This window comes from Bicyclus anynana, chromosome 7 (assembly GCF_947172395.1).
Source record: "Bicyclus anynana chromosome 7, ilBicAnyn1.1, whole genome shotgun sequence".
Taxonomy (NCBI): Eukaryota; Metazoa; Arthropoda; class Insecta; order Lepidoptera; family Nymphalidae; genus Bicyclus; species Bicyclus anynana.
In genome coordinates, this window is record NC_069089.1 from 716557 (window position 1) to 1004914 (window position 288358).

General features: G+C 36.2%; 4 protein-coding genes across 5 annotated transcripts in view; 3 read left to right on the top strand and 1 right to left on the bottom strand.

Moving 5' to 3' along the window:
* Nucleotides 1-41388: 41388 nt before the first annotated feature.
* LOC112045070 (putative uncharacterized protein DDB_G0286901) lies at nt 41389-218734 on the top strand. Its single transcript, XM_052882735.1, has 8 exons — nt 41389-41562; nt 102827-103022; nt 168199-168296; nt 176711-176871; nt 182932-183122; nt 212304-212531; nt 213084-213238; nt 213525-218734. Exons 1-8 carry the CDS (start codon nt 41431-41433, stop codon nt 215382-215384), a joined length of 3021 nt encoding a protein of 1006 aa, XP_052738695.1. The 5' UTR covers nt 41389-41430; the 3' UTR covers nt 215385-218734.
* Nucleotides 218720-219738, bottom strand: LOC112045071 (uncharacterized). The gene is made up of 2 exons (XM_024081136.2): nt 219611-219738; nt 218720-219533 (listed from the first exon to the last, which is right to left on the bottom strand). Exons 1-2 carry the CDS (start codon nt 219650-219652, stop codon nt 218862-218864), a joined length of 714 nt encoding a protein of 237 aa, XP_023936904.2. The 5' UTR covers nt 219653-219738; the 3' UTR covers nt 218720-218861.
* A 1934-nt stretch (nt 219739-221672) lies between these two features.
* Nucleotides 221673-241042, top strand: LOC112045090 (phosphatidate cytidylyltransferase, photoreceptor-specific). Its single transcript, XM_024081156.2, has 10 exons — nt 221673-221873; nt 221955-222079; nt 222590-222686; nt 223770-223946; nt 227639-227831; nt 235583-235749; nt 236305-236457; nt 237296-237424; nt 238973-239107; nt 239880-241042. Exons 1-10 carry the CDS (start codon nt 221799-221801, stop codon nt 239970-239972), a joined length of 1344 nt encoding a protein of 447 aa, XP_023936924.2. The 5' UTR covers nt 221673-221798; the 3' UTR covers nt 239973-241042.
* A 20221-nt stretch (nt 241043-261263) lies between these two features.
* LOC112045091 (protein spaetzle 5) overlaps nt 261264-288358 on the top strand; it is a 38985-nt gene continuing 11890 nt past the window's right edge. For both annotated transcript variants that reach the window (XM_024081157.2, XM_024081158.2), the window contains exons 1-2: nt 261264-261519; nt 265259-265330. In XM_024081157.2, coding sequence (XP_023936925.2) covers nt 265280-265330 — 51 coding nt within the window. In that variant the 5' untranslated portion in view covers nt 261264-261519; nt 265259-265279. The remainder of the gene's footprint in view (nt 261520-265258; nt 265331-288358) is intronic.

A 288358-nucleotide genomic window follows, 5' to 3' on the forward strand; every position in this document is an offset into this window, starting at 1 on the left:
AATAATAATTAACAGTATTGAATGTGTAACTAGGAACTGTATACGTAGGCTCAGTGGCTTGCCTGTGTTACACAAAGATTTTGTACAGTTAGATATGTCATCAGTGCGTCGAAACTGAGGCAAACACAAGTGGCCAAATTGTCTTAATTTCAATTAGCCTCATAGTAAACAACGAAAGTTATTTATACAAATAAAACCTACATATTGTCTACAATGTCGAGTTGTGTGTTCAGGAAGTGTAAAAACTATATAATGTAAGTAAACACAAAATTGTCTATGTGTACACTCAGTGGCGTAGCTATAGTCCGCAACTTTAGGCTTTTTACACAACAATATCACTACTCAAAAAGGTTCTTTTAGGCGACACTTTTCGTTTCGATTCACATACATTTTATTTTTAATAATAAGCTTTACGGCTCTGGGTTCTAGCCCTTTTGAGCCCGGATTCACATACAATTAATTAATTATCTTGGACTAATTATAGAAGGACCTGCCTCGCAAGACGTTACCTCTCTGTCAATCAATCAACGATCTAACGCGTGTATACTTATATCGTATCGATGTTTCATTGTTGTAATCGTTTTCGTCGACTGAAAAAACTCCCTAATCATTCCGGTTTGTGTAGTAAGTAGTTCAATGGCATGAAAAATGGTCAACAACTTCTAATTCACTAAAAGATGAAGTGACGTTCGATTTCAGTTTCACCTGATGGTAAGCGATGATGCAATCTAAGATTTTTTTTTTTATTGTTTACAAGTTTCCCTTGACTACAATCTCACCTGATGGTAAGTGATGATGTAGTCTTAGATGGAAGCGGGCTAACTTGTAAGGAGGAGGATGAAAATCCACACCCCTTTCGGTTACGGCATCGTACCGGAACGCTAAATCGCTCGGCGGTACGTCTTTGCCGGTAGGGTGGTAACTAGCCACGGCCGAAGCCTTCCACCAGCCAGACCTGGTCCAATTAAGAAAACCTCAATCAGCCCAGTCGGGAATCCAACCCAGGACCTCCTTCTTGTAAATCCACCGCGCATACCACTGCGCCACGGAGGTCATCAAAAACATAATTATAATAAATAATAAATTTGTAATAAAAACAATATCTAAAAGAAAAATAGATACTATTCTTCTAACGAACGAACAAACAGCAAAACATCGATCCATTAATTTAATATTCTGTGTACAGATTATATTATTCTTATTAAATATTTTATTATTTATTTTTGTTAAATATTATCGATGACTGAGTTTACCTCGTACCCTTCAAAAAACGACAGACAATTTTGTTGCTGCATTTGGGTGCGATCCATTTCCATTTCTAATTCCTCTATGTTAAATATATAGAGTTTGCACAAAAACAATACAAACGACATAAAAAGAACCCAAGCAGACATGAGTCACAAACCATTATGAAAAATAAAGATATTGAGTTTTATGGGTATTAAATGTGCATTTATAAAATTAAATTATAACTTTAATTATTTTATAAATGTCGTATTTTCATATCAAAAGAAGAAAGAAGTTGTAATTAAAACGATGATTTCTTTTATTTTAATGTGAATTTAACCTTTCATTTATTGCAGAATTACCATATACTATGATATTTTTTTTGATTTTGTATTAATAAGTGAAAGAAGATTGACATTTGACAGTTCACACTTCACAGCACAGAACACTACTTTATTTGCTGTCTATGACTAATACTCCTACTTATATATCAGTATTCGTTAATGATTCGTTAACTAAATCCAGTCTGTCGTGCGTATTTTCTTCCCTTGTAATTTTTGTTATTTCGTTTTGTTCTCGTTTGGTTGTTATTGTTAATTATGGTTTATTTGTTGTTTGTTTACTGTTTTTACCCGACTGCAAGAAGGGTTATGTTTTTCGCGCGTATCTTGTATGTATGTATGTAATATTCTTTATTACCTCATATCTTCCAAACCGTTGAACGGATTTACGTAATTCAGATAACGTTACATTTGTTTTAATAACCCAAGTGTTCTTAGATAGGTGAAATTAGAAAAAAAAAACCAACAAGACGACTGTGAGACGCTATAGAATCGGGGTGAAGTTTTTTTTTTTGTGAATATTGCAACATGCGAATCAAATTCAAGGGATTTTTGTGAGAATTTCAAAATAGTATATCATGGCCATGTTAAAAAAACTACAATTAGGAAAACGTTATTTATTAATTCTAATATTAATTAAGTCTATACATAATACGCGAGGCGGACGACTATAAGGTGCGAGGTTTATGAAGTGTAGTCATAAAACACCTAAAATAGACTAAAAGAAATATATTGATTATAAAAATCGGACAAGTGCGAGTCGGATTCGGCCACCGAGGGTTGCGTAGATTTTTTGAATATTTACTTAATTTCAGTTGGACTTAGGTATACATTATCGTACTTTGTAACAAACGTAACCAATAAATCCGAAATTCACCATCTATCGTAACTAAAAAGTGTGAAATAAATTAATTAATTAAACAAATATAAAAACCCGGCATAAATGATATAAAAATTGATCAAACTAAAGTCGGGACCTAATAAAAAATGTAGACGAAAATCATTCTATTCAATATAATAGGTCCCGACTGTTTTCTAATTGTTTTCTACACTTCTGGACTGAGCTTTTTTTTCTTTTCAGTTTTTTTATCATTTATGCAGTCGGGTTTTTTATCAGTTTAATTAATTAATTTTATTTAGTTTAGTACGAAAATTAGTGAACCGGAGCCTGGAACTAGCCGGAGCAGTTATTCCGCGTTGCTATTGTTTCCGTCACCAAAAAAGAAACGTACGAATCAATCACCCTTATCGTCCTCCGAGAAAACCGTTTTGATTAATGTGTTTAAATATGTCGAGGAAACCTTATGCTTGCTTCTACATAATAAAGAAACAAAACTATAAGAGTTCTTTATTGCCTACGGAACCCTTAATATAAGTGAAGCATTATCTGTTTGATAAATAACAGGATATATTATATAGGAATATAAAATTAAAAAAATATTTGTTTACCACAGGAAGTTTTATTTCATGATAATATTCGTAAATAATGATAAAATGTTGAGCAAACCTGAGTCAGCTGTTTTTGTTTGTTTACATAGTTTAAAATACCTACTCAATCCGACTATAAATTCGAATCACTTTATTTGGTGATTTTGTAGGCACGTAAGATTCCTAGAACTCATACAAAGCGTTACGTCTTCATTTCTTTTAAGCATGGCTCAAATGTGGAGTTCCCGAATCCTGATTCTGATTTGAGAGATCTGTTTTTTGAATTAGAAGAATAGGCAACTTCTAACCAAGGTTAATAGTTTATGTAGCAAGCAAACAAACATCAAAATCATCTTAACTGTTTCATTTTTTCATCTTATTACTATACACTAAGTAAATCCATAAGGAATATCCTGCAACAATATTCCACAAATTACATAACGTCCCTTAAACGATGTTTACAACGATGGTTAAAATTTAAATACAAAACTTGTGTGTTAACAATCGGTCTCATATTTCATAACCGGGCTCTACCCGCGGGCTCTAAGCCTTAATAAAGCGCTGTCCAAACTGTCAACTGTCAACTGTAAAAACGAAATGCACCGCAGCTAGCAGCTAGCGTGCACAGCTAACGAGAAGGCCTTCGCGACTTTCTGCGATATGCAAAGTATAAGGGAAACGCTAATCTGGCGAGTGCCTTAACTTACAAGCGATGTGCGGCGAAGTCAGCAACCGATATGCTTTAGTCTCAGATGAATTGTACTTATAGGGAGTTGCTTCGCTAGGAGTTACCGTATCAAAGTCAGATCAACGCTGAGTTGCGATGATCTCCGTAAGGAAGAGTGGGAAACAGTGGACCGCGGGTTACAGTGGATTATTGACTATTGTTATACTTGCGATTAATCCCGATTACATCTTAGATTGCATCATCACTTACTATGAGATTGTAGACAAGGGTTAACTTGTAATGAATAAAAAAAAGATGCTTAAGCAAGTTATTCACTCGTGGTTTCAATTGAATAGGTTTATAAATTTGACGAACTAACTATTGTTTAGTAATAATCTCAGTAACATCAGTAATGAATTAAACATCAATTACGGTGTTCCCCAGGGAAGTGTTCTTGGTCCTACTCTATTCTTGGTGTACATTAACCAACTTTGCAATCTTAAGATAAGAAATAGATATATTTTTTCGTACGCAGATGATACTGCAGTTATATTTACTGGTAACTCTTGGGAAGATGTCCGTTACCACGCTGAGAAAGGGCTCAAAAATATTGCTAAGTGTCTTAGTTCAAACCTCCTGACGCTTAATACTGGTAAAACAAACTATATGTGTTTTTCTATTTGTAAACGTTTCTAACCAGCTCCAAAATATGAAATAAAAATACATACATGTATAGGAGATAATGCAAGTTGTCATTGCGCGACTTTAAAAAAGATGTCCTTTAAGGATCTTTAAGTACCTTGGTGTAATACTAGATAACCGTATGTCTTTGATTCGGAAACTTGGGTGGATATTCAAAAACTTAAGGCACATTGCGTCTAAAAAAATAATAATTGCCGTTTATTTAGCATTAGCTCAATCAGTTATGTCCTATTGCATTACCGCCTGGGGTGGCACATCTAAAACAAATTTCTGGAGCAAAAGGAGCCCAGCGTTCTCTTCTAAAAATCATGCTCTTCAAACCATATATGTTCCCTACTACACAATTGTACTCTATTGCTGGATTACTCTCGTTCAGGACAAGGGAAAGAGATTAAATAAATTTAAACCATTTTATATTATCCGGCCGCAATTTAACTAGGCAACCTATGTGCAATGTGTCAATGTGAATATTTTTTTATAATTTATTTCTTATCCCAAATAAATAACAGATGAGGGTACATATTTCTTATACCGGATCTCGTACTATTAGTACGGTAAAATAAAAAAAAATCGAGATGATGTTTTGTTTCTTGTACCACAGCCTAGCTACACTATGCTCTAGGCTTTGTTGATGTACTGTCCTCTTACTTTCACCGCCGTATCACTCAAATCTCCCATCTCATTAGAATACGGCTCCCGGCTACAACGGCTGCAGTCTCTGTCTAAACCTATATGTTCTACGCGAAGTTACTAGGATGAGTTGGACTATTCATTGATAACATTACTTTTTTGTTCTGTGGTAAGTCATGTGTCGTCCAGCCCCAGAAGGGGGAGAGTGAGTATCAAGGGACAAGGAGTGAAAAGAGAAAATAACTTGTAGGGAGTCAAGAAGGCGTCCCGGGAACACGCAAAGAGCAAGTACCGGATTCGCCCTCCCTTGATTCGGCCCAAATTACCGAGAGGTTGAAAGGGCCATGGGAGGTGGTGGGTTGTTCTGTGGTAAGTGAAGGTTTTATTATAGGCAAGTAAGTATACTCCGTACTCGTAAGGAGGAATGGAGCTAATTGAAAGTATTACTTACTAGCGGACGCCCGCGATATAGTAAAGAAATGCGACTTGGTCCGCGTGGAATTGAGTTCTTCACAAATCCCGCGGGAACCGTGGATTTTTCCGAGCTGAAAAGTAGCCTATGTGTTAATCGAAAGTAAAATCTATTTTCATTCCAATTAACAGCCAAACTGCTTCTGTAGCCGTAGCGTAAAGGAGGAATAAACATACTTACACATTTCACACTTACACACAAACTATCGTCCTTTATCTGGCTCTGTCGCACAATCCGTTAGTAGCAGACGTCTACTATCAATCTACCTCCCTGCCAAATTTCCAGTCCAGTTTTCTGTCAAGTGCAAGTGGTAAACGTGCGAACGTCAGCTGTAACGCGTAACGTTACCTGTTTACTCTCCAATAAGAAGTTATTCACTTCAATAAATAAACCAATGGGTTCAAAGGGTTTGTCGTGAAGGAGTAACAAACATACACACTTTGTTTAAATTGATAAAAGTTATCATGACCGCCGATAGATGGCGTTAGTAGTCGTCTACCTCACGCTATCATTGTTCCGTTTCGATATCATATAAGTTGAACGAATAAGCCCACTGAAGTGAGTAAATAAAAGTTATTTCAAGAGAGTGATGTGTTTTATTAATTATTAGTAATTAGTAATAAAGTGATCACACTTACAATACAGTCTTACACACAAAATTTCGCCTTTTCTACTTCAATAGCTTATTGTCTCGATATCATTATTTACACACAAAAACGCAATTTTCTAAATCATTGCGTAATACAAACATTGAATTATCCAAGATGGGTACCACGTATACGATGGGTTTTAAAGATTAGCTTCGGTCACTATTTTGGCATTAAAGTCATTAAGCACATGTCTTGTTTTGGCATCTTCGATAGATGTACCATTAATATCCCATTGTCGTAGTTCACGAGCCCACGTCATTGTTTATTGCAGCAATCATCAATTTTTCCTGGAATCTTTTAATAAGAGATTTGTTATTAATTATATTTAATGATATTTTCTATTAAATTATAAATTGAACTTTATTATGGACTTTTTTCAAGTTTTTCATGAACTTTTTAGTGAAACCTGCTGTCCATCCCATTCTCATCGCATCATTATTTGTATTTTGTTCGCCCGCGTTAATTTAATATACTCGTATTCAATGTACCTATATGAATATTATTAATATTATAAAGAGGATGTTTTTGTTTTTGTATGTAACAAATAAATTGAACAACTACTGGACAGCTTCGAAAAAATATTTCACGCAGTAGCTGCGCGCCGCGCCGCCACTTCACAGTTTTGATCGTGCTGCATTGCAAGATCCTGCTCATGACTAAGGACCCCGTCTAGGTTCGAAACTAGTCGGGCATACTCCGACCTTATATTGCGTGAGTTTTAGCCGTTTCATAAACAGTCACGATAGTTTAAATTCTAAAAAAGAAAGAAAATATCTTTATTGCAACAATAAAGCTACCTATATTAGCAGGAAAACTATATTTTATTCCGTATTCCCACGGGATTGGAACGGGATAATTACGTGGGTGAAACCGCGGGGTTCTGCTAGTATATTGTAATTATTTAATGTACAGAGTTTCTATTATAATACTAAATATAAAAAGTTGGCTCTTAGACTACAAATGCGTCAAACGTTCTTGAGAAAACTATTAATCGCCAAAACTGGTCACGAGGGTCACCGGCGCGATTATACCATATTTGGAAGAGATCCTGCCGCGATGCTCGTAGAATAACATCATTCGTAATGGCTCCTTTACACAATCGGCCACGATGCATGACCACAAAATGGATGACCATAATGATCATATGGAATATTGACTATTATTGCCACCACAATTGCTTAGTGGGACGAACACTATCGATTCCGAGCGTATAAAGAGCATAATTGATTATAATTTATCGCTTATGAAAGAAATTACACTATGACGGACGACCACAAAATGCGGCAAGGTTACCATCACTATATAGTTAAGCTGTCCACATATTCGTGCATCCTACATACTCAATAGTTGTATCCACATTTTGCACGTGTCGTTTTTGTAAGAAAAACCGCAAAACCATCATCACCGATAATGGACAATATACTATTCTGTCTTCTTTGCTCAGGATTGGTATCAGTCCATCAATGAATAAGAATTATAGATCATTAAACAAAATTTATAGGACACAATTATTAATAAATTAAAAGGAAATAATTGGGTTCTTTTGTTATTGTGTTTCTTTTTTGTGCAATAAAGTTATTATAAAATAGTAAAATAAAACAATAAATATGTAAGATGAAACATTGAGTGGAAAACTCAGCAATGGCGGTGGTAACCATAGCCCGTTTTGTAGTCGTCCATCATGACCGATGGTGTAAAGGAGCCATTAAGCAAAAAATTTACGCTTGACTTAGCTACTTTACCTTGAGAATTTGTTATGAAAATATCCACTTTTAATTCTATTTTTTCTACTTAACATTTCATTAAGATGGCTTATGACTAATATTGTCATTTCCTCTGTCAAAAGCTTAGATCTTTTAATTTCGGAATACAATTATATAGTCTGGCAAGTTTGTTGTTGACACTTCCATGATATGCGGGCGACGTGGGGTAAGACTGCGCGGGTGATAAATCGTGCGTGCGGGGAAGTGAGATACATCAGCGTGGGGTTTTCATTAATCGCTACACGCCCCCTTCCCCGCGCGGGAGTGTTACGAACGAAGTTGCCAAGGTCATAACGCTCTCTATAAGGAGAAGGAAGGTATTTGTAGTGTAATGGGGCGTTAAAATATACTGAAAATGATGATAATTGATCCTTTGACACCTTTAACGTTACAAGACACGCACGATTGCTAATTTTATTTTTTTGTTATTCTTATTTCATTCGGCAAGGTTAACTAAACCGTGTTATGTCACCAGTCAAATAAGACATGACAATAACTTCGTTGTAACCTCGACTGTATTAGTAATACAGCATTTAACATTTGCTTTATTTATTAAAGAGGTTTACTTAACGCGTTTAAGTTTATTTGTAAGACGTGTATTTAGCTTATAATTGTTAAATATTGATAGTTAACTTCCTTGTCCGTTCAATGGTTAGTTTTGCTTGGATTCGTATCAAAAGGTCCTGGGTTCGAATGTTACGCCAAGAAGCTTTTCTTTCTGCCAAGTTCTACACCCCCGTGTCTCGGAGATCAATCGTCGAGACAACAATCTCAGTCATAATCGTTAAGATTTTATATTTTTTATTAAATATATTGGTGAATTAAAATGAATTATAGATTCTAATTAAAAAAAAAAATTGACGTAGACTTTTGTCTTTGATCGTGACAGAGTCAAAAGTCACCTTATGCCCGGCGTTAGAGGGTGGTAGGTCTATACCTACTGCACATTATATCTCCTATAAGGAGGGAGACCTGTAGTAACATGTTAACACGTTAAAAGCCCTGATAGTTATGGTGTTGATGAGTTATTTATTTGTATTATTACATGTTAGACAGTTAATTTAGCATCTACATCACAATATCAGCCGATGGACGTCCACTGTACTGTACATCACGATACTGAGCCGCCTGCATCCAGCGAATCCCTGCGACTCGCTTGATGTCGTCAGTCTACCTGGTGGGCGGTCGACCAACACTGCGCTTTCAAGTGCGGGGTCTTAACTTAGTTTAAACTCTAAGTAACTCTTACTTAACTCATAACTTGTAAATAAAGTCGTCAACGGTAAATGTCCACTTTTTCTCGTCTATTTTACGTTCATTCATAACAATATGACAATGACCATTTTGGAATAACGGCCTTAGCACGAGATCACTTTACAAACTTATTCAGTTTACTACGATACGACTACTTACATACAACCGAGCATAGGACTTCGACTATAATATTATTATTCAATGGTGTAATATGCCAGTCTGTTGTGCTAGACTACTATACAGATAAACTTATAGTTGAGGTATATGACCAGGTCGAGTGACGACATCAAGCGAGTCGCAGGGATCCGCTGGATGCAGACGGCTTGGGATCGTGATGTCCCTGCAAAAGAACTGTGTCCTGCAGTGGTCGTCCATCGGATGATATGATGATGGTGATGAACGCATTCTATTGTAATTTGTTAGCAATCCAAATAAAAATAATAGTTAATTATACAATAAATAATTATATTAGTAGTTAACTTTTTATAAAATATTAGTAGTTAACTTTAAAAACTAGACGAGAGGTAAAGCGTGTAACAATTTGGGTCAAACATCGTAAAAATCGTATTTTAATTTTGCGTTTTGCATTTTAATATCGTTTTCGTCAGGAAATAAACGATAAAACAGCAACGTATACCAACTTCTAATTTGAAAGTTTATGAGGTTACATTTTCTTTCTATAAATGCAAAAACTTCAACTACATAAAACGTCAAAGTCATTATGAAAACGATGGTATTTTCGAAAAATAATATACAATAGTAAACTTTAACACTTTGTCACTCTACTCGTACTAGGGGTCTTTTCATGTCATTATAATGCACAATTTAATAGATAACGGATACACAAAAAACTACGAGTTTATTTTCCATTTTAACCGGTAAGAAACATTTGAAAGTTATTTCAATTTTATATAATTTTACCTACACAGTATCTTTATTTAAATATCTGCTCATACCGTCGTATAATAGGCATTTGTCTTCAGAAATATACGAGTACCAACCTTCTTTTGTATGAGGTGTGCCAAAAAAAAATCCCGCACCTTTATCCTTTATTTTTACTCCTTTACCCCTACGTAATTAAGTACTTATATTTACATTAAAAGACATCGGATAGATTTCATCCCCATGTCAATGTCATTCAGTAGAACTCGTACTAAACATTCTACATTTTTGATTTCTTACACGCATGGCTAGGTTGTTGGAACTCTCACCCGACGACTGTCAAAACTGAACTGAAACTTATAACCTGGACATTTTTAAGATGCGAATGAATAGGCATCTTCAAGGCAAGCGCGTCACCTCTTGGGGCATACACTAACTAACACAAGAAATTGTAGTCAAGCGCGAGAGCGATTATTAGTATTTCATATAAAAAAATATAGGTATATGATAAAAAAATATGTAAATGAAACTTCTTACTCTTTTATTATACCCATGCAGTTTGTAACAAATTTGAATAATCAGCACGTAAATTACGAGTATTTATTGCGAGTCAGTACTTACTGACACGACAGCAACAGAACTGCAGAAGTTAGGCTTCCGCGGGTAAGCCAACAACCAATAAATTAACTTTCAACAAAGCAAAAGCTTACGTATTTATTCAAAACACCTTGTTAGAGCTCGCTAACTGCTGGCTATTACTACTACTGTTGCCTTAGTAATGACTACACCAAGAGCAGGTGAATCATTTTTATAATATCTTTATAACAGTCATGGAAAATACCGCATAAACCATGTCATATACTAAAGTTTCTCTTTTTATTAGATTTTGTTATTATTCACGCGTATGAGTTGGACGTTAGAGATACTATTTGCCAAGGCCTGGACTATAGAAATAAATAGAATCTATAAATGAATATTAAAAAAAGCTCATTTTCTTTTTATAAAAGTTTACAGTAAAAATATCAAAACATAATTATTTATTTGTCAAACAGGTGATACATATAACTCCAAAAATAAAGTAGGTAATTAAGTTTTCATTGTTTTGTGTGTTGCTGAAATGAGATTTAAAGTCATTTATTTTGTTTTAAGTTTAATTGACTAATATCAGCTCTAACACTTCAATAGATTGATCCCTATAAAAGTCTACGCATTAATATCTTTATCACAGAACATAAAGCATTTCAGTTGCTTCTTAAATCCGTGATCTTAATTAACATCGTCACTCACTCTTGAACGAATTAGTAGGCTAACTTGACGATTTCAATTAATAGCACTAGCTCCGTAAGATCAGTAACCAGCTCTTGGTCTACATCAGAAATAGTGCTTCTCATTGCATCGAACAATAGGCGTAATTGGCGTATTCACATCTATCGTAACCCGCAAACGGCACCGTATTTGGAAAAGTCAAACGTGTTCTATTTGACCCCAAGCCCGGTGCACCTCGGACCTTCTTTACGCCCTGTTAGGGTTGACTTCACGGACTCATATTTAGCTAGATGCCGCCACGTTTACTCAGCAAGCCGCAATAGTTTAGTACAGTAACATTGCCTGATAAATGTTACCCTCTATTCTTATCTGTGACAACAAGTAGGCACAATGTCATTAAATCTGGCTCAATAGTAATTATCAGTACAACTACAGTATTTTATTAGCTCAATAAAAGGCTATTCCATCTTAGATTACATCATCACTTACCAAGTGAGAGTGTATTCAGGAGCTAACTTGTAAAGAATAAAAAAAATCTATAAAATAAGTATGGATAATTAATCTTTATATATTCGTTTTCTGCATGACATTCCTACTAATCCTAATAAAATTCATTTTCATTTGTTTTCTGCATGACAATCCTACTCAGCTATTCATTTGTGAAGTCGGTACAAATCGCTATAGACCGGAGAAACAAAACCCTCTATCTGTTTGCTGGAGAATACAAACAAATAGATTTAGCGTCGGTGCGTATTCCAATAAAGCTATAAAAGGGGTACGAAGGGGTGCGGAGGGAGAGGGGTGAGCCGACCTTGACAGCAATCGGCCATTTCTCATTTAAACCGCACTCCCCCGAGCGCGCGGCGGATTATGTGAACGGGCCTTTATCATCCACCGGTAGAGATGCGACACGATCGTAAAATCTAAACTGCCTTCAAACTTACTTACTGTCTGATGTAATATTTTAAATAAATATGCTATATTAAATTATTTAAATAAATATGCTATAATTTGATTAAGTTAATATGAATAAAATTAATTGATTGTAAATACAATATTTTTCTTATATTAATTCTCGTTTCCGGGAGAATTTGGGAATAAAACTTAGCCTATGAAAATCTCAAATAGCTCAAATGGCTTTTTAGTGGATACTAAATTTTCATAGTAGTAGTAGTAGAAAGAAACCCCAGGAATTACTCCCAACAATACCAGTAACTTTATCTCTTTATAATATTAGTATAGGTAGATAAAACATTGATAAAGTAAATATTATTCTTTGGGTCATGTTTCTAAAAATATGATTTTAAAATTTGATTTTTTTTGGATAAAAGTTAAACAACAAAACTACAGTTCCAAAATAAAATTCACATAAAAATAGAAAAATGTTAATTGAAATGTGTTTAAATAATAGTTTTGCAGTTATAATAAAAAACAAATATATGTGTTTCCCCAGTAAAAAAGGATGAACAAAAAAACATGTTGATAATTAGGATCCAGATAAAGGAAACAATAGGGCTCCAATGTCAATGTCGTATGCATAAAGGTAATTTGCATTGTATTTTGTTCATCAATTTGTATAAGATATCACAATCAGTTGCGCAATCCGTCATGATACTGACTTGTTATGAATTATTCACGGCTACCTAAATTGTACGTCAATAAATATTTATATCATTTTGAATATTCATTACTTTAACGCTACGTTCAAACGAGTTAGATTAAGTAATTAAAAAACTACCAACAAACCCGAATTAGTACGTGAAGCTATGACCTAGGTCAAGATTTTAAGTTTAACAACAGTTTAAGCTCTTATTGGTTAGCTTTAAAGTATGCAATAGAATTAGGCGTGACTTTGCAGAAGTGCTTAATCAATTTTCCAAAAACCGAGGAATACAAGCGACAACGTCACCTACGATGTCGCCATATCCTACAGAAAACCTTCTACTTCACCCCGAAATTATGAAAAGATGTGCGATTCCAAGATGAATTGAATGTTGTAGAGTCAACTCTCTGATGAACTGGTGTTGAAAATTATCCAAAATCAAAATTAATTACGATTTCATCCAAATATATTCGTAAGTAGTAGGTACCTACGCTTACTAAAATCGCGACAAAGTTTTTAATCTTTTTCTTTCAGGTGATACTTATATTTAGTAGTATATTTACACTATGGTAAAAAACACTGAATCAGTAATTTTTAGTTTCAGTAAGCATGACCTAGGAAGTAAATAGACATGCCTATAAATTTATTTACGTAATATTTTTTTGCACAGGAGGTCGAGCGTTATTGCAGCTATTATAAAATGTTTAAGACAGATTGTTCTTAATAAAGATATACCTTAAAAGGCTGACAATGTCATGTTACAAAGGAAATAATTCGTTAAAGTGTTGCCATATACGTAAATGTAGCATTTTAGGTTCATATGAGTCAGATCAATTATACATGAGTCGGCTAAGCATGAGCATTAAGAGTTTTTCATTTTATTTTTTGATTTACGATATAACCGAGTGTCATTTTACGTAACGTTTTCAATGACAAATTCTGCTCCTCAATACAATTTAATTATGTTAAGTCTGCTAAAAATAATAAACTTATAAGGCATTTGCTGATGTACGACATGGTGTTTTTTTTAACGATTAAACTTAAAAACTACTCGGTCGGTTTTAATAATACAGTAGAACCCGCTTAAGACGATCACGCTTAAAACCCTACAACTTGAGACAACATGTTTTCATACATTTCCTAACGCTTATTACGATTCGTCATCCCGTTTAATATGCTTACATGTCACACGCGTGTAATTTCAAATGCGATAAATAAATTACAACATATAGATCAGGACATCATAGAGTTCCATAAACAAGATTGCAGGACAACACTAATACATGATTTCTTAAAGAACTAAAAGACCCTGAGAGCAAACGACCCTTAACATGATGCGGTTCTAAACTGAAATTTTTTAAGACGCACTGCAAAATAAAATTTAATAGAAAATTTTAACAGACACCGCGGTATGTCTGTTATTATAAAATTAAAAGATTTACTTTTCGCAGTTATAATTGAGACAGACACGTTAAACTAACCGACAAAGAAAACAATCTGCGACATTTCATGATCTTAAACATCTTATAAAAATAATTTTAACTAAATTAAAATTTCCACTTGGTTGGCAGTGCTCTCCCAGGAATAAACTTTATGGAGGTCGTATAAACCTTGAATTTAGGTGTCTGGACTTCTAAAATATAATGCAGACTTGGGTAAAGCCAGTCGGGTGTCTTGGAGAACGACTTGCCGCACCAATTTAGACTCAGTCTGTTGGTGTGAAGATGCCTTTTTGCTTAGGGATGTGGCAATACTTTGTAAGTTGAATTTTATACTACCCGCATCAACTATCATACTCAGATATTGTATAAAATTTTGTTATAAAAGTAAGAATTTTTATAGGTTTGTAAATTAAAGAAATAACTAATTTTAGCACTAATTCTGAACTTAATTAATTAATCAAAAAAATAAGCTCAATACCCGTAATATATGAGCCTAGAAGGTATAGATTCAAGTATAGAGCCTAGAAGGGATATCTGTACTTGATATAAAATTTTGTACGTGTCTTAAGTTTAATATTATTACCTGACTTTTCGAAAGATCTTGTAAACTAAACCTATTTGAAATAAATGAATTTTTACTTTTGACTTTTTACGAAGTATATTAATTAATTCACGTCTTGTGGAATAACATTTTTACTGAATATTTATAAGTAAGTAAGATTTAATGTTTTGATTCAACAAGAATTTATTTAAACATCCTAAAATGATTATTAAATTTTTATAATATTTCATAATATAAAACCTAAAGTTTTTATCCATATTCTTACTTGATCAAGTAGCTGTTTAAAAGCAATTGTTAAATAAATTAAAGATACTTGAGAATTTTATTAAACGACTAGGTATTGCAAGGTGTTTAAATTATTAATTAAAATTCTATACAGTCAGCGGAAAAAGAATGTCTAGACAAGAGACACCACATAGGCGCTATATATTTAAGCTTCCGAATTTGCCGTCGTCGCTTCGTTTAAAATTCAACGCAGATAACTTTGGATTAAAGAGAAACGGATTTCTCTGTGATATTTTGAACCGATTTCAAAATAGCGAAATTATCAATTTATCGCATACACATTATTTGTGTTTAATAATTCAAGAGGCAATTCTCGGTCATTCGTCAGTAAAAATAGCAAACTACTTTCATCTACTAAAATTGTTTATAAAAAACAGGAAAGCATTAAATAATAATCCTCTTGTTTTCACTCATATTTAAATATTACTTAAAATATAAAATAACTTTCACAGAATCTTCTCAGACGTTCCCAGATGGAATTAGCTATAAACGCAATATTTAGGTGTCTGAACATTTATTATTCAATACAGATACCGGTAGTTCACAGAGCAGCCGGCACCTTAATGCTCGGTTTTACCGCCAATACCAGCCGTGCGGTGTAAAGACGCCATTACAGTTAGGGTTGTGCCTTAAAGAATTTGAATTAAAGATGATTCAAAGTGATAAAGACAATCGACTTAATACATAAATGCTTACGTTTTTCGTGAATGAAATTTTCCTAATTGGTATCTCTAAATTTTATGAAAAATTAAACAGGTACATTTATTAAATAATAATTAAATTATTTATCGTCTGCGATCTTGAAGTCACTGATAGATGTCGCCAAATAATGCAAAATGTAAAAACGTCTTTCCAAAATACAAATATTGAATGCAGGCAGTAAATGTAAATAAGTGGTTTTTTAGTTTATTTTGATTATATTATTATATCTAATACTTATCTTTATTTTTAACAAAATGCTCAAGTAACACATTGTGTGGAATTTATATCTATACAGAGTCAAATGACATTACTCTATCCAAATAGTAGCATAATCAAAGTCCCGCCTGTTCTAAATCTAATAACGCGATTTTAGAATTCCGCTCGTGGCAGCCCTACGGGGGTGGTGTGTGCGTTGCAGACGGGTGCGATCGATACCGCTGTCTGCACGCGCCTGCACTGCGGCCCGACCTTGTGCTAGTGTACACACCGCTTATGTGTGCGCTGGACCGTTCGATTTTTAAATGTTATTCTTTTTAATTAAGCTCAGTGTTAAACTCGTAATTATTAAAGATCGCTTATTCGTGTGATACTGTTCCATTTTTGAATCTCATTATTTTTAATATCAGTCCTTTTTAATGACTTCCAAGGATATTTGGAACTTAGGCCCACAATGCTGCTATAAAGCAGGCTAGAGCTAGCTAGCAATATAACGCTATCCTAATGATGTTAATGATAGTTATTCGACGTATATATTATTATACGTATATTATATATAGATGACCGCGCACGGTTTCACCCGCGTGGTTCTCGTTCCCTTAGAAATGCGGGGATAAAATATAGCCTATAGCCTTCCTCGATAAATGGGCTATCTCACAGTGAAAGAATTTTTCAAATCGGACCAGTAGTTCCTGAGATTAGCGTGTTCAATCAAACAAACAAACAAACTCTTCAGCTTTATAATATTAATATAGATTTGGTTAATGTCCTTAAAATTATAAGAGTCGAAACGGTCAGTAACTTGAATACTACAAATTATTTGAAGGACTTTTAAAATTATTTTAATTAATCCATTTAGTCAGTGTGCAGTAACTTTAAGTTGTTGTTTTAAGGAGAAACGTTGCAATCTAGCGAAGTATGCACCGACCCTAATTTTTACATTTAACGATGTAATAAATTCTGTATTTTATATAAAAACGTTTATAATACAAAACCGCAGGTTATATTATAAATTATAATTAAGTGCAGGTAATGCGGCGTTTTCGCGGCCGATGCCGAAATGTAGTGATATAATACAATTATGAGAGCAAGTGGAACGCGAAGTGATCTAGATTAACTGGTTACTTTTTATTTCAGTTAAACTCGGGCGTGGAAATTTTGGTGATCGCTTGAACTTGATAGTACTTATCTGTTACTGACTCTTTGCTCTTGGTGTAAACGCCTGCAGTGGTTAGACCGTCGTCATCAACGGTTCACGGTTACAACCGCGTAGTTCCCGTTACCGTAAGAATACGGGGATAAATAAATAAAATAAAAAAGCCTTTTATTTCTTCTTATTAACAGTTTACAATTAATTAGGTGGTTCTTAATTGTTTAATTTAAGTAAATTATAATATTAAAAGTTATTTTTTTTCCTTTTATTTAAAAGAAGAACCCTTTACGGTGAAGGCCTCCTCCAGGTGTTGCCATTTTGATCGGTCTTTTGCCTTCTGTAGCCAGTTTTTGCCGGTGAAATTCATTATATCATCGACCCACCGATAGCGTAGTCTGTTTCTGACCCTCTGTTTCGTGATCCTTTAGGTCCCGGCCATTTCGTTATTCTGACAGTCCAGTGGTCATCTGTGAGTCGAGCGACATGTCCGGCCCATTTCCATTTGGCTTTAAGTGCAAAGGTTAGGGCATCTATTATTTTTGTTTTCTGTCTGATGATGGAGTGACGGATTTTGTGATTTTTTTTATATTAGTTATGCTTCGTCCTATAGCTCTTTGGCAAGTTCTAATCATTGTTTTTGCCTTTTTTGTAAATTTCCAAGTCTGGCAGCCATAAGTTAAATATAGAATACGGGGATAAAATAGAATAAACAATAACCTATGACACTCACAAATAACGTGGCTTTGTAGTAATAAAAGAGTTTTCAAAATCGTTTCAGTAGATCATCTATACTAATATTATAAAGCTGAAGAGTTTGTTTGTTTGATTGAATGCGCTAATCTCAGGAACTACTGGTCCGATTTAAGAAATTCTTTCAGTGTTAGATAGCCCATTTATTGAGGAAGGTTATAGGCTATATTATCAGTTATTATACCATTATTCATACAGGAACCACGCGTGTGAACCCGCGCGGCATCAGCTAGTATGTTTGTAACATGTAGGTTTCAAGGGGATTTTGTAGAAAACTTACATGATATGTGTATGTGAAAGATGATAATTAAATTAAATCCATATCAAATATTAACCAAAATATTAATAAATTGATTACAAACTTTAAATACTTAATGATTAGTACTTCGACTTTTGACCACAAATAAGTTTATGTTTATCAATCTTACACTTTTTTATAATGATTTAATGAAATAAAATCAAATGAATGATTGAATTATAATTAGCTGTAATAGCCTAGTAGATATTACCTCTGCCTTCGATCTAGTCCGGGGTATGCATCTCCAACTTTTCAGTTGTGTGCATTTTAAAAAATTAATATCACTCGTTTCAAACGGTGAAGAAAAAACATCATGAGGAAAAAAAACCTGAGAATTTTCTTAATTTTCTACATGTGTGAATTCTCCGCATTGGGCCAGTGTGGTAGACTTAGCCTATTCCCTCCCATTTTGAGAGGCAACTCGTGCTCAACAGTGAGCCGATATGAGGTGATGATGAAGACAATTTTTAACCGACTTCAAAAAGGAGGAGGTTCTCAATTCGGTCGGTTTTTTTTTTTTTTTTTTTTTTTTTTTTTTTTTTATGTATGTACACCGATTACTCAAAGACGCCTGGACCGATTTCAAAAATTCTTTTTTTGTTTGAAACGGTATAGTCCCCATTTGGTCCCATTGCCATCATGTCAAGATCTGATGATGGAATCCTGGAGAAATTGAGGGGAACTTTCGAAAATTATATGGGTGTCTAGTGTGTTCGTATACTTTTCCATTTAGTACTTTTAAGCACTACAATTTCATGAAGGTTTAAAATCGATCTGATGATGGAGCCATAAAACAGACGAGGGAACTGATCGGCGATTTACAGCAGTTACCTTGTGTTTGGGCTTGATTAATTTGTATTAATGAGGACTTTCCACATAGATAGGTTGTGACTGTCATTTAGGGGTTTGGTGATGAAGACCAAGGACAATTAAGGGAACTCCTTAACAGTTAACAGTAACTACCTTGTGTTTGGCCTTGATTAATTCGTATTGCTGAGAACTTTCTACCTAGATGAGTTGTGTTTGTTATTAAGGGTCTGATGATGAAGACCAAGGTCAATTAAGGGAACTCCTTAACGGTTTACGGTAGCTACCTTGTGCTTGGGCTTGATTAATTTGTATTGCTGAGAATTTTGTACCAAGATGGGTTGTGACTGTCATTAGGGGTCTGATGTATTTGTTTGAGATAAAATTTTACACTAAAAATGGAAAAATAATAAAAATTTTAATAAAAAAAATACAACCGACTTCAAAACCTAAAAACGTACCCACTAAACTAAAAAGTGAAAAATAACATCATAATATGTTCTACCTGCTGATCAGTATGAAGGCGGTGCTTAGCCAGTGTTATCTTAATTTAAGCCATTTCTGACAGGACCACATGAAACAACACTGTCTGCAAAATCTAAATCTATAAGGTATTCTCACATGGCTTGAATTAATACATCACCGGCTTAGCACCGCCTTCATACTGATCAGCAGGTAGAACATATTATGATGTTATTTTTCACTTTTTAGTTTAGTGGGTACGTTTTTAGGTTTTGAAGTCGGTTGTATTTTTTTTATTAAAATTTTTATTATTATTGTAGAATGTTAATTTGTTCTTGTTCATAATTTAATTTATATAAGAACATATATCTGACAAGGGAATATAAAATCTTTTATGACATGTGTTTACGTATATGATTTACTTTACTTTCCGTAAACATTGAAACAACAAGAATGATAATCTTGGCGATAATCATTTTTGTATTTTTAACTGTGCCTTCTGTAAATGGTCAGTAGATTCATTTCCTTACGCCATGTTTGTTGTAAATGTGGTATTTTTTAATTTTAAGGCATTTACACATTTGTAGCTTTGTAGCTCACTGATCTCTGGTTAAGTGTTAAATTTCTATTAATTATTAAGTAGGATATAGGTTCGATTATCGATGTGGCGTGTAAATATAGCAAGTACATCAACATCTTATGGTCAAGGGACCGGACGCACATCTGAGAGTTCCAGGGTTCGGTGCCTGCTCGTTGGACTGCTGTCTTACCTCCTCTTAGGAAACAGGATATATTATGAACTATTATGTCAAAAACATGATATGATGAACATGGCGCAGTGGTATGCGCGGTGGACCTACAAGACGGAGGTCCTAGGTTCGATCCCCGGCTGCACCGATTAAGGGTCCACACAGTCTGGCTGGTGAGAGGCTTCGGCTGTGGCTAGTTATCACCCTACTGGCAAAGACGTACCAGCAAGCGATTTAGTGTTCCGGTACGATGTCGTGGGGTGTGGAACCGAAGGGGTGTGGATTTTCATCCTCCTCCTAACAAGTAAGCCCGCTTGCATCTTCGATTACATCATCACTTACCATCAGGTGAGATTGTAGCTGACTTGTAAAGAATAAAAAACACAAGTTATTTTGGTGTTATTCTCGTAGTTACATTGGATATACAATTTAAGACTTATTTTTCTAATTTTTACCTAAAAGCAATTTTTGGTTAAAATACCACTAAAAAGTTTGACTTTAAATTTATATTGTCTAGGCGATTTCGCAGTTGCATATCTGAGAATTTTCTTAATCCTATAAGTGTGTAAAGTCTGCCAATCCGTATTAGGTTAGCGTGGTGGACTATTAGCCTAATCCCCCTCATTCTAAGAGGAGACTCGTGCTCAACAGTGAGCCGAATATTCGTTGTTGATGATAAAGTCGCAGTCAGGTAATTGTCATAAAAACCTTCCATCTCTAAAATGGTCAGTGGGTTTGCTTCCTCGAGCCATATAGGCCAAGAGCCGCATACCGAGTTATGCAGAATAGACGTTGTAGACTAGTTCTCATATGGAGGTCACGTACAGGAAGCTAGGTATGTGCTGATAAACACCATATAGATGGATGTGATTTGCAGTTATAGGTCTTATTGTAAAGGCAGTAAGATTAACATTATAGGTAATTTGAATGAGCCACAGATTAAGGTATTAGAAGAGAAATGGAACTTATACCCATTGTGCTGTTCCAATGTGAGTTGGCGGCACGGGTTAACTTTTTTTCTTTACAAGTTAGCCCTTGACTACAATCTCACCTGATGGTAAGTGATGATGCAGTCTAAGATGGAAGCGGGCTAACTTGTTAGGAGGAGGATGAAATCCACACCCCTTTCGATTTCTACACGACATCGTACCGTAACGCTAAATCGCTTGGCGGTACGTCTTTGCCGGTAGGGTGGTAACTAACCACGGCTGAAGCATTTCACCAACCAGACCTGCACCAATTAAGAAAACCTCAATCTGCTCAGCCGGGGATCGATCGCTCTTCTCGGACCAAGGCGCATTTGGAACCCTCGTAACTTTAATTTTAAGTTTTCGACTATTATTACCACCATTAGATTAAATTAAATTATGACATAATTCTGAAATTTCAAAAGTGCTTGTAAGTAAACTAAGTCTATTTGAAATAAATGATTTTTTTTTTGAACCCAGGACCTTCGTCTTATAAATCCACCGCGCATACCACAGTGTCTCGAAGGCCGTCAAATACTTGAGGTGATAATGCTCTCCGAACTCCCCCCCCCCTTATTTCGTTATCTTCTAAATTAATAAAGTTATCTTCTAAATATAAGAAATCTGATGAACATTGTTTTTTTTTGTCCATCTTTATAGTTGAGTTTCAGTTTGGACCAGCTCATGACTAAGGGCCCCGTATGGGTTCGAAACTAGTCGGGCATAATCTGACCTAATATCACGTGGGTTTTAGCCGTGTTTCATAATCAATTAATATGAATAACACTCACGATAGTTTAATTTTTTTTCTAATAAGAACGACGTTTCTAATAAGAACAGCAAAGATGTGGAAATGCCCTTCCAGCTTTTGTGTTTCCTAACACTTATATTTGTGCACCTTCAAGGCAAGAGTAGGCCTTGAAGGTGCACAAATCCGACGGCCTCCGTGGCGCAGTGGTATGCGCGGTGGATTTACAAAACGGAGGTCCTGGGTTCGATCCCCGGCTGGGCAGATTGAGATTTTCTGAATTGGTCCAGGTCTGGCTGGTGGGAGGCTTCGGTCGTGGCTAGTTACCACCCTACCGGCAAAGACGTACCGCAAAGCGATTTAGCGTTCCGGTACGATGCCGTGTAGAAACCGAAAGGGGTGTGGATTTTCATCCTCCTCCTTACAAGTTAGCCCGCTTCCATCTAAGACTACATCATCACTTACCATAAGGTGAGATTGTCAAGGGCTAACTTGTAATTAATAAAAAAAAAAGGCCTGTTCTAGACCTCATCATTGCTTTCCACCAGGCATGATTGTAGTCAAGCCCAAGTCTATTATGAATAAAAAAAAATTGAATATCTATGTTTTACACCTGTACAAAGTGCGACGCATAATGAGATGTCACATCAGTCACGCGAGCCGCTAGTCGCGACGGAAGCGACCTCGAAGGTCGCCCGGCGAAGCGCGACCGCCCCATTGTTTCACACAAACACCTTGTCATTGCCGACGTTTTTATATATACGTCTATTTAAGGGTGCTGTAATAGAGTTGTAATAGCCTACTTACGTGTGTCATCCTAAGGCAGCGTCCACATGGTTTGTGAAATTAATAGTACCTCAGAAGGTCATAAGAAATACCAAATATCAACTTATTAAGTATGGCTTATATTATTGGATATGGATAAGATTAAAAATAGGAAAGAAATTCATGTATAAAATAATATATAGGTGAGTAGATTATTATTAGTGTTCTTCGTAAAAAAAATCCAAGCACATAACCACTGTAGCGCTATTCTGTAACTTTGGTTTTATAACTCGCAAGTGCGAGTTACGAATTCACCTCGTTCTCTTACTGTCTAACACTATACACTAGACTGAGAAAGATAGAGGTGATTATAAAACATAATTACAGAAATGTCGAGGGAACACTCGTAGGTTTAAAAAAGATTTAGTAGAATGTAGCATTGAATTCAAAATTTTATACCATAAACGGAAGGTGTACCTACGATTTTTTATTTTTATTATTTTTGTAATCTTTGTGTAAGAAAAGTAATAGTGAAGCCCATTATTACTTCTCTTACACAAAGAAAACTTACCTAAAAATATCTTCGATTCATAAAAAAATGAAACTTCATTCTGCAAATTAGCTTTAATAAATTACTACAGATCAATATTTATTATCGATAAAAGTAATAATTTAATTGCCCCTTAACATCGTCGCCTTTCCGCTCTGTATTTTATGTAATTTTTTTTTATATAATACGTGATTTTTCACAATCAAATCCGTGAATTTATATGCAATTCTGTTTTGTAAGATTTTTTCCCACGGCACGCGTACCGTTCACTTTGAAGCGGCAGTTCACACTTACCAAGTGTTCTGCTAAAAGTCTTGGTGGTCCAGTGGGTAGACTGTGCGGCTACAGATACTTGGTTTGATTCCTGGGTTGACGTTTTATATAATTACTAACGGACGTTCGCGACTTCGTCTGCGTGGAATTCAGTTTTTATAAATCCTGCGGTAACCACGGATTTTTCCAAGATAAAAATTAGCCTATGTGTTAATCGAAAGTAAAATCCATTTCCATTCCAAATTTCAGCCAAATCGCTTTAGTAGCCGCAGTAACCTGAGGAGTTGAGTATCGTGGTATATGTTAGCAAAGAGGCTTCCTATGAGCTCTGTTACAAAAAGCTATAAATACAGGGTAAATAATACAGTAGCACACTGAAATACAGGAATTTTTTTTTATTTCCAAGTAATTCTCAGTTTCAGTCTTGAGTTGGTAAGTCTGGTCTGAAACTAACGTGCCTCAAAGAGCACATTGATGTATCGGTCCCGGTCATCACATTAACATTTGAAAGTGATCCTTAAGTCGACTCAAACATCACCCACCAATCCAACTTTATTGGGTCAGCGTGGTAGTAAACATACAGTGAAGGACTCATTAAACTCGCTCAATGTAAACAAGGTTTAAATTTTGGCGAGTAAAGGCAGTAATCGAAAAGTAAGAAAAGTAACGGTTCCTTGGTACATCGTATTTTCGGTAAATAACTTTTTATCTTTACACACTTTGTACCGTTATCCAGAGATTTTTTTGGTAATTTTAAGGCGTCGATTTGAAAATTGCGATTTTATCTTTACAAGTTTGAAAAATTTCATTTGTAGAAATAAACTTTTTATATTCTTATTCACGACATCGTACCGGAACGCTAAATCGCATTGCGGACGTCATTGCCGGTTGGGAGGTAACTAGCCACGGCTTAAGCCTCCCACCAGCAAGACCTAGATCAATTAAGAAAACCTCAGTTGGCCCAGTCGGGGATCGAACCCAGGACCTTCGACTAGTAAATACACCGCGCATACCACTGTGATACGAAATAATGGAGGGATTATAAAACAACGAAATTATGGCAGGCCCTGCTTCATTACCATTATTATATCTTCATTTAACAATTGTGCCTACTCAAGAGTACAATTTGCCAACATATTTGCCACACGCATAAAATTATTCAAATTTGAGTAACCGTGAAACTGTACAGTGAAGTAAGTGCCCTATTCTTAACCTCTATAAAAAACTAAATTGAACTTTACTGCTTTGTCTTAGAGTATAATATGCTTTGGAAACTAATTACATTTAGTTGGCAAGCGTAAGCTACTTGCTCGTATGTGAACGGGCACAATATACGAAACGACCAAAAGTTCAGCTCTACAATAGTTTTCTTGCTTTATTGTGCTTTTTATGACGCAGTTGAAACATTTTTATGGATTTATTTAAATATTAAATTGAGGGATTTTCAAGGAAAATAATTATGAATTGTAGACTTTGAAAATTAAAGTTAGAGCTATACTGACACTTAATAATTGACAATGAAAGGAGATCATTCATTTTGGGCCCTTTTTAAAAGCGCCGGCCAACGAAAAAAAATGACACGAATCGTTAGAACTAGCCATTTTGAATAATAGTATGGCATGAAAGTTGTAGGAGGCCTCTGATTCAAGTTATACAGGTTCGACGATTCGTTATTTCTATACATTTTGACGATTTTCAAAAGTGCCAGTAATCCGTGAGACGGCGCATATTGTAAGGAGATTCCATTGTTGGCGTGACCACTATCCAGTGACCAGTGGCCAGTGACTGGTGACCAGTGACCACCGGTTGCTTATGACCACAAGCTGTACAACGAGTACACTGGATTATTTATAACCGAGTTAAAATAGAAGAGATTTTCAATTAATTTTTTTTAGATTTGTTCGAGTTACTTGATGTTTACTTACTTACAGTTTGTAAGCCTGAAAAACAATCTATTGTTAAATATACTGTACCAACTTGTTTACATTATAAGACTTATAAATCTAAATCAAAATATGTTTAATAAAGTAAAATACACTTTCGAAATTTCGATTTATAACTTTTTAACAGAAAAATAACGATCAATTACGACAATGCCGTAGTTAAAGTTATTTATGTAGGAAATTGCTTTGATTTAATTTAAATATTTATTTGGCTAAAGTAGTGCAGTTTTGTGAAATAAAACTGGTAACGGGTACCAGGTAGCAAGATCAGGTATTAGAGATAAACCGATTGCTTTAAATCGCGCCCACACACTGCACTGGAATTCATTAGGTATTTTAATCTTTGACTAGGTACTTACTATAATTTAATACTAGCGTATGCCTGCCAGAAGGCTCCGAGTCACACAGCGGGCGATGGAACGAGCTATGCTAGGAGTATCTCTGCGTGATCGAATCAGAAATGAGGAGTTCCGCAGATAACCAAAGTCACCGACATAGCTCAACGAGTTGCGAAGCTGAAGTGGCAATGGGCGGGGCACATCGTTCGAAGAGAGATGGACGTTGAGGCCCCAAAGTGCTGGAATATAGTGCTGGAAAATACCCATGGAACCCCGCACTAGAAAGCGCAGTGACGGTCGACACCCCACCAGATGGACTGACGACATCAAGCGAGTCGCAGGGATTCGCTGAATGCAGGCGGCACAGTATCGTAATGTTTGTCCTTACAAAGTCCCAAGTCTCTACAAAAGGCCTATGTCCTAAAGGTGGACGTCCATCGGCTGATATAATGATGATGATGAAGCATGCTCATACGTTCGCGTGAAATTAATTCAGTTTTCTACAAAACCCGCGGGGAGAGTTTCAGAGATTAGCCCAGACAAACATACAGACAAAAATTCTAAAATGATTTGTTTTGTATAATAAGAGTTGTGTAAACAACTATAAGGACATGAGAAAACAGTTATTTTAAAACCACAGACTCTTGAATTTCATCTATAATTATGTATTGAGTCCATAAAAAAGGTCTATGTCCAGCTGTGGACGTCCATCGGCTGATATGATGATGATCGATGAATTGAATTTGAAGTCTAACAACCCGTATTGGAACAACATGGCGGGTCTAAACTCAAAATCCTCTCTTCTATGAAATAGACACATTTAAGAGTCATCACCTGCCGGTTTCCATAATTTGTTTTTATTAGTCAATATTTTCACTACCTACTTTGTATTGTTGAATACTAAGTCCAGAGAAATGTAAGTTTTTTGTTTAGAACATCGTACTAATGCATGCACATTTGTACGTGTGAATGTGTGTCAACCTTAGAGCTTTCTTGAGGAAAGGAAGCTGCACTGATGTGGGCCACGAAGTTTCTCTATAGATGAATACTGGGGTAACTTTGAGCTAGAATATCTAGCTTTTGACTATAATGTCTAATAGGGTATTCACATGACCAATAAATAATGTATAAATGTAGTTACTATGAAGATAGTGAAAAAGTTAATTTTCATTTAAATAGATAACTAATTCTAGTTAGACAATGACAATTAAAATAACTGATATACAGGGTGCTCGGGAGTACTTTCCATAACTCTGGGTTCTATTCTTAAGCAAAAATTAATCAAATATGTCCAAGGAACATTCGTGTTCTAAAATTAATATTTTCGTGGTAGGTAAATAGTATTTTTTTTGTAAATAGATCTTGAAATGTGTGCCCAAAACGCATCCGTATAGTTACGTGCAAGGATAGATAAAGGCGTTTGTTACATGAATAGTCGGAATTATTTGAATTACTTTGTATGAAAACAAGAAAAGCTTTTATACAAAGTAATTCAAATAATTTCGACTATTCATGTAACAAACGCCTTTATCGGTTATGCAGTTCGGCACCTATAAGTGGACTCGTCAACACCTTGAAATTATGGAAAATACTCCCCAGCATCCTGTATAAAATTACAAATTATAATACGTCTATCTGTAAAGATTGTCAAGTAGGTAACTTCATCGTCATTTACCATCTGGTGAAACAGCAGTCGAACAGAATTTCAGTTATTTATTCATGTCATTCGACGTTGATTAAAAATTGCTATTTCAAATACTCCAGCTTCGAAGAAAAGCATGGCCTATTCCCGTGCGGCTGTAACAAAGGGAGCAATTTCAGCACATGAGTATTGAGACAGTATTCATGGCAAAGGCTTTTTTCTATTTTCAGAATACCTCAAGACTTACTACGCTAATGTGGACTATTTACTCCTGTATCTACTAATTAATTATGACATAACTTGGCCGTTTTAAAGTTTGGCTACGTCATAAGGACACATTTTAGATTCAAAAGAAATATTATTTACTCCGAAAATATTAATTTTAGAACATATGTTCTTTGAAAATTTTTAATTAATTTTCGGTTCAGCCAACCTCAAAGTTATGGGAAATACTCCCCAGCACCCTGTATAGGTAGGTACCGCTTTTTTTCATTTAGAGGCACGGAACCCTAAAACCCTAAAAATTAAAGCTGTTCTTTCTGCTTTCAATAACTGCGATTTCAAAACTATTAAGGCTGCACCGCCTATAACATTATAATAATACGTTGAATAAACATCAATATCATAATTTCACACTCAGCATTCGACGTTGCATTGTGTTCGCTATCGTAGTGTACGCCAGGGGTCGCAAACTTATGGCTTGCACCAAAATGAAAATTCGTTTACTGTTATAATATTACGGGACTTTAATACTCGTATTATTTTTAACTCTATTATTAATATTTTGTTGTATATTTTTAACATATTTTATAAAACCATCGATTTAATTAAATAAAATAAAAATAACTTGCATAGATTGTCTTCTAAATGTTATACTTTACTTACCATGTTATCATAGTAGACAATGTAGTCCTATAACTACGATAATAGAATGAAATAACAATTTATGTAGATAATGTAATATAGGTATGTATGTGTGTAATATGGATACTAATAAAATGTATAGTAATTTTTTCGCGAAGTTTATGACGTCTACTTTTCGTCGACATCATTAAGTAAATTTGTCAACTAAATCGTACTAAACCAAGTAATTGGTTAGTAGACTAATAGTAGTAAAGTAGGTTGCCGTTTAAAATGATTTCTGTGAATATTCTGTTCAATAATATCAAATTTAATTATATTATTTAGTAAATATATTTGAAATATTGTAATTAGCATTAATTAAGATTTTTAATAAATGTTATGGTGTTTGTGAAGGTTGCGCAGCCCTGCCATGCTTTGTGCAGTGTATAGCAGTTAATCCCTTGAGCCGGGCATAACTGGCGCAACTTCCGGCTAAATGTCAAGTTCAAAAGATTTACGAACCTTTGTGAAGCTTTGTTTTAGCGTTGTGATTGAATTGATTTTAATATGTTTTGTTCGTTTTAATATTAAAATAATACGTTTGCCATTGTTTGCGAGGTAAACTACAATATAACGTCTGATATTATATAGAAAAATTCACATATCAGCGGAATTCAGCGATCATATTATAGGTAAATAAATTTTGAGGTTATTTACACCGTACTGTATTTTATAACGTTTTTATCAATTTTAACAAAAAAATATTTAAATCGTATCAAAAATAAAATTTATGCTTTATGTTTACGACATCTGGTTAATTTTACAAAGGCAATAAGGCAGTAGTACACGTAAGTCCAGCCCAACTTCCGTTTGAATGTCAAGTACGAAATGATTTACGGATGCCCCGGGAGGTAATCCATTGCTTAGTTTCAGTTTAGTTACGATCCAGCCTAATTTATGATGAGCTTACGTTGATAGTGTTTCGCACTAAATTGTTGATTTTTGATGGAATTATTTATTCTAGTAAATAATTAAGTAATTGATGAAACTTTGAAAGAGTGGTCACGTGAACAGAAGATTTCTAACTTATTCCGATAATCTCTGGATTTACTAAACCGATTTTGAAAAATCTTCAACTAATAGAAAGCCACGTTATTTGTGAGTATCATAAGCTATATTTTAATCCTTTACTCCAAAAAGAATGGGAACTACGCGGGTGAAACCACGGGGCGTCGGCTAGTATAATAAATAACCTAATATAATAATTAACGATGACGTCGTTTAACGATTAACGTTAATAATTAACGGTTAAGACGAGCTATGCTAATAAACACCCCTACTACTAAAATCTGGCTCACACATTGTAATGTAGATGATTGTAACATAATCGTAATGAAAGCAAATTCATCGCTGATTTAACGTTGAGAGCGAGCCTCCTAACAAAATAGTCTCCTGTCTCAGTGACAGCGAATGTTTCTAAGAATGTTTGTGAGGCTGTCATGCCCGATCTCAGAAAGTTATCGCGAGTCTCCCGACACTATCAGAGAGTTTACAACAAGACACCTACTGAACGAAGTGGAATATGCCACTTGCAAATGGAGTTAAGAGCTTCCTGATGCCGACGTAACTTGAAATTTTGTAACTTTGATTATTCATAAAGTGCCCCATTTAGGTGTTTGTATGACAGACTATTTGATACATTTGAAATTGACCTGCATTTATTTATTTTAAGATATTAAGGTAGAGATCCGATAAACACTGGCATTGATATTTAGTCTGGCGGTAGGCATCGGTCGTGAATCGTGGCTAGTTTTTTTTCAGGTTTAGCGTTTCGGTACGGTGCCTCGTAGAAATCGTCAATGTGTAAGAACCCTAGTCCTTACTGTAATAGAAGTAAATCACTAGCTCACCACTACGACCAGCAACGCACGTCCCCCCCACTTCAAGTATATATCGTCGTCATCAACCCATATTCGGCTCACTGCTGAGCTCGAGTCTCCTCTCAGAATGAGAGGGGTTAGGCCAATAGTCCACCACGCTGGCCCAATGCGGATTGGCAGACTTCACACACGCAGAGAATTAAGATAATTCTCTGGTATGCAGGTTTCCTCACGATGTTTTCCCTCACCGATTGAGACACGTGATATTTAATTTCTTAAAATGCACACAACTGAAAAGTTGGAGGTGCATGCCCCGGACCGGATTCGAACTCACACCCTCCGGAATCGGAGGCAGAGGTCATATCCACTGGGCTATCACGGCTCTCAAGTATATATGAGACAGTCAATATAGGTAATATATTTAGTAGACACAAACACTACAGTATGGATAGACTAAACACAAACACTACAGTTTGGATGACTATGGATGGAGACTAGCCTTGCGTCTTTGTATTTAAAAGACTTAGGTATCGCTTAAGCCACATTCGTCGCTCACTAGAAATTAAGATAAAATATCTCAAACTCTATTGGTACAGTCGGTAGATTCGTTGGAAATTAACTGTGACAGAGGGATCTTATTAGGATTCCGTTTTATATTCAGAAACCTAAAAATAATTCATACCAATATTGGCAATTTCTTCAAAGTATAAACAAGTAACTACACTTCATTTTTCATTTGTCCTAAACTGGGTTACAACAACCTTACGTCGATCCACATGTCCCATGTTGTGACAGTTGGAACATTTCAAACAAATCATAAATCTTCCGAAGCTTTTATCATCAGTAATCAGCCTAGAAAGGCCAGATTACTTTCTCTGAACATCTGTATGGTATGGCGGAGACAAAAAGTGAGGAAAGTTCCGCGCCGGGTAGAAACTAGGCAACGTCTAGCGGGATCAACGCTATATTGTGTATTTGTAATGTAGAAACGAAAATAAACGAGTCTCGAGTTGACTAGTGAGCTTTTTTTCAACCTTTTAAAGAGCCTAACCACAAGTTACAATCGTCAGAAGTATGAGTAGAAACATAGAACATAGAAAAAGCCTTATTTATTTATTAATTAATTGATATACCAACAATGACAACAAGAAACATTAATAATAATCTATACATAGGTAAACTTAAAAAGTTCTAGTGCTAAAGGTATATACGGCATTGTTGTTTGTTGTCCGGTTAAACTTACAAATTAAAATTTTACTTAGAAAAGTAACTTTAGCTAAGTAGATTAATCACAGTAGTATGTGTATGTTTGTTCTTCCTTTGCGCTGCAGCTACTAAAGCGATTTGGCTGTAATTTGGAATGGAAATAGATTTTACTCTCCATTAACGCACAGGTTACTTTTCATACCGTAAAAATCAATGGTATCGCGGAATTTCTGAAAAACTTGACTCTACGCAGACGAAGTCGCGGGCGCCGCTAGTCTTGTATATGTTGTACCTCTTCCATCTTAGACTGCATCATTTAGCATCTGGTGAGATCGCAGTCAAGGGCTAACTTTCTTCTTAATCTTTGAACAAAAATAAATCGTAGGGTTATTACACAGGACAATTAATTTTATTTATCAGGCTCGGTTAGGTTTATCATCAAAATGCACCGACTTAGCGAATAACCCAGCAGACTACAGCTGTTTTTTCGTCAAATAAAAACTAATTTGTAATATTTAAATATCCCCTGACACTGCATTTACTACGCTATTGCTACAAGAAAATATAGTCGACGTTATAGTAAAAAGGCGATATATTCGGTTTTTATCGTATATAACTAGGAACCATTTCGATTTTGTCACTTGTCAAACAAAGAGAAACGCATCATAATTTGTCTATTCACACACACCTCAGATACATCAATTTAGAGCCTCAATAGCTCAACGGCAAGAGCGGTCGAACTCATCACCGAGGGATGGTGGTTAGATCCCCGCCCCGTCGGTCTATTGTCGTACCCACTCCTAATACAGTCTTTCCCGACTAGTTGGGGGGGAATGGGAACATTGATCATGTTAAAAAAACATGTCAAATAATCTTTTTTATAAAAAAGAAAAAAAATAACACTCCTCTTTTACAAATATTTCAAAAATATTTCCTTTTTAAAAATATTTCAATGAATCTAAATTCAAATCAGCTATTTCACAGCGTTTAATAATACAAAAACCCGTAATGTAAGTATCTATTAACGGTCCAATAAAGTACTGCCTACATCCACGGCTAACTTCCTGAAGGTCTACAATTCTCGGCCGACCAATAAGCTTTGTTTCCTGAACGAGACGATACGATCGGTGATGTAAACACACAACACCCGCAACGGGTTACACAACACTAGAATGGCAGTGATGCCGTTATAATAGCACCCTCCAGTGTGGCACGACCTTAATTCTCAATGGAGTACGGCAATTTGCTAGACGGCACGCGATGCCGAAAATGCTTCTAATTTACATGCTGTGATAACGGTCTATCGCATAATATTTAATGTGTCTGTACATTGTAGCTGACACATTATTATTGATGTGTTTGTGACGTCATTTGCGGGCACTATGTGACGTCACAAATTTAATTTCACATTTTGTAGACACCAAAGTGTGAGATATTATAGGTTTTTTTTAATCTCGTTCTAATGACTGATGGAATAAGCAGATGGCTTACCTGATGGTAAATAAAATACCGCCTGTTTCCTTCAGTAATGTGATAATCACAGAAAAACGGTTGTCTGTAAAGTCGGTTTACTGACGATAGTGAACGAATGGAATGGTTGCATTTTTCAAAAGAAAATGTTCGTTTTTCTAAAATGTTTAAATTAATAATAAATAAATTAAATATAAATAATAAACTGTTTAATAATCTTCATAGACCAGAATATACTTTATTTCTTGTAAAAAAAGTTGGCAACCTTGGAGCGAGGGAACGACACATGACGTCGTCTTTTTTTGAGTGTGCAGCCGACTCCATTGAATTATAAGACGTTGTCACGTCAGTACACGATTTTACAAGAGACTATTTTATCTTTCAAAAATGTTTTGTGTAAAATCTCATCTTCTTTTTTTAAAGTAATTCTTAATTTACTTGAATAACTCATTAGTTTAGACAAAAATAAAAACAAAGTCTTCTAAAAAATTGTGTTTTTCGAGTTATTACGCTATCGAAGCAAAGAAGCGATACACCTTAACGTAAATAAATCTTATTATTGCTTATCCATCCATCCAGTCCATCAGGGCATGATTGTAGTCAAGCGCAAGCCATAAAAAATACTATCTTAGACTTCATTGTAATTCAACAGGTGAGCTCGCAATGGAAAAATAATAATAAAAAAACATTTAATGATGGAATTATATTTATATAATGGATTTAAAGATTAAAACAGGTCCCTTATAGCACGCCATGTTATATTAATGGGAATGCTTGACATGACACGAATCATTTCAAGGCTCCGATTCTTGTATACGGAATAGAATTCAGTCCAATTACCAGTTAAAGATAAGTGTACACAGACGTAAATGCTGTTGCGGTCTTAGTTAAACCTTAGAAGACTATCTTTATCCGACTTCCAAAATAGTGCTATGATTTTCGAGTGTCTGTATGTACGAGTATATTGTATATATCGAGGAAAGTAAATAATTTCATACATATTATACTATAGTATGCAATATGTTTAGCACGTTTTGCAACCTGGACAAACAGATTTTAATAAATAATTTATTATCAGTATAAGTAATTAATAAACAAAATGCCGACTGTGTCACTAGTATAATAAATATAAATTGAACTAGAAACAATGTATAATATAGTAAAAACATTAGAAGGCATAATATTACAGTTAAATTAAGCGACATGTCAAGCATATTACGTTATCTTGGCCTCTTTCTTTGCCCTTCTATTATAGGAATAGACAAGGCACTAATCCAGCAGGCGATAATCTTTTATGTCTCAAATTTAAGAATTATCCTTGCGTGATGGAATTGAATCCGAACGTCTTGCCGTATTGTAATTAAAAGTCCTTTGAGAGTTAACATACAGTTTAAGCGACCAAGTTTGTGACTCAAAATCACCAGGCCAAATGAAACGCAGTGCATTTATTCGTTCGTGTGTTCTCACTTTAAGTAAGTGGTTATAAAACAAACAATCATAGAATGTATTGATTTTAAACTTGTCCCTATACAATGGAATGTTGAATTCGACTTAAAAGGTCTTACTACTGCTTCCCGATTAACATTATTACAATTACGACAATTATTATATAAATGGTAAATACAGTGACATTGTGCGTAGAAAGTATTTTTATAGCTAAAATCCGCCCGCTGACAAAAAGTCTTTTGTAAATTTAAAAAATACATGTACTTTTTATATTTAATAACAAATTAATTAAATAATAATTTTGTTCAACGTGAAAACTACACAAAAACAATATTTATCATCATCAATAAAATACATAAAATTACTTCCCGGTACCTTATAATCCATGGACAAAACAGGCAACCATTGGACCGACAAAGGCAGTGTACTGGATCAATTAATAAATCAATTTATAAACCCCGAAAGCCGAACTTTTAATTACGTTTTTACGCACCACCACTCAAGCGTTTTAGTGCCTCACTAACCCAGATTAAAACGTGTTTTATTTTTAGCCAACTTCCAAAAAAGGTGACGATTTTTAGTTAGACGTGTATCTTCTTTTTAATTTTGCTTTTGACCGGAATTGATATAGTTGTTGTGGTCACTATCATCATTAAGCGATGGATATCCTCTGCTCGACTAAAGCCTTATGTAGGGTCTTCGCCGCCTAACCGTCCATTATCTGCGATGCGTTTAAACGTATGAATTTCCACCAACACTTTAAATTCTGGTGCAGTGTCACCTTTTCAACCATATTACCAGAATTTCAACGTACATCCATTCTGCCAAATATGTTAATTCACTCTTCTAAATACTCGTAGTTCTATGTTAATCTGATTCTTCTGTAGTTATCCTCATATTGTATTCTAAAAAAAACTTCACGATAAACACACTCTCCCTCCTTTGCAAGCAGCAACTTAAAAGCTAACGAAGCCCCTAAGTCATGGCTCCAAAAGTGATTTTGTGAAAGTCAAGTGGCTTCAGATCAAATGGTCCTGGATTAGAGAGCTTCTTTCTTCCAAGAAAATTTCAGTAAAATACTTACTGGTGTTGGCAACTTGACCATTAAGAGTAAAACATTATCCGTCAACCCGCAATGGAGTAGCGGCGTATGTATAAGCTACAAATCCTATCCGTGTAGTGGGTAATTAAAATAGGCTGATAATGATGAACAAATGAGTTTTATGATGTCCATCTAGTAATATCTATAACTCAATATGTCGATAAATATAAAAAATTTCTAGCAATTACTTAGTCAACATTTCAACAACATGTCAAGACGCTTGGCAAAGTATCGCGCATTTCTGTTCCAAGTAAAACTTCTTCCCTGCGAAGTAAATCAACGAAAGTTATGTAACACAATTCAGAAACTATTGTACCGTGCCATACTGAAGTCTTGAACATGCGCGTTTACCTTTTAACTTGTATTCAACTGTAGGGCGTTATAAACCTTAATGTTGTATTCGTATGGTACATTTTCCATTTTTGAGAAGTCTCAAAGGGATGCAAGTTGAACCAAAGTATCCGATTATGGAAATGTGTTAGCGGTTATTTGAGACGCTGAAATTATGTCGCTTTATATAATTATTCGCCTTCCGCTATAATGTTGGATATTCAATTTGAATACTGTATGGCTCTATTTGGTTTAGATTAATGTTCGTTCAATGATTTCCTACATTGTTTGACAATTAATAAGTTGTTTTGTGTTCAATGCATCTCCTTTTTCTTACATGTCGCTTTAGCTTTAATATCTTGGTAACCCAGTTTGATTCAGTGTTTATTTTTGTGAAACTTTATGACTCTTGAGTGATAACACCTAATAGAAATGAAATTAAATGTAAAACTTTAAATATTTAGGAGTTGCCTGGTGTGGTGTCACTTAAGGCGTCTGTCTCTCTGTCTCTTCATATCTGGCGTGACAAAGCGTAGTATCTTCGTAGACCCAAGGGTGACAAGTGACAAATCCCTACCGGGCAATGTTGGCAAGGCCTTTAAAACGTAAAGGGAATAAGTGCCTCTCTGGCATGTTGTCTCTTAAGGCCAACGTATATTTGGCGTGACACAGAGTAATGCGTTTGTTACAATCGACTTATATGTGGGCCCTTCGGAGAATTCGTTACCCAATGATGACTAGTGACAAATCCCTAACGAGCCATGTTGACAAGGCTTTTAAAACGTAAGACGCCGTAGAAGGAAATTATTAAACCAATTATCTTGTATTACTTAACTTTGATATAAAGTCGCGCAGGTAATTAATATTAAGCGTTTAGTGCGTGCACTATGGCTTTGATGTAATCGTTATTTTATGCAAACAAATGAGCGAATGGCTGTGCTATGAAGTATATTAGAATGTAAAGGTATCCGCTCACTTATACCAACAACCAGTTGGTGAGCTTTTTTGCCAGGTTTGATAGTGTCCCCACCACCCAAATAGTATAATCACCATTCGGGTGGTGGAGACACTACAAAAGAGAAATATATATACACTTGACTTTTTTAAAGTGCATAGGCAGGTAGGTATACAAAAATAATGTAGAAAAAATACTTTTAAACACATCGAGGAAGTAATTTTAATTAATTTTGAAACAAAATTAGAACCTTTGAAAGAAAGAAAGAAAGAAAAGTATAAAGGTAAAATCTCTTTTAAAGCTTAAAAAGATACGATGGCGAAAGTTTATTATTATGGTAGGTACTTATTAACAATGATATTTATTATTACCTATATATTTATAAAATTTAAGCAAACTGAATAAAATACAGGGGTGGGATTCGATGACGACGTAATATTCGCTTGTAACATATTTTATTATAGCTTGGCAACTTCGTTCGTAACACTGCCGATAATCCGTGCGGGGCGGGGGGCGTGTAGCGATGAATGAAAAACCACGACTGATGCACGTCACCTCCCCGTACGCACGATTTCACATCCGCGCAGTCTTTCTCCCGGTCGCCCGCATATCATGGGAGTGTTATCAAAGAACTTGCCAGACTAAAGCATTTGAACTTTATTTGTATACCAAAAATAAAATGTCCCTAACAACGAAGTTGCCATGGGAATGTGCGATGTCACATCGTTGTAACTTTACAGAATGCCGGGTCTGGTGCTATCTCTCGCTACAATTTAACTAAACGCGTTACGGTCAAATAGCCGTGATTTTGCCGACAGTTTGTAAGACCACACAACCGGCGTGGAGCCTATAAATAGAATTCTTTGGCAATACGTAGATAAGTTTCTTAGCAACATTGTTGTTTGTGTTACATAGTACCTATGGTAATAGCCAAATGGACAAACTAAACACATAAGAATTTGTCAAAATATTATGTCCCATTAGTTCGAACTTTATCCATGTGAAATTTAATTTTTTACTAATTCCACGGGAACTAGGGGTTTTACAGGATAAAAATTAGCCCATATTATGTCGCTCCATAATCCCCTCTATCTTCTAATGAAAGTCTCATTAAGATCTGTTTTAAATATTAGCCCGGACAAAACACAGAGACAGACAGACAGACAAAAATTATTAAAAAGCTTGTTTTTGTTTTGGTATCGTTTAAATAACTGTAAGCACTTAAGAAACACAGTTATATTGAAATCGCATAAAGACGCTTCTATTTTATTTATATGTAGTTATTGATGTACCTACACATAAATATTTAAGTTAAGTTGCAAGAACCAGCTCATGACTAAGGGCCCCGTAATGGTTTGAAACTAGTCGGGCATACTCCGACGTTGTACCTATCACGTGAGTTGAAACGCGGCTAAGTGTTTTAAAATAAATTTAATACATATAAATATGCTCCGCAAAGTAACGGTCTTTTTAATTAAAATCGCAAAAAGCTATTTAATCTTTAAAAATAATATTATTAAGAAAGTGTTCAATAGGTGACAGATAGATCGATTAATTATTATAATTGTAAGCAACCGTAAATGGTACAAGGGTAGCCTATTGTTTAGGTAATTGACCGATGCAGTGGTCGTCAACCTTAATGTTCCATTATGCTGGAACTGTCATGTCAAGGGCTGCCGGCAATCACTTTGTCTGTGTGTAAAAGATTTCACGGCTTTCAAATATATACTATAATAAAACTGAAGGACTTTACAAAAACAGAAGGTAACACTTGTATTGCCGTTAGCTCGTTAAAAATCGTTGTTTGTTTATTTTGTGATTTAATCATTAACGTTGAGCTTGGCAACTTCGTTCGATATTTCGGTATATATAATTTTACAAACACATAATGTGTAAGATATCCTAAGTACTACAGTTCACGAGTTGCCTGCTTCCAGTAGCACTCCGTTAACCCGCTTGATATCATATTCTGTCCACCTTGGACAAACAAACATACATCAATTCAAAATTTTGTTTATAATATTAGTAGGATATTGAGCTTAGACCTATCGCGTTACTCCAATGAGAGTTGGTCGGATTACCAACCTAGACCTCATCACTTTTTTCCACCAAACATGATTGTAGTCAAGCGTAAGTCTATTGTGAATAAAAAAATCAACTAGAAGAAAAAAAATTACATTAAGATTTGCATGACCATGACCATGACTCCGGATTTGAACCCTTAATCAAGACCTCGTGATGCGAAACCTCACAGTCTAACCACTGGACCTACAAGGCAGAATACATGAACGAGTAAACAAGCAAATTGTAATTCTTTAAGTTAAATAACTTAAAATGGCTGAGTAGAAACAAACACTACAAATAAACGCAATAAAGTTAGAAGACAACGCGCCATATCAAACGCAATGCGTTACATAATTTGCCGTGATAGCAAATAAATTATTGCAGTGCAGTTTATTGATTCAGGTGTCCCCGGTAATACTGACAAATGGAATAATAACTTTTCAACATCACCGTCCAAAGTCCAACACCCACCATTCACCGAATCCAACGATTAGCATTCAATGACCTACGTCCAGCGTCCTTTATGCAACGAACGCGGACGCTATACGTCCATCGTGTTAAGCACTATGAGAATAAATAGCGTAAATTAGTATGCAATTTGGCAATAAATCTGGCTTTTCTCTGCAGTAAATAAGCTGGTCTTTCTGTATTTCACAGGATACTTACATACCGAAGAGTGTGCGCAGGAACTATTATTTTAAATTCTTAATCTCTTTCACTATATTTTAATTGCAATGCAAGACACTGGTTACTGGATTCCTTGATAATGATATCTATAGGATCTATAGGATGTAGGATGCGTAAGAAGCGTTTTGCATCTTTTAACTTCAATCTGAATATGATCTCTGCAATTCTCTTGTTTACATAAAAATAACTACACCCGCGTAATTCTCGTTCCGGGAATATGAAAATAGAATACATACTAATTATGTTGAAGGTATGGCTTACGTGGTGTGGTGTAAATATTAAAAATAAGTCAAATAGTTTTTGACAAAAATTATCTATAATAAATAATCTACTAAATCATTGTTATCACAATACTCCTACTGATTGCGTATTACATTCCAATCCAACACATAAAACTGTTCCGAGATTAAGCAATAATAATTAATTAAGACAAGCTAATGAAATCATTGTAAAGTGTACATTTCTATCGCTATTTGCTAATAACGCAAGCCCTATAAAGTAGGTAATCAACGTTTATATAAACACGTCAAATAATTGGCTCGCGCTATGAAAACAGCCAGATTCCTATCGCATTTAAATGTGGCCGGATAACTTGAAGCCCGCTCTATAATTCAATTTCTCCACCTTTATGTAAGGGCAGGTGCTATATTTTCTAAACCGCTTGTGTTGACCAATGGTTTACCACCGCTGGATGTAGGAAGGATATCCATATTGTATAATCCATATTTTATTAATTTATTTACTACTGGTAAAAACTCAACACTCTTTATTTACCAAGTATTTCAGTCCAGATTTCATCCAGTTGCAAGGTTTGACCTAAACAAAAAAGTTTAAAATTTTACTCTTGTGCTGTTATGTAACTTTTTCGTACTTCGGTACATCATTGCCGTTAAGGTGGTAACTAGCCACCGCCTCCTACTACCAAACAAATGCTTTTAATAATATATTTTTATTTATAATATGTGTCTGTTTGTTCCAGAGCATGCCGCCGCCCGCCTGAGGCATGAGCGGGCGCGGAGCGGGGGGGCAGCGCTGCACACTCATCCTGCAGCGTTGCCTCGCCATCCACCTCAGCAAGCCGGGCAACGCGCCGGACGACTTCTGGATGTACGACTCTGGCTATCTACTGTTCCAGGTCAGTCTTGTTAGCTTTGATGTAGAGCATGCCGCCGCCCGCCTGAGGCATGAGCGGGCGCGGAGCGGGGGGGCAGCGCTGCACACTCATCCTGCAGCGTTGCCTCGCCATCCACCTCAGCAAGCCGGGCAACGCGCCGGACGACTTCTGGATGTACGACTCTGGCTATCTACTGTTCCAGGTCAGTCTTGTTAGCTTTGATGTAGAGCATGCCGCCGCCCGCCTGAGGCATGAGCGGGCGCGGAGCGGGGGGGCAGCGCTGCACACTCATCCTGCAGCGTTGCCTCGCCATCCACCTCAGCAAGCCGGGCAACGCGCCGGACGACTTCTGGATGTACGACTCTGGCTATCTACTGTTCCAGGTCAGTCTTGTTAGCTTTGATGTAGAGCATGCCGCCGCCCGCCTGAGGCATGAGCGGGCGCGGAGCGGGGGGGCAGCGCTGCACACTCATCCTGCAGCGTTGCCTCGCCATCCACCTCAGCAAGCCGGGCAACGCGCCGGACGACTTCTGGATGTACGACTCTGGCTATCTACTGTTCCAGGTCAGTCTTGTTAGCTTTGATGTAGAGCATGCCGCCGCCCGCCTGAGGCATGAGCGGACGCGGAGCGGGGGGGGCAGCGCTGCACACTCATCCTGCAGCGTTGCCTCGCCATCCACCTCAGCAAGCCGGGCAACGCGCCGGACGACTTCTGGATGTACGACTCTGGCTATCTACTGTTCCAGGTCAGTCTTGTTAGCTTTGATGTAGAGCATGCCGCCGCCCGCCTGAGGCATGAGCGGGCGCGGAGCGGGGGGGCAGCGCTGCACACTCATCCTGCAGCGTTGCCTCGCCATCCACCTCAGCAAGCCGGGCAACGCGCCGGACGACTTCTGGATGTACGACTCTGGCTATCTACTGTTCCAGGTCAGTCTTGTTAGCTTTGATGTAGAGCATGCCGCCGCCCGCCTGAGGCATGAGCGGGCGCGGAGCGGGGGGGCAGCGCAGCATACTCAGTTTTCAGGTTTTACGAGATTTCTATTATTTGAAATCTTAGACCTTATTTATTAATACAAACATCCTGATATTCTTAGATTTTAGATATTGACTCAATTTTCCCGAAAGTCTCATAAAAATAAAAATCAATATACTCAAAGAAAGTCATATATCCAATTGTATTTGTAGGTACTTCTTTGGCATCATTTCAACATGCTCTTACACATTCTGCATGGCTAAAGTACACTGCTAAGGTAAAAATAAAATCTTATTAAACAATTCAATATCAATTGCTCAAAAGATGTATCAGATAAAATAATTAATTAAAACCTCTCGGATACGTTACCATTATGTACAAACACAAAGAAACCGAAAATGATCTCCAACAATCCCCTAACGAGATAGTTCACACGTTCAGATAGCATCAGAATTAAAGACAAATAAAGAAGGGAAAACGTTAATTATTTTACGACGGAACATCATAAACAGTCACTTGCGAAATCCAATTCTAAAATACACTTTATTACACTTTCGTTTTTCAATGCGTGAGAAACTGCGCCGGACGCGAGCGAGCAGTGAACACGTCGGTCGTTGGTCGGAGCGAGCGACGCTGGGTCAGCGTAAATGAAGCGACAAACATCGCTTGAACGAGCGAGCGATTTCCCACGGACGATTAAAAGTTAATTAACAAATTATAAATCAATATTGAGCTGAGAATTTGCTTGAGTTTGCCTATTTTGATGTGCTCAGTTGGGACGTAATTGGTTGTTAAACCGATATGGTTATAATAGTGTTTACTGTAATTGTTTCTCTTCTTATGGTAGTGTAATATTCTTCAGTTTCTTGAATGTATTCTTTTCATTATTCAATAGTGTTTCATTTCATTTCAGTATCGGCATTGCTGTTTGTTCCGTATAGTTGTATACAGCCCGGTCTTTTACATTTTTAATGTTCCTTGTATGTTTATTAGCGAGTCAGCCAAGAAACTTTTCGATCTAGACCCTACTTCTTCGTTTTATCATATTTCATATATTCGCCAGTTATTGCACTAATCTCCTTATGTCGTTGACGTTCGTTGGGTTTGTACGAAGCTTTATGGCTCTTCGTTGTTATGGCCTTTCAGCTTCCGTTTTCCCAATCACCGACTTAAGGATATCTTTAAGATAAGAGTTTGGCTTCTTCTAGGCAAGCGTTTTCCATCGTACGCTACATCTTTGCTACCACTAGAAGTGTTTGCTGTGCTGATCTATACAATGTCAAAAATATTCTTAGACATTTAGTCTATTAACTTCAAGCACGCGGAAAGCTAATAATTATGTTTACTTGTATAACTTTTATCTCAGACATTAATATACTTGATAACATCGGTCACAGTTGCACTTTGTTTATCCTCTATCATGCTTTAATTAATAGAATACTTAATTTATACTGCGTTTATTACATTTCTGAGAACGTTGCTCTTCTAATTCAATATAAATCTTTGTAAGCAGTAATAGGAGCGCAATGTTTATGGGGGGTATTCTAGAAATGTTTATACATCGTCGCCGAGACGCCGGCAGCTATAACTGTAGATAAGCGGCACGCGGTGGGCTCATCTGTTTACGTTAGTACTGGGGACATTGTTCACAGATGCACTTTGCTTATTGTATCGTATACATATTACATTACGTACAGTTATTGCATTAATATTACGTTTAATGGATGCATCATGTGATAATTTATTAATCACATATTAAGTCCATAAACTTTAAAAAATCTTTGTAATTTCTTTTTTATGAACAATGTTCCCCTTCCTTTCCAACAAGGCGATATAGTTGCATTACGAGTGGGTACACTCCAATTGTCCAACAAGCGGGGAGCAAACTGTATATAGCTTCTTCGGTGTTGAGTCTAGTCCTTTAACCGTTATAAAATGCGTCACGGCAAATTGAGTATACAGGCAACGACATTAAACTTTGGGCTAAAGAATGCGATAAAATTCATAGTATTTTGTAGTCGGGAATTCGAAGGTGAACTTCATATCCGTGCCCAAAAGTGGCTTAACAGGCTTATAGGAGAATGCTTAGCATTGTAACGATCCCCTTCAGAATACGTGACCGGGACCTATAGCTTAAAGTTGTGTAACACAGCCAACTTTCCAAATCATCATCATCATCATCATATATTGATCTCACTGTTGATCACGAGTTTACTGTCAAAACGTGATAATAAAAAGGCTAATAATCCACTACACTGGCCTACTGGGCTATCACCACTTCCCAGGTCCGAACTGCATTTGAAAGAAAAAGAAAACTATAACAATCTACATAGCTACCCAAAAGTCAAATCAAGGATCGTTATGCAATCATAGACTTATATAAATTAATAAAACCAATCAATCGCCTATTTTTAAAGACGCCGGTACTTCAAATGAAAACATTCAATTCTTTGGCGTGCACAGATAGTTAAATACACTTATAAGGCTAATTCAGTATAAATTACACTCAGAGTTTGACCTAAATAAATCACAAGTGCATCGGAGTTGCATTAGATACTAGTATAAACCGAGTGAACTAAATAGTTCATTATTTAAGTGTGGTTCAAGTAAAGGGTTAAAGCGTTTAAAACAAGCAGTATTATCTGCTAAGTCTTTTAAGTTAATTTAACTTTTATAATGAACTAGCGGCCGTCCGCGTGAAATTTAGTTTTTCAGAAATCTCTCGGGAACCATAGATTTTTTCGGGATGAAAAGGAAAATCGGTTTAGTAGTTGCGGCGTTAAAGAGTAACAAACATCCATGCAAACTTTTTGAAAACAATGACTGAATACTTTCTCAGGAATCTTCATTGCTTAAAACCTAATTTGGTGTGAATGCACAGATAAGAATAGTTGAAAATTTATCAGAGTAAATGACATTTTAAAATCGTTCATTTCAATTAGCCTCGATTCTACTACCACTTTTAAAAAGTCAAAATTTTAGATTTAAAAATTATAAATGACATTTATAAAATTTTTATACTGTTCGTGGGAAGATGAATAAAATTTTCTATAAACATATATTTTATCATCATTGATCATACTAGGCATTTAACTACAAAACACCATGGAACTACCAAGTTATCAATAACAGATATTATTTTCCATTAAAGTTCCTAACTTAAAACGTTCAACTGAATCCATAGAACTACGCGTGTAATATGAAACCGCTTCAGTCGGCGACAAAGTTCACACAAGTCCAAATGGCTATCAATTTAAATTGAGACCCTATTTATTGCACTATAAAATTTAATTTCAATCGATATTAAATTGTCTGATCAGTGCGCGTGATTCGCTCATAGTAATTTAGAGCAGAGTGATATAAATATTTGATATACCTAATAAATGGACACATATATTACCCATATGTGATAATATCGGCAATGAAAATATTCTTATTGAGTCCACTTAAATATGTCACTTGAATATGAACCAATTTTGATGTTTTTTTTGGTAAAGAGGTTTTGAATGTCGCGTCAATATAAATAGGAAGGGTAAAACAGATACTAAAAACGTCATCATCATCATCATCATCATAGGCCTTTTGTAGGGACTTCCAAACATCACGATACTGAGCCACCTGCATCCAGCGAATCCCTGCGACTCGCTTGATGTCGTCAGTTCACCTGGTGGAGGGTCGGCCAACACTGCGCTTACTAGTGCAGGGTCGCCATTCCAGCACTTTGGGACACACACGTCCATCGGCTCTTCGAACTATGTGCCCCGCCCATTGCCACTTCAGCTTCGCAACTCGTTGAGCTATGTCTGTGACTTTGGTTCTTCTGCGGATCCTCATTTCTGATTCGATCACGCAGAGATACTCCTAACATAGCTCGTTCCATCGCCCGCTGTGTGACTCTGAGCCTTTTTATGAGGCCCATAGTTAGCGACCAAGTCTCGGAACCATAGGTCATCACTGGCAACACGCACTGTTCGAAGACCTTTGTCAGGCACTGAGGAATTTCGGGCGAAAAGATGTCGCGAAGTTTCCCGAATGCAGCCCAGCCGAGTTGGATTCGACGGTTCACCTCTTTCTCGAAATTGGATCAACCTAACTGGATCATATATACCTAGGACACACAGTCCAGTTAGGTAGGTCCAATTTTGAGAAAGAGGTGAATCGCCGAATCCAGCTCGGCTGGGCAGCGTTCGGAAAACTCCGCGACATCTTTTCGTCCGAAATTCCTCAGTGCTTGAAGACGAAAGTCTTCGATCAGTGCGTGTTGCCAGTGATGACATACGGATCCGAGACTTGGTCGCTGACTATGGGCCTTATTAGAAGGCTCAAAGTCACTCAGCGGGCGATGGAGCGAGCTATGCTTGGAGTTTCTCTGCGTGATCGAATCAGGAATGAGGAGATCCGCAGACGAACCAAAGTCACTGACATAGCTCAGCGAGTCGCGAAGCTGAAGTGGCAATGGGCGGGCCACATAGTTCGAAGAGCCGATGGACGTTGGGGCCCCAAGGTGCTGGAATGGCGACCCCGCACCGGAAAGCGCAGTGTTGGGCGACCCCCCACTAGGTGGACCGAGGATATTAAGCGGGTTGCAGGGAGCCGCTGGATGCTGGCGGCTCGAGATCGTTGTGCTTGGAGGTCCATGCAAGAGGCCTATGTCCAGCAGTGGACGTCTATCGGCTGATAAGGTAAGGTAAGGTAACTGGATCATATGTCCTAGGTATATGTATTCGTCCACAATTTCGAGTGCAGCGTTCTCAACTATAACTGGGTGGAGCGATACATGAGCACTTTCAGGCCCACCTGTTGAGAAACTAAATACGTAGCAGGAACAAAAAGCCAGACCAAACCTTTGCAAACGTTTACAAATATCATAATAGTAGTAATCTCGTACTGCAGTCACTGCAGTGGAGTAAAGTTTAAGAAACGTTACGTGAGGGCACGAGCTACCGCATAGAAAGTTGCGCATCCGCGGGTCAAACGCTCCCTTACCATTACGAGTAGGAACGGTATAATTATCTTAATCGCATCTATATTTTAGCAATTTAAACTATCATCAGCTGTGATAATAACTATAATTATAAATTACAGATGTTAAAATTTATTTAATAGATATCAAACGATCAATTATATACTCTGTTGAACTACTTAACTCCTCCACATCAGTCCAACCAATGCTTTGTATTGATCTGACTTGTGACAGCCCATGTGCAGGTAAAACTTATGCAATACCACAAATTGCTCATACTTTATATAATAGCCATAATAAAATTAAAAAATATATTAATATTAAAAATAATATAAAAATAGACTCCAAAACTAATTAAGTTTCATAACTCAAACAATTCGTCTCTTAAAACGAATCTAACAATTTAGATGTAGGATATTATTGTTTAGATTCATCATCATCATTACCAGCCACTCCATCCACTGCTGGACATGTGCCTCTTGCATGGACTTCCAAACAAAACAGTCTCGAGCCTCCAGCATCCAGCGGCTCTCTGCAACACTCTAGATTTCCTTAGTCCACTTGATGGGGGGTCGACCAACACTGCGTTTGTTTAAAACAATATCTAAATCCATTATTCCTTAGATCGGCAAATACAAATATTTCTTGAAAACACTACTAAATAACGTAAGCTATGTAATTTTCGAACATGTAATTTGTTTGCAGTTAACACTTCCAACTGCTAAGTTATCTTTGCCTGGTATTTTGTCATAAATAAAAAATTGTCTTATGAGTATGTTTTGGCTGGTGGGAGGCTTCGGCCGCGGCTTAGTTACCACCCTACCGGCAAAGACGTACCGCCAAGCGATTTAGCGTCCTGGTACAATGCCGTGTAGAAACCGAAAGGGATGTTGATTTTTTTTGATTTTCCTACTCCTTACAAGTTAGCCCGCTAACTTGTAAAGAATAAAAAATTATAAAAAAATATTTTTGAAAATTCAAAAATTCAAAATTCAAAAGTGTATGGATTTTTTTAATGTTTCAACAAAGGTTAAAGTTTGATATAACTCAAATAAAGTTTGGACATATAGTAAAAACTTATTGCTTAATGTACTTGGAGCTGATTGCTTTTGCTCATAAAACATCCGGATTCTGTCTGCAGTGGAAATTATAGCCAAAGATGAGACCGTACAAACAAAGCCTTCAACCGGTCCATTGTTCACTGCGAATTGAAAATAACCAGCCACGCTTTTTATTTCATTTTGATATCACTTTTATATTAATGTCTTTCGAGATTTGCTTTTATTGTTCAAGATAAATTATATTTATAGTCTGTCGACGACCATTGTTTGCTGTTTTCTTTTTTTCCAAATATTGTTGTCGATGGTCTAGTAAATTATTTAGGGCAGTGATGTCACTCTCCGTTATGTTTTTACTTGCCCTGTTAGTAATTATGTGGGTCAAAACTTGTGAGCTAAATCACTTCACTTTCTGAGCTTTGATTGGACACTTGGTATACCTAGTTGCAACCATGCTGGTCTATTGATGGTCGAAAATCGGAAGGTGGAGTGTTGTAAAAAGGGAAAACAATTTATAAAAATATATTTTTAGTTATGTCTGCTACCCAACTAGTAAAGGGTCTGACAAATCATGTGGGCTCAATCATTAAAAGAATACCTACTATAAAATAAATTCTGACAGTTAGAAAACTGGCAAGTTTTAAAAAGTTCTTTCATGTGATAATTAAAATGTAAGTCTGAGGTAAATACAGTTGCAAAGAAAAGCTATGATTTACAATTCATTTCCTCCTCACTTCAAATACAGACAAATCTTAAAAGGGCTCTCTACATAAAACGTCACCTAGTTTCATGTTTATTTTGATGGGAGCCGCAAAGTGGCGTTTGTTTCCTTGTTCCCGGCGCCAAAATGTTTACATTTCGTCATTGCATCGTCCTCTTTCTGTTTAAGACCCGCATATAATTGTCACTAGTGGTTGCTCATTTCTTCGTTCGCTCATAATTTCTAAACTATTGCGAGACTTCCCCATATACTCATTAATGCTAAAAGCTGCCTCGTGGTCTAGTGGTAAGTCTATGCATATCGGATTATGAGGTCTTGGGTTCAGTAGGTCAGACTATGAGTTTTTTTCTTCAAAGTTCCAAATTGGACTAAATATAGGTTTCTTTCTTCCAAAAAATTGTCTAAATTCACCACGGTCCAAACTCCATAATTAGCTACCGTACTTACCTACGGTAGGAGGATAGACTGACAAACTTCAGCCATGCTAAAATAAGGAATGTCTGGCTAGAAAGGCATAAGAAATCCTTTATAATAAAACCATAATAAGATTATTATTAAATATTTAATAAATTCTGTTAGTTATCTAACTGGAGCTTATGTAAAGTAATCGTTGTTAAGGCTACTATATTCGCACTTTTTTCCACACATACATATTGAATTAATACCTCAACTAAACGACCTTCTGTACCTATAGTCATCATCATCAATCATCAGCATAGGGCACAACTAGGTTAGGGTGATAATGACTCGATAACGATTACGATTAGATGTTAATGATCGTTACTTTAACTGACGGCTCTATGTGTTCTACTTACGAGAACATAACACGACCAACTTTTCAAGTCCGTGCTACAAATCAATTTCTTTAAAAAAAGTAAATCTCAATATTTTATATTGTTGTGAATGTCACCGAGCGAGTAAATTTAATAAACTAATATTAAGGTAAAGTATAGATATGGATCTATTGAACCAATTTTGAAATTGAGTGTTGCTACACTTTATCCTGTTATTCCCACGGGAACGCGGGTGGAACCATGAGCGGCTAGTTTATTATAAATAATCAACCTGATGACACAGACTGATATAAATAATAATAGTCTAGAATATGTTATATTTTATCCCGACATTCCCACACGTACAAAATCTAGTGACTCCTAAGACTAACTCGTATATAATCGTTCATTTACTGGTATGATTAGGAGAACAGCTACGAGTTTATGTGCTTTCAGCTAAATTAATGCACGAATGCGATCAATTGGCCAGCGTGCTCTTAACATTAATTTGTCATAGTTTAAAGTAACTCAAGCGTACTTTATGTGGTATTGTGTGAACGCACTTATTCTGGTATGCGGTCAACTCCAGCTATTTTATCGCTTTCCATTACTTAGACTCCAATTGATAGTCCGTGAGAACCTTCGGCGAAGTGCCGAACTATTTTAAAGGAGTCGGTTACCTGAGATTTAATGTTATATTGTGTATTGTGAAAATTCCAATAGCTTTATGTGCCAATCACAGATTAATCAATAATAGGCAGATGGTGCGCACGAAACACGGCGGTGTCGTACCCGCCACGAATACAAAATTCAAAATCTAATACATTCTCGAGTCAGTACGACATGAAGCTTCGCACCAGTAATTTCAATATTATTCAAGAAAAATGGTGTCTTAAGTATTTAAATGATTTTAAAACTGTTCTCAAAAACTAAAAAAATAAAATGGATTATTTTTTTATTGGTTATTATTTAGTATTATATTATTTTACGTTATTGTTGTTAGTGTTCAATTTTGAAATACAAATTATGGCAAAAGTTTGTTTATGCGGATGTTAAGGAGACGCGTGACTTTTGTTTTTTTTTATGGGTTTCACCGGCTTCAGCACGCAGTTAACTCACTCTGGTTACTCTGTGGTGCCAAAGGAGATGTCCGAAATGGGGACTTCTTTTCCGAACGACACCGAAATGAAAAATCTACTAAAAATCTTGTATTTATTTACTGGAATACTCCATTACATTCTTGCCGAAATAGTATTTGCCAAAAGGGAAATTAAGCTGATTTCGTTATTTTCACGCCGATCGTAAAAAATTATGAGTATTTCGTTTATTGTCAGATGTCTTTGCAAACGCAGGCTGTTAATGAATGAGATGTCATTGTCAAATATCTTTATTATCATAATTTGAATAGATGTATCAAGTTAGTGTCAAATCCTTATTAGAACTATCGCCTGTCAGTTAGACACAGATAGTGCAATGAATTTTATGTCAAAGGGATACGAATCATTGCCCGCCTGTTACAAGTAATTTAATTGATTAGGCAAATGTAGATTTCTTTGAAAATTAGCCTCATGAGTTCTCCTTAATTGTCCTAATTTATGGCCAATTTTCAGCTCTGTATCATTTGTATAATTTGGGCCCGAATTTGTATGGAGACTTAGTTTCTCCTTTAGTCCTGTCCTGAGTTTGAACTAACAATCAGTGACTTCGTCCATATGGAAACTCGGGATCACGAAATTATCCTCCTCCTCTATCTTCCAGTAGCAGTCCCATTAAAATCGGTTCAGCCGTTCCAGAAATTAGCCCGGGCAGACAAAAAATTCCAAAAATTTGTGACAGAAGGGCTAGCTCATTTATTGCAAAACCTGACTGTCCAGCGCGGAAATGCAGACCATTCTACGTAGGCATGACTTATATAGTTATTAAGAGAAGTTAGCTTAAGTTCCTTATTGTATTCTTTCTTAATGACAAAAAGTTCGTTTTAAGAAACCACGGTTATTTTGATATTACAGACAGACACTAATTTTACTAAATAGGAACTTTTAAAAACCAAGTACTTTAAGAGTTTTTCAGTTACATTGACATCGCGGATGATTACTTGAAAGCCGTTTTGTCTTAGTTAATTTAATCTGCTGTTAAAATCTGTTTAAGTACAGATGTTATAATATTAAAGAGAAGTCAAAAAATACTTTCACAGGCCCATTTTACTTACACTTTAAACCAAGATTATCGGCAATAAATCTGAGATAACTCAAAGATTGCGTTGCGTAAGCGATGATAAGGTTCAGCAGGTGATCGTTAAGTTGTAGCTCGTAGCGATATGATGGTTTAGGGGATTTTGAAAACCCATAACTCATATCTAGTTGTTTCTTATGTCTTGAGTGACATAATGCACTATAGACTAAGAGCCCGTGAACCCCAGACCTTCGTCATTTTATAAAAGCTGAAAGTTCGTCAGCTCATGTACCTACCACAATTATGGAGATTGGACAGAGGTGGCTTTGGGAAATAGTAGGTTTTAAGGATTCAGACCCTTAACCGTCTAAGTATTTAGTAATAAATCAAAATCACCAAAAATAATTTAAATTGATAGTTGCTAATAATTTTTGAAAATGTACTGTGTTTTTGAAATCGTGTATTTTATAACGTAGATAATTCCCCATATCTAGATTATGCAACTTTCAATAAAATTGAAATTAAACCAGTCTAAAACTAATAATATTTTTATTAAATGATACTAATTTGGACATGTATAGATGTAAGAAATAGCAAACTGCTGAATTTACTACAAATAGCCATACATTTTATGATCAGTAAGTACTATTCTCAACAATATGTGTAACCTACAATACATTTATTATACTCGTAGGAAATTAACTTACATATTGTCTTTATTTATCGGAATTCGGTCAAAACTTACTTTTACTGAAATTATTGTAACAAGATTTCCATATTAAAAGTACGAAAGCCTGATATTGAATGGAATTGCATTTATTAATGTACTTGTATCTAAAGAAATGAAAGTAATTCTTGCCCAAATAAGAGAGAATGCACCTTTAAGTTCATTGCCGTTCAGTTAACACTTTTTCTTTAACATAATTACAGATATTAAGCGAAGCTATTACGGTCGCGATTGAAAGAAAATCTTCCCATAATTTAGCTCTATGTAATAAAATAAACCGGCCAAGTGCGTGTCGAGCCACGTGCAGTCTAGTGTTCCGTAGGTTAAGCACTTTAATCACTTATGTAATGCAAAAAAAATACGGATAACGTAAAATACCCCACACCATGGGATAAACAATAAAAAAATCATCCTCACTTTGCGTGTATGGGAGGAATGTAACGCCAAAATATTTTTTTTATTTTTCAAAATTTCTTTTTACCACTATAGAAGTAATTAATATGCATATCAAGGAGTCTTAATAAAGGAGGGCAGTAGGCATATTTAAAAGAATTAACATCTAATATATAAAATTCTCGTGTCACAGTTTTCGTTGCCATACTCCTCCGAAACGGCTTGACCGATTTTGATGAAATTTTTTGTGCTTATCCGGTATATATGAGAATAGCCATCTATTTTTTAAAAAACCCCTAAATCCTAGGGGTAGGGTAAAAGTAGGGTATGACTAGGGTAGGCGTAGGGTTGAGGTACGGTAGAGGTAATGTAGGGGTAGGGTAGGAGTAGGGTAGGAGTAGGGTAGAAGCAGGGTAGGGTAGGGATAGGGAAGAAGTGCATCATAAGTCAAACCGAAGCTTGAGCGGGTCCGCTAGTTTTCTATAATATAGTCTTACAATGTACTAGTGAAGGGTAGTCGTTAATTTTATGGTACACGCTTTAGTATTCTCTGGATAAAGAATATAACAGTAGTAGCTAGGTCAATTTTATTGTACTTTTGAATATAATGCTTTTAAAACTACATTCAATCATTCACAAAAAAGAACTGAGTTATGGTATTTGGCCATAGCACCTATTGTTGTAGCAAAAGCTAATCTATATGCAATTTACTAAAGAATATTAATTCATTATGGTCTGAAATGAATGCTATCAAATACGTACAAAGTAGAATAGAAACATTTAACTTTGATAATATAAAAAGGTTTTATAACACAATCAAATGCTTTTGATAAATCATTTTTCATTGTTTTTAAAGTAAACACTTAATATAAACAATAAATCAAAGGATACGGTTAGAAAATTATTAGTATGTCAGATCTACCTTGTAGTTGAAAGAGAAAATATCTTGATTCCCTCCACCCAGGTGACCCCGACACCCCAACTTTAAATAAAATAATATTTAACAATGCATCAAATTTGCTGACACAAAAGATATAACGACACAAAACATTTGTGAACATAAGTGAGAGCATAATACTATGTCAGACAACACATAACACATATAACATATTGTCATTACTCCATTGTTGTTAGACATTTAAAAGCGAAAGTTCATCAAGTCGCCATTTATTATAAGAGAAAAGGCAGGAATGTTACACTGTAAAATATGTCTGCAAATTGAAAGTTGTACAAACCAAAATGGAAATAAATTAGGCGTGACAACATTGTAATGGTTAATAAGTAACGGATAATAGTGGTTGGATATATCGAGTACTTTGCATATAACTAATATTATTTGTGATTTTTGCCGATAGATATATGAATATCTTTATCTATTCATATATTCTCTATCATTTATTATCTTATGGTTGTTGCTTTTAATTAACGCGGTAATGTAGTTATTTTAACTCCGTTTAAATCAACTTTAAATCAAAAAAGTAATTGTTGTCCAGCAAAGAGCTCAATGTGTCAAACCATAAGGATACATTACGTTTCACAGCTTTTGGTTACGCTTTAGATCAGAATGTAAAAAGGAATCTAGTAAGTAGTGCAAATAGTAATTACGTTAGGTTCCCGAGGTGCTAGAATAGCGACTTCACATCTGAAAGCACAGAAGTAACTAATAAATCTTTAGGTAGCAAAAAAAAACTGATGAATTCTGGGATTCCATGGTCTGAAAATGTCAAACCCAAAAGCGCAGTTTAGGCCGGACACCAAGATGGACAAACAACATCATACAATTCTCATATGTTAAGAAGTACAGAAGTCCATCTGTGGACCAGACATGGATAATGATAATGATGAAAACCTTAACATTCTGGAAGTCAAAGTAAATCAAAACTAACACATGCTATAAAGCAATTGTTTCTATTTAAAAACATAGAAACAAAAAACTGCGGTCACAACGTGAGAAATTCTAATACTTTGTCAGTAATCGGTTTTGGGGGCTATTAGATCATCTGGTGTAACACGAGCTTTACCGCCTTGCGGTCGTATGTAGGGAAACTATTTAATAACATGTTTCCGCGTGTTCCGCGTGTTCCGCGTGTTCCGTAATGTAACATATTATATTAAGCTCTTTCATCTTGAGATTATATGACCGCTAGAATATTGTCTTTCAAATACTGTCCTTATTAGGGTTTATATGGCTTTTATAGTATTTCTTACTTATTTAAAATGGGAAGACTGTACTTATTAGGGTTTAAAAGGCTTTTATAGTATTTCTTACTTATTTAAAACTTGCAGAATGTGACAAATCCACGAAATAAGGGACAAGCATTACTTGCTCTTTTATTAACTAGATAGGTTTACGATGAAGACGAGAAAGATAAGTTCTGAAAAGCAAAATTTAACAATAATCTCATTAAGAGAATCCAACAGGTAGAATCAGATTCTAGGACTCCTTTGGCTGACGGTGATGATCATGAACCATCTCAAACTCATAATGCTATAAATACTACTACACTAGCCCGTCTAGGTATCGCCTCCCCGTACAGTATTTTTATAAATTAAAAAAAACAGCAAAAATGTAGTGTTTTTTAAACGTCACTACATTATATATATTTTTTTATTGGATGTGTTAGTAGAGGATACGATAATGATCCAATATGTTTGAATTGAATCTAGGACCTCCCGGATTATTTAACCATGTAACCATTAACGACGAAATTCTCGTAATCCATCCCTCAACTAAAGCTATACTATATCCAACATGGTATAAATACACTAGCCCACATAGATCTCGCCTACCCATACAGTTACGAATACGATACATCGCAATAAATGGTTCTCAAAGAAATTGGCTTACAATTTGCAAAGTTTAATCGTGCTGAAGTTAGCCCCGCAGCGAGTAGCGAATTGAACTACACGCTTCTAATAAAACTTTTGCAGACAGGGCGCCGGTTTCAAAGCCAGTTTGTTTTTTTCACTGCTGTTTGAGGAGTACAAAGTTACCCTTTTTAACACGCTTTTATTAGCTAGATAGGCTGTTATTGATCGATTTAGAAAAGGAAGTTTGAGTTTGAAGTTTTAGTTTTGAGTTGGGGTCCCAAGGTTCTGGAATGCCGCACCGGAAAGCGCAGTGTTGGTCGACCCCCCCACTAGGTGGATCGAGGACATCAAGCGGGTTGCAGGGAGCCGCTGGATGTTGGCGGTTTGAGACCGTTTTGTTTGGAAGTCCATGCAAGAGGCCTATGTCCAGCTGTGGACGTCCATCGGCTGATAATGATGATGATGATGATGTCAATGTATTCGAATGGTGTTTTGGTAATTAAAATGATTTTTTTTTGGGAAGGTATTTGATGACGGGGCGTTTAACTATCAATATTAAAAAAAAATATTTAACGCAAGTAAATCTACCCTACAAACACTTTTGAAACGTCATGTTTGACTATTTGTGTAGACTACCACCAGTTCGAAAGGTAGATTCTACTGGAAGAGTTGGCAAGAAACTGCTCTTCTTTATATAATCATTCTATACTCATAATATTTTTTTATTAATCATTACATTGAATAGTTCTAAACGTAAAATATCTCAGACATTATTAGTTTACTTAATTCACTGAAATAAATAATTAAAATTTTAAAGGAAACCACGGATTTTGCAAAATTGTTTTAGTTGTGTTCATAATTACATTATAATGATGCAAAAAATTATGAATATAATAACAACAGCAGGAAACATTACTGTGATAAGTCACGATTGTTATCCAAGTAATCCGAATAAGTAGGTAAGTAGGTGCGTACTTACATAAATAAATTGTTTCATTTAAAAATTACCGACTTCTGCAGGGCTAGCACGGGCAAGGGAGAAATTTATCCACGGGGAGAGGATAAAACGTTTATCCCCCACACTCGTTTTATCCACTCACCGCGCATGGGCACGTCGGTGGATATAATATTCCCGGTGGATAAACGGAGGGAAAGACTTGTCAACCCATTTGTATATATCTTATAAATTAGCATTAGGTATATTAATAGTCCGAAATAAACGTAAATTTGATAATATTTGGTTTTTTTGTGCATATTATTTATCTGTTTTCTGTTGGCATTGTTTTGTTTGGTGATTGTTTTTTGCGGTGGTTTGTAGTAGGTATCTATAGTATCTATCATACTAGCGGACCCGGTCAAGCTTCGTTTTGACATAAGTGCACTTGTTCTCTATCCCTACTCTACCCTTCTTTACCTCTAACCCTGCCCTACCCCTACCCTACCCCTGCCCTACCCCTACCCTACCCCTGCCCTACCCTACCCCCCCTACCCCACCCCTACCCCGCCCCTAACCCCCCTCCCCCTCCCCCAACACCCCCAACACCCCTCCCCCCTTACCCCCCTCCCCCTCCCCCACCCCTACACCAACCCTTCCCCCCCCCGCCCCCACCCCCCTACCCCACCCCTACCCTACCGCTACCCTACCCCTACCCTACCCCATATTGCGAAGCAATTGTTAAAGACCAAAACATGCGAGACATAATTGTTTTTTTAAGTAAAGTTTTATCCCCATATCAACTTCACAGGGATAAATTTATCGCGTTTAAATGTCAAAAGTCCCAAAGTATATCATTTTATCCACTCCATATGCCATAGTCGAGGAAAAGATCTCCACGCGTAATGTCAATCGGGGATTAATTTGTCTTTCCCTTGTGGTCATGCTATGACGGGTGGATTTATATCCTTAGTCAGTGGATATAATGGGTGGATAAAAATTTTATCCCTTGCCCATGCTAGCCCGGCTGGGGAAAAGAACACTTCCCTGAATAATGCACCTTCTTAATAAATAAACATTGGAGCAGCGTACTAAGTCCAAGCTACCTCACCCTACCGACAACGTATCGCCAAGCGATTTAGCTTCCCCGTACGTCATCAACCCATATTCGGCTCACTGCTGAGCTCGAGTCTCCTCTCAGAATGAGAGGGGTTAGGCCAATAGTCCACCACGCTGGCCCAATGCGGATTGGCAGACTTCACACACGCAGAGAATGAAGATAATTCTCTGGTATGCAGGTTTCCTCACGATGTTTTCCTTCACCGATTGAGACACGTGATATTTAATTTCTTAAAATGCACACAACTGAAAAGTTGGAGGTGCATGCCCCGAACCGAATTCGAGCCCAAACCCTCCGGAATCGGAGGCAGAGGTTATATCCACTGGACTATCACTGCTCTATCTCCTGGTACAGTATGTATGAAATACGCTAATTAACATAAAAAGCTTTTTACTTTATATACCTACTGAAGTCAATAATATAATATCTATTATTACGATTTTTCTAATGGGGATGATGACTAGGTTTGAATATATTGATTTTTATGATACATTCGGGTAAATAAAGACAATGTTAACTAATTTATACATAACTAGCGGACGCCCGCGACTTCGTCCGCGTAAATTTCGATGTTAACTTTACTACTACCCCTACCCTACCCTACCCCTACCCTACCACTACCCCAACCCTACCCAACCCCTACATCTACCCTACCCCTACCCTACCCTACCCCTACCCCTACCCTACCCCAAACCTACTCCTATCCTACGCCTACCTTACCTACACCCTACCCCCATCCTACCACTACCCCCATCCTACCCCTACCCTCCCCGTACCCTATCCCTTTCCTACCCCATTCCCACCCGTACCCCTATCTCACGCCTATCCTACCCCTACCCTACCACTTCCCTATCCTACCCGTACCTCTACCCTACCACTACCCTACCTCTACCCCTACCCTACCACTACCCTAAACCCGGCCCTAAACCTACCCTACCCCTACACTACCCCTACGCTTCCCTACCCGTACCCTACCCTGTAACTTCTCTATCTTACTCCTACCCTTAGCAAAATCGGTCCAGTCCTTCGAGAGTGGTGGTATGACCAAGAGAAATAGAGACTTCTATGCTAATAATATAAAGAGGTAAAGTTCGTGTGGTTGTAGGAGGTAATCTCTGGATCTACTGGACCGATTTGGAAAATTGTTTTACCAATAGAAAGCTATGTTATTTGCGAGTGTCATAGGCTATGTTTGATCCCCATATTCACACGGGAACGGGAACTACGTAAATGAAAGTCGCCGGGCGTCATATAGCGGAATTTCTGCGTCTTTTAGAAATTTTGTATTATCTCCGATATTATTTAAGTAATTAACATACTGTAAAGGGCAAATCTTATCTCCATAATATCCTTGTGATTATTAAATAATTTATTTTAATAAGGATTAAAGTTTATTTGTATAAATAATGACGTAAACCTAAGTATATAAAATTAATAATTTTTAAAACACAAAAGGTACTAATATCTGCTAATATATAGAAGATAGATATATGGTGTCGCGGACTTTTTTGTAAAACTTTTAAAGATACATAAAGTCTCTATACATTAATTTCAATTTTACACAATAGTTAAGGCAGCGCATGCGAATAAGTCTGTTTAAGAGGATTTTCAGTCCGACCTGTCTAACAAAAACTGTGACAACTCGGCTAATATATATGATACCAATATAAAATATAGCCTATAGCACTCCCCGATAATGTAGCATTCTACTGGTGAAAGAATTTTTAAAATTGGACCAGTAGTTCCGAAGATTACCCCATTTAAAAAATGTGACAAACTTACAAACTTACAAACTTTACCTCTTTATAATATTAGTATAGATATAGAAAAGCAAAGATTGTCTGGATATTTGCAAAATAAATGAGATTATAAAATTTCAAAATCTATTAAAAATCTTTTATCGTAATTAGATGAAAATTCATACAGTTTTAGCTTCCTTACATTAAATGTGACATTTTTTAATATGTGAACTATAAACATAAACGCACAAATAACAAAGATATTAGTAATTTTGTTTGAACGCACATACAAATCTAACAATTATTATATTACCTACGACGTCATTAGTTCGTACCATTTTGTATGGGGCGTTTTTCAGGGATCTGTGACAGCGCCGCAAATCTGACCCTTTAAATCCCTGTAGCTCCGAAAGTAATGATCGCAGAATCTACCCTGTTACTTTTACAAAATTGCTTTACTATTAGCATACTCTTAATTTATATACAATTATAAAACTGTCATCATCCCTATTGTAAAGATTCGTAAGTAGATAATAGGTATACAAAAATAGAATCTAAGAGTGATATCTGATTTTAAAATCGCTTGAATAATTTCATTCAAATATTGTAACAAGGCTACTAAAGTAAATGTTTATTAGCCCGAATATATTTCACTTGCTACTTTGTAGTTTAAAAATACAGTTTTAATTAATCGCAATGTCAATGAACTATCAACAGAAAAGTATGCAATTAAAACTAAAACTATTTCAAATAGGTATATCGACCCTCATATTAGCTAAATTGTATTATCGTACATTGGCTGTAAAGCTATATTCACACGGCCATTATCTGCCGCGCGTTTTCGCTCACTGCTGTAGAACAAGAAGTAGCTCTTGTGGAGTTCCCGTAGGAATATGGGGATAATATATAGCCTATAGCCTTCCTCGATAAATGGGCTACACTGAAATAATGTTTCAAATTGGACCAGTAGTTCCTGAGATTAGCGCATTCAATCAAACAAATAAACAAACTTTTCAGCTTTATAATATTAGTATAGATACATGTACTTAAGCTTTTATTTTTTTTTTCATTTTCAATATTAATTCATTATATCTAGCGTAATACAAGTTCACACATTATAATTATTTATTGATGAATCAAATATTTAAATCAGTAAAAGACATTTTAATTGAAGCGAAATTTACCTACAAGATAACGTCAATATAAAATTAGAGACCAGGACTAAACAAAGCCTTCTAAAGCCTTGTACTGTCGAGTAGGCACATGACTTAGCTTTACATTAAGCAGCGGTTTAGGATAAAAGAAACCTGCGGTACGTCATCGTGTGAACATACCTTTATAAAGCTCAAATAACGGACGGGTATATAATTAGCAGAAACTCGCAAAAAATTCGTGCCATTGTTTTATTGCCGTTATGTTACTCGTAATTGTAACAAGTTAGTCTTATTACGTCTATAGTATTATGATCATTGATCATTAACCTGATACGTACGTGATATTAATGCTCAGAGTTGCTCCGTGCGCAATGGAGTGAACTCTATCATGCTCGGCGTAACTCTGATTAAACTTCTTTGAATACCGATAGAGTTACACCGAGCATGAGAAAGCTCGCTCAATGAAGTTGAATAATAAATGATTAATAATTATTTATTTACTTTATTCATATTTATTATGTTATGTACCTACTCGTATAGCAAGGAATAATATGTAAGGATATTAAGCTTTATCCCGTCTCATTCTGAGAGGAGACTCGAGCTCAGCATTGAGCCGAATATGGGTTGATAACGATGATGATGTTCTCAGTCAAGGGATAATTTGTTATTAAATAAATAAGAATTTGAATTTAACTATTTATACAATAATATTTTAAAAGTAATTCGCCTGTTTTTTTCCTCAACGGTACATAGCAATTGTACTCTCTTACGACGAAATTGTGCAATACGTTGTAATCTCAGTCCTTTGAACCTTGGCACGATCTTTTTATCGCGGGGCGATCATAATTATATTTTATTTCCTTATTCTTTTGTCAATGATAAAACTGCAAATGCGAAATATTATAATTTTAAACTACTGCAGGTGCTGAGGTTGACGGTCAGCAAAACATTTTTCAATTACACAGAAGGCCGTCAAAAAGTAAGCCATCTATACAAAATTTGGTTTCTTTTTATTCATTTAGAGATTTAAGATATTATTTAATTTTTTGCAAAGAATATTTTTAAATTTCCGTTATATTTTAAATATTATTACGTTATCGTTTTTTTCTTCTTAATTGGTGTTTCCTTTTGCTATAATTAATGAGTTTTTAGTAGCTTGGGATGACGAATTGAACAACTGTAATATCTTTAGCAATACCTAAAAAAATTTTAATAAAAAAAATTCAACCGACTTCCAACTCAAAAATTAACCTAAACTAAAAAGCATAAAATAACATGTCACCTATGTGCTACCTGCTGATCAGTTTGAAGGCGGTGCCAAGCCAGTGATGTTTTAATTCAAGCCGTTTAAATTACGAAATTTCTGTGGTTCTTTCAGAAACGGCTTTAATTAAAACATGACGCTGGATTGGCACCGCCTTCAAACTGATCAGAAGGTAGCACATAGGTGACATGTTATTTTATGCTTTTTAGTTTAGGTTAATTTTTGAGTTGGAAGTCGGTTGAATTTTTTTTATTAAAATTTTTATTTTTTAATTTTTAGTGTTAGCACACCTACTGAGTGTAACCAAAAATTAATAAGCAATTAGTTGAAACGTTATTTTCTTATGATAAGTATCTAAGTCCTACAATCCCAATTTTAAAAATACTACCTTAACTCATATACAAAATTTCACTCCCCCTTTATCCACACGTAATATGAATATTCAGAAAAACGTGAAAGGTGAGTGTCCTCCGTCTTCATCACCAGACCCCCTATGCAGTCACAATCCATATGGTTGGAAAGTTCTCATCAATACAAATTTATCAAGTCCAAACACAAGGTAGCTACTGTGAACCGTGGAAGAGTTCTCTTAACCGTCCTTCGTCTTCATCATCAGACCCTTAATACAGTCACAACCCATCTAGGTGGAAAGTTCTCATCAATACAAATAAATCAAGCCCAAACAAAAGGTACCTGCTGTAAATCGTTGACGAGTTCCATCGTCTGTTTTTCGGCTTCATCATCAGACCAACTCCAGACCTTCATAAAATTGTAGTGGTTTAAAATACCTTATGGAAACACTAACAAACGCACTAGCCGTCCCTACGATTTTCGAAAGTTCCCCTCGATTTCTCCAGGATGCCATCATCAGATCCTGACATGAAAAAAATGGGACCACCCTAGAATCAAACCCTTCAAAACAAAAAAAGAATTTTCAAAATCGGTCCACAAATGACGGAATTATCGCTGGACTTACATTAAAAAAAAAAAAAAAAAAAAAAAAAACATACATACAGCCGAACGTAGAACCTCCTCCTTTTTGGAAGTCGGTTAAAAAATAAATGTATTTCGTTAAGTGTAGAATTTAATGCAAAGTTACACTATAAAAGTGAAAACCTTATACGGATCTTTTCATTTCCCTTGAGCTTCCCTTCCTTTCCCTTCAATTTAGCCCTTAATCCCAAAAAATATTCTTAAATCCATACTTATCGTATACTTCCGTAATGTAATATCGGCTGACGTTTCTATAAACCTATTAGCTCTATAAATAGTGATAAGAACAAACCGAAGTGTCAAAAATTGATTTGACACGCAAGCAATACGAAAACATGTACTTTTCTGATTTGAAAATATACCTTAATGAACACCAAATAGAGTTTATTTTTGGAAGTCAAGTGATTACATGTTTTCTCGTTTAAATTTCCGAGATCATTCGCAAACAATTACCGACCTTACACTTTCCACTCACAATACAATTTCACTAAATTGTATTAAGCAATAAGTCACGACCCACCTAATAATGCATTCCATTGGATTACGACATTTATCCTTAAGGAAGTAAAGGTCATTATTGCATAAATTCAGTAATATAGTTAAGCTGTTGTAGGTATTTATAGTTGAGGCTTGCACGCAAATTCCGAAAGGTTGATTGATGAGCATATTTGGGTAAAATGTTACATTAGGTACGTGGGGGAAAAATAATACACAATAGTAACTTTTTTTTTACTAAATCCCCTTACGTGATACGAGAGGAATGAGGAAAGTTCACAAACACCGTGACACGAGATTTTTATATATATTAGTGTGACGAACCAAAAATGGCCCTCTTGATGGAAGTGGAAAACCACCTTTATTCAGAAGGCAAGGGCAGAGATGACTACCTACGAGTACCACTAGAAAATAATGCTCTGTGTCAATGAATTTTAAGGGTAGGTATTAGGCTCAATGTGCCTGTAATTACACCGGAAACACAGGATACAGAAAACGCTAAAACTAACGCTTTTACCCTTCAGACCGGAAAAAAGCTATCCTGACGATGACATAACTAGTGACAACACTTACCAGGACACAAAGACGAGCTTACAGCAGGACACAACACTTACCAGCACAGCGTCTTCGCTGATGAAGGCTTTTGGGAGGCTTCGGCCGTGAATACTTACCACCCTGCCGGCAAAAAAACGTACCGCCAAGCGATTTAGCGTTCCGGTACGATGTCGTGTAGAAACCGAAAGGTGTGTGGATTTTCATCCTCCTAACAAGTTAGTCTGCTTCCATCTTAGACTACATCATCACTTACCACCAAGTGACATTGTAGTCAAGGGCTTACTTGTACAGAAAAAAAAAGACTAGGTCCCCGTTATTTGATATCACCCAGAAGAGGGCTTTTTAATACCTTTCCACAACGGCCTTGTAAGGTCCGCGGTCCGAGTCTCAGAGGAGACGCCCTTATAATTGATCCGCTTTTCTGTTTATACCTTCGGGCCTCATCAGACGACGCTTCTGAAGTCCCATTAAAGAGCCTATGGCACTTACACAAAAACAAAACTGCTGTTTGGAAGCAGTAATAAGCATGTAGCATTGCTTTACCGGACGATCTGTGGCACAAAACGCTCTACCAGTGTAAAAAGCTTTAGTATAAGTACTACACTTGTTACCGCCCGCTAACGTAGTGGTTTCAACCGCGTAGTTCCTGTTCCCGTAGAATTATGGGGATAAAATATAGCCTATGTTACTCAGCGAAGATCTAACTTTCTAATGGTGAAAGAATTTTAGAAACGACTAGCGGACGCCCGCGACTTCGTCCGCGTGAAACTCGATGTAAACTTTCAACTACCTCTACCCTATCCCTACCCATCGTTAAAATTTTCCCTGAATTTTCTTTGCTATAAACCTCACGGAGCCCGATACCTTTCCAACGAATGCAAAACCGTGGAAATTGGTTCGTGCGTTCTGGAGTTATAGCGTCAGGAAGGAAAACACGACTTATTTTTATATAGTAGATTAAATATTTTTTAAATTAAATCGTAATAAACAAACGATGGATCAAAATTAAATGTTAATATAAGTTTAGATAACATATATGACAATATTTGCTGCAGAAATATGTCATGGTAGTTGTACTTCCTCAGGGTAGCTCTGCTACTGATGAGCTGTGATAAAATTACCCAGCCTTGTGATAAAATGTTTGGTGTCTACTAACATCAGTATAACATTGAGTCATTTATAAACGGCAGTTTCAACAATTTACATGCAATATGCCATTAAAACGTTTTTTTAGTACATACGGACAATACTAAGTTTTTCACACGGGGTTACTGCATGCATGTGAATTCCCATCAGTCTGTTATCAATTAACTGTTCCGGGAGCTAGTGGCATATTTTACGGAAGTGCTTGAGAAACTGGAAAGGCTTAAACTTATGGCAAGATTGTTCAGCTGATAGATTTTAGGACTTTTAAATAATGAGATTTTAAGACTTCTAAGTAATAATAGATCGATTTAATAAATGAATTTTAACCAACATCTTCATTACTAATTATATTGATAGCCGAATCAGGGGATACGAATTACTCGTTAAGCCAACATTAAACTCACCATCGCAAAAAGTAACAATTTTTAGTACTTATTTACATAATATATAATATTTAATCCGTATAAAAATATTTAATCTATATTTATATTGCAAATGCGTAAGTGAGTTTGTTTGTCACGGTTAAGCCACGAAACCGTAAAAACCGAGTAACATATGTTATATTTTACCCCCTTCCCTGTAGAAATCTACGGGAACGGGAACTATATGCGAGTGAAAACGCGCTAGTATTACATTATAGTTTTACATACCATAGTATGTAGATACTTACGTTTCCGAACTCCGAGTATTTCCCAAGAGCTCTTCGACTATGTTATCGTTTTAGATAGCAAGTTTATTAAGTTTTTGTCCCGTTTAAGATTCTTCCTCGATTACTCAAGTGCCTATAAAACTTGACGTGGATTGTGTATATATTACTGTTATTCAGTGCGATTGTTGTGATTGATTAGTACAATGATGCTACGACGCAGAAATTACGATTATTGGCATACTTACTACCATTTTTTTGCTTACATCTTATTCATAGTGTTTATTTATTGTTCGCAGGTAATTATCTTCGGAAAGGACACGTAACGTACAGCAAAAGCGTGTACGCCATACGGATTCATAAGGTTTAATTAATAGTGAACTAAATTCGTATTATTTGAATTGAACTCCTAAGTACATCTTTTCCATGGTATATTATATTTGTATCCTCTGGCCCCACTCAATTACCACAGTTTGAAAAAATGACTTTACACAAATACTGACAGCGGGTATTTCATATTCACTGCTACAAATCACTATTACGGATGACGTAATTGCACTAAAATAATGAACAAGATTGACCGTGTTCTTCATTCAGATTCTCTGGAAATTTAACAAAGGTTGTAACTCAATAAACTTGTTCATTATAAAGTAGTCTCTATTACCTTCGAAATAAGGTTTTAAGTCGACTGGGGAGTAGACGCTTAAGGCGCTGCGCGGCGCTCACGTGCAATTTACCGTGACGTAAGCGGCGGCGCCGAAGCGTCGCGCGGAAATCAAGGAGCTAGACCCCGATAAAAAGGTTTAAAAGGAATAAAGAGATGTTTGATACTTGTAACCATCCTAGGTGCCACCAGCATCAACAACAACTCTTGACAACTTGAGAACAAAAAATGAGGCAATTTTCTATCTTTCATGTACTTACCTCGATGAAAAGTCAATCAATTCAGAGCAATATTCAAGTTTTAAGAAGAAAAACAAATGTGCGTGTAAATGTTCTGCTACCAGTACCAAGTGAGGGCGATTCGTTAGTTCTCTCAACAAATTAAACTCCACTAACAACGCACGAGGCTCAATAAAGGATTGAATAAGTTTTTAATATCGAGCCAATAATAAATTTCATTATGTGCCCGTCAATCTTATCATAAACGCATTGTACCAAATGGGTTGTTGTAATGTTCATTACATACGGTTATTATTACAATTTTGCAATGGCCAGTCGCTTTCCAGTGGCTTCTGTGCTTATTTATAGTAATGTTTAAATGCTTGTCATCATTACATAAACCAGATAATTCGTCGTCATCAACCCATATTCGGCTCACTGCTGAGCTCAAATCTCCTCTCAGAATGAGAGGGGTTAGGCCAATAGTCCACCACGCTGGCCCAATGCGGATTGGCAGACTTCACACACGCAGAGAATTAAGATAATTCTCTGGTATGCAGGTTTCCTCACGATGTTTTCCTTCACCGATCTAGATACGTGATATTTAATTTCTTAAAATGCACACAACTGAAAAGTTGGAGGTGCATGCCCCGGACCGGATTCGAACTCACACCCTCTGGAATCGGAGGCAGAGGTCATATCCACTGGGCTATTATGGCTCTAAACCAGATAATAATAGGAACAAATTAAAGAACTTGAGTATCCTAGCATTTTTTTTTCTGTTTCTATGTGATTTAATTAACAATGACAAGTACTTAAGAACATTTTATAAGTAGTTTTAAATTATCCATAGGTTTATGGATGGATATAAACACGAAAGTCGTTTACGATTCACGGCTAATCGATTGAGATTTATGTAAAGTGATGAATATGATAGATAAAATGTATTGGATAGTATCTATGTAATAAATCTCTTGATGTCAAAAATAGACTAGGGAAATACCAAATACCTACCTCGAAACTTATATCTGCAAGTAGAATCTCTTCATAATTCGGTGTTTAGAGTTTAATTTTTTACAAGATGACGAAGGCCTGCATAGTAAAAGCTTTTGCTCTTTCTTAAAAGGTAAAAACCATAAAACATTCGAGATTTTTATAATTAAAAAAAATCATATCAAATCATACAAATCAATTATTACTACACACCCTATTGCAAAATAAAGAAATCGTAATTTTGATATTTCTATATAAATATTTGATTGTTTATTTAGTTCTGGTTACAAAATCGCAAAATTGGTTTCTTTCGAAAATTAATTAGTAGGCGGCACGCACAAATTTTTTTTTCTATTATAATCTGTAATGGTATTACTGTTTTCTCTAAATTACTTTTTGTTTGTTTGATTTTGTTTTGTAATTGATATTGGTTCTTATTACAAGCCTTAAGCCCTGTTAGTATGTTTAGAAGGTCAAAAGACTTGCTGAAGTTGACTACAATCGTACCTGATGGAAAGCATAGATGAAGACTAAAGGTATTATTTGGTTCTTGGCGACCGCGACCCGCGAGAGCGACCGGGTCGTACGACACACTTCTTAGTATGAATTAATATGGAGCACTAAACAAATCCCGAGACTGTGTCGCGCGACCGCCTTTGTTTAATGCTACGTTAAATTCATACTAAGCAGTGGGTCGTATGACCCGGTCATATGACCGTGTGATATTGTTTGTTTCCTTGTTTTGTGGTGTATAAATAAAGTACTTAAATAAGCATACAAAATGTAGCACTATACCACTACGGCGATTTTTATTGCAAAGCAAGTAAACTGAATAAACTAAAGTTGGTCATCTTCAATTAATTCTCTTGGTACACTCAAGTTCATACAAAAATAAAATAAATTTACGCTTAAACATGACACAGAAATGGCGCCGTACCGGCGTCTTAAATGTCCGTAAGTCCAAAACTTTACGCCAAATAACGCCGCAAGTAGCATTATATCCGACTTGCACTAAAATGCGGCATTTCATCGCATATCTCTTGAACAACATGTAAAAAACACCTTTATAACGCAATTCTGGATGCAATTCTAGTACTTACGAACTTTGAATTAAGTCCTAAAATCCTTTAAAAGGATATGTATGACTGGATCTTCTTTGTCCCACTGTTTTGCAAGACCCATATATAGAACGGTGGAGTAAGTTGTTTGTCCTTGATCAGATACGGTGCGGCCGAAAGGTCGGTGACCGTATTAAAGATTAACGATTATATTACACATTCGTATTAATTGGTTGCATTCGGTTAACGATTCTGTACTCAATAAGGTAAATGGATTAATTAAAACGTTTGGTAAATCCAAAATAGATTTCATTTATGTATGGCATTGTCTTGTTTTAAAGAAATATCCTGGACTTATTCTGGAAATTGCCGACAACTTGATTGCGCTAACGGATCAATCGTTAAAAAATTACAAAATTTAAAGCAATTCAAAATTGAAATTCTTCTTTTTATGTATTTATTTACGAACTCAAAATTCGTTTACGTACACTATAGAAATAAATAATTACTTAAATACAGTTTTTCAAAATCATATTTACGTTATAGAATTTTGTGAACGAAAATCTAATTAGTTACACCAAAGATATTTAATAATTTGAATTTTATATTTAATCCATTTAACGAACTCCAGAATGGCTAATGAATGAATTCTGGCATAGAAATAGAATACAGTTATTTTCAAGATTGCATATCCACCCTAAACAATTCGTATAAGTGCAGGATATTTGTGCAACCTGTCAATCAATCCGAAATAAGTATAGAAGTTAATAATTAGGTTTTAAAGCCATAACTAAGCATTCCGAAAGGCCTTGGCGGTAATGCGCAAATGTAATTAATAGATCCACAGTTACTTGGACTTGGCATTTACTTGGCAGCGTGATGAATTGCACGTCTCTCTGGTGCGAGCTATTGGGCAAGCGGCGTTATTGTTTCGATCTGATTATGTGTTACAAATAAGTTGAAAAATAATTCAAGGCGTGATAATGCAGACTGATCTAAATTAAATGCGTGAGTTAGATGGATTGCAGTTAAAGATATGGTTGCAAAGTGGGAGATAAAACTGTGTATGTAGTTAGGTACTTATCAATCAGATTTATATGTAAAGAGAGATAGAAAAATATTTTTATTAGGTCACTAAAAACTTAAAACTAAGTTTTTATATTATATAAGATAAAGAAAAGCGCATGTAAGGAAATTTACATCATACTAACGATAAGTATAAAAGTAACGAATTGAATTTTCATGAACATTATCAGCCGATGGACGTCCGATTGCTGAACTGCCTTTTTTAAGGACTTCCAAACAACACTATAACACTGTTATAAAATACTAGATGACGCCGCGAGGTTTCACCCGCGTGGTTTCCGTTCCCGTAAGAATACGGGGCTAATTTATAGCCTATAGCCTTCCTTGATAAATGGGCTATCTAACACTGAAATAATTTTTAAATCGGACCAGTAGTTCCTGAGATAAGCGCGTTCAATCAAACAAACGAACTCTTCAGCTTTAATATATTAGTATAAATTATTAAAATTGAGAGATCAAGAAAAGTTTGGCATTAAGGAAGTCACTTTAAGCGTACAAATTCACGAATATACTAAAATTACAATGTAATATTAGCGAGTATTACATGTAATATTGGCGGGTATTACATGTAATACGTCATAATGCACCGAGGACAGCCCGTGATAGAAAGCGCGGGGCGAGTCACGAAGCGGGCGCGGGAAAATCGCACAATAAACTGTTCGGATAATTACATGTAATACAGCGAACTGTGACATCATTAAATGCCTTTGTAATTCTAGAGGCGAGTGTGGACCATGCGAGATATTAGCAGTGGTTCGTATAGTAGTGAGAGGCAAGGCCGTCTTAGAAGGGCTTATAGCCCGTTGGGCGCACAAAAAAGTTGGACCCCAATTTTTTGGAAATTACTAGTACCAGGGCCAGGGTATACTTAATGATGATATAGGATTAATAAAAATATTTTCCCTAATTTGCTCGGTTATAAAAAAATAAAAAATTACTGGAGCGTTGCATCGGTCTACCGCAAAACCTAATTAAATGAACTCGTAAGAAATTACAACATCGTTTCAACCATATTATAAAGAGGTAAAGTTTGTGAGATTGTGGGGGATAATCTCCAGATGTACTACACCAATTTTGAAAAAGTTTTTTTAGTGTAAAGTGTCATAGGCTATATTTCATCCCCGTATTCTCACGTGGACGAGAACAACGCGGTTGAAACCGCATGGCGCTTACTAGTAACAAATAAATAACTAATCATCAAAAATTTTGATTATAATCATCCATATTGTTTTGTCATTGGTTGAAATCTACACCCTTGCTTCATTCTACGTTGTTTTAATTAAAATTCGAGATGTACAGCAACGTTTACAAGCGTATTGTATATCAAAAATAATCGATTAAAACATCGATTCATTGCATTCGGCAGATCGTTATCGTAAAAGAAATCGGGTAGTGATGTGACTGCAGCCATTGCTCTCTGCAACTGAAGACGAATGGCTTTATTTTTATTACAACGTACGAATAACACACAGGATGTAGATTCTTTTATAAAAGTTCATGAACTAACGTAAAAGTTCTGAATATCTATTGAAAAGTTCTCATATTTAATCTATAAAATTTGTATTTAGGTACTTAGTTCAGTTTATTTTATTATTTATTTAATTCACTTAGCAATGATAATTTTTACAATTATTTACACTAAATATAATATTTAAATTACTAGTATCTATAAAATATATATAATAGTGGCATAGTACGAGTATTTGCTACAGCACTTCAATTTAGTAATGTTTTTTTTTTAATTTCAGTCAGGCTGATCTTTTCAACGATATTCATTTTATTTATTTCCGTAAAATTATCATTCTCCTGTAAGTGCTGTAAGTACAAAATATTCTTTTCTTTTTCAATTGATCCTAATTTTCTTACACTATCTTTTAAAGTTATTTTTATGGTTCCTAGGATAAAACATTCCTTGCCGCCATGATATTTCTTACAACACAACCTAAAATAAATACTGTTAGTCGACATTCTTTAGATTTCAATATTAGGTATCTAAGGGAGAGTCAATTCTATATATACCCAATATTAAAAATTTCCCAAAGCCTTTGTTATCATAAAGCTATGTTAGCAGCCTACTTAAAGTGGGTGGCACTTATTAAAAATACCTTCAAAGTGTTCACGTAATAAAATGGCATAGAGCAGTCTACTTTCAAAATTAACCTTTCCTCATACCCCGGGGCGCGGCTGTAATGATGCGCAATGAGGATGTGAGGCTTTTTAATACAGTTTAAATTATGAGACTGTTTTATATTGTAACTATACGTTGATATAATGCGTTCATAGTGCATTATGTAAGTGGCGAAGTGACTGCTCAAGTTGACAATGATTTATATTTGGTGTTAGTGTTTAGTGTGCGAATTATTAATAGTAAAATGGTTATTTCTGCAATTGGTTTGGTCAGAGTTATCAATTTAAACCTATTTGAATAGAAATAGAATAGGACAGAACAGAGATGGTTTAGATACTCTCTATATCTCTCTCTCATTATTATTCCCTGAACTTGTTACTAGGAGTAGGTATTTGGAGCTTAGAGCAATCAATTGGCGGATTTGGGTAATAATGTCCTACTCTGTAAATATTCAAAATTCAAAATTCAAAATTCATTTATTTCAAGTAGGCTCAGTTTACAAGCACTTTTGACACGTCAGTTGACTATTTGTAAAGATTCTACCACCGGTTCGGAAGGCAGGTTCTGCTGAGAAGATACCGGCAAGAAACTCAACAGTTGCTCTTTTGAAAAAGTCATACAGTATTACAATTTACATTTGATAACAATTAAATTACAATTTCTTATAGTTTTATTTCCTGTGTGAAGGTGGAAGCTGATCCAATGGCCTCCAAGCACCTTTGTCGTTAAGGAACTCATCAATAGTGTAGTAACCTCGACTAAGTAAATGTTTTTTAACACATTGCTTAAAGTTGTGCATTGGCAAGTCCATCACAGTCTTGGGGATCTTGTTATAGAAGAGTACACCCAAACCCACAAAAGATTTTTTAACTCTTTGGAGACGATATGCAGAAATAACTAACTTATGCCCGTGTCTAGTAAGACGTGGGTTTAAATCCCCTTTTCGTTTGTACAAATTAATATTTTGTCTTACATAAACTATACTGTTATATATATACTGACAGGCTACTGTTAAAATGCCTATTTCTTTAAACTTTTGACGAAGGGACTCGCGTGATTTTAGTTGATATATTGCTCGAATTGCTCTTTTTTGAGGTACAAATATAGAACGTATATCAGCTGCCTTGCCCCACAACAAAATACCGTAAGACATTACGCTGTGAAAGTACGCAAAATAAACAAGTCTAGCTGTATCAACATCAGTAAACTGTCTTATTTTTCTCACTGCAAAAGCAGCTGAGCTGAGTTTACCTGACAGTTTTCTATATCAGCACCCCACTGAAGTTTAGAATCCAAGGTCACTCCCAGGAAGACTGTGGAATTCTCTATTTCTAGTGTTTCACCATTGATCATTATATGCTTATCTAATTTTATAACATTTGGTAATGAAAACTCAATACATTTAGTTTTCTTTGCATTTAAAAGTAAGTTGTTAACAGTGAACCAATGCGACACATGCGATATGGCACGGCTTACATCGTCGGAATTATCTTTACTTCTGTCACTCTTAAAAATTAGGGATGTGTCGTCAGCAAACAGTACTATTTCACAGATGCCGCTAACATGGTGTGGTAAATCGTTTATGTACACTAGGAATAGAAAAGGACCCAGAATTGAACCCTGTGGGACGCCCATTGCGTTAGAAAAACCGCGAGACTTTGAATCATTTATGCATACCTTTTGTGTTCTATCACTAAGATAAGAGGCGATGAGATCAAGTGCAACACTTTTTATGCCATAGTGGCTTAACTTAAGTAAATTATTGCTGTAAGTTTAGATTAGCTGCTATCTGACGATGACAAAGAAAAAGCGAATCCTTCGTCATCGTCGAATGGCGCCGCAAAGGTGGCGAAAAGAGGTATTCCCGAATTCCAAAAACTGCCCAAATGTGTAACAATTTGGGCAGTTTGTTATTTATGCATCACCCGATGATATCAGACTGGTCATCATCCATAAATATTAATTCAGCGTGAATAAGCGGGCTGTAACACTTTTGTGCTTTTTCTATTGGACGAGAGCCAAGTGCATGTATGCTTTATAGCCTGTGCGAATGAAAAGTTATTGGAAAACATGCCACAATCTATTCAGTAGCTTGGAAGCAAAGAGATGCTATGCCGATCACAATTTGTTATTGGGTAGCGATAACATAAATGATCACAATATAGATGTAGGTGGTATATATATTGTAAAGGTGTTTAGAGAAATCGGCACAGTCATTTAATATACAATGGTAAATTCCTCTTTGCTACACAATATATCTGATAGTCTGTGGTCACAAGTTTGTTTAGTTTGTCTTAGATTTAGAATAGGTTACATAGGCTTGAAAGGCCAGTGGATATGACCTCTGCCTCCGATACCGGAGGGTGTGGGTTCGAATCCGGTCCGGGGCATGCACTTCCAACTTGTCAGTTGTGTGCATTTTAAGAAATTAAACGGTGAAGGAAAACATCGTGAGGAAACCATACCAGAGAATTTTCTTAATTCTCTGCGTGTGGAAAGTCGGCCAATCCGCATTGGGCCAGGGTGGTGGACTATTGGCCTGAGCTCGAGTCCCCTCTCTTTCTGAGAGGAGACTCAGCAGTGAGCCGAATATGGGTTGATAACGACGACATAGGCTTGCTGTATGCTATCACCGTTTTCTCTATAGGGTCTTTCTTCTCTATTTTCTTAGTTTGTTGATGGCTTATGTAATTATTTTGCATTTCATTGAATTACGAGTAGGATTTTTTTTATTCTATACAAGTTAGCCCTTAAATACAATCTCACCTGATGGTAAGTGATGTAGTCTTAGATTGAAGCGGGCTAACTTGTTAGGAGGAGGAAAATCCACACCCCTTTCGGTTTCTACACGGCATCGTACCGGAACGCTAAATCGCTTGGCGGTACGTCTTTACCGGTAGGGTGGTAACTAGCCACGGCCGAAGCCTCCCACCAGCCAGACCTGGACCAGTTAAGAAAATCTCAATCCGCCCAGCCGGTGATGGAACCCAGGACCTCTGTTTTGTAAATCCACCGCGCATACCACTGCGTCACGGAGGCCGTCAAATTTTATTATTTGTGTATCTTTTGACTTTTGCCACATTTTGCTTTGCTAATAGACCAGTATTACTTTACTAGTTCACTGGGATTTTCACTGAAAGATAGAGGAGTATTGAGAAAAATATTTTCATCTCGAACAAATTTAGTTATTACTATAAAAAAATCGTTCGTACCTAACTAAATATACAAACAGTACAAGACTAACTAAAATACACAACTCCCTTTGTGAATTAGCTGCATACCGCAGTTAGCACGTTAGGGGCTGGAGAGACATTCGCGTCGCTTAAATTATGATAATTAACGCTGTCAGTCAAGTGCCGCCGAGCAGCACCCTCCAGTTAAACAATACTTAACTGCCGCTCTAATACAAATTAAACAGGCTCTTCGTTAACGCGTTTATTTGTTAAAGTTTTTTAAAACTTAAAAGATTAATAAGAATCACTTTCTGACGAATTTGGATTTCGCATAGAGCTGGTCTGATGATGGAGTCATATTGGCCATAGGGAACTTTTAAACTAAGTAAATCGGGTTTATTGGACCCATCTATTGTAGGCTTATTTTCATTGTAATAGGTACATACCTAATCGTATAGTATTTATACTAAAGCTTATTTTAAAAATATGTTTTTCAATGTCAATTTATTTTTAGAGTAGTAGGTACCTTCTGGAAGTGTAGTTCGAAGAGCCGATGGACGATGGGGTCCCAAGGAGCTGGAATAGCCCGCACTAGAAAGCGCAGTGTTAGTCGACCCCCCACTAGATGGAATGACGACATCAAGCGAGTCGCAGGGATACGTTGGATGCAGGCGGCTCAGGATCATGATGTCTGGAAGTCCCTACAAAAGGCCTACCTATGTCTTGCAGTGGACGTCCATCGGCTGATATGAAGGTGATGGTGTGGTACCTACTCCCAAAATCAATTTTTTTCTGCGATACGGGAGGCTCCCCAGGAATGACGACTAGACAATTTTTCTTCTCAAAGACATTCTGTCAGTAGGTACCTATTACAAAATATACGTATTTTCCCTTGATTAACAAGTTAACTCATTTAACTTTTTACAAATATTTAAATATCTAACTTGTATTTCAAAAAATTTACAGCTTGTCTGGCATTCTATCTAATAAAATCTTCTCAAGTCGTTACTAATTTTCGGTAATTTCACCGTACCTAAACGTTAAGTATAGGGGTTAACTCGTGGACCGTCTCGAGCCAGCCTCCCCTGTAAGCGCCTGACTTGTCAAAATTTGTAATAAGTGCTGAGGGACGTTTGGGGCAATGCCTTTTCTTCCCAAGCTAAGAAAGGGGACGACTGTACAAAAAATCTATTCGAATTCAGCCATCCGAAAATTATGATAAAAATTTAGATTCACTATAGAATAAGAAGAATTAGCATTGATTTCACCTCGGAAATATTTTAGAGAACAAAATAATTTGCGTAATATTCTACTTATAAGACTTTTTTGTAGCCAATTCGCGTTGTGCGAAACTACTAAATGGATATTAAGAATTGTTTCACCAATGCAAAGCTACTTTATTAGCTATAAACGAGGCTATATGTCTGGTCTGTCTGGTAGGCTGTCAAAAATGTAAGCAAATTTTAACTCCAAAAATTTTGTATCCAGGTTTTGTAATTTAGATTACCTAGATACAACATTTTTGGGGATAAAACATGCTTACATTTTTACAAGCGGACTTACCGTCATTTCACCTTCGCAATTCCCGTTCCCATGGAATAAGGGGCATAAAATATAGCCTCGTTTATAGCTAATAAAGTAGCTTTGCATTGGTGAAACAATTCTTAAAATCCATTTAGTAGTTTCGCACAACGCGATTTGGCTACAAAAAAGTACCTCCCGTTAATAATTTTTATTGGGCAAAATAGTCAATAGCAATAAAGTAAGTAAGTGTCTTACTTTATTTCTATTGGAAATACAAGTCTCCATTTACAACTCTCGTCAATCTGGATACATAAAAAAGGCTTGCCGCCATATGAAACAGTAAGTAGTTGGTCAGAATCTGGTTACTGTCGGTTTATTGACACTTGCTCTTAGAAAAAATGTCCAAAACATTACTCCATTATGTGCAGAGGAAACATAACCAGATCATATTCGAGATATTTCTTTTATTTTATACTCGTTTCAGTAAGATTTCTAACTAGATACACGACGCTTATAAAAAGTTGCAATCGTGTCTATGGGTGTGACGATCTTGTGTAGCTTGCTCTGTGGCCTTGTAAATGATAATAAATTGTTTTTTACCAGGCTATTTTCTCCACAGCACTTTTTATCATATAACATTCCTGATTTTAAATTTTTTTGATTTTTACTATGAAAAGTTTTTATAACATTTTCTTGGGCCAAGGATTTTATATATTTTACATTGATTCACGTCTCGGTCTAGCGGCAGACTTCGGTCGAGGCTGGTTACTGTCGTGTCTGCAAAGACATAGGCACTGCTGAACTAAACTATTCAGGTCGTAACCATCCATGTTGAGTACAATAAACATGTATCTACCTCTTTAACCTCTCGCTCTCGGTCCAAGGCGCGTTTGGAAACTTTTGTAACTTTAATTTTAAGTTTTCGACTATTATTACCACCATTAAATTATGACATAATCCTGACTTTTCAAGCCTAATTGAAATAAATTAATTTTGAATTTTTTGAATTTTGAATTTTTAGAGTGAGGCTTTTGATTTTGAAGTTAATGTTACAATTTAGATTTTCTTAGCTCCAAGGGATCGTAGGCCTAAGTGTTTGGCCTAAGGTATTAATTTTTCATTTGTGTTGAGGAAAAACTAGTATAGTATATATTGGCAGATAGATTAACAGATGGACAACAAACAGATACTTTATGGCCCTAGGTGAATTAATTTTCTTCTAACTTACAAAACCAAAGCGTTCTTTACAAGCTTAAACCAATAAGTATAACAAGTATCAAAACACTTTCCTACTTCATATTTACACACAGACGCGAGTGGGCAGAGCATGTAGAGAAAAGTCGTTTGTTTTATCACAGTAGCTCGTTTCTACAAAGAAAGTAAAACCATAAGTGAATACATTAGTGGATGTCAACCGGTTCATATCGGCTGACATTGTACTTGGTTTTTTATTGCAGGCCAAGTAAGAGCGCGAACTTTTCTATAAAATTAGTTTAGAGCGGTTTAAGACTAGCGTATTATATGCGCGTATGAGCTCGCTATTGGAAGCGCATCAAGCGTTTTTGGCACACGCTCAACTCGTACGATAGTACACGAAATCTAGAAAAACTCGTATAGGATTTGTAAAAGAATTACATGACTCGAAATTTTTTAACCATCGGGGTAGGGAGCAACGCAACAAGCTTATCTTGAGTACATCAACCCCCCCCTCCCTCCCCCTTGGAGCGCGCGTGTAAGCGTGTATGCTGAAACGACCGTATACGCGCAAAATTACGCTAGTCTGAAATAACTCTTAGTCGTACTTATTGGATAATCTTACCATGTTACCCGCGTCACGCTTGATGTAACGCAAGGATTTCTTGTTCTTCTCTTTGTCTTATTTTAAAGACGTAAAATTTAGAAAACTACACGTATTCTCAAAAATCTCACGTCGTATCAAAGAAGAAACTTTATTTCTACAAAATAAAAATGGTATTTACAATGTACATGAATTATTCGGGAATTTGAAAATTTGCTTGTTGGCATTTAAAATTCCCGAAAAGTTGGCAGTAATAATCTTCGATTTTTGTAATGAATTCCGAAATTCTAAAACCGAAATGCGTTTTTTCGACGCACGGGGTGTAAAACCACCAACTTCCCAATTCCATTTGTACTTAGTATTTCTTGGAAGAAATTTCAAAGTTCAATACCTGGGATTGACCTAGCTCTCGAACTCAATTCCATCTCCATCCACCATTGGACATTGGCAGTTTTCTTTAATGTTTGCTGTCACTGTAATCATCATTTTTAACAACCCATGTTCGGCTCACTGTTGAGCACGTGTCAGAATGAGAGGGATTAGGCTAATTTAATAGTCCACCACGCTGGCCAAATGCGGATTGGCAGACTTCACACATGTAGAGAATTAAGAAAATTCTCAGGTATGCAGGTTTCCTCACGATGTTTCTCCTTCACCGTTTGACAACACGTAATATTTAATATCTTAAAATGCACACAACTGAAAAATTGGAGGTGCATGCCCTGGACTGGATTCGAATCTACGCTCTCTGAATTGCAGGCAGAGATCCTCTGCCTTCCACTAGGCTATCACGGCTGTCATTATAATTCTCTGAAAATGATCTGAAATGTCTCGAGCAAGTTTGTCAACAATGTACCTACTATTTAGTATCTCTAAGCTGATCTAGATGATCCAACAAATAATATTTCAAACCAGTTCAGCATTAGTTTTGTAAAAGCTTAATAAAATTCAACATCAATTAGCTTTTTGCTAATTTGACTGACACATGACTTTACAAGAAAACATTTTGTTTTCGCTTGTAAACGTTACTTAATAACATCTGGTAATTAGAAAAAATGTGTACACTTTCGTCGTTGTGTTTATTTTTTCCCTATGCCATTAACGGTAGTTTTATTGGCGGCAAGTGCAGTGAAAGTGTTTGTTGGTTTGTTACAGGTGTTAGGAACAGGTTGCTACTTGACGTCTGTCAATTTTACCGCCCAAGACTTTATCTTTTCTTGCGTATCTTTTTTTGTAGTAAAAGTTCGTATGTTCTAGTTTATTGGAACGTGATTTTTAGGTATAACTCATTACTTCCTCTCTCGTTAGTCTAGTGTTTAGCATGTCATATGATCATGAGATCCCGATTCGAGTCCTGAGGTCGAGCTATGAAAGGGGAATGCCCACCGGCCCATACAACGTATATAAAAGTATATGAAGATGAGAATAAAGAGGAAGAAAACTACATTTTTTTATCACTCTTCTAGGGCAAAATGTTCGCTAGTGTACCAAAGCGGCGAAGTAACATTTGAAGCTTATCAAACAAGAAAACGAACAAACAAACCAATCATAAGTGTTCAAAAAATATTGTAAAACTCAGGTTAGATGGTCAACGATCTTAGTTTGTCGGCGTTGTGGATAAAATAAAAATGTCGTAAAACGTTGTAGCAAGTTCTTTTTGATAAATTAATGATTTTATTATTAAATTTGAATTATAAAGATTACTTTAGATATAAGTAAATTGCCGGGTGGTTAGGGTAGGCCTGGACCGGGGAATGGGCATTCCCTTTGTCAGCTTTTCTTTCTGTCAAGACATTTTTACTAAAAATTCTCAGTAGAGTAAGTTGGGAAGTTAGTGGTGACATCCCCTATCCCTAGCATCTACAGCACGTTAAGCCCCGGTAGACTCATAGCCAGACTCTAGACTCGAATCCTGGACATCGTTATCCAAAGCCTAACTAACCACTGGATCATCGAGATTTTTTAAATTCACAAGTGAAACATTAATGGCAGAAAAAGGGGAATTTAGGGTAAGACGCACGTATCAAAGGGTGCATTAGTCTCGTGTCTGCGACTGACGTGTGGGGAGTATCCCCGTTTCATAACCAGTGTAACTTGAACTTCGTATTTTGTGTACTGCTATTTATTGAAGCTTTGTCTTTTATTTCAATACACTGAGGTATCAACACTAAAATGTACCTCAAAGCTACTAGATTTCAAAAAAATATTTTACTTTAAAAATTATGTTTTGACCTAAAAATCTAATAACGAATCAGACTACGTCGGAAAAACAGACAATCAAAGTTTTGAACATTTAAAATCCTTTTTTATTACTGAAAACTCCATTGCATGGTGAAGCTTAGACTGTGAGTTGATATTTCAATAAATTTTTCTTTCATTTTTGATATGACGTCCTAAATAAAATTCATACATCAGTTCGATATTAATATCGTCTATCCATTCCAATTATATTCGTTAATCATAAAGCGAAGGTTTATCAGAACTCTAAAGAGCTTTATTTTGTTTGATGCGACCACTTAAACGTCTATTGGACGGTGAGCAAACAGGGCGAGCTCATTATATACTGGTGGGGCGGGGAAATATTTACCAGGCACTCAGGGCGGGAGAGATGTAGCGTATGGATTAACTGGATAAGACGTGCTGTTTATTTTCAGACGTTTATAAATATGAGGAGATTTTTTTAGATAGCGATGCGTTTATTTATTTATATTTTAAGTTATTAACAATTCCTGTTACCTACTTTTTTACGTTACCTGGAGTCGGAAAGTTGGTAGTGTTGTTTATCAGCTATTATATTATATTGCTTCAGAGAGCACGTTTTGTTAGCAGCCCCGGTCACTAGCAATATGCAATAACATTATCCCCTAAGCCCGCCAACTCGCATTAGAACAGCGTGGTGGGTCTAAGAAACTTATCCCCTTTATGGAGAGAAACCTGGCTTTGTAGTGTTAAAATAGACTGGTGGTGTTGACATTTTGATGCATTCAACCAGCTATATAAAAAATCTACAAGGAAAATTAATTAAGGTTTAGGAAATTATTTAATATAAAATGAAAACTTGAAATTAGCTTGGTTTGACCTATTTAATTGGGTTGATTTTGAGTTGTCATTTTAGATTTAGTTATTTAATTGTAAGTCACCAATATAAAGGTTGTCTTACGAAGCGACATAGTCCGAGGTGGACCAGGCTTCTTAAAATAAAGATTACAAAAAAAAAACGATTTTACCTAGTGTAAAGTGAATTGTAGGCTAACTTTAATATGGTAAAATTTATACAGCTCCTAATTGATTTGTATATATGATTTTGTAGCACAAATAAAAAATCATTAGAATTATATAAGGGTTATCCACCATATTCCAAAGGGAAACCGTCTTGCTCTTATGGGGTCGCGCCGTAGGGCCAGATAATTTCGTTAGCTCCTCTAGTGGACAGCGCAGACTTATTGCTCTGTTTCCAATCAATACCACCTGTTTACTCTGCACTCCTAATACGTCAAAACACTAACCTCTGCCTCATTCGTCCAATGGTTATCCAATATAGTCTCGGATTCCAGTCTGAACTGTTAAATATTTGTTATATCATTCAGAGTTTTTTACGTACCTCGAAAAAATAAATTAATAGTGTATTCGATTCCGTTTATTATTATTTAGTAATCTGTTCAACAGTTGTTAACAATAATAATCAATTTGCCAATGCGCTTTGGGCTAGCATAGTTAGTGTAAAATACAGATACTTATGTCAATTGCGTAAACTCCAAATCCCTCTCCTCTTTCTCTGATAAGACGCTTACGCTACGCTAGGTAAAAAAATGTTTGCCTTTTCCTTGAAAATATTCCGCGTTTTTAACACGAGAAGTTAAGTGTTTAGTATTGCGAGAATGCTTACTTAGCCTGATGATGTCGATACAAATTATAATTAATCAAAAGACAGTTTAAAAACCACGTAATTACAAGCCATATTTCAAATGAAGAGATTAATTTAAATTACCAATCGTCAGCGACGTAGAGCAAACAGTGATTGATGCAATATCGTGTAATGGAGGCAATCTCCGCTCATCCCGGCCGATTGGACGGTGCCACTTCTATCGGACGAAGCTGTGACAAAATGCAATAATTCAATTTAAATTTTTGTCTTAACTACGGGATTTAAAGTAGAATAATGGTAACACGGACGAGCATAGATCAGCTGACAGAGGATAAGAAGACACATTTTACGCGCTAACAAAGATGTCCACCGATAGTAGTCGATGGAAAACGTGAACCCTTCTATCGGACGGTGCTATGACAAAATGCAGTAATTAAATTTAAATTTCTGTTTTAACTTTATATCCCTTCTCCTTTAATAGGGGGAATGTTCACCAATACGATAGGTTGGCTATAGAAGATAAAAAGACACTTTTATATGCGCTAACAAAGATAGCCACCGATAGAAGCCGATGGAAAACGTGAACCGTTCTATCGGACGGTGCTATGACAAAATGCAGTAATTAAATTTCGGTTTTAACTTTATATCCCTTCTCCTTTAATAGGGGGAATGTTCACCAATACGATAGGTTGGCTATAGAAGATAAAAAGACACTTTTATATGCGCTAACAAAGATAGCCACCGATAGAAGCCGATGGAAAACGTGAACCGTTCTATCGGACGGTGCTATGACAAAATGCAGTAATTAAATTTCTGTTTTAACTTTATATCCCTTCTCCTTTAATAGGGGGAATGTTCACCAATACGATAGGTTGGCTATAGAAGATAAAAAGACACTTTTATATGCGCTAACAAAGATAGCCACCGATAGAAGCCGATGGAAAACGTGAACCGTTCTATCGGACGGTGCTATGACAAAATGCAGTAATTAAATTTCGGTTTTAACTTTATATCCCCTCTCCTTTAATAGGGAAAAAGTTCACCAATATGATAGGTTAACCAGCTAATAGAGGGTAAAAAGACGAAAGATGGCCACTGATGGAAGCCGATGGAAAATGTGGACCCGTTCGAGGTTGGCATCATATCAGGACCACAGAAATGAATGAACGGCTGCAGAGAGATAGTGAAGGATGTTGATGATGATGAAATTGACGCAATAACGTGCAATGGAGGCAATTTCCGCTCATCCCAGCCATGACAAAAAGCAAGCTGTGACCAAAAGCAGTCATTTTCATTATCATCATCATTATCAACCCATATTCGGCTCACTGCTGATCTCGAGTATCCTCTCAGAATGAAAGGGGTTAGGCGAATATTCCACCACGCTGAGAATTGAGAAAATTCTCTGGTATGCAGTGCAGTGGTATGCAGTATTCCTCACGGAGCTTTTCCTTCACAGTTTCAGACACGTGATGTTTAATTAATTAAAATGCACACAACTGAAAAGTTGGAGGTGCATACCCTGGACAGGAACCCACACCCTCCGGAATCGGAAGCAGAGGTCATATCCACTGGGCTATCACGGCTTTTTCAGTAATTTAGATTTAGTTTTTTTGCCTCATTGTTTCAGCTTTTCAAATAATATTTTTCGTTTTACATAGAAAAAGTTTCTTTTTAATAAATAATTTTTGACTTGGACTAGGAGGTAGTTTTGAAACTGTCAATACATATTGATGATAGGTATAAATCTACCGCTTTCTTTGAAAAATTCTTTCACTGTTGGGAAACTACACTTAATACATGGGTGCAATATGCTAGGCTACATTTCATCCCCGTATTCCTACAGGAACGGGAGCTACACGGGTGTCTGTTAGTATACTCTTGTACATAAGCTAAAATAAAATAGACTTCATCTAGTAGAACGTTCGTTTGGCGACGATTTATCGCGGCAGCAATTCCACCAGTCGGCGCCTCTAACTGCCTGTCGCAGCTATTGTCTGTGACGTACGACGCTATTGGGGAAATTGGGGAATTTAGTGGCCTTCCTTCGATTGGGTATACTCTCTGTAAAATGCTTCGCATGTTAGGCCCCGTTCACATGACTTCGTTTTTCTTACAGTCGACGTCTTTGACGAATAAATCTATTCTAATATTATAGAACTGACGAGTTTGTTTGATTGAACGCGCTAATCTCAGGAACTACCGGTCCGATTTGAATAATTCTCTCAGTGTTAGATAGCCTATTTATCGAGGAAGGCTATAGGCTATATTTTATCTCCGTCTTCTTACGGGAACGGGAACCACACGGGTGAAACCACGTGCGTAATAGGATATAAATATTGTGATTGCCTTGTTGGTCCAGTTAGACTATGTGGCTTCATATCACGAGATCCTGGGTTCGAAACCTGGGTCGGACTACACGATATACTGAGTTATATATCTCTGTCTATCTCTCTGCGATAAACACGAAAATACTGATCGTATTTTCACGCTGTTTTCACTAATAGATAGAGAGATTCATGCGTAAGCTTTAGGTATACGGTTGGTTAAAATATGAATATAGTTATTATTCTTCGTTATCAGCCGATGGAAGATATTATTGTTATTAGAAGTATAGAATTTCTGCGAAGTTAGAAGGTTGAGAGATTTCGACGCATGCGAAGTCGTAGGTGGCTAATAGTTTCGATACAACATCGTCCTATACAAATAATTGTATGGTCCTATTTGGTTTTTATAGTTACACTGCAAGTTGGAAAGCTACATAATGAAACTGCATGTTGTTACATAAGGGATAGGTTATATGAGACGGACGGAAGTGTGTGCACACATCATATGTCTTCTCTATAAGGAGTGTCTATAGTTGCACTTCATCATCGTCATATTCAGTCAGCAGTCAAATGACTGTCAAACCGTTCTCAAAAATGGCTAAATGGCCTTTTAACGGCCTCCGTGGCGCAGTGGTATCCGCCTTGGATTTACAAGAAGGGGGTCCAGGGTTCGAACCCTGGTTGGGCTGATTGAGGTTTTCTTAATTGGTCCAGGTCTAGTTGGTGGGAGGCTTCGGCCGTGGCTAGTTACCATCCTACCGGCAAAGACGTACTGCCAAGCGATTTAGCGATATCGGGTAGAAACCGAAAGGGGTGTAGCTTTTCATTTTCCTCGTAACAAGTTAACCCGCTTCCATCTTAGATTGTATAATCACTTACCATTAGATGAGGTTGCAGCCAATGGCTAACACCTACAAAATTAAAAAAGAAACAATAATTAAATATATTTATTGCATCTGGATTTGAACACGGGAAATTATGGTTCAAAACTACACAGGCTAACCACTGCTCCAACACCAGCGTTGTGGTACTGATGTAATCACAGCAAATTTCATTTTATTGGCTCAACACATTTTCTGGTATTGCTAAGATATAAATGTATTAGTTTTATGTGATTATGTAGTTATGTGTTGTGCTAACAAATAAATGATTTCTATCTATTTATCTATCTATCAATCAACAAGACATACCTTATTTATAATTTTAATATTTTATCAATAAGAAGCTATAGTTGACCACAAATATATTCATAAAATTAATCTATATCTACACTTATATAAAGAGGTAAAGTTTGTGTCTTGTAGGGAACAACCCCTGGATCTACTCAACCGGCTTAGAAAATTCTTTTAGCACTAGAAATCCACGTTATTTACGTTATTTGTAGATGTCATAGGCTATATTTTATCTCCGTATTCTCACGTGAACAGGGACGCGAGTGAAACCGCGAGGCATCGGCTAGTTTGTTTATAGAAAACATACAATTCCCCGCAGTTGCACTCGAGTATAATAGGTACATAGCCTTATATTAGATAGCCTATTATATCCGTCCTCTATTAATAGGCTACTGAAATAAATTTTCAATTTGAACCAGAAGTTCCTTTGTATTCGACCAAAGAATCTCTTCAGTATACGTAGGTAGTATTACATATCTACTTTTCTCTTAAGAACATCTACTTCCGCGTCATTAACTTCAACACAAAGCTAGAAATCCTCGAGAGTTATACAAAAAAATCAAAAACACTTCCCTCTTTTCGAATTAATTGGAACATTCCCTCCAAATGGTATTATTTTATATTCGAGATAAAAGCATTGTTAGTCGTGCCATTAGTCGGTTGCGTAACTATTTAAAAGATCAAACGTATTTTTATTTAAAGGCGTCCATTTCGGAAGTTGTTTTAGGAAGTTAGATGTTTTAAACTGCATTGCATAGCATTCATTGATTTGACATTTACTGTGATCTCACCCGATGTTAAGTGTCGAAGCAGTTTAAAGATGGAAGAGGGCATGAGGTACACATTTTATTGTGTGATACGTCTTGGTCTTGGCAGAACGTCTCAGGTAGAGTGACAACTAGTAACAGCCAATGAGGCGTCCCGAAAACGTCCTTTACGATCCAGACGATGACATGACGACCGACAATGCTTCCCGGGCAACACAATCACAAGCTGCACAGCGTCTTCGCCGGCGAAGACGAGGTTTCCGATATCTAACGTCACCCGGACGTGGGTTTTCAACTCACGATCTCGGGGGCGTCCGGACTCTAAGCCGAGGTCCGAGTCTCATAGGAGACGCCCTTCGAGAGTCGTTCCGTCCTCTATCTTTATTTCAGCCTTCGGATCTCATCAGTCGATTCTTCTGCGCCCAACCAAACCCCCCGGTGTCGCCGTAGTGGTCCCACATGGAGCCATCGGCACTTACTCAACACGAAAAAAAAACAGCCAATGAATACCAGATCACGATCACCTGGTACCAGACCAGACCTGAGCCATTCAGAAAATAATAAATCTGCTAATCGAACCCAGACACTCTTTGTTGAGAATCACAGCACTACCGACTGGGCCAGAGGGGTCTTTATTTATAACAGGAACACACGTCGTTGTTAAAAATTATCACCAAAGTCAAAAGTGACCATCTTTATCATAAGTTACTTCTTTCTCAGGTCACATCTTTATCAGGTTTATACTTGATACAAATAATGTTATCTATGCCACTATGCCCCAGACGGTGTAATGAACACTTTCCGGGATAGACCGGACGAACGGACGTACTTATAATACTTGGACGTTTTATGCAATACGTGGGATGCACTTAGAGCACAGTAATGTATGATAGGAAGAACATATCATTTATCTTCCTTACGTGGATATCCAGGTTACGCGTATTAAGCGCTTTGCATCCACGTTTCGAATGCTTGGAATAGCGACCACGAACCGGAAAGCGCAGTGTTGCTCGACCCCCCACTAGGGGTACCTAGGACGTTAAGTGGGTTGCAGGGAGCCACTGGATGCTGGCGGCTCGAGATCGTTGTGTTTGGAAGTCCATGCAAGTGCGTGATGATGATGTTGATCCACGTTTCTAGATCGCCCTAAAAAGGAATGCCCTTTAGTCTGTATTTCCTGCCACCTACAATTTGAACACTTTTGACATGAGTGAATACTGAATAGGCATCTTCTGTGTAAGCCTTACAAACGCAGTACTCCTTTAGTAGTCAATCGCAAGCCTGTAGTTACTTTGAGGTTTAGTATAATTACTTTGGATATTATAATTATTTTGAAGATAAAATGGATATAGCACTAGGGGATAGTATAACTTCCCAACAGTAAAAGAAATTTTCAAATCGGTTCAGTAGTTTCAGAGTATAGATCACCAGAATTGGGGCTTAAAGAATTTATTTTTACATACATCAATTTAGTTGCCGTATACTGGTAATGATGACTGTAGTAACTAGCCACAGCGGAAGCCAATATTTTTTTTTTATTATTTCACTATCTTACTAATGTCAGAAACATTCTAACGGACTTTTACAGGGTCAGTCCTCTAGATAGGACAGGGGATTGAGCATAGACCCACCACGCTGTTTCAATGGGAGTTGGTAGCAAATAAATAAATCTAAGTTCATTACTCGCGATGCAATAAAATCTCATCCATAAGTGGGACGGACGGTGTGTGTTACATAGCGCTATTGTATCATCAGTAATGGCTCCTTAAACGGTGTTCAACATATATCACAATCAAATTGCCTGCATGTGTTTCCGTGTGCTGGTGAATGTGTGGTCCACATAACGTCTTGTTAAGATTCTACCTACTGAGTGGTTGCTGGCTGTGCCTTTGAGTTATAGTTACATTGAGTTATATGATAAAATCGAGACATTATGTGTTTAGGGTTAGATTATACTGTAGCAAATAGTACCCTGGGACGGATATGACATCCCTCGATCTCGTGTTGGCTCGTGCCGATGCTAGATGGCGCGACTTGTTTCGTACAGAGTAGGGATTTAGAGAGGGGTAGCGATCAGTTGGCGAGAACGACTTGCGATATAAGACGTCTTTAACCCTACACACAGCGTTCACAAGTGCGTACTTCCACTCAAAATCATTCTCTGCCATTCTAGGGTCTTATTTTGGTTACAGTTTCATTTGTTAAATAAGTTGTCCTGACAAATATTGTGAAAACCTTTGTTTAACATTGGTTTTCTTATTTTTCCACTTCAGAGTTTGCTAAACATACATAAGTAATTATCTGTATACTAACAAGTACTATAAACATGCTGGGTCAATAAATGGATGGTTATTTTTTATATATTCGCCATAAATTTAATTGGTCTTAATGACTCTCTAAATCAAAAGCTTCAGAACCACTTCCATCAGTTACATTAGGCTCATGCTTTATTTGTTATCATACTTGTATATTATTTGGTAAATCCGGCCTTTTTACCGTCAGGGTTAAGCTTTTCACTACAATTAACTCAACCTTAGGTCATAGCAGTTAAACTACACGGCCCATACACGCAACCGCCCCATATTACACGTGTAATATATTACCTATCAATATATTAGCGAGCACATTGGTACTATATAAATCACGCCGGTATCAAGTAGACGTATAAATCATGGGAGCCGTGTAATCCTATACTTGATCACTATCAGTCATATTAATGAACATATCAGACTGACATGCGATATGTACCACTATAGTCAACGCATACGCTCCTGGCAGTATACTATAGGAATATACTATATATGCTATTATTATAAACCTGAAAAGTTTGTTTGTTTGAACGCGCTAATCTCAGGAAGTACTGGTCCGATTCGAAAAATTCATTCAATGTTAGATAGCCCATTATGTCGAAAAAGGTTATAGGCTATATTTTATCCCCGTATTCCTACGGGAACGAGAACCATGTGAGTGAAACCACACAGCGTCAACTAGTACTATATAGAATGTCCCGTAATAATTAGATAATATGCAAATGGTAGGTACACTACCTAATTATCTAAAACTAATTTGAATAGTTTTCAATGTAATTAAAGAAGCAAACCTGCAAGTATACCTGCTTCTTTTATTAGATTTACAGAACAGATTAGAAAATACTGAACAGATTAGATAATAGGATCTAGATGAGGCTAGAATGTTCATCTATTTAATTTTAAATATTTCGCATCATTGTTTTCCTGACATCCTGTATCAGTGAGCAAGATATACTATAATATCATAGACATATTTTTCTCGTTTTACTACTGCCACGATTGTTTGCGTTAACTATAACACTAGCTTATAGCAGCCTTGGTTTATATGGCTTACTCAGACATTAATATTTAGTAATATCTGTTATGGTGTGTGTACGAATTTTGTACTTAAATAGTGAATAGAAGTAGGCGTTTTTTTACAAGTATATTATCCTATTCCTACTAATATCAAAAAAGCGAAAGTTTGTGTGTAAGTGTGAAAGTGTGGAATTGTGTAAGTATGTTTGTTCCTCTTTTACGCTGCGGCTACTGAAGCGATTTGGCTGAAATTTGGAATGGAAATAGATTTTACTCTGGATTAACACATAGGCTACTTTCATCTCGGAAATCCACGGTTTTCGCGGGATTTGTGAAAAACTAAATTCCACGCGAATGAAGGCGCGGATCTGTCTTGCTATTATGCTTTTTGATAATTTTACATATTTTGCAGTTTTTAACACTGCTGAGCTCGAGAATGAGAGGGGTTAGGCCAATAGTCCACCACGCTGGCCCAATGCGGATTGGCAGACTTCACACACGCAGAGAATTTAGAAAATTCTCTGGTATGCAGGTTTCCTCACGATGTTTATCCTTCACCGTTTGTGACAGGTGATATTTAATTTCTTAAAATGCATACAACTGAAAACTTTAAGCATGCCCCGGACCGGATCCGAACACACACCCTCCGGGAACGGAGGCAGAAGTTATTCATATCCACTGGCCTATCACGGCTCTACAATTATATTACCAATAGATAATCCCATAATCGGTACAACATTGTACCGGAAAACTAATTTGCCCAGGTGCGTTTAGGGTTAACATTACTTAGGAAATTAAAAGAACCCGCACCTTCGCCCTCTACCCTCAGCGCAACTAACAACCGTATTATGTAGAAAACCATTGCGTTACCTCTCTTGATTACGTGATTGGCCTTTGACCCGCTGTGGCCAATACTGAATGCCTTATAAATTATATCGGTAGGAACACTTGTGGCATTACTTATTATGCTGTCATAGAAGTCACATCAATGGTCGACTACCTGAATGACTTGTCGATAATTAGATACGTTACAAAACATCCGTACGTTTATAATTTGAAAGAAATTTGGAATTGATACAGGAGAAATCATCAGCCGATAGACATTTACTGCTGGACTTAGACATCTTGGAAGGACTACCAAAATTAGTTTTAAGCGGCTTGCATGCTGGCAATCATGCAAACATTTTGCTAAATTGTTCATAAGTTCCAACGTCCCTCTAACTAAAACTAAACTTTTCAGGAGACCCGACATTCTTCTAACCAACTTCTTTGACATAGCTTCTGTGCTTGTTCATCCTTCTCAGTACCTTTTGCGGTTGGAGCCTAAAATAATAAAATTAATGCATTTCTCAGACTTAACCTACTCGTTCTAACTCTGGTAATTATTATAAATGCGATTATAAATTTTTCATTTGTTAAGTATATTTTCCATTGAACCGCATCATTAATCCGAATTCAAAAGTTCTTTCACCAGTGGAAAGCTACGGCGAATTATGTCCCCCTATTTCCCACGAAAACGGGAAATAGCTAGATAGATCCACAGAAAATCATATTTATTGGAGGAGAAAAGTATAAATCGATTGCCAAGGAATTCCTTAACCCTACATCCAAATCACAAGTCCTGGACTTTGCTTGGAGTTTTTTTTCTCTACCACGCGATAGACCCGGCACCCGCACGATGAATCCATGGATTGCTAAGATATTCGTCTCATTATAGCATTCGGTCAAAGAACTTTGAGTTTTGACGTCTTAAACAAGTTTTGTAAAGTCAACTACCTACAAAAAAGAATATCGCAAAAGGCAAAGTAGGTTTTACCGTTCAAACTTACCTTTTTAGGTGTAGAGACAAGGCAAAGTTAACGGAAACGCTTTCATTTTCATTTGTAATAGAAATAGGTTATTGCGACCAAAAATAACACGACCAGTTTTGCTCATAACTGTACCTTGATAAAAAAATTAAGTAGTAACAGAATAACTTATTTGTAAAAGTGGTAGCCGCTCAACATCTAGAGGAACTTTGCCACTAATACAAATGTCTATTTGTAGCATTCCAGCATAATTAAGATTTATGGTACATTGAACCCCAGAAATAAAAAAAAAATAAAGCCTAAATACACGCAAAAGAAGTTGCAGTAGTCAAATATTACAATATAATTACATTAAGTACCTTAGTTAAATTTAAAAACATAGATCTTCCATTTTTTTTAAATCGATGAAATAGATGCTAGCAGATGACCTATGAAGAGTTGCTAGCAGATGACCAATAATAATCAATAGGTTGCAAAGTTGAAGTGGTAATGGTCGGGGCACATAGATCGAAGAGCCGATGGACGTTGGGGTCCCAAAGTGCTGAAATGGCGACCCCGCACTAGTAAGCGCAGTGTTGGTCGACCCTCCACCAGGTGGACTGACGACATCAAGCGAGTCGCAGGGATTTGCTGAATGCAGGTGGCTCAGTATCGTGATGTTTGGAAGTCCCTACAAAAGGCCTATGTCCTGCAGTGGACGTCCATCGGGTGATATGATGATGATGAGCTATAGGTACATACATATTATTTGAAATTTTAACTCCCTGTTTTATTTAATTAACGGATTTTCTTGCAATTTTCACACTAATTATATTAAGTACTTATACTCGACATGAAATACTTTTTTGCTAGTCGGTTAAACATTGAATGCTAGTTATGCCTTATCTTTATTGCGTCACTATTGACATCATCTCCACATAATTCGTTTTACATTACTACTCACTTAGAGGCGTCCGGTGAAAAGAAAAACAAACAAATATTTAAGTACACACCATCATAACGTATGAATGGATAGAAAGTCAATCCATTGACAAATCTATCAATGGCCGTAACAACTTTACTGGAACCTGTAAAAATAACTTGACCATAAAATATTAATGACTTTTTAATTACCTGATTGCTGTGAGTTTATTGGTCTAAGCCTGAGATGGTCAGACCTTCAGAGTTTTATAAAAGTTAAAAGTTCGTCAGACCTTCAGAGTTTTATAAAAGTTGAAAGTTCGTCAGCGCATTACTCTTATTACAATTCTCAAGTGCGATAAGAAACTATAGGATACGATCGGAAACTATAGCAAAGTTTAGGATCATTTGGATTTGGGAGGTAAAAAAGCTCCAAACCTTAAACTGTAAAAAGTATAGAGCGTGTAATCCGTATCCGACATTTTAGTTTAGTGGCAAGCCTTCGTTGGACTGTTAAATATAAACTTAAAAATGTTTTACCATGATCTCGGTCTATAAGATCGAGTCTTCATCATTATTAACAACCACGAACCCCTCTCAGAATAAGAGGGGTTAGGTTCGGATTTAGTCCACCACGCTGACCCAATGCGGATTGGCAGACTTCACACACATGTACAATTTAGAAAATTTTAGTTATGCAGGTTTCCTCACGCTGTTTTTCCTTCACCGTTTGAGACACGTGTTATTTATTTTCTTAAAATGCACATAACTGAAAAGTTGGAGAAGCATTCCCCGGATTGGATTCGAACCCACACCATCCGGAATCCAAGGCAGACGTCATATCCACTGGGCTATCACAATGTTATATGTTTTTGATGCATCACCACCATGTTTTATGGCATAAAATATGGCGCTGTGTTTTCCCATAGCGCGCTGTGTACATTTTTACATTTCAACAATAAAAGTGATTGTATGCAAAGTTTGTCGGTATTGTTCGAGAATTTTTCACACGTTGAATATCGCATAACCCATACACAGCCTTCAAGTCTCGCCGGCGCTGCTGCATTTTGGACATTCAATTTTTTGCACGGAACCCTATGGGAATATTGATATGATTGATTTTTGTAAATTTAGTATGCAGGTAGTGTTTTGTATGTAATTTCGTATGTGAGAACGAACTTTGCGGTTTTATTTTGACACTTTTCAATGTAACACTTGCAGCTACACTGCACTTGCAGCAGGTCCTTTAGGATTTTTTTAATATCTCGTAAAACTATATGTACTTATATAACACATTTATTTAGGGCTATAATAAACATCGCTGTCTAGTTCCAAATATTTCACCAAATATTTATATGATGAACATGGATGTTTTAGTCATAAGTATTTATGTTAACTGTCAAGGACGTCCTTAACCCTACATACAACGGTCACAAGTCCGTGACTCCACTTAAGACCATTCTCTTCCATTCTAGGGTTTGTTTTGTTTACAGTTTGATTTGTTATTTAAGTTGTCCTGACAAATATTGAGAATCATAACATTTTTTCGACATTAGTTTTGTTATTTTTGTAATCCACTTCCGAGTCTGCTAAAAGTACATAAAGTAAATAGGGTATTTACTTTATGTACTTTTATGACCCCCATGGATGTTTTATGGTGACCCAGGCACCAGAAAACATCCATGTTCATCACACAAATATTTTCCATTTACAGAAAAAATACTTACCCACGGCTCTGAATGCAGTAAGCTATATCTTATACTATCTATTAAAGATGATGGTTTTCCACTTAAATATCAAACAGGCCACCTATTTCTCCCATCAACAAAGTATTCAATAATGGGTATTTAAATATAGTTCAGACCGAATTATATTGTTAAATATAAAAAAAATAAAAATATACGCCACCATCACCACCGCACCACTTACGTCAGTCCTCTACTGTATTACATCCAATTGTATTCAATTATGATTACGTAATTAAAAGTTGTTATGCCATGTGATGCGTCCAGTCAAAATACGGTTCAACCGGCTGACATTTACTAAGCAGTTACACTTGATAGAGATTTATGACTGACCAATGATCATTGCGTACTCGCACAGATTTGAGTTTATTGCTGTTTCAATTGTGACCGCCTGTAATTTAGATTTATTGAATCTTACTTGTTTATTAAGTATAAGTTATTATGTTAAGTTACGTCCAATTGTAGTTTCGTTTAATTTTATTGTTTGTTTTACTGTTCCGTCTATTTTACTTACTAGTATCCGTAACGCAATTTTTTTAAGATTATGAGGTTAAAATATAGTTTTTAGAATTAGTTAAAATTGTACTTGTCAGCGATAATAATAATTATTATTATGTTTATTATAGTGGTTATTTATTATAGGGGTTAAAGAGATAATAAACATCTATGGATTTTATCGCAGTCATTAGAAAATTATTTATTGAATTATTCATTTACTACGGGTATTTATTTTAACTTTAATTGAAAAAGGATGTCGGCAACGCTTAAATTTAATTGGCGCATTAATGCAGATAATTATGCAAAAGGTAAACTTACAGTTACTATTTTTACGCGAGTTATTATGAAAGAAAATATTAACAAAATTATATTTATCAGTATTAGCCTTAAATTTAATAAATTTACCCGACTGCCTAACCTACTCGCACCTTAATTTTGTATAGCAATTGTTTTTCTAATTGTATGTTTTTTTAATGTGGCCATGATATATCATTTTGAAATCCAATAAATATGGGTATCAAAAAATATAGGCATCAAATTCAAGGACTCATCAAGAGATGAGCCCTTCAATTTGATACCCATATTGAAGTATTCGAAAAAATATACGACAAAGACCAGGACCCAAGGCTTATGGAAGGCGTCCACAAATCCCCGCCGTACGCATCGGACGCGTAGAATTAAACGGATATTATGTATCGTAAAATGAAATATCGGTTAGATGCGATGCGTCCGATACATACGATGCGGATATGTGGACGCCTGCGTTTAACGTGCTCTTCGAGGGACGAGGTGTCCTTATCCTTTCTCTACTTCAGGCTGTTGAAAGAAAAGCTCAACTCTTATACACTGTCATACATCGCCCAACCTAGCACGTGAACCTAAAACCTCAAGAACCGAAGCCTCATATTACCCACTGGACTAACGAGGCAATTGTAAAACCTTGAAGCTTGCGTTCCCATTGCTTTTTACTAACACACTTTTTTGTAGTAATTTGTATGGAAACGATAATTCCTTGCGTTATTATTGTAACATAAGAAAATGATTCACAATCCTGGAGCGAGACGCACTCTCACGGGAACCGCCGTCGAGCGTGACGACCACAATGTGCGCTTGTTTATACGCTAAGAGCTAGTGGCACATATTGATGAAGTGCTTAGTCAACTACTACTACGCCACTGGTCAAACCAGTTCAATTATTCATTAGAGAAATATTCAGTGCTTTTATATCTATCACCAATGTAAAAAAGATATACCTACCTACTAAACTAAATGGAAATGTCAAAGCAACGTATCCCCCTCCACCGTGCTTGACTTACACTACGCGCCACGAAAGAAGTCCCACGGCTATAACCTGAGCTAAAATTGACAGCGCTTTACACAAATGACAATAAGACCGCCATTACCAAAATAATAATTAAGCTTTAACTAAAATATATTTTGTAAAACTAGCAAAGTAGGGTAATGTTATTTGAGGGGTTTAACATAGTGTGAGGAAACATAATTTATTAATTTGTACAAATATGTGTTTTTTTATTTTTCTTTTTATTGTACTTGATTCGTCTTAACGCAATAAAAAGATTTTGTATTTGACATAAAGGAACAGGGAATATGAAAGCTATTATGATATCTGTAATATATACCTTAACGTGATAATCTGAACAGGTGTAGTGTGTATCAATACAATTAAAGTATTTTGATTACACTTTGTACTCGCAATATACCAGAACAAGGTGTACGCATTTAAACAACGCAAATAATGGATCACATATCCTATAGGAACTATTTTGAAATTCCAAAGTCATAAATTTATCCGAACAAACATTATCTAATGTTGTCAAAAGTTTCAGTACTTAAGTACAACAGTGCTAAAAACTTTGAGCTTTGATTCAGAACCGCCTCGAAACTTCCCACCATCTCTTGGACTATTACGTTTAGGTAAAAGTCGCGAACTCCCAAGATGTAGGCGATAGCATTCGCGTACATTTCCGAGTTCCACGCTTAATTGAGTGAATTGTATATTGTAATGCAAATTAGTTATACGTGTAACTTTACAGGTGTTGAACAAAAAGTGTAAGGAAAAACAGTAGAATAACACGCAATTAAAACTAATTATTACACGGTTTTTTTACAAGTTCCTACATATTTACACTCTCAGACGACTTTTAGAACTGTTGATTTTTTTTTATTTAGTGACTAGCAGAACCACGCGCTTTCACCCGCGTAGTTCCCGTGTCAATACGAGGGTAAAATGTAGCATATGATACTCCCTAATAATGTAGCTTTCCATTGCTGAAAAAGTTTTTGATATCAGCCCGGTAGTTTCAGAACCTATTCAATGCAAACAAACAAACATCAAATCTTTCCTCTTTATAATATTAGTATAGATAAGTTAGTCCTTGACTGCACTATCCCCTGATATTAAGTGATGATGCAGTCTAAGATGGAAGCTTGGAAGAGGCACGAGTTGTCACTACCACTAGCGCTTTCCTAACATTGATTGTACCCTACCACTGACGGTTTCTACGCGGCATCATACCGGAAAACTAATTAGTAATTTGCTAGGTGGTACCTACTTCTTTACCTGTAGTCTGCTAACTAAATGACTTACTTTATAACTAAGAGATCTTGCGTTTACTTCTCAGTGTATTGTCACTTAATTAGTTCAGCTTTATAGTCTTAGCCTCCAGCCAAGTTATCACTCTACGGTTAGATAGCGTCAAACGATACGATATCGCGTAGAAATATGTCAAGGATATGTACCGGTCGCGCGACTATTTATGAGCGGAAAGCATGCACAGAAGATAGATTGCCTAGAAGTTGGCTTACTACACTTAACCGTCGCACGAATAGTATTAGTTGAAAAATGTATAACAACCAAGTTACAGGCCTTTTTTTCTGATTGTGTAAGTGCCGTAGGCTCCTTATGAGACCTCAGCGGAGTCACCGGGGGGCTTGGGCGAGCACAGAAGCATCGCCTGATGGGGCCTGAAGGCAGAAGCAGAGTAGATGCGCGGAACGACTCTCTAAGGGCGTCTCTGAGACTCGGACCTCGGCTTAGCGGGCCGTTCGGGAAGGGTGTTTTGGCCTGAGTGTATCAGTCCGGGCAGCCCCGAGATCGTGAGTTAAAAAGCCCACGTCTGGGTGACGTCAGACTACACTGTCACTACACATCAGGTGAGATAGTAGTCAAGCGTTAACGAAACGAACGCTTGCGACGTCATCGACATAAAAACCAATCCAAGAACGGGTCTAAGTCCAGCCCCATATCCGTGAAGCTGTTAAGCCTAACATCTTACAGGGTCATTCAACCACACATATTAATTTCTAATGTACTCGTGTAAACAGGTATTACGAATTGTTGATACTGAAGTCATGAGCCATAATGTACCGTGAACATTTACCACAAAACCACGTATGTATTAAAATCCACGACCATGTTTCGCGTATTAAAACCAGCCAAGCATTATCTAAATTAAGTTAATCCAAATAATTTAATGTATCACGCGATTTTCACACTTAGTTCAATATAGAAACGGATTAGTTTGCTGTGAGAATTTTCGTGAACCGTGAACTTTAGTGACAGGTTGTATAATAACTTGATGTCGTCTAATGCCTTGAATTCGGATGATGTCATGGTTTGTAAGCATTTCTTGGCTGTACAGTGTTGTGTGGTCATAAGGTCATTCACATAACCATAACGTCAAAATGCGGCAATATTTTGTCTTTTAAATTGTGTTAGGATAATAGTGTAAGAGCCTGAGAAAACCAGACCTTAGTCATTTAATAAAAACTGTAAATTCGTTATGCTTCTACCATAGATAAAAGCGTAACTATGGAACTTAGACTATGGTGTCTATGGGAGGAAGCAGGTTTCAAAGTGTCAGACCACCAATTATCAAAATACAGAGATTAATTTCCTTCGAGATATTATGAAGTTTTGTCTTCTGTCGCAGAATTTTTAACTCTTTTTACTTAATCGTTATAACCCTTTGCTTAAGACCCTAATAGCGTAACTGCGGTGTTTTTCGAAGCTTTTCGAATGACGCTTGTTAGGTAAAGCTAAAGTGTCTGAGGATTGAGGGTTTTGGACCATTGTCACTGTCATCATCATCATATCAGCCGATGAACGTCTACTGCAGGACATAGGCCTTTTGTAGAGACTTACAAACATCATCCATATTCAATAGTTAGGTATCGCAATTACGACTACCTTTGGTAGAAGCAAAAGGCTGATAACCTTTTCTAAATTAACGAAGATCTGGTCTTCACAGGCGCTTAGTTGTTAACACCAAAATGCGGCAACATTTTGTCTTGTAAATTATCATAGCATAACGGACCGTGTATAATTTGAGTTGTTCAAACTGCGTGCCCGTTTGCATGCTAAATTCGTAATTTTATAGTTTGCAAGTGTTTTATGTTAATTTTGCCAACGTTTAAGTGCTGTCCTAAAGGTTAGACGCTAAACTATAGGATATTGCAAGCTTTTATTTAACTTGTTACTTACCCAGTTAGTAGATACGCCACAGTTTTTATCTTAAAGCAATCGGACGCCCGCGACTTTCTACACGTGAAATTTTTCACAAATTACGCTAGAACCATGGATTTTTTTGGTATATAAAATAGAGCCTATATTATGTTGGTTGCTCCATAACTTCCTCTTACTTCAAGTGAAAATCCCGTTATAATCGGTTTCAAAGATTAACCCGGACAAACAGAAAAACAATATTTTTAAAAATGCTTGGTTGTGGTTTGATGTCATGTAAATAGCTAAGAAAACTCTAATCTCGAAATCATAGAGATCAATTTTATTTCATCTATCGTCGTTATCAACCCATATTCGGCTCACTGCTGAGCTCGAGTCTCTTCTCAGAATGAGAGGCGTTAGGCCAATAGTCCACCACGCTGGCCCAATGCGGACTGGCAGACTTCACACACGCAGAGAACTAAGAAAATTATCTGGTATGCAGGTTTCCTCACGATGTTTTCCTTCACCGTATGAGACACGTGATATTTAATTTCTTAAAATGCACACAACTGAAAAGTTGGAGGTGCATGCCCCGTTCCGGATACGAACTCACACCCTCCGGAATCGGAGGCAGAGGTCACATCCACTAGGCTATCACTATCATTTCATCTATACTAATATTATAAAGCTGAAGAGTTTGTTTGTTTGAACGCGCTAATCTGAGGAACTACTGGTGCGATTTTAAAAAATATGACAGTGTTAGATAGCCCACCTATCGAAGAAGGTTATAGGCTATATTTTCTCCGTATTCCTACGGGAACGGGAACCACGCAGGTGAAACCGCGAGGCGTCTACTAATATGTAATAAGTACTGATATTGGTGACAATATATATGACGCAACATTAAAAATTAAGTTAAAAGTTACACTTAATAGATTGCGAGTAACTCTACTTTTAGACTAGGTCAGTTTAGGGTTTTATAATTTCTAAATTAGCTCAGGTGTGAGGCAAAGGCTAGTTATCACCTGGCAAAGACGTACTGCACAGCGATCTAGCGTACCGGTATGAAGACGTGTAGAAACCGTCGGAAATACGGAAAGTTATGCCTTTTTCAAGTAAGCCTCCTTCTATTGACTGCATCATCACTTAACATCAGGTGCGATCACAGTTAAGGGTTAACTTGTCAAAGAATAAAAAATAAATAAAACTTACAAATGCACTTAATGCATTGTATATCATTTATCTTCAGAATGTATACGAGCGAGCAGAGTTTTCTATTAGCATTGATCCAGGCAACAGGCGTTTGTTAAATCGATTTACAAAGTTCCTGAATTGATGCAGTATTACAACGCAATCGGCTGCAGTTTTTGAATTGTGAGCTGACATTATTACTGACGATCTACAAGCAATATTTGCGCTTTGCACGCAACCTTCTCAGGGATCCGTAAAACAAAGAGAAAACGGATGATTATAGGATCATGTTTACCCGTTGTCTGCTTGTTCACAGAAATGGGCGTAGTTCCTTGGATCTGTAAAAAATTAAACGTTTTCTTCTGCATTACAATCAAAAGCTTCATAATTTAGCAATCGCAGTAAAATGAAAACTTATCATATGTATAGGTAGTCAAGTAGGTACTTGTTATTTACAGTGGAATTCATAGACCTTGTGGGAGCGTCCCCAGGGGATCGTTCACCCCTGAGTGTCGAATTTAAACTCTATGCGTTAGAGAATTCGACGCTCAGCGGGTAAATGGTCCCCTGGGGGTGCCCCTGCAACGTTTATGAATTCTACTGTTAATCATGAAAAACACAGTTAATTTTTTTCATGAGTAATGTAAAACATGAAGTGTTACTGTAAGAATATGTTTCCCTATTGGACCGTAACCGTTTGACCTTTGAAGACAATAAGTTTCCAACGTCAAAGTTCAGTTTGTTCCTATCTTTTCGTTGACGCAATGGTTGGTGCTTTTATATTTCACGGACTTTAGTAATATTACTTCACTATTTCAAGTCCGTTAGTAAAAATAATCCGGTAGTAGTAAAAATAATGAACAAAACTACTTGTAGGTAGCATTTTATAAATTACTAGTCGACGCCCCATGGTTTCACCCGCGTATTTCCCGTTACCGTGATAATACGGGAGTAAAATATAGCATATGAAACTCACAAATAACGTCGCTTTCTATTAAAATCGTTTTAGTATATCCACCCTCTACGATTTCACACTCTTTGCCGCTTTGTAATATTAGTATAGATAAGTTCTGCGGGTAATATTTTTTAATTATTTTAGAATTTGTAGGGAACCCTTGCATGAATATTACTAACACTTGGCCGTTTTAAACAATACCATAATATCAGATTGTTAAAGGTAAACGTTTCTTAAATAGTGTTGTAATTGTCGATTTATTTTTTTAACACGACGATGCTATCGGAATTCGGACTCCCCGCTACGGGTTAACCCATTCACAGTATACCGAGTGTTTGTTAAATAGTGTTGTAACTACTGGATCGTTTTTAACAGTACGATGCTATCTGGCTCCCCGCTTTGCGTTAATTAACATGTTGGAAACAGCGAGTAATATTTGGTCAGGTGTTGTAAATGCCATTTGCTGAGGGCGAAGTGCATGTTGCGAAACGAAAAGCCGCTACTTTGGGTCAAGGCAAAGCTAATATCGTGCACTTGGTGTTGATACGAGGAGAAATGTACTCGCTTTCTTTATAATTATTTATATACTAGCTGGCGCCACGCAGTTTCACCCGTATGGTTTCCGTTCCCATAGGAATACGGGAATAATATATAGCCTATAGCCTTCCCCGATATATGGGCTATCTAACTCTGAAAGAATTTTTTAAACCGGACCAGTAGTTCCTGAGATTAGCGCATTCAAGTAAAAAACAAATGTGGATGAAAGTAGCCTATGTGTTAATCCAGAGTAAAATCTATTTTAATTCCAAATTTTAGCCAAATCGGTTCAGTAGTTGTGGCGTTAAAGAGTAACAAACATCTATAGGTACAAACATCCATACAAACTTTCGCGTTTATAATCTTAGTATAGGATTTACATTACGAAAATAAGCCTACCTAATCAATGAAGAACGTAAACCACAGTTAATTATAATCTGCACTGGTAAACAAATAATACATTCAATTACAAAATATACAAGACAAAAAAGAATGAACAAAAAGTATCATTAGGATAGTAATCATGGTGTTATTACTCCTGCGATGTGGATCGTACAAATGTTGACGTGAAAATATTCCATAAAAGTTTTTGTTTATAGTTTGTATTTCATTATTATAAATACCATATTCGGCTCATTACTAAGCTCGGAGACTCCTCTCGGAATGAGAGGGGTTAGTCCAATTAATAGTCCACCACGTTGGCCCAATGCGGATTGGCAGACTTCATACACGCAGAGAATTAAGAAAATTCTCTGGTATGCAGATTTCTTCACGATGTTTTTCCTTCACCGTTTGAGACACGTTTTGTTTTTTTTTTTTTAATTCTTTACAAGTTAGCCCTTGATTACAATCTCACCTGATGGTAAGTGATGATGCAATCTAAGATGGAAGCGGGCTAACTTGTTAGGAGGAGGATGAAAATCCACACCCCTAATTGTTTCTACACGACATCGTTCCGAACGTCTTTGTCGGTAGGGTGGTAACTAGCCACGGCCAAAGCCTCCCAAATGCATCCAAACTGAATATTGGAGATGCACGCCCCGGAACAGATTTGAACCCACACTTTCCGGAATCGGAGGCAGAGGTCATATCCACTGGGCAATCACGGATCTAGTTGTAGTTTGTATTTACCTATTTGTATTCTTATTGTATACTTAACTAAAGAATATATTTTTCCTAGTGGACTTCACTTTAGTTCACTAGGTGGACCGAAGACATCAAGCGGGTTGCAGGGAGCCGCTGGATGTTGGCGGCTCGAGACCGTTTTGTTTGGAAGTCCATGCAAGAGGCCTATGTCCAGCAGTGGACGTCCATCGGCTGACAATGATGATGATGATGATGATGATATTTTTCCAGAGTTTCCTGGCTGCCAACGCAAAATGCTGGTGGGCGGGGGCCCTCGCCGCCGCCACCGCGGAGCTGCGCTACGCCGGCTACGTGGCCCCCGGCGTGCTGCTGGTGGCGGGGGCCCCCCGCGCGCTGGAGACCGTTCGGGGGGCCTACTCGCGCTCCGTGCTCAAGCCGCCCCCCACCTACCTCATCTGCGGGCTTGGTGAGTTACCTTGAATTTACAAAATATCAGATTTAAATGATTGTTTTATGACAGTTTCTTTGACTTAGTATATTGTATGGTTTCTCATATATCCATACCTACTTTAAATACAATATTCATTGTAATCTATCTTCTTTATCTATACTTATAATAAAAGTGGTCGAGTTCTATACATTTGTCCGCAATTTGAGATTTTACTTATAGCATTTTTAACAACAAACGTTAGCGTGGCATAAAGGACGACAGCGCCATCTATACTTATACGTGAAAATTTTTAAAATTCAACCTCTAAAGTGGTGAAATAGGGCTTGAAAGATTACATTGATTTCCACGCGGACGAAGTCGCGGGCGTCCGGTAGGTATGAATATGTATGGATTTTTGAACGGTAACCCAGCGGTAATCGGCTTGTATGGACTCTTCGCCGCTGCTAGGTACTGATATGGACTACTCAGCCTTTAATGCATAGATAATTCATTATTTACCAGATTGATAGCGTGAGCCTTACTTTGATTTTACTGAAATGAACTACGAGCAAACCGCACACGTCATGTCCAGACTTGATAAGTTTTACTATTATTCTACTAAAATTTGTACTACTGAACTGTTTGTGAATTTGATTTTATGGGAAAACAGTACTACTAGCTATACTCTTATCTACAACCCACTTAGGCACGGAGAGCCGGGATATGATGACGATATAGTTAAAATTATATGAATTAAGATTAATATCAACATTGCATAATCAAACAAATTCAGAATGTCACATTCATTAGAATTATAAACTTTTCAATTGGCTTCATTTTATATCTAAATTAAAACATACTATTCTGCTAAACAACCTCCTACCCGCCGAGTTTTATCCATTTGTATATCGATACAAAAAAATAATCTCATTTTATACATGCCAACGTCTACGGAAAACTCCAGAAGGTGTGATCGCGGGCGCATAGGAATGAAGCGGTTGAAATTAGTCTTTTTTGGTGTAATTTCACTAACAAGCGGTCACTTATGTGTATGCCCTATTGTGTGATGTGCTTTACAGGTACAATTTTTGGACACAATGCGTTTCTCCTAACACGGGTAATTATATATCTACAAGGAGGTTTCGGCCCCTATTTATTAATACTGTATTACTAAGAAATAAACGATTATTATTATTATTATTAATGCGTGCTATATAATGACGGCTGAATGTGGCTTCTGGTGTTTTCTGTATTCTGAGGCCAACATATAAGAGTAGGTACATGTTCGGTATCGAAACGTACTTATAATCCCTAAATACACCCCTACAATCTTCCATATTTATCCTTTTTCAGTCATCACATGTTAGGGGAGGACGCTTTAATCCGTATTTCAAACCCTTCAAAATCTGAAGCGCGTTATTTAGGAGACCCTACATTGTCATGCAACGGAAGGAAGGCTTCGATTTTTGTACTCCAAAACGTTACATCTGAACAACAGAACCCTTCTACAATTATGAAGTAAAGCTTCAAATCTCCCGGAAAACGGAAAAGGGTGACATTTTCACGTGAAAATTAAAAAGGCCTTAGATTAGTAAGTTTTTGAACTGACTTCAAAAATGGAGTTTTTTTTTAAACAATATTTGCCATATAATTTTATAATATGACAAATATTCCCAATTCCCTTCAACTAGTCGGGAAAGACTGTTCTAGGAGTGGGTACGACAACAGACCAACGGGGTGAGGATCGAACCACCACCTCTCGGTAATGAGTCCAACCGCTCTTACCATTGAGCTATTGAGGCTTTTTAAGTTACAAGTTTTTGAGTTACAACATGTGTACTTTATGTTTATTAGTACGTTTGCGATTGTGTTTAAAATTACTAAATGAGACTCACTAGTTTCCTAATTAACATCGCGGAAAATGTTATATTTTTTTTAATTTAACACTTTATAAATATGTGAAAATATCTGTTGATAACGTCAAATGTTACAACAAAAAGCCGTGGCAACTCAATATTTACAAAAGTAATTATAACAACCATAAACTTATTATTTGAAACAAATTTCAGGTTTCCTTATTTAATGATACCATCGGTGCTACAATTCGAAAGTGTCAGTAATGTTGATACAATCTTTGTAAATATTAAGTAGGTATTTGCATTGCGTAAAATTTTATATCTTCGCGAGTGGTCAAGGCACTTTTTCTTCATGGTCAATTAAATTGGGACATCCGGTGTAAGGTTGAGTTAATACCTACTTATAAGTCGCAGAACACCGTTCTGATGTCATATTTCACCTTAATCCCAAAAAGATTTCATAAATAAATTAGAATTATCCACTAATCTGCATAAAAATGCCAAAGTAAAAGTAAAATGTACTCTACATGAAAATTTCAAGTTATTCTATGAGCGAGGTCCGTCAGTTTGTTATCTTTTCACAGCTAAAGCTCTGAACTGATTTAGTTAGTAGTTTATGTAGTTTTATTTAATCAATTTAATACGATCTTTATAATAATAAAAGTCTAAAAAGTATAACAAACATATATTTACACACTAGTAGATGCCCGCGACTTCGTCCGCGTGGAATTCAGTTTTTCACAAATCCCGCGGGATCCATGGATTTTTCCGGGATGAAAAGTAACATATTATGTGTTAATCCAGAATACAATCTATTTCCATTCAAAATTTAAGCCAAATCGCTTCAGTAGTAGCGGCGTTAAAGATCCATACCAACTTTCGCGTTTATAATACGAGTAGGATTTTTCAACATAATATATTGTCATAACAACGAAACGTTGCACCGAACCGTGTTACGCAATCCATCACAAAACGACATTTATGCATCAACACACATCAAACTATTCAAAACCTGAACACAACTTGTCTAGGAATTAATTATAAACCAGTTAAGGTCAAGGTAAGTTCGACTGGTCGTCAAAAATCCCGTTTCCAACTCGAACAGATGCAGTTCGTGTAATGCGATCCTACGCGATCAGCCCACGGCCTTGCAAGGACGACCATTGTTAATGTATCACAAAGCCGCGCTGTGTTATTAAATAACACATTATTAAAGCCGGTATGCAAGGACTTTCTGGTACTGATATTGTCTTTTTATGTGGGCTAGATTTATATTATAACAGACTCCCGTGACTTCGCCCGCATTTAACCCTTAACCCCTTGATAGCAGCATTATAGGTCCAAACCAAGCAACTCCACAACTGTTCTACTAAGTCTGGCTGGTGGGAGACTTCAGCCGTGGCTAGTTACCACCCTACCGACAAAGATGTACCGCCAAGCGATTTAGCGTTCCGGTAACATGCCGTGTAGGAACCGAAAGGGGTGTGGATTTTCATCCTCCTCCTAACAAGTTAGTCCGCTTCTATCTTAGATTGCATCATCACTTACTATCCGGTAAGCTTGGAGTCAAGGGCTTACTTGTAAATAATTAAAAAAATAGTACTAAATAGTCACTGGTACCAATGCCAACCAGGCTTCCTCCTTAAATTATGAATCGGTCGGGAGAGAGCATACGACCGGTTTTAATGCTGTAAATTGAGGCGGAAAATCCCACCCTGCATTGCTTTCTTATATCTCGAAGGGATTAGGCAGAGTACATGAAAACTTCCAAGCATCTTGACAAAATTTTTAACCAATTTACACAAATCTTGAAAAATTATTTACTTAAATATTCTTCATGAATCACTCTTTATATTGCTGAAAACCACTTTATATTCTGATTAGTATAGTTGTATCGCGATTAGTTTATTGCCAAGATAGACAGAAAGACAGCCAGACAGGGCGGGAGATTTTGTTTTATAATTTATGTGGATATATTACAGAGATTTCACTTCCAGTCAAATTAGACATCCGAGGCTACATTAATTCTCATAAATTTCGTAGAATCGTCCAAAAAATAGTTACAAAAAAATTTAAAATTTCTCATTGATTGTTAGGAAAACGGTAGGAAAGTTTTTTCAAGAAATTCGGAAAAATCGAAAACAAAATCATATTTGTATAAATGGAATGACAAATTCCATAGAGATATAATACTAACTATTAATATAAATTTATTTTTAGTTACACAAGTTATTTCAGTAAGTAATAAATCTGAAACTGAAATTATGAAAAATATTTAGAAGACACGACTATAAAACTGATGAGAAATCAACATTGCAATAATAGTTATTGCAAATTGAAAACAGCGGTTATAACAAATCAAAATATACACGAAGCGTACATTGCAAACCACTTTGAAATATTTGTCCAACAAATACATTGTTCGCGAAAAGGCAAAGAGAATTTAGACGACACGCTCTTAATGGATTGAGAGCCTATCATAGCCAGACATGCCGCATTTTGGGAAGGCTGAAAGTTAGTCTATGCTCCTACCATAGGTAGGTAATAAGTATGGAAACCAATAATGAAATTTGGAGTTATAAAGGTTTGTTGTAGGCGTTGTTTTTAAGGTTTTCACACTCAACCGTATACCTATAATGCGTATTTTTTATATTTTCTTTGCCATATTATGAGAAATCATGTCCCCAATCGCTAGTAACTTAGCTTCGCAACCCGTCGAAAAACAGCTTTAATGATTTTTTAAGAAAACTTTAGATGTCTCTAGCGAAGGGTTGCTACGAAGTTAACCATCTGACGAATGGAACCTCATTGTTTCCATTAGAAAATATTAAAAATATTATAGACTTCCATGGAAGTGAAATATTAGAACTTTTAGTATTAAAATTTGAAAGTCATAATGTTTGAACATCAAATAAATAGTACAAAATTTTCGAACACAAAAATATAAAGGAAAATTCATAATAATTTTCTGTAGTTTATTTTTTATCTTGAAAATATTAGCATAACTATTTAGTCCTCACTATTGTACTGCACAACGATTTAAATAATAATAAAACAAAACACACTATTTCAACAATGCACAGTAGATGTTTAAATTTTTTGAATTTTTCACGAAATCAATAAATATAATAAAGAAATAGTTTGTTCACAAGTGAACAAACTATACACAGAACTATACTTCAGCTGTAAAGCTACAAATATACTGTTATAAGTATTGGATTTTACGAATCCAAAAAGTGTCCAATGCTGCTAAAAAAGCTTCACTTCAATTAAGTTTTAATTAATTAAGGATCTAGAGCCTTTCCAAACTCCTAAATACTACTAGACTACCGTAGTTCCCTATGGTAGGAGCATGGCTGACATACTACCAGCCATGCTACAATGAGGTAAGTCTGGGTATCGCAGGCTCTCGGTCTATAACAAATGGCCCGGCGGAAAGGAAACGTAACCGCGCTGTATTGTATTCTTAACAAGTTTCCAAATAAATCTTCTTTTAAAGTTCATGAACTCGACAGGTCGTGCCCGATGGTACATTCCGCTCTTTTTTGAATGAAATGCCAGCTCTATGGCTTTTATTGTTATTGGAACATAGTTGATTGGTTTTATTATATTTTATCCGCTTTGTAAATTCAATGAAATAGTTGTCAAAGTGTGTTTTGGGTTTCTTCGTTTGTAAAAATAAAAAAAATGGCTGTGTCGTGGACACTGTTTATTTTACTTGAATTCGTATGCAGGTACGTAAATTGTGGCTACCCTCCGTCGAGCGCAATGCGGCACAATCCTCATTTACGAATTGTTTTCGTTTTTTATTTACTTAATTTTTTAGTTGGGTTTTTTATTTAGTCAATAAAATTTGGTGCGATCTTGTTACTAAGAACTTGGATTTTGATCTTTTTAGACAATCATGACACCCACTTAGCTATAGATAAAGCTCTAAGCTACCGTACCCTGTGGCGGCAGACACGACAATAGTACTAAGTTGGCAATGCATTCTTAAATATTATTATGCAGTCCTGGCCTAGCTTATAACCTAGTTAAGCACTTACTTAGGGTATCTATAGTCTAGGAGTCTATCATAGTCTAGGAAGCACAAGAGACGATCGAAAATAAAATTTGAAACTCTTCGACAAGTCCAAAAAAAAACGTTAAATCATATTGTGTTAACCCCAATAACATGGCATAAGTACCGGTAGGACAAAACATGCATTGTACCTACGAGACATAGGTATATATTTTTTAATTTATTCCTTGTAACAGCAATACTTAAGGATGGGAAAGGACACAGAGGACGATTGCTCAGGGCATCAAGTTACCTTAATCCAGCACTGGTATTATGGCAATCTTTACTTTCTTTCTTCATTTTAATTTGTCTCGGAACAGCTGTTCATTAGCATGATCTACATTACAGTAGTCCCTGCGGAGCGGAACTGCATAACTTCACAATAAACTGGTTGTAAACACTCACATTTTACTTTCATCGAAGTTTAAGGGCCTCTGTCGTACGCCACAATTGCATACCAAATAATTTCACCCATTATTCCGCAAAAGAAATCGACATTTCGATAAGAGCGATCAAACTGGTACTGTCATGTCTGTTTCACTAATTAGTGGAACAGGCAGATGGTACACTTGAAGTATAATCATCATCATCATCACATTAGTCGATGCACGTACATTATAATAGGCTTTTTGTATAGGTACTTCCAAACATCACGGTTCTTCAGGGTAATTATATGTCTCGGTGTACGATATAAATGTAAAACGATGTAAACGATGATGTGAAATGTAATTTTACGATGTAAAACATGAGCTGTAAAATCGAAGAAGTTACGAGAGCGTAAATTATTACAGACGAACGTACTGCCCCTCGATGTCCAACAGTCAACACTGCGCATACATGAATAGTCGTCATTCCAAAACCTTACCCATCATTTGCACGATAGTTTTTTTAACGGACCCTTTCAAATATGATATGAAGTTAAATGAAGGTCTATTTCCAACGCCCAAAATTGAAAATGTAACACTGCTCGAAGAAAAGTGTTGTGTTTTAAAAACGCTGTCGTGTGAACATATACTTGGGAATACATTTGTTGTATTTGAACGTTTTTTTAATGTCCGTTAAAAAAACTCTCGTGCGAAACACATAGACGTACAGAACAAATAATCAGCTCGTAACGCAGACGCATACGTGCTTGTGATTTTACCGAAAACTACGCGCATTCAAACCGAATACGAGGTAATACTTATGAAATTATGCCTTTTCATGGTTCACTGCAGGGTAGTACCTAGGCTTCTTTTATTAATCCTCTGTAACAATCACCGTCATATGTCAATGATGGACTGGGATGGATGATTTAAAGAGCTCTCTGATGCCATGGATGCAATACCCATAGTGGGTGCATAATATAATGCAATAACTCATCATCATTCTCATCATTATCAAACCATATTCGGCTCACTGCTGAGTGTTAGAATTAGACCAAGTAGTTCACCACGCTGACCCAATGCGGATGGGCAGACTTCGCACACGCAGATAATTGAGAAAATTCTCAGGTATTCACGATTCCTCACGATGTTTTTCTTTCACCGATTGAGACACGCAATTTATTATAATGCACATAACTAAAAAGTTCAAGTGCACACCCCGGACCGGAGTTGAACCTACTCCCTCCGGAATCGGAGGCAGAGGTCATGTCCACTGGGCTATCACGAACAACATATCTAAAACGCAATAATAGAAGATTGAATAAAATATGCAATACTGAGACTTTGCAGAATGAAAAGATCAATAACTCTTCAACCCTGCGAGAATTCTGCCCCCAAGATTCGAACCCATCTCATGGTGTTTAGCAGGACAAGCTAACTACTATACCAACAGGACAGTTCGTACACACAGCGAAAGTTTAAAACCGTATCAACTAATGAAATAAATGGATCGACAATATTAATCCCGATATACATCGCAGTAACATCTGAGCTCGTTACTCCGCATACAGATGGGCGCTGGAACTAGTTTTTCGCCATTCTAATCCGACATAAGATAAATAGAATCCAATATTGTATCAAACGGCTTAAATGACCCGTGGGCGAACACGTTTACCACTGAGTTGTGACTGTCCCTAACTCAATATTTAACCGACTTTGAAAAACCATTGCTTCATTAGGTTCATTATGTTAAGCTTGACTGATCTTCTTCTCTCTGTCTTTATCGGTTGAAAACCAGGATTTGTTTGAACACAGTTTAAAGAGGTCGTTAATATTGTGACGATAAAATATTAAGGAAAATCTAATAATAACCTTGTTTGTCCGGTTGTCGATCGGTCACGGTTTATCGGAGGTGATCCAACCGCGGAAAACTTAATCCTTGATCGATGATCCTCGTGATGACTTGATTAGCAAAAAACGTTTAACTCCATTTTAAGATTAATCTGTAGACAACAGAAAAAAAAGCGAAACGCTTTTTTGATCCGTGTAATTCTAATTTTATAGTCTGTTTCTTTTCGGTTTATGAGTTAAACTTATTTCCCTTTCCTTATCTGTAACGCGTGAAACTTTTTCTAATGTCTTAGGGATGTCTGTGAGCAAAAAAGAAAAATATGTTTACGAACAATAAGAGACGAATATCATAGCATTCTATGAGCTCGAGGTGCAGGCGGCGAGTCCATTGTGTGAAAGAGAAAAATGTCTGCAGAATTTTTACGAATGTTTGCCATGGATTAGGAAAACTTGCCAATATAATATATAATAGGTATACTCGTACCTGAGGTAAATAATCTAAGAAACCATAAGTTCGCCTTTTTATTTTAGTTTTTACTTTTAATAATAAAAAACAATACTAGGCATAAATTAAAACATTTTTGTTTAAAGTGTTGTTTATTGTTTTGTTAAAAGTTGTGGTTCATTACAATTTAAACAATTTTAAAACGGGAGTTTTAACTGTTTTTGGTATTACCCTAGAACACAGCTATGACCTTATGAGCATGTAAGTAGAATTTAATAATATTAGTATCTATACAAAAAGCATATATCGAATTTTATGAGAGGCAATGAAAAAGGCGTATTAAGATTTTAATCTCAGTGTTTCTGGCAAATTGCCTGGGCTTTACTGTACACTAAACAAGTAGTATCTTTTCCTTATTATATTTCATAACATCACTCAGTTACGGTGTGTTTTCACTAAGAAATAAAATGCGCGACTATTTGTCTTGCAATTTTTGTTATCACTCTACAGATAATAAAGAGTTTAAAAAGAGGAGAAGAAATATGTGAAAACGCAAAATATACGAAAAAATCGCGTTTGTGTAGGTTTTTAACTTGTACAACCTATAATATAATAACTTATTTTTTTGTCACTCGTAAATAGTACTTTTTTTCAGAATGAAAAGTTTTCTGTACGCCTAATATATAAAATTTACGTGCTAGTAAAGTTGTGAAGAAAATGCCGATTTATAAGATATCGATATCCCGTTAACTTTCATACAATCAAGTTAATCTATAATGTTAGTCGATATTGTAGTCAACTAAAGCATGGTTTGTTTTTTATTGTAGGTTTTAGATCGAAGAGCCGATAAACGTTAACATTCCGAGGTGTTGGATTAGCGTTAATATTCCGCACCGAAAGCGTAGTTGGTCCCCACTATTTGAACCGATTTGATGTCATTAGTTGGTAACAGAATACCGCTGGATTCTGAAGGCTAAAGACCATGGTATTTGGAAATCCTTACAGGCTTATAACCAGCTCTGGACGTCCATCGGCTGATAATCATGATGATGATGAAACGTTGTGACTGCAAGAACAATTTGTCTTGCTTTCCAAATGTGTCTTTAAATATACATAAAATACATCCGTGTCGCCGATTCTTGTCGCGATAACTATAATCAATTCTCCCTCGATGGACAATGATAGCGTGTGACATATCGGAAATTGATCGCGGCGTGTTGCCAGTACACATCTCGTGCTTTCAAAACAATATCGGGCGAGGAGGTAAACGGTTGAGCAATTAGCCAGATAATCGGGTATTACCTATTTGTATTGGTCCCTGTTGGGTAGTTACAGATCTATTCTCAGCGATAAAGCTGCCTGTTGTGTCAAAAATTGTTACAAAATGAGGCGAATATCTTAGCATTCCATGGATTCTCCGTGCGGGTGCCGGGTCCATCGCGTGGTAGAGAGAAAAACTCCGAGCAGAGTCCTAAACTTGTGACTACAGGATGTAGGGTTAAGGAGTTCCTTGACGATCGATCAACACTTCCTGTTCTTTGCTCGTGTTGTTCTCCCTGCCTAGACAAATTTGGTTAGATCATATTAGAGCAGCTTTGTTAAAAACAATTATCAACTGCCAATGTAAATATTGGCGGGGCAAGTGTGAAGGGAAGTTTAGAGCAGACACCGGGGTCCCAAGGTGATGGAGACGTATGAAGAGAAATAGATAAATGCCAAACAATAGTATCGCAATCGCAAATATCGCTGTCTTTCGTTGAGTCGGGGCGAAAGAGATAGGACTGGGACTACTCCGCCGCCATTAGTTGATATTTTGTCTGTTTTCTTCACAATATAATGTCGTTGGTCGCATGCTAGGCTGACTGATAGGTGGACTGACGACGTCACGCGAGTTGTAGTTGTTGTAAATAGTATTCAATAGCTACCTACCAGCGGCGAAATGTTCATGCAAGCCGATTCCCGCCGGGTTACCTTTAAAAATCCACGTATTTATTGTAGACATATGAGAAACCGGAGTTTGTATCTGTATGAATTTCCTTTTCTTTGGGACGACTTACCTTCATCTAAATTCCATCCTTCGTCACTGCTGCCTACTAATGCTATAAAATCAAAGAATTGTTTATGTAGCTTGATTCTAATAGGCAAAAGTTATCCTTTACAGTTTACAGTCTACGTAATTAACAGAATAACTCTTCCGTAGAAAGGAGAAAGGAATGACAAGTTTGAAACAGTTTCTTAATACTATTAGGTTACCTAGGTTTCCTTAAATTAACGACATCCTGAGGTATTCGCGGCCGAACTTCAAGGAAATCAGTTGTTCTACTTCTGTTGATGAATATTAAAACTTCCTGGTTTCCGTGTGTTTCGGATTTTATACTCAATTATGTATTTTTATTATAATTTTATTCAAATCATTTTAATTTTATATTTAAGCAATTTGTTATTCAAATGTGGTGTTAAATAAACAGTGATATTCGAAGTGTATTTCGGACGAGGTTAAGGCAACGATTATTTATTTAAAGTTGATAATAACTTAACGCGCTCTTCGAGCATGGAAAATATATAAAGGTAATAAATATATTAAATAGGTTCAAAATGGTAGCAAAACCACCGTAGAACATTAAAATAAGTTGCTGATGATTTAGTTCTGTAGTAGTAGTTTTAGCTTGCCGGCTTCGGCCGTGGCTAGTTACCACCCTACCGACAGAGACGTACCGCCAAGCGATTTAGCGTTCCGGTACGATGTCGTGTAAAAACCAAAAGGGGTGTGAATTTTCATCCTCTTCCTAACAAGTTAGCCCGCTTCTATCTTAGATTGCATCATCACTTACCATCAGGTGAGATTGTCGTCAAGGGCTAACTTGTAAAAGAATAATACTTAGAAAAAAAAGTTTAGACTGTAATTTGTAATATTAATTCCTTTGGTATTTAACGTGTAGGACGTGGCTTTTTACCCTTTAAATTATTGAACGTCCCAAAACGGTCTCTAAAAACGGGATGTTAGGTAAAAATTAACACCATGTTTTTTTGTTTTTTTTTTTATTCTTCACAAGTTACCCCTTGATATATCTCTCACCTAATTGTAAGTGATGATCCAATAGAAGATGGAAGCGGGCTAACTTCTTAGGAGGAAGATGAAAATCCACATCCTTTTCGGTTTCTACACGACATCTTTGTCAGTCGGTCGGTAAATATCCCTTACCTTATTACCTTACCTTACCTTATTATTTCCTGTGAGTAACATTACCCTACATGTTGACAAAATTACTGATTGTGTAAGTCTCTTACTAAAACTGAGTAAGTTTGCCCTCCAACCTCCTCTTTTCAGTTGTGTGCATTTTAAGAAATTAAATATCACGTGTCTCTAACGGTGAAGGAAAAACATCGTGAGGAAACCTGCATACCAGATAATCTTCGTCATTGGGCCAGCGTGATGGACTATGGGCTTAACCCCTTCCGAGAGGGGAGTCGATTTTAACACTGAGTCAAATAATGGGTTGATAACGAAGTCTCATATAATGATTCATTGAGATCATTGTCACAATGAACGCAGTCAAGCGGCACCTTGTAATTAAATTAAAAAAGTATATAATATATCTATACCCCTTTCTTAAGAAAGTATGGGAGCCACGAACAAAAGCCATTGAAGATGCTAAACATCTTTAATACGAGAGCATGATACTCGCTGATAATTTACAAAGCAGTGATGAATCATGTGAAACGCAACAATTATATACATCCGCGTGATGGAAGTATTGATAGCGTTCAAGTGAAATGTTTTTTAAAAACAATAACCCAGATAGCGATCTGTCTCTATAGTAAACGCACAGTAATCCGACGCGAGAGAGATCAGATGTAACTTAACATGAATCTGATACAGAGTGTAACACTAGTAGGTACTTTCTTAGATAGACAATCTTTTCCGGGAAGTCTATTTAGCTTTGGATGTAATGGTAAGATGTAGAGACACAAGCACGTTTGTGTATAAGCTAAAAACAAAAACGTTCCTTTACACGCCATCAAATCGGAGCCGTGATAGCCCAGTGGATATGACCCCTGCTTCAGATTCCGGGGGGTGTGGGTTCCAATCCGGTCCGGGGCATGCACCTCCAATTTTTCAGTTGTGTGCATTTTAAGAAATAGGTATCACGTGTCTCAAACGGTGAAGGAAAACATCGTGAGGAAACCTGCATACCAGAGAATTTTCTTATTTCTCTGCGTGTGTGAAGTCTGCCAATCCGCATTGGGCCAGCGTGGTGGACTATTGGCCTAACCCCTCACATTCTGAGAGGAGACTCGAGCTTACCAGTGAGCCAAATATGGGTTGATAATGATGATGACACACCATCATGCTGACTATTCGTCAAACGCTTGTCTGAACACATTTCCACTACGTCCAAGTAACAGCTCCAAGACCTCCGATGATGCCGCTGAAATCCTATTAAGGAGACCAACAAGAAAATGAAATTTGCTGAAAGGGTCCTTAATAGTACAGAAAGGGGCATAGGCAAGCGCAGAAGCATTGCCAAAGTGGGGCCGTATGGCTAAATGGAAAACGGAAGAACGATTCAGTGAGGGTATAGACTATAGACAGTTAAGCCATCACCTCCGTTTTAAAGGCGAAGGTTTATGTGTGTGTACGTTTGTTACTCATTCACGCCACAACTCCATATCCGATTTGGCTAAAATTTTAATATAGATAGACTGAGCCTTAGATTAACACTTATGATACTTTTATCCCGGAAAATCCACGGCTTCTATGAGATTTGTGATTTCACGCGTGGGCACAAATAAATTATTAATTATCTACTAGCGGACTACTAATTAAAATAATTAGTCGTAATCGTATCATAATGAGTAATGACGTTTGTTCGACTTTTAGCGGTTAGAGGAAAAACCGTAAATTCTCATTTAAAAATCACTCCGTTTACTCAACAAGATAAATCTTGTGTTCGTGAGAAAACGGCGTATAACGGATTGTGCTCTCGATAGAAGTAGGAACTGTGCCCGCGACAGGCATCCGTCCTTCGCTGGCGGAAGCATAAATCAATTAGGAAGGATGTTTGATTGATATAATACTATGGATACGTCTGTGAGGCGTGTTGATTCTTACGTGGCATCCTTTTACCCTCATCATTATCAACCCACTAGCAGACGCCCGTAGGAATACAGGGATAATATATAGCCTATAGCCTTCCTCGATAAATGGGCTATCTAACACTGAAATAGTTTTTGAAATCGGTCCAGTAGTTCCTGAGATTAGCGCGTTCAATCAAACAAACAAACTCTTCAGCTTTAATATATTAGTATAGATATTCGGCTCACTGCTGCTCGAGTTTCCTCTCAGAATGAGAGGGGTTATGCCAATAGTCCATCTAATGCGGATTGGCAGACTTCACACACCTAGAGAATTAAGAAAATTCTCTGGTATGCAGGTTTCCTCACGATGTTTTTCCTTCACCGTTTGAGACACGTGATATTTAATTCCTTAAAATGCACATAACTGAAAGGTTGGAGGTGCATGCCCCGGTCCGGATTCGAACCCACACCATCCGAAAGCGGAAGCAGAGTTCTTACTTACTTACGTACTTTATTGTAAAACTTATTACAGTTTCCTACAAAATCAAAATAATAGTGCCTCGTTGGTCCAGTGGTTAGTTTATGTGGTATCGGATCACGAGGTCCTGGATTCGAATCCTCGGTCGGGTTTAATAAAAATAAAGCCCGGAGTGGGGTAAACGGTACGTTACAACAACAACAACAACAATATTTTTAATAATACGAGACGGGGGCCTCTCGTATTATTTTAAAAATATTATACAATTTTCTGGAAATATACAAAAACCATGTACGAATGCTAATAGAAGATTGTACATATTTAAATTTAAATATTCATTCCCATATATTATTCGGCTCATTGCCAAGCAAACGTTCGAACGTGACAAGTGAACACTATAAAAACCTTGTTCCAAAACATCTGTGAACAGCGACCAATGTTAGCTTAAGCGTAATCGATTATATTCAAACAATTAGCCTAATTACACATACTAATGAGTAAATACAAGTGTTAACGCAATACAACGTCGATCAACTATGCGGTACATGTAGACATGTCGAGCGACAAAAAATTGTATCCCGAAATTAAAGATTCGTTAAACTTGCAATTCGATTATACTGTGACTCGGCTAGAATTACACTGACGTGTTTTAAATTGTAATTTTTATAATAATAATAATAAAATGTCTAGTGGCAGTTTGATACTGTTACTATCGCGTTATCGTAAACGCGAATTTCTAAGGAATTGAAACAGCGCCATCTAGTGGCACTATTGCACAACTAGTTTTGAGCCGCCTGCATCCAGCGAATCCCTGCGACTCGCTTGATGTCGTCAGTCCACCTGGTAGGGGGTCGACCAACACTGCGCTTTCTTGTGCGGGGTCGCTATTCCAGCACCTTGGGACCCCAACGTCCAATGACTCTTCGAATTGTGTGCCCCGCCCATTGCTAATTCAGCATCGTGATACGTTGAGCCATGTATACGGTTTAACATTGTATATTTATCTTGAAGAAAAACCAAATGATTTATTATTTTGTTACAATTACTCTTACCTATTTCTTTAGTTGACAAAACTTAGCACTGACTCAGTATTGTGATGTAATAATAGCTATAATACTAAACGTAGTTAGCCTTGACGGTGATTTATGCTGACGCGGCGTGGGAAAACGATCATTTTAAAGGATTTATTGGCGTGAAACTGTGATGTCAATACAATAATGAATATATTAGTGTGATAATGCGAAGCGTCACAGCTAATTTAGTAGAATCGCTTATACTTAATTATGGTATGATTCGGTGCAGTTACGAGCTCAATTATATTTTTGTAGAGATTTTGTTACTATTCCTTTAACGTTTTAACTTGATGACCAATGTAAAATTGCTGCTGAAGACCCTGAATTTGTCCTGGGTCAAGCTTTAAAAATGTAAAATAAGTTAAAGCCCGGACTTAGGAAGTTAATGGTGTTAACTAACCCTCGTAATTTGGCGAACACTTTCATTCCCATTATCTCTCGTTCATTATCATCAATCTGTTGAATAGAACATTTCGTTGTTATCGATATATAGTCAAACATTGTCGCTCAGCCCACAATCTCAAGAGGTCATATCCACTGGGCTATCACGGCTCTGATGGCAGTGAGCCATCATAAATGGCTGATAACATGGACTTTCGTAGCTAACGATGATATCGATGTTTTCTTGCATTGTTTCACTTGACTTTGGCTCATTAGACGCGGACTTACCTAGTTTAAGGGCCAGGACGCCGTTGTAATTCTATACAGAGTATTTCAATGAAACTTTCTTATTCTAACTTTCTTATACTAAATTTAATATAACCATCCTTCATTGCACTTCAAAAGTGAACCCCTGTGTCATACACTAGCTGACGCCGCCCGGTTTCACCCGCATGGTTGCCGTTCCCGTAGGAATATGGGGATAATGTATAGCCTATAGCCTTCCTCGATAAATGGACTATCTAACACTGAAAGAATTTTTCAAATCGGACCAGTAGTTCTTGAGATTAGCGCGTTCAAAAAACAAACAAACAAACTATTCAGCTTTATGATATTTGTATACATATAGATAACGACCTTGCGCTGTATGCGTGATTCTTTCACACAACAAAAATATGACAAGCACGGTACAAAATGGCTGCTTATGTAACGCTTTTGTGATTATTATACAAATCGTGTTCAACGAATTACATAAACGTGTAAACAATTTATATTTGACGTTATGTTTTCCGTTTCAACTTAATTATAAACTGCCATTTCTAACATAGCGTTTTTAGGGTTCCGTAATCCAAATAGAAACAACGAAACCAAAGATTTTTAAATACATGCCAAAGCTAAACATAGCAAACAGATTTTTAGATACTTATAAAATTAGTAATGTATAAAATTAAACAAACAATACTTGCTCAAAGCCATTTACAATTAAATTGATTGACACACAAATTGATTATCATAAGTATAAATTATTATGGAGCCTTATGGAGTTTATTATTATGGAGTTACAGACATGTTAAACTACTGAAACAGTACATAGATAAAAATCAAGGAAAATACTTATACAATTCGTGTCGCGTACAAGATAGACATGGCGACAACATAGCTAATTAACTTTTTTTTAATCATTGTATAGCACAACGATCTAAGGCCTCGTTTGGACTACTTTTTTTTGGATTTTTGGGCGGTATATCCAAAAATTGTTCGTACTCGACTAAAATATTAACGTAGTCCGAACTAGGCATTAATTATGTCTGAACAAACACGTGTTTTAGCATTTATTTATTTTCTAACGAGTACTCGGTTTTATTGTGTGCGGAACCCTCAACGTTCGAGCATTACTCACTTTACCGGTTGTTTTTATTTTTATTACTTGAGAGTGTTGTCGAGTCTGATTTGGTTTCATAAAAAATGTATTATATTACATTTTACACTGTATCTGTAAGAAAAAATGAAAAAATCTGTAAGAAAAAATGTCGAGTAACTGTTACACTGTATCATGTAATTGACATTTTACAGTTATTCGTTGGTACTTGATGTGTAAAAAATCGTATAGTTCTAACTTTTTTAGGCATGATTAGCGTTAGATTGTTAAGTTTTTGGTTTTGACGTAAAAAAATCCGTCAATCATCATCATCTTAGCAGCCGATGAATGGAATTAGGACTTCCAAACATCACGATCCTGAGCCGCCGGCATCCAGCGAATCAGAAATTAATGAGAGACACTCGACACGGCTCGTTTCATCGCTCGATTCTGAGCCTTCTTATGAGGCCCATAGATAGCGACCAAGTCTCAGAACCATAGGTCACTGGCAACACGCACTATTCGAAGACTTTTGTCTTCATGCACTGAGAAATTTTGGACGAGAAGATATCACTAAAGCCTCACTAATGAGTAATGACCACAGAAAGTGCACTCACTTCTACGGCTGACTCATTTATTACACTAGTTTTTATTTGCATATCTCAGTGTCAATGAAACTACGATTCGCCCACTACGTGTTCGGTGAATCGGTGGTGTAAGGCGTAAACTTAACAGAAAAACAAACTTTACTTTGATTAAACAAACAAAAACTTGGCAGGGCTCTACCAGACTCTACTTTACATATATGTTATAGTTCTCTAACAGTAAGTTTAACTTGTCTGTCTGAGTCACCGTAGCTTCTGAATTGAATGTAATGATGGTACTTAGCTATTATAGATATAATATATTCAATATGTAAGTCTGAAGATCAGCGATCATTTTTCTTTTATGATAATGCTGAAAATTTCTGATAAAGAAATATTTTCCTACTTGTATAAAATGCATCATTACCTACTGTAGGAGAATTTCCAAAATTTAAAATTTTGATTTGTTTATTTATAATAGATACATAATGTTTTTCTAATTTTGGGGAATAAGGGGAATTATTTTAACTTATTCGTCAGAAACCTAACCTACTAGCTATTCGATTTAGGTAAGCGTTACGACCTCGACGCCTGAGCTTAACACTTAGACGTAAAAAATAGGTAACTTGGATTACCATATCCAGTGGCTACTCACTCTCGCCAAGGTGTCCACAGTTGGCTTTCTCTCACCATACATGGAAGGTTTTTTATGATTTTCGTGAGTTCCGACAAGTGATCGAGAGCGTATCAAATTCGAGTATTGATTGAATCGTTGATTGACACAATCATCAACTGTTGTGATATTTTTTTTAAATACACGTCACTTAAATGCGACCTGTCTATAAAAACCTCACCTGATGTTAAATAATGATGTTATATTAGTAATAATTCGTTCCTATCAGGCGATAAGTAATTTATACATACACTTTGTGTATTGAATCATTAATATTTTATCGACTGTAAAAGATAAGGAATATAAACAACGATTACGTCATTCAAAAATTTATTGATGATTGGAAAATCAAAAGAGAGTCAAATTTTCTACATCAGTGTTGGCGAGGATAGGAGGGGCTCCGAGAGGATGACGTATTTACTCGAAAGCCCACACACCCAGTGCCCCCTTGGGTACTGGGTGGGGCTTTTGAGTTAATAACTACATTCTCTTGAATCCCACACGTGGACTGCATAGCCGACTCGCGGAACTTCGGGGTTCGTGAGAATGGCGCATTTACTCGAAAGCCCCACCCAGTTTCCCTTCGAAGCCGGGCAGGTTTTCGAGTTAACAACATACATTCTCTGGAACCCCCCCCCCTCGTAGGACTACACACCTCGAACCCATGTTTCCACCACTTCACACGGGCCCCTACCCTCAGCTTTTTCAAGCCCGCTCACGGGGCTCTTCTTACACGCGACCTCACATCGGAACTAGAGTGACCATGGAACAACTCTAGAATCAATGGATTCACCTCTTGCACTGTGTGCGCACACAGCGTTTTCGTACGGAGTATTTGCACAGCGCTCCGCATCACTGTCTCACTGCGTAGAAACGGACTCTCCGATAGTTAGGGCAAAGAGGTCGTATATATACCGCACACGCTTAAACATTTCGTTAGCGTGATGTAGAACTTTAGCTAATAAATTTTAATTTTGTTAATTTATTTAAATTATTTGAATGCAGTATTGAAGTTTATGTAAAATGTAACCTAGAATAAGTATTAAAAGATTTCCTTGTTCATTATTAATTTTTTTATGTTATAAAGTTCTTAATTTAATGTTTTAAATTTCTTAATTTAATGTTAAAATTTGTTAAATTTTATTAACTATGTGTCATAGGAATATCAAAATTTTTATTGATAAAAAAACTACAAAAAAAAAGTATTTTATCGTATCATAACGTCGTTTTAAGAATAAAATTATTAAGTACCTATTACTTCATAACTTCACTTAGATTCGACGTGAAACCGCTGTAATACACGAAAACCTAACTGATAATGAAGCTTAAAATTGCTAGGTATTCACAGATGATTCACAGATGCCTGTAAATCACCGGTCACCTGTTGTCATTTGTGTGGCAAACTAATCAATCAACAATAACATTATAATATCTTTCAAAAATGCTCCATATGTCGCACAGTTAAAGTTTATTTTCGCAAACAAGGCAACATTTCGCTATACAATACGATGACAATGACACACATTCGAAAATGTTATTTACACCGTCGTATTAAAGTGCATTATCGCAAACTCGGCAATATTTTGTTACACAATCCATTGACAATATGGCCCTCATTCTAAAATGTTACTTATGCTATTGTTTTAAAGTTCAATATCATAAAAGAAGTGTGTGTCAAAAAAAAGTTTTACATTGATAGAGAGCACGTTCTTTCATTGCACACGAGATACCATCTGATCGTGACTTCTGGTCACAAAACGCCGCTTTGATCTCCAGAGTCGCCGCCGATTGCCTATTTAGAGCTATTTAGAGCTATTTAGAGTTAGATACACACTAGCGAAAATAAAAGCAAGTAATAAATTGTCTTCAAAAGATAGACGTACTTTGAAGGATTATTTATTAAACTTTAATGTATTTTACGAGTGGTTGCCTATGGTATATGTTTTTAGACGAACAATAATTGTAAACGGAACGGAAGTTTCCTTTACGGATATAGCTGTATCAAAATAAAGGCAGAACAAAGGCCACATAAAATCCATAATAAAAAGAGAAAGTTTGACAAATCTTACAGTTTATACAAACTTTGATAGACCACTCTTTAAACCTTTTTTGTATTCGGAAATTATTAAAGAGATATTAATATGCCGTATTAAGCTTTCGTCATCAACTATTCGGCTCACTGATGAGTTCGAGTCTCCTCTCAGAATGAGAGGGATTAGGCCAATAGTCCACCACGCTGGCCAATGCGGATTGGCAGACTTCACACACGCAGAGAATTAGGATAATTCTCTGCTATACAGGTTTCCTCACGATGTTTTCCTTCATCGTTTGAGACACGTGATATTTAATTTCTATTAATACACACAACTGAAAAGTTAGAGGTGCGTGCCCCAGACCGGATTCGAACCCACACTCTCCAGAATCGGAGGCAGAGGTCATATCCACTGGGCTGTCACAGCTCACAGTATTAAGCTTAGAGTAAGAATAATATTACTCCGAGTTAAAAATATATTGTCTCGTCGGTCCAGTGGTCTGGACTAAGTGCACGGTTAGTCTAAGTGGTTTCGGGTCACTAGGACCTGGGTTCGAGTCCTGGGTCGGTTTATGAGATAACTACTGACTATTTCTTTCTGAGTCATTCCGGTAGAAACCAAAAAGGGAGTGAATTTTTATCCTCCTCCTAACAATATAGCCCGCTTCCGTCTTAGACTGCATCATCACTTACCATCAGGTGAGATTATAGCCAAGGGCTAACTTGTAGAGAATAACAAGTGAAAAAAAAACCGCAAGTTATTCTCTAAAATTTAAAATAAAATAAGTAATAATGGAAATTAACAATTTAAGGCTAAACATTACTGTCAAATTGCACAAGTCGATCAATGATGACTTATAGCTTCGGCAACTTCGTTCGTAACACTCCCAATTGGCCGTGCGGGCCGGGAGGGGGGTAGCGATGAATGAAAAACCCACGACTGATGCACGTCACTTTCCCGCACGCACGATTTCACACCCGCGCAGTTTTTCCCCCCGTCGCCCGCTTAACATGGGAGTGTTATCAACGAACATGCCAGACTATAACTTGTATACTCAACTAGCGTGCACCTTCTTCCGCCCCTAGATCCCCTTAATTCGGCCATGACACAAAATCCATTCTTAGCAGACGTCTACTGAGTATAAACTACCCTCCCTATCAAGTTTCAACTTTGTGTGTCAAACGATTTTCCTTATTTTGTGATGACTTTAATCTTTACTATAACAAACAAAAAACTATTTCCATTAATAATAATTAAACAAGTTGTGTAACTTATTACTAAATCTAACCAGAATGCTTATTCACTATCTTTGACGTGTCAACCGGTGCTGACTGGTGGATATCACACAGTATGTAGATGATGATGTCAATTGACAATATATGCCAAGAGTTCTTTTTGTATGGCAATAAAAATATATAATAAACTTCCTAACAGTCTAAAAGAGAAGCCCTGGTCAATATTTAAATGTAAAATTAATAATTTATTATTAAAAAAAACAATTATTATGACATTCAAGATTATTTTATGGACATGGACATTTCGTAACTTATTATTTTGTAATTGTGACATTGTGTTAATTTAGTTTTATTTTTTCGTTCAAATGTATTTAATTATTTAAGATAATTCATACACCAGTTATGGTAAAATGTATAAAGGCTCAAATCTATAAATGTACCATCATGTTAAACCTACATTTTCATGAATAAAATATTATTCTTTCATTGATTTGGTGTTTATTTAAATAGGTTGATAATAGACACCATAATAGTGAATAGGCCAGCTGATGTCAACATAGCAAATTGTAAATAATAAATAACAGATGATCGAACCGACGGTGTGTGAATTTGTTTCCCAACCAGAGCTAGATCGGATGTTCTCTAGTTACGATAAAAGAACAAGTATATCACGTCACGGCTGTAGCGAAAGTATTCTTAATGAGTTGCACCTCGGGCTATAGACGCCCTCGCGTTACACCGGCTCTAAGTGTCATGTCACACATAGCAAATCGGTCTAAAAGCTTTCGTCACAGTGATCGCCTCGCCGTCAACTAAGCGTCTATTTGATTACGGCTCAGCGAGGCGATATGTGGGATGGTTGAAGGGCAAACGAGCACGAGGAAACGTGCTTAGTGACCTTATTCTGTAACGATAAGTCGACAGTGTGAGTATGGAATTCATCTCTATCTAAAGTTTCGTTCGTAGCCTCAATAGCTCAACGGTAAGAGCGGTCTGACTTGCACAGTCTTTCCCGATTAATTGGAGGGAATGGGAAAATAGTTATATATAAAAGATATGGCAAATATTCTTATAAAAAAATCATGTTAGACAGAGAGAACTATAGACGAATTCGAGATTCATGCTGCCTAATCATAAAAACATCGAGTTAAATGTATGGAGTCCTTTTGAGTTGTCGAAAGTTTGATTGAAGTCCCGAGGCGAGGCGACTACGTCACGATTCTGATTAGCGTGTTGCAGCAAGCAGTTTCATACAAAGATTGCCTGCTCGAATTGATACGATTTCAATTCCTTTCCGAGTTGATATGTGTGCTATGACCTTAAATCTTCAAACTGACGTCCATTTGACACTTACGTCTTACCAATCGTAAATGTCATTCTAATATAACACTTGTGCTCCTTGAAATAGAGAATAATATACCTTGTACTGAAATCACAGATCGTAAACTAGTAAACTTTACATTACGGTTCAGAGTCGTATGTCAGCGGAGACAATTGTGCGCACGCAACGTTGACGCCTAGTGAACTACGTGCCTGTCATGGTTAGATCTTCCTCAATGTATAAAGCTGAAAGTTTGTCAGCTCATGTTTCTACCATATCATGGGTAAGAAGATAACCGATTTCTAGGGCGAATACCATATTGTCAAATATTTATAAAACGATTTTTTGTTTTAGAATATCAAAAGAAATAATGACCCCAGTAGAGCTAGATATTTGGCATAATGACAACACTTCACTAAAAACCCTTAAAGTTTGATATATGTATAATAGTGTTTTTCGATGACTCTTCACGAAGCTAAGAGAGTGGCGAATACGGAATAATTGTTTTTTTTCTAACTAAACCGAGGAAAATTATATAAAATTACGCTGTGTATTTATATGTTTAGGGGTCTGAATCCTTGGATTCTGCTAACTATGTACATAAACAGATTTGATGACTTCAAACACGTGGCGAATTAAGACAATTCTCAGGAATGCATGTTTCCTCAATATATTTTCCCAACGTTTGAGACACATGGTATATCATTTTATCTATATTATTGTCTACCGTATTTACTTATTGTAGGAGCATTGGCTAGCAGTCTTTATAACATCCGGCAGTATGAATATTATTTAAACGGGTACATACCACGATAAAACGACGAGATTTTTAATGTCGATATTTCGACCCACTTGCATGGATCGTGGTCACGACGGGAACAACCACGAAATAAGTTAAAAACATTAATATCCGGCAGGTCTTGCCCTCGCAGGCTGTCGTTCTATAGATCGATGCTGATTATTTCGTACTGACAAGCAAATTAGCCGGAGCCTTTGTCTCGTTTAGACGTATTACCTGTGATAGGTGATTGAAAGAGTCCAGATAAGGGGACCAGACGTGGTGTCCAATTATGCAGTTCATTTGATCTTGTATGAATGGAATTACATAGCGATATGACCAGATTGTTATTCAATGTTGGTTAACTAGTGAAACTTTCTTTTATCAAACAATATACATTGTCGAAAAGATTGGTTCGGTTGACGATTAAAACTTTCACGTTCAGAAAACAAACTGCCTTTATTAAAATCGATGTAATTGCATCCTAATCGGAGTTCATATCAAACATCGTATATTAATTTCCAAATATCGTAAAAACAATCGAATGTTTTACAACATTGCTGCGTATAAACGATATTTAAATAACCGACATTGCTCAACCAGTCGCGAAACTGAAGTGGCAATAGTTCGGAAAACATAGTTCAAAGAGACGATGGACAATGGGGTCCCAAGGTGCTGAAATGGCGACCCCGCACTAGAAGGCACAGCGTTAGCCGACCCCACCAGGTGGACTGACGACAAGCAAGCGAGTTGCAGGGATCCGCTGGATGTGACTTATCTTCTGGGTGGGACTTGTCGTGCTTACCTAGGTACAGGGGTTTAATACCACTTACTTCCCTACTCCAAGCTGCAAGCATTGAAAATTTCTATAGAATGAACATAACTCAGTATTTCATAGTCCAGGATTCGAACCCAGGACAAAGTCATAGGCAAAATGTTGTACCAAAGAGGTAGTTCATAAGAATTTACATAATAAATAAAATAAAATATATATATTTTTTTATTTTACTTCCCTACTCCAGGCTGCAAGTACTGAAAATTTCTATAGAAAGAACATAGCTCAGTATTTCATAGTCCAGGACTCGAACCCAGGACAAAGCCATAGGCAAACTGTTGTACCAAAGAGGCAGTTCATAAAAATTTACATAATATCTCGATAAAATGTCGAACGGAATTCATTCAGGAAACTATTATACGAATGGTCCTCAATTTTGGTTGTACCGTTAAGAAGTCGACTAGCACTATTAACCTGGTTCCCGGCAGTAATCGTAAAGAATAACTAGCGAGCAATCCCATAAATGTAAGAAACCATCACGACAGTATCATGTGTGACCCCAGGCTCTTATTACCATTGAAAGCGAACCCTGACGAGAAAGTTGCAGTAATTGTACGGAATTCACTTACACCTAAAGATTCTGAGAATCTGATAATTAGGTAAAGTGCTTGTCACACCCGCTTCTTAAAGAGCTTCGGCTATTCAACGATGTTTATATGAAATTGATATTAATCAAGGCTTTATGGTGTAGACAGGATGTTTCACATAAGGTCACCACGATATATCGAAAACTGCTTGACGTATAAATATGCTATTAGGCAGGGAGTTTATAGTTAGTAGATGTCCGCTAAGAGCGGTTTTTTGCGACAGGGTCGGATTGGGGAGGTTTAAATGTAGACGAAATAGCGGTCGTGCGCTACTAATGTATGCGTTGAAGTACTTAAATAATAAATATCTGTCAGTTCTAGTGACTTCGGAGGACTTTTTGTAAGCAATAATTGGCACGTGAGTTTAAAGAGCCCCTGATAATTAAATAGAGGGTTGACGAGAACAAAGGGTGTATACTGCAGGAATAATTTAATTGGAGATTGTCTAACAATATTAAAGAATCACTTAAATTCTTTGCATAAACCAATCAGTTTCAATCAATTTTAACGACCCATTATAGGCCAGACCTCGTTATAGGAGAGAATATATAGGGTTTAAACCCAACATGCTCTATTGCGTGGTTCGCGGGCTTATGGTAATAATGTTTGTTCTTGTAACCATCACCAAAAAATTTAATGCTACTGACTAGGACCAAACTTAGGCAATTTCGATCCCATACAGGGGGCCATTAGTCATGAGCTGGTTTTGATCGTGACGCGTTGCAAGAATCAGCTTATCACTAAGGACCCCGTATGAGTTCGAAACTATGATGTATTACGTGAGTTTTAGCTGTGTTTCATAATAAATTAATACGAATAACACTCACGATAACTTGAATTCTAAACTAGCTAACCTTGCTCAAACCCAGGACCTCGTGATCCAAAACCACAGACTAACCACTGGACCTAAGCTACTTGAATAGTCCACGCAAAACAACATAATAAAATAGATAAGTGTTTAAATAATGATATCGTTGAATCTGCAAATGGATCAGTAATGAATTCGATCGACAGTTTGATTGCAATACAAAAAGAAGATGGCGGAGGCAGCGTTTGCAAATAGAACGTCAGCCTGCGAAAGTTAGACATACCTCATTTTAGGAAGACTGAAAGTTTGACTGTCTATGCTCCTACCACATGTAAGTGGCTTTGGTGTCAGAAACATTGTCAACCTCCGATGATATTTGAGAAAGTTGAGATTTATTATAAATTCTTCGGTCAATAAAATCGTCAGCCTCCGATACCTGTGTTGTAGCTATGAAATTGCATAGTATTCCTGTGTAATCCTCACATATTTCTGTTGAGTACATTATCAGTCAGTGTGTTGTCTTTTTTGTTATTTGATACTTGATTATATTGTTCATCTGATATGCTTATGAAAATGTCACTGGGGGACTTCCTGTGGATACGGCCAACTCCAACATTTTTCTTCAATTTTAGTGTTCAAAGTTACCTTTTTTTAATGCCACTCAGATTTATTTTATTCCAAGTTTAACAAGAAGTTTTATACTTTGGCCTGGAGCCTTGAATCCTGCTATTTTTTACAGCCACCATTTTCCAAATTCCATGATATACTTAGGAGGATATGCTGACAATTTTTCAGTTTTCCTAAAAGGAAGTAGGTGTGGCTCTAGCAAGCTCTCAGTTTACAGCGTTTGCAAAGAAACGACAGTGGAGAAGCAATTAACTGTGTCCTTGATAAAAAATAATTATTAAAACGAAACACTTTCAATCTCAACAGTGAAAACGATATCTATTCAATGCACACAATATAAATAGAAGAACGCAGTGGTTAGACAATACGTCTCATTACCTACATTTACTTCTATCTATTCATTATATTGATAAGTGGAAAAACTTGATTGTTTGTTTGTTTGACTTGAATAGATTTTGAAACTACTGGACCATCAATAGAATCCTCTACATTATCCCCAATGAACATGGGCTATATATTTTTATATTAATTTTTATATTATTCTACTGCTACACCTGGGTGTAGCAGTAGAATAATATAAAAATCTAATCGGCCTAACTCGCTGGGTGTCAGCTAAAAAGAAAAATAAATAAAGGAATTAATAAATATGGAAATTGTTTCACTTATCAAGGTTTGTTTGCTAAGCAATTATGTTCAAACATTTAAAATGTAAGCTTCTATACAAGTACATATACAAAAAAGTCCGCTTACGCATCTGTTTGCCGCGATAAACTTGAAAACCAATAAACGAATTTTTATACGGTTGTCACTAACGGATAGAATGATTTATGAGGAAGGTTTTCTTCGGTTTTTCGGTTATTATCAAATGGTAAACAATTTGTCATTGGTTTAGTACAAATTAGTTGAAATTTGATATAATGATACAACTGAAACCAGAGAACAAAACGCTGTCTCTTGTAATACAACAAAACTTGGTGGAATATTTAGAACTTCTTCTTCTAGAAGTTGCGAGCTTTTGCAAAACTGATTTAACAAATAATGATTTGAAATGTAAATCAATTAGCAATAAATTCGATTATCATAATTACCGCAAAGCTTTAAGGACAAATTGACGTTCCTAAAATTTATTGTAGTCGCAAACTGAATTTATTACGATATCTAGTTTCCGGAATATAACTATAACTGCGTCCACCAGATTGAACTACTCCGTAACTGTATCGATCGCTTTCCCTACATTAGCCAAGCTTTTCCTCATGCTTCGGGTGGGTATTTAAATTAAGTTGATGCAAATCTCGGAAATAATACGGTTTCATTGCGTTTTCATATAGGTTTTCACCAGTCAGCGATTGCGACGATAACTGGACAGTGATGTGACAGCATGGACATAACCAAACACATGCCGACACATGACGACACATGACCTACTCAAAGTAATACATCATCATCATCATATTCGTCTCACTGTTGAGTACGAGACTCCTCTCAGAATGAGAAGTATTAAGTAATTATAAGAATAATATATAAATAAAGTAATTGCGACACGGTGTACTGTGTAATTTAGTATTAAATGCTTATGCACTGCCTTGTTGGTCCAGTTCTTAGCCTATGGTGATAAGTCCAGTGGTGGCTTCGGTCCAGGGTTTCGGCCTATAAAATTTTGAGCTTTCATATTTTTCTATAAATTTTTAATGCAATTTTTTTATCTCGTTAAGCCGTCAGTCCCCGTCATAATCACTCTCAACTGATAGTGTTCGTTAATGAAACATTGTCACCCTAATCCCACCAAACCGCACTAAAACAGCGTGGTGGATCTAATCTCCATATCACCGCTTCTATATGGCCGTTAAAATAGGCTGATAATGATGATGAAAATTTTGAAAATAACTCTGTTTCATTGAGTTTCATATAAGTTTTCACTATTCAACAATTGCGACGATAACTGGACAAGTGGACAGTGATGTGACAGTATGGACATAACCAAACACATGCCGACTGCACGACCAACTTACATTTACTGCCGATCGTAATTATATCAAAGTAATTGCGACCCTATTGAACTGGATAATAATTCAATCAGCGCTGGATGACTTACGTAAATGTATCGTTAGAACAGTAGTTGACGAGCGTCGAATCGATCTTGATGGTTATCGATCTGACGTGGATGCAGTCGTAATCGATATACGAAAGTGAATGTGAAATTCGATAGACTTAAACTTCTAAAGAAAGCAAAGGTTAACCATTATGACGGTAGAGATGCACGTGAGCTTGGATCTGCTATTAAATTAACGGAGCCATTTGCGTACATCAATTGGAACATTAGCATAGAAGATCACTAGATGACTGCATTATGAAGCTTTCGTTTGTTAGGAAACTGGTTTTTGTTAAGACAAAGCAAGAAACGAACACTTGAAAAGTAAGGCAGCTTAGAACTTACGTTTTTAGCGATCTTCACGACGATGTTACTAGAATTCTAAATAACATAAGCGTTAACATTCGTCGTCATCAACCCATATTCGGCTCACTGCTGAGCTCGAGTCTCCTCTCAGAATGAGAGGGATAAGGCCAATAGTCCACCACGCTGGCCCAATGCGGATTGGCAGACTTCACACACGCAGAGAATTAAGATAATTCTCTGGTATGCAGGTTTCCTCACGATGTTTTCCTTCACCGATTGAGACACGTGATATTTAATTTCTTAAAATGCACACAACTGAAAAGTTGGAGGTGCATGCCCCGGATCGGATTCGAACCCACACCCTCCGGAATCGGAGGCAGAGGTCATATCCACTGGGCTATCACGACTCAGCGTTGACATTACGCCGGTAGAATAATGATAAAAGTTTTTCGTGTAACAATTCTTCTGGGGAAGCAAACAGCAATGGTGATTGCCCCAAAGAAGCTTATCTGTATTCTGGTCTATGGAGCATGGTTGTCAGTGTAACTCCAGGTGAGACTTAACACCTATTCAGGTTAAGAAACGCAGGGCGGCACTTCGTAGGACGTGTTTCTTGTATGCTTTGTGAAATGTTGCTCTTTTAGACATTGTTCTCTATTTACAATTAAATCTTCATTTACATATCAGATAGACAAGCTATCTGCTTGGACGACCAATTACTTACTATGAAAAAAGAAATAGCAGAGAAAAAATGTTTGATTAGTACAATCAAAGCAAAGCTATAAGATTGTTATTAAGTAAGCGTGCGACCGCAGAAAAATAACTAGAACCTATAAATAATTATATAATTTATAATGTATAGGACTCGACACCGGAAACAGTCCGAATTCTGCAAAGCCCTCAATATTTCATACATGTCACCTCGATTATGTCAAGTAGGTATTGTGTCATTTTACGAGTACTACCAAATAAAACGAGAGCCTGCAATAGCCAGACCTATCTCATTTTAGCATGACTGAAGTGTGTCAGTCCATGCTCCTACCATAGATAAGTACGGTAGCCTATCACAGAGTATGGACCGTGATCAAACTTAAAATTCATTATTTAAAATAGTTTCAGAAAACAAAATCAGAAATGGGTGAAGTAGGGGTAGAAAGTTTGTTGACGGAAAGTCGTTAATTTTTCTAGGTACATTTGTAAATGTAAAATGATAAGTGGACTATTTATTAGGTATAGGTTATAAAACTTGCAAAATAGAATGTGAAATAGGGGTTGAAAGTTGACATCGATTTTTACGCGGACGAAGTCGCGGGCGTCCGCTAGTCTATATATATATAAAAGAAAGTCGTGTTAATTACTCCACTTATAACTCGAGAACGGCTGAACCGATTTAGCTGAAAATTGGCAGGGAGGTAGTTTAGAGCCAGGAGAAGGACATAGGGTACTTATTACTTTTTTTTTTGGGTAGGGTAGGGGTATTGTAGGGGTAGGGTAGGGGTAGGGTAGGGGTATGGTAGGGGTAGGGTAGGGATGAGGTAGGGTTAGGGTAGGGGTAGGGTAGGGATAGGGTAGAGGTAGTTGAAAGTTTACATCGAGTTTCACGCGGACGAAGTCGCGGGCGTCCGCTAGTAGGTTAATAAAACGGTAGTCTATTAATTTTGTTCGAACTGAATTGCGCCGTATTGTGTCGTAGCGAGAATCGCTATTCATTTAAATAACATTGCGGTGTGAAGCTTCTGTACTTGTACATAATAAGTATTCTGTGCCTATTGTAGGAGCATTGATTTAATAGAATGAGGCATGTCTGGCTGTTACAGTCTCTCGTTCTATTGAGTCATTTTACGAGTGCCACTGTAGTTTGCCAAGTTTAAACGGGTTTGCTCGAAGTTGTCATCCGGACACCGTTAGCTGGCTGTATCGTTGACCCGAGCCTTTCTTTGTCTGGTCACATACCTACCACAATTAACTGTTAACAATCGTATCTAATTTTCTATCTTTCATATGAAATTGCTCCTTAACTTTCTCTCCAGTGTGTGATGTGGTTCCATTTTATGTATATACTAGCGGACGCCCGCGACTTCGTCCGCGTAAATTTCGATGTCAACTTTACTACTACCCCTACCCTACCCCTACCCTACCACTACCCCAACCCTACCCTACCCAACCCCTACCCCAACCCTACCCTACCCTACCCCTACCCTACCCCAAACCTACCCCTACCTTACCTACACCCTACCCCCATCCTACCCCTACCCTCCCCGTACCCTATCCCTTTCCTACCCCTATCCCACCCGTACCCCTATCTCACGCCTATCCTACCCCTACCCTACCACTTCCCTATCCTACCCGTACCTCTACCCTACCACTACCCTACCTCTACCCCTACCCTACCACTACCCTAAACCCGGCCCTTAACCTACCCTACCCCTACACTACTCCTACTCGTACCCTACCCTACCCTGTAACTTCTCTATCTTACTCCTACCCTTAGCAAAATCGGTCCAGTCCTTCGAGAGTAGTGGTATGACCAAGAGAAATAGAGACTTCTATGCTAATAATCGGTGAAGGAAAACATCGTGAGGAAACCTGCATACCAGAGAATTATCTTAATTCTCTGCGTGTGTGAAGTCTGCCAATCCACATTGGGCCAGCGTGGTGGACTATTGGCCTAACCCCTCTCATTCTGAGAGGAGACTCGAGCTCAGCAGTGAGTCGTATATGGGTTGATAACGAACGATGCTAATAATATAAAGAGGTAAGGTTCGTGTGGTTGTAGGAGGTAATCTCTGGATCTACTGGACCGATTTGGAAAATTGTTTTACCGATAGAAAGCTACGTTATTTGCGAGTGTCATAGGCTATGTTTGATCCCCATATTCACACGGGAACGGGAACTACGTAAATGAAAGCGCCGGGCGTCATATAGCGGAATTTCTGCGTCTTTTAGAAATTTTGTATTATCTCCGAAACTATTTAAGTAATTAACATACTGTAAAGGGCAAATCTTATCTCCATAATATCCTTGTGATTATTAAATAATTTATTTTAATAAGGATTAAAGTTTAGTTGTATAAATAATGACGTAAACCTAAGTATATAAAATTAATAATTTTTAAAACTCAAAAGGTACTATATCTGCTAATATATAGAAGATAGATATATGGTGTCGCGGACTTTTTTGTAGAACTTTTAAAGATACATAAAGTCTCTATACATTAATTTCAATTTTACACAATAGTTAAGGCAGCGCATGCGAATAAGTCTGTTTAAGAGGAGTTCAGTCCGACCTGTATGACAAAAACTGTGATAACTCGGCTAATATACAGGGTGATTCGGTCTTTAGTGCGGATATTTTTTTTCGTGGTTCTGTATCATTAATAGAATATAAATCTACAAACAGTTCGATACATTTTATGTAATTTTTTTTTTTAATTTATGTCTCTAAAATAACAAAATAATGTACATATTATTACTAAACAAGATATATTCAGCTTAAAAGTGATCTGGTGACGTCCTTTAGGTATCAAACCAAAATAAAATAAACGCACAATAGGGTGACCCTAAAATTCTGTTCAAAAGTAAATAACTTTAGCTAACGATAATTTTGTTATTTTTGAGTTAAAAAAAAAAGAAAAAATACGTGATCATTAAATTTTGTTTATGTACAAAATATAAAAATATCCGCACTAAAAAAATTTTCTTCCTGTATATGATACCAATATAAAATATAGCCTATAGCACTCCCCGATAATGTAGCATTCCACTGGTGAAAGAATTTTTAAAATCGGACCAGTAGTTCCGAAGATTACCCCATTTAAAAAATGTGACAAACTTACAAACTTACAAACTTTACCTCTTTATAATATTAGTATAGATTTGTATTTGTATTTTTGCTACACAATTGAAAAAGTAAAGAGATACATACCTATTGCTATCAGCACTTAAATAAGATTTAACTTTAAAAGGATTTAGGATGTTTCGGCTATACTAATAGCATTAACAACTGAGTCTTAGGGCCATAAATCATTTCTCTATATCTATCTCGCTTGCACTTATGGGTCTTATGGAGCCGTCAAGTGAAGGGTGTAACAATGAAAGACATATTATCGATAAGTAAAGTTTATTATCGTATCTTGTTCACAAAATTAAAAAAATTAACAATATTTGATTTAATATAATACATATTTCATATTATATAATTATTAACTAAATAAAATTAATCTTCATCTGAGTCTTCATCATCAGAATCTTCGTCTTCTGCCAAATTTATTATATATTAGTATCCATAGTGCGCAACGAGTAACACATGAATGTATTTATTTAATTGCAGTAAACACATTTATAGCAAAAAAATACGCAATGCAATTACATTAGAAACCGACCAATCAGAATCGTCCAAATCATTATTGACTCATCATTAGCACGTGCGCAGGTAGCCGTTTATCGATAATTAGGGTGCGCAGGTAGGCGCGCTGCACATTCCTATCTTTTTTGACTTTTATGACCGGACGACTCAGATGATAATGCGCATACTATAACAATAATGATTGTATCTACTTTGTTGGGTATAATATGTCACGTACTTTAGGGTATTGGGTAAAAAATTAAAATGCAATTAAAAACTCGTAATTTATTGAGTTGTTTACTCATTAAATTACTAGGTAGCGACTTAAAATAAAATTGTAAAATCAATAAAAGTAGAAAATGATAAATTATTATTGCTCGTCTTTAAATAAATAGTTTAAGCGCTACAGAGAAACATGCCTACGTAAATACAAACATACGTAATTAGTAAGCAATAACGTGGGTACCTGTACACATAGACTGCTAAAATCATAACCCTTTCATTTAGTTTCGCCTTGGTCGGGTAATATACATACACTATAAATTAGCATAAATGAAATTCCTGTCTTAGACCAATAAATTCATCAGTGTCACTTCTCCAAGTTTGGACCTTCTTCCCTCAATACCGCAATAACTATTCAATGTTTTATCCTTGTGCGTAGTAACTACATATAAAAACAAAGTAGGTAGATACGCATGCAAAGTATACCAGATCAAATGAACATAATACACTATGAAAGGAAAAACTGTATTACAAAATTGCAGTTGTTAGCGTGTCCGTCCGCGGTGATTTCCTCACATTACGTGTGTTGTGAGAACTGACGAGACGGAGCGTTCTGTACCACTTGCCATTCTTTGTTACGCACTACTAACGTCTTGCTTAGGCTATATTTCGATGAGTCACTTGTATTACTATCAGCCTATTTTAACGGCCTATTACAGGGCCAGGCCTCCCTTCTTATAGGAGAGAGAATAACTGTCATGTTGGTCTGTAGGAGCTACTTTAATATGAAGGCCCTCTAAGACGAGGTCCGAGCCTCAGTGAAGATGTCCTTAGAAAGACGATCCACCCTTTGTTTTTCAAATCAAATCAAATCAAAATTCATTTATTTTAAGTTGGCTCAGTTTACAAGCACTTTCGACACGTCAGTTGACTATTTGTAAAGATTCCACCACCGGTTCGGAAGGCAGGTTCTGCTGAGAAGAAACCGGTAAGAAACTCAACAGTTGCTCTTTTTAAATAATCATACAGTATTATAATTTACAATTGATGATAACATTACAATTTCTTATAGTTTTACTTTTTGTATGAAGGTTGAAGCTGATCCAATCGAATCCTCCAAGCGCTTTTATCTTTAAGGAACTCATCAATGTTGTAGTACCCTCGACTAAGTAAATGTTTTTTAACACATTGCTTAAAGCTATGCGTTGGCAGGTTCATCACAGTCTTGGGGATCTTATTATAGAAGAGTACACCCAAACCTACAAAAGATTTTTTTACTCTTTGGAGACGATATGCCCGTGTCTAGTAAGACGTGGGTTTAAATCTCCTTTTCGTTTGTAAAAATTAATATTTTGTCTTACATATACTATACTGTTATATATATATATTGACAGGCTACTGTTAGTATACCTATTATATATTTCGATGAGTCACTTGCATCACTATCAGCCTATTTATATAACTGTCATGTTGGTCTGGAGGAGCTTCTTTAATATGGGAGGCCCTCTAAGCCGAGGTCCGAGTCTCAAAGGATACGCCCTTAGAGAGTCGTTCCACCCTTTGTTTTTCTACATTTACGCTTATACTACAACAGCCTTTACGGAATCGGAGGTTGTTTCTGCGCTCGCATACACCAGTGACGTTGTTGCGGTCCTAATATCGAGCTTAAGGCATATTTACACAAACAGAAAAAAATATACTATCAATCATCTATGTCAACCCATATTAGGCTCACTGCTGAGTTCGAGTCTCTTCTCATAATGAGCGGAATTAGGCCAAATAGTCCACCACGCTGGCCCAATGTAGATTGGCAAACTTCACACACGTAGAGAATTAAGAAAATTCTCAGTAATGCAGGTTTCCTCAGGACGTTTTTTCTTCGCCGTTTGAGATACGTGATTTTTTTTTAATGCTCATACTCGTAACTAAAAAGTTGGAGATGCATACCCAGACCTAATTCGAAGCTATACAGAGGTCATATCCACTGGGCTATCACGGCTATATGTATACTACATATTCCAAACAAAATCTCTATAGGTAAGTGTTGATTAAAGTCTGTCATGTTTCTCCAATTTGTCTCGAGCCTTAGGTCCGTATTTCACCGTCCAGTGCGCACAGAATCACCCACCGTGGCCTTGTATTGTGTTACAAACCGCAAACCGATATGTTGTCTAGTTACTCCTCAATTGATACGTCTCTACGCGAGAGCTAGATATGGAGCCGGGTCAAGGTTCGTGTTACAACTTCATTCATTGTTCAATTTCAATTTGGTGGTTAGATTTGGTGTTGATCAGATCAACTCGTTAGTGTTGTGATTAATTTATCATGAGGTCCTGGATGTAATCCCGGGTTGAACTTTTTAAGCAGCATGTCCGGTGTAAGCTATAAAGGAGATATATATTAATATCTCCTTTATTATAGGAAGTATTGGAGTGCACTCCATTCATGCATAAATGCTCTGCCTACCCTGAGAGTGAGAAGTTATAACGAACCTGTCCCTGTTGCCAAGTGGCACGTTTATTCTCTATCTACGATCGCAAACGCTTCAAAAACTAGAAAAATGTATTTGAATGACAGATCTTGATCACGTGACCTGTCGATAGCAAATGTCGGCTATAGGGTCTGTATTGGAGAATAAATTTTAAATTTTATACAATTTGTACGTTTAATGCCTACCCTAGTTAAGAACCTAGTGCACGCCACTGATAAGAAGGGATGATTAAAGTTATAGTGCTATCTTATCACGTTAACTGCGTATCAACTACAATCGGCCCGACTCTGTGCCTAATCAGAAAAATAGGTCTCCCTCGCTAATGCAGAATTGGTTTCCTGAGCATTTGACTCAAATATAAGAGATACAAATATACATTTCGATTTATTGCTAACAATATAGAAATAACAATTTAACCGGCGGTAATCACTTACCATTATAATGTTAATCTACGTGATGATACAGCGAAAGCAAAGACTTTGAAAGCTAACGTTACTATTAACCAACGACCCTTGCGGTTTTTCCCGGGTATTTCTCATTTCTGTACGAATACGGATATAAAGCCCATGTTACTCTTTGATAATGTAGCTTTCTTTTGATGATAAAATGTTTAAAATCGGTCAAGTAGTTTCGGAGCTTATTCGTTACAATGAAAATCTTAATAAATAAAATTTGTGTAGACGAATTATTTCTTACATTTCTGTGAATGAGTAAAAGAGAAAAACAATAATACATCTAGACCTTGGCATTGACTTTCATCAGCCCACTTCTCAAATAACCAGTTTAAGGCGCTACTTACTTTAATTAAATTAATCTTTTATGTGACTCAATTTCCGGAAACGTGAGATAGTTTAACTATTCATAGGACAGATATATAATAATTATAAATAAACACACAGAGATCGAGTACATACAGAGAGTGAGCCGTGATAGCCCAGTGGATATGACCTCTGCCTCCGATTCCGGGGGTGTGGTTTTGAATCCGGTCCGGGGCATGCACCTCCAACTTTTCAGTTGTGTGCAATTTAAGAAATTAAATATCACGTGTTTCAAACGGTGAAGGAAAAACATCGTGATGAAACCTGCATACCATAGAATTTTCTCAATTCTCTGCGTGTGTGAAGTCTGCCAATCCGCATTGGGCCAACGTGGTGGACTACTACGTGGTGGCCTAACGCCTCTCATTCTGAGAGGAGACTCGAGCTCAGCAGTGAGCCGAATATGGGTTAATGATGACACAGAAGATATCACCGTAAATTATAAAATGTCAGTGTCATGTGTATGTTTGTGAGTGTTGAAGGAATACTTCCCGTCGCAACTTCTAAACCGATTTGGGTGCAATTCACGGAGGTAGATTACACTACACCTTACATATAGGCTTTTTATCCTGAACAAACCTATGGTGACCGCGGGCTTTGTGAAAAACTGAATTAAGTAGTAACAAACATCCATACTGTATTTTGCGAATAGCGAATAGGCAGATATTTTGCGAAGCTTCTTAATGATCAGTAATTAATCTTATTTGCATTTTGCCGAGAATTTTAAGTGATGCATGGATTCGTCATTATGTCGGCTAATAGGATATTAGCCTAATTACTACTAAAGTACTCATAATTTGCAATAATTCGTCGTTAATCGTAATTACTAAACATCGATACATCATCCATCCATACAAACATTCGCTTTTATAAAATTGCTATAGTCGAACGAATTATTTGCATCGTGTAGTCGAAATCCGAGCAATAAAAAAAATTTAGGTATCATCGGTTACGTAGGGACGTGGCGGGACATTACCCCGCGCGCGCAGTTGCCTCACGCTTCTTGACTATAAGTGTGGCCTGTGGATAGCGACATCGCAGATTATTTCCAAAACGTCATAAAAATGCATCTGACTGTAAGAAGTATAAATCTTAGGTGAAAATAGTTCGAAGACACTTCGGATCTTCTTATGACACACTCATAAATTCCAAATCAATACACAAATTATTTACACATTCATACAGACTCTTACGCACTTGACCATTCAAATGAGCTTGTAAAAGCTCTTACATATAAACGTATTGCTGTTATTATGAGTTTAAGTGTGAGCTTTGTTTGATTTGCTTCGATTGCTTTTTAAGTGCATTCATATCCGGTTAACACATTAGCGTGCGGGCCACGAGATTTACGTTGAAGCGGAAATCAATAAAGCGATCGGTCGCTACAACTATTGAAAAATATAATGTAATTATGATTTGAGAAAAAAACATTTAAATAAATATAAAAATACAAATACTTTAATTATTATTAGATGAGGCATTATAGTTGGCAATAATTGTAAATTTAAAAAACGACGGACGGTGTCCGGTTCTATACATTCAGATTTCATACGTTAAATGACATTATTTAGAAATTGCTTCTAAACTAAATACATTAAGTGATACCAAAAATATATTTTGTAACCGACGAGTATTGCTACGTTATGGAAAGTTTGTAAGTTATGAAAAACCAAATGTAATATAAGTATTTTTTTTTAGAAGTTAGCCCTAGACTACAATCTCACCTGATGGTAAGTGATGATGCAGTCTAAGATGGAAGCGGGCTAACTTGTTAGGAGGAGGATGAAAATGCACACCCCTTTCGGTTTCTACACGAAATCGTACCGGAACGCTAAATCGCTTGGCGGTACGTCTTTGTCGGTTTGAAGTATGGTGGCTTTCCCCTTTCCGCAAGCGCAAAGTCAACAAATATAAGCTGTGTCCTTATTGGTGTTCGTAGAAAACGTTTCGAGCAACGCCGTTTGTATCATTCCCGTGGCCCGGCGGTAAGAAAGGTTCCTTTAGATATGACAAAATGATCGAGTACTTACCTTCTTGACCAACACTAGTGACTTCCAATACTTTAAATACTATTGTATCGATAAATCGTAACTTTTAATCTGGAAACCGTCGTGCTTTAAAAATTAATTTTAAAGTATGTAGGTACTTGTGTAAATGATAGTTTATAATATAACTATTTACTGTTGTTTAGCTTAGTGAACTAAAATAAATCCTAAATATTATATTGCTGCGTTAATATGTATTACCTTGCTGCGTTACTATGTACTAGCCAACGCACGCGATTGCGGATTTAGTCCGCTTGGAATTCAATTCTTCACAAATCAATATTAGTAGTATTCTGTGGTAATAGTTATATATCTATATAAACTTATATATGTCGGACATTCAATTTTGATTTGAAAATCGGGACATCCCACCAAAATCGGGACGTCTGGCAATGTTGTAGTAGATCCTGATAGAGCACTGTCAGAAAAATCTCAACTACTTCCTAAAACTATTAATTATTATCATTTAAACTACTTCCCATATAGAGAGTCCATTGTTTTCTTTATGAAAACAAAACAAGATTCTAAAGAGAAAGGTATAGCCCGGATTGGGATTATCAGATTGAGGTCAAATTTGAATACAAAAACGCAATGTGTGATAATTTTGCCAAAATTAGAATACCTTAGCACCAGCCCACGTCACTTCGCCATAAATAGATTGAACGACACGAAATTTCTCAAAACGGCACTTAAGTTTTACTTAGAAACTAGTGCTGTGCAAGACTCGAGATTTTGGTAAAAACTTTAATCACTTCGAAAAAAGACTTGCTAATTAGAATTTTATGCCCGCCATGTCTTAGTCATTCAAATCTATACTTAATATTATAAAGGTGAAGAGTTTGTTTGTTTTTCTTATTCAACGCACTAATCTCAGGAACTACTGGTCCGATTGGAAAAATTCTTTCTGTGTAAGATAGACCATTTATCAAGGTAGGCTATAGGCCATATATTATCCCTGTATTCTTACAGGAACGGGAACCACGCGGGTATAACTAGTTGTACTCTAGTAGTCTAATAATGATGATGAGTGATATTTATAAAGACTCAACGCTGAGACATCTCTAGTCATAGAAACTTTATGGGGAATGATCATGTAAACATCGTATCCCACATACGCCTACACTCACACCTCTACAGTTTCTAGTATCACGGATTTCAACAGTTTCCCACAATCATTAGCGTGATGTGTAAAAGTGTCCAAAAACGTTGAGCATCGCTTGAGTGGTACTTATTAGCCTATTTTATTAGCTTTACCTACTGTGTTTGTAGGTAATGAATTCTTTAAATTATCACCTGATAGTCAGGCATTCCTAGAACATTTTGTACAACTAAAAAACATTTGCTTAGTCGAGGTTACTACAACATTGATGAGTTCCTTAAAGATAAAAGCGCTTGGAGGCCATTGGATCAGCTTCCACCTTCACACAGGAAATAAAACTATAAGAAATTGTAATTGTTATCAATTGTAAATTATAATACTGTATGACTTTTCAAAAGAGCAACTGTTGAGTTTCTTGCCGGTATCTTCTCAGCGGAACCTGCCTTTCGAACCGGTGGTAGAATCTTTAGAAATAGTCAACTGACGTGTCAAAAGTGCTTGTAAACTGAGCCTACTTGAAATAAATGATTTTTGATTTGATTTGATTTGAACTGATTACTATTAAAACCAGCGCTGCATGCTCTTTTTATTTAAAGAGTATGTAGCATATGCTGAGTTGGGGCCCTTTATTGGGTTATGCCACACATCGCAGGGTATTGTCCTGTCATATTATTTAATATGACAATATTATTTGATAGCATTATATGATATTATGAGCATATTGTGTTGTGTGGCATAATGCTGTAATAAAGATTTTTTCTTTCTTTCTTTCTTTCTATTAAGTTAATTTTTAGTGAGTAGCTTCATCTCGATAAGACGATCAACTTTTTTTACGAAAATTCTTGATTGCTAACTAACTGGTAGCTAACTGAGTTACCAGGAAATGAACATTTTTGAGCGTCGGAACGAGATAATGTACCACGCGATTTGTAGGGCATTGTGTTGTTAAATTGTATAACTATTAATTACTCAACAGTAAAAATGTAATAAAAATATCTGGTTAGTAACAACTTTTGATAAACTACCCACCTCCCTCTCGTTCCTACGCTCAGAATTTTTTATTTTCTGGTAACTCAGTTAGCTCCAGAATCAAGAATTTTCGTAAAAAAAAAGTTGACAGTCTCATCGAGATGATCTCCCGGATTATGACATTTATTTCAAAAATGTTTGCCATGTCTTTAAATAATAACCAGTAAAATAATTCACTTTTCGTTATTAGTCAAAAAAACTGTAATGTATGTGGGTAGGAGCGGGCGATAATTGAACCTACGACCACGCTATTAAGGCTTTATATAGTCTACATGGTAGAAGACTCCACAGGTCCGACGGCTTATGTGCTCAAGGCACGAGAGTATAACACTACTAACTTCCCAATTGCAGGCTGATATTTTTTACCGATTTTTTAAAAAAAAATAAAAGCTTAGAACTTCATGAGCCATACTTAGGGCTCGAACCCAAAACTTCGTGATCCGAAGCGACATAAACTAACCCCTAGCCGAAACAACGAGTCAATTATACGCCCCATTGTAATACAAATATTTGACTTATCGACGCCTTGCGGTTCCACCATAGCATAGTTCCCGTTCCCGCGTGAACACAGAGATATAATATAGCTTATGACACTCACAATAACGTGGCTTTCAAGTGGTTAAAGAATTTTCAAAATCGGTTCAGTAAAGCCGGAGATTACCCCTACAGAATCACATTTTTTTTTTAAATTATGTTGCACTATCCCGCACTTAATTACATTAATTCTTCTATCCAAAGGTTGTTCTCTATGTTTTCTTTTGTTTTCTTTGTTGTTGGTTTTGTTTTGTGTCATAAAGTATAAATAAATAAATAAACTTTACCTCTTTATAATTTTATTTATTTTATTATTATTTACAAGATTAGGCCTTGACTACAATCTCACCTGATGGTAAGTGAGCACACAGCCCTTTTCGGTTTCTACACGACATCGTACCGGAACGCTAAATCTTCGCTTTGTCAGTAGGGTGGTAACTAGCCACAGCCAAAGTCTCCCAGCAGGCAAATATTAATATTAGTATAAAGAGCCCAGAAAACGCGCAATGAACTCCGGTGATGTGATGTTATAGAAAGTAAGAGCGTAGCAAAAAATAGGAAGAGGTTTCTATTAGGTTCAAGAAATAATAACAAGCATAACTCCGACAATAGAATCGACCATCGCGCTCCACTTCCCAGCTGGCTGTGATAGTTTCTAATCCCAAATCGTAATGAGTGGAGCCATACTCAAACTCATACACACACACACACGCACACATATATTTATTTATTAGGAAGCCAACATTGTATACTAAAACTTATGACTAATTAAACATAACATGCAATAAAGATAATATACTAATTCAAAATCAGGCTCAGGCTAAACCAAATGCGTTTAATTCTAGACAATATATTATTTAAATTCTTAATTAACTATACCTAAAATAACTAAAATAATTAAAACTGTAATTACAATAATAATAATGGGAATTAACAATAAAAAATCTATACTTAAAAAGCTAAAGAGTTGTTTGATTGAACGCACTTATCGCAGGAGCTGCTGGTCCGATTTGAAAAATTATTTCTCTGTTAGATAACCCATTTATCGAGGAAGGCTATAGGCTATATATTATCCCCGTATTCCTACGGAAACGGGAATCACGCGGGTAAAACCGCGCGGCGTCAACTTTAAATACTTACCTATACATTTATATGTACATACACGTGTAAACATTCCTGAATTTCACGTACATTGTCTATTATTTAATTACGCAGCCAAATTCTCAATTGTCTTAATCAGTATCAAGCGCTTGATTGCGATCTAAGTCTTAGATTTAAGCTAACTTGACTGAAATAAGGGGTAACAAACATTTTAAAAAGATTTGATTATTTACCTTCGTCTTTTTATAGTGCGTTAAAATCTCATCGGCTTACTATATTTGTATAGATTAATATCTCTACAGCAAACAATAGACCACCAATCATCATCATCATTATCTTCTTGTCAAGACATCCAAACATCTCAGTCTTGAGCTGGCTTGCTTGAGTCGTCACTCCAGTACCTTATCTCTTTACTCTGCTTAGGACCCCAACGTCTATTGGCTCTTCGAACTATGTGCTCCACTCATTGCCACTTCAGCTGCGCGGCTCGTTGAGCTATGTCGGTTTGGTTCTTATGGATCTCTTTATTTTTGATTTAATCAAGAGTTAGTGCGGTACTTCTTTTATATTTCAGCTCAGTTTCTGTATAAGCGGAGCACAAACGAAATGAAAATAAGATCTGCGAATGATTAAGACAGATTAGATCAAATTCTTCCCATTCATTCGGTTCACACGCTCACTTTTTATTTATTATATTTTTCTCTCACCGTCTACCATTTTTTTTTTACTGTCATCACAATTAACTGCATTTCAGACATTCAAAATTAGGGTTGTTACACACTACAGTATGTATAACAAAGCGAGATAAAATATGTAAACAAATCAACTGATATCACACTTTTATAATTCACGTTATGAGTGCGCGCGAACACTTATTTCTATGCGATGCAATTATTTACATAGTGTTATCTTGTAGTACAGTTTGTCAAATTTTGAAATCTAAATTAGAACTGCTCACTGACGTTCGTTTGGTGTCAAAGGTATATTTGCGTTTAATGGCGTGCAATTTATAGATGCAAATGCAGTGCCTACTTGAAGTCATTTACTACAAGGCTATATTAAAAAATAAACCCAGTTTGGATGTTTAGTACCTATGATGGAGATAGAAGGTTTCTAGAAGTATCTAAAGGAAAAATAGAAGGGAAGGGAGAATTAACACCAGTATTTGTAAACAAAACAACAAGCGAATTATAGTAGCCTAATATAAAATCTTGTAAGACAAATTCGCAGGGGTACTAAACCTTTTAGCTAATGCATTACGATACAAAAAAACACTACAATATATAATATAGCCTCTTAAATAAGTCAGCAGGGATCCTAAACATTTTCTGCATTGCATTAAGACAAAACAAATACAATAAGCGAATTATAGTAGCCAGTACGTTAAGGCCATCAATCACGCTAGTCGAAGAGATAATGCACCGTTTAACCTGACACGCGGAAACAGCGGCATTACCCACGTGGGTGTACGCAGGAAACAAATAGAGATTTTGATTACTTGATTAGAAAATATTACTTTCTATTGTATAGTCATGGTCGTTGATTTGTTTTTAATTTAGTCATACAAGTTACGATACTTGTGATATTTTTAATTAGTCATACAGATACATTATCGGCTTATGTTTTTTAATTAATTTTTTTTACTTATCAAATAGACTCGCTCTAGACAGCGGTCTCACCTTAATAAGTGTGGTTAGGATGTGGGTTCGAATCCGGTCCGGGGCATGCACCCCCAACTTTCCAGTTGTGTGCATTTTAAGAAATTAAATATCACGTGTCTCAAACGGTGAAGGAAAACATCGTGAGGAAACCTGCATAGCAAAGAATTTTCTTAATTCTCTGCGTGTGTGAAGTCCACCAATCCGCATTGGGCCAGCGTGGTGGACTATTGGCCTAACCCCTCTCATTCTGTGAGGAGACTCGAGCTCAGCAGTGAGCATACCAGAGAATTATCCTAATTCTAATTTTCTTAAATCTCTGCGTGTGTAAAGTCTGCCAATCAACATTGGGCCAGCGTAGTGGATTAATGGCCTAACCCCTCAGAATGAGAGGAGACTCGAACTCAGCAGTGAGCCGAATATGAGTTGATAATGATGATGAAGATGATAATTTAAAATGTTATTGTAATAAAATGTTATTATAAACAGGAAAACTCTAGATCTAGCCATGCAGAGAATAAAGAAAATGGAACGCAGAACGCTTTGTCATGGTCCTAAGGATATGATTGGGCTGAAACCTCTCTCTTACACCACCAAGCCAAAGTGTACAAAATTTTTACTAGTTTTGTAAGAACCTTTTGTATTTATTTATTTAAAAAAATACGAAAATTTTCTTCCGGTATATTCGCTAATACAACATGCAATATTTCTTCTGTAAGTTAACGAATATTATATTGAAATCGGATGTAGAAAATAAAGAAAAATGAAATAAGTAAAAGAAACGATCTACCGCCATCACAATGGAGCTGTCAATCTGCTTTCATTTAGGGAATGCATAAATAATAGTGAATATGGAATGGACGAATCTGATTTCATAGTCCGATGATTTTGACTGTATTCTTATTCATTTTAGTGTAAGAGTCAGTTGTTATGTTTACGTACGTTTTTGAATACGTAACGAAAATTCAAAGGGTGGTTTTGAAAATCACAAAATCAAGTTGTACAAAAAAAAATATATCCAAAAGTAGACATTATTATCAGTTGACTTGTAATATTACAATTATTAGATATCTGTTTTACGCAGAATGTGAGTAGTAATGTATGCTTTCCTAAATCCTTTATAAATTTCTTATAAAAAAATTATAATGAAGCGTGCAAAAATGCAGTTTAATAGCCATTTGCGTATTTTGACAGTGGTGCAACATGTAGTTCATGTTTATAATATGCGTGATAGTTTGTCACGTGTCTTTTTCTGAACGGACGTGATTTAATACCATTAACTAAAACTTTTAAAGGTTGTTGTTGCATTAATTAGGGAATAACAATTCTTAGGTTACCTTTGAACTCCATCTTCTGTTAAATTTCGTCATGCGTATTATAATAACAAAAGAAATATAATATCTTTTATTCATTTTAAGATAAAATTAATATATTTCATTAAAAATTTTAATATAAAATATAAGGCGTGTGCTAAATTTTCAATAAATATAATAAAGTTTTCAATTTAGCGAAAGTATTTAAATAAAAATAGTTCGGAATTTAAGCTCTTGGACTATTATCTACTGCATATTCGGACAAAGTTGGCACAACTGTTGTAGAGCGTTGACCTTGTTGATAGAAGAAACGAAAGTAAAGCCATTGTTGTGCCGCGACCTGGGACCCGGGTCAAAGATCTGTCGTCGCCCATCTGTGAGGTCTTCAGTACCATAGAACATCGTAAAACATGGATGGGATCTTAGTGATTAGTGACCTTTATAGTACCTACCGTGCCGTGATAGCCCAGCGGATATGAGTATGACCTCTGCCTCCGATTCCGGAGGTTGTGGGTTCGAATCCGGTCCGGGGCATGCACCTCCAACTTTTCAGTTATGTACATTTAAAGAAATTAAATATCACGTGTCTCAAACGGTGAAGGAAAACATCGTGAGGAAACCTGCATGCCCAGATAATTTTCTTAATTCTCTGCGTGTGTGAAGTCTGCCAATCCGCATTGGGCCAGCGTGGTGGACTATTGGCCTAACCCCTCTCATTCTGAGATGAGGCTCGAGCTCAGCAGTGAGCCGAATATGGGTTGATAACGATAGTACCAACGTAGTTATACAAGACTTGGAGTTGTGATTGACTCAACTTATGCTTACTAGTAGTTGCAACCACTTTTAAAAGTCAAATGTCTTTGCCACCGGATCGGAGAGGAGCTCCTCAGAAGAAGGAGTCGTAGCGTTAAATCTGTGTGTCTTCTATGTTCTCTGTATTTAATCTTTTCTATATTAACTACTAGCGGTCGCACCACGGTCTCACCCTTATAGTTCCCGTTTCTGTAGGTATACGGGGATAAGATACAGCCTTAGTTACTCCTTATTACATTAGCTATTTGTCAGTGAAAGTCCCGTCAAAATTGTTCCAGCCGTTTCAGATGTTAGCCGGAACAAACAGACAAAAACTTTAAAAATAGATTTCTGAATTACTTCACCGTAGGTAAGTGAGTATAATACTTTCGTATCATACATTAAGTAAAAACTGTTAAGTTTCAAACAAACAAACACTTATTTTTATATAGATGCGCTTTTTGCTTTCATCTTTTCGGCGGCGATTTTCCTTTAGTCCGCATCGGAGCATCACGACTCACTCGTGATGTCCCGACGCCACGATCGGAGATGATAGCGGCTGATCGCATTCAAATTGGCGTGGATAATTTCCGAATTGTCTGCAAAGGTTATCAAGATGCGAGGACTGTTCCTAAACTGTCTGTCCGTCCGTTGGGCAATACGTTGCAATCACAGATTAAAGAATAATAGGCAGATGGAGCCGCTTCAAATACAAAATTTAAGAACGAATACATTTTCGAGTCAGTACTTTTCAATATTATTCAGGAATAATGGCAACTTGTGTTTTTAAATATTTTAAAATCTGTTCACAAAAACTAAAGAAATAAGATGGAGTATTTTTATTGGTAATTATTTGTTATTATATTAATTTACGAAATTATTATTAGTGTTAAATTTATAAAAACAAATTAAAAAAAGTTTGAAAATGCGGATGACAAGTTTGTTTTTTCAATGGGTTTTATCGGCTACACCGCGCTGCTTGTAAAAACTCATTCTGGGTCATCTTTATTCTGTGGTTGCGACGTTAAATGTCTTTGTTGCGTACACTCTCTTGTGACTTGTGTCAAATCGTGAACTTTGTGCAATTCACGACTCGTAGCCATAATATTGTGTTTGGATTAACAGTAAAAGGCACTGTTGTCTCCGTACTGACAGAAACGAATCAATTGTCAGAGAAACATTTCTCTAAACTAAAAATGAGATTATTTTAAATATCTACCTACAATTACCTTTATCTATCTACTATTTAAAATGCCACCTTATTCAGCTTATTGCCTTTTTGGTATTTTACTCTCTAATCTCTCATATACATGACTGTTTTTTGTTACTTTGAACACATCCGTAAGGTTGTTTAACCACTCAGTTACCGTTGTCAGTCCTATAACTGATATAATTTATGTAGGATTTGTTTATAACATAAGTATAATCAGTTTGATTTGTACTAGCCATTAAAGACCACTGTCTCTCATCGTATATCTATCATTGAACAAAAATGTCTTTCTGTCAGTATAGCAGATGCAGTTGTAAAGGCCGAGATACACACTCGTAATCACCGCACTGCAAATATCGACGATCTGCGACTGCGGTCACAGATTCTTGCTATGTGCAATGCATTGTATATTCCGCGCATTTGTGTATACGAGTATTTACTATAGTAAGCCACAACAAACACAACAACAGTAGCAACTACAATAACGTAGTACAACTACTTCATAGCTTTAGATTGTCACTGGGCTTCTGCTACGTTCATACATTTTAGGCCGGGTGCCAGCCCCGGATCTAAAGACCAAGGTAGAAATAATCTCTATAGAGAAAAAGATCAAACCCCAATTAATTGAAAAATACGTTAGCAAGCACAGTTGCAAAATATGCGAGCAGTTAAACTTTTAGTTAAACTATAAATCTTCGAATTTTGATTGTGGCGCTTTTTAAAACAACCGCTCGGGATAAATGAGAAGCTATCGCGTGCGAAGCGGTTTGAAAATGTTGTATAGGTTTATATAGAGGGTCTTATACAGGGGGTGAAAATTCATTATAACTTAAAAACCGTAATATTTCGGCTAACATATATTGCGTTATTTTAGTACGCCTTAATATCAGCTATCACCCTGTAGAGTGTGTCGTACTTACGATACATCCTGTATAACAAGCTCGAAACGCACCGGCGAACTTTTCAATGTGTACAGGGCTTAACTTAACTTACACCGGCCACCTAATTACTTGCAAGTACCAAGACAAGTAACATTGAAGGTAGAACTTGTAATTCTTCAATCGATTAATGGTCAAAGTGGGGCACACCCGACGGTGCAATTAAGATGCTATATCGGTAGTTACTAGTTAAAAGTAAAAGTATCATATGGACATCCTAATATTAAAAGATTCTTTAGTAAAAAGTTAATAAGTAAGTGTTGGTTTAGATCTTTTTAATATGGTCTCGCTTCAGGCCAAAGGCATACCGGTTTTAGTACTAATGTTTGATACTGATAACACCTAATGAAGCGGTCTTTTAGTTTTTGTTGTGGGTTTCTAAATGCAATTTAAAAGCTATAGGTACAACTATAAAGATCAACGTTTTGTATAAGTATTTTTATATGGAAACGTCTTATAAGCTGTCTACTAGCGAACGCCCGCGACTTTGTCAGCGTGGAATACAGGTTTTTACAAATCCCGCGGGAACTATGGCCTTTTCCGGGATGAAAAGTAGCCTATGTGTTTATTCAGAGTAAAATCTATTTCCATTCCAAATTTCAGCCAAATTGCTTTAGTAGCCGCAACGTAAAAGAGAAACAAACATACATACGAACTTTCGCCTATATAATATTAGTGTGATTAAATGATGTACTTAATAGATCAAAAACAATCAAAACTGCTTCTTTAGTGAACTACAAGTGTATGCTAGCACTATCAGCACATGATTATAACATTAATGCTAGGAAACGTGTTTATGTTTTAAACTAAACTTAAACTAAAAAAATATATTAACTAACTAAACACAACAATTTTAGAAAATATAGCCCTAAAAGAGGTAAACGATGTTTGAAAAAAAAATCCGGTCAAATTGAGAACTTCCTCCTTTTTGAACTCAGTTAAAAATGATACATTTTACAGGGTAAATTTGAAAATTCATAATTTTTAAGAAGACCGTAATGTTAAGCCAGCAGATTCGCGAGCGTTTCGTTCTTCGATGTAGTTAAAATCAACATATTTCCAAAAATCAGCTGTTACTTACATAAGAGCATCTTTACACTTTACAATCTCATTCACACAGTCCGACTTGGCCCGGGGGCACACATCAATCTGCTAATCATTATTTGTTTTAACTACAATGAGTGTCGGTCGTGGAACCCGCCGCGGGTAGAGAAATTGATTTTATCGCACACCAGCGACCCGCCGCGGCTTCGCACTGATAATGGAGTATACATAATCTTAATATATAAATTCGAAATGAAATGAAAATTTCTAAAAAAAATCACAATATCTCTAAAACCGCTTGACCTACAAGGGTGAAATTTGGCAGGGTGGTAGTTTATAATTAGTAGGTATCAGCTAATAACGGATTTTGCAATCGGGGCGAATTAAGGAGGTCTAAGGCTGTATATATAGACATACCTATATTTTTTCTGTTGCTCTAATACAAATCTGAAAACTACGAGTATAGTTTAAGTATAATATTATGTAAGTATATATTACTAAGTAAAGTAACCCGATTGGCTTCAGGCAAAGATTTCTGACATTTTCAACAATACTTCTTACTTTAGGGCTTATATAGTCTTGAGTCTCTAGCGATGTATATATTGTCTGAATATATTTATTTTATTATAATGACATGTTTCAGCACGAAACTTAATAAACTATAGCTTTCTTCATTTATTACATAATTTATTGTTATTGTAAGTAATCGTGAAACGTTATTTCGTTTTATATCAGGTATCTACCGTTTAATTCCTGTTCCATGAGGAATAAGAGGATAGCCGATGTTACTCGATCAAGATTTAGCTTGTTATTGGTGATAGAATGTTTAAATTGTCTAGTACTTTTTTAGTGAAATCGTAACTAACAAACGATCATACAAATTAAAATCAACCCTTTTTTAGGCTTTTCAAAATATTTGTTTAGATGTATTATAAGGCGATTTTCGAGATATATCTACTCTAAACCTCATATTGTAAGTTCATGATGTTAATGAGCCTACCGATTCTTCGTTCCGGTTTTTTATAATTAATTATTTAATTTACCACTCACTCAACACAATAGTATCCAAGAAATGGCAATCAAAAACCCATTAACAGTCATCGATTCGCAATAAAAACATAAAAGTTCATCCCAGTTAAGCGCTGTTTACATAACACGACCTTCAGCGTCACCTCTAAACAATCCGCAATTAGCGCCAAAGGTCAGAGCGTCTAATGAGATCTTGAGGGGAATCAATTTCTCTGAATGCGTCGTGCTCGTTCACTTTCATCTTAACTATTTTGCTTTACGCAAACATTTTGTAGTATCTAGTTATATATTATGCTAATTACAAATTATAAAACAAAGTCCCTCTTTGTTTCTCTGATTGTCTGAATGTGATAACTCTAAAATTATTATTTGAATCTTTATACAGTTTAATAATGTTTTTAGGGGAAGATTTTTGATACCGATTTAGCATTATTTAAATTTTTTTTGTGCACTAATTAAAATAATTTCGGCGATTGGTGTAAATAACTATACGAATAAATCGTTTTTTAAACAGATCAAGTTATTATAAATTCACCTTAATATTTACATTATAAAGGTCGTGGCTCATTAGAGCCACCTGGAAGCCGACCCGCACCGCCTCGTCACTAGGCGTCCATTTGTAATCGAAAGGTGGACCACGGGTAGACGCCGCGTTGTCACCTGTGAACCTCACATGGTCAGCGAATTTGCGAGTAATCTACACGAGTGTCAGCTATCATCCAGTCCACTTGCAGTCCGCGCGTGAACACCTCGCTCACGAGGTGATCTCAAGGCGATCAGGTGATGGGACGAAATTGATGTAGTGAGTGCATGCCCATACAAATCCATACGAAGAATACTAACCATTCGAGGCGATGCGGTGCGGGTCGGGTCCCGGCTCTAATGAGCTACTACCTTTATTAGGATAAATTGGTTACCTATAATCTGTATGCCTAGCTAGAGGTTACTCATAGCATAATAACTTATAACACGGAATACATAACAAAAAACATCCGGGGTGTGTTCACACATTATGTACACGGGTAATTGTCTCCATAAGATGTCCTCCAAAGCCTCATAATGACAGGATGAAATTAATTTCAATCTTTACTTAGTCACGATTATTATCCGCTGACCATTGTTAGAATAATGACTGCTAGATAAATGGCCATTAAGATAAATTGCCCACAACCTGACATTTAGTAGGAAAAAATACTCGATTAGAACAACACTTTTAGACTCTCCGTCAGAAAAAATGATCCATCTGCATCTGCGAAATTAGTTTTCGAGAAATCGAAAAAAATATGACTTCAGTCTCGTGAAGCCTAAATAGCTAAAGATTAGGGTATAGGGTCGACTGCAGTCCGAACCCTTAGGTAGGTACTGCGTTAGACTTATATGCTAGTCCTGGTTATTCGCGAAATATTAAGTTATTATAGTTGCTTCAAGAAAATTCTTATTGAATCAAATAAATAAAAAATAATTTGATTTTCCTGCTCCATAATTTGTATTACAGCAAAAATGTAGGTTAATAAGACGCAAAATACTCAACGCGAAGAAAATAACGTAGTATTTTTTTCTATTTCGGGGAAAGACACTTATTTCAAAGCGTGAAAACACGGCTAAGACGAGACTGAGAGCTTATTTCGCAGTTTTCCACAAGTTTTCGCGCAGACATCTGAAAGTGTACTTTTAAATGGCTCGCTGTCTCAAGCATGTGGTATGAGACAGCACTAAAATGTCCACCAAATGTTGAAAAAAACTTTATCTTTTTGTTCCCAATTAAAGCTTGCCTTATTAAAGAAATACATATATGTGGACAATATATATACACATCGATGTCTAATTGTCTACCCTCAATACAAGCGTGTGTTGTGTTATGTATACGAGTATATACTCAAAAAACAGAGCAGAGAAACCACTACATCCATGCTCATCAAACAAACATTTACCAGTTGTGGGAATCGATCCCATCATCGTGGGATGCAAGGGTCACTACTCACTGTGTCACTCGGCTGTTGGAATAGCATTGCCTCGCTTATATTGTAGTGCAAGTCCTGTTGCGATGTGTTGCGATGGTTTTTCACTTACCATAAGCAAGCCATAGTCCTATTTCTGACTACTTTAGCATTTTAATTGAGTAGCATACTAAGCTAAGCTACCGCCCAAAAATCGTTCGTACTCGACCAAAATACTAAAGTACTCCGAACTCGGTATACCTAATAGGCCGTACTTTAGTATTTTAGTCGAGTCGAGAGAACGATTTTTGGGCGGTAAATCCAAATATTGTTCGTACTCGACTAAAATACTAAAGTAGTCCGAACTAAGCCTAAGATGCACTACCACAGATAACAAGATAGTGTTGTCTAGGCTCTCTTCGTCCCATTGCAATGAAAAAGAAAACATAAATATCGCTCTCTTTCGTTAAAAAGCAGAGAAAAGTCTTTGAAATCAGAGCATACAATGTTACTTCTTGGTATTACCGTATCGATTTCACCTCAAAATCGGTACGAAAACAATCCAAAAGCATGGATAATTCATGCCCACCGGAGGGTACTAGAATCGTTTATCAGATGAAAGCGTTTTACGTGATCATATTGATCACGAGTCTTGAAATTTTTGTTTAGATTTAGTTAGCTATAATCGCTCTTACTGCGTTGAAAATAAGATGCATTTCTGCATGACTGTGTCGTAGAGTAGCACACTGAGAACGGATTTCATAGAAATATGTTTTCTTAAAGAATATTGTATCATATGACTTGACCTGTATTTCTATTCTTCGGTATTTAACAATGTGCTGTGGAACAAAAGGTACAATTAGAGAACTGGACAAGTATACAGATATCTTGTTTGCTTTATCTAGTAACTAACTTTTCATTCATGTATTTTTCATTTAAGTTTTGTGTAGGTATATGTAGTCAAAGTATCCACTTTGATAGATTTGATGATATATGTGCAAGTTTATAATAAAGATGTACTTGTACTGTTTAATATATATCAGCATTTTGTCATATTATATTTAATATAATATAAAAATTACTAGCATTCAGCTATATACAGAATAGTAATAGGTACATTAATAACTCTAACTCTAACATATTACATAAATAGATGCACCGTATTTCCTTTACTTATTCTTATCAGAATCCGCTATTTGATGTAAAGGTAGAGAAGAGACGAAGACCAATGATATTTTATACTAAAGATAGGTTACGTCCCAACAAAATCACCGCAGAAAGTGATCCGAATTTAACGACTTCGCTGAGCACACATGCGCAATTTATGTATAATATATAGTTTTTACACTATCTGAAAACACAATTTTCGACATTGTATAAGATATTTAGGTATTATTTGTTAAAATAATGTCTGTTGTTTCTTAAGCGACTAAATGAAATTGTGTCAATTTTCCACATATGTCCGCCTCAGTTTTGATGCGCCCCTTATCTAGTATAAAATATCATTGACGAAGACAGTTTTAAATAAATTCATGTTACAATCGATTTTGAATCACTTATTGAATACCCAAACATAAACCGTGTACCATACAATTATACCTAATAGTTATAATTAGATAAAACATTACAATAATTGAACAATTTACCGCCAAGGCGCTACGCCCCGGCACGGTGGGCGCTGCGTCTATCATTACGCTGTCTGGCTCATCATTAGCACACGATCAGGCGCCATTGCCACCCAATTAGAGTTTTGTGGATAACTGACAGATGTAACAGATAATTATATAGAAGCATTAGATTCTTACCTAATTACCTATCAATACTAGAATTATAAACAACAATTACTTCATAGCATGCACAATTGCTCACTCTGCGCATGATTTCAATTCGATTTTCGATTCACTATAGCTAGAACTTTCGTTCGTTATCAACCCATATTCGGCTCACTGCTGAGCTCGAGTTTCCTCTTAGAATGAGAGGGGTTAGGCCAATAGTCCACCACGCTGGCCCAATGCGGATTGGCAGACTTCACACACGCAGAGAATTAGGAAAATTCTCTGGTTTGCCGTTTGAGACACATGATATTTAATTTCTTAAAATGCACACTACTGAAAAGTTGGAGGTGCATGCCCTGTACCGGATTCGAACCTACACCCTCCAGAAACAGAGGCAGAGGTCATATCCACTGGGCTATCAAAGCTAGAACTTTAGATAATAATAATTTGTAGCTTGCTTTGACGTTCATTTCACAAAAAAGGGCGTTTTTTTTTTGGATTTTGTTATGAAACTTGTGTGTTGGGAATTAATTTTTTAATCGCTTATCCAAATCGGATGGTTTTAGCTCGCCTTTTGGACTCTCGTAACTATAATTTTAAGGACTTTTATAAATAACTTTTTACAATAATTCAAGAAAAACAATAAAGTTTTATGTACGCGCTTCATAAAATAAAAATAAAAAAAGGTTTTCATAGAATAAGAAGATTTTTACTTGACTTGGTTTCTAAATACCAGCTTTTTTCAACATCTTTACCAAATGTCTAGTCTAGACATAGTCCCTATTTTAACATAACTAAATTATATTTTTATTAAATTTTATAACTTCATTTATTTGCTTTTAAAACCCAGACGACACTAATAGATTGTAAAAGCTCCCGCCAAACAAATTCAAGTTTGTGCGATAGACTAAACAATATTAAAATTCACTCAATTAACATGTCTATCTTGTTTGGAATCTATTAGCAAAGAAATGCTTTATAACAAGCGTGACAGAGCATAAACTTGTATCGCGGCTAGACTTGCCGTGACGTAGCACGCGAGGCTAGGACACGTGCACCTTGAAAAAACAATCTTTTAACATAAAAATGGACCTGACTTAGTAAAACATATTTCACTTATTTTGATTTTAACACAAAATTACTAAACCGATTTGTATGAAAATGAAATGGGATCAATCTAGAAGTATACTCTTTCAAACAAAATAATAATTTTCAAATTTGGTTAATAAATGACGAAGTTATGAGGTAACAAACATTGAAAGAAAAACATATGTGTAGAAATTGAGAACCTCCTCCTTTTTTAAAGTCGGTTAAAAATTGCCATATTTTTTTTTAATTATGACCAAGACGTTCCGTTCCGTTCACCAACTAGTTGGAAAAGACTGTGCTATGCGTGGATACTACAAAAGGCCAGCGGATCATTTGGGATTTTATCAATTACCATACCTAATGTTGTATCATTGAGCTGGTCTTATGATAGAGTCGAAAAATGGCCGAAGTGGACTAGTGAGTTTAGTGGTAACATAAGGCAGCCACCCACGATCAAGTGAAAATAGAAATATGGTTATGATCATTATTTCGACATTTTTTTAAATAATACCCTGCTGCAGACTTTACGGTAAACTAGATCGTGTGTTGCTGGCGTTACAAATACTACATTGCACACATTTCTCACTTTTCTCAATTGTAACCTTCAAAAAAAGGAGAAGGTTCTCAATTTGAAATGCATGTTTTTTTCTACGTCTATAACTTGCTACCCCCCAAAGCCACCATCTCCATTATAGTTACCTACTGTACTCTACTATTTACACAGTGGTGTAAGCATGGGTTGAGAAACTATCAGCTTTTATAAAATAAAGAGGTTTGCCCATTACACAACATTTTAAACCACGTACGTACTACTGGTGAACGCAGCCAAGTGCCAATCGTTTGTCGATCAACACTACGTATAACGTAAAGGGTCTTTAACACATCAACTGGACATCAAGCAGCTCGCAAAACTTCGCTGAAAGCCGTAAATTGAACGTTTCAAAGTTACAATATCGCGTGCACGTCTATTATCCTGAAACAATGAGGGAGTTCATTTATCGAAAAATCCCTTTTACCATATTCTTCATTAGAATTTGTTATCTTAAGCCAATTCAGGGTATTTAACAAGGAACAGCTATTAGCATGAAAAAATAATAGTGAAAGTTGATGAAATATGAAGTTGATTTGATGATTTTACTAAATCAATATCATTAAATTGATACATAACACAAAATTGTCCATATGATCATCATATAAGGCTGTGGAAGATAATTAGTCGTTTTGTAGCCCTTGTGGAGTTTTTAGAGTTTAAGCCTTCCCTCCTGCGACTCCGGGGTTGATCTACCTACTCTGGGATGGAAAAACATCGCATTTTCTGAAGTCACCATTCTAGCACCTTGGGATCAAATGTGCATTAACTATTTAGCATTCCACCTCATTGTTTCTCTAGTTCTTTTCTACAGATTTATTTATATATTCTTATTCAATCTTTGGATACTTCAAGCATCTCTAACGTGAAGTGAAATGAAAATACCTACATCCCTTAATACAATAATTCTGTATCTCAATAACCCGTAAAGTAATTTTGATGTTTGCTCTGTGATCGACTACGTCTCGAATCCGGCCATAACTGGCAGGACACTCCATTCAATGTTTACCATGTTGACTTTAGCAATGGGGTATTTTGAACTGGAAAAATTTCGCTGAGTTAAATCAAAAACTTAAATTTGATCTTATTGCTTTTTAATTCTTTACAAGTCAGCCCTCGACTACAATCTCACCAATGGTACCTTACAGACAATAAAATAGCCATTATTGGCATAACTGTAAGGTTTGGGAACTTTCAACAAATTTCAAAAAAGTTTTATTTTTTTTACCCCGTAATCAAAATCCTTAACTTCCATAAATAGTTAATGATTTTTACTGCTATGTCATTAAGTTTGTCAACCTTTAACGATTTTGTGAACGGGTCTTTACAGCCAATGTAAATTACATGCGAAATTAACTATGCGTTTAATTTTAACGGTAAATTTTATCGCACGAAGTATCCATTGATTTATTGAACAATTAGTGTTATTAAACCCGTTTATATATTGATTAAAATCCGTGGGCGGGTCGTTAATTCTGTTAACTCTGTTAAATGACCCGAGACCTTGGCTTGAATCACGAGATTGAGCACATCGTGAAGATCGCTTCGATTTACTATAAGATTACAGCAACTTTGCATACAGTTAATTGATAGTCTTTATTAATTAATTTAAATCATCATCAACGTAGGCCTCTCTTTATAAAAGAGGGGATATGACGCTTAGAACCACCAGGCTGCTAAGCGGTTGGTGATAACTTTTTTGACTCGATAAAAGTAATATCTTCTCCGAGGCATGGTGGTAACACCATCAACTTCCTTTCCTGTACTCTTTCCAACTAGTAACTAGTTTAAAAAAATAGAAAGTAAAAAAGCTCGACATTTTAAATTCTGATCCTAAGTTAACCGTTGCACCAACCAAGCAGGTAGGTATTAATTTACGTTGATACGTAAATTCAAATGAAGTATTAAAAATAAATGTTTTAGAGCCTTTAATAAAAATTGTATTTAACAAGGAATAGCTATTACCATGAAAAAACAATAGTGAAAAATTAATGAAGTTGATTTGATGATTTTTCAATTTCATTAAATTGATACAATTAATACAAATTTGTACATAGCTCATTATCATCATATCAGGCGTTTTGTAGCTTTCGTGGAGTTTTTAGAGTTTATGTATCAAGTATTTGCTTCTTATAATAACTGTTAGACGGTTTAAAGTTCAAGTACTTTATTACTTGATTGCTAAATGAATTCATGGGTATTGGAGATCGGTTGGAGAGTAATATTGGATCATTCCCGCAGACGAGGTTAAAAGCTAACAACTAAATATAAAATAAAGTACTTATGGATGATTAATAGTTAAATCGGCGCGTGACAAGGTTGACCTTGGAAAATTGCAAGGTTTTCTTTTGAATTTCAATGAGCCTACTTTAATAAGGACCATTTAATTATGATTTGTGCTAATTGTAACTTCTACAATGGAAGAGCTTTTAAACGACTTTCAAAAGGAGGAAATTATGTAAGTATATAGCTGTATATGTATGTCTTTTAGTCGTAATTGATGCTGCAAATAAACCATCTGATGTTAGGTGGATCTACTGTATACTTATATCGAATCGAATCACTTTGATAGTTGCCGTCAAATACAAAAATACTAACATACACAATACACATATAAATACGTTAATCTAAACGGCTTTCATTCTTTTTATTTAATTTGTATATGTAATAAATAGGCGACTTGATAGACGAAAAGGTTTCATAACATTTTTTAAAATCGCCTAAAAATCAAGTAATTAAAAACTTTAGAATTATAATAGCGACTCCATGCATTGCCGAATGCGTCAGGCCGCCACGTGGGGGACCGCGTCGTAAATACCAAGTTTAACGATCAGTTGCGAAAAGGAGATAAAAAATATTGTACGCACACTTTTTGTGTCAACCGTACGTTGAGTCATACATACGTTGTCCTTGGCTGAGGTAAATTGCATAGCGTCCGATTAGCTAACATTACGTGGATGTCAATGGGGCGCCATCTTTGTGTTTTGCCGACTATTGTTTGTTTCATATAAGTAGTTCAATTAATTTTGGGAAGCCTTGTCCAGTCGATAACCTCTGCTTTTGATTCGGAGGTTCGAATCCGGTCCCGGCATGCCTTCAAATTTTCAGTAAGAAATTATAAACCTGAGAATTTTCTTAATTCTCTACGTGTGCCAGTTTTAGGCCAGTGTGGACTACTTGAGACTCGTGCTCAACAGTGAGCCGAATATGCGTTGTTAATGATGAATGATGAAATTATTTTTTTAATTTTGACGTAAAAAGGTGTGGTGTTTTGAATGGTGTATCAACGACAGCGCAGCTTTTGAACAAATGGACCGATCACGGTCAAACCGAGCCAAATCGCCTCAGTAGTAGCTGCGTTAAATATTAGTAGGATTTTCACCTAACATCAAGTGTGCCATTAGCCTGCACCGTAAAGTATTAGGTACTTCATATAGGTGTACAACCAAATTCATGTATTCTATGTCCCAAAACAAATACCTATCCATTTTATACGAAATACGTTTGCCACCATAAGTTGCATGGTGTCCCACACCGCCAATTCATAAAACACGACCGACGGCGGCGTGCGTGCAATAAAACACAATACTCTGGACACGAGCCTGTCATACCCAGACCTAACTCTTTGATTTCTTTTTTGTTTATTCTTTACACGTTAGCCATTGACTACAAACTCACCTGATGGTAAGATATGATGATGATACTAAGATGGAAGTGGGCTAAAAATTTACAGTCTATGCTTTTACCATACATAACAAATTGTGGAGTTTGGACTGTGGTGCATTGCATTTTTCAAGTCTCTCAATCGTGCTAGGTAAGGTAGGTTTCTTGGTTTATTATGAGAAATCATATTCACAATATCCAGACACTTCGAAACCCATTCGAAAAACACTTTTCAAGGTTTCTAAAGTGAACTTCAAAGGTTCTTCCACAGTTACAGAAGTTGCGAAGAGTTGAGACACAATCCTCAGGATATCTTAAAGGAATTATCAATAAATAGCGAAGGCCATAATTGGCTTAATTGAAATAATTGGCTACCGTTCTTAACTACCTATGGTAGGAGCATAAACGGACGAACGTTCACCCTTCCTGAAATGAAGTACATCTAACTATCGCAGGCTACCTACTGTACCAACTGTAAAAGAGCACAATATCTCCATATAAAATTCTGTGAACATGCGAAATATTTGCAAGCGTGCGAGTGATTCCAATTTATTACCGCTGCATTCTGCGACCTTGGTCGGTCGGTCGATCCCACACATACCTTCAGCCATAAATGAATATTTTATAGCCATTCGGCACCTTTAGGTTTTACGCCCACGTATTGATTGCATACCGATTATCTGATCGCAACAACTTTGAATAAATTCAAATACTGTTTGTTTCGTGTTATCGTAGCTAACATATTTTTTTAATGGTGTATCCATATGACCATGGCATGCGGGTTGATCAGCGCCTTACTCGCGCCGATGTCACCGCCCTGAGGCATTTCATAATCTAGCTTGTGGGTATGGGTATATCGCCATTCGTTAGTCGGGGATGATGATGATGATGAGCCATGGATTAAGAGCCGTGATAGCCCAGTGGATATGACCTCTGCCTCCGATTCTGGAGGGTGCGGGTTTGAGACCGGTCCGGGGCTTGCACCTCCAACTTTTCAGTTGTGTGCATTTTAAGAAATTAAATATCATGTGTCTCAAACTGTGAAGGAAAAAAAACGTGAGAAAATTTTCTCAATTATCTACGTGTATGAATCTAGGGTTGGATGTACTCTTCTGTAATAAGATCCCCAAAACAGTTACGGACTTACCTAATAAGTTCAAGCAATGTGTTACAAAACATTTTCTAAGTGGAGGGCACACAATTGGTAAATTCCTTAATGATAAAGAGGATTGGATCTGCTTTCATATTCACACAGAACAGTTGGGTATATGATTCTTTCAAAGTCGCTACGATCACTGAGTTTATAACTGTGCGTGGTGGGTCTGAGCCCCAAATTTCCGGAGACACTTTAAAGTAAGTTGATAATGACTTCATCATCATTATCAGGCTGATAACAACAATTTTCCCTTCACAACGACCATTAGCCTTTTCACTTGATCTATTCAAAAGTCTTCACTCTCCATCTCTACTCGTAAGTAAAATTTGCAAAAAAACTTCCTTTGCCAAATTCCTCGCAAAGAGAATTTCCAACAAGGAAAGTCCCCGTATGTAGGTTAGCTGCAGGCAACTACCCGCACTTCGTTATCCTCGCTAGATGAGGACCTCTTTTGAATCTTGTACGCGATAAGCTATATCACTGTAGATTTTCCGCCATCTCGAATTTAAGTTCAGTTAAAACGTGAATTATGGTACAATACTTTATAATAGTTTATCGAATTATTTATTAAATATGTAGTTATTAAATAGCTGTCTTTCACAAGGTGTTACATACCATAAACATAATAACAAATCAGCCAAATTCAAATAGTCGTACACGCATTCCACTTCTAACAACAAAAAAGAAAAATGTAATTTTCAAATCCAAATATCAAGAATATCGCTCAAAGTTTACTGCTTAACCCTGTAAATATCGATCTGTAAATACCGATATAAAAAATAATGTTTTTCTGTGCCACATGGACTGGACTTGCACGGTGAATACATGGAATGCTAAAATATTCGTCTCTTTAGAGATTCTTTTAGTGGTTTCCGAGAATAGCGACAAACAAACCAGAATGAATAGTATCTGTGACTAGCTGACGCCGCGCGGTTTCACCCGCGTGGTTCCTGCCCCCGTATGAATATGGGGATAATATATAGAATATAGCCTTCCTCGATAAATGGGCTATCTAATACTGAAAGAATTTTTAAAATCGGACCAGTAGTTCCTGAGATTAGCGCGTTCAAACAAACAAACCATTCAATTCATTCAATAATCAGGCACAATATGACAGATATTATAAAATTTAAACTGACTTACTAAAATAATGGGAAACTATTATGTTATGAATTTTAGTATAATCCTAAACCAGGAAATGCCACCAGAAGCGCTTTATTTGCGGAAGCACAAGCGTTGTTAGCAATTAACACGCACAATTTGTGTCCGACAACACACATCTTGTTTGAGTGGACGCGCCGCCATGTAAGTCGATCTGTTTGACCGATTTGCCGACCGATTTACCGATTTATGTGCAGACCGATTAGCTTGAGAAAAGCAAATAATTTTGTACCTACATACTCCGTAGTAATAAAATACTCTCAACTAATATCGAAAAGATGACGTCATTTATTTACGGGGATTTTGTTTGTTTATTGGTATCTTATACAGCAAATGCTTGCACATTCTGTGTTAATTGTAAACAGCGGAAAATAGCAACGCCAATTTTTTAGAATCGCGTTTTCTTGGAAATTAAGAGGCTTGTTCAAAATTTCATCCTTTTCATATTGTTGGGGTTTTATTTTCTAGCCCCAATAGGTGTTATACGAATATAATATATAAATTATAAATAAAGTGGACGTACCTATATTTTCCTCAATTAAAACATTCACAGGAGTCGTCAAAACTGGAGAAAATTAAAAAAAAAATACGCATATACCTAGAAATGCACAGTTGGCACAGAAAACACATGAACAAGTACAAAACGTTTCATATAGCTACACAACACAATCACAAAACATCAAGAGTCGTCAACATTTTAAAATAAATTAGTAGGTATTTTATGAAAACGCTGTCGTATACATCTCGAGGCACAACACACAGGTACTCGTAGGTACAAACCCATCACATATCATAAGTTTTAGCTTGAAAAAGTATATTATAAAATAAATGACTTTTATGTACCGAAAAACAATAAATCCGCCTCTCTACTTATGTTAAGTTAATTTACTTATACTTTGTACTTCACAACACCCTCACAGTTTTCCATTTGTAATAATTATGACATTTTATCTATGACATGTATTAAATATTATAATGGAAATGCTATATAAATAAATGAATCATACGAGTGTCATCATAATTATGTCATGAGTTGTCAACATTTGGAAAAATTTAGTAATCTCATGAAACCGCTGTCGCATACAATTTGAGGCACATCATCTGTTTGGCGCATCGCCAAAACATCCCGGTCCGCAGTGCCTGCATTGTAATCACAATTTATGGAGCCGACGCCGGCCCCGGGCGAGCGGCGCAGGATATGAGTTCCGATGGCTGGAACACGGATAACTTAATGAAAGTGCACCACACTAATTGGTTTGCACCAACGCGTTCACGACTCCTGCATTTGTGTTTCTGGTCACTGTTTTAAGTTTCAATAGTAGTTTCTGCTACATTGATTGTCCGCTAGATGTAAGGTCAAGGTCTTGTTTTTTACTTTTCCCGAACCCTTTAAGATGAAGCTGCCCTCAGAGAAACGTTCCATCCTCCCTAATCTAGCACTCGGGCTTGTCTCTGGAAGAGCTTCTGCACTAAATATTTTAAAAAGGCGATGAACAAAAAAGCTCTTACAAAGTTTGACCTTGGCTATTTTCCATGTCACGTTTCGAACCCTTTTCGTTCAACCTGACTTTTCTAAAGTGCCTGTAAATGGCTTGTGAACCAGGCCTAATTGAAATTAATATTGATTTTGACATTGATTTTGACTCGCTCTAACCTCTTCCCACTCCCTTGCACTGCTGTTGTTCCTACATCAAAATGTAGGTACAATTAGAAAAAAAGCTATTTTACAACTTAAACTATCGTGAACATATTAAATTTATTATGAAACACGACCAAAACTCACGTAATACAAGGTCAGAGTAAGTCCGATTAGTTTCGAACCCATTAGGGGCCCATAGTCATGAGTTGGTTCTAACAACGCAGCATGATCCGAACAAATATCATAATACTTCATCATAATACTTCATTATATGGCAATAGCATTTTTCATATGGCACCTCTAATTTACAACAAATTACCAGCAAAATTAGCTGATAGAAATTAAGGTGTTCTTTATTTAAAATTAAAATTAAACCGTTTTTTTAACAAAGAACTATTGTTAAAAAAACGGTATTACACTATCAAAGACTATTTAACTGACAAACAATAATAATTAACGTATAACGGACATAATAATAAATTAATAATTTTAACATCATAGTCATTAAGTAAATTTCAATAATTATAGTGTATTATAGACAATGTAATTTAGTTATAAGATTATTTTTAAATTTGCATGCTATTTTGTAGCAAATTGTATGCCAACATTTATATCAAGATCTGTATTTAACAATTTGCAAATAAAGAATTGTGAATTATGAATTATTATGAATTATGAAATATAATAATAAATTTTATAGACAACAGCTTATAACATACACTTAAAGAACTTAACTTAAACATACTTAAACCAGTAAGTAAAACCTTTTTGTCTATGATATTTCCTATGATAGTTAAGTCATTATTAGAACCTTTCCATCCTAAGCCTCAGCAAAAACTATGAACTACTTATATGATCGTTATACGAGTAGTGCATCAACACGGCCAGTGTTAGACACTTACGGGGTACAATTAGTTTGCAGTCTAGTATTTAAGTTAGGTCTCAGTTCGCTCCTACAAACTTCTAACTTTAATGCTTAACTCGGTTTAGTTCAAGCTGATAACATGTCTGTTGTCTAGAGGAGCTTCGATACTTTGGATACCCACTATATTGTTAGGAGATATTCGAGTACGTGTAATCTTAAGTGTCAATGAAACTTTACATTGTTAACTTAATTTTTATTGATCTACCTACTACAATACAATTGTTATTGATTTTTTCCGTCACCAGACTGAGTATTTATACTGACAGAAAAGAAGATAGAATCTCATAGACACTGGAAGAACGAGGCGAGGAGATATTCTAATATCTATACTAATATTATAAATGCGAAAGTAAGTTTGTCTATCTGGCTAAACGGGTACCTTTTTACGGCTAACCAATCAAGATAAATTTTGGCATAATGGTAAATGGGACCTTAGAGCAAAAATAGGGTACTTTTTGATCCTAAAATAAAAATACAATGGGCTGAAATAGGGGTTGAAAGTTTGTATGGAAAGTCCTTCATTTTTAGAGTTACAGTTTTAAAATTTTGTTTATAAATCATGAAATAAATATGAAATATAACATGATTCAAGAATTTTTAAAATTCAACCCCTAAAATGGAGAAATAGGGGTTGAAAGTTTACATTGATTTCCACGCGGACGAAGTTGCGGGCGTCCGCTAGTAGTCAAAATTATACAGTTAACTGACTCCAAATCCAAGTTTTTATAGAATAAATAATTAGATAATTAGCTTGAAAACATGAAAATAAAATGAATGTCATTGTCGGCAGGTGACATAGAAGACTGCATAGTGACGCCTGCGTACCAGGGGCAGTTCACGCCGCTGCCCGAGGCACTCTGCGACTGCATCATGGACCTCACGTCGCAGGTAACATAAGTACTGCATAGTGACGCCTGCGTACCAGGGGCAGTTCACGCCGCTGCCCGAGGCACTCTGCGACTGCATCATGGACCTCACGTCGCAGGTAACATAAGTACTGCATAGTGACGCCTGCGTACCAGGGGCAGTTCACGCCGCTGCCCGAGGCGCTCTGCGACTGCATCATGGACCTCACGTCGCAGGTAACATAAGTACTGCATAGTGACGCCTGCGTACCAGGGGCAGTTCACGCCGCTGCCCGAGGCGCTCTGCGACTGCATCATGGACCTCACGTCGCAGGTAACATAAGTACTGCATAGTGACGCCTGCGTACCAGGGGCAGTTCACGCCGCTGCCCGAGGCGCTCTGCGACTGCATCATGGACCTCACGTCGCAGGTAACATAAGTACTGCATAGTGACGCCTGCGTACCAGGGGCAGTTCACGCCGCTGCCCGAGGCGCTCTGCGACTGCATCATGGACCTCACGTCGCAGGTAACATAAGTACTGCATAGTGACGCCTGCGTACCAGGGGCAGTTCACGCCGCTGCCCGAGGCGCTCTGCGACTGCATCATGGACCTCACGTCGCAGGTAACATAAGTACTGCATAGTGACGCCTGCGTACCAGGGGCAGTTCACGCCGCTGCCCGAGGCGCTCTGCGACTGCATCATGGACCTCACGTCGCAGGTAACATAAGTACTGCATAGTGACGCCTGCGTACCAGGGGCAGTTCACGCCGCTCCCCGAGGCGCTCTGCGACTGCATCATGGACCTCACGTCGCAGGTAACATAAGTACTGCATAGTGACGCCTGCGTACCAGGGGCAGTTCACGCCGCTCCCCGAGGCGCTCTGCGACTGCATCATGGACCTCACGTCGCAGGTAACATAAGTACTGCATAGTGACGCCTGCGTACCAGGGGCAGTTCACGCCGCTGCCCGAGGCGCTCTGCGACTGCATCATGGACCTCACGTCGCAGGTAACATAAGTACTGCATAGTGACGCCTGCGTACCAGGGGCAGTTCACGCCGCTGCCCGAGGCGCTCTGCGACTGCATCATGGACCTCACGTCGCAGTTAACATAAGTACTGCATAGTGACGCTTGCGTACCAGGGGCAGTTCACGCACGCACAATTTTATAATTTTATTTGATAACTAGTCGAAAACTTAAAATTAAAAACTTGAGATTTACAAACGCGCCTAGCTAAAGCGCTTTATCTATGTTCTGTGAGCCCACCCGATGTTAAGTGGTAATCCATCACCTATAAACAGAGCAACACTTCACAGAACACAATAAACTAGTGCTACAAAGAGACGCCCTGTGATTATTAATCTAACTCCAGCGAAATGCCTCATGTGCCTGTAAATGCGATGGATGCTTTCTATCTATTTACTTCTCTGCGTCTGGCAAGTTCGTTGGGACACTCCCATGATATGTGGGCGACGAGGGGAAAGACTACACGGGTGTGAAATCGTGCATGCGGAGAATTGAGGTGCATCAGTCGTGGGTTTTTCATTCATCGCTACACGCCTCCCGGCCCGCTCCCGCATCGCGAATGTTACGTACGAAGTTTCCAAGCTATACGACTTACAATAATATTAATTGATAAAGAGGATGCTGTCATGTAGGTATCATAAACCACAAAGGTCAAAAAACGTGTTTAGATTGAATACAGTAAAAAAAATTGCAATAAATTTAAACTTTTTATCTTTGGTTGTTTAATCAAAGCTTTTTATTGTCCAGCTTATCTGCAGATTCATAAACGAGTTTTGCGTATGCAAATTAGACTTAAAAGTATTAAGCGAAATCATTAAGGCACAGCTATAATGATAGATATAGGTACATTATATACATTTAAACTAGTGAAAAAACGGTTACTTTGTCATGTATTATAGCAGCTCTGCAAACTTGAGTTTTCATTGCTGCAAAACATACGTGCTTCTGAACAAGCAAAGACAACGATTCTGTGCCTTATCTCTTATTGTGCAAGATATATTTATTAAAATGTAAGAGTAACAGACAGTACCCTACCCTTAGTGACTGCATGCCCTTTTTAAACCCTAAAAAAGAAAGGGTGTTTAGCTCAGCATATGCCGTGCGCTGATTTTCAGCTGAGACCGTGTGACCAATCTAATAGGTATCTCACCAAAAAAAAAAAACAAAATCAGATGAAATTCTGTCTGAATATCGTCTACCGTTACGCATGAAATCTAAATGTCGCATCTTCAGTTCTTAATGAAAATCTAAATGTATAACCAAGCAGTATGTCTATTAGTTAACAAAATCGGTTTAAATTAAATTAAACAGTCAGACATACTAATATATTCACAGCCAATGGTTATTTCATTGCACTTTTTAGTGTGAATATAAATCAGTATGTGGGGCTTAAATGACCAAACATTAATGCAACGGTTATAGAGGATGACCTCACGGCTTCATTATTTGGGGATGGTAGGTGAAAAAAAACGATTGATCGCGTATGGTGCAAGTTGTACATAAATATTTGCCAATTTAAAATCTTTTTAATTTATTAAAAAAAAAATTATACCGCGCTTAATCAATATTAGCTTCCATATAACCTTCCCTGGATTTTCTTCATTTAAATAAGGAAAATACGTACTCAAATCAATAGTGCTATTCTGTAACGTTGGTTTCACAGCTTCTCGACAGTCTAAACTCGTCTCCATCTCTCTCTTTCTAACAAAATACTATAAATAAAAAGAGATTGAGACGAATTCCAAGCTCACTCTGGATTTGTTGAATATATTCTTACATAATATTAGCGTTACAGATGAGTAGCTACTAAGTACCTAAGTCTGTTTACGTTTATCTTCAGAATAATACTGAATAGATTTGTGACGTGTCGTTGGCGCAAAAGGCGTTAGAATTTTGAGTTTAAGTGTTTTCCCGTCTACAACCCTTAACTTAAAGTCAAACGTCGTTGGAGTTACAAGTGAGCTCATGCCTCGAAAAGCCCGTTAAGCTGTCAGACCCAAAACCCAATCATTGCTATTATCAGCTTATAATGATCAAATCGCTAACTGTGATGTTTGGAATAAACCCTACAAAAGGCGTACGTCCTGCAGTTCCATCGGTTGATAATGATGATGATGAATGATCGTAAACATTATAATCTTGAGCCAGCCAATCCGTATCGTAAGTAGAATGGTGGCAAAGAGTCCTATATGGAGAGAAATCAAGCCCTGGTTAAAATAGTGGTGAACTTAAAATTGTACCACAGCCTAAAATATGCGGCGGGGCAGGTTGGCATACTGGAAACCGGAATGGTATTTTTATTTCACATTTCATGGCCAACCGTCATCATTCCGGTATTAGGCGCGCATCTGAGTCGGTATGCAAAAATCCTGTTATAAATATCGCTGCACCCAAAAATAACAGAAATTATTCAATACGAAAAGCTCTTAATAACGGGTTTCTTTTCGCGTTATTTGGGCCGTAAGGTTTTATGAGCGTTTTGAATCCTCTGTAAGTAATATTACTTCGAATAAAGTTAACATAGCATGAATTGATATAGTTAATGTGTTCAAATAAAGTATAATCAATATTTAATTCTCAAAAATTAAGCCTTGTCAGCTAAAACTGAAGCGCGAAAACACCTTTAAAAAAATTATTAAATTTGTTTTGTGTTTCTGTAAATAACATAAGTACATTTTTTTTATTTCAATTTAAAAAAAACGCAGTGTTGGTCGACCCCTACCAGGTGGACTGACGACATCTAACGACCTCAAAATATTGGCATGTCATTAAAAGCAGCCTTAAGTGGCCGGACAACCAGTAGGCAAACAAACTTTTATTAAATGACCATCTCAAAAGTCTGACCACAACACGTTCAAGCTTATTAATAATCTGCTTATCTTGTATATTTCAAATCTAAACATGTAGATTTATGTTTGGATTTAGTTATAGTTATTACTGATTAGATGGGTTCAGCTCTATCTAATATTGCCTATTAAACCTGTTACTGTACTGTAATTCAATTCAAGTCCTTGAATTTCACAACAAAAGCCGATACCCGGGGCTATAACTTTAAACAGCGATACGATTACTGAATTATCATTTTATAATAAACAATTTAGCCCAACATTCCAGTGTATAATTTTAGTAAATTTGTCAAACGACGTTAGGTCTCTTACCCACTCGTAGATTGCGGTTATATTAACTGTGGTTGGATATTTCCCGATGCATCGAAGTTGCTTCAAATTTTATCAATGGCATAAGAAAAATTTTGCACCTTTCCAATCGGACGTGGTGTAATTTTTTGTTGAACTTTTATTTGTAAATTTAGCAACGTATTTATATTAATTATGTTATTATTTAATACACAATATGTAAGTTGTTATCTAACTTACAATTCAGAGTAGTAGTTTTTCAGTAACTAATTGAATTTTATTTTATTTTTTTACGGTCCATTTTTGCAACAAAGTACCATTGCAAGCAAGAGCACCATTAACTTTTGAAGAAATTAAGTAAATAATTTATAAAATGTTCTAAAATAGAGAAACTAGCGATCAACGATGATTTTAATTTACAGAATTTACTGTTCAGGGTTATTTGTTTTAGTAGCAGCTTTAACGCAATCAATCAATCAATCAAATCAATCAAAATGTATGTATTGCGAATTCAGGTTACAGTCAAATCTTATTGAAATAAATACCAAATTCTGGCACAGCTTGCAATACCATTTATAAATATAAAAAAACACATAACATTATAAATACTGAAATATCGTCCGTAAAAGTATCGAGCGTGTCCAAGCCCTAAACCCTTTCGCAACTGCGTCGCTCGCAATCTTCAACAATAGAATGTCGCCGTCCGCAGGTCTCACTCCAAATACCAAATGTGGGCTGGAAATTTGAACCGGATAATGAGGCGTTTAGATCACACGATTTGTATATTGAATTGGAATTATCTTAACAAGGAAATGGCGGCGTGGAAAGTTTATGCAACTTTGTTGACGGTGATCGACCGTAATAATGTGTTTGAAGGTGAGGTCGCCCGCGGGTTTGTTTGCCGTTTCACTGTTTTGTTTATGCTGGAAATAAAATAATGTGTTTTTAAATAAACCGTACTTCATAATACACAGACTTACACGTCACTAACAACATCGTGACCATCTAATGATCGCTTTACGGTCAAGCCAAATAGGTAATGTCGTGCAAGTTAATTTTGTTTTTTTTTTGTAAAAAATACTTTTCGAATTGAGAGCAGTTACAATTATCAGCATGTTTATTGCCTGACAACACAGCTATTAGTATCAATAGCATCTGATATTATTATGTAGTAGACTTAGACAAATAACCTACCCTAACTATAGACCCGCACCACCTAACAGTTATTTACTCCAACTGTAAGCCACTTCTGAAGCTTAGCCATATACATATACAATTGTATATAATATGTATTCTGTGGCTAAGCTAATTTGACACGCACACAAGTAGCGATGCGTCAAGGGCTCCCATTTCGGGGCTCATAAAACGGCTTACGAATCCTGCGACTACACAATATCTATGTGTTACAAATTTATGGTAGTTAACTTAAATATTATAATCCTCAGTACGGCAATGCGCATTAGATCTAAGTAAGCTAAACTACTAAGTCTGTCATACCCACTTGATTCTTTAAAAATTTATGATGTTTCTAAAATAATAAATTAAAGAATGGAAAATATATTTGTAAGATATTAGTCATTAACATTATTAATTATCGTGACGAAGACGTTCATTAGCGACACGTAACCGACACGACACTTATATTTCGTGCACATTATAAAAGTTCCCAATAAATTAACGCTTACACGGGCGGCTTGGCAGAGCGGAGTAAATCACAACCGGTTTGTCACTAACTCGCAGATTTTATACTGTAAGAGACAGACGTAGAAATCCATACATACTTACAATGTGAGTTAGTTTGTTTAGTAAGTACTCCAGAAACGATTTTAATTTTTTTTTCACTAGACATATCATAAAAGCTACATTATCAGTGAGTACCGTAGTTTATATTTCATCCCCATATTCCCACGATAACGGAAACTATGTGAATAAGACCGCGGAAAGCGGCTAGTTATTTTATAAGTGCATGTAAGAAGATTCCTATGTAATCCAATAAAATATGTTTCACACCCGAGCCGTTAGTGTAAAGTTGATCTCCGATAAGTTACCGTGTCAAGTAAGGTTTATGGTTTAATTAATTGATATAAATGAACTAGGCACTTGTTAAACCAGCTATATTGCCAGAACAAAATTACAAGTCGCTAAGAGTCATCTTTAAGTTTTATGCGCCTGTCTTAAAAATGTTTATTTTGAAAAGGAACACGCAATCTAAATAAAATCAAATTTTGTCTTTATAAACATTAACATACATACTCGACCTCGTTAACGATATTGGTTGGAAACAGAACTTTTTTCTTTTAATTCACATCAGTAAAATTTTGAGAATTGCGAGTCCTGTTTTCAATACAAAAAGAATTTCGAGAGGGATTGCTAAGAGTGGATCAACACTAATTTACAAAATAGAAAATAACAAAAAACTTAAAAGAATAACAATAGTAAGATCTATTAAATTAAGGTAAAGTTCTAGATCGTCCAAACTAAATATAAATAAAGATAATGCAGATATGCACGTTACTAAACCTGAATAACTTTGTTGACGAATTTTGTTAAAGGGCTAATGAACAATAAAAACCCTAAAACACATCATACAACTGTCTCTCAAACTACAAATAAGGCGGACAATTTAGGACTAGTCCCGGTCTTGTATCGATTAAATATGCAATCGATATACGCCTATCTACCTTTCTCTGGAATTCGCGGCGACTTTATCGCAAGATGAGATTAGCTTTTGATTATAGCGACTAATTGCATTAATTAATTATTAGCACGTACGTTATCCTGCCTTGTTCGGTTTTCTGACAAATTAAAGACAAAATATAGCTAATTTTTTCATGTCACTTATAAAATTGTATTTCGGCACATTGTCTTCTACTATTACTAAAACTTTTGACATCGAGTGTTATTGAATAAAATTACCAAAAATTATAATTTGTTTATTTTCATCATAGATATAATAATTGAGTGTGAACATAATATATAACGATATAAATAAATTATGTAGTTAAGCATAACAAAGACTGGTAAAATTCATTTTGTATTTGATGTAAGAATAAAGGTTATGCCCGAATTCCATTCACGGGAGTCCAGGATCGGAGATTATATTATAAAATAGACGTGTACAAATATCAGGAGTATTTCTAGAGTACGTACGTATCATCTAATCAGTTTAAAGATAAAATATATTGCAAAAATCTTAACAAACTGATATTTGATCATGATTTAAAATTGAGACCCCAAACTGACACTAACGACTAAATAATAAAATCTTATCACTGTTACCATCTATATGAAACAAAATATGACGAAAGTGTCAACTTAATTAACACCTGACCATTTATTTCACACTCAGGAAACTAATTTACATGTTACGGATGTGATAGTTATCTGAAAATCGAGTTAAAATTCAAATACTATCGAAGGTCGTAGGACATGCCGATGTCGAAGGAGATCTAGATAATGCTGTGTTGATTGATGAATATGCGCATTAAACTGGAGTGGATTTCTTAAAATAACACGTTGAAATCGAGATACAGTGATAACAGATAAAATACCCGCTGTCAGATTTAAGAACTATTTATGGCGCCTGTAAAAATAAAACGATTTATCATCCATGTTATAAATGCTAAGTGCCCGTGTCTATTTGTTACCCTTTCAAGGCTTTAAAGATCGTGATTAAAATGTGACTTAGATATGTGTATTTATCTTTCATGTTTAATTGAATTGTATTTATGCATACTTATTAATATACCTCATTATTCTTAATTTATAAATTAGTAACTTTTAATAATAAAAATATAAACTGTTGTTTATATTTAAAAATATAAACTGGTGTTTGACGGGCTCACATTTAATACTTTTAATTATAAAGATTTTATCAGTTCGTTTTGTACCAGTGGGTTTTAAGATTTGTCAAGATAGCCTTTGACAACTGTTCTGTTTCTTCTGTGTATGTAATTATAATATTTCCCTAAAGTTTTATAATTTAAACTTATACGAAACTAACACATATTAGTAGATTACTAGTATCCACTCTATTTATATAATACCATGACAAAATATTTATAAAAACGTTAGCTTCAGCGTTGTCTATTTTCTTTGTTTATAAACGTTAAGATTTAGACTACGGTTTTCTTCAAATTAAAGTGAACCTAATGACAATTATTTAAAGTTCACTTTACTTTGAAGACAATTGAGGTTTTAATCTTAATCCACGTTTATTAATGGCTGAAATATGTTCTGTGGTATCTACAATCAGTTCTACAATTAACAAAATGTGTCTGTTATCTTTACAGGGTCAATCCGCAACACTAGAAAGTATAAGAACGTCGCTGTCATCGAAATTCCCCTCGATGCAGACCCCTTCGCAAGAGGTCGTGTACGACACCCTCGCACAACTGATGCAGGAGCGGAAAATCTACCAGACCTCCAGAGGATTCTTCATCGTGACCCCCGAGTAAGAGATATTGAGTCTAAGATACATATAAATTTTATCATTCCAGAGTGAGTAGGATATCTATAGGATATATATTTCTTACAGACGAAATCAATAATTATAGCCGAGATTATCTTGCCTGCTCTTGTAATCTGCTTTTGTAACCTGTAGTGTAATATCTTTATACCATAAAAAACAATCAATCAGTTAGTTATTCTACCGCAAAAAGTTGTGAGATCCATGTAATACCAAGTCGATTACCTTATTCTGTCTGTAATTAAGGGATCTTCTGTTTCAAGTTATTACGTAAATAGCTAACCTAACAACATCTTATAGTGACCATATCAATATTAGAAATCTTTTATGTTTTAAATAAATAGATCGCCTTGGAATGATGACATTGGAAATTAATTTTATTTATATATTTAATTCAAATTAGATTTTTGAACTAAGTAGCCCTCCGGTCTGAATGTAAACATTGTTAGCTTACAAAGGTTGATAAAGTAAACTCCTTTATATAACTTCTTGCCAAAGTAAATATCACATTCCAGTTAAAAAAATCACTTTAAACCTACAAGTTTTCGATTGTGATAAAAAAGTGCAATACAACACACATAAAAAAGTGGAACAGAATTTTATATTCCAATTTTTGTAAGCTCTGGAAAATAAACCTACCGCAGAATTCCTTTATAAAAAGGTAAGTGGCGCAATTGTCGATTTTATCGTCGAATTTAAGAGCTGTTAAATTTTATTTGCCGAATTATAGATATCGAATTTAGTTTTACTTGAATAAACGGAACTTAATATCTTTGCGTGCAATTTTAATGGAGTGGGATTTTTGAATTTCTTTGGGTAATGACCTGGTTATACAGTGCATTGTAGTTTTAGGAGTTAACTTCACTTTTCTAAATAAGTAAGTGTTTATTACTAATGTTTAGTTACATATAACATCTATTAATTTCATATTATGATTAGCAGCTTGCTCTTCGACAGTGTGATCTCCAATTTTCTCTGTTTTTTTGCCATTCTTGTCTATTCGGAGACCTTCCGGAGACGATTCTCCTAAAGTTTTACCATGTGGAAAGTGTATCCATTATTCAACCCTTTATGCCGTGTTTCGTTTGTGTCCCTATACTCTACCTTTACTACGATATAATATATCACTAGGTTTGAGCAGTTGTAGATGCTGCGGCGAATCCATTGATGCTGTAGACTTGATGTTGCAAGTTACCTGTTCAAAACTATTGATGATCTCCTGGGTTCCATCGATAGTGATTCTCTTACGGCAATTCAGCAATTTAGGAACAATGATTGTTAATTTATCACGTAACGGCTCATCAATACTCGGTTCGTTAGTTTTTCCGCATCGTTATTTGAAATGATTCGTTTGTTTTTTCTATGGAACATAATTTCGTATGACCGTATTCACACGGTCGCATGTCGTAAAATAAAATTACAATTAAATATTAATCCCTGATGTCAAAAAGGCTAATTCTACTAGTTTGACTGCTTTTTATTATCTGTCTTCCAGAGGGAGCGTAGCACTTAAATTGGTGAAGCGATTTAGATGCGTATTTTTTTATTTGAAATTTCATTAAAATTGGATTATTTATTTCTCTGTGTCTCTCTCTACTTCATTACTGAAGATCGTGAACCTGTTAAGATCCCAAACTCCTGCGGGTCCACGTTTACTACCGACTTCTTCATTATTTATTTACTAGATGTATATTATAGAGTAAAAGTGGGGAAGAATATTGAAAAATGTCGGTGAGTGGTGGTGTATTAAATGAAAGTACATTATTTCTAGCTATTAATATCAGCTATGAATGTAGGGGATTTCTTGAATTTTAACATGTTACTAGTTTGTTTTCAGGCTCTTGTTCGTAACATATATACTTGTTATGATTTAACTTATCGTTTTAATAATCTTTATTGGCTTTACTACTGTACTCTCAGACCAATTATAGAAGGACCTGTATCGCACTCATAGTCACGAACAAAATTGTCTGTCATTTTCTGAAGAAAACGAGCTTAGATTTGGTATACATCTTATACTAAACTAGAAGTTTTTGCCTGTTTTTTACCCAATTCAATTACACAAAAAGGTATTTTTACGGAGCTCTTTAACCAACGAACACGATTACAACTATTTGACATCGATTCTATAGAGACAGTTTTTATAATCGCATTAGATCGTTGATCATATACTTTGACTGAAAAGTAACGTCTAGCGAGGCAGGTCCTATACAATAATTGGTCTGAGACTGTACTGTATACAGTTTAGCCTCACTACTGCATACATCGGACACATCATGCGTACTAATCGGCAGGTAACGATCCAGACACCAAACTTGACTTCGAATCAATATCGAGGACATAAACAGGATAATCATTTGAACCAAAACACAATTTAAATGTAATGATAACTATACTTGGGTTACAGCATACATTATTTAACATCAATTCGAATGGTCAAGTCGTCTCTACACTGCACTGCATGTACTCATTCAAATTTGTTCGTAAATACATCAATACATATAAATAAAATTCAAGTATCTGTCTATGTTTAAAATACCTGCGTTTCATAAAAAATGCTTTGGCATAGTTTTTTTTTGTTATTTAGTGAAAATCAGAAAATGAACATTTTAATTTTTTTTTCAGTTTTTCTGAGCTAATCTCTAGAACGGCTAAACCGATTTTAATAGAACTTTTACTGTCGATCTGTAGAACAGGTTATTGAGCAATATATAGGCTACTTTTTATCCCAAAAAACCATGGATCCCGCCGGATTTGCGAAAAACAGAATTGACGCGGACGAACATAATATTGTTTACGCATATTGTGCAATAACTTCAACAATACAGGTATAATGAGTCCTTCGGGTAGGCGTTGCGTTTTTGCACTTTTGGAGTGCATGCACTGCATTCATATCTGGCTCACTATACTCACACGTCGAGAATTATGGAAATTCTCAGGTATGCAGGTTTTATCACGATGGTTTTCCTTCACCGTTTGAGACATATTTAATTTCTTAAAATGCACATAACTGAAAAGTAGGAGGTGCATGTCCCGCATATGATTCGAACGCCCAGCGGAGGTAATATCCACTGGGCTATCACGTCGTAGATTGATAGTACATTTACATTTTATTAGTTAATGAGGCTTTCAATTAAGTAGGGTATATTAACATCGCGTGATGATAATGTATACTTACAGACATAACACAGATAAACTACAGAACATAAACATGTAAAGGTTTACACTCACTTTAATAACACGCCATGGAGTGATAAAATCAAGATACGCTAATATGATAATAATCTGCTTCAGTGTTAACACACAATCCACAGTAATTGGCCAGTGGGCGTTCATGCCAATATCTACTTGCTCACTTTAATAGCTTCATTTATATACAGATTTGTTTGTCTGTCCTCCATCTATTGACTATTGACTTATCTGGCACAGTTGGTAGCGCAGTGGATCTCAACAGAGAGGTCCTAGGTTTGATTCCGAGCGTCAGTTTAGGATTTTATGCTTTCTAAATTGGTTCAGAACTGGACTGCTACCATCCTGCCGGTGAAGACGTACCACTAAGCATGGTTATTTACCGACAAAGTGTCGCTAAGTGATTTACTCGTAGCGTTCCAGTATGATGCCTAGTAGAAGAATAATGCCTGTTCAAAGTAGCACGTTTCCATCTAAGACTAAATTCACTTAATATCAAGTGAGATCACATTCAAAGTCTAACTTGTCCTTCAATTAAAAAAAAATATTCATCACCATTCACCATTTTACCAACAAACACAGACACGAGTAGGTTTCCATTCCTATGTCATTGACATCCCTAGAACTCTTACCAAGCAATTTGCTTCTTGTCTCTTATATGCATGGCCATGATAAAGAACTCTTCATAAGTCAGTATTTCCTAATTCTTACAACCTGGGTATCTTTAAGATGAGAGTGAATAGGCATCTTCTAGGCAACCGTGTTTCACTTAAGGCCACATCTACACTTACCATCATGTGAGATCGATTTATAAAAAAAATCTCATGCGTTAGCTTTTGTTATGAAAGTACTGGTTCCAAAAAAATCTAGTTTTAGAAGTGAAATCAGCGGAAACTATGCGATTATGAATTTAGGAAATTGACATAATGTTGTTGCTAATTCTATGTCATCGATTAAGTGTAATGTTTGCGCCATTACGTATAATATTTTTGAGGTTTTTAAAGGTTAATGCAGCCATTGTCGTTACTTTCTACGTAATTATTTTACATAAATCATAATATTATCACCGTCATTCGTTTTATAAGCTTCGTATTTATCTTTCACTATTTTAATAGTATTTATTTTGATTATTATAATCTCTAGTTGACCTTTTCATCTAGTTAAGGTCATTTTATGTTTTCTACTTACTACTACTATACTTGAAGTATTTGGGAAAACGATAAAAAGTTCTACTAAGTGTATTTTTCTAGTAATAAAAGAGCTGAAAATACATAACAGTTGACTATTTTTACTATTTAAGATACTCTCATTGAATCCTACATTATATGATTACATATTTGATGGTATATAATATTTAGATTGTATAGTGTAATAATTTCATAATAATTAAGTATAAAGAAAGCAAAGCTGTTAAGCTGATTGATTGCATTTACAGTGGTCATAATAAAGCGATAGAGTCTCGTGTTGGTCAACAGTTATTGCAAAACCTAGGGATTGCAGGTTGGTTTTAAAATCTCATATGTATAATGGTACATGAATGTTTCACAAGATGATGGATTAAGCTTTGTCGATTGACAAGACTGCATTGTGAAGGCAAAGTGCATGAAATGTGGCTTTAATTGCTTCTCATGTTAAGTCATTACTACCTACTTTTCATTTACATGTTAGGGTAGCCTTCAGTCTTATCTGATGTTAAATGAAGGATCATACAGGCTCAGGATACGCACAACGAGATAATTGTCTACGTTTGTATCTAATATTGCTATGGTGGGCAATGACCTTTGTCTCAGTACAGTTGGTATATTTGTACAAATATCTGCAGCTCTCGATCTATTTAGCTGCTGGATTTTTTGTCACACTAAATAATAAATGCAAAAACTCGTCTTCACGGTTGTCAATTAGTGTTAACAATGATGTCAGAATATAAACTACCTATTGTTGTACTTTCACTAGGAATCAAAATGAATATTTTTAGATAACTTTGTCGTAAGTAAGGAAATTCTATTACATAAAGTTACCTGCCTGATGTAATAGAGGAACCTCAGTTCTTGCTATATTTCTCAAAGTATCATAAACACATCATAAGTTTGGCCCCTTAATCAGTAACGCAAAATGTAATATGGCTTCCTCCAATGAATTCATTTATTCTCAGAGAAATATTCACATTAAATTTTTTTCCATACCTCAGAAGAAAAGTAAAACGAAATCTTTATAGGATCACTTTGCTGTCCGTCTGTCTATCTGTCTATCAAGACCCTTCATCTCGAAAATGCGTCGAGGTATCGTGTTGGAATTAAAACGATATAAAACTGAGAAACGATTCTGACGAAGACATAACAACGGACAATGCTTCCCAAGCCCAATGAATTGAAACCTCATCCAAACGTGGGTTTTATCCAGGGTCGCGGGGGCGTCACGACTGATTCAATCAGGCTAACACAACTTTTACGAAAGGCCCTCTAAGCCAACATCCGATTCTCATAGAAGAGAGTGCCCTTGGGGGTCGTTCCGCCCATCTCTTCTTCTGCTTTTGCATTCGACCTCTCGGCTCCGGCAGGCGATGCCTAAAGCCCCCGGTCATGCCGCTGACGTCCTATTATGGAGCCTACGGCAATTTCGCAATCATAAAAAAGTTGAAGTTTTCTTTTTTATCGTGATCAGCATTACCAGCTTTGATGGAACCCAAAGGCAGAAGCAGAAGAGTCTCCTCTGAGATTCGGACCTTAGTTTAAAGAGCCATTCTGGAAGGGTGTTATGGGCATGTGTGTATAAGTCCGAACGCCTCTGAGATCCTGATCGTAAAGAGCCAAGGTCCAGGTGAGGAGTGATGATGATAGAAACTTGCTTCAATTACAGACGCCGTCGCTCCCGGTCCAGGTCGTCCTCCCGCCACCACTCCACGGAGGACGAGTGCAGCTCTCCGCGCACCATGCTGATGTCCGACCAGGAGGCACTACACCAGCTGTATGGAGAGATCACCACCGTGCGCGATGGCGCCGTCACTCACCAGTGCGTGCAGACCAACCTAGCTGATGTTATCTGTGGAGGTAAGTATTGCACTATCGTAATAAAGACCAAGTACTACAATTTTGTTTTTTTTTTTGTATATGTAAGCGCTTAGGTACAACCAAGCCTGATGATAAGCGATGATGCAGTCTAAAGTGGAACGCGCTTGCCGCTAAGTAAGATGCCGCGTTTGTAAAAAGATACTTATTCACTCTTGACTTAAAGATTGATCGGATGACTGGAGTCAGTTAATCAAACTATGCTAAATCAAAGGTTTTGGGGTCAATCTATTCGATTACTTTAGAATTAACTTTCGTGAGTGCTATTCGTAATAATTTTCATGGTCGGGGTCCGTCCATTGGACTATTTGTCTCAATCCTGGAAGATTGTTCCCAACTATTGTGGAGTAAACTATCGTGAGTTCCTCATAATCAAATGTCTTAAAATCGCGTGATTGCCATCAAAGTTTCGAACCCATACGCGGCCCTTAGTCATGATCTCGTTTATGCAACGCGGCTCGAGTCAAACTGCGGGAGGATGTTGCTGGCATATCAAAAATTTACTTTTATACAGAAATGACGAAAATTAATTCTTAACTGTTAACCTACAAAAATTTTTTTACAAGTTAGCCCTTGACCACAATCTCACCTGATAGGAAGTGATGATACAATCTAAGATGGAAGCGGACTAATTTGTTAAGAGGAGGATGAAAATCCACACCCTTTTTTTTAAACTCTTAACCAATTTCATTATTTAATGTTAGGATATAAACAGTTTAAGGTATTGTTGTATTTACTTACTGATTTAATAGGAACTCATCTTCATTTGAGCCGTACTAAAAAGCGAATACATAAACTTGCAAAACAAATCAATAAAGCCACGAATCGAGAAACGTTTAACCAAATAAAATCTAGTCAAATAGTCTATTCAGTAAACTCAGCCGTTGCCGAAAACTCGGTGCGAATTCGTTAGGTCAAGAAACGGCGAGCTAAGTCCGTGAAATTGCGCTCGACGGATCCGCAGATCTGCAAATCTCATAACTGCAGGCAATAGTTGTCCCAAAAGCCTGCAACTCTCCTGCAGATAAGTGCTATATTCCTGTGGAGTGGTGGAAACAAAACAAAATGTAGGACAGGCCTGCAGTGCCCTGATTTACCGTCGCAACGCTTTGGGCGTCCACGATTCCCATTCAGTATTTACGGCCGAAAGAATAATGCTATTACCATTTTATTAGCACCTAATTCTGTAAAATACACACACACACACACTGACACTGCAATATGCTGAGTGGAGACCCTTTTAGGATCACATCATGCAAGTTGCAATGTATTGCAACCACCACAACCACCACAATTAATTTATTGTTTTTTTCTCTTTTTTTTTGTATGATGTGTATTCTGAATAAACTTTTCTTTCTTTCTTTCTAAAATGATTTTAGTGTTATAACGATGCAGAAAATAATAAATGCTTAATCTGCGTAACATTACAGTTACATTGAAAAATTGTTATCTACTATTCGATTGAACACAACATTTTCTGTACCTATTCAATTTTACCAGGCAAAATCCTAAGCGCAAACTTGTCACACATTTGTTATTTTTGTACATTATTCAGTGATAAGTAAATCCGACTAAAGCTTAGGGTCCCAATCGCGTTTATTCGAGGAGATAACTATCTTACAGTATTACTTAAAATTAAGTTTTTATACTTATAAACAGTGAAATTTTCATCAGACAGCCCAAATATGTTTATCGTATTCTATAAAAATATATTTGAACTTTTCTAATTTATATAAGCTTTTTTAAGAAATTAAATATCACGTGTTTCAAACGGTGAAGGAAAACATCGTAAGGAAACCTGCATACCAGAGAATTTTCTAAAATATCTGCGTGTGTGAAGTCTGCGCCAATCCGCATTGGGCCAGCGTGGTGGACTATTGGCCTAACTCCTCTCATTCTGAAAGGAGACTAGAGCTCAGCAGTGAGCCGAATATGGGTTGATGATGATGATAAGCTTTCATTTGACAAGCTTTTTGAAATATATTGTTTAGAAAAAGTACTTTTAAGGTTTATAAGTTCTACAAGCATGTTTCTATGGGAACTTTGTAGTGATTTATGCGCAAGCTCGTAATTAATTATTGTAGATACGAAATTACGAATGTGGTCGCGGCTATGTAGCGGCAAGGCTCCAAATTTGCGGTTATGGTTTCCAGCGTATCAAATCGTTGAAAGGTTTATAATTGATTGATGTTTCAATACATGATTGAAATGTTATTACTTACATCATAATTACAAATATTAAGTTAACTTGAAAATTTGTATTGTAATAAAGAAAGTTATCTTTACTTAATATTATAAAGTTGAAGAGTTTGTTTGTTTGAACGCGCTAATCTCAGAAACTACTGGTCCGATTTGAAAAATTCTTTCAGTGTTAGATAGCCTATTCATCGAGGAAAGCTATAAGCTATATATTATCCCCGTATTTCTACGGGAACGGGAAACACGCGGATGAAACCGCGCGGCGTCAGATAGCTCGAAATAAAATCTTCAAAATTCGTCTTATTTAACAAACAAAATCGCGGGAACGGAGTAAAAAGAACGTATTAGATTTTAAAAAATACAGTTAACCACAAATATTCGCGGAATTAAGATTCGCTACCGATATACTAGCCCTTCAGCAACAGATAAGCTATTATAGACGCAATGGCTTTGAACTTGAGGGAGATAATCGTATGCGCATAAGTATCATAACAAGTTGCCAATTAGGGCATCTGGAGTATGAACTTACCCGTTACTTCTCCTTCTACGGGGATGCTGCTGACATTGTATCTTGTTACGCTTATCAGCGAGGTAGATAGAGTTAGATGCGCCGTGGATCTATGTCCTGAGTCCTTATTTGTGTAATTGGATAAATACGTAAGACTTCGTCATACTGTTATGTTTACTTCTATATCTTCGACGACCTTCTGAGAAATTCTTTTTACCCTACTGCAAGAAGGGTAAAAAGAATTTAATTTAATTTCGCGCGTATCTTGTGTCCACGTATGTAATAATCCTTATTACCTCATATCTTCCAAACCGCTGAACGGATTTTCGTAATTAAAATATCGTTAAATTTATCTTAATAACCTAAGTCTTATAGATAGGTGATGTTAAAAAAAACCAACACGACGTTTTTGAGACGCTATAGAAGCGATTTTGGAATATTGCGATATGGGTATCAAATTCTAGGGCTCATCGAGAGGATTTCAAAATGGTATGTCATGGCTATTAATAAACCTAAAATTTCTAATTGTATATTTTATTATACAAAATACGCGAGGCGGATGACTAGGTGCGAGCAGGTTAGGGAGTCGGGTTTTTTTTATTTTTTTAATTATTGACTTTTTTGTATAATTTAAATAAATATGTAAGACTTCGTCATACTGTTATGTTTACTTCTATATGTTAGACGACCTTCTGACAAATTATTTTTTGTATTGATAGTTGACGTAACAAGATATTGTTTTTATTATTTGAAAGTTAGCCCTTGACTACAATCTCACCTGATGGTAAGTGATGATGCAATCTAAGATGGAAGCGGGCTAACTTGTTAAGAGTAGGATGAAAATCCACCCCTTTCGGTTTCTACACGACTTCGTACCGGAACGCTAAATAGCTTGGCAGTACGTGATTATGTGGAACGTGTTACTTTCTGAGCTCTTCTGTTTGGTTAATGTGGCTTATAAGTAAATAAAATATAACAAATAATAATTAGGACGACGACGTGGAATTATCACTTGGTTTTATCTGACAAAATATCAATTGGTGTTAAATAAATAACGTAGGTACTTATTCCGACCGCAACAACTACAAACACCATAATGTGCCATATCTGGGTACTTAAATCTCAATTTCCCAGCCCATGCCCATATTTGTGTATCATAATTAGTTACCTCAACAGCTACGGTGTGAAGTTGAGTGGAGACATCATTAAAGGCAGTAACTGCAGCTTTTCACACGGATAAATAGTTAGTTACCGGATGTTCAGGATAAAAAGAACAAACTTAGCGGAGATAATTAAGAGGAAGATGGAATTGGACCTATTATATCTGTTTATACATTCAGAAACAGGGAAATTTAATTTCTCTAATACTAGTAGTTAAAAGAGCCATTCTTAAGTCTCTATATCGTGGAAACAAGTCCAGTTGATTCAGGTCCAAAGTTGTACAAAGATTAGATGTTGTTTTTTTTTTATTGAGTTATTAAGTTTAAGTTATTTAGAGTTTAAGTTATTCTTATCTATGTCTCATGTATAGAGTAAGTATGCTTCTAGTTAGGCTAGTTATAGCAACATACTTTATAGGTTTTGTTTCTCTAATAGATAAAACAATAACAAATTAAAATAAATCAATTTGTCTATCTTTTCAAGCATTTTATCAACAAGCATTACTATTTCTCTTTCATAGGAGAGATTTATAAAATGAAACCAATGCTTTTTTAATGTGCGTTAGTTTAATTATTTAAGGATTAAGACCTAAAATTACCATCTAGCAGTTTCAGTATCAGCAGTTTGAGTATCAACTTGCTGATGCACAACATGGGTTCCGTGCAGGTCGGTCAACTTGTACTAATTTATTGTCTTTCTGGACTTATGTGACTGGAGCTGTGGATGGTAGTTCACAGGTTGACGCAACTTACTTTGATTTTCAAAAAGCGTTTGACGCAGTTGATAATGACGTGCTTCTTAGTAAGTGTGCGTCGGTTGGATTTACACCGTCATTACTTGAATTTTTTTCCAGCTACTTGAGAAATCGGAGACAGTACGTACAGTATGAAGGACATTGCTCGGAACCATATTTCACTCATTCTGGTGTGAGTCAAGGAAGTAACCTAGGCCCGTTGGAGTTTTTAATATTGATCAACGATCTACCCAATGTGATAACCCGTGCTAGGTGTCTACTATTTGCAGACGATTTAAAAGTCTTTCTTAAGGTGGAACGCGCTTCCGATGTTCAATTTCTCCAAGACGACATAGACAATGTGTTGCAATGGTGTAATCGAAATAAATTGTATTTTAATATCAATAAATGCGCAGTAATTACGTTTAGTCGAAAGGTAGCACCGATTATTGGAAATTACAAGTTAGGTGACACTAATATTTTGCGTGTGACTGCTATTAGGGATTTAGGGACAAGTATGTCCGAAGATTTATCATTTCGCAGTCACATACATGATATTTGTGGTAAAGCATATAAGACTCTTGGGTTTGTACTCCGGCAATCACAGCATTTTGACTCGATTGCTATAATCTATACTAATATTATAAAGCTGAAGAGTTTGTTTGTTTGATTGATTCATTGAACGCGCTAATCTCAGGAACTACTGGTCCGATTTGAAAAATTCTTTCAGTGTTACATAGCCTATTTATTGAGGAAGGCTATAGGTTATATATTATCCCCGTATCCCTACGGGAACGGGAACCACGCGAGTGAAACCGCGCGGCGTCAGCTAGTATATCATAAATTCTGTGAGCATTAGACACGATAATGATCTTATCGATTACCCGTTTTAGTTTAATACAATAAATTACTTATCTCCTAGTGGCTAGACCTAGGTCAGCAGTGAACTGTGGATTTATTTGTGACATTGTTCCATATCCGTGTAGCAAAGGTCGCGCCGGTCACACGAATTCGTGACTCCGTCAATTTGTTTGGGAATCTTAGCGGTATTGTGAAATATGTGTACAACTTACAACGGCATAGTCGCCGTAAAATAAATCCGATTCATTCCGTTAGATTGTGCGATTGGCTTATTTGGTTACGGTTTAACAATCTAAACGTGGGTGTATCACTGTTACAGGGTGGAGTTTAACGTTTTACAAAGCGAGCATTTGTGACGAATTGCTATGAACACTGACGATGCTGGTCGTTCTTATAAATCTCTACTTAGTGTAAAGTGGTTTTGTATCTTCCGTCCCTTTCTGTATGTATGTACACCAGTAGCGAAGACTGAAATTTTCTCGTACGTAACCCGTTCATGTAGTTTTTAAGTCTGAATGTGTTTTTGGGTGAGTACTTTAAATTATTTGAGCCCGTAAAACTTGTGGATTTTTAGTGGAAAAGTAACCCCATAGGAATCGGGTTGTTAGGAACCATCGCCTCTGATGTACACTAAGATTTATTTTAATGTATACAACTGTTTTAACGCGGATTGCCATTTTTTATTAGATTAATTTAAGATAAAGGTTTGTGCCTAAATCTGCAATTATGTTGAAACGTTAATTTATAGAAACATTTATTGATAATTATTGTCAATGAATCCGCCTGAAAGCTTTCATCGAAAATACCTTTAACTTGTAAGAAATTGTGCATGTATGTTGTTTAGCTATAATAAAACAACTTTGCTTCAGATTAATAAGTTCGGTGCAGTGTTGTTAGACACAATGTTATCAAAATGATTTCCCAACTGCATTATAGCTAAACCGTGATTCAGATAGTTGACCGTGTATGATTGATAGGCATGGAAGTGATCACAGTATTATCATGTGAGTGAGCTATTGTAAAATTAAATATGGTCATTGTGTTCTTAAGTATCACGGCTTTGATTGTTTTAATTGTCTGTCTTTCAAGTTTTACTTCGACAATTATCATCATCGACCTATTTTTTTTATAGCCACTAACAAAAAATAGGTCGATGAGCTAGGCATCTTCTCTAGAAGAAATTGTTGATCAAAAACTTAGACCCACGACGTACTGCGCATTGAAAGGCACAATATACTACTCAGCAAAAAAATCGAAACAGTCCGCCGGAACTGTATCTTCTTTTGAACCTATTTTGATTTTTTTTGATGAGAAGTATATTATAATGTTTGACTAAATTATGATTATTATCATTATCAACCTATTTTAACGGGCCAATATAGAGTCAGGCCTCCCGCCTTTTAGGAGGGATACGGAACTAATACCCACCACACTACAATGCGAGTAGGCGGTGATGATAGCTGATAATGTTAAATTACCAACATAGGCAGGTATTTGGAAATCTTTCCAGAATTTACCCTGCTCTGAACCTTATAGACCTCCTTTGCTTGTTAATGACGATGTTGAATTTGATGATGCCTATTGAAATGTAATAAAAATCTTAATTTATTTTAAAACAGGCTAAAACACGTGCCACGTCGGAGTTTGCTTGACTAGTTTCGAACCCATGCGGAGCCCTGACTCATGAGCCGGTTCTTGCAACGCGGCGAGAGCCAAACTTTTTATGAATAACACTCACGACGCGACGGTTTCAATTCAAAAAAAAGTAATAAAAATCGTTAAAAGTTTTTGAATAAATCTTATTTCGTTTTGTGTAGGTGTGTCTATTCCCTACATTTATTATATTTTAAACTAATTAATTATTGTTATCGATACGCATATTTGAAATGCCTATTAATTAAAATTAATTAATTATTGATTATCGATATCGTCTCCACACGGCGAATACGGAAGGAATTAAACTCCGCAATTTGTTAATACAGATTTGTATCTAAAATCTAATTAATACTACGTTCAGTGTGCAATTTATTTGCCTCCACTATACAGGCACTAGCCTAGCAAGGCCACACACATAAAACTCACCGTACACCGTTTATACAAAATTGGATCATATTGTCAACCGTGTAGAGTTCTAAACAGATGCAAAATAAAATTGTCACACGAAACCAGTATATAGTAAGTAAAGAGATCAGTGGAAAGTCTGTCCGCAAGGCAGGAAACGACTCTAATCAATCTTTACACCATTATATCATTGATACGAGCGATAATCACCCTTATTAGAAGGGAATAAGAGTTGTTAGAATTCACTTGGGCGGTAAGATAACGCGCAGTTGACGTGACAGATGTGTTGCAAAAAACAGGGATTGATATAAGTTTTGTCACGCAAAAAGATCGCTGGATCATTTACTTTATGCAATTAAATGTGAATAAGTGTTTAATATTATTTATATTTCCTGCGTTTGACACTTGTTTGCTTCAATTAGATATTGAAAATAGGCTGCGGAGTCACTAGAGTTAGCTGAAACTCATTATGCGATGCGCTACATTTTACAATCCGTATTAAATGTTTCCGATAGGTATACTTACTCGTACCTACTATATATAATAATAATAATTATTATTTTTATTATTTCGTTATTGAGATTTATACAGCATATTACCTTTGTGTTAAATGAATTATGAAACATTTAGAAGGTACAAAATTATTGCTTCTAAGTAAATGAAAAACATCGTGAGGAACGTGCTTACCAAAGAATTTTCTTAATTCTCTGGTAAGCACGTGTACTTCACACAATCCGCATTGGGCCAGCGTAGTGGAGACTCGAGCTCAGCAGTCAGCCAAATATGGGTTGATAATGATGATGATATGAGAATAAATAATAAATATATATAAATAATAAAATAAATAATAAAATAAATAATAAATATATATAAATATTAACGTCAGGTGATGTACTACAGACTATATTTTAACGTAAGTTTAAAAGTTACAAAAGGTTTTTTTTAAAATCGCACTATTACCATCGTGCACCAGCATTCTTTTTACGTGACACGTCTCACACTTGGTGTGGCAGATAAGGCGACTTGTCCATAAGATTTATATGTTTTAGTAATAGTTTATCCCTGTTGTGTATAATTTGACATCTTGGAAAATGTTTTACAATTACTTTATAAAATCGTGGATATTTCAGCTTACTTCACGTGCTAAATATAATTTTAGTCTATATTAATATTATAAAGAGGAAAGATCGTATTGTTTGATTGTTGAAATTGATTAGACTCTGAAACTATTGGACCGATTTGAAAAATTATTTCACCATTAGAGTCCTACATTATCCCTAATGATGTATGCTATATTTTATCCTCGTATTCCTACAGGAACGGGATCTAAGCGGGTGAAACCGCGGAGTGTCTGTAGAGTATAATATAATCTTAAATATTATAATACTAGAAATACTAATGTATCTAAATATCATCGTCTAGAGATCGCTATCTTTATATCTGTCAAAACCGTTCCGTTTCAGTGTCATATTGATGAGGCGAAGCTTGAATATTACCACTAGTTATAGGTACTTCCACGGAAGAGCTCCATCACAAAAACCTCTACTAATCTTTCCCATCTCCGGTTAAGTTTCGACAAGACAACTTCATCAGATGAGGCGAAGTTTAACAAAAAGTAATATTTCACCTCATTAATATCTCATAGAGCCGGTAATTATAATCATTTTCCCTCCCTGATTGATTTAGCAATGGCGGGAAAATCTCGAGCGGTCAGCGCTAATGACATGCCATTACTGTCAAATTAGAGATGTTAGAGATGACAGTTCGCGAGGAAAGTGAAGCTCCTTTCCTGGCAACGCTTTCTTTGAGCGTCGGCATCGAAAGTGTTCGGAGGAAAATCTATGAAAAACTTCTTATTACGTTGATGACGGCATTTTCACTCTTGCTGTCGTTGAGAAATTTTGTAATGTTAAGTATGTTGTAGTCAGGCTTGCGAGTGGTCAGAGTGATAAAGTAATGTATTAATATGTAAGTAGCCAGTATTTAACCTTGTGTAACTTTTTTTCTATGTATGAGCTCAAGATTCTATAGACACACTTAGACTGGCAACCGAGGGGGTGTTTATTTATTGATATACCAACAATGGCAACAAGAAACATTAATAATCTATACATATTACAAAGGGAAACCAATAAAGTTCTAGTGCTAAACGAAACCATCTCGTAAAGGTATATACAGCATTGTTATCTGTTGTCCGGTTAAAGTAAAAAATTAAACTACACTTAAAACTACGAATTACATTTTCGTCAAATGTCATATTGATTAAGTTGTTAGATAATAACAATGAAAAATAATAATCTATACTAAAAAATTATAAAATTAAACAAATTATTTATACAAAAATAAAAAAAAACATGAAATTGAATGTCAAAAACAACAAAAAAAAACAAACAAGAAATATGTCAAAAACAACAAAAAAAAACAAACAAATAAATTTAAATGTCAATGAATATCAAATAAATGTAATCTGAATGTCAAATTAATTTGTTTGTAGAGTAGAACACTTTCTCCCTCCTGCGAAGCCGGCTATGTCTCGAAGAGGATTCTTCTCCGATACTAAATTACGTAGATATGTTATTATGTCTTATACTTAATTTAAAAAGTACTGATCCCTCCACGAGGTGGACTGACAATATCAAACGTGCTGGTGGATCATTACATTCAAAATCTCCAACAAAATGCCTTAAAAGTGACTCGGCTGGTATGCTGATGAAGCATTTTTAAAACTTCTTATTCAATTTGGTCTTAAAGACCTCCCTTGCAAGACACCTTATCAACGCATATATTATAAACATTCCATGGTTTTTATTTCAAAGTCAAATTACCCAATCGTCGGTAAATTGTGGGATTTCCAATTCCTTGGCACTATCGATGCAATAAGGAAAATGTTCGCACAAGTTTGACCCAGTACCAGTGCCAGGTAGGCACGTGTGAAATTGTGCATACTCAAAGACTGTGTCAAACTACTGTCGACTTTTAATTGTTTACGAAGTCGAGTATCTTGAGAGAATCATGAGAGACATTTGAACTACTTTATTGTGTTACTTTTTGGCTGTCTGCCACTGAAGGTTCATCGAAATGTATTGTTGTATGGTAAATTTTAAAATTCTCCTACTAAATCTTCTAGATGATTTAGTAAAATAATTTCATTGTATCCAGTGGCCTTGGGTTACAAGGTGCTGGGTTCGAGTCTAAGGTCAGGCTACGAAGTATTTAGTTTTTTTTTTTAAATTAGTTTTCAGTAATGAATCTCAGCCCGCTTTTGAAAGATTAGAGGATGCCTCGTAGAACACGTAAAGAATTGAATCCCGGTCATTGTTAGGTTGATAATGACAATAATAATGTATCTAATAATAATAATGGTTGGGTCATTCATACGACAGTTTTAATTTTAAAGGAAAGAAGAACATTGGTGTTTAAGTTCTACAAATAAACTACGTATTAACCTCAGATTTTATTAAACAGTAGTTACTAATAAGTACTAGAAACATACAATTCATACTGTTTTCAAGCATCAAGTTAGTTTAAAAACTAACAAGTGAACATGATATAAAGGTTAGTTAAAGATTTTTTAGGAACCACATTATATCCGTAGGTATATTATGTTCACGATAAATTAACACTTATTGTCTAGTCATTAGAAAACAGAATCCCCTGCACCGTTAACGTTGTACTCACGCGTGGCACACTGTATACTTAATTTCGTTGACAGCTTTCTCGCAACCGGATCATTGTAACGAAACAGTCACATTACCGATGGTAATTGGATATTGTAGACGCTGCTAAACTTGCTAAACAATATGTTGAATATCTATTTATTTATTACCATTCAATCACTGCCATTAGGTATTCTTAAACCCGGAGACTTGGCCAATGTGTTGTATTTTATAGCACTTTCGAGCTTTTCGAGATTGAGAGATATGTTGAGTCTTTATTATCTTTTATTGATTTTATTAAAGCTGTAGTTTAGTTACCCTAATCTCCTACTATACATAACTAGGTACTGTTGGCAATTATGAAGTTTTTTTTTATATTCTTTACAATTTGTAAGCTCTTGACTACAATCTCACCTGTAAGTCTTGTTATATCTACTGTGTGTAAGTGATGATGTAATCTAAGATGGAAGCGGGCTAACTTGTTAGGGGAAGCATTTCTTTCGGTTTCTACAAGACATCTTATCGAAACGCTAAATCGCTTGGCGGCCTATGCCGATAGGGTAGTAACTAGACACGGCCGAAACCTCCCACCAGGCAAAAGTCTTCCACCAGTTACAATAGATTTATATTGTATTGTGCTCCAAAGCACCACGATCCAAACTCCTTTTTTACCTACCAAACTTATGCCTATGCTTGTTCATGTTGTTTTCTGTGCCTATGATAAGAGAATAGGTTATATGCAGGGCCGGCCCGTCCATACGGCGAACGGAGTGATCGCTGCAGGCGCCAAATCCTAGAGAGCGCCTTAATGATAATTCTAGTCAATTGCGCCTGATTTTCAATTGGTCACCCCAAAGTATGGTCAAGATCTTCGTGTTCCATTCTTACTTTACACTCATAATTTGGTATAGGTTATAGGCGCCATAATTGGATCTCGCCCCATTTTAAAATTTACTTCGGGCCGGCGCTGGTTATGTATATACTTATAATCTATACAAATAGCCCATGTCCAGCACTGCCTAGCTGAACATCAGCGCTTTATGCTTATGGGGAACATATAGTAGTATGCTGAGCTTGGGACTTTTTTCTAGGTAATGCCCCATATCGCAGAGTTTTATTCTGAACTAATTGTGATCTGTGGCATAATGTAGATATTTTCTTCTTTCTTCCTTTCAGTGGACGTCCATCAGCTGTTAATGATGATGATTATGAACTTTCTAGGTATTCAGTACTAGCTCGCCGCGCGGTTTTACCCGCTTGGTTCCCATTCCCGTAGGAATATGGGGATAATATATAGCCTATAGCCTTCCTCGATAAATTGGCTATATAACACAGAAAGAATTTTCTTAAAACGGTTTTTGGAACTACTGTCCAGAGATTAGCGCGTTCAATCAAACAAACAAACAAACTCTTCAGCTTTATTATATTAGTATAGATATTAGTATAGATTACTTACTTACTAAGTAATATAAATACCTCCGTAGTTTTAATTTCCACTTGCGGTGTTTTAAATGAAAACTCGTGAACGTTGGGTAATAAATTGCGACCACTTTTCAGTTTTCTAAAGTCCTAAACATTTACACTCTCGACATAGTAAACTTAATGTGGTACACCGCAGTTGAGTTTCCTGCTCCGTTTGTTTATATTAATAACCGTACAAAGTAAACTGGCTTGTGCTGTTGGGAAAATATAGTAAAGCAAGTAACTTTATGTTATTTATATTATGCCTGGGTACTTTAATTTATATTTAACTAGAAGACGCCCGCGACTTCGTCAGAGGAAAACAATTTATACTAATACTAAGCTGAAGAGTTAGTTTGTTTCTTTGCTTGCTAATCTCAGGAACTACTAGTCCGATTTGAAAATTATTTCAGTATTAGATAGCCTATTTATCGAGAAAGGCTATAGGCTATATATTATCCTCGTATTCTCACGGGAACATCGGCACGACGTCAGCTAGTGTTAAAATATACGTATAAACCTTCCTCTGGAATCAATCGTATCTAATTATGAAAACTGCATTAAAATCAATGGCGTAATTTAAAAGATCTAGGCGCACAAATAGTGGGCTACTTTGTTTTATATTGTTGTTGCGAGTTACTTATATTATGTTTTAGGGATAAACTGCCTCAGAGTTAGTCTATGAGGCTTCGGATCTTGAGATTCTGACTCGTAAAGTATTTGGTTTTTCTTTCAATAAAAAAGTGGTCTCCCAAAAAAAATTAAGAACGACCAGTGATAGTATTATGGGCAGGTACTTTCTTATTAGTCATTAAAAAAATTTGTCATGTAGTATTTCATTCAAACGCAATTGTTATTAGATTGTTCGTGTGGGTTAAGATTAACTATTTAAAAAAAAATAGTTTGTATGAAAATGTCTATTATCATTTTACACCAAAGACCTTAATCTTAAAGCGCATGCCGCACAGAAGGCGGGGCGGAAGCGAGTCGAGGCGGTATCGACGCGGTACCGCGGCGATAGCGATACGGAAGACAAGGAAGCCTTTTGACCCGGCTCCCTGCACCGTACCGCGCAGGCTTCGAGCGCTAGCAACTGCCAAAGTGAGTTGTCGTTGCTCGTTCGCTTCCAGTAGTAGCTGTTCAATCATCAACACGAATTTTTTTATCTCATTACATTTATACAGCCACACGTATCGCGGTATTCTGAGATACAACATACAACCCTCTCAGAGTATCATAAATCAATTTTAATATCTTAAAATTAAATGTAAAAATTCCTAATGAAACTGTTGTTTACTATTATTTAGCCGATACCCTGCGGTTTCATCCACGCAGTTCCCGAGAGAATATGTGGATAAAATAGTCTATGGCATTTGCAAGTAACGTGGAAAATTTCAATAGGTCCAAAGATTATTGTAGAGGGTACAATAAAACACCACAAACTTTTCATTTTTATAATATTAGTATGCTTAGATACAAATTATTATTTTTAGATCACTATAATATACTGTTCATTCATCAAAAGGTGGGTGACGGTCGTTTCTAATACAGATCTTCAATAATAAAGTCCGCGACGATATTCACGAAATCGAAGCGAAATGATTTCGCACAAGGCGTTCGAAGTATCCACAAATATTTGACCGCACATGTAGCGATAATATCGAGTTATTGCGACGAGTGTGACCAATGCTTAAAATGCTTAATTGCAATCTAACTGCCAAACTTCATCCAGATTTAATCATCCTTTCTCAATATCGTATGTATGTACAGAGTAACTATCTTAAATAGGATTTCACATACTTAATCCTAGTTATTCCTGGTATAAAAACGAATGGTACCTAACCTAATAGGAACAATTATCTTAAGAAATGTCCACCGATACCTATCAATGACAATAATAAACCCAACATTCCAATTGCGGGAATGCCGTCTCATTATCTGGCATTGTAATAAAATGCAGACATTACAGTGAAAACTAAGCTTTATCTAACTAATCCAGGTTAATGCAATTCGCCTGTTGACGCTGTGCTGCAGTGTTACGTAACGCTGAACTGAAGGGGTAGTAAAAATGGAGATTTGATATCTCATACCAATCGTTCGTACACGATTTTATTTACATTTAGATAACATTTTAATAGATTATTCAGAATTCAGCTTGGGTTAATTTACTTATTTAAAGTCTTCGGCCGATATTAATTTTAAGCAATATAAAAAAAATATATAAACTGTAACCAGACTCTAAAAATAATCGAATAGAATCAGGATTCACAAAGTAAAATGGACTATTGTTGAAGTCGGTAATAAACGTAACTAAATCGACTTAATATTAATTTTGATGGAAAAAGCCCTGCATTTTTCAAATAATATGTGTTTCAAGAATTTTAGAAATTTTACTCGTAATCGATTAGGGGTTGAAATATGTCAAAATGTGGGTCGTTAATGTTGATGATGATGATGAATTAGAAACTACTGACCAGAGCCTCGTCTTCCATCCAGAGAAGCCCGATCACCTCGAGAATCTGGGCAGCTAGAGACCAAGCAGCTCTGGTTGGGTCAAAAATATAGAAATCTGATGTGTAAAGAAAACAATAAATGATTGAATCCAACGTTCCACTGCAACTAGGCCACAATACACCATTCTAAACCAATTTGTTTTCACCCAGTAACAAGATTGTGTATCAAATTCAACACATTCTTAATAGATTGCCGTTCGTTAGTTCGTTACTGTCCGCTTCGAATTATTTTGTGCTTTCGATGACTTTCGCTCTTTTGCACGCATTTCTATTTTGGATTTGGTGTCATCAGATCTATTTGTTGACATAATCGGTTACTTTCTTGTTAAAGATTCTCAAATTTTAAGTTTTTTATTGATTTTGTTGATAAATTGGACCGCATTGCGCTCTGTTCGAAATACGAACTTATTTGAAATATAATTATTATACGAATATGCACTTATGTTTATCTAAAACTCTTTTTCTGAAGGTCTGTAAAGACTTTAGGTATTAGTAATAGAACCTCTTTCACATACATTACAAAGGTTTAAACCCATTTTCACGCCGATTGTATGTGGAGTAAAAAATAATTAGGTACTTAGTATTTTGTACTGTGATGATTGTACAAAAAGATTTCCAATGTCATATTTAATATAATCATCATCTAGTGTCATATTCTCATCATAGTGATTACCATTATCAGCAGCTATCCCCCGCTGGTCATTGACCTTTTGAATAAATACAATCGTCTAAATAGTACCTACACTTGAAAATAAATAAAGGTCCACTTAAAATTTAATATCGACGGAACAAATTAATGAAAGTTTATTATAGTTAACGCAATTTTACGAACATTTAACACAATAACAAGAACGTTTAAGTTAAAAGTCATAAAATTAACTAGAGCTAATTTCAAATTAGTAATGAGAAAATGTGTTGTAAAACCCAAGGCAAAATCCATTTCACAAAATTCATTTTACAAAGAGGCTAACGTCTAAATAAGGCCGGACATACACGGAAGCAGCAGTCAGTATCGACTGTATCAAGTTGGGGCTGCGTAGTGAACTAATAGATAATGTAAACGATGTGGAGATCCCTTAACTGTCCTTAGTGTTCATCACCAGACCTTAATGATAGTCACAACTCACTGAGGTGAAAGGTTCTCATCAATACAAATAAATCAAACCTAATCACAAGGTAGCTACTGTAAACCGTTGAGGAGTTCCCTCATCTGTTTCAGCTCCATCAGAAAAGCGACTCCAGATCTTTATTCCTTGTACATACGTACATACACCTGTCGCTGTCGACTGCTCTCGCACAGTATTGCTACTGCCCACGGTCCATGATGCCACTGATTTGAAATAAAATCGAAATTGACAACTTCTCGAGCAGTGGCGGTTTAAAGCTGTCTACTCTGACTGCAAGAGCGGTCCATGTACTGGCTAACTGTTTGAGCTGCCCGTGTATGGTCGGCCTAAGGCATTTTGTAAACGAGTCAACTTCAAGCGTGACGTATAACGTAGAGCTAATGAAGGGCCTAAAATCCATTTGGCACGGCCCTCCAAGTAATTTAACATGATTGTCAAACAGTTGAGGAAATTACGTAGGCGGGGAAGCAAACCGTTTATGACAAATTACTAAAATTTTGCAACTGATTTCAAATCTGTTGGCGAGATCCATTGCAAGTTCTAGATCTTTCTAGTATTTACTCAATTTTTAGGATTCCTTAATAATTTATTAGTATATCACAGCAACACCAAACTGTGTTCCTGAATGTGTTGCCTCTAGTTTTTTTATGCTTTATACGTTTTATATGTTGTAAGTATTTTGAAATTACTTCTCACTTTGCATTGTGCTATCATCTATGAATTTGCATAAAACATCATATTTAGTTATTTCTCATTAAGACATTACATCTTTCATTTCATAAATAGATTTAGTATTTATGGACTTCACCTTTTAATCACAAATATCATGGATATACTATACATTAATTTGTGAAAATAATAATGTACGTGCCGACGCAATGGAATTTCTAAAACAGGATTTAATAACGTTTTAACACGCCGTTTGACAGTTGCAACCATTAATTTTACAAAATACTAGAATACCTGTATTCTAGAATTTTTTAAAATTGAAAGAAACAACTAAAGTCAAAATCTTGTATTTTTAGTTTTTCTGTTGCTCTTAATATTTTCAATAAAGTACATTATTATTTTTACCCACTATAGAACAATGTGTATTTGTACAAAAAAATCCATCAAAACGGATTTAACGGTACAAGCCTGAGACGTAACAACCACTCAAAGCTATTTTCCCAATATACTTAATATTAAGTGGGCAGTAAACAAATTACATAGTTAATTCATTACTTTCTTACACCATACTAGGTAATACAAGTCAGCGTGTCGACTTAGCGGCGAGTGTCAGTGACTTAGGTTACTAGCACCAAAGGTGAATTCCAGGTCAGCGTCGCCGTATATGGCTCGGCGCCTATGTCACACATCTGAAGTAGTAATAATACATACTGATTTAAAGAAAATTATACTTATTCACCTTATCGGTCAAGCAGGTAGTAGGTAATCTTATTCGATTTGTGTTCCGGGTCGGAAAAAAAATTAATGGTTGCAACTGTCAAACGGCGTGTCAAAACGTTATTAAATCCTGTTTTAGAAATTCCATTGCGTCGGCACGTACGCTATTATTTTCACAAATTAATGTATATCCATGATATTTGTGATTAAAGTGATTCAGTCCATAAATTAATGTATTTATGAAACGAGCAGATAGCCAACTGGATGGTAAGTGATAAACCATCGCGTCTATCGGCATGCAAGGAACATGTCCTTCAATACCCCGTCCTTGCTCTTCAATCTTTAATGTGATAAACTAAATAAGCGTCTTGAGACCGGAATTACAGAGTATGGACCCTTCAAACCGGAACACAACAATATTGCTTGACGGCAGTAATTCTTCCTAGGACGAGCTTTTTTTTATTATTCCTTACAAGTTAGTTCTTGACTACAATCCTACAATCTCACTTCATCCATCCATCCAAGAACCATCGTAAGGGATGATGCAATCTATATAGCGGGCCAACTTGTTAGGAGGAGGATGAAAATCCACACCCCTTTCGGTTTCTACACGACATCATACCCGAACGCTAATTCGCTTGGCGGTACGTCTTTGTCAGTAGGGTGGTAACTAGCCACGGCCGAATCCTCCAGCCAGACCTGGAACAATTAAGAAAACCTCAATCGGTCCAGCCGAGGATTGAATCCAGGACCTCCGATACTGCGATACGGAGGCCGCCACAAAAGCTACCACCAAGACTATTCTACTAAGAACACAGTTATTGTTAGTTCTTGGTATTATAGGAGGTAACATCCTAACATTTTTTTTCGTACTAAATCAGAGAGTACCGTGGGTCTCCCATAGTCGTTAAGCAACAGTTCCGGCATTAAGGAGATTTTTTACAGACATTAACACTAACCGCAAAAACTAATTTACGAATATTGGGAAATTAGAATCACCTGTTTTCAATGACTCCGTGGTTTACATTTATAGTATTTCATTGAAATAATCAACTATGAAATTACATAGAGACAAAAGTAAACTGTTATGGCTAGATTTAGGTATATCTACTGGTATATTACATTTTACGCTAGCGAATAAGATCACAAATAACCCATTATTACCTACAATGTTTAAGTCTGTTTCGCTGTTCGTGTATAAATCAGATTTGAATACATTTTTCACCGATTTAATTAGGCTTAAATCGAAGCAATATCTTGACTACCTAGCAGTAAACTTAATATTTGAATAAATAACTATAAAGTTTTAAAAAAGCATTTTAAAATCTAAAGACATTTACATAATATTAGACTGTAGACGAATTAAAATGTGTATTCTAGATTAATTAAAAAAAAAATACTTTAGTTGGCTGGTTAGTCGTCCAAATTCTGTGCGTCTAATTTCCATGAATGAAATATTCTACCAAACAACAAATCAACTAATTTTATAGCGTAGTATATCAAGAGCCAAGATCAAAGAGCAGGAAGGACTTAATCCAATTTCCTGCTCAACCTCCAATCATTATAATGTTCTATATTGGATATCTAAGTTAAATGAGGTAGATCGTTGGCTCAAAAGAAATAAAACGACACTTTCAGTTTAACAAAACGTGACAAGATAAATGTCTTAATTAAAAGTGGGATTAGAATTTACTAGATAGCTATTTTCTATTCTTACACGACTTTCGAAAAAAAGGAGTGTCTTGTTTATCGGTTTCATTTATGTATGTGTTTCTTTCACTATAACTTCTAAAAGCTTGATTACTTAGTGGATAGGCGTTACTTTGCGGAAGTTCATCATGAATATATAATGATTTATTTATTTTGCTATCCTCCGGGAAAAACCGACGAACCCATGCGAAAACGTCACCCAGGTCCGACAAAATACTCTCTACGTACGGTTCACCCCGAAACCGGAGCATCCTCAGGAGATGTCGACTCTACAACGTGCAATTGCAAAATTATTGCAATTTGCAATTGCGTCGTCGATAGCAAAAAAAATAAATCATTATATTTATACAAATTTTGGATTTAAGAGTATGTAAGTATCGATATAAATTATAATTCTTACATACTTAATCGGGATTAAGTATGTACACACGTCTACACACAACAAATAAATTATCACCAGTTTCAGTATCAATCGGGATTGATACTGAAACTGGTGATAATTTTGGTGATTTGTAGTCGTGTTTATTAGTTGTGTTATACTATATTATACTATTCGCTACTGTTTTTCGATAGTGCAACATCACTATGATTATTCTAACAATAGATCATTTATTTTAACAAGATTTCACGATTAAATTAAAACATTATAAATTCATTTTAGAAATTGATTTTTGAATAATAGTCCTAACATAATTTATTATCATACGCTTAATGACACAATAAACAATCAGAGATATATTTTATCATCAACGTAGGTTTATATTTATGGATATAGTTTTCGAAAATTTTGATATATTTGAACTAATTGGCGATTTCTCCACATAATGAGATGTTATTAATTATAACGCCTATTTTATGTAAATAAAAAACGACAATAAATCAAACGCAAAAGAGTTCCGATAAACACCGAACTTTTTATTGTCGTACATTATTATTGTTATGAAACCACAATCTCTTATATTCATAATGTAAATGCCACTCTATGGAAGTTCTTAGCCAAGTAAATAACACTTTGTGGAAGTATATATATTACGTGCAATTAATAATATAAAATTTGAGAAATCAGTGCGGATATGTCAATATACAAATGCAAAGCCTTTAATTTAATTAACCGTCGTCTACTTGTCTTGAATATAATCTGATATTAAAATAGTTCTTGGTTTCCTCAAAATCATCATCATCATCATCATCATCATCATTAACAATCCATGTTCAACTCAATGTTAATCACGAGTCTTCTCTCAGAATAGGAGGTATTAAGCTAACAATTTAGCTACGCTGGCCCAATGCAGATTGGTAGAATTCATATACGTAGAGAATTATGAAAATTTTCAGCCTACGCCCTCCGGATTGAAGCCGGAGGTATATTCTTATCCACTGGGTTATCACGGCTGAAATCATCATCAAAATCAGATTCAATAACTATATTTACCTTACCTACGTATTATTATAATTACTTACTCTTACTTACGTAGGTATGCCTTTATTCCAAAATCAAAAGACGTGCAACAGCCAGTTATAAAATAAAATAAGCGAAGGTTTAAAATTCTTCGTAGTATTAATATAAGCAAGAATCGCATTTGCTTCCACTCACAACAATCAGTCAAAGCCAAAAGTTCTCGTAAATGGCTGTCATTTATAACTTTATAAATAGATATGACGCCGGCGCATGGTGTAGGTATCTCCTCAAATAAATGCACTTTGCAGTTGCATTCCACGGCTGACCCAGATCTGTGCGAGGACTACGTCCGTTTCATTAAAAATAACATCGCTTTCATTAATAAATACACTACGCTAAGTGACGGCCTCCGTGGCGCAGTGGTATGCGCGGTGGATTTACAAGACTGAGGTCCTGGGTTCGATCCCCGGCTGGGCAGATTGAGATTTTCTTAATTTGTCCAGGTCTGGCTGGTGGGAGGCTTCGGCCGTAGCTAGTTACCACCCAACCAGCAAAGACGTACCGCCAAGCGATTTAGCGTTCCGGTACGATGCCGTGTAGAAACCGACAGGGGTGTGGATTTTCATCCTCCTCCTAAAAAGTTACCCCGCTTTCATCTTAGACTGCATCATCACTTACCATCAGGTGAGATTGTAGTCAAGGGCTAACTTGTAAAGAATAAAAAAAAAAGTATTCCTTGCTTACCTACCTTGTTGTACCAATGGTCAGATGGATCAAAAGGTCCTCGATTAAGATAATTTTGGAATTTTCTTGATTAATTATAGCTATTAATTAATATTTATAACACTAGATAGAGAGTTCTATAATTTATTATGAAATACGGCTAAAACTCACGTAGTACAATGTCGGAGTGTACCAGACTAATTTCAAACGGGGCCCTTAGTGATGAGCTGGTTTTTGCATTGATTCGAAAGTGTTTCATAAAAAAATATTTTTTTTTTTTATTTTTTTACAAGTTAGCCCTTGACTACAATCTCACCTGATGGTAAGTGATGATGCAGTCTAAAATGGAAACGGGTTAACTTATTAGGAGGAGCATGAAAATCCACACCCCTTTTCGGTTTCTACACGACATCGTACCGGAACGCTAAATAGCTTGGCGGTACGTTTTGCCGGTAGGGTGGTAACTAGCCACGGCCGAAGCCTTCCACCAGCCAGACCTGGACCAATTAAGAAAATCTCAATCTGCCCAGCCGGGGATCGAACCCAGGACCTCCGTTTTGTAAATCCACCGCGCATACCACTGCGCCACGGAGACCGTCAAAATATGAATAACACTCACGATAGTTTAAATTCCAAGATAGTTATTTGCTTCAATGAAGATAAGAAGTAAGGTTTTCTTCAAAATTTCAAATGCAGGTTTAATTTACCACCAAGTACTTAACATTATCTGATGAAATCGACCTATTGCTAATGCACACTTGTGCAGTTTAAACAGTAGATATAAATAAAACATTCCCACTAGCTACTCATGTTCAGGTAACTCCTTATCTCTAGCCCCATTTAACAATGAACAACTGGTCACTTAGCGAAAATTTCACGTCTTACAAGCACAATTGACAGATCCATTATAATCATTAGAAAAGCGATGAAACCCGGATATTAATATGTATGTTAATGTGTTTTTGTTTGCGATATAGGCACTTAAGCCGTGTTATGATTGGGAGAGGTAATATAAGGCATACGTTTATTATATCTATTTTTAATCGATGACTAGTGCGCGTTCGAAATAAGTTGAATCTCCATGCTGTACAAACAAGTATTGCTACTATCGCTTAGCCATCTTATTTATTAAAGACTTGCAAAGAAAACAAATTATAAGGATAGGTCGTCGTCATCAACCCATATTCGGCTCACTGCTGAGCTCGAGTCTCCTCATGAGAAGGGTAAGGCCAATAGTCCACCACGCTGGCCCAATGCGGATTGGCAGACTTCATACACGCAGAGAATTAAAATAATTCTCTGGTATGCAGGTTTCCTCACGATGTTTTCCTTCACCGATTGAGACACATGATATTTAATTTCTTAAAATGCACACAACTGAAAAGTTGGAGGTGCATGCCCCGGACCGGATTCGAACCCACACCCTCCGGAATCCTAGGCAGAGGTCATAAAGGATAGGTACTCTGACAATAATATGAGATGATAACCTGGTATGTATATCATGTAAGAAATTAAATCGAAAGAATTCCAAATAACTTTTTCGAAAGTCTATATAATCTCTAAAATCGCTTAAAGAAAAAGAATTTAGCAATCATGCTAAAAATAAACTACATAAATTATAATTTATCAAGATAAATGAAAATGTAATTGTACAATATTTTGGAAATACCACCGATATTAGGTAGATATTTGGATGTTTTATAACAAAATTCATGCATCTGCATCCATAAAGGTTTTTATTTATTGGAAGATTTATAGCGTTTCATCAATTTTATAGGAAAATATTTTTAAAGTAAAGCTCAAAGCGAGATAATACATCAAAGCAGACATTTTATCAATTATGATGTGACATTTCGTCGATATCAACCCATAGACGGCACACTGCTGAGCTCGAGTCTTCTCTCAGATTGAGAGGGATTAGGCCTTAGTCCACCACGCTGGCCCAATGCGGATTGACAGACTTCACACACGTAGAGAATTAAGAAAATTCCTCTGGTGTGCAGGTTTCCTCACGATGTTTCCCTTCACCGTTTGAGACACGTGATATTTAATTTCTTAAAATGCACACAACTGAAAAGTTGGAGGTGCATGCCCCGGACCGGATTCGAACCCACACCCATTTACCGACATTGAAATAAAAAATGCGCTTTAATAATGAATCACGTATACAATTGTGTTTACAACGCCGGTGGCATTTCACACTTTAATTTTAACTTATGTAGGTACCCTACATATTATAAACATTGATTTACTTAATACTTAGATCACACTATTTCAATAACATCGTAATTTTTTTTACAGTCAGATTGATTACTTAAAAAAGGATTTGCTTTAGCATGCATTGAGTTTCAGTTTTTATTATTTTCCGAAGCATTTTTGCCACTCTATTCGCTGGACAGCGTAGACTCAATCTGGCTACCGGAGTCCACGTGGACATCCTCTCCCTGTTTCGCCCTTTTTTTTTTTTTTCAATCGAATGAAGCATGTCGCGGAGTGCCCTTTTTCCTTAAATTACGCCTGATTCTATTCAGTACCTGTCTGCAACGAAAGGTTATAATTTTAATTTCATTTTTCTGTCTAGTTCGCGAGTGTGTATCCAGCTTTATCCCATACCGATACGCAACGAGTTGGTACTTGGTAGCGGTGATTTGATGTTCTAATGTTTATTTTCAGCAGCCAAGTGCACTCGTGTTTATGGTCGTATCATCTGTGTGGGTTGTTCACCTCGGCTTCCTAGTGCCGCACCGAACGAAGGTCACGGCTTTCGCATTCCTCATTATTTCCTTTTACTCTATATGTACAAAGTACCTTTTTTTTTTAAACTTCATCTAATATGCTGCTGTTATTTTTTTTTTGGGAGATTATTTATTAGCAGTATTTAAATTTTATAAAGTTTTACAATAATATTAAAAATACGTACCTACATATCTATAACTACATATTATAAAAATCAAAAAGGAAATATACTAAATCTAAATTATATCTAAAGGCTCAGGCGTCGTAGAATTCGTCCGAATCGACGATCATTGGTAAAGTGCCCAGAAGGCTGGCAGTATTGCCACGTTGTATGGCAACAAAGAAATTGCAAAGCTTTTAATCGACACCTCCCGTGACCAGAAGGCTGGCTTACATTTAGACCAAAGAATTAGTATTGCCATACAATGTACCTATGTTATTATTTTTTTTAATGAATTCACTTATGACTATAATTTTGGCTATGCAATACATTGATGGATATTCAAGGAACACTCAATATACCAACAATGCTTCATAATCTTGTTACGCTCCCTTGGGCGTGTCAAGCTGCAACATATGTCTTCAGCCTCATGTGCTTCTAATTTCAATAACAAACCATACCTTGTAAACTGAAATAAAGCGATACTGCTTGGCGGCATGAGTAAGCTTATTTAATTTTATATTTTTCCGGTGCTTACCTACTAGTGGATATCCCACAGTAGGTAAATGACATTTTGTCAATTGATTTGATGATTATTTTAATAGGTTGATAATAACGACCGACCGACGAAAATAGTGTATAGGTCCACTGATCTGGTGGAGGAGGTTTGGTCGTGGCAAAGTCGTAGCGCAAAGCGAGTTAGCGTTTCGATATGTCGCATAAAAGCCGTCAGAGGTAGGTGGGTAGAATAAACTACCTACATCATCATTTAACATCAGCTACGATCACAGTCAGTAGATAACTTGTCATGAAATGAAAAAAAAGTTGCGACAAAAGTTATAACTTTAATTAATTGCTTTGAATAATTGAATCTAATTAATTTCTTAATTTCATTCAGAATCCTCTATTGGTGGAGAGGTGTGCAGAACATTTTGACAGCAACAGCCAACAACATGAAACTTTTAAAATATTTGTGGTCGTAAAATCAGTCCGAAATTCGCTCTGTCAAATGCAAGTGCCAAACGTACCAACTTCAGCTGTTACCAAGCGATTAACGTTTACCCTCCCTGAAGTTATCCCTTCAAAAAGCATGGCGGTGGTAGGTAGGTACTTACTGTTACTTCCTTAGACGAACTCAGTCACATTGATCTACTTTATATGTGATATTACCAGGTTATCTGTGACTATTACCTACCTTCGTCAAAAGCACTATCGGTTGTTGGATATGGCAGCCCTGCCCATAGTTGGTAATCTGATGAACTAGAGATTCATCAGCGGCGTGCCCGGCGGCTTTACAAACAAAATCGCATGTAATCCATGCTGCTGACTTTATCAGCTAAGTGCACTTACGATCTGTATTACAAGCTGGTCTGCGCTACAAAGAAATACGTATCAGAGGCTTTTTGTATTCTTGAACAACTGTCTGCTACCATTTATAAATAGTCTATTAATAGTATGATTTTTAAATTAAAAAAAAGAAAAATAGCGATGTTTGGTTTCAAATAACAAGTACCCGCATTTTTTACTGTTTTATATTCTTTTATATTCTCAAAATCGTTTTTTTATCGAACTGGCAGGTCCTGTTTTAGAGGTTTAGTTAACGTCGATGTAACAAACTTTTTTTTTCTTTTCAAGTTAGCCCTTGACTAAAAACTCACCTGATGGTAAGTGATGATGCAGTCCAATCTAAGATGGAAGCGGGCTAACTTGTTAGAAGGAGGATGAAAATCCACACCCCTTATTGTTTCTACACGGCATCATACCGGAACGCTAAATCGCGTGGCGGTACGTCTTTGCCGGTAGGGTGGTAACTAGCCACGGCCGAAGCCTCTCACCAGCCAGATCTGGACCAATTAAGAAAATCTCAAACTGCCCAGCCGGGGATCGAAAACAGGACCTCCGTTTTCTAAATCCACCGCGCATACCACTGCGCCACGGAGGCCGTCAAAACTTTTTAGCTATAAGTTTCCTAGTTAGCAATATTTTTATTTACTGATGTTTTAAAACTTAAGACTTGGGCTTGCATTTTTAGGTAAGTATAGTCTCTACTTACTTTTTATTTTCAATTCAACGTTGTTATGCAACCACACGTCAGATTCTTGAAAGACAAGCTGTTGATATGTTATTAACCGCAGAAGTAGGAACTTAATAGGAAAGCTTCTGTTGATATTCATTAAATTTATTAAACTTTCCTATAGTTTCAGCAGGACGCTGAATATTGTCAGCAGTTTTGCAATGTGGCATAGCAAAAACACTTGTTAAACCCTTTAAGGGTTCTAGGCTTAAAGCTCTCTGAAATGCTAAGTGACGTCAACTACGTGAAATGTCGAGTCTCCGGCAGTCGATCAAAACACTTCACAAACTCTAGTACCTACCTACTTACACTCTAGCATCTAAGTTTAACAAACATACAGTTGAGTTTGTAGTAGCTTAAAAAACAAAGGCAGTACTGTTACTAAAAGTTGATTTGGTCGTTTATTTGCAGAAGGCATCTTGAAGGGACCGCGACAGTAGGTTTCACTGGAATTTTTTTGAGATCGCAATTCTATCACAATCAAACCCGTGAGTTAGAAAAACGTGTAAAGACGGAGATTTGGACCTCGGCTTAGTGATGAATTCATAGGATGTTTACAGATAATTATAATATTAATCTATTTTTACTTTTTTATTATAATATAGATTAAATAAAACTGTGGCATTTTTGTTGTCCAAACTTGAATTAGCCCATGTTTCTAAGAATAATATATTTAGTTACAATATTATGTCGTAACTATAGCTAAAATTTTCTTTTACTGTTAGTTTGTTTCTGTAATCACCTGAGAGTGTACCTAAGTCTTAAAGCATGTTACGTTTGCAGAACTGTATAACTTGGAAACTGTGGTACATAGAACAAATGGGTCTGTAGAGGACACTTGGTACTAAAATGGCATGCAACTCGTAGAACGTAGCGTTTATAACAGCCCATTGGTAGTGAAACAAACAGTGATAAGACAACATTAGCAAACTTGCTGTCAGAGCTTCTAGCAAACTTCTGTGTTCACACATAAAGGGCCATTTGTTTTCTTCTTGAAGGCTTTTTTACTTCATTCCTTGAAATTCATATTTTAGGTCACCTACTCCTAAACCAATTTACCTATGTACGTAGATATTTTTGTGGGCAACAAAATTCAACAAAACAGACTCTATCTGGAGGTAGAGACACTCGTACGCTTAGTTATTAAGAATTACAGACTTTACGAGTATTAGAATACCTATGTTACCTATGAATGTGCCTGCAAAGATTTATTAAAGACTTGTCTAATATTATGATAAGTACCTATATAAGGTGTAGTAGATAAGGTAATAGTCCCTACGAGCGCGTTTGCCTAGAATATACTTAGCTGATGAGATTAAATGAGAGAAAAAGATTTCAAAATCAATTAGGTAGATGTATTTTGCGATACATTGACTAATAACCATTTAGTTAGACCTATTTTCGATATCACAAGGCAGATGTGTGATCTACTAGCCATTGCTATAGAAACAAAATAAAACCATAACGTAACGTAGGTGATAAAATCGTCCAGCACTTCGCACATTCAAGTTTTATTTCATTCCCGATCTAGCTGGAGTTGAACTCAAATGGCTCGTGTCACATTCCTGTCTATTTCTGTAATGTGTAACGGAACGCTTGTCGGTATTTTAATGGAGAAGGATTCCGCCCAACTGACGGCTGTTTCTAACATCTACAGACGTAGCAACTTAGCCAACCCCAATTTAAGATAACTCTCTATGTCTCTTATTGTCTGGATCATTTCCTCCTCGTACTCATAATTAATAGATACTTCCGTAAAACAAGTAGGTACCTAGCTAAAGCATCCTTGTGCAGCATGCTCAATAGCGATGCTTGACGAAATGTGTACGTCGAGGACATCAACTATGAAAACTCCCAATTCAATCCCATTACCCTATCCCTATCCCTAAATCAAGAAGAACAATTTTTAGGAGAACTGTTTAAGACTTTTATAGTGTAGATTCTCTGCGATGCTCTGCTCACCAAGTAATTTCCAAATATAAAGATTTGCAATCAATTGCATCAAGAAAACAATCACACTTAGTAGGCACTTACTAAATCTGTAAGACAAAAGGACAATATAAAACCATTCGGGGATCGTACATCGGATCGGCTGTCAAGTTCACGGCTGATTTATGCGCACATCTGCGGTGATCTCTTTGTGCGTCACTGCGTGCGCCAGCTCTGATGCATCAGCTGCTTTTGCTTACACGCACGCAAAGTTGTTTTATTCAGCCTAAATGTTATATATAAGTTTATAGTGCGAGTCTGTGTAACATAAAAGTCTTATGTGCTACTCGAAATCCATATTTGTTCCAAGTTTAGCCGTTCACAATGTAACTTTCCTGAATTTGTTATGAGGCATTAGGGTAAAATAGACTCTATTAACTTATTGGGAGGCGTTAGCGGAAAATCGATCAGAATGCAGATTGTTAGTTCAGCACAGTACCTTTAATTTCGAAAACAAATGGAGGCAAGATCTATACAGTCGTCCTTGATCATCTTAAAGCCAACTCAACCTCCATTATCACATATAAGTAACATTGACATGTCTTCTCTGCGCCAGGATATTCTGTGTACGAGTATTGAAGTCACATGAGGGCGCATGATCAAACCCCTTATGTGATTTCACAGAGATTCCAGTCACAGTTACCGAGCCCGGCAAAGATGAGTTGATAGATATGTTCAAAGTTAAGCAAGTTTTTTTTTGTTTCAGGTAACCCGAACGACAAAGTCCTATACGGTAGGCCAAACAAGCGACGAAGCGCCTCGTTCCCCGCGCCCCGCTCCCTCGACCGCCGCCACTCGCTGCGGATCTTCGGCTCGTCCAGCAAGTACCTGCAGCGCTGCGCCTCCACGCGCAGCCTGCACCACAAGCACGCCAACACGACCGACAGCTCGTCCTCCACCGACTACCCGCCGAGCGTTGAATCTGCGTCGCCTAGTAAGTGTCTACATAATTATCTACCGCTCCCTCGACCGCCGCCACTCGCTGCAGATCTTCGGCTCGTCCAGCAGCTACAGGATTGCAGGTAGGTCCTACAGTCCCGTAGCGCTGTTATATCATTAAATTATTAGCAGAATGCTGCTGAGTAACTTTACAAAGCCTAGGCAATTTTAAGATAAGCGCGCTCCATCCTAGACTTTATCATTATTTTTCTTCAGACGATGATTGTTAGTTAAGCGCAAACCAATCTACGCAGTCAAGGAGATCCCAAGAAGGCTTTGCATATATTTTACCTAAAACAGTTATTTATCAGGTAAAAATATATTAGATATGACATGATTGCAGGCAATTAGAATTTGCTGGTAAATAGCGGGGATGGGAATGAGGATGCCTTGCATCGATGCGATAAGGTCTTTAGGTTTAATAACATAAAGACTTTACCGATGTTTCAGGAGTAGATATAATGTCTTCCTTACTTCTTTAGCCTTTAAATGTTTTATACCTTCATGAGATAACCAGTATTTAAATGTGCTGTTTTTTACGTTGCAGAAAAAGTGTCGTTGCTCTCCCGCTTATTCAGACGAAGCGGCCGCAGCAAGCAGACCCGCGCGATGAGCACCTTCTCTGCGCAGTTCCCGCCGACCGAGTGGTTCAACTCCAAGGCGGTGCATCTACACTGTGTCGCCACACAAACCGATTCCAAGGTGATTATCATCATCATCAACCTACTTTCATAGCCCACTACTCTCTACAGACCTCTGCTTCGTTGTGAGTGGGATCTGAAACTTAGATACATCCTCTGCTCTGAGGTGGGTTTAACGATTTTTCGGATGTTAATAATCGTGACCGGCACCGCTGAAAGTGATTGTATGACTACTATCAAAATTTTAGGTTTAATCAAATTCAATGGAAATTTATTTCAAAATTGATGCTTAAACGTTTTTGAAACTTCTACATACATTTTCTAACTCCTCTTTTATCCCATTTCAGGAGTCGCTGCAGAGTCAAACATCAATTGTGTCATCGTACTACGATGGTTCAGAGATCAGCAATCGGTCGTCGACGCTACCGAGGAGGCACAAAAGGCATCTATCCACGGAGTCGGGGCTCGCGACTTCTATGCAGTACGACCATTCGCCCGTCAGGCAATCGAGCCCGAGTTCAGGCAGTCTTCCAAGATCAACGTTAAGTAGGAGTTCCACAAACAAGACCATCTTAGACCATTTTGGGTCACCACAACGAAACAGCGACCCAAAATTACGAGACAGCCCAAACGGAAGTTTGCGCCGTGTGGACTATTCAGATAACGTCATGTCCACGAGCGGCCCTTCGAGCTTGGAGAGCACTAATACCCATCGAACACCGAGGAAAGACTGTAAAAACGGTACCTCAGACCTCAATATGAAAAGGAGTTACCATACCAGCAGCAGTGGGCACTCCAGTCTAGAGTCTCACATATCGGACCGCACTTTGAAACCTTCACCTAGTCATAGTAACGGAGGGTCAGGTTTAAGCAGAGCACAGTCACTTGTTAAAGTTCAAAGTCTACAAAGTTCACCCAAAAGTCTACACAAGTATAGAACGAAACCGCCGATTATGGGAGGCGAACCGATAAAAAACGGTCAAAGCACATCACCAAGAACTTCGCCAAAAAACTGTCCAAACACACCCAAAAAAACTGCTACCCCTTTACACAATAGAACCCTTGGATCCAAATTAGATAATCCCGCGACAACAATGCTCGCTAGTTCTAATTCAAATAATTCAATTACATTAAAAGTAACCACCAACACAATGTCCCAAAATGGTGGAACAAACACCAAAGTGTATGTACAAAACTCTCCCGTTAGATCTGTAATCACGTTTGAAAATGGCAAAGTTACGGAGGCCAGTAATGGGAGCAACATCTATATCATCAATGACGATCGACAAGTTGTTTCAGTTTCTCAAAATGGAGGAACTAATCAAACAACAAAAAACCCAACAGAAACATCTTTCGATGTTTGTGTTGAAAAAAAGAAACAAATATATCAAGAAGCTGAACCTGTGAAAGTACAAGAAAATAAGTTCAATAAGAACTCGATGAATGATACTGGCATGAATAACAACCGAAAGCTTTCTCTACAAATCGGCGGTGTAGCGAATAACAACAGTTTTATCTATAAAAATCAACTAAATAACACTAATGAAGTATCATCTAATCCGGCATCACCAGCCATTCACAACAATATACACAATATCGAGACATGCACTAATAGCAATCCGTCCACGCCGACCAAAAGTTACGACAATGTGATCGGTTCCTTAGGGAATTTGAGATACCAAAAAAATGCTTTAACATCGGCAAATAGTGGATTACATGGGAATATTAATTCGAATAGCGAACTTAAGAGTGTAGATTTATTGAAGAAAGCAGCGGCTTTACAAATGTTGAACGGGCTTCCAAATGTACATAATAGAATGAGTTCAGAGTCGATAGCCAACTTATTGACAAAAGGTATCGATCAGAAACCGACAGTGCTCGGCTCGGAACCAAATCTAGCATTGAAGAATCAAGAACTGATCAAAGATATTAATACCTCGACTGACAAAATTCACTGTTTGGATAACAAACAAAAGCGGTACAGCCTCAGCCAAGACGGCAAGAAAGAGCATCAGGATTTTTATAATTTTCCAAGTCTAAGCGACTTGAGCTTTAACTTCACTAGTTTAGCTGCACAAAAGATTTTGAAAGGGGTCAGTATAAATAGTGTCGACACGTTGGTCGAGCTGAACATGGCAGCAAACGGTTCGGAAAAGCAGAACAATCGTGACGTAGCTGCCGTGTGCACAGACTTCGGTCTTGTATAGTATCAAGGACATTGTTTATTTTGTTTAAATGTACAATAGTAGGATTAATCATTTACACAATGTAAGCTAGTTAAAACTTATTTTTAATAACTTCATAACATACCTTAGATATGCACTAATATATTTAGTTCAAACTTTGTACTCGAGGTTTTTGTACTATCAACTTATGAAATTACTTATCCCATATCTTTTCATGTATCCCATTAACGGCTTTAGTCTTTATTAATCTATCAACTGCATCAGCGTTTCTTCTCCTAATTGTTGTTACAGAATCCCATCATTAAAGCGTCTTCTAAAGAGACACTAAGTTTAGATAAAACACAAAGCTCATAATTATGTCTAACCCGATATAACTAAGTTTCTCCCGCGTGGTTTTCATTCCCGTAAGAATATACTAGCATATAGCCTTCCTCGATAAATGGGCTATCTACACTTAAAGAATTTTTCAAATCTGACCTGTTCCTGAGATTAGCGCGTCTAACCAAACAAACAAACAAACTCTTCAGCTTTATTATATTACTATAGATGTGACTTTAGAAAATGATTAGTTTTTCTTAAGAAAGGCATGACGATTTAATTTAAATTGCATTCCTTGAATCATAGAAGTACAAAATATCTTAATAAACAGATTTTGTTTTACTTAATTACTCTTTCCGAAAATTGGCAGAATAATATACCTATTTAGGCGAAAATACAGATGTATTAGAGCTTTAAACCAGGTTTGCAATGCCTTGAGATGGGATCTGAACTAACCCAAGGTCAAGAAATGCTGATAACTACTATTAATATACTTATATCATTCAATATTCATTGGAATTATTGTAATATTCATTTTGATCATAGTTTGTAACTCATTACAAAAGTTATGTGACAATAAAAATTGTTTCATGTGAATCAAAGGTGGCCTAGAAATACCCATCCAAATGTAATTTAGTGCCTATATTACTAATTAGAAATGTAACCACACTCACTAATAGTATTGTGTATCTAAACTTTACTAGCCTTTAGCACATATCTATACAGACTAAAGGGAAAAAATATAGAGCACTACCAAAGGCAGTTTTGTTGAGGAGAATTTGTCTTTAAACCGTCTGCATCACCAGCTAATTTTTAATGGTCCATAGCCCAACCTGGTACACATATCCAGGGTCCCAAGATGGTTAGCCGAATTAACTGTAAATATTATATTTCTTGATCATGAGAAAATAACAAGAGTTTCAAAATACTGTAAATTAAAATGAAATTTAGTATGGTGATAATTTGTTGCAAGAGCATCATTTCGCACAGCAGTGTTAAAAATTCGCAAAAATTTAAGGATGATGTCAAAATATGTCAAGTTACGCGGCCTGTAAGTTGAACTATGCGCAATAACATCTTTTTGGGTGTTAGCGACGTATGGTATGATCTGTCAAGAGTAACCATATCAAAATTGTGACTTCATTACAATTGCACAAAAACGCGCCAGTTCAGTTTCAGGCATCAGTTTTGTTTATAATTTTAACTGTACAGGCAAATTTCATTTTGGTTCAACTTACTTGCTGGGATCTATACACTATAAATTTTTAAAGAAATTACTTACACAAAACAAGAAAATTTTGTTGTTGATATTATTTAAGAAAGCTTTTTAGCTTAACTGTTCACATTATCTATTTAGTTTTTTTTTAACTGGGATTTAACTATCATTTTGACAGTATCTAATCCAATAAAATGATACATAGAGTGCATAATTCTCTCTATCTTTTCCCTTTAGTCTGTGCATATCTATCACAACTTTACCTTCTTCACATTTGCACTTCTGTTTGTGCCATCACAATGTTTCCAGTGAAATAGTGGAGTACAAACTAGAATACATCTTATGAAAAACATATTCCATCCAAAGATGGGAATTTACTGAGATGTTAATTGTAAAATATATGTCATGTATTAAGTGCCATAAACCATAATAATGTTACGTAACGTGAATATAAGTGGAAACATGTTTGTAACACATAATAATGCCACCCAACTGATTTTATTAAATCATACTATTTTTCCCAGTAAAATCACACTAAAATATATGTCAAATGACCCAGGCTTGGCCAACTTAAAGATGTTAGGTACATTTTCAATCTAAAAATTGTAATTTCTATTGTTTGATTTTATTATTAATAGCGTATTGTGATTTTCCAAAGATCATTGAATAAAGTAAAATGCTATCAAATTATTCAAACAACAGAATTTTAAATTTTTGGTTTTTATTAAATGTTTCTCACTTTTAAGTCTGTCAATCCATTCAACATACAATGTTGTTTATTATTTCATGATGTATAATAGAAACGAAACTTCATTCATGGTGTACAATCAACAACAAATTTTATTAATTAATTTTTAAAACTGCCCAATTTATGGGTACCTACTAAATATCCATAATGTCATGGGTGGGGCTGGACTCAAACCAAGATAGGTTCTATACCAACCCTAGTATTGTCATACCCGTTGATAATGTGTTTTGCTTAAAGGGACTATGAGTCATATTAAAATGTTGGTAATATTTGTTAATATAAAAATCAATAAAACGTTTTTAAATCTCAATCCACTGTGACCAAGACTTTGTGTTATATCCAGTCAGGTTTAAATGATATAAATTTGTTCTCCATCTGCAAATAAGCATATTTATGTAGGGTTGAGTGGTGTGTTATAAGTATGTTTACACTGTTAGCTTTGTCCACATCAGCCTAAGGGACTTGCACATCTTTAGACCTACCAAAGTACAGAGACTAGCCCACAGTGCAGTTTTGGAAAAGACAGCAACTTTAAAACAAATTTATTCTTATACAATCTTATTTGGAGAAAAACAAATGTAAGCTAGTAGCCTAATAGTATAATAAAATAATAATAGCTGATTGATCAGTTGGAATATTCCCTAATTTTGTGGTTTTACAGAGGATAAAGTCAAGCATGTATGTTTAACATTAGTACATTTTACACAGTAATGAGTAATATATAAAAATAAATGTTATGTATACTATGGAGAGCAACTGAATCACACAAGAATTACTCGTACATTAATTCTCTAAAAGCAACATGGTTAGAGAATAGCAAAACTGAAGGGCAGGCAGAACTAGTGCCACTAGAATGTTTGTTTTGCCAGTCCCTTTGTGCTTGACTTGGACTCAGCTAAACAGATAGTCGGTATTGAATGATTGGTGACCATTTATTTTTATTCATAAACTGTACTCAAAGTGCAGTCAAAATAAAGGGTAATATTTATTCATTAGAGAATATAATCGGAAGTCAATGCATATTAGCAATTAAGTGTTCAGTAACACCATTTGTAAATGTATTAACAATATAAGTTGATGCTTTAATTATTATGTCTTTTATTACCTACCCTCATTTTTATATAAAATTAAAAAAGTTTAACAAATGTTACATAAAATATAAAATCTTTATTAAATGCATTTTTAAATCTATTGGCTCTAATGCTTGCTTTCTGTGTTAAGAGCAAGCGATAGTACTGTGTTCCATAACATCAGTCACTTGTGTTGGCTCAGTTTCAGTTTGGTTTTTTATTGAATTTAACCAGTCATCTGTAGGATTGATTTTTATCACTTCCGGATCAGAATCATGAAGGTTTCCATCTTCAGTAAAAGTTTCTAAATTATTATCTACAGTCTCAATATCCTTGCATTCGTGAACTTCATTATTAACGTTAACTTTCTGTGCATTTAAATCTGCATTGATATCCCGAAACTTCTTGGAGATCGCCTCAGTCTTCACATTGACAATACACACACAATCTTCAGTTTTGGTTATTTGCTCTAGTGCAGCCTCTTCAATAGCTTCGATATCCTCATTCTCAGTAATTTCTTCTATAGTTTTATACGAATACATATGATCGTCATTAGGACTAATATAGTCCTCTAATATAAAAGTACTGTTATCAAAACTAAGTCTCTCGAAATCAATTACACCAAAATTACTTACGATATCTAACAATGTGGATTCGTCACTATAACTTATATTAATGTTCTGAACACAATTTTTTTCCAATTCTTTGTTGTCTTGGCATTGTTTGTGAATAGCATCGAGTTGTCGTAATGTTTTCAGCTCCCTCGCCTTCAAACTCGCGTAAATACGAGCAAATGACTTTCTGACAGATGTTTTTAACTGGAACAAACATAAGATTTAATTATAATAAAAAAACTACATCAGTAAAACGAGAATTTTATGAAATAAAAGCTTACATTTTCAATATTTTGTTCCAAATCATCTGGATCACCCGCCATATTTGTTTATCTTAACATTTTTTTTTCTTGTGTAATGTCAATCTAAGCTGTCAATTCATTTGTCGAATCTAGAAGGCAGTCTTTTTAATTACCTATTCATTATTATGGCAATAATCGCTGCCGCAGTTTATTTAAGATTAAAAAGAAAACGATATAAGTACAGGATGTCCTGTGAATATTACGACATTGGTACTCTACAAGGTACAAGGCTGACATCAAGGCCTACTAAAATAATGCAATATATGTTAGCCAAACTTTAAGGTTTTTAAGTAATATTGTTTTTTGTACAAAATACAAAAATCACTACCTTCAATGCAGTCATCTGTCATACTTTGTGCTGAAAAGTTATTTAAACGTTGATTTTATACTTGTTAAGTATTTTTAACCGACTTCAAAAAAAAAGGAAGAGGTTTCTCAATTCTATAATAAACCACAGTGTGAAATGACACTGAGCAGGTCTTTAAATAATAATGTAATTGTGTAAATACTGTTACGAACTAGGCTTCAAGGATTTGGAATTATACACCTGGTGACCCGTATAAGACTTTATTCCACTTCTCAATCCAAGTATTTAGAACCCCTACACGCGTGTTGTTTATTCCACGGAGTTCGCCAAATCCAAACAATAACAATAGTTAAGCGATCAAAACAACTCAAGTTGTACCAACTCGAAAAGGCGAGCGATTATGAACCCTATATCAGTAGTAATAGGGTTCTCCGTAACAATACTATATTTTTTCGATTAAGAGATCTGTTTTTGAAATAATAAGATTTACTTATATAATAAAATTGCTAATTTTTTTTAGAATCGGGTGTTCCGCCCCTCTACTAGTAAACGGTTGTTTACGGATACGTGAAAAATGCACAGAAGTATAATGAAATTAACAGGAAAACTATCACTGTTTAAAATTTAAAGAGTTGTAGTTGATCAATTAAAAAGCCATCATTCTAAGTCGGCATTGTAAACGTACAATTGCGAATACTTATATAGCGCGTAGCTTGACACGCACTTGGGTGACGTTTTGATTTATGATTTTCTAAAAATAATATTATTTTTAGAAAAATATAAATCAAATTGTAAAACTACCTACATGTCTCTTTATTTGCATTTTACATAATTAACAATTATACAATCAACGTTTAAAAAGGTTTTCAGCATGTAGTACGACTAAATTGAACTGAAGTTAATGGAGGAAGGTATTAACTTAGAAACCGTAAAATTTCGGCTAGCATATATTGCGTTATTTTAATGAGCCTTGATGTCCACTGTCACCGTGTAAATCATATGTGGGCAATAACCAGCCCACTGTAATATTTGATCTGGCCCGCGAGACTTGGTTAAAGACGTGGAATTGTGCGATTTTTACAAATAATACCTAGAAGAAGACAATGTTAAAAAATCGGTTGTTTGTAAAGTCGGTTTACTGGCGATAGCTGAACGTGACAACGTCATAAGAAAATAATGATGGAATGGTTGCATTTTTCAAAAGAAACTGTTAGTTTTTCTAAAATACTGTTTAATAATCTTTATAGACCAGAATATACTTCACTTGTAAAAAAAGTTGGCAGCCCTTGTTGGCTCCCCAGCGAGGGACCGAAACATTACGTTATTTTTTTTTGAGTGTGCAGCCGGCTCCATCGAATTGTACTACCGAATACAATTGTAATATTTTTGACGTTGTAACGTCAAAAATATTAAAATGCACTACTTTTAATCGCGGCCCGCGAATATATTTGCATGATAACTTTTGGCTCAGAACATATCAAAGGTTGCCCGTACCTGCTGTAGAGTATTTCGTAATATTTACGGGACACAGGATATATATATAAAAATTAATATAATAAATATTTTATTAAAATAAAAACTTAATGATATAAAACAAGTTTTTCATTCTGTTTTTTTTATTAATGTTTAAATTACTCCAAAAACCGGTATAAGTAAAATGCTAGATGCCGTATCTGAATATTATGTTTTTTTAGTTCCTGGCAACTACTAAAAAAACAAGTATTGATTTTTCGTTTGACAGCTTTGAAGAGCTTGCTTCAAAAGGAAAACATCGACTTCAGTTTTGTACACTTTTTAATTAAAAAATTAATTACTGCTGTGTTTACCTGATAAAAAGTATAGATTTCAGCGTCTGTGAATATGAGTGAACTACGGCATCGGCGTGGTGACGGGGACGGGAATGAAAAAGCTGAAAACGCAGGCGAATCTGATCATGTAAAAAAATTCAATTATTTGTGATAAAAAACCTGTTTTTTTTTTAATTTATGCGTTGTTAATAGTTTGGTGGTTTGTTAGGTGGATTCCGAGGAGGAAAAGGTTTTAGAAGAGAAATATGTGGATGAGCTTGCGAAGTCGCTACCTCAAGGTACCGATAAAACGCCCGAGTTACTGGATTCCGCTCTTTCGGGATTATCTTCGCGGTAAGTGATATGTTTGTTTTTAAAAGTTTAGCAACTTGAAGTCATTAGTTATATTGTAAATTTAAGTGAATTATAAATATTCTGAGAGTATCTTTTCATAAACCTGTTCCAGTTTTGTTTTCTGGATAAATTATGTTCACATCCTAGCATCAAACGACGTACGCTGTTAACCTTTGTCCTTCACACTAAGATATTTCATGCTTCTGGTCCCACTGGTACTGTCGTTAGTATCTGATAAACCTAAGCCTGTCAAAATGTTATAAAAAATAATAAACAGGTGTAAGCTCAGCATGAATGTCTATAGTAGAGAGGTAATAGAGCAAGTATATTGATTGATTTTGTTCTTAATACCAGGTTATCGCAAATTTCTCAGTTCATTATTTTCTGAAACCTATTTAATTCTTAAAATTTCAAAACAGTTTATGTGAATAAGCAAATATTTTTGTACAATATCCATTTAAAAAGTTACAGGAGTCACAGAGAGTATTACAAATGTTTATTGATTTTTAGATGGAGAAATTGGGTAATACGAGGCATATTTACCTGGCTGATGATTGGAGGATTCTGCTTACTGATCTACGGCGGACCCTTGGCTCTAATGATTACTGTAAAGTATTGTTTAGATTTCATATTAAATTAAAAACAATAATATCTGTAACACCAAAGTTTATATTATTCATCATCATCATCATCATCATCATATCAGCCGATAGAGGTCCACTGCAGGACATAGGCCTTTTGTAGGGACTGCCAAACTTCACGATACTGAGCCGCCTGCATCCAGCGAATCCCTGCGACTCCCTTGATGTCGTCAGTCCACCTGGTGGGGGGTCGGCCAACACTGCACTTACTAGTGCGGGGTCGCCATTCCAGCACTTTGGGACCCCAACGTCCATCGGCTCTTCGAACTATGTGCCCTGCCCATTGCCACTTCAGCTTCGCAACTCGTTGAGCTATGTCGGTGACTTTGGTTCTTCTGCGGCTCTCCTCATTTCTGATTTGCATTTATATTATTAGGCACATTTAATCTATAGATAATTTAATGATATTAATTATGGCGATGGTCATATTATTTCATAAAGTGGTTCCATTTAAATTTTAAACTAAATAAACCATTTTGAAATGATCTTACAATATCATCCAAGAAAGCATTATCACTAAACTTCTGTTCTATTCACAGTAATTTAATTATTATAAAGTAAGTATTGTATTCCACAATAGTCCCACAGAGGGAAGGTTTTACTGTTATGCTATTTGTATTACAAATAGTAAAGATTTGTTTGTTTGCATTGTATAGGCTCAAAATCTACTGAACTAATTTGAAAAATTCTTACTGAATACTATTTGGAAAGTATAGACTATCCCCGGGTGCTATAGGCTATATTTTATCCCCATATTTCTACAAAAACAGGAACTATGTAGTAAAACTGTCACATCTGCTTTTGTATTTTATCAACATTTAAAAAAAAAGAGTCTGGCATACTCTGACCTAATATTACATTAGTTATAGTCGTGTTTCATAATCAATTAATATGAATAACACTCACGATAGTTTAAATTCTAAAATAAATGAAAGAATTTAAAAATAAAGTAATGTAATATGTAATATTTACATTTTTTTTTTACTTTAAAAGTAATGTTTTATGAATTAACCTAGAGTGTACATTGTACAATACATTGTATTCAACAGGTACTCTGCGTACAAGTGAAATGCTTTGAAGAGATCATCAACATTGGCTATGCAGTGTACCGAGTGCATGGCCTGCCGTGGTTCCGATCTCTCTCGTGGTACTTCCTGCTGACTTCCAACTACTTCTTCTACGGAGAGAACCTGATTGATTACTTTGGAGTAGTGATAAACAGAACAGTGAGTATAAATAACAAGTTTATGAAATTTTTAATAAAATTACTAGCGGACCTGGCCAAGCTTCGCTTTGACTCATTCCATTCATAATGAAAATAATTGTGCAAACAACTCTGTTGTAACCAATGCTTGTTTGCAATCATGCCTGATGGTATAAGTGATGGTGCTACTTAGGTGGAATGTGGTTGTCTCATCTTCATCATCCCATATTCGTCTCACTGCTGAGCTCGAGTCTCCTCTCAGAATGAGAGGGGTAAGGCCAATAGTCCACCAAGCTGGCCCAATGCGGATTGGCAGACTTCACACACGCAAAGAATAAAGATAATTCTCTAGAATGCAGGTTTCCTCACAATGTTTTCCTTCACCAATGGAGATACGTAATATTTAATTTCTTAAAATGCACACAACTGAAAAGTTGGAGGTGCATGCCCCGGACTAGATTCGAACCCACACCCTCCGGAATTGGAGGCAGAGGTCATACCCACTGGGCTATGACGGCACGGCTCACGGCTGTGCTTGTCTATAAGGTGCCTATTCAGTTTTGACTTGTTGGATTGATTCCCATGTTGTAAGTGGTAGGAAAAATAGATAACTGAGTTGAGAGTGAGCTGTTTGTCACTAAAAATAATTTGTCAGATAAAATTCATTCTATTATTTATAATATTTTTGGAATACCTGTCATAATCAATAAAAATCTATATCTATAAAACTTGGTTTTAGATTCAAGGTTGCCAACATTTTATTTTTTAAGTAACAAAATAAATTCAGATTTACTTGAAATTTTTGATTTTTCAGTCTTGTTAATATTCTTGTATTTTTTCATTTATCCCTTTACTATAATAGCAAACAAAACAATAAAATAGGTATATTAAAAGCGGCCATATTGTTTTTAGGTGATGGTGTATTAAATTATATAATAGTATTAAATGTGATATAAATGCTTGGCAACCCTGAATGCAATGTCCTATCCATCATCTTTGAAAATTTGATTGATGATTGATATGATATCTTATTAGTTATAAGAAAATCACAGCTCGGAAGGTTTATTCTGAATTTGTGAATAACTAAATTTCACGCGTACAAACTCATGGGCGTCCGCTAGTCCTAAATATTTTATATGATCACTAGCTGATGCCGCCCCGGATCACCGGTTCGGGTTTTGGCGGGTGGGAGGCTTTGGCCGTGGCTAGTTACCGACAAAGACGTACTGCCAAGCGATTTAGCGTTCCGGTACGATGTCATGTAGAAACCGAAAGGGGTGTGGATCCCCATCCTCCTCCTAACAAGTTAGCCCGCTTAAATCTTAGATTGCATCATCACTTACAATCAGGTGAGATTGTAGTCAAGGGCTAACTTGTAAAGAATGAAAAAAAACCCCCGTTTTTTCCGTACCCGTAGTAATACGGGGATACTAAATTATAGCCTATTGCCTCCTCGATAAATAGGCTATCTAACACCGAAATAATTTTTCAATTCCAGTAGTTCCTAATATTAGCGCGTTCAAGCAAACAACAAACTCTTCAGCTTTATAATATTAGTGTAGATTGTGCGTTGTATCATTAAAATGTTACAATGCACAATCATAAAATTTAAGTAAATAATTTACAAAACATCGAATTTGAACGGAATGCACGATGTTTACGAAAACGTAAGGTTATGCAAACACGATACGTGTAAGTCTTACCTACGTTAAGGTTATCGGATGTAGCGCAAATCCCTCTAATTGGTTTAACCTCGATCCACTACTACCAAATTTGACAAAACATGTAGACTTCAGATTGATGTTGATTTAATAATTAACTTAGTTATTATTACTTAATTAATGTATCAATTAATTTAAATATAACAATCATTCATTTATATTTCAATGAAATTATTTAATTGAAGTCTACACAACAACACTAATAAGTCATGCATTCGATCCTAGATATCCCTGGGGACATGATTTCTCATGTTATCCATCCATCCATCTAATATATCAATAAACTACCCTTGAAACCAAAAACCAACCTCCTCCTCCCAAAGCCACCATTGTCTAAGGTTGCTTTTGTAAAATCATTTATTTTAAGTAAATTGTACTTTTTACAAAGAACTTTTGCAACACCAGCTTTGTTGGTAATGTAAACCTTTCGGCCTTTCCTGGTTTAACTGGTTTAACTGGTAGTAGAGTAGTGACTCTACCACCAGTTAGGACGGCAGGAAAATAAGGATATTCCATAATGGATGTAGGTCACGAGTCTTGTATCCCATGGGAAATGAATGATGGAATTTGATGTGATACTTATTTAGGTCATATCAAGCTAATAGTAATGCCATTTAGTAAATTAATGTATGGTTACTAGATGCGGTGACATGGGAATTCGGTTTTGTTTTTATTAAAGAAAATGCCTGCTTATGATTACAAAGACATAGTATCAGCTTTTGGTCTGCCTATTGGTGAAAATTTTATGAAAATCCGTTTAGCTGTTTCGGAGATTAGCGACAGATCGAAATGCGTATGAAGAACTAGCGAACGCCCGCGACTTCGTCCGCCCTTAGGCCTCCTTAATCCGACCCTATCGCAAAATCCGTTCTTAAAGGACCTCTACGGTTTTCGAGTTTTCTTGATGAATGACCTTTCGCATTTATAATATATTAAGACGTAAATAAAAAGTATGCGTAAATAATGCATCTTATACTTAAGCGGATAAAGTTTCTGTTTGTCGCCGATAGCTTATTGGTTGTTTGCGTAACTGTACTAGCCAATAGGGGACTAAGCGCACATAAGTCAAAGCGAAGCTTGACTGGGTCCTAATAGGTTATAAACTATCTGAATGCCAAATTTCATCCAAATCCATTTAGCGAATTTTGCCTGAATGAGTAAGAAACATTAAAATTTTTACATATCAGTACAATTAGTTAGTTTGTATTTGCATATTTGTTTACTTAATAGCTAGTTTAATGTGTTGTAAATTGTAGGTAGTAAAATTTCAACATAAACTTAGCAATTATAAATGAAATCTAACCAAAACGGAATAGAATAAAGTTTCTTTTTGATTGAAACAATTGAGGTATTAAATAAAAGTATAAAAATGGAAATATGCATGAGGTATAGAACTATTTTTGATATTCATAATATTTGATGGATGATTCTATGGAAAGGTAACTGACATATTTTATCATTTAAAATATTTGTATTAATAAAAAAACATAAGTAATACGTATAACATAATTACCTATACATTATTAATCGAATCGGTAAAATGTTAAGGACATCACTAAATAAAGTCTGTTAAAAGTGAAATAAGTAAGTAATTGGTCCTATACGAATAATAATTTTAGATTACTTAAGTAATAAAATTTATGGCTGGTGGGAGGCTTTGGCCGTGGCTAGTTACCACCCTACGGGCAAAGCGTACCGCCAAGCGATTTAGCGTTCCGGTACGATGTGTAGAAACCGAAAGGGGTGTGGATTTTCATCCTACTCCTTAGTTTAGTTAGCCCGTTTCTATCTTAGATTGCATCTTCACTTATCATCAGCTGAGATTGTAGTCAAGGGCTAACTTGTGAAGAATAAAAAAAATAAAAGTAACATAACTGTTAGGTATTGTTGTGGTTCCATTGTTCATTGTTATTTAAGTACTTATTGTTTTTTATTTTTTTTATCCTACAAATACCACATTGATGTCCAGAACTGAATCAATATTCCTTTCCAGGACTACCTCCGTTTCCTGGTGACGTACCATCGGTTCATCTCGTTCTGTCTGTACTGCGTCGGGTTCGTGTGGTTCGTGCTGTCGCTCGTGAAGCGCTACTACATGCGGCAGTTCAGCCTGTTCGCGTGGACGCACGTGGCGCTCCTCATCGTGGTCACGCAGAGCTACCTCATCATACAGAATATATTTGAAGGTCAGTCAAGTACAAGATAGGTAAACCATCTACTTGTTTGATTGACACATCTACATAACATATTTGAAGTTTGGTTCATTAAGTAAAGTGTAGTTATAATCCCTATTGGTATATACAAAATGCACAGCTTGCCCTGAGGACTCATTACATTTTTGGAGAAGATTTTTTTTTGTAAAAAATGTGTATTGCCTTCCCTAGTTTTCCTTATTTATATACGCTTCTGCAACCTATACGATATATACATGTATAGGTACCTGAGTCGCTTAAACCACAGCCCGCGGCATGCGACCTGCAAAATGAAAGAATAATAAAAATCTAAAAAGTTTTGCTGTCCTCCAATCGATTTTTAGTGTCCCTTAAAACTAAATACATTATGCTCAACAGCATAGTCTGAGAAGCCAACAACGACCACCTATGAGTGTGATAATACGTCTAGACATCAGAGTTTACCTAAACGACCTTACAGCCTCGAATAATCGCGCAATAATGGACACCTACATCACACTACAGGCACCTACAAGTATATAGATAAGGCGTTGTGACACATTATCGCCGCGTGGACACTGTCAGGGCCGTGGTCGAAGCCATTCAAGCGTCTGTCACTAACTAGGTCAGGCGTAGATAGGTAGGAAACACGGGGGAGGGGACGCGCTCATTTGTACGGAGATAGATAGACCTGCCCGCACGCTATTTATATCTCTGGAATCGAGGAAATCGGAGAATTGCTCGCCTTGCGAACGCTGCACTAACATTTATGGTATGATTGTATAGGTTTCCGTATTTAATACGTTCTCCAAGGAGAGATTGTAGCCGAGAATTCTTCGTATGGCATATAGATAAAATAGAAAAAATAATAGATAAAAGTATCTACTCATAATTATTATCAGTCTATGTTAATAACCTACTTACTACAGGGTCTGTTGTCCTTCCATATAGTGGAGGAATTTTGGAACTTAGATCCACCATGCAGTTCTAATGCGAGTTAGCGTGTTTAGGGTGATTCGACTCGATAACGGTTATTTAGTTGCTGAAAGTGTACGAGGTAAAGTTTCCTGGACCGAACCACATTCGTGTTCTCCGATGACACTACAAAATTCTCAACTCCTTGAGTTCCTTGTGAAAATTTCTTGCAAAAGTAAAGTTCAATATTTCATAGCTTGTATGAATATAATGACAAAATTTTTGTTAAAAGGCATGTCCCGTTTGCCTTTTTAAGGTAACAACAGTGGGATGGTTTCATATGTTTTTTCTAATTGAGGTCTGTTAGGGCATTGTGTGAATGAGAATAGTTTTGACGCCCGTGACCGTAGTCTGAATTCACGCCTGGGTAACCTCAGAAATCGAGGTGCAAGCAAACTTTATGAAATTAATTTACTTGCCAGGGTTTACAACAGGTTTGACCTTGTAATATGACGTAAAATATGCACATAATGATGACGATGACATGATTAGAACAAAACTTTTCCAATTTAGATTGGCTACGCTATAATTTTCTCACGCTGATTATATTACAGGTCAGTGACTCCCGATAGCGGCTTATGAAATTATGGCACTGATAATAGTGTGATAACTCGGGTCGGTATTTAATTGATTATTTAGTTGTAGGTGTCACATCAGGAAGACAACGAGGTTTTAAACGATTAGATAAAGATAAAGAACACGATAAAACAAAGTGGAGGCCGAAATTTTAAAAGAAAGGCCTCGGGCTCACTGAAGCGCTTCGGTTGCGTTTTGACTTTAGCGTTTACGTCATTTGAACCGACGCATCCTGTGAATGCAACCGCGGAACAAATTTAATTAGTTAAAAAGGAATACAAATGAGTAATATCGAAAAATAACATATAACTCCCCCCACAACTGATACAAATCTATACTAATATTATAAAGCTGAAGAGTTTGTTTGATTAAACGCGCTCATCTCAGGAACTATTGGTCCGATTTGAAATATTCTTTCAGTGGTAGATAGCCCATTTATCGAGGAAGGCTATAGGTTATACATTATCCCCATATTTCTACGGGAACGGGAACCACGCGAGTGAAACCGCGCGGCGTCAGCTAGTCTAATAATATTTATTTTTTGAAATCTTACATAAGCTATATAATATAATAACTATATATATAATAACTCTCTTTCGGCAGTGGGATAAAAATGGTATATTTTGACCTCCACAAGCCAAAAAAACCATAAGAAGACACCACGAAATTTAAATACTTACGAAATACTCGTATCTCTAAAATTTTAACGTGCGAGATATTATAAACACAGCGTACTCAGTAAACAATGGTTTATTATTAGACGCCATATGATTTTATCCTCCTGCGCTGTTCTGCAGACATTCATTGTTAAAATGCCGCTCTACATTCTTGTGCGAATTGTACGTGCAACTAGCAAAACATGAGAGTAAAATAGTATCAGGTATTCTTCGCAGTTTAGTGTCGCATTCACACTTCGTTCTACGCGTACGACGCGGATGGGAGTATGAACCATATAAACAATGGAATTTGCGTAATAATAACCTAGTTACTATCAATCTTAGTGCGTAATGGGAGTTTTCAATATTTTCATACTGTTACTATCGCGTTGACGTAAACGCGAATTTATATGGAATTGAAACAGTTGTGCAGTAGTGCCACTGGATGGCGCTGTTTCAATTCCTTAGAAATTTGCGTTTACGTTAACGCGATAGTATCAGTATCAAACTGCCACTAGGCCCTCTGTTCTTTCATGCATGTTTTCTCTACTTTTTTATTACTTTTTGTTTTAATACAAGCGTGCTGTAACAGCAAAATCCATCTATACCAAACCAAGCAAGTAGCGCAGACGCAAAATTGTGGGAATGTCGAATTATTAGCGAGCATCGCAATTCGCGGCGCAATTCTGCGTGGTTCGCGTGGAGAATTTGCACTACAGTCCGTAGGATGGTGCGGATGACAGTTAGTTTCACTCATGAAAGTTTGCCGCGATTCACGATAATAGTACGTATTATGAACGTCATACAGGCGACTGTCACCGCACCCATGCTGTCTGAAGAACACTTTAGAATAGAACAATTCGCAAATGTCACAATTCGCGCCGAGAATATGACGAGACCTTAGTATAAATCTGATTCCCTGTCAGTTTGACGTCACATTTCTATGCTGTATTGTGTCTGAAAATGGAGCGTGTCGAATAGCGAATGTGCATATCTTATGTTAGTTATACGGTGGTGTTAATGTTCTGGATGCTTTAGTAATTCTTGATGACATAGGATTTCGTTGATATTTGTAAAGATACTAATATTATAAAGAGGAAAAATTTGATTTTTTGTTCGTTTGCATGAAATAGGCTCCGAAACTACCCTATTTGAAAAATGGAAATAATGCTTTCCATCCTCATTATAAGAGTAACTAAGCTATTATTAATAGGAATGCTATATAATCATACGTACTCGGACCAATTACCTCAGGACCTGCTTCGCTAGACGTTAAAAATGTGGATGATGACCTCAGATACATCTTAATATGTTCGTTTCCCTCCAACTTACTAGTGACTTTACAATAACTGAATGTTGATAGAGCCATTACCTAAATATTTTTCTGTGTTGGAGCAAAGCAATCGGTGTAAGTACGAGTAGGTATTGAATATATTGCGAGATAGCATTATTTTGGTAAAACAAAAATGTTTTTATTTTCGAGTCGCAGTTTCTTAAAATACTGTCTACCTATATACTTACTTAATCGGAATATCTCAATATAAAATTAATCAAAATCGGTTTACCAAAATCGGTTCAGGCGTGAAAAGCTAACAGACAGATAGACTGATTTACTTTCACATTTATAATATTAAGTAAGTAAAGTTAGTGATTGAAATTGATGGCGAGGTATTGTTTCATGCAAGTTTTTTGGGTCAAATCAATTGAGCAAAGTCATCGTAGTTTGTATCGATAGATAAGAAAATGATTTGTCTGCTTACTTTATATCAATAAAACAAACATTCTTTATATCAATAAAACAATTAGATTAATAAAAATTTAAAAAATATAGATAAAAACCACAACCAAGTTAACGTCATAACTTTCGGAGCTACAGGGATTTAAAGGGTCAGATTTGCGGCGGATACATAAAATCAATATATTCAAACCTGGTCATCATCCCAATTATCCGGCCTCAATAATATGATCCGAGTAGGTATATTAAAGTGGGCGAATAATGGGGATGATGACTAGGTTTGAATATATTGATTTTTATGATACATTCGGGTAAATAGGGTCAATGTTAACTAATTTATACATAAAAAGCAAAGATTGTCTGGATATTTGCAAAATAAATGAGATTATAAAATTTCAAAAACTATTAAAAAAAATTTATCGTAATTAGATGAAAATTCATACAGTTTTAGCTTCCTTACATTAAATGTGACATTTTTTAATATATGAACTATAGAGATAAACTCACAAATAACAAAGATATTAGTAATTTTGTTTGCACTCGCATACAAATCTAACGATCATTACATTGCCTATGACGTCATTTTTTCGAGCCATTTTGTATGAGGCGTTTTTCAGGGATCCGAGGCAGCGCCGCAAATCTGACTCTTTAAATCCCTGTAGCTCCGAAAGTAATGATTGCAGATACCCTGTTACTTTTACAAAATTGCTTTACTATTAGTATACTCTTAATTTATATACAATTTAAAAAACTGTCATCATCCCTATTGTGTCTCTGAGTAAATTACGAAAATTTAAAAATGTCAGACAACTGACCGACTTTTACGTGGGTATTTGTTATTCAATAAAGGGTGGAAAATTAGGCAAAGATATTGATTATAGTGTGGGGTACCACATATAGGCTACTTTTCATTCCGAAATTCTAAAGTAGGTATTGAATCTGAGTATTAAATCAAATAATCAAGGCATTATATTTTTGATTTTAGCTTTTATTTCTTACATACATTTTGTTTACTTTGACCTGTATCGGATCAATATTCCATTCACCGTGCTGCTCTCACTTCTATATTTATAGAATACAGCGTCCCATTCATGTCGATACTTGAATGCTCGTCACTTACTTTGTGCCCGTATTTCAATAGCTTTCATCGGTTCTACGAAAGCAGATTTCTATTATAGTTGAAATTCCTGTAAGACGGTATTATATATAGCATTTGCAATGTTTTATATTATAAATTACTAGCAGACATTCGCTACTACGTCCGCATGGAAATTTGTGACCTTTAAACAATAAACAGACTTTCACACAAAGGAGAATGCCTACCGGCCCATACAACATAGGCCCTGGGGACCCAGGTATACCCTCGTATACCCTCGGTACCAGATCCTACCCTCGTAAAGTACTAGCGGACGCCCGCAACTTCTTCCACGTGGAATTTAGTTTTTCACCAACCCCTCGGGAACCATGGATTTTTCCGGCATAAAAAGTATGTGTTAATCCAGGCTATAATATATCTTAATACCAAATTTCAACTAATTCGGTTCAGTAATCGAGGCGTGAAAGAGGAACAAACATACTTACACACTTACACACAAACTTTCGCCTTTATAATATTAGTGTGATAGTGTGATGTAACATGGAGATGATAATATGATGTATAAATATAAGGATCTGGTTAAATAATTGCTTTAAAGTACGTTTTTTTATGAAAAAAAACAACAACTCTTCTTCTTGCTCAATAAGATTGCCGGTATACCACAGCGGCGAAGTAACATTTCATACTGTATTGTTGTTTTTCTATTTCCTGTTAACAAAGATCTTGTTGGGGACAAATTAAAGATGAATTTTATACATATATGACCAACATTCCCATTTCCTGCCAACTAGTTGGGAATGTATTAGGAGTGGGTAAGACAATAGTCCAGCGGGGCGGGGATCGAACCACCACCCCTCGGTGATGAGTCCAGTCGCTTTACCGTTGAGCTATTGAGGCTATGAAGGTACATTGGGCTGCAACACGAGGTCCGAGTCTTAAAGGAGACGCCCTTAGATCCTTTACTCTCGCTCATCTTCGTCCAGCCTTCGAGTGCCATAAAGCTAAGCTTCTATGCTCTCCCCAACCTCCCGGTGACGCCGCTGAGTTCCCACTAAAGCAATTACACAATCAGGAAAAAAACGAAGAAACAAAACGCAGAGCTGTCGATATTTCAGCTTGCTAACTTCATTGTTCTTCGTAGATATCCCTGTATCTATACTAAGATTATAAAGCTGAAGAGTTTGTTTGTTTGTCTGATTGAACGCGCTAATCTCAGGAACTACTGGTCGGATTTGAAAAATTAATTCTGTGTTAGATAGCCCATTTATCAAGTAAGGCTATAGGCTATATTATCCCCGTATTCCTACGGGAAAGGGAACCACGCGGCTGAAACTGTCAGCTAGTTTAAAATATTCTTATCTCAAATGAACATTGAAATGATAGTTTTGCTGCAAAAATACATACAACTATAAAAACTTGGTGAACTTTGATCAACGACCATATTAATTTTCTTTTCACATCATAATGTTATTTCTAGCGGAATGATGTTTTATGTGATACCTACATTGACAAAGCAATTTTTCAAGGGCAGAGTGTAATAGCGTTATTAAAACTAGTTTTGTTGTAATTACTCGTTGAATGACAACCATCAATTTTATGCTATTTTTACTTAAAATGTAAAATAATTTACATACAATGTCGTTTCAAGTGAACCAATCGCAATTTGAATGTTTTAATATTCAAGGAGCCAATAATAAATTAGGTTTTTACTCAGCGTCGGTTGTTCTGTTTTGTTGAAATAAATATTATTAAGTACGTCGCCTACAAACCTGGGTATATCTATCTCCATTATAAATTTCAGCAAAATCGGTTCAGTATTTGCGGCTTGGAGCAACAAACAAACACTTACAAACACACACACACATACTTGCAATCGCGCCTCATAAGTGAAGGTGTGTGGAAAGCGTTTGCCTGGAATGTGCCTGTTCCCCCTTGCCTTAAATACTCGTATATAGGTTTTTTTTAATGTAGGTGATTAGGGAAAACGGAATTTTGAACGCATTCCAGATCTTTGCTGTTTGCATGAGGAATGAGGAATTAAACCGCTTATCTCTGGATAATCGATTTTGAAAATTCTTTTACCACTAGATAGCCACATTATTTATGAGTGTCATAGGCTATATTTAATCTTCAAATACTCATGGGAACGGGAACTATGTCGGATGAAAATCACAGGGAGTCGGCTAGTGTTCTCATCTCTACATATTCCAACTACATATTAGAGATCCAACTACATATTATCGACAGCCATACAATATTTTAACACGCATATATTAGCTTCACTTGTAACTAACTATGTATGTAAGAAGTTTTAATTTGACCCACTTCCCGGTCTTCGATTAGGATGAAATATTGCACGAGTTCTGATGACACTATATGACTAGCTAAGAAACGTCATTATCATATAAATTCAATATGGCGGACTGGCTGTTTGAAATCCACCCCCATGATACGGATATCAAATGAAAGGGTTTAGTGTCAGGAATACAAAAAAATAGTCACGTGACTTAAATCCAATATGGTGGACGTCTAAGATGGCGGACAGGCTATTTGAAATGCACCCCATGATATGGGTATCAAGCGTGTTTTTTAGTTTTTTAAATTATTCATGCTATTTACCCTACAAACAGCATTGGAGATTAATCAGATAAAGTGCGCTATCTATGGTCACTGGACCTTCAAGACTGTTTTTGTTTAGAGGACTTTCAATCTACTATTTATATTTCAGGTCTCATCTGGTTCATAGTGCCGGTGTCTATGATCATCTGCAATGACGTCATGGCGTACGTATTCGGTTTCTTCTTCGGCAAGACTCCACTCATCAAGCTCAGCCCCAAGAAGACGTGGGAGGGATTCATCGGTGGTGGTTTTTCTACCGTTGTGTTTGGACTTGTGGTATGTTGTTTTTGTTTTCAATATAGTGACATTAGCTTTTTTGATTTTATGCAGGCATTCTATACGTACATTAAGAAAAAACATCTATATAATGTACTTTTTTGATGGAGAGAGAAAGGAAAATGGTCTGCCTGATTATTCTCACATAATTGGATGGTAAAATTAAGCATGCCATTAGTTTCACGGAGGAGCTCTGTTGTAGACCTAAAATTGTTGATAAAAAAGTGCATCAATATATTATTGGATTTCTTGCTTAAAAGAAAATCTAACTATCATTTTGGGATTAGAAAGTTATAAATTTTGATATTGATCGCTACAATCATTATTATCATATCAATCCGGCCTACTCCATAAGCATAATGAATCCAAGTTCCAGATCCTCTTTTGTAAGGAAGAGAGGGAACCATAGGACTCATAATGACATAATCAGAATGGGCACAAGGCAGATCATTCTGCAACATGTGCTTAGCAGATTAAGTGTTGCTCCGTTATAGGCCATGGTTTTCAAAGATCAGGTTCCTTCAACTGTTATATTACGATATTTTTCCCATCCAGATCTCATACATGATGTCCCAGTACCCGTACCTGGTGTGCCCCATCGAGTACTCGGAGTCCCTGGGCCGCATGACCATGGACTGCGAGCCGTCCGTGCTGTTCCGCCTGCAGGACTACACGCCGCCGCAGTTCGTGCAGCCCATCATGAAAGTGGTATGATAACTCATCATCATCATCATCATTATCATCATTATCATAATCATCCGATGGAATAAGTCTTTGGTAAGGATCTCCGTGTCCGATAGAGCCGTGATAGCCCAGTGGATATGACCTCTGCCTCCGATTCCGGAAGGTGTGGGTTCGTTGTGTGCTTTTTAAGAAATTAAATATCACGTGTCTCAAACGGTGAAGGAAAAACATCGTGAGGAAACCCGCATGCCAGAGAATTTTATTAATTCTCTGCGTGTGTGAAGTCTGGGGCCAGCGTGGTGGACTATTGGCCTGACCCCTCTCAATCTGAGAGGAGACTCGAGCTCAGCAGTGAGCCGAATATGGGTTGATAATGATGAAGGATCTCCGTACACCACGGCCACGAGCTGCCAGCATCCAGTGGCTTTCTGCAATTCGCTTGATGTCCTCGGTCCTCCCAGTAGGGGATCGACCAACACTTCCAGTGCTATTCCAACACCTTGGAACACTAACGTCCATCGGCTTTTATGTAGGTCTGATGATTTCTGATTCGATCATTCAGAGGTACTCCGAGCTTTACTCGCTTTATCGCTCGCTGCGTGACTCTAAGCCTTCTTGTAACAGCGGCAGAGAATATTGATTATTAAATATCGCTGTCACTTTCGTTGCGCTGGAACGAAATTTGTCTATGGGTCGACGTTTGTATATCTCTCGTCTCAGGATATATCTTGGTACGCATCCTAAGTGTTCTAATGCACATTTACACACTTTTTAACCGACTTTCAAAAAGGAGGAGGTTCTACGTTCAGCTGTATGTATGTTTTTTTTTTAATTTTAAGGTATAAAAACGTTTGACTTGCAGTTTGGTCGCGAGAAGTTCAACATGTACCCTTTCATGATCCACTCGCTGGCGCTGAGCATCTTCAGCTCTGTCATCGGGCCGTTCGGCGGGTTCTTCGCTTCGGGCTTCAAGCGAGCTTTTAAGATCAAGGTTAGTTAGGATGATAATCCATCAGTCTTTTAAAATCAAGGTTAGTTGTTGTGGCAGCACCGGCTAGTTACCGCCATACCGACACGAAATTTAGTTCCGGTATGACACCGCGTAGAAATTGTCAGGGTGTGGGTAGTATTAACTTGTATCTCTTCTTTCTCTTGTAAGTAAGCTGGCTTCTATTTTACACTACGTCGTCACTACACATTATAGCTTGGCAAGTTCGTTGATGACACTCCCATGACGAGGGGAAAATACTGCGCGGCTATGAAGTCGTGCGCGCGGGGCATCGCTACCCCCCTCCCGGCCCGCGCGGACCATCGGGAGTGTTACGAACGATTTTGCCAAGCTTTTAGCCAAGCAAGGTTAGATTGCAGTCAAGGGCTTACTTGTCATTGAATAAATATTTTCTTTTTATTCTTCTAGTACCCATAAAAAGATAAATACAATACAAATATCCCGTTATTTATATTCATTGAATACAAAGTTGTTTATTATAATGAAGTTTTTTACCGCAGCTGCAATCTTTTTTGCACTAAATTTAGAAAAACAAAGCATAAAAACAACAATAATAACGTTTTCTCTAACAATGTCAGGTGAGTGAAATGTTTGAACAATTGCCAATTCTCACTAAACTTTTATACAAAAGTGCAGCACATTTGTAAATGTAGCAAAATATCTAATTGCTTCTGTTTTTGTTATCAAAGAATATTTTTCTAGTGTAACCTTAACATTTAATCTTTTTTTGGTTGACCTTGTAAAAAAATTCGATTTCCATAATTCTTGGAAAGCTTCTGGTTAATAAAAGATACCAAAATGGAACAAATTAGATAATGTCCAAGTTTTAGAACCCTTTGGAATTATTGGCATGCCAATCTTAGCCTTAAAGAATAAACCATGTTTTGGTCTGCAAAAAACATATTTGATAATTATTCAATTCATTAAGCTGAATATTAACTAGTTTTGTCTTGTTTGTAAAAGATGACAAATTGTATTCAATCAAAGAAAAACTAGCGTCCGCGATAGACAAGTTAAAACAAGAGTATACTTAATTTAACCTAAGTTTTGCTATCAGAAAGCGGAATTTAAAAGCATGGTAGTAAGTAGCCAAGAACAAAACTACTCTAGTAATGTCCGGTCGCTCAGAGATAGCGTTTCTGAAAGGTCGAAAAATTTTGAACTGGCGTACAAGGTTGTTGAACTGTTTGTCTTTGTAGTTATGAGACCAAAAAACGAGGCATTTGTAATTGAATATGTTTGTCCCTGCCTCACGGCCTGTCAGAAACGCAATCTCTGAGCAGCCAGACTTTTATCGGTATTTCCTACATACATACATCTTAGTCGTTGACCGGTTTTGCAGTTATTGATAACTACGGCGAAATCGAAAATTATCATTGAAAGCTAAAGTCAAACGTCGACAAGACGAGGCCGACGTTCTCAAAAACTTAAAAGTAAATCCAAAAATGTTACAACAGGATTAACAAATATTGCAGATTACTGTCTTTGGTTTACATTGAAGTAATTATTACCTGTTTTTCAACTGTCCAGGACTTCGGCGACGTGATCCCCGGGCACGGCGGCATCATGGACCGCTTCGACTGCCAGTTCCTCATGGCCACGTTCGTGAACGTGTACATCACCAGCTTCATCCGCACCGCCACGCCGCAGAAGCTGCTGCAGCAGGTCACTTGTTTGTAACATGCGTTATAAAGTAGATTGTTAAAGGGAAAGAAAAGGGGCTAAAAGATCCATTATCTACGAGGTATTTTTAGCACGAGCCGTAAGGCGAGGGCCGCTGAATAAAAACCGAGCTTATAATGGGTTTAGCCCCACGTGTTACACTCTGCTTTTCACTACGATTGCGAGAAAATTAAATATTTCAATACAGTATTCAATCTTTAAATTTAAATTATTATTGCAGACAAAGTCAAATAAAAAAAAATTACCACAATAGACAAGAACGCTGCATTTCATTATACACACTTATACAGTTTGGCAACTTTGTTTGCAATACTCCCGATGGTTCGCGCGGGCCGGGGGGTGTGTAGCGATGAATGAAAACCCCACGACTGATGCACCTCACTTCCCCGCACGCACGATTTCACACCCGCGCGGTCTTTCCCCCCGTCGCCCGCATATCATGGGAGTGTCATCAACGAACTGGCCAGACTATACACACACGCAAACTTTTGCCTTAATAATATTAGTGATACTCGCATATACCTTTACTAGCTGATGCCGCGCGGCTTCACCCGCGTGGTTCCCGTTCCCGTGGGAATACCGGGATAATATAGCCTATAGCCTTCCTCGATAAATAGGCTATCTAACACTGAAATAATTTTTCATATCGGACCAGTAGTTCCTGAGATTAGCGCGTTCAAACAAACAAACAAACAAACTCTTCAGCTTTATTATATTAGTATAGATTTAAATGTATATTTTATATTTTTCACAGGTATACAACTTGAAGCCCGAACAACAGTTGCAGTTGTTCTACGCGCTGAAGGAATCGCTGGAAAATAGAAACATCCTGAACATGGTACCATAGAGGAAATAGACAAATGCAGGTACATGTTGGTGTATTTATTGAATTGACGTTAACCGAAATTGTAAGTGTAGTTTCACACTTGACAAGATGCCGCAGCGGTTTTGCGTGCCCTGTTTAAAGTCCCAAAAAATGTAGCAATTTTACAGCTCTGTATTTCAGTTGTTTTTCGCTTTCAAATGTTCTTAATTTTTGGGTGCATTTGTTTTTATTAGGATAAGTAAATTGGTAAGTCCAATCCTTTTTTATTATGTAAATCTGAAAGTATGTTACAGTGTTCGTGAAGTCGTGTATCTTTTTATGTAAGTTTATTTGTGATATCATATTTCTATGCATTTCACACAGCGTACAATTATGGCTAAAGTATTTTATTTTATTTCTTTATTTAAAAAAAAATAAATGATTTCTAAAAAAAAGTTGAAAAAAAGTGATGATACATCTTAATTTGTTCGTTTCCCACCAAGTTAATAGTGACTTTAATAACAGGATATTCTTAGAACCAACCCCTTTAGATTTTTCTGTGTTTTAAAGCAATATTTGGAAAAATCTGGGTGGTTTGTAAAATAGCAAAATTATTTTTTTGTTGGTCAAAGCATGGTTCGTTTTCTCCGACATAATTAACTGCTGTGTTAATAATTTTCCCACCGATCGCGTTTTTTAAATCGCAGCGTATTTTCTTTTGAGTGTGTTACTACACTTAGGTTAGACATATCCCATACTGTTTATTAAGAACAGGCGTATAATTTTATTCTAGTCCTATTTTATTGTGACTCATTTTCTTTAATTCATTACATCTTTGTAATCTGTTTGATGAAACAATATTTAATTTAATATTAAAAAAATCTGTAGTAATTAAGAATTACAAATTGAAAGAAATTAATTTAGTGTATTTAATTTACTTCAATTTGTTATTTTAATGTGGTTTTTATAATTTCATTGTCTTCTAAAATTTTAAATTAGATTGCTTGTCCTTTAGAAAATGGGTGTATTAGAATAAAGCATGTTATTATATAAATAAAAATCTTCTCTGTGTCCCATAAGTGGTACGTCTCAAAATACAGAACAGAGTAAAATTTCGTTTTATTTTGTAAAACTATAAATGAATACTGTATACTCGAATTTCTTTTTCATGTGCGTTAATCTTATGTATGATATTATTTCTATTGTATTAATTATTTTTATGAATTTTAATATTTTAAATTATTTTTAGTAACATTACTTTTTAATGTTACCAGTTACAAAGTTCACGACAAACGTTTGTAATATTTTTGAGACATTGATATGAACTTTGAAAGCGATTTGCTTGCTTCTTCGTTTCTTATAAGTATACGCATTATGCATGACTAGTATATGGAACTCTCCCGAAGTCAGTGTTTCCTAATTCTTACAAACTGGCCATATTTAAAATGATAATGAATAGGCAAATCTTCTAGGCAAGCGCGTTCCACATTAAGCACATTTACACTCACCATCAGGTAAGATTGTGGTCAAGTGCGAGCTTATTTCATATAATATAAAAAAAAACATTACTAAAGTAACGACGACTTACGAGTAAGTCTACTTTTGGTAACTTTACCATCCTGCAAAGTGTGGAATTGCCGTCTGTTGGTTCAGCATGCGTCAATGACATATTTCGTGAAGATTATAAGACATACTGTCGACCAATACCGCACAATTGAAAATATCGGTCCCTATTTCGTTGCGATGTGACCAAAGATAGTATTATTTTTGATGCGCTTATATTGGTCGATATTTATCTTTTTCTCTTGACAAAATATTTCGTGGCGCGAAAAATTATCGAGACAGTTTTGTCCCATTTCAAGAGATATTTGTGCAAAAAGTGGCACCAATACTAAAAATTGTCTATTTTTCTCTTTTGTCCGTGGGGGCCGGGAGATTAATATCTTGTCAATTTTCTTCGTTAAATTGTAATTGGATCAAACAGGGATGCTTTGCATTTGTTTCTATATTTTAGACTGAAAAATGACTGTCAAATTGTGTGCTAAATAATTCTAATGATTCAGCTTTTCCATTCATTTTCATACAATTGCGAGTTGATACTATTTTTGTATTGTATTTTACTTATAATCCAGACACCGATTCATACATTTTGTATATAAGATTTATGTGAACTCTTTAATATTATAGTTACTATGTAAAATAGCGTATATATACTTTACTCGAAAATTAGTTATTAATGCATAATAATAATTGTTTACGGGTTTTGTTTTGAGTATTTGTTGTCTTTAGGCAAAACGCTTATATGAGTCCTCGACCGCAAAATTCAGAAGTAGGTTTGGGGGTCCTAACCCCCTTTCGTCATCGACAGAGGAATATATACCTCTGTCTACCCTCTGTCATACCTTACACCACTGTACCAAGTGGTCGAGGACTCTACTGTTCGCGGTATAGTAAATATTCGTTTTGTCCAAGTTAATAAAACTTGGCGATAGACGAGTTATACTAATGTAATGGGTAAAAGAGGTATTAGTTTGCCGAAGTTATGTGCATATGGAGTATTTGATTTATTTTGTCATTCTCAGCGAATAATCGGTGAATATAAACGACACTGTCATCAAAATCCGATTGAAAATCACACGTTTCACTCTGACACCTCGGGATATGTTGTCTCTACAATGTCCAGTTACGAAATTTTTTTACATTTCGATTGGATTCGGGTGTGAAGTTGTGCGCGCGGGGTAGAGGGAAAGACTGTGCGGTTATGAAAACGTGCGCGCGGGGCATCGCTACCCCCTCCCGGCCCGCGCGGACCAGTGTTATGAACGAATTTGCCAAGCTATACATCAGCTTCGCGACATGTTGAGCTATGTCGGTGACCTTGGTTCTTCTGCGGATCTCCTCATGTCTGATTCGATTACGCAGAGATACTCCAGCATAGTTCGATCCATCGCGCTTTGACACACATACATGCGTGAAACTTATAACACCTCTTATTTGGTCAATTGTCAAAGATTTTCTACTATTGGATATGTTACGTCATCATCACTTACCATCAGGTGAGATTGTAGTCAAGGGCTAACTTGTAAAGTCCCCGGCGCCGGTATTTTGTGGAAAATGACAAATAAATTAATTATTTCCTGATTGCACTAACAACTTGAATTTGTTGTAATACGTATTTCTAGTATAATAGATGTAACTATTGTATTTTTGCGTTAACGTTTAAAGTATTTGTTAAACGCAAATTCGTGTTAAATTCAACAAAAGCCAACACAAACAAGTCTATAGTTGCGTTTAATTTTGCGTTTCCGTGCGTTCGACTGAAGACGCAAAATTTTACGCAAACAATAAACTGTGACCTCGCCTTAATTAATGCTTTTTTATTTAAAGTTATTCAAATGAGCGAGATGAACGTCATTTTTAACCATCGACACAAAAAGTGTTATAAGTTTAACGGATGGCATTTGGGCTACTAAATAGATGGACTAACTGTAATAAAGATAACTGTTTTTAGATGGAAAGGTAACTGTAACTCATCAATAACTTAAAAAAGCGTGTGTGTGTCCAATTTAGAAACGGTAGAAGTAAAATTAATCAAAGCATGGCTTATAGAGATCTAAAATGTAAAATACGGGGTAATATTCTATCTCATTCACTTGCCGGCTTAATGTTATAAATAATTGTCGTTACGTATTTTTGCTATAGCTTGGCAAGTTCGTTGATGACTTATGATATGCGGGTGACGGGGATGGTGGTGGGGGGAGGACTGTGCGGGTGTGAAGTTGTTCGCGCGGGGTAGAGGGAAAGACTGGGGTTATGAAGTCGTGCTCGCGGGGCATCGCTACCCCCTCCCGTCCCGCGCGGACCGAACGAATTTGCCAAGCTACACATTAGCTTCGCGACATGTTGAGTTATGTCGGTGACTTTGGTTCTTCTGCGGACCTCCTCATATCTGATTCGATTACGCAGAAATACTCCAGCATAGTTCGATCCATCGCTCGCTAACACACATACATGCGTCAAACTTATAACACCTCTTATTTGGTCAATCGTCAAAGATTTTCTACTATTGGATATGTTACGTCATCATCACTTACCATCAGGTGAGATTGTAGTCAAGGGCTAACCTGTAAAGAATAAAAAAAAAACGTGCCTATAACATCACCACGTATATCATACATAGTAGACAATATTTATGTATGTATAGATATTAGATACATATGTTTTGTGTTCATAAAATCGGGCGGATTCTTTTCACTTTTGGCGTTTTTTCTTCGGCAGTGTGCAGACCAATGGGTAAATAACTTTTGTTGCTCGCAATGCGACTAAATGAAATTAAGACAATTATCCACTTTTGTCCGCCTCATTTTTGACGTGTGACATGTCTATAGTGTAAAATCTTTGTGGACGTATATTGGGCATCTTAGGTCGGAGGTTAAAAATGATACAGGGATGTTGGCTTGTTTATGTTGAATCGTTCTTTATAGTATGTAGGAATTGTTAAGTTTTTGTGATTTATTTATGTGATTTTATGTTACGTTACGGAGGTTGCGTTGAGTTTTTAAACTTCGTTTTTGGGTTTAAGTTAGCTTATAGTTTAGTTCGAATTCGGTATGAGTGCCTACGCATAAGTTTTATTAAATAATAATATTAATTAATTAATGAAAATTATTTTTCTTTTATTTATTAAAATAGCGCTTCTCGTCGTATAGCGTCACATTCCATCAAAAGTGCATGTGGTCAAGCGCGAGTCTATTTTAATGTCACGTATTTTTTTTTCACAAAATAGTCTAGTAAATGTAATGCGGTACCTAGACATTTATCATGAAGTATTTGAACACCAAATAACCATTTTATCTGATATGTTTATATCATTGTTATAAAATTGATGCATTAAATTTTATGTGTATATTTATTATGTATGTTTATTATTGTGCTAAAGATTTATTTCATGTTAAAAATACAAATAATTTGGGCCCATAATATATTATTTCGTATATATGCATTATGCATCACTAGTAAAATGTGTTTATATCCATTACTTTCGAGAAAATACTCGCTGCCCGCGAGTATTTTCTCGAAAAGCCCGTCTGCGTTGAAGAAGCCGACAGTCAGGGAATGCGGTTTTAATCTACCGTTGTGAGCCATTTAAAAAATCTTTATATTGGACTATTGCCCTTAGTTAATTTTATATTTTTTTACATGTCACGTAATGGATACGATGGGCGACCGGTCGTCCATTTAGGAGTCAAATGGATATGTAGATATTGAGCTATTCCGTCGGTGTTTATCAGACTAAATAGTTATCATCCTTAGTCAGTTTATATAATTTTTTTAACGTATAATTACGTTAATTCATAAATAAACACTCGAAACAACAAAAAAAACAAGTACGTTTTCTAAAATCAAAAAGGAAAAAAACATAATTAATTAGTAAATAAATTTCCACCAATTGTAATGATATCTATCTACATATTACTAGTGATTAAATTATATATATTTGACGTGTTAGTATTAATATTGATGTTCGTGATTGTAGGGTAGTTTTTAAAAAGTTATTTGTGCTGTTTTTAAGACTTAATTGGAAACCTCTTATTTGGTCACACAAAAGGATTTTTATTTTAATGTCATATTTTTAATTGTACATTTCTGGATTTTATAGACAATTTTGATTAGATGCTTCTTGCTTTAGTTGTTTAAAAATCGATTTAGATTGATTATTTGAATTTGTCTGCTTTTGTGAAATGAGATTTAATCGCAATAGTTGTCTTATTCGAATATCTGTAATATCAAAGTAAAATTAATCTAATAGCCTTGCTTTAAGGTCGTAAATACCCTATTATTTATTTATTTGTATTTGTCTCAATGTATTTGGTACGTTAGAGTATAATAAAATAATAAATATAATGTGCGACGTTTTAGTTTTTTATTTACTTAAACTTGTCCATTTATTATTGACTCGGTTGGTAGACGAATTTACATTTAAAATCGAAAAATTAGGTTCATTTTACAATATCACTTATAGTTTCGATACTATGAAACAGTTTCTTAGATTCCAGCGTGAATATAAACAAAAAAGTATAAAACTCAACCAAGTTGCTAGCTTGTAAGGAGATGATCACTCATTTGTCCATTATATTGAAGAGTTCTGTGTTTGTTTGCTAGATCCACAGATTAAAGAATAATAAGCAGATAGAACGCACGGAACACAACGGTGTCGTAGCCGCTCCAAATACAAAATTAAAAACGAATACATTCTCGAGTCAGTACGACACGAAGCGTCGCATCAGTAACTTTTAATATTTTTTAAGAAAATTGGCGTTAGAATCATATTCTAAATATTTTAAAAACTGTTCACAAAAACTAAAGAAATAAGATGGAGCATTCTTTTCATTCTTTTTCATTGGTAATTGATTATTAAATTAATTTAAATTGTTGTTAATGTTAAATTATGATTAAAGTTAATTAATACTACGTACTAATTAAAGTATTTTTTGTTAATTTTTTTTCCATCAAATGAGTGATCAGCTTTAGTAAGAAATACTATTAAGTCCAAATTTTCATATAGTTTTTGAAGTTATAAAAATAAAAAATATTAGAGGTAAATAATCATATAATAAAAAAAATCTATTACTCTTTATCGTCACAAAAGTAAAAGATCTGAAGTCAATATGCTGAGCTGTTTTCGATACAAATATAAAATAGAGTATTCTGGTATAATTGTATATATTTAAATATATACAATTATATTGCTTAAAGTGTCAACTGGGAATCGAATCAAAGGATTTTCCTAAAGAACACTTCAAAACATTAATAAGACAAAAATATTACTTATTTTATTTATAAATTATTGTTAAAACAATAGTTTACTAATTATAAATTCCAAAAATTTGCCTACGCTGGCAATCGAACCTGAGTCCTTGTTATTGTCTCGTTGTTAATTTTTGACATGGCTCTTTAATTCCTAAACCGCATTCCGCACCCAAACAACTACTTATCTGTGTTAATATTTGAATCGAAAGCAGTAGTAAAATATACATGTACCTATGTAATGTGTATCTTATCTTAGTGAGTAGGTATGTGTCTAATGATAATTTTATTTATTAATATTGTGACTTATTGTATTAAATGTAATTAATAAATGATTCCTGAGTCTATGTATTTTATTTTTTTTATTTTACCGATTGTTATTCAAAATTGTATTGTATAAATCTTGAGGTTGTTGAGTTTTCGCATTGGGCCAGCGTGGTGGACTATTGGCCTAACCCCTCTCATTGTGAGAGGAGACTCGAACTCAGCAGTGAGCTGAATATGGGATGTCAATGATGATGATGATGATGATGATGATGATGATGATGATGATGATGATGATGATGTATTTATTTATTTGGACTACCATCAAAATTACATGACACAGCTGTTTAGTCATCCAATGCTTCAAATCAAAGCTTATTTTATGCTTAATTTAACTTAATTAGGTGTCCTTTGTAATTTTGATGAAATATATGTCCAAAATAACTATCAGGGGGTGATTGATTAGTGATCGATACTGATGACAAAAATGCAATCAGTATAATTTTGTCTGTCTGTCTGTATGTCCGTTATAAAAACAAAAACTACTCAATGGATTTTAATGAAACTTGGTACAATTATTTTTTATACTCCTGGGCAGGTTATGGTGTGGAAATAGGTGAACTTTGGAGACAAAGGATCTCGTGAACTGACCTTGTGAAGCAGCAAATCTCACAGGGCTGCTAGGCGCCTTCGACAGCTCATAGAAGCCCACCAATGCACTCACAACACATATTATAGTTTTTAAAAATCACTGATTTAGATAGCGCGCGAGCCAATTTTATGCGTAGTTATCAGGCGGCGAACATTGATTGACTGATTTGATCGAAGCGTCTGGCGTTGCGGGTTGCAATTGTCTCCCTCTCACGAGAATAAGGGAATGGAAAAGGTAGGAGAAGAAGGGAGACAAGTATTGTGTGTGTATGGCGTTAACATTTATCCCCCGGGCTGAGGCAAAGCCTTCAGGAAAATAAAAGTTTGCGATGATGCGATAGCGTATAAATAATATAATAAAGTTGTAAGAAAAGACTAACTATAAATTAAAAATAAACATTAAATAATTAGGTTAAAGCGTTAATATTAAAGTGCGAATATTATTGAAGAGGTAGAGGGCAAAGCCTTACTACAGCTCTCGTATAGTAACCAGTTCTGGTCTTAACTCTAGCGGCTCTTACGATACCGTCTCTACCGGGATAGAGCTCCTCTACTATAGCTAGAGGCCAACTATATAAGAGGCGGTGAGTTATCGTCTCGTATAATGACAATACATCCTACTTTAATCGGATTTGATGGAGTGTTCCATTTTTGTCTACTTTGAAGCGAAGTTAGGTATTCACGGTTCCATCTGTCCCAATATGATTGGACCAGTTTTGACAACAACTGATAGCGAGTAAGCCTGTTCTGAGGTACGTCCGTAAGGTCCTCAGCCGGTAAGTATTTCAGTGGTGTTATATTCAAAAAATGCGATGGTGTTAGAGCAGTGAGATCGGAAGGATCTGAACTTAATACACAGAGCGGGCGACTGTTCATTATTCCTTCAATTTGAATAAGGACAGTGTTGAGCTCTTCGTATGTCAAAATTTGATTTCCAATGACCCTAAATAGATGGGTTTTAACAGATTTAATGTTACTCTCCCATATTCCACCGAAATGCGGAGCGTAAGGTGGGTTTCTTTGGAATTGTATGCGTAAATCTGCTAAATGTTGGTCTAAAAATTTATCCTTTGACAAAAGCTCGTGAATTTCCTTCAGACATCTATCCGCTTTAACAAAAGCGCCTCCCGAGTCGCTTCTTATTAAGGAAATAGGGCCCTTTCTAGAAATAAATCTTTTTAAAGCGTTTAAAAATGACTCTGTACTTAAATCGCTCACTAGCTCTAGATGTAGAGCTTTTGTAGTTAAGCAAACAAATAGGCACAGGTAAGCTTTTATACTTTTTACACCGCGGCGGCGATAAGGCGTTATGTAGAGGGGCCCTGCGAAATCAACGCCCGAGAAAACGAAGCTTTTTACTTCGCTTACGCGATAGGGGGGCAGATCGCCCATTACAGGGAAGGTATTTTTTGGCTTAAGCTTGAAACAACGATTACAGCTTTGTACTCGTTGGCGTACCATGTTACGAGCGGCGATAACCCAATAATTTTGGCGTAATAGAGCAAGCAATAGAGCAGGCCCTGCGTGTGTATTCTGCCTATGAAAATAATCTACGAGCAAGTGCACTATGCGATCTTTAGACGGAAGGACGACTGGGTGCATCTGCGAATATCCCAATTGTGACTGAGACAGTCGGCCTCCAACACGTATAATTTTATTTGAATCTAGGAACGCATTGAGCTTTCGCAAAGCTGGGCTATTAATATTTAAACAATGCCTTTTTTGTATAGCTCTTAAAATGTAATTTTCAGCAATTTCTAAATCAGCGACAGTAATATTGCCTTGCGATTTTAAAGTTTTAGTAAAGCGAAGCACATACACCCAAGAGTGTATGAATTTATTCCAATTTGACATGCGCATCGCGGAGTTATAATATAAATCGGTACTTTCATTATCTGTACAGACTTTAGCGGTTAAAGAAATAAGCGTTTTATGTTCAGGTAGTTCATCGATAGCGTGAGAATGACATTCATTGATTGGCCATTCTTTGAAAGGAAGCGTGGCCCACGGAGGTCCGTGAAACCAAAGCGTATTATTTATAAACTTAGCGGGTAAAATTGGGCGTGATATTATATCGGCGGGATTTTCTTTACCAGAAATATGGAACCAGTTTTCAGCTGGAAGATTAGCGTTTATAGCGGCGATTCTATTTGCAACAAAGGTTTGAAACCTATGTGCAGGCGAGCGGACCCACGAAAGTGCGATCGTGGAGTCAGAAAAAGCGTATATTTTATTTATTGTTACGCGTTCACTTATTGAGTCTTTTACAGCGACAATTAAATTTGATAATAAAAGATTAGCGCAAAGTTCGAGTCGCGGTAAAGACACATTGCCTTTAGGGGAAGCTACTCTAGACCGCGAACAGAGTAATGTGATTTGACCGTCACCTGATTCACTAGAGCTTACGCGCAGGTAAATTACAGCTCCGTAACACTTTTCACTAGCATCTGCAAACCCTATAAGCGAAATATTGTTTGTGGTTTGAAAAATACCTATATGTCGCGGAATCTGCAACCTTTCTAACAAATGTAGCTCGCGTTGTAACTGAAACCATTGGTCACTTATACTAGAAGAAACTTCTTCGTCCCAGTGTAGATTTTGTTTCCAGCATTCTTGCACTAATAATTTTAATAAGGCGGTTACAGGACCCAATAAAGAAAGCGGATCGAAAAGGCGGGCGGTGACGGACAGAATAATGCGTTTGGTGCACTTATATTCTGTAGGTACATTTACTTTAAACGTAAAAACATCATAGTTAGGCTCCCATTGTAAGCCAACTATTTTTGTACTAGCGGTTATTGAGTGTTCATCAAACTGAACGATGTTAGGCGAGCGTAATTCAGGCGGAATTTCTTGAAGTAAGCGAGTATTATTTGATATCCATTTTGTTAATTTAAAACCACCAGCGTTGAACAGATTAACGAGCTCATAGTAAAGGTTCGTAGCATCTTCTAAAGAAGGGACGGAGGAGACGAAATCGTCCATATAGAAATGCCGTCCAGCTGCCCAAGCGCCTGCTGGATATCGTGAGCGTTCATCGTTAGCTAGTTCTTTAATCACACGCATCGCGAGGTATGGTGATGCTGACAGACCGAAAGATACACAATTAAATTCATACGTATCAATAGGATCATTTGAATCGAACCTATACAGAATACGCTGATAACGATGATCTTCTGGTTTAAGTTTAATTCTAAAATACATTTTTTCCACGTCAGCACTTAAAGCAACAGAATACAGGCGTAGATTAAGTAGTAGATCAAAAATATTGCTTTGTAGATTTGGACCTGTATATAACAAATCGTTAAGCGATTTTCCTGAAGTGGTTTTACATGAGGCGTTCAAAACAATACGCGTTTTGGAGGTTTGCTTGTCAGGCCGACAGACAGCACGATGCGGAATATAATAAGAATTAATATTGCGTGAGGATTGGCTAACTTTATTAAGATAACCTTCATCTATGTAAGATTTAAGGGTCGCGTTGTAATCGGAGCGTAGCGATGGATTATTATTAAATTGTTTTTCTAAGCGTAATAAGCAGCGTTTAACGAATGAATCACCAAGTAATTTGGTATCATATTTGAAAGGAAGCGAGACAATATAACGACCTGAGGATATATCGCGCGAAATATTATCTGAAAAAATGCGTTCGCAAGCGGAATCATCCTGACTTACATGTATCTTAGTAGGTACTGAGTCCAGTTCCCAAAAGCGTTGCGTTAATTTATCTAAATTCGATTCAGTATTTTCAGAGAAAATATGAAAAGATTTTTCTTTTGAATGCGAGGGCGTTAAGTAGCTTGCTTTTCCCATTAAAATGTAGCCGAGTGTAGTTTGAATAGCGGCCACGGACGAATCAGGGTGTGCTACCTTATTATTTTCTAAAATAAATGGAAATAATTCATTTCCGATAAGGCAATCAATATCAGCGGGCGAATAAAATTCCTCATCAGCGAGAGGTAATCCTTTTATATGATGTAAATTATTTAAATCAATAATATCATTTGGAATATTTCGCGAAATTGCATCCATAACGCAAGCTTTTATAGAATATTTACATCTATTTTGTAAGCGAGATTCAAACGTTAAAAATGCGTGTCCCTGTGCGTTCACTTGATTGTCACCTAAAGCGTGTAGTGTCGTATTAGACTTATTAATTTTTAAGTTTAATCGATCACAAAGCGATTTAGTTACTATATGACACGAACTACCGGTGTCTAACAGCACTCGCATCTTAAAACGTTCACCAGCATTGTTATAAACATATACTACTGCAGTCGGAAGTAACACTGTCGTATCTTTCGTCTGTATTTTTAAAGAATGAAGTGACGCGTCACTCCCGGCGGCGGCCGGCGGGCGACTGAAGTTGGTAGGCACATTCCGCGCGAGCGCCGGCGACTCGGTCGATCCCACGTCACGTCGAGTGCTATCGCACTCGGTCAGCGGTTGCGCGTGCGCGGGCTGCGGGGGGGCAACATTTTTACAGAGGAGCGTTGACACTTGCGCGTGGCTATGTTTCACGGGTTCGATTCCCGAATGCAATTTCGAATGGTGTGCAGCCCCACAGAAGCATCTTATCTTACTTCTGCAATTTTCTAGTACATGAAATCCACTTAAACAATTAATACATAATTTGTTAGACCGAACAAATTGTATCTTAGATTTTGGATCGCGTTCATTGAATTTATTACATCTGAAAAGATGATGATCCTGTTCGCAATCAGGACATCTTTGAGTTTGAAATTGCCTATTATGATCAGACGTACTAGGTTTATTATAATCTACGTGAAGCGAGCGAGCGTGCGGCGTTCGGTTTATTTGTTTTGCGTTTACCTTCCAATTTTGTTTAGAAGTCTGCGGCGATGAGTTACGTAACGTGAATATTTTGTTTTGTTCTTTGACAAATTCTACTAAAGACGCGAAAGATGGTATTTTCTCACTACGATGCGTTTGCTCAAATAGCATTACAGTTTCCTTGTCTAACTTACTCAAACCTATATGTAAAAATATAAAGTCCGTTAAGTCAGAAATACCTAATAATGACAATGCGGCTTGTGCAGAACAAAATTGCTCAATAAATAATTCTAATGAGTTTTGCGTTAGCGTATGAGTACCTTTGAAATTCAATATCTGTTCTAAATACACTGATCCTAGCGTTCTTTTGTCTTCATATTTTTCGATAAGCGAATTCCAAATTAATTCATAGTTACTGGCTACCGGCTGTATCCCAGAACAAACTAACATGGCTTTTCCTGATAATTTGCCTAATAAATATTGTATTTTTTCGGCGTTGCATAAGTTTTCGTTGTTGTGTATAAGCGTTTTAAAGTTTTCATAAAAGGCAGACCAATGCGTTGGATTTCCGTCAAAACCCCTTAACTCCAAAGCAGGCAGTTTTTTGAGGAGATCTAAATTGTGCGTTTTATTTCGTGCCAATTTGGCTAATATATCTGATTCAACACTTTTAATGTGACAGAATAGTTCGTCAAAAGAAGTTAAAGTATCAAAATTAATAAGCGATTTGGGGTTGGCTTTTAAGTTAGATATATTCAGTTGGTCTGTAACCGACACGTAATCATTTCTTAAATGGTCTAAACATTTAAGTCTAATTAAAAAGTTTTTGATGGTTACGTCATCTTTTAAATTTTGCGACAAATCGTACAGGGTTTGTATATGCTTATAAAAACTTTGTTGCTTCGCTTGAAGCAAGCGTATTTCTAATTGCAAATCTTCTTTCTCGGCCATTGTTAGAATTTAAATGCAAATGGCGTCGTGGCGTTAGCGGCGTGTGGCGTGTAAATGTATGTAAAAGTATGTAAAATATAGCGGATTAGGCGTAGAAATGAAAGAAATAAATAAATAGCGGGAATAGAAAGTATATCCAGGGAGAAGGACCAAAAAAATATGGTGTGGAAATAGGTGAACTTTGGAGACAAAGGATCTCGTGAACTGACCTTGTGAAGCAGCAAATCTCACAGGGCTGCTAGGCGCCTTCGACAGCTCATAGAAGCCCACCAATGCACTCACAACACATATTATAGTTTTTAAAAATCACTGATTTAGATAGCGCGCGAGCCAATTTTATGCGTAGTTATCAGGCGGCGAACATTGATTGACTGATTTGATCGAAGCGTCTGGCGTTGCGGGTTGCAATTGTCTCCCTCTCACGAGAATAAGGGAATGGAAAAGGTAGGAGAAGAAGGGAGACAAGTATTGTGTGTGTATGGCGTTAACAGGTTATAGTATATTTTTCATTACGCTACGATCAATAGGAGCAGAGCAGTGAAGGGAAATGTTTGAAAAGGGGGAAAATTTACTCCATTTTTACAGCGATACTACTGCCTTTACTTTTCTAATGCCGGATCTTAGACCATTTGACTAAAGTGTTTTTCAGAGAGCATGGGGACGTGAGTTGCCTTAACACGTTCATAATACGTAGGTACTAATATTTCTTTCAAGAGTTAAACGAACTGTCACCGTACCCATGCTATTTGAAAAACACTATAGTTTCATTATCTAATACTGGATATAAAGTGCCAAGCGTGACTGATGGACTGCCGACCACATCCGATAGAACAAAGAATATTCCAATCATTCCGAATTTTTAACGCCATTTCCTTATTAAGTTGGTTGGAGGTCATGGTGCAGTACAGTTGACTAACCATCACCAAGGTTTGGAATGAGTCTTATCATAGTTTACAGTAGTCTCAAACTTAGCAGTTAGCTTCTTACTCATATTTTTTTATTAATTGCCAGCGGATGCCTGCAATGCCCGCGTGAAAATCGATGTAAACTTTTAACTACCCCTATACCTACTACCCCTACCCTACCCTACCCTACCCCTACCCTTCGTTGAAATTTTTCCTGAATTTTCTTTGCTATAAACCTCACGGAGCCCGAGACGTTTCCAACTAATGCAAAACCGTGGAAATCAGTTCGTGCGTTCTGGAGTTAAAGCGTCTGGAAGGAAAACCAGACTTGTTTTTATATAGTAGAGAAAAATAACTCAAAACACAAACGAAGTTTTTTTTTAAATATAAATACATATACTTATTAAAAAAAGTTCAATTGCTCTTTGGATCCTTTAAGATTTTTTAAAAGATTGAAAAAAATCTTGAAATACATAATTTTTTGGCATCTTTCTGACTCATTCCAAACTTTTTTAGAAATATAAGTTGAAAATTGAAGGGCTATCCATGTAAACTTTCAATCCCTATTTCACCCCTTCTGATTTTATTTTTGCGACAAAAAGTGTCCTAAAATTCTTCGTACTATGGTCTCAAATTGTGCAACGCTGCTTGGCAGTAAATATTACTATGGTGGTTTTATAAGTTCCCTTCCCTTATGTTTGTGATGAAGAGCTCTACTACTGCTTCAAGCATAGCACGACAAGTCGGAACTGTTCCGGTGCGAAATGCTCTAGTTTCTGCGTACGACGTGCCTCGCGAACTTTGCTAGCGGTTTTCCCACGCGTGTTGCATAATGAACGATCGTCATCCTTTGCACAGTACGAGTAGGTACGGTACGACTTATGAGACGTTCGTAAATCGTTATAATTTCGTATTTTCGTACCTAACTCTTTGATGGTACGTCCACAAGACTCGTTGCTGATATTTTAAACAAATAGGTATATAAAATCTCGTACCACATAATAAGAGTTACTAGTTTTAGTGGACTCATAGGTGATTACAAATAAAGAAAACTAATGTCGAACAAAGGTTATGATTAACAACACTTGTCAGGACAACTTAATTAACAAATCAAACTGTAACCAAAATAAGACCCTAGAATGGCAGAGAATGATCTTGAGTGAAGTCACGTACTTGTGAACGATGTGAGTAGGGTTAAAGGCGCCTTTGACAGATATCTAACACTCCCCTTTTCCACTTAAGTCACTCTCCCCGCCTATCAACCAAGTAACCCATAAAGAATTATACAACAAGAGATGTGGACGGCTCGAACGCCACGAGCACACTGAAGGCGTTCGTACCGTAAGTCATTGTAACACGGCGATAACATTAGTTCCTCGACTACGGGGTGGACTAAAGTGTTTTTCAGATAGCATGGCGGATAGTACGGTGGCAGTCATCTGTATGACTTTCATAATACGTACTATTATCGTAAATCGCGGCAAACTTTCAAGACGGAAACCAACTGTCACCCGCACCATCCTACATGAAACGAACTGTTCAGTTCTTTGTTGAGCAACGTTTTTACCGTCACGTTGATTTGTCGTGTCGTGTGTAGGTAGTTTGATCGATCATAAATTGTTTCGTGTGAGTATGGAAAAAAGTCTTTTAAGGTAAAGTAAGTCTCTTTTTTATTCTTCACAAGTCAGTCCTTGACTACAATCTCATCTGATGGTAAATGATGATGTAGTGTTAATTAATTCTTAAATGATCATTTCATCCTGTAGGTTGAAATGAACATTTAAGAATTAATTAAAAATTCCAAGGTCTATTCGACATTATAATACTTAAAATATAATTCAGCTCTGCTTGTTAACGTTTATCTACTACTAAGCAACATTATTTTATTTTTCCAAGACAAACGAACCTTAAAACAATTTAAATAACAAAGACCCCCCTCTAAATCTGATCGGTATATTTTAATAGCAAACACATACCTAGATATCAAACATCGATAGAAGAATCTCTTTATATGAAGCATGCTAATTTGGATTAACGTTTGGCTGGTTTATCGTTATATCTTCTTTCAATATAACTTTAACCATCATTACAAATATTAGCCGATGGACATCCACTGCTGGAACTAGGCCACTTGTAAGGACTTCCAAACATCACCATCGTCTGGATGCAGCGGCTCTCGGTAAGCTGTTTGATGTCGTCGGTCCACCTAGTAAATACTTATTGGATCGCCTCATGTCTGTGCTTTCCAATGCGGGGTTGCCATTTCGGGACCATCATCCTTCCATATCACATTATGCATTATCTAAAGGTACTAATATTGTTAGGACGTAAAGTCTAAGCCTCAATAGCTCAATGGTAAGAGCGGTCGGAACTCGGACTCATCACCGAGAGGTGGTGGTTCGATCCCCACCCCGTAAGTTTATTGTCGTACCCACTCCTAATACAATCATTCCAGACTAGTTGGAGGGGAATGAGAATATTGGTAAAAGATATGGCAAATATTATTTATAAAAAAAAGAGAAACAAAAGTTTGGTGTTGTAGGGGGTAGGTATACTCTGGATCTAAAAACCGATTTTGAAAATTATTTTACTACTAGAAAGCCACGTAATTTGTGAGTGACATAGTATTTTATCGCCGTATTCTCACGTGGACGGGAACTACGCGAGTGTAAACGCAGGGCATCGGCTCACACATAATCAAACATTAGTAATTTTGCTTACATTTTATTGAAGCAGTTAACTTAACTGAACGGTAGAATGGAAACACTGCACACAAGTTTTGCAAAGATGATATTTTAATTCACGTCACACAGCTTTGAATGTAATCTGAATAAAGGGGAAAGTATTTAACTCCTTTTGTAGACGCTTTTATTAGAACATCTGTCTGCTTCATGAATAACAAATAGGGATTAAAATCTAGAAGGATCTTTGTGTGATTTCATCATCACGTTATGTTGTACCTAGTATTTTTTTTATTCTTTATAAGTTAGCCCTTGACTACATTCTCACCTGATGTTAAGTGATTATGCAAGCTAATATGGAAGCGGGACAACTTATTAGGAGGAAGATGAAAATCCACACCCTTTTCGGTTTTTAAACAACATCGTACCGAATGTTTAATCGCTTGGCGGTACGTCTTTGTCGGTAGGGTGGTAACTAGCCACAGCCGAAGCCTCCAGTCAAACCTTGTATTTGTGATCTTATGTATTATTACAATATATGTTGCTCGCACCATTAGACTAATCAGCCATGATTAGTCTAATGGTCACAAGATTCAGTTTCGAAACTTGTGTCGACACAAGATTCGAACCTGAGTCCCCATGATACAAGAACAGGATCGTTTTACCTCACTGTACTCTGGCTTTCAACATGAGTACCTACAGACAGCTACGATTACAATTTGCATAACACATTATCTCCTAATTTCAAGGAATTAAGATAATCTTTGTTTAAACGTTTTCACAGATTTCCCTTTTGAGAGTTGCATCTACGGATGTCAAGTATTGTTAGTTTAAGAAAATTCTAATATGATGATACCCAAAGTGAATATAGACGGGGTCATCATGCTATTTTAACGGTCCACTATAAGGCCAGAGGTTATGAAGCCCAATTCTACCACGCTGCTCCAATGTGGGTTGGCGAGATTAGGGTGATAAAGTTACATTAACAGTCACAATCGGGTGTTAATGATAATAACCGGAATCGACGGCTTAACGTGCTTACCGAGGTACGGGGTTGTTGCACCACACCACACTACTACAAATACAACCACACAATAGAAATACGTTGTCGATGTCAGCAAATAATTAATCTTGTCATATTTTAAATATATATAAATAAAATAATTAATTATTACAAATAAATAGTTTGGGGACCTCTGGTTTGCCACATTTGTTATCACGCAGTCGCGAAATGCAAATATAGCCGTTTTAGCACAGTAAAGATATTACAAGCAGTATAATAACTCGGCCGTATTTTTGAAATAAATACCTACAGCCGCGCGGTACGTAAACATGTCATATTGCTGCCCGCCTGCAGCAATTTAATTACATTTGCTAACTTTGTGTTTCCACTTAGTTTTGTGATTGTAAATAAACTTTTTTTATATAAACAAATAAAATACTTTGTAAATTATAGTAAAATGGGAAGTGATAAATAAAAATGCGTGTTTTTTGATTGGTTGATTTAATTAAGGCTGATACTACGTCAATGATCTGGAAGGATTGGTCGTATTCTTAAACATATTTATTTCGGTGATGCCATCTAGGTATAACTTTTACGTGACCAAATAAAAAAAAAGATAAATACCTTCATGAAATTGTAGTGATTTAAAATAGATAATGAAACAATGAACAAACGCACTAGTTGTCCCTACGATACGATAGTTCCCCTAGATTTCTCTAGGATGCCATTATCAGATCCTGACATGAAAAAAATGGGACTAACCTGAAAGAATTTTCATCCAAACAAAAAAGAAACGGTTTACAAATGACGGAAATATCGCTGTAAATACGATACGATCCTTTTTGGAAGTCGGTTAAAATTCTTGTCACCAATGCCAAGCTGAGCAAAAGTTTTATGAGCTTGCACATTAAAGCGCATAAAATCCGCCATTTTGATTTTTTAAGAACTAAGTTACCCAGTGACACTCGGCCTATCTAGACGAGTCTAATGACATATCATTTATCAGTATGTGTGCTTGGCAAATTTGTTCGTAACACTCCCGAAGGTCGGCGCGGTCCGAGAGGGGGGTAACGATGCCCAGCGCGTACAACTTCACACCCGCGCAGTCCTTTCCTCCCGTCGCCCGCATACAACAACAAGTCATAACATTCAAACACATACTCCTCCTTTGGGCTTCGCCGCAGTCGGGTAACAAAACACAAATGATCCGAGCACAGTCACACAAAACATTGTACAAGCAGTCGAGGTTTTAACACAAGCTTATCGTACCTACTGTATCGTGATTCATGAACCGCGTATAACTACCTATTTCAATCGTGTCAATCACTTTCCTTTACTCTATTCACTTTATTTACTAATCCAGATACCTACCATTATTCTGGAGATAAAAGGAAATACCTTATCCATTAAAAAATACAAGATTATGTACCTACCTACTAATAAGTAAATTTATTTTAATGTCTTACCTTTCAGAGTTTCCAGGTAACTTAAAAAAAGTTATCTCTGGATGGGATAATTTTGAATTCATGCATCCAAAAACGGCACAGTATTTCCTACTGGTCATAATTAAAAAAATCTAATACTATTAATACACTTTACTCTGTTAATACACCGTGCGTTCGTTCGTCACCGCGGCACAGTCGCGACTGTCTTCACCCTACGATCACCCCATGTTCAAGGTGCGTAGGTATAGCTCGCGTTTCGACCTCTAGTATGAAGTCCAACTACTGGTTGTAATATCTTTACTGTGGTTTTAGATTTGTATATCTGTTGCGAATATACTGTTACAACTCTTCTTGCTTATTACAACAATCTATCTATTTATCTTTCTTATGCTATCTTTACTACATTATTTGCACGAGAGGTTTCTAGTTTCTAGGATCTAGATCAGAGTTTTTGTTAAACAAAAAGTTAGCATTGGACTTGTATGTAATATGTGTTGAAAGGGGTGTGGATTTTCATCCTCTTTCTAACAAGTTAGCCCGCATCCATCTTAGATTCCATCATCATCACTTACCATCAGGTGAGATTGTAATCAAGGGCTAACTTGTAAAGAATAAAAAAATAAAAAATGTGCTTGTGTGTGGACAAGATCATCATCAATATCAGATGACGTGTACTGCTACACATAGACCTCTCTAAAAGACTTCAAATTACCACAATGGTGTACTTTCAGCACCCAGCAGCTCCAGCTTGATATTATTAGTCCACAAAGAGGGTCGAGGGTCAACCGACGCTGCGCTTTCCTGCCTCGCTAGACGTTAGACCCCTGGAAAAGTCAAATTATAAGATCAACGATCTTGCGTTAGTAAAAACTGACTCTATAGAATCGATTTTTCATTGTTATAATTGTTTTCGTCGTGTAAAGAAGAGCTCTTGTAAAATGCCTTTTGTCTAGTAGAATTGTATAAAACACTGTTAACTACTTGTAGTTTACTTAAAATTCAAGTTACGTTTCATTTCTAAGTATTTCTAACTTATCTAAATCAAATGTTTGATTCGGAGGTGATATCAACCACAATACTTTATGCAAAGGTTTTCCGTACTGTCTAATAAACTGTTATCTAAGAAGAGTATAAATAAAAATTGCTTTGCATTTTCCGTCTATGAAAAAGATCCAATCATCATAACAATACTGTAGCTCAGTTACATACTTGTGTGAAAACATAATTTATATTCGTTTGTTTTGAAATTTCACACACTTGTCAGTTGTTACGTTTGGAAAAATATTTTCCAAATGCAATTAATATCATTTTTTTGGTAGCAGACATAGGTGATTAATACTTTTCCTCATTTGAATTTGTATGATTATGCCTACTTATGCAACTCGAACTGGTTAAGATTATTAAATACATATCCCTTCATTGTTATAATCCGAGGGTCAATGAATGACAGGTCCGTATAATTTGAAATGCATGTGCTACAAAGATATTAGAACCCAATGACAACAATAGTCGACCGCGCTGGTCCAATGCGGATTGGCAGACTTCACACACGCAGTTTCCCTTCACCGTTTGAGACACGTGATATTTAATTTCTTAAAATGCATATAACTGAGGTGCATGCCCCGGACCGGATTCGAACCCACACCCTCCTGAATCATAGGTCATATCCACTGAGCTGTCACGGCTCTATTTTTATATTATTATAGTACTCGAGCCTTTTCCGTACCTTCCGTCCATAAGGCAGTCGAAATATATCACTTATCAATGACAACTCGATATACTTTCTCTCATGATTATGCGAAGTGTGTTGGCGATTAGCACATGCCGCCCAGTGCTGGCAGGCAGTAGCGCGCCAGACCTGGCCCGGAGCGCACGTCGTGTCACACGGATAAAAATAATAAACGCGAATGAAATGCGCGATCTTAAACTCGTAGGGAAATTTGACTTCGCTAGATCTGTTTTGGATGTATTTTCAAATCATTTTGTATTTACTACGTTAATATAATTTGTAAAATATTTGTGTGTCAGTGGTGTGTGGACTGAGGGTTTGTTATTTTGATCGCGTAGTCTTGGGATATCCTTAAAAAGGTAAGACAGATGGATGTTACTCATGCTTCCTATCTGAAATAGATCACTCATTAAATCACAATTAATTCCGTTTTATAGATCAATTTATTTCGCGGTAGATGTCCTTTTAAAGGCTTTTATCATTAACAGCAGTTATATTTATCTATTGAAAAAGAAACGCTAGAAGATGTTGGTACGATAAAAAACAATTTGCAGAATTAAAAAGTGTTAAACTCGGTTGGATTTGAATAAATTTAAGATAACATTGTTTGTATCTATTTAATTTCACCGAAAATTTATGATCTTCCATTAGTTACTCAATCTCAGCATCTATCAATATGGGATTATTTTGTGTGAATCATAAATCTACGTAAATTCGGACAGATCCGGCAATAGTATGATATATTTATAATTTCGTCTTCGTTTTTTTATTCCTATAAGCTCGCACGGTAATTAGCCAAACACAATAACTCGTATCCGCATTTTATATTCGGCTTAAATATAATTACAGAGTATAAAATATTGTAATTTATCTAGTTTTGACAGACCAAAATGGCTTTTAATTTCTTCGGTACAGGCACTGAAGTTGCTTACATAATTTTTCATTATTTCTAAATGTAACTAACTCATTAAGTTTGTGTTAATCGTGTGTTTTTAATTTACTTTTAAACCTTGCAAATATTATACCTAATTAGAACAACTAACGAGGGACGTGCGCGCGCGTTGATGTCTTTTACAGCGATGCTACAAAAACAGAAATAGGTATTTAACATAAGAATCGTATGTTGTTAAACTATTTATCTATTTTAAATTATTTAAATTAGTGTAATCTGTAAATAAATCTATTTTACAGGTTACACTAAATTTCACAACGCTGTGAAAACTGTAGTTTTTTGTATGATTACAAATAGTTTAATTGTTAATTAAATGCAAGGACTCAGGACCGTTGTGTATAGAAATCCCAACAAAAGGCCTATGTGATGATGATAAAATTGTTCCTTCTATTCTTAAAATAATTATTAACTTTCTAACGACAATTAATATAATAACATAAAGGAATGGATGATTTGTGTAGAGTAAAAAATTAAGTTTGTTTGAAGCAATAACTCGTTTAGACAAAAATTCTCATAGGAGAGGTTTTATCCAGATCAAGTTCAGTTATGTAGTATAAAAGTTGAAAGTTTGTCAGCCCATGTTTCTTCCCTAAGCACGTCAGGAAATTACGGAGTTAGGATCAGGGTTGCCGAGTTCTAAATTCACAATCTTCTAAAAACACAATTTTTTGTATATTGTATTCAAAATAATATGAACAATGTCCTAAATTGAAAAGACAGCATGGCAACCCTTCGTTGGACATCTTCAATAGACGATTGGTGGGTTCAGACCTTAACCCACCTAATACGTTCTAAATCATGCTTGTATTTTTTATTAGAAATATAAATATTTACATAAACACATTTCATAAGAAATAGAAATTGTAAATCCGACAGGAATCATTTCTTTAATTACCGCGGACTGTATTCCTCTTGACCACTGTATCACTACCGATGCCGAAATCGTAGGAATATCTATGGGTTTTAACAAACCCTGGCCACGTTACCAGGTAAACTGACAAACTTTGAGTTCAATTAAATAAAAAAAAGTTTTTAGCTTCATAACATTTGAGATGGATTATTATTACACCTTTGTCGATTAATATGCCCTTAGCAGTGGATAGATATATTAAGATCAAAAGTTTTACTGTTACAACCGTTTGTCTGCAGAGCTTTACAGCTAGTTATCAGTGTACTAGTCACGATGTTGAACTGCACGGTTGGTCTGTGCGTTTGACATCGTGGTACTGTTGACCCCTCGCTGTTTCACCATTTCCCTCCATTTGTGATATTGACGTATTTACAAAACTTTGCTGATAAATAATAATAAATATAAGCGATTAAAGTTACGTTTTTGTTTATAACAAAAGATATTCTTGCATGAACAATGGAATGTTTTATATCATTTATATGGCATCGCACTTTTAGTAATAGTAGAGCTTTTTGTGTTGAAATGCATAGCAGCATTACTTTCCCAGAAACACTCTGGGAAAGTAATGCTGCTATGCATTTCTAGTACCAAATAGCATTCCCGTGTTGCGATCAAAATTAAATTATAAGCACCTACGGCCTACGCATTTGGTTGACGTGGACCTGTTGGCCTATTAACCTTGGTCTATTAGCCACCTAATATAATTAACATCAAATCAATAGGAACCGCATTTTTCATATTCCATGTTGTTCTGTTTAGCGATAGTTTTCCATTGCGTATACCACATATCATCAGGTAGATCATCTGAATGGTCCATAAATTAGATAAAGCTATAAAAAATATGGTAAAAATATTTTTATATAAGTATATTATTGTTACAGTGTAATTAGAATTATCTTTTTTCTACGTAGAGCAATATCCGTTATCAAATTTGCGAATGATGAAATTCCCCAAAACCTAACATCCGTAAGACGAATCACGCACAGATCTGTATCCTATGCAAAAAGTCAATTGTAGTGCTAACTGAGTTATAATAATAACAAGCTGCGTTATAAGGTTGATGGCCGAACTATTGACGTCTTTGGGCTCATTGTTGCTTCTAATGCGTTTATAATAACTGCTTTAACAAGGTAGATACAGATACATAACTAGGTAATCGTTCAAAATAGATAAAAGCCTCACTACTGCTATAGGAATGTGTAAAATAAATTTAGAAGTTTTTGTGATGCCGTTGAAATGTTACAATTTTAATTTTACTTGTCTCTTAGACTACGACTTCAAACAGCAAGCTTTAAAATGAAAGATTACATACATCACAACCGTTTGTATAAAGTATTTTAAAATAAACTCTATTGTCTGAACTGAGTATACTCTTTATTAGAAATAATTGATTAATGCGTCTAAAATCTAAAATCAAAATTAATTTCTTAGTATAATATTGTACAAATTAATTGAAGTTAATGAATCAGGTTCCTACCTTTTTTAATATAGGTATGTAGTGTGTGTTGTGTGTATTATATATTCGTATGTATGTATCTATAAATGACTTTTTAACAAGTACACCACCTATAGATACCACCACCACCTAGTTTAGGGTTGGAAGAGATCGCTATAGAGCGAAAAGGTCGATTTTTGTATCCTATTGTTCCTTATTGTTTGTTTGTTTTGTTGTAGGTTTCTTTGTTTCTTGGGGTAAATACCAGGTATTCTTATTATACAGGCAGGTAGTACTTTTATGACCATGGGTAACAAATATTAACTCCTCAAAATAAATACAAGTCAGAAGCAACAACACAAGTTACATCACAACACGCGGTCGGGATACTGATGGCCTATTGTCGAATTATACGGCCCTTACAGGGTCACAGTTTTGTAACCAACGAAAAACATTAGTGTGAAGTTGATATTAGATACATTGCTAGGCAACTTGAAACTATTTTGGGACATTGCATCAAAAAGTTCTTCTAAAAGATCTTTTCTTAAAAGGGTTGTCGATTTCTTTTCAGATCAGGGCGCATTTTTTTATTCTGTACAATTTAGACCTTGATTAGAATTTCACTTGATGGTAAGTGATGATGCAAATGTAAAGTTTAAGAGTTTTCTCCGTTTTCATAGAAGTAAAACAATCCCTTAGGTTGTCGTTTATTATCTTTAAATTAGAAATAACGTAAGAACTAAATAACACGCTTAAGTCAGTAATTTGTGACAATACTTTATTTATGTGTCTTTGTTTCAGATTAATTTCAAATTCTTCAACATGGCTATGAAATTCAAGAGGCTCACATTGCATTTGAGAACATTTTTAATGGTAAGTTGTTAAGGTTTAATATTTATTAGATCACAACGTAATGTAGAACGAAATCCGTTGAGAGACAGTTAAAATAACGAAATCTGGAATAAAAATCTGTGGCTGAACTAAAGTTACCGACATAGCGAAAAGAATTAGCTTGCAGAACAAAAAATAGGCAGGCCATAGTTATCGCATATCAGATGTCCTGGGACCATTGGGACAGACAATTTTTTAAAATAAGATCTACTAGTAAACTCAGCATAGGTCAACGACCTTATGAAGGTTGAAGAAGTTGCTGGATAAGGATGGAGACGCGTTGACTTGTTGACGCGAGTAATCTGTCATCCATACTTCTCGAGTGAAAAGAGAGAAGAGAGAGAATTTACGAGTATTTCATGTTGCGTCCCGTTCCCGTCCGTTCCTTCCGGGTTAGGGTTCTGTTATCTCTAGTGTCTTAGTTTTTGGCAATGTCTGGGTTTGGGGTTGTGTGCAAAACCGGCCTGCCTCCAGGTTGGAAAACTGCGATTTCAGTCAATAGGAGTCCAAAACAACCAGCAAGTAGGTATAATGCGGATGATCTGAGTTATTTTTGTCTTACCGTCAGGCAAAACAGTAGTCAAGCGTAAATATACTTTTAAGTGATAAAAAAGAAACAAATAACTAAAGCATAGAGCGGAGTAAATATTAGCATATTATTTATTTATGAAACACGGCTAAAACTAACGTGATCCAACATCGGAGTATGCCCGACTAGTTTCGAACCTATACGGGGCCCTTAGTCATGGCAACTAAGCTGGTTCTGGCAACGGGGCACGATCCAAACTGCAAATAGTTTGGATGAACAACACTCACGATAGTTTAAATTCTAAAATTATTAGCATTTTGGAAAAAATACTACCTGTTATTTAAACAAAAACAAGTAAGCAAGTGTCATCAACAATGAGTTTGTGACCCCTGCAATATATGGTAATATTTGAGACATATCGACGGCAATCTGTTGAGCAGCGTGACAGTGTTTCACAGCAGGTTTACCTGCCCGGCCGCAGCGACGTTGCGTCACTCGCACTTGACACCAAGTGTGCGCCGACGCAACGGTTTATGGGTCAAACGGATGAGTCGTTAGAAAGAGTGCAAGTCGTGTGCCGACTACAGCTAATAGTTTTACTGTTATTTAATGTACTTAATTCTTTGGTTAAGGTTTAGTTTATTTTATGTTTACAGTAAAATACAAAATGACAATTAGTTTCATAAAACCATACTGGTAGGTTTGCCATAATATTTGCATAATAAGATAAACTTTTTGGCTACTTAAATTTTTTTAATCTCTATTTTAATCTCTATCAGATTAGCCCTCCTTAGGGCTTCACCAAGCTGAGGGAGCTTGGTGAAGCCCTAAGGAGGGCTAATCTGTTACGAAATTTTGTACAACTCGCAAGCGCGAGTTTTGAATGCACCTCTATCTTTTTCTTTCCATAGTATGGTGTTAGACAGAGAGAGATAGAGTTGAATTTGCAACTCGCACTTGCGAGTTATACAAATCATCGTTACAGAATAGCCGTCCTGGGCGGTAAGATCACTCGCTCACTTACAATTCTTAGTTGGCCGATTACCGAACAACTAAATTGATAACGCTTACAATTTAGCTGGACAACTTTTTAATTGTACATAATCGAAAGAGAATCAGGATTCTGATGCGATCGGTGTCTAATTTATTAGTTGGACGATTTAGTTGGCGAAGATGTGCCAGCTTTATTGTCATACCTGTTAGTATACTCTGCGATTTAGTCGGACAACTAAAAATTATAAGGGTACTCTAAATATAAGATCGGTGGTAGTACTTCTACAATAGTGAAACATTGTAAAGTACCAACGCCTTTAGTGGCTAGGGCACGTAGAATGGATGAAAAATACTAGAGGTGGATGAAAAATACTAGAGGGCCAAAAGTGACGACAAAATGGACCACAAAAAAAGTAATTTAAGGAAAAAAAAGAAGAGTTAAACAAAGATGAATAGATTGTGAAAAAGTGTACCGCCAAGGGAAATAAAATAGTAGGAAGTAAGTAAGTCTTGTAGAAATAGAAAATCAAACCTAAGTTCATTTGTTCCAACTGAAAATAACTCCAGGTAGTGTCAGCAGAATAACTTTAAAAATACTGCCGATTGTCACATGTTTTTTAAGACACGCAAAACAACTATACAAAAGAAATCCATTCTCTGTTACAAATATAGATAAGAAACGTTGGCAACTGTTCGGACCGTATCGAATTCACTTAGATCCGTGAAAACGTCGCTCCATGACTCAAATACAATAAATATCACTATCAAATGGACGCGGTGGTCTATAAATTTGAATTATTTACGCACTTGTACAGGAATTTGTATAAGTGACTTATAAAACAGCATGAGTGCTAACGATAACTATTGTTATTGTTAACCGACTTCAAAAAGGAGGAGGTTCTCAATTCGGTTGAAATTTAAGAAAAGGCAATAAAAATAACATATATATTCAGAAAATGTTTTAAGATATTGATTAGTTTTTACAAAACAATTTCAGATGACAATATTTTACTTATCTTTGAGCGATTTTTTTCAGTAATCAGGTATTTGTTACGTAAGATAGACAATACAATCTCATCTGATAGTGAATGTAGATTGTCTAGACCATATAATATTGTATTTGAACTCTTACTTCAAGATTTCCTTGTAGAGCTTTCAAACCATATCAGTGCGTAAATAAAATACAACATAGGGATAAAAGACAAGAAGATATGTACAATGTCCCGATACCGGCAAATTGTACATACATACATATATATAGTAAGAAGTTTAAGATTAAAACTTTTTTAATTTGAAAAATTACATTTTTTTAATTATTTATGAAAAGATAACTTTCTTTCAAGATACCCATTAATATGAAGAGCTTTTTTTAATTTGAAAAAAAATATATTTTTAAATATTTATAAAAAAAAAACATATTTATATGCCTCGATAGGCTAATAGGACGCAATAGGCTATCTAAAATACTAACTGACGGCGTGAGGTTTCACCCGCGTGGTTCCCGTTTCCGTAGGAATACGGGGATAATATATAGCCTATAACCTTCCTCGATAAATGGGCTATCTAACACTGAAAGAATTTTTCAAATCGGACCAGTTCCTGAGATTAGCGCGCTCAATCAAACAAACAAACTCTTCAGCTTTATAATATTAGTATAGATTCCTTCCCAATCTAGTAACATGTAAGACAAAAGAACCTTAGCGAAGACTCAAGTAGTCGATGGTGGGTGCTCTTGCGCAGGCTTTACATAACAAATGCGCTGACTCACTGACTCACTCGGTTACACGCGGAAATCTTGTCTAATATGTTGCCCCGAATATGTGTCGCATTTGGCGAAACAGTAACAAAGTACTTATTGCAATCATTTGCCAATAGCCCTAATAATGATGAATGTTACCAATTGGTGACGCTCATCATTTTTATTGTAAGTTGAGTCATCATCATCATATCAGCCGATGGACGTCCACTGCAGGACACAGGCCTTTTGTAGGGATATACAAACATGATTTTTTTGCCGCCCATACAAAGTTTTGCCCAGTACTGACCACGCTGGGCATGCGGGTTGGTCAGCGCAGTGCTAGATTACTTGCGCCGATGTCGCCGCTGCCCGACACCAGAGTTGAGTATTTTGTTTCAATTACTCTTCTTATATATTCTTCACATTTTTTTATACATTGGTGTCCTATGGATGTAACTTTGTAGTATACTTTTTTACAAGAGTGTAGTCAACAGACTATTTGTGTAGAATAACAAAAGTACTACCCCTAAAAACTTTAAACACTTTTTTTCGTTCATATTCAAAATCATGAACCATACTTTTTAATTTGAACAACTAGCGGACGAATTCAGTTTTTCACAAATCCCGCGAGAACCGTGGATTTTTCCGGGATGATGAAGTAGCCTATGTGTTAATCCAGAGTAAAATCTATTTCCATTCCAAGTTTCAGCCAAATTGCTTCAGTAGCCGCAGCGTAAAAGAGGAACAAACATACTTACACGCTTACACATAAACTTTCGCCTTTATAATAATAGTGTGATACTCTTTTCCTGCAAATAACTGTCAGGACAATAGACAAAACGGATCGAATCGATATCTTCTGATAACAATTTCCAAACCGAATATCCGAAAGTGGTGTGGATTTTCATCCGCCTCCTAACAAGTTAACCCGCTTCTATCGTAGACTGCATCATCACTTACCATCAGGTGAGATTGTAGTCAAGGGCTGACTTGTAAAGAATAAAAAAAAAACAATACGGCTGGTCTCATAAACCAGTTTGCACGAGAGAAAGTGAAACTAGACAGTAGCGCCGTAACGCGTTACGTTACGAAGCGGTTGACCCTCCCATAAGAACTTAAAACACTCAACATGTCTTGACTTCAATCGAAGGTTTAAATGTTTGTAGCTGCATAAGCTATGCATTCGACCAATGAGGGAGTTCAACGAGTTTTGTTTGAATAAAAATTATTGTACAAATATTTCTAAATACGTATAATATTTCCGTTTCTCTCCAGGTCTTCGGGCCCAATTTATGACCCCTCAATCCTCGGTATGTTCATCAATCCTCGGTATGTTCATACCGAGGATTGATGAACTTTCGAGTTTAGTGTGGGTGAGTTGAAAGAAGAACTGGCTACGAAACATAAGACAGTGGACTGGTATAAAGGCAGCCGAAGAACCTTTCCGCCTAGCCATAGACAAGGAAAAGTTCAGAAAACTGACCTCCGACCTTCAGTAGGTAACGGAGAGGCACTCTAAGAAGAAGTGATTAAAAACAGAAGCCTAACTCCGAAATGCGCACAATTTATTGCACGGGTTAACATTTTCCTTTCTCATTTCAAACTAGTTAGTAACTCCGTTGTCTGCAAAGTTCGAGCAAGTTCAATGAACCCTGAAAAGGACATTTATAATTGTGTGGCCGACATAAAATTAGTGAGCGATCTTACAAGATTCGAGCGACTAATATGGAAGCTGAATCGTAAAGTAACTTTAAGGTTATATAGATTATTATCTTGATGAAGTTAAATACAGCCATTCGTGTCTTGTTTGCAATTTAAAAAAATTATGAACGTTTAGTGTTGGCATTGCTCACTTATATTTCTACTTTAAAATTAAACTATCTAGTGAAATTTAAAGAATTTCCATCATCATTCGTCATTTGAAATAATGATTTTTATATTAAATTTAAATCTAATATTGTACAGAAATATAGTTTGTGAGTATTTCTTTTTTTTTATTCTCTACAAGTTAGCCCTTGACTACAATCTTACCTGATGGTAAGTGATGATGCAATCCAAGATGGAAGCGGGCTAACTTGTTAGGAGCAGGATGAAATCCACACTCCTTTCGGTTTCTACACGACATCGTACCGGAACGCTAAATCGCTTGGTGGTACGTCATTTTCGGTAGGGTGGTAACTAGCCACAGCCGAAGCCTTCCACCAGCCAGACCTGGACCAATTAACAGAACCCCAATCGGCCCAGCCGGGGATCGAACCCAGGACCTCCGTCTTGTAAATCCACCGCGCATACCACTGTACCACGGAGGCCGTCAAAATGTGAGATTTAGATGGTTTCACTGGATCTACCGAATACATTTTGTAAATTGTCTTACCCATAGAAAGTCACGTTATTTGTGAGTGTCATATGTATATTTTAGTCCGCAATGGCATACTCGTCTATTATACGTTTTGAGGAAAGATTATTATAGCTGTTCATCTTTTAAGTGATGTTTACACCGTTTTTTATAGACAAAGTCGCGGGTATTCGCTAGATAATAATATATTTTGTTTACCTATACAGTAAATAATAGTAGGATTAATTTTGTTTTATGTTAATATACACCTACAATGAAAACTTGTTGCCAAGCGATTTAAAATTGCTCTTGAAGGAGATATCTCTGTGGAGGCAGTAAAAATGCAAATGTCCGAACACGATAGTATCTGGTATGACGTGTTGCAAGTTGCCCTTGAACTTGGCTCTGGTTTTTGATTTCATTATTAATCGGCTCAGAGTCACACAGCGGGCGATGGAACGAGCTATGCTCGGAGTATCTCTGCGTGATCGAATCAGAAATGAGGAGATCCGCAGAAGAACCAAAGTCACCGACATAGTTCAATGAGTCGCGAAGCTGAAGTGGCAATGGGCGGGGTACATAGTTTGAAGAGCCGATGGACGTTGGGGTCCCAAGGTTCTGGAATGGCGACCCCGCACTTCAAAGCGCAGTGTTGGTCGACCCCCCACCAGGTGGGCTGACTGCATCAAGCGAGTCGCAGGTATTCGCTGGCTCAGTATCGTGATGTTTGGAAGTCCCTACAAAAGGCCTATGTCCTGCAGTGGACGTCCATCGGTTGACATGATGATGATGATGATGATGATTAATCGACTTCAATATGTTCGAGGGCTAAGCTGCCTATCTCAAGAAATTTCGCAATTGAACATTGTTTACATTCAACAATATATATCTATATATATAGCTACATATATTGTTTAATAGCCTCAATAGCTCAACGGTAAAGCGGTCAGACTCATCACCGAGTGGTAGTAGTTCTATCCCCTCCCCGTTGAACTATTGTGGTACCCACTACTAATACAGTCTTTCTTGACTAGTTGGAAGGGAATGAGAATATTGGTTATATGGCAAATATTCCGGTTTAATGAAACATACGTTTATTTCAATGACAGAACGCACTGCGCTGAGAGCCTACGATAAAGATAGAACATACCTTCCTCATTTAAAGACAGATGTAGTTATCTAATGGTGAAAAAGAATTTAAAACGGTCCAGTAGTTTTTGTGTTAAATCGCAACATACAAGCAAGAAAATCTTACCTCTTTATTATATTAGTGTAGACAAGCGTACGCCTCGAAGTTTCACCCCGTTCCTGTGGGAACATGGGGATAAAGTATAACCTACGTTACTTAGTGAATGTGTAGCTTTTTAATAGTGAAAGAATTTTTAAAATCGGTCGTTTAGTTTTTGGGATAAATCACAATAAACATATCAAAAATCAAATCTTAACTCTTTGTAATATTAGTTTAAAATATGGTGTTTTTATATATGAATTTAATAAATGTTCCGTACGTTTGCCCCTAGCCCGCGTTCTTGACCGTGTTTCATATCATGACCCGGCACGACCCCACACCCGCCCTTGCACCGGCGCGACCTATTGTCTGCGAAAGGTCTGCGCTTCTGAGAATGCGGTTGAGACCTTACACTTTTGAATGATATTTCCTTAAACAACCATCTTTATCAGCCCATTTTAATGTGCCACTAATATTATAAAGACAGGATAGAATAGCAATGCTGATCGACTAGCATACTCAATATGCAAATGCAAAGCAAATATAATGAGCAAGCTTGAAATAAGCATGCTCATTATTAGCAATGTTTTTAGCGATACACATGCTAATAAGTAGCAACTGCTCAATAGTAGCATGCTTTCGTGCTTGAAATAAGCATGTGTAATAGTAGCTTAATGTTATTTAAAAACAATCCATTACAATGTCATGTGAGCAGAAGCACCGCACATAGGTTACGACTTGCGCCTACTGTTTCCTAACAACCATTTACTCAACGTTCATTGAACACATTATTACGTCAACATCAATTGACGGTAGATAATGATGTTTATTTTATTGCTCAAACACGCGAGCACTGTCAGTTTTTAATGTCACTTGTATAACCCGAAACCCAGACGACCTTCAGCGTGAAAATCAGTTTAATCCCGCGGGAACCATATCCGACCCTTAAGGAATTCCGGCATAAATAATAAAATTTCTCTCTTGTTTTATAACCAACTTCAAAAAAAGAGGAGTTTCTCCGCGTATATTTATTTTAATGTTTGTTACCCCATAACTTCGTGATTTACTAACCAATTTTGAAAATTATTTCTTTGTTTGAAAGAGTATACTTTCAGGTTGATGGATTTTCATGAAAATCGGTGTAATAAATTTGTTTTTATAATCAAAATAACTGAAATACGTCTTTGAAGTCAACTCCATTTTTATGTTAAAAAGATTATATATTTTTTTGTCTAGTGAAAATTCCTATTGAAATTAAGTTCTATCGGAATAACAGAGACAGACAAAAAATTAAAAAAATAGTTTGTGTTTTAATTTCGTGTAGATAACTTTAAAAAAACTATTTTTAATATAGACAGACAAGTCCATTTTATTTATATGTATGCATCTTTTTTAAATAATTTACATCTAGATATTACGATATTTACAATTTTAGCCAGAATGAAACATTGACACTAAAATGTCACCACAAACATGCAAGCCAATTTGTCGTATGCATGCTCCGGCGCCTAGACGCCAACTTAGGCGCCACCGGTGTTGCCATCTTTGAGAAATTGTGTTTCTATGTACATTAATTTGCCTAAATTACTATTAGGTCACGTTGACGACTTTTTGTTTCGATACATTTTGTCTTGCCAACATCCTGCATTACGTGTACTTGTGATTTATATTTATTATATTACTAATGTTTTTTTTATTTTAATTAGAGGGCAGCTTTATATAGGAGTGCGTACGATAATAGTAATAATAGTCTAAAGGCAGAGGACAAAGTCAAGTCATGTAAAATGTCTGTCTGTTTAATGTTGCGTGAAGCTATCAAATTTTGAATCAGAAATAGGTAATAAAGCTCATTTGGCTAAGAATTTAAAAAATAATATTATATGTTACAACATAATGTGATAAATGCAAATGGTTTCAATAATTAAAACAAACTTATCCGTCGCGTCGAATATTTTTATTTAGTTAACTGTACTCAATATTGTAGCATTATTTGTCGTAGGACGTGTCGCAAGTCTGACATTGCCCTTATCATGTTTATTGCACTGCTATCGTAAATTACTTAATAAAAAGTTCGCATCTTTGATTTATTTCTGATCTATTAATATTTGATCTTTATATATCTGCGAAATTTAAATAAAAATAACATAAAGACTAATCTAGTTAATTAGCTGTTTTAAATAAAACATTTCTTATAGATTGATGTGAAATCTGATCTGGTGGTATTGTACAATAATTTAAGTCTGAAAGTAAATATTTTCTTTATTAAAATCGCTGACGATGTTTCAGAGAAGTGAGAATTAAACCGTCCGTTATTTATGTATTAGTATTTTAAACATAAATAACGTAATTTATAATTTGTCGGGCTCCGTGATGCAGTGGTACGTATGCGCGATGGATTTACAAGGCGGAGGTTTTCGGTTAGATTTTCAGTTGGCCTGTTTGAGGTTTCCTTAATTGGCCCTGGTCTGGTTGGTGGGAGGCTTCGGCCATGGCTAATACCACCCTATTTCTAACAAGGATTTTCTAACAAGTCGCTACGCTCTTTCCCAACAAGAACGCTAAATCGCTTGGCGGTACGTCTTTGCCACGTAACTAGCCACGGCCCAAGCCTCCCACCAGCCGAAATTAATTAAGACAATTAATTGCTTTTGTTCGCCTAGTGACATATCTCTGTTATAAAATCTTTGGGTCTATCTGTATTTAAACAGACTTTACAGAGCTGTTATGTAACATCGCACCACTCTGGTGTTGAGACTGCCTGCTTGTCACAGTGTTTGCACAGATTTACTTAATGCTGTATTTGTACGCACGATATAATTTGTAAGGGTACATTCACATACTCCGATGTAAAATTGAACACAATTTACACGTAAGTTAGGTATGGATTGCATAATAACTGTTTCCAAAACTGAATATATTGCCAAAAACTTATTTGACCCGCTGGCCAAACCTGGAACTAATGCAAAAAGTATAAAAACAGTTCAAAAATCTTCAAAAGGTCAAAGTCAAAATTCATTTATTTCAATTAGGCTTAGCACCTACTACTGTTCATCATCATCATCATCATTATCAGCCGATAGACGTCCACTGCTGGACATAGACATCTTGCATGAACTTCCAAGCACAAAGGTCTCGAGCCGCCAGCATCCAATGGCTCCCTCATCCCTGTCCTATTAAATTAAGTTAAGCTAGATTTGGTTATCCTCTATTCGTAATATTTGTATCTATACAATTATTCATTTTGGGACACAAGCTTTCTGTTATAGAGCATTGCAAAACGAAACTGCGTAAAATACTCATAGCATAATCGTCATCTGTGAATATTTTCTGTCTTTCGAACCGGCGAATGTAAACGTTGCTTTATCTGACATGTGAATAGTAACAGTTTGGTGATAATGCAGTGGTGAATTAGCTTCGCAACACCGGCGCTATGTGCTGTGACGATAGCTTCATTGCATTAAGTAATGTTTACATTCGTCGGCTTAAACACTGTAATACGCTCATCCAGGTTTTTTTTAAAGTTACTTTTTCCTATAAAATATAAAATTAAGTAATAGAGTTTGTTTATATGTTTATTTAAACGCAGTATAGAACTAGCAGTAAATATATTATGTAACAATTAATTTTATATAATGTGATAACCAGGTTCATGAGAAGTTATGTAATTTTAAGTAATGAAGTTAAGGCTTGCTATAAAGTGGGAAAAGAGTGGAATAGGTGGGAAGCTTTTTATGAAAGGAAGGAAAGAAAAATTTTAAACTTCGAAGGATAAGGCTTTTCCGCGCGTACGAAGTTGTATAAATGAAAGGTAATTTAAGTTAATAGTAATAAGTTAAGTTATATAGTAATAATTTGTATAAATGAAAGGATTTGGAACTTAGACCCATCTCGCTACCCCGTCGCGTGGTGTTGGCGGACTCATAGGTATAAGTTTTGCTTTGAAACGATCATTATCATTGATAATGATCCGTGCGGTGTAACGGTTTTGAAAGGGCGACCACGCACCGGAAATCGCAGTTTTGGTGGACTGACGACTTTAAGCTAGTCATGCTAGCTGCTAGCTAAGTTGATGTTTAGAAGTCCCTAAAATGTCCCTATGTTCTGCATGCATGATGCTTTAATTTATTTTTTCTCCATAATGTACAACTAAATTCCCGGTTATACACAGCAGTGATTTGTATAAACAATAATCCTCCTCCTTGCGTCGTATTCCTCATTACTGGGGGTTGTGACCCTAGGACAACCTTACTTCTGAACGATCTCGCGTCAGCTTTTCACGACTTGCAGAGCCTCGTGTATCTTTGGTGTTGAGAGTGGCGCGGATTTGGTCTGACCACCATCAAGCTACGTCCTCGAGGTTTCTTTCCTTCCACTTTGCCAGTGATCACTAGTTAACAAACACATTTAAGTTATAAGATTATCTGGTACAAAGCTAATTAGAATCACACTAAAACATACACACCCAAAACACAGATACACACACGAAACACAGACACACGCACTATACACACACACAAAATTATTTTGCATGTTGTCTATCCTATTGTCTATCTATTAATCCAGATCCTTCATGATTGTTAAAATTATTTTTATTATAAGTAGGAAGAGCGAGGATCCTGAGATTACAGGTTTATCAAACCTAAATCAGGGTCCTTAGCACCATTGTAAAAGGACTCATTTTAACAATAAATTTCATTTCACTAGTTTCTCAAGTTATCTCCTTCTCTCCTGGCAATGTGGCCGAAGTACTCGCGGATCCTCGAGGAGAAGACAGGTGGTTATTCATAATCATTACAGACAAAATTATTATCACAACTTTCAGTTTAGTGATTATTATTATTACGCGGTACTTTGTTCCGGAAGGTCACAAAGTTATATTTTGTTTTTAATTGCCGTTTAATTGCTTTCAAAATCGTGTCCAGATAAAATCGACATATCTGTCACGATGTTTGATTTGTTTAATATCAGATAGTGTGTATATCTGATTGCTGTAACAAAGCCTAGTAGTAGGAAATCCTTGAAACTGTGACATGATACCAATAATTAACTATAACACTGATTAAAATTAAATTCTATGTATTATTAATTAGTTCAGTGTATAATTAAAGGACATATTTGTTCTTATATACAGCACCTTTTATCTGTATTACTTGGTTTTTAACGTGCCTCATTATCATGATTGTGTGGTTAATTCTTGGAAATTATATAAATAACCATTTTCTGCATGTTTAGGATGCATGTCATGAGATAAAGAGATGATTTTGGTTACATATCGTTCTTTCTTTCGTCTCACTCAAGAGATAGCATAAATATCGCTCTATGCTTCGTTGCGCTTGTATTAATAAGTCAAAATAGGTGTCTGTAGGCGCACATTTCAGGTCTAATGACGTTCGGTTGAAAAAAAAATACATACTTCTATGCCAATTTGTTTATTATCTTCGATGACAATATTGTACCATGGAGCTGGTCTGGTGATGGTGTCAACTAAGATATCTTAGTCTAAGAAACTAAAGAAGATAAACTAATCAAGTGTTACGCATATATTTTAACAAATATTGTATAATAACTGTATTTCTTTGCATAATTTATTTTTAAACAATTAATTATCAAACATATAACCATATTGATATAAACTAGAACAACACGATTTGATTTCATATTTGCACGCAATAAAATTCGTATTTTAAATAAACGAAAGGCATGTTCGATCGTGTGTACACGGCTTTACAGGAAACGTGACATAACAACCTCACCACGCCCCTGTTACAGTTTTTATTGAAATGAAGTGAATCGACACAAAACAGAGCACGAGTCATAATTAGTCAATCAGTAAAGGTCCGGGTCAATACACTATTATATACATAATTGGTTTAAGACTTTCATAAACTTGATATGTACACCAGATTTCTATATATACTGATAGGTGCCTGCGACTTCGTCCAAGTGCAAATGCAAATATGTTTTTGCATTAATTAAATGTTGACCCCCGAGAAAGCGCAGTGTTGGTCGACCCCCCACTAGGTGGACCGAAGATATCTAGCGGGTTGCAGAGAGACGCTGGATGGAGATGACTCGAGATCGTTGTGTTTGGATGTCCATGCAAGAGGCCTAGATCCAGAAGTGTTCATCCTTACCTTACCTTACCTTATCAGCCGATAGACGTCCACTGCTGGACATAGGCCTCTTGCATGGACCTCCAAGTACAACGGTCTCGAGCCGCCTGCATCCAGCGGCTCCCTGCAACCCGCTTGTTATCCTCGGTCGGGGTGTAAGGGGGAGGCTAGTACCAGTGAGCCTCCCCAACTGCCAACATCACCTGTTCGTGGCGCACCCTGCAGATTGACTGACGAGGCTCTGGCGACCGACTAATGGCGGTATAACCATTCTCAATCGGCTGGAGTTTTTACAAATGGCACAGACCGGTGTCGGGCAGCAGCGACACCGCTGCGGAAAAATCTAGCCCTGCGAATGACCAACCTGTATGCACAGCGTGGTCATTTTTTGGGCATTAACCTATATGGACAAAGCCAAACACAAACAGTGTTCATCCATTGGCTATTAATGATGATGGTGACGTAAATCGCGGATCCATAGGAAATCGCATATTTTTCTAAAATCATACATTACAGATTCGCCATATCCCTCTCTGTGTTTCTCTGACTGCTGGCTTAATTCAATAATAATAATATTTAACGGATCGCAGTATGTTGCAACTTCACACCGTGCGATACGCTGGTTGATACACGCGCAAATGATGCTATAAACAAACGAATGTATGAATGAATATTAAGGTGTAGTGCACATAAGTAGAAATACGCCGCGTTTATAATACGTTATTTTATTAATGTACTTCTTTTTGTTTCGAAAATTCTGTGTAATTGAATATAGCCCCAGTGCTTACAATATCAAAAATCAAAAAGTTAGACACATATCAACAGAAAAATAAGCACAGTACTCCTCGTTTATGTCAAAATCACTAGTTTAAAATTACCTGAAACATTACAATCAGTTATCACCTGAAATATTAACAATTAACGACAATGCATAAAGCGTTTGAGTGATTTTAAGATTCACATCAAATTATACATATATTATACACTAGAAATAGCAAATTAAAAGAAAATACTTACATTAAAAAAGTAAAAAATAAATGAACGAATTACAACAAAAATAATTTAAAGTTGATATGTTCAGTTTCTATTCTATTATCTTGGTGTTAAAATAGTGTTACTCGTACTTTGTGTCTGATAAGACTCATACTAAACGCAGCTGTAAACGCACCAGTGTGTCCTCCTCTCAACAACATAGATAGTGTAAATAATTACTATGCAGTCAACCATCGTGGCCTAATGTATGCAAGTGGAGCGAGGCTGTATCGTCGCGCGCTGAAGTGCTAAACATTTCCTAATCGGATGTTATGGATAAGAGCATAGAAATCTTAATAACAAGGCAATAGAAATGGCGCGTACTATAGAAATCAGTGTCACCGACAGATATCATGGTTGTAGAGTATCAAGTAGGTATAGAAACACTGTGCAGTCTGTGACATATGTGATTATTCATCATCATTATCAGTCAATTGATGTCTAATCCTAGAAACAGAGATCTTGATTTAAGGAAATTCCACCACAGTTTTGAGCCGCCTGTGTCTATCTTTGCAACAAGTGCCCTGTCGCCATTCCAACACCTTGAGGTCCCAAAGTCCATCGGCTCTTTTAACCATTGCTATTGTATTTTATTCTTATTTTTGGAAATCTAAATTTATAATCAGCGAACAATTTACGTGTACACGCCATTTCTATTGCCATACATTTAGGATATCTATGGATAAGATTGAGCGTGAAAATTGAGTTGACGACTCTGTGTAATTACGTAAATATTTCAAGTAAAATAACATTTTTATGTTATGTAAAGGCAGCCGTGAAAATTATGTTAATACTTATTCTTCGGCAATAAGTGCAAGGTAAAACTCAACAACATTTTATGACATTAAAGTAAGTAAGACAGTGTCGTAACTAATTAGGCTAAGATTTCATTTTCTCAGATGATAAGAAATAGTGCATTATATGTACAAAGAACGTCCAAGCAAAATGCAATAATAATAAAAAATTATGACATTATAAGCCAACTTTGTAATTGTCATACATTTTTCTCCTTTTGTAGGTCACCTAATTTACCTGTCAGGAATTGTTGATACCGAAGAAAAAAATGCTCAATAGAAAACAATTAGGTATTATTCACGTAACCATTTAAAACAGAAACTACATACTTAACGAGTTACTTAAGCATAAAATTATAAACTTCACCATTTTTTTTTTACGTTTATGAACACGGAACCCAAAACAATATTTAATTCCTTATTTATGAGGAGGTATTTTAAATGTTAGTTCCGCTTGTTATTGATTGAAAAGTAAATTCCATTGAAATTGTCAATCGCATTGTGTCAGACTGTCATGTCAGACCTTGGTCGGCGCTGACTTAATTAACTGGACCCAGGTCACGTACTGGGAAATGACGAAGTACTTGTCAAGAGTATTCTAAAGTATGCTAAACCTTCGGTTGGCACTGGACCTTCAAGGTTGTAAAAGCTCTGATCGGTTTTAATGTTAACTATTTTAATTATAATTGTTATTTAACTATTCTGCTACAATTTATTTCGTGTCTAAAAGTCGAATTGATCGAGTGTTTTGTTAAATAAATACATGTGACATTATTTCAAACGATACAGAGTTGTGGTCGATTTTGCACCCCTAATTTTCTTGCAAAATTTGTTTAGTTATTTGTTTATTTATTTCTTTTATTTATAAGTTTTTGTTTATAAAAAAATAATACAATTTTTACTTTTAAAATAACACAATCGTAATTTTGGTAATAATACAAAAATATTGTTTATTTCTATTTTCTTTTTCCGGCGACTGTACCCATTAAAGTGATTATTTTACAAAATCAGATATATCATTTTCATACGTACATACTATTCTTGGGAAACTGTACAAAAAATATGTAACTGATATAGTATCTAATTAAAATCCTATTCCAAGTTACAATTGCAATTTTTCCACAAGCCGGATACTTGGAATTGATTACTTATTAACTATACTATACCTATAATAAAAATTAATCCCTATTTCCTTTACTTACGCCTTAAATTGACATTGACTTGAAAATAACATTTATTTTTTCATGTTTTTAAGTTTGTAGAAGGTTATTAAGGAACGAAAAACTTGTCAAATTGTGCAGAAAATTTGAAAATTTTAGAAAACTAATCGACTATTTTGTGAGTCACGGCTCAGCGGATGGATTGATTACACTCTAATAATGAACAGGCTTTTCATCCCACAAAAGTGGAATCTGAATCATTCTTAGAAAATATCAGGATAAAAGTTCAAATCTACCTCTGCGGCTTATTTCGATTGACTCAGTGATTCTAAAATGTTCGAGCGATTCCAGCCACATTTCAATTAATAATATCAAAATTAAACACAAACTAGGCCAAAAGTTCACCCTCAAAATGTTAGGAAAAGTATTTCATTCTAATTTTTAATAGTTTAATCGTTGATCTTAAGGATCTAAATCTAAAACATGGCTGCTGTTCAAAACACAGAACACAACAGTAATAGATTGATATAAGATACGATAGTAATTATGATAACGTTGTTAAAAGTTTTTGTTTATTTTTTTGTACATGTCATTTATGCCGCCTAATGACTTTTTTGTTTGATCATGTTTATCGATTTTTTTCTTTCGTGCTATATTTATTTATCGCCTCAATGTTGACACAATCGCTACTGAATTATGTTTTTATTAAGTATGTACATTGTAATTATTTGCTGTTTGTAATTGTAGTTTTTATAGCTTAGAGTAATATGAAAGTCTTTGCTGTTACGGCGGTTACCAGCAACGGCCGTGCTGGACCGGACCAGACCAGACCTAAGATACATTAATATGATATCCTAATTTGATTTGAGCAGGGAATCGAACCTACGACCTCTCTATTGTAAACAACATTATTACCAACTGCATCTGTGAGGTCGTCAAAATAATATCTATACTAATATTATAAAGCCGAAGAGTTCATTTGTTTGTATGTTTGATTGAACGCGCTAATCTCAGGAACTACTGGTACGATTTGAAAAATACTTTCAGTGTTAGATAGCCCATTTATCGAGGAAGCCTTCCTCGATAAATGGCTATTATCGATAAATGGTTATTATATTATTATATTATGGCTATATCGATAAATAGGCTATATCCCGTATTCCTACGGGAACGGGAACCACGCTAGTGAAACCGCGCGGCGTCAGCTAGTACTGAGATAAAGAAAAATATAATGAGTTTTTCTTCATCTCAATTAAATTAAATATTCTTGTCTGATCACCGACTTCAAGCTAGGACCTCATGATGAATAGCCGCCCAGGATATAACCACTAGACTAACGAGGCATTTTACTAAAAAAAAGATTTTTTTCATATTTTTTTTCTATTTTCTTAATAGAAGCGAAAAACTCTTGCTAATAGCGGTTAAAAACAGGTGGAAATTAAACCCTACATCTCTTTGAGTCCAACCTCTTAACCGAGTGGTTAGTGAAGCTTAGTAGGCTAATCGTGCTAGTTGACATTATGCTTTCTACTGCACGCGCCGTCACGAGCCCGACGTGGGCGCGCCTCGCCCACTAATAACTAATAACCAATTGTTTCAATGAGGAAACTAAATCATATATTTAATGGAGATATTGTCAATGTAAGTAGGTAGGTTTTAACGCATAGCCCAAACTCAAGTACTGTAGAATCAGCATCCATTTCTGGAATTGTGGAATTGTCAATTGTTCTAATGAGGAGCCTAGGTATTACTCTTAATATTTAATAGATAAATCTATATACGTATACAGTGTAACCTCTATATAACGTCACTAAAGGGACTGTACATTTTATAGCGTTATAGAGAGTGGTCGTTATATGGAAAGAAGAAAAATGTATGAGTAAAACTTTTTCGTTAATACACAGTGATTTCTTTTACTAGCCATGTTAACAAAATAGGGAAGTGTGTGTGTGTGTGTGTGTGTCGAAAAATGTAGTGGTGTCATGTGGTTTCAATAATTCAAACAGAAAACAGTGTTTTGATAATGTTTTTTTTTTGTATATTATACGAGTATTATTTCATCACACTTGATCATAACACTTTTTTGTACTAAAGTTAGTAATATCAAATGTAGAATTGCAGCATTTTTCAGTACATTTGCCAAAGTCGGCTTCTAAATCAGAGCTTCTTAATTTTTCAAGGGGCTCCTCTGGTGTTTTAAATACTACAGTCACATGCCGAAATTATGTCAAAAATGTCGAGAAGTCTACGCTACATGACAAGCTTATGACTAAGGACATACTCTTAGTTGTGAAATGCTAAAGCCTGGGCCATGAAACTATATGCGGATGTAATTATTTATTTCTCTTAGCAAGCCTTCAAATACCTCCGATAAGTTTTATTCCGAAAACCTTCTGTTTTTTTTTTCAAAATAAATCCTATTTATTATTTATTTTCAGATTTTGCCTTTAAATATAGATAGATAAATTATTAAAAAATGTTTTTTTCTTCTGTTAATCTTCTATTATCGCTCTGTCACAATTTTTGATAATTTTATCCAAATTATTAGCGATAGCTACTTCCTTATTATACTTATTAACTTATCTACACTAAGTATTACAAAGAAGAAGATTTTTGTTTTTGTATGTAACGAATAAAGTCAAAAACTACTGGACTTACTACTATTCCTATTGATGAAAATTCTTTCATAAATAGAAATCTACTTTATGAGGAAGTAACATAACCCATAGGCTATATTTTATCTACGTATGCCTACGGAAATGGGAGCTACGCGGATTAAACCAAAACATTATTCTAAAAGAAGACAAATAGATATACGCTTGACGCTGACGCTTGTTTCAGAAGTTCATGGCCCAGGGTTTAAGTAAACATCGTTACGTTAGTAGTTTGACAAAGTTATTACAATTGTCTTTGACGTTATAACCTTGTTACGAAATAGTGTCACATGGATGACTCAAAACTTTTCCTCAAATTTTTCTTTATTTAGGTACCTAATTTTTTTCACGTTGACGTCGATCACGGTTATTTATCTTATAAGCTACAGTGATGTCCGTTACTCATTTATTACATTATCGCCCCGCCAAGTTGTATAAAGTCAGCATTGTGGGTCCGAGCTGCTATAATGATAAAGGCAGAGATAATAAGTGTAAAAGGCAAGATTTGTGTATTAATTATTAAGCTTTTGCATTGTTCTAGAAGGTGCATACCTTAAATGTTTCTATAAATTACTATTTGTCTTTATAATCCTTAATAACTACTATAAACTCTTTTTATACGAACTTAAAATGCTAACTTTGTAAGCTTTCTGTTGAATCGAAAGAGGATAAACTATAAAATGGCTGACATGTGCTTGTAGCTTTCTGTGCATAACAATGACGAGATCTTGACACCAAATGCTTAATGCTTTGACACTCATATACATAAGTAGATCATTGTTTTAATGACAGAACCTTTGTTGTTAAATAGATGTAATTGTCTGTAATTGCTCAGCCTTGCACATTTATATTATGACATGTGGAACCAAGTTTGAGACCTTCATATTGACTCGGTCTATAAAAATTGATTAATTTATTGCATTGTCAAAAGAATAATAAAGAATAAGTCCTAAATAATGTAATATATTTAAGGTTGCATTATTAAATTTTTTGTAAATTACTGTATTCTTATAAATAAATAAATAAAATAAATAAAATTGTCAAAAGAGCAAGGGAAATGTGTACTAATACTATAAAGAGTGAACGCTTATAAGTCAGTGTGTAGGAAATATTCGTAACTACTGATCCTATTTATTTATATCTATCTATTTATCTATCCTAATATATTATAGCTTTAATGTCACTAAACGTTTGACGGTCTCCGTGGTGCAGTGGTATCCGCGGTGGATTTAAAAGACGGAGGCCCTGGGTTCGATCCCCGGCTGGGCCGATTGAGGTTTTCTTAGGCTTCGGCCGTGGCGACAAAGACATACCGCCAAGCGATTTAGCGTCCCGGCACAAAAAAACATATGGTTCCAGTATGATGTCGTGTAGAAACCGAAAGGGGTGTAGATTCTCATCCTCCTCCTAACAAGTATGACGGCCTCCGTGGCGCAGTGGTATGCACGGTGGATTTACAAGACGGAGGTCCTGGGTTCGATCCCCGGCTGCGCAGATTGAGATTTTCTTAATTTGTCCAGCTGGCTGGTGGGAGGCTTCGGCCGTGGCTACTTACCACCCTACCGGTAAAGATGTACCGCCAAGCGATTTAGCGTTCCGGTACGATGCCGTGTAGAAACCGAAAGGGGTGTGGATTTTCATTCTCCTCCTAATAAGTTAGCCCGCTTCCATCTTAGACTGCTTCATCACTTACCATTAGGTGAGATTGTAGTCAAGGGCTAACTTATAAAGAATAAAAAAAAAAAAGTTAGCCCGCTTCCACCTGATATTGCATCACTTACCATCAAGTGAGATTGTAGTCAAGGGCTAACATGTACAGAATAAAAAAAAGTTACCCAACATACCTAAGGTGAGCCGCATATTAGTTCGCTTACCGTTTATTCTGTAAAAAATGTTGAACACCCTGTAGAGCTAAATATTCCTAACAACAAGCGTGGTTCAGCAATCTACGACAACACTATTGTTCACTGTTCAAAGCTCTCATTTACATAATGCGCGTTTTCCTCATGCAAATGCTTTTAGCTGTAAACAGACAATGCATTGTTACGTATTATTTGGTATAGGCCAATGATAATTTTATACTATAGATCGGTTACGTCCCTACAAAATCACCGCAAAAAGTTATCCGAATAATAGGCTATAACACTGAGCGCACACATGCACAATTTTGTCTTTAATTTAATTATATATTTATGTATATACAGATATTACACTGAATACACAACTCGACATTATAGACGTTATTTAGATATTATTTGTTTAAAAACGTTCGTTGTTGACCACAAATAACATTGAGTTGACTATAAATTTCCCCTTTTGAGCGCCTCCTTTTTCATGCTCTAGTAATACATCTAACTGTATTTATTATTATTGGTGTAGGCCAATAATAGTTGAAGGTTGATATTGAAGAGTCTATAAACTCTATGTAGAGAATGAAAATAAAATTTTATGAATGGGTAATACGTATTTTTACAACAGTAAAGCGAGTATCAATCAAAACCTTAAATAAAGGTTGACTGAATGAATTAAAAGTCTAAGGTTGATATCCAGAAACAAAACTAATTCATAATCATTATTAAGTATTAATTAATTCAAGTATTAAGTCTCATGTTTTCTCCTAATTATTTTATGTTTTTTGGCTGAATAAATGATTTTATTATTATTATTATTAATTATTTGGTTTTTTTTATTTTTAAATCAAAGAATACGATAACGCCTATTACCTGCAGATATGTTGTTATGCCGTGATAGCCCAGTGGATATGACCTCTGCCTCCGATTCCGGAGGTGGTGGGTTCGAATCCGGTCCGGGGCATGCACCTCCAACTTTTCAGTTGTGTGCATTTTAAGAAATTAAATATCACGTGCCTCAATCGGTGAAGAAAAACATTGTGAGGAAACCTGCATACCAGAGAATTTTCTTAATTCTCTGCGTGTGTTAAGTCTGCCAATCTGCGTGGTGGACTATTGGCCTTACCCGTCTCATTCTGAGAGGAGACTCGAGCTCAGCAGTGAGCCGTATATGGGTTGATGACGACGATGTTGTTACGTGCCGATGTCGGAAATCAGATAACAAAGCTAATTGTAGCAAAAAATCGGAAGAAATTCCGTATTACGTGTGTTATGTTGTGCATTGTGTTGTAACTGTAATCTAGATGTATGGTGTTTATTGATGTTCTACAGCAGTAGATCTATAGGTACTTACATTTTACTTGCGACGACGCACCATGGTTTCCCGCGTAGTTCCCGTTGCCGTGGAAATAATAGAATAAAATATAGCCTATGGTACCTACTCCGTAAAGAGTGAACGTTCTAATGGTAAAAAAAAAACAATTATAAGTTAAATTGTAACAGAGTAACTAAAACCAATTCTTATATCTTTATGTTATTAATTTAAAAAATGCTTCAGTGAATTTGTTACGGTTTCACGGCGAAACCACTAAACCGATTTCAAAAATTCTTTCAGTTAGGAACTAAGTTATCAATAAGTAACGTAGACCATATTTTATCCCGAAACGACGAAAAATCCCAACAGCAAACATTTGCCGACACGAACTCCATTAGCCATGGGCTAACAGTACCTTAGGTAGGACCATAATATATATTATAATATTACCGGAATGCACTAGCTTAAGAGTGTGCAATATGTAATTTGGTGGTTACAAATGGTTCTGGATCTCAGATTCTGGAAAAGTTAGGAGCCTGATATTTGGGTAAATGATATTTCATAGTGTTAGCTTCGTTATGACTATACAAAATATACAATTTGTAAGACTTTTCTCGATAGTTTATTTTTTTGAAAAATACATGTTTTGCTCACATTTTGCTTTCAATCTCAGGAAAAGCAAACTTATTTTCTTAAATTTTTGTTTTATATAGAAAATTAGGTATATATCTTGAACATGGCCATGTTGTTTTTCGTTATGTTGTTTAATTTACTTGCAATTAGGTAAAAATGGTTTTGGCGCTCACCTCATAAAATTTACGTCGCGCGTCAATCGCTCCGTGCTTTTCATTCACGTGAAAGTCATAATTCGGCGTCTCGCTTGCGCTTCGAATTTTATCCATATCGTACCGACACACTGCGCGCTCTTAAGTGTACTGAATAAACACTAACATCCAAACAGGTGGGCCTATTCCTTTACCACGTAGAAGCACCGATTACTACAAAGGTAAATCCCATAATTACATAATCTTCTGCAGTTTCTTTTGTTATGTTCACGTTAGATTTAAATCCAGTGTCATTTTACATAACGCTGTGGACTCACAAGTGGATTTGGAAAGTGGACTTTAGCTGGCAATAACTCACAGCTGCGCAATTGAAGATAAAATCTGTTTTCGCGCGGAATGCTAAGCGTCCTCAAAAATGAAAACAATTGTTGGACCCGGAAGAAAGTGTAAAAATACTTACATTTAAAAAAGAATTCAATATTCA

Coding starts and splice junctions, on each gene's coding strand:
- LOC112045070 (XM_052882735.1), top strand. CDS start 41,431: ATGAGCGGGCGCGGAGCGGGGGGGCAGCGCTGCACACTCATCCTGCAG. Junction 41,563..102,826: donor CTGGCTATCTACTGTTCCAG/GTCAGTCTTGTT, acceptor ATATTTTTCCAG/AGTTTCCTGGCTGCCAACGC. Junction 168,297..176,710: donor TCATGGACCTCACGTCGCAG/GTAACATAAGTA, acceptor TTATCTTTACAG/GGTCAATCCGCAACACTAGA.
- LOC112045071 (XM_024081136.2), bottom strand. CDS start 219,652: ATGGCGGGTGATCCAGATGATTTGGAACAAAATATTGAAAAT. Junction 219,534..219,610: donor TGGAACAAAATATTGAAAAT/GTAAGCTTTTAT, acceptor TGTTTGTTCCAG/TTAAAAACATCTGTCAGAAA.
- LOC112045090 (XM_024081156.2), top strand. CDS start 221,799: ATGAGTGAACTACGGCATCGGCGTGGTGACGGGGACGGGAATGAAAAA. Junction 235,750..236,304: donor CCGTTGTGTTTGGACTTGTG/GTATGTTGTTTT, acceptor TTTCCCATCCAG/ATCTCATACATGATGTCCCA. Junction 236,458..237,295: donor TGCAGCCCATCATGAAAGTG/GTATGATAACTC, acceptor TTTGACTTGCAG/TTTGGTCGCGAGAAGTTCAA.